The 287,416-nt window shown below is 48.7% G+C and overlaps 3 protein-coding genes and 2 non-coding genes across 11 annotated transcripts in view; 2 read left to right on the forward strand and 3 right to left on the reverse strand.

The window, feature by feature from the left end:
* Positions 1 to 2,429: 2,429 nt before the first annotated feature.
* PIK3C2B (phosphatidylinositol-4-phosphate 3-kinase catalytic subunit type 2 beta) lies at positions 2,430 to 86,138 on the reverse strand. Its single transcript, XM_045014967.1, has 33 exons — positions 85,808 to 86,138; positions 61,560 to 62,580; positions 54,161 to 54,261; positions 52,694 to 52,848; positions 51,610 to 51,730; positions 37,155 to 37,266; positions 36,217 to 36,296; positions 35,879 to 35,942; positions 32,356 to 32,502; positions 31,432 to 31,465; positions 30,740 to 30,935; positions 27,404 to 27,526; positions 23,351 to 23,518; positions 22,630 to 22,741; positions 19,517 to 19,659; positions 15,702 to 15,890; positions 14,934 to 15,027; positions 14,725 to 14,819; positions 14,295 to 14,475; positions 13,585 to 13,692; positions 12,780 to 12,872; positions 11,813 to 11,942; positions 10,427 to 10,563; positions 9,573 to 9,742; positions 9,080 to 9,236; positions 8,359 to 8,468; positions 7,899 to 8,100; positions 7,196 to 7,320; positions 6,439 to 6,556; positions 5,877 to 5,958; positions 5,393 to 5,499; positions 5,158 to 5,286; positions 2,430 to 4,683 (listed from the first exon to the last, which is right to left on the reverse strand). The coding sequence occupies exons 2-33, from the start codon at positions 62,490 to 62,492 to the stop codon at positions 4,495 to 4,497; spliced, it is 4,905 nt and encodes a 1,634-aa protein (XP_044870902.1). The 5' UTR covers positions 62,493 to 62,580; positions 85,808 to 86,138; the 3' UTR covers positions 2,430 to 4,494.
* A 5,608-nt stretch (positions 86,139 to 91,746) lies between these two features.
* Positions 91,747 to 91,819, forward strand: TRNAK-UUU. The gene has a single exon. It is a non-coding gene; the product is annotated as a tRNA-Lys (tRNA).
* Positions 91,820 to 92,101: 282 nt separating this feature from the next.
* TRNAK-UUU lies at positions 92,102 to 92,174 on the reverse strand. The gene has a single exon. It is a non-coding gene; the product is annotated as a tRNA-Lys (tRNA).
* Positions 92,175 to 92,367: 193 nt separating this feature from the next.
* MDM4 (MDM4 regulator of p53) lies at positions 92,368 to 132,535 on the forward strand. 4 transcript variants are annotated; one of them, XM_045014245.1, is made up of 11 exons: positions 92,368 to 92,506; positions 100,320 to 100,426; positions 104,722 to 104,796; positions 108,239 to 108,372; positions 110,631 to 110,680; positions 113,690 to 113,757; positions 114,510 to 114,606; positions 116,391 to 116,551; positions 117,197 to 117,334; positions 124,508 to 124,588; positions 126,443 to 132,535. In XM_045014245.1, exons 2-11 carry the CDS (start codon positions 100,352 to 100,354, stop codon positions 126,995 to 126,997), a joined length of 1,434 nt encoding a protein of 477 aa, XP_044870180.1. In that variant the 5' UTR covers positions 92,368 to 92,506; positions 100,320 to 100,351; the 3' UTR covers positions 126,998 to 132,535. The 4 variants fall into 4 exon arrangements, 3 of the variants coding, with proteins under 3 accessions (XP_044870180.1, XP_044870179.1, XP_044870181.1); XM_045014244.1 differs by lacking the exon at positions 92,368 to 92,506 and adding an exon at positions 93,344 to 93,449; XR_006578939.1 differs by lacking the exons at positions 92,368 to 92,506; positions 113,690 to 113,757; positions 117,197 to 117,334; positions 124,508 to 124,588; positions 126,443 to 132,535 and adding an exon at positions 93,344 to 93,449 and having other exon boundaries at positions 116,391 to 116,429.
* A 62,715-nt stretch (positions 132,536 to 195,250) lies between these two features.
* The window catches only part of LRRN2 (leucine rich repeat neuronal 2), a 97,594-nt gene continuing 5,428 nt past the window's right edge, over positions 195,251 to 287,416 (reverse strand). For 2 of the 4 annotated variants that reach the window (XM_045017149.1, XM_045017153.1), the window contains exon 2: positions 195,251 to 198,371. In XM_045017149.1, coding sequence (XP_044873084.1) covers positions 195,925 to 198,099 — 2,175 coding nt within the window. In that variant the 5' untranslated portion in view covers positions 198,100 to 198,371 and the 3' untranslated portion in view covers positions 195,251 to 195,924. Of the gene's footprint in view, positions 198,372 to 214,045; positions 214,172 to 214,869; positions 214,993 to 287,416 lie in introns of those variants that run through there. The other 2 variants (XM_045017151.1, XM_045017152.1) reach the window with 2 other exon arrangements.

A 287,416-nucleotide genomic window follows, 5' to 3' on the forward strand; every position in this document is an offset into this window, starting at 1 on the left:
TTCGTATAGTTTCCCGTTAAAAACTTTTAGATATAGTATTTATATATAGAATTTCTATTTTTTGTATACATGTTTTCGTACAAATAAATGTTTTCTTGTTTATACGACTTACCGCCTGATCCTTCCCCTGACTCTGAGTCCGGGTTAACGGCCGGGGAGGGTTGGTAGGGGATCTCTGTGAGGGTGATGAAGAGATCCTGGCTGTCAGGGAAAGTGGCATTGTGTTCGCTGTCGCCTGCGCCTTCCTCCACGGACCCTTCCTCGTCTTCCCCATCGGCGAACATCGAGTAGGAACTGTCCTGGTTCACTATGCCACCCACTGAGTCCACGGTCACTGGTGGGACAGTGGTGGCAGACCCACCGAGAATGGCATGCAGTGCCTCGTAGAAGCGGCATGTCTGGGGCTTGGCTCCGGAGCGTCCGTTTGCCGCTCTGACTTTTTGATAGCCTTGCCTCAGGTCCTTGACTTTCACGCGGCACTGCATTGCATCCCGGCTGTATCCTTTCTGTGTCATGGCTTGGGAGACCTTCTCGAAGGTCTTTGCATTACGCTTGTTGGAGCGCAGCTCCAAGAGCACAGACTCCTCGCCCCACACAGCGATCAGATCCTGGACTTTCCGGTCAGTCCATGCTGGGGACCTCTTTCTATTCTTGGATTGCCCGGACTCCTCTGCTGGAGAGCTCTGCATCGTTGCAGGTGCTGCGGAGCTCGCCCCGATGTCCAGCCAGGACGTCAGATTCAAAGTGCCCAGACAGGAAAATGAATTCAAATTTTCCCGGGTCATTTCCTGTGTGGCTGGTCAGAGAATCCAAGCTCGGACTGCTGTCCAGAGCGTCAACAGAGTGGTGCAGTGTGGGATAGCTCCCGGAGCTACTAAGTTCGATTTGCATCCACACCTAGCCTAATTCGAGCTAGCAAGTGCGAATTTAGCGTTACTCCACCTGTCGGGGTGGAGTATCAAATTCGAACTAAGGAGCCCCCTAGTTCGAATTAAATGGCTTCCTGGTGTGGACGGTTGAGCGATTAGTTCGAATTAACGCTGCTAAATTCGATTTAAGGTCCTAGTGTAGACCAGGCCTTAGGTGGGCGGGGAGAAAGAGACCCAAGTAAATTATTATATTGTGTCCTCTGTTTGCTCAGCTTCTTTCAGCTCCTTACATGTAAGTGCACGCTTCATAATCTACATTGCTACAGTCTGCTAGTGGCTCTCTCTGCTTAATCAGAGAAATAACCTGAACAGGCCTTAGACTCAGTCTGAGGTGCAGGATTAATTTAAACCTTGTTTTTTTCCAGACAAATGAAGGCTTAGGAGGACGGATAGTTGGTGTGGAAGTACACCATCAGGCCTTGAGCATCTAAGGGTTAATTTGCGGTCTCACTTCCCTCAAAGGGTTAAATCTGTTAGCAGTATCTTGCAGTTCACACTCCTGCAAGCTCAACCTAAGGAACAGCCATCCTCAGTCCTAGCCTCCCTCCAACAGCTAGCATGCATCCTGGACTAGCATCATGGTAACAGCGAAAAGGTTCCTCTGCATTCCAGTTACACATGGGAACATTCTGTAGCTATGACTGATGCAGTCCCTTGGCAGTTGTAATTACAGGTTGTAGTTTAAGAACCAAGTATGTTTGTAACCTGGATTTTGTGTTGCTGTAGCAACAGCATCGGACAATAATAAAGCCGCCTCAGTAAGCACAGAGACCTGTGCTGGCCTTTCCATTCTTCTCCCAGCACACTCACAAGGAATGGATATTGTGAGCTAACTCCCATTTCTCAATGAGAGTGCTTTACATTTTCCTCCTCTGCTCCATGCCCTATGTTAGGTTATCTTCTCTCTTTTAATATGGTTTCTTTAGACACCTTTTACATTTTGATTTAGTGTTAGTGAGCACTGGTTTGACAACTAAGGGGACTGGAGTCCTCTCTTTATCACAGACAAAACAGCCACAGGGCAAGACTGCATCCCTGGGCCACATAAGTGTGCCTCAACTCTGACTTAGAGGGATGAAAAGGGGACTTCAGTCCTTGGTCTCTCTACTGAGACTGCAAGCAAGAGAGCGAACAGCAACAGCAGTTCTGTGATTGGGTCACCTCCCTACTAGCAAGTGGGCTGAGACCCACCAAAATCATTTCGCAAAGGCAAGTAGGTAGCCATCACTTGGTATCTAATTTCACTCACTACTGAGCTGGTCGGAATTTGATATCAGAGGCAAAAGGCTCCATATCTCATTCCCATTCTCCAGCGTGTTCCAGAAACACAGAGAGAGATGGTGTCTGCCTGCCATGTGCTGGGCTGGACTGCAGCACGGTCACTTTCACAGAGTAGCAGCCTCACCGGTTTGATTCTGGAATGCCGAGATTGCCGCACAACTGGCAGGTCCACTCTTGTGACACTGGCTTTGGGGATTCATGACGCCACACATTCTTCCATTGCATTTCATTTCCTTTTATTTTAATGCCACCATTTTACAACAGAGCGAGATACAGGTATCTGAAAGGTGCCTCGTCAGGAGCCTGAAGTACACCCTGACACAGATGGTGGGGGAAAGAGTGTTGACTGAAGAACTTGGCTAAGTTCGAGGCCATCTCCTTAATGCACCTCTCCCAAACCCACCGGTGGAGGTTCAGAGATGCCACCCTCCGACACATCTGCAACTAGTGGATAGCATGGCATGGAGGGGGGATCCTTTCCTCACCCCCAGCTTATTTAAACCCTACTAGATACAATATTTAAAACTTAATATAAAGATAAGTTCATATTCTCGATCCTGAGAAACGTTTCATCTGTTTACGGAATTCTCCCTGTAAACAAAGCACCATTGACACCTCGGGGGGGAGGGAGGGAAAAGGGGACAAAGGAGGAAGACAGCTGCTTGGGGTGGAAGGCACCTGATCTTTTGAACTCTGCAGTTTAGGGCAACCCCACCATCCTGCCTGCCCCGTGGATGGAGCCACTCTCACCTGCTCTCCCCCCTCTGACACCAAGTGGAAACAGACATCCTTTAAAATCATTTTTAAAATGGGAATCGGATCTTTCAAAACCAAAAAAAGGTTAAGAAGGGGGCATTTCCTTTCCCCCTCTACACAGACACACACAATTTGAATGTAACAAAAACAAAAAAAATCATATCTTCTACAAACGTTTCTCTCCCCTGAAAGGCTGACGAGAGGAAGAGCATAGCCCCTCTGTTCTTTGCGTGACCACCAGTGGCTCCTTCTCCCTCACATACCAGGTGTGGAGAAGTCTCAATAGAAATGGCATCGGTGCTCAATTCCAGCGTAATTCTTTAGCTGATCAGTCAGCAAGCCCCGCCCTTCCCAAAGGGGCAGATTGGCATTGCACAAGCCCCACCCCATTTCGTACAATGGGGCGGAGCTCCAAGTGACCAGCTCCTTCATGTGGAATCTCAAGCTCCAAGGAGCAATTTCCAGAAGTCACCTGAATGAGGGACAAAAATCATCTCCCGCTTCCAAGATTTGACTGCCTCTACTCCTAAGGTTTAACCCAGCCCCTCACATAGTCTCTGCTGCTGCTTCTCTCTTGGAACAATTTAATCGAGTGAGCAGGGAAGGATGGGGGGGAAGAAAAACATGGACAGTGAAGTATGGAAAAAGTCATGTTCCTGAATACCCAGCATCGCCACAAGGCCAGAGTAAAGGGCCTTGGGGAGTGGGGAGGGAAGCACAGCGGGAATCGAAGTGAATACTGCTGGAGTTTTTGCAAGGGGCAGGGTTGATAATCAACCCTGACAGTCATTCCCCAGGAGCAGGGTTCACAGACTTGCATGCCCTCTGGCGGGAATCCAGAACAGAAGGCTCTACACGTGTACAAATTATACAGCTCTCCTTTGGAAGCAAATTCTCTGAGATGGACAGAGGAGGCAGCTTGGATCCTAGCACACCACCTCCTAACCCAGAGACAAGGAGGGCTTATCCACTGCTTGTGGCCTTTAAGTTCCCCCCACCCCCAGAAGTTCCTATGGATATATACATTCTTTGAAAACAAACTCCCTAGGGACAGTCCAATAAGAACCTTACTGGTGAAGTATCCCTCCTCCCTCCCCACCCACAGGTCTCTTCTCATCAAAGCCTCATGTCCCATCTGGACACAAATTACTTTTCAATATTTTTTAAAAATAAAAATCTCAAAGGAAAAAAAAAGTGTCCCCAATATTCCCCCCTCCCTCATTGTTGCTCCCTTGACACAAGGTAAACTTTTTTTTTTTTTAAATCTACTGCAGCCTTTAAGTCACAATAGGATTTCCTATTGTGATGTTGAGTTCCCAGTCTCTAGGGAAAATGGAACAAAAAACCACCCCAAAAAACGAACACCTTCATCTGCAGAGAGAGCGTGTCTCTAGCTCCCGCTTGCAGAAAACAAAATCCATCTGGATCCAGGATACAACTCCTGGGACTCGCACCCATTCCCACAGCCTAGCACTAGCACCGCAGGACTGGCGTGGTTCCAAAGACACTGCTGCCACGGTCGCTCTCCTCACATGGTCCCTTGGCTCCTGGAGCCCAGCTCAAACCAGCCCATCTTCTCTTGGGTCAGGTCCAGGTCCCGTAGCTTAATGCAGACCTCCCCGAGAAGGATGTTCTCCCAGAAGCTCTCCTCGCTCAGGACGCTCAGGCGCAGTTCCCGCTGCTGAAGGTCTCCTTTGGGAATCCCATCATAGACGAGCTGCAAGACAGAGAATGGGGAAGGCCCATACTGGTCAGAACGCGGTACCCTGGCAGCTTGGAGAAGGAAGTTCTCGGTTACAGAATGGGGAATCCCTACTGCTGCTGCCCCATTACTGTGTCTTAACCATGCTCGGGAGGGAGAGCGTAGCTCAGTCTCCATGAGCCATTCAGTGCTTGGCCTCTCTGCTGAGAGGACCAGATAGGAGATAGGCCCTTTTCCCTGGAAACTGGTCCGAGACACCAGTTCATTTGACAAGCTGCTGAACGTTCCTCGGTCAGCAGTGATTTTTGATCCCTACTGACCCAAGCAATCCAGCCAGTGCACTAGTAGTGGCAGGCAACTGGATTCCACCCCTATCCTGGAAGGATGATAAAGATTCACTTAGCTGACTCTAGATCTAACCTAACCCCCTCACAGCTGAATGCTCTGTCCATGAGCCCTACATGAGTGTCAAAGGGAATCAGACGGTACCATTTCATTGTAAGTGGGGTTGCAGGTTTTCCGAGCCACTTTGGTTTTTCTCTTGGTGGTTTTCTGGGGGTCAGGCAAGAGATAGATCTTGACATAAGGGTCGGGGTCATTCCCGTCCTGGAGAGGCTGCTACACGAGGGAGACACCAAACAAACCCGAATCATTTCCACGGCACCAGGACACAGACAGAGCCTGCGCAGCAGCCACAGCTGCTGCTGGGATACAAGGCACCTACCAGGCCTCGGATGTGCATCACCATGATGAAGAGCTTGTTGTTCTTGTAAGAGATGGACAGCTTCACCTCCCCTCCCACCTTCCCAATGGGCCGAGACCACGTGGCATCTGGAAAGAGGCAAAGGACAGAGATAGTGCGCAGTGCCTACCAGCACAGGGAGTGAGCTACAGAGGCCAGCATAGGCCAGAGACCAAGCAGCGACACAGCTGTGCAGCAGCGATTCTAAACCATGTGCCAGCTTCTTAGGAAGAAGCATAAAAGAACTTCAATGGAATGCCCTGGAGCGGCTGTTTTCCCCTTAGGTAACCACTACTTCGACTCTCATTCTCCTGCTTCGTCAAGGGGTCAGGAAGGAATCTACCGCTGTCGTTTAGTACAGCACAATACAGGTACATTGTGTGGGTGTGTTACACCTTCCCTTTGACACGCCTGATATTAGCCTCCATAGCAGACTAGATGGACCATATACAATGAATAGTGATACCTGCGGGCTTTGGAGCTGGATTGGTGCCTGCAGCCTTCTCATCCCGCGGGAGGGGGTGGAAGAATGTATACACAAGATCACACTGCAAGGCAAGAATAGCACAAGTCTGGTTTGTATCACACAGAGGTAACAGGCTCATTTCTCCATCCGTAAGCATGTCCTGCACACTTCAAAGCAAGATCTGTAACTCCACCATCAGTTATTAATATAGTACCTTCTATCCTCCAGAATCCCAAGCCAGAGGAACAACTCACCACTTAGATGGTGCGTCTGATCTTCAAAGAACTTTACAACCTGGAGTTAAGTTAAGACTTACAACCCACCTGGGTTCAAAGCTAATGTTCCTGTCCCCATTTTACAGATGGGGAAACGGAGGCACAGAGAGACGTGACTTGCCCACTTCTCACTAACACAATCTGGAAAAGAGCCCAGGAATCCTGTCCCTTAGTCACTTGCTGTACTCACTAGATAACACTCCCTCCTAGAACTTATCCATTAAGCCACGTATGCTAGATCAACCTTCTCCGCTGTGGACTGAGAGGCGCTGAGAAGAGAATCTTACCTCAGCCACCTCTGGGGTTGAGTGGATCAGATGCCAGATGTAGCCATTCAGCTCCTCTTTCCTCCTGTCGGCCATTGCCTCGCCGCGTGACCGGCCGATCACAAACCTACTGGGGAAACTGACCAGTTGTGTGTGTGCGCAGGAGAGAGAGAGGGAGAGAGAGAACAGTTAGCAAGTCCCCAGTCCAGGGCAGCAGAATGCACTGCTGAAGCAGTAGTGCCCCTAAGCGAACTGCTCTTGCCCGAGGCAGCAAGTGTTGGTCTGAGGCACATCGCACCACAATGGTGCTGAGTCGATTGTTTCTCAGTAACAAAATCTAGAGGCCTTTCCAGGCCATTCTGGACAGGTGCTGCCAGCAAACACTGGTGGGCAGGGAACATGGGCAGGATGGGAGGGCCCTAAAGCCAAGGATAGCTGGATCCTGACAGGTATCTCTCAGCACCAAGAGGATCGAGACGGGCTCGGTCTGGGTGGGTGCTGTCTGGAGTCAGGGAGAGCTGTAGTGGGCTGAGTCAGGTTACAGTGGTCAGGGGAAGTCAGGAAGCAGCATGGGGGGTGGAACCATAGGGGGAAACTTGTCCTCGTGGGTGCTGCCTGGAGGCAAAAAAGCAAGCCAGGGAGGCGCATCCTCCCTCCCAGCATGCACCCGCCCAGAGATGAACCAAGCCCCAAACCAGCTGCAGAGTAGCCAGCCCCTTTTTTCCAGGGGTGAGACAAGAAGCAGTGCTGAGGAAGAGAGGAGGGGCAGCAGGGCTACCTGGGCAGGTGAGAGGAGGGGAAGATGAGGCGTAGCTTGTTGTGCAGCTCCTGGAACTCCTCAAAGGTACGCTGGACATAGGTGACCTCGCAGGGGCTCTCCCGCTGCACCTTCACGATGTACGTCTGCAAGACAGGGAGGCAGAGCCTGGTATCGCTTGCATGCCTGAGTCTGATCTCACGTACACCAGTACAGATCGGGAGCAGCCCACCTGACGTCCAGGTTAGCTCAGAATCAGACCCACCATGCATGCACTGAAATGTAAGAAGTTTGGAAATCAGACCAAGGTTAAATGATTTCTTTTGGCATCACTTCAGACCAAGTTAAAGACGGAGGAAAGTTTTCAGGAACATGCATTGAAGGGAGGCAGACATTCAAGTCACCTTGGAAGGCATCATGGAAGGGTAAGTGGAAAGCACTGGGTTTTAATCAAATCATACAGTGTGAGGGCAGCCATCCAATGACAGGTCCCACATTTCCCTTTCCCAGAGTACAGGGTTTGCCTCCTCTAAACCACTAACTATTCCTAGCAAGGCCAGAATCAGGAAATCGCTGCAGCAGCCTTCATTTGGTTTGTGGAGCTGCCCCTGGGTCTCCACTGAATGGCCTTCCTCCTAACCCACCTCCCGGCACAGAATCCCTCTCCCAGATTTCTCATCTCCCCCCGGCACATGTCCGGCAGAAGCAGAGCTGCAGCGCTCACATAGCCTTTGCTGGGGTTGAAGACTTTCTCGTGGCGGCAGAGGAAGACGTCGCGGATCCGGCCGGATGTCTTGAGCGTGTGCACGCGGGGGGCGAAAGAAAGCACGGGGCGGGTGTCTGAGCCTGTGAACTTCATCTGCGCCAGGTTGTGGATGAAGAAGTTGAGCTTGGTGGCCACGCTGCCCAGGCTGGACTCAATCAACCTGCAACGAGGAAGGGCAGCGTCTCAGTGAGGGAGAGGGACTCCACCCTGGGCCAAAGGCAGCTGCCATTCATGGCACCCCTGGCTCCTAAACTCTGAGTGCACAAGGGCCCCTCAACCAGGGATGCTGGGACACAAAGAGCCTGGCTCCTTTCCTGGGAGTGGGTGTACAGCCACTGAAGGCCCTTCCATCTCTCCCTGGTGACAGAGGGGTGCCCCCTTCCCCATCTGTCACCCAGCGCCAGCTGCATCCTTTTACCTGGTGAAATAGGTGGTGGCGTCGGCTTCGGAGTCCTGCGGCCGCAGGGCGTCATAGACGTACTTGAGGTCCTCGAGGTCGGAGAGCTCCGGGATACCACAGGACAGCATCTGGGGAGCAGGGCAGCCAGGTCAGTGCCAGGAGCCCAGAGGTGGGGAAGGAGCAGGGAGAGGGAGATGGACCAGCCAGTCCTGGGGCCTCTACCGTAAACATGGCTCAGGTGCGGGTCAAGATGGCCTGTCCAGCATCCCCCCGAAGACTCCTCCAGTGGAGAGGGACGGGGGCCCTCTCCCCATAACACACATCCACACCCCATGCGATGTACTTCGCGAGCCGAGCCCAGCGCTGGGTGTGTCTGCCTGGATCCGAGTCACTCACATGGGCGAGGACGGCTGGGTGAGCGCCGTATGATTAGGCAGTCAGTGCTGCACTTCAGACAGCCAGAGGGGCGCCTGCGTGACACTAAGCACACGCCTCCCCGCAAGGGTGGAGCACGCTGCTTTCATAGTGCTGTCAGATGGGACACGAGAGCCCAGAGTAGGAGGCAGAACCAGAGAGGCCAAGAGGCAGCTGCAGACTCCGAGGGGGAAGGGAATTTCCCACCACTGGGGGTGGGAGGCATCTCAAGGCCTGGGCGTGGAGGGTGGCCCGCTCTTTGGAGATGCAGCGAGAGCAAAGCTGCCCCGGTGCCTGGATCAGGGCAGCCCCCCCGTGTTCTCACCAGGCCCAGCAGGTTGAGGAAGAGGTGGGTGTGCTTGCGGATCAGGTTGTACGCCTGGCAGCAGAGATCCACAAAGTCATGGAAGCGGCTGGAGGGCTTGTCACCACCATTAATGACATAGGCCATATCCGAGGTGAAGACGAACGGGGCCCGGTCCCTGCACCATAGAAAGAGACACACGTGCCCAGATCAGCACAGGGAGTGGAGCAGAGGGGTCGACCATGGGAAATGGAACAGACAGCCACTCCAGTCTGTCCTGCATCCATCACAACACAGCCAGGCTCCCTGACAGCCGCACAGCAGACCTTCCAAACCGCTGTGCCCACAATACAAACTGTAGCCCTGTAGTCTCACAGAAACATGGCCGTCCCCAGCACAACAGCTGCAGGGAGATGATGTTTGGTCAAGGGAGCCAGGACTAAGCTCTGCTCCAGCATGTAGTACAATGGGAGCGATCTCACCCCTCTGCCAGGCTCCTGTGGGTGACACCCACCTTTTGATGTTGCCAAACATCTGGGCGTGGCCCAGGAACCTGCCGAAGTCAATGTGGAACATGTGGCCGGTGGTTTTGAGCATGATGTTGTCGTTGTGCCGGTCGCAGATCCCCAGAACGTAGGTGGCCACACAGCAGCCGGCGCATGAGTAGATGAAGTTCTCCACCGCCTGGGAGAGGGAGAAGGGGTTAGAGCAGGCGAGGGGGGAAGAGAGACTTCAAAAAGGAATTGAGAGGAAGGGGAGAGAGCATGGGAATGTTTAGTCCCGCACTCTCAGGAGCAAGCCTGGTCTGTGGGGTGGAGGGGGGCACTTAATGATGCTCAGCGCCCCCACCCGCCTTCACCAGTAACAAAGCATTAAAAAAAACAAAAACAAAAAAAAACCCTTGCACTCTTGCTGTAGGTCCTACACATAAACAAATCTATGGGTACAGAATCACAGGGCTGGAAGGGACCTCAAAAAGCCATCTAGTTCAGGCCCCTGCGCTGAGTCAGGACCTAGTATATCTAGACCATCCCTGACGGGGTTGTCCAGCTTGTCCTTAAAAGTAGGCACAATTCAGGAGCACAGGTGCACCTGGCTGGCTTGGTTTATGCAAAAGGTCAAGATCAACTGAAGGTCCTAAACAAAGCTAAGCGTGTGGCCAAGCCAGGCTCAGGATGCAGCTGTTGGCCGTTGTTTACGTGGAGGGCTTACAAGAAGTTAAGCATATTGGTTGAGGCATTCGTTTGTGCATCATCTCAAGCTGCAGAGGCTATTTGCCTCCCTCGGACCCCTGCTCCCTGCCCTATAGAGGGATTTGTACGGCCCCTTTCCATTCCAAAGTCACCCCACTGCATCCCACTTCACTACCTTCTCGTACTCATCCTCCGTGGGGTTGTGCTTCTGCAGCCAGTCTGCCAGGGGGCGATCCTTGAAGGAGCCCGTCACCCCATGCTCCACCTGGATCTTGCGCAGAGTCTCTGCGTTGGGGATCATCTCCACCATGCCTGGAAGAGGAGGCAGCAGGTATAGGGTCAGCTCCCAGAATTGCCACTCGCTCTGTCCATTCAAACCCCTCCCCCTGCCCTGGGTGACGCAGAGAGATCCCAGCCTGGGTCCCCAAGGTCTCAGGAGCCCCTTGAGGGGCCAGCCGTCACCGATTTGCATGCCTCAATTTGAGAGCCTGACTTGAGGCACCTTGGGCCTGATTTTCAGAAAGCTGAAGGTCAGTGCAGCTGCATTGACCAAAATCCGCCTCTGAAAATCAGGCCGCAAGAGTCTTCCACAGCATCTCCCTCTGGTGGCAGAGATGTAAGGCAACTCCCATGGATAGGAAAGACTCTGGGAAGGCAGAACAGTCTGGGCAAGGTACATCCCTATGGATTTAACCAGTGGGGAGAGATACAGGATGCCAGGGGGTCCTGAGCCCTTATGCCAAATTTACCCCACTCATGAACTGGTACGTGGGCAACAGCTCAAGTCTGAGATTATCCAATTCTTGCGGAAAGCCCAGGGTATATCTACCAGCTCCCGTGGCACAGGGGCAGTAAGAGTCCATCCCTGTGGCGCTCTAAGGGGGATGGGACGTTTAGAGTCTGCTCGGAGGTGCAGGGTCGTGAAGCCTTGAGTCCCTGCCTCGCAGGAGGCCAAGGACCTTGGCTATGTCAGGTGGCTCTGACAGCGGCTCAGTAGGCGATGGATGTGCAGGCACCGATGCCCCAGACCTCTGCAGAAGCTGGGTTTCTAGGCGGAGTTAAATACCATCCAGTTAGCTCTGACTACTGAGGGGCAGCGAGCCCCCTGTGCTGCCATCCTGCCTTGCAGGATGCCTCGGGGCACACCCAGTAACAGGTCCAGGGGGCAGAGCTACCCTCTTCACCCCCTGCACCTGCTGACTGATATTAGCCTGTGCTGTGGTTCTCTGGCCACAGCTGCACAGCGGTCTTCAAGGGATGCCATTACAGCAGCCAATGGATGCTACCTCCAGAAAGTGCTACTTGAAGCACCTGCCTCACCTTCCTCCAGAAAAGGGGATTTGGGCTTAAACACGTGTCAGAGCCCACATCCACACTGCAGCAGAGACATACCCAAAGGGACAGTCGCTGGGTTCATGCGCTGTTCACCCTAGCTCTGCAGCCACTGAGTTCCCTACAGTGTCCCCATGCTGAGAGCATCACAGCCCCAGAGGAGCAGCAACACCCGAAGAGAACTCCTGGGAGGAAAATGGGAGACCGTCACACCCGGGCTCCGACTTACCCCGTCCCCGGCCAGTGGAGAAGCAGCGAAAGATGACCATGCGCATGTCCAGCCCCTCCTGCACCCAGATCTTATTCATAATCCGGATCATCTGAAGCGTCAGCATGTCCTGCCGGAGGTCGTCTCCACACTGGCAGTCACAGGAGGGAAGGCGCATGGTCACAATTGGGGCATTTCCATGAAGCCAACAGTTCACAGTTCCCTCTCCCAGGGGAGATCTCGCACACCCTCCCCACAGAGGCTCTTCTCAGATTTAAAGAGGGCCCTGCCAGCTCTGCCTCTGCCCAGCACAGCCTTCACAAACTCCACAATTCATGAATGCATGATGGGTCTCTTCCACAATGTGTCTGGAGCTAAAGGGGGCTCACTTTTTGGGGGGACAGATGCAATTCTGTGGGAGCCGAGGGGGTGGGAACATCATGGGAGAGGTGCCAACAGTCAGGTCTGGACTGTGGAATAGGGAAGGGGTGGAAGCCTCCTCACTTGGGACACTGAAAGCAGAACTGAGCACCAGCCCGGGGAATAGATTGTAGAGAATGATGCTGCCCATGAGCTACATGATCCAACTGGCTTTTTAAACCTTCAGCTTCTGTGGCAGGGATTTTGTGGGTGAAGAACTGGACTCAAGTGCCTTCTGTTGATGGCCTCCCACCCCCGCATCTTGCTATTTAGTGAGAGCATTTCTAGGGGAACTAGGGTTTGTCACGCAGCCATGGCTTGCAGTGGAGCTGGTTCCCATCACAGTTCGGAGACTTTTGCTCACTTTTTGTTTGACAAGCACCTCACAGCTGCTGCAGAGATGGGAGCAGCCAGAGAGGGGGAAGTGTCCTACTGGCTAATATTCTGCAGTGAACTCCTACCCACTTTGAACCAGAAGCCTCGGCAATGGCTGTTTGATCAGAACCGCTTGTGCCAGAGGCGCAGGCACAGAGCCAACCAGATAAGCCACAGCAGCAGCAGGGCTCACCTTAAAGATAACACGGATGTTCTCCCCGAGGGCATCCACGTTCTGGAAGGACAGCTTCAGGGGCACGGCGTTGGAGTTGAAATAGGAGCAGTCCTGCCGCCAGGGAGGGAAGGAGGAGACTGTCAGGAAGAACCAGAGCTACCCGGGGATATGAACACCGCTGCAGGCCTGAGCATCCTAGGGTTATGATCTCAGTCTGCCAGGGGACACAGGCCCCCTCTGGTCAATTCCCTGTCAGTAGGACAGCAGCATCAACCAACCTGCCCCCTGCAGGGATCACCAGCTCTGGGCCCTGGCTATTTGGGATGTGTACAGCCACCAGGCCCAACACTCAGGCCAGGGGATTTGTGCACTAGCCAGTCACCAGGCTTCTCTCTGCCTAGCTCACGCAAGGCCCTTGGAGGCATTTGACTCACGTCCCCAAACCCACGCCGAGGTTCAGCTAGACAGACACTGCAGCTCGGGGGAGGCAGGGAGCTGGATGCATCGCATCAAGGCGGGTGCGGGTGGGTTCATGGGGATGGGGTGCAGATCAGGAGCTGATCTGGAGCGCTGGGGCAGGTGGAGAGGAGACACAGGGCTGGGGGTCAGGAGCACATGGGTCCGAGGTACGCAGGCTGAGCACGGGTGCTCTTTGCGGGGCAGGTAGATGAGGGGGAGTCTGATGGATGGACGATGCAAAAGGTCTCCTCATAAGAATCCATCGTCTTGGCATTCTGTGCCCTGGGGGAAATTAGCCCTACTACAGCAGGTGGACCAGCAGCCCCGGTCCCGATTCCCTTCTCGCCCCGGCTCGGTCACTCACCCTGGGCACGATCCCCTTCACCAGCAGGCTGGGGCTAAGCGGCAGGCGGCAGGAGCCATTGGTGCTGAAGAACTGTTTCACGTCGACCAGCCCGTCTCGGAGAATGGCCTGCCGGAGACGCAGGGAGGGGTGGGTCACAGCCTCGCATGCACATCCCCACCCACAGCCCCGCCAGCAACCCAGTGCCCCCGGAGGGATCGACTGGCTGAGGGGGAGCTGCAATCCCTTCCCAACGGCAGCTTCTCACTCTCCAGCTGCAATGCATGCCTGGGAACCCTGCCTTGCTCAGTGACCCCTGAAGAAACAGCACTAGGCAGGCCTGCCTGGTCACCCTCAGCTGGAGGGAAGTGCCCGTGACCTCAAGGAATTATGGGCGAGGAGGTTGGGGGAGCCTCGGCACATGTGTGGGGTATGGAAGGCCCCTCAGTGGGGGATGGGAGTTGGAGGAGAAGGGGGAACAACGCTCCTATCCCATGGCCCTTCAGCAACTCCTGAAGTGCAGCCAGCACTCCTGCGTGTCTCCCAACAGCCCCTCCGACTGGACGAGGCGGGAACTGGAGCAGCCGGGAGGTCCCCTGACAGCCAGCGCTTTTGACCTGCTCCCTGCAGACAGAGGAGCACTGTCCGTAACCAAAGCGAGCAGCCCCTTGAGTTTTGTAGTTTCAGTCTGACTCCCCTGCCCCTCCCACAGGTACAGGCTAAGCACCAACCTGTCGCGAGGACGGAGCAGCCTCCCGAACCTGCTGGGCCAGCTTGGCCAGGGTGTTGACCAGGCAGCACTGCCGGTCGAACTCCTCTCGCAGGCCTTTGCCACAGCAGCAGAGCAGGGCCGCCAGCAGGTACTGGTAGCGGATGCTGAACTGGGAGTCCTTGAGTCCATCCTTCAGCAGCCTGGGGGAGGAGGGCAGCATGGAGAGGTCAGGACAAGGGGCTCCAACCCTTCTCATTCCTACTGTCCCCGGTTCAGGAACTCCAGGGTGGGGAGCTGAGGCTTGTACCTCACAGGCTAAGAGGGGTACAAGTCATGGCTGGAGATGCTAATGGCGGGATGCCCACTCCCCAGGCACCCCCCCATCTCTTGGGCAGCCCCAGCTGAGCACAGACCCCTCCCAAAGGCTGCAGCACACACACCAACATTACCAGAAGAAGTAGTGGGTGATTCTCAGGTCACAGATGGCTCGCTTCATAAGAAACCGTACCAGGGGGCTGTCCAGGTAGCACTCATACTTCAGGGCCTGGGAGGAGAGAAGCAAGGACATTTCTCCATCAGCAGGCCGGACAGATGGACAGGCCTGGCACTAACCATAGGCCATGCTGTTCACTGAGTCATTCAGACCGACATGCCTCACCTGCACCAGCTGCGGCAGGTAATCCAGCAGCTCTGCATCCGACATGGAGTCGATCCAGTGTACGGCTGTCCTCCGCACCTCCTGATCCGGGAACCTACAGCCACAAGCCACACATCACTGGGAGGAGGTCACAGCAGGCTCTCTCCAGAGGAACCCAGCCCACCTGCCTGCAGACGAGACCACCGGGTTCTCTGCAGAGGGTCTGCTGCCATCACAGCCTCTCATAGGCGCACTGTGGAGGTGCTGGGAAAAGCACAGCTGCAGCCACCCATGCAAAGCACATCATCCCCCTGGGAATGCCACAAAACATGGGAACGGAGATGTCTGTCCTGTCTCCAGAAAGTCTCCTGGTTCCCTTATCCACCCTTTTTATTTTCTGGGTGGGTTCCTGTTGGATCAGTTCCCCCAGCTCCCCTACTGTGCTCACTACCAGGCAATAGGTCATGATTGCAATATTAAAGGGAATATTAGTAGGCAATAGCCAGTCTATGTCCACCTCCCCCATGCCCAACCTGTGGGCAAATATTCTAAATCCACGAATGCCCAGCAAGTGCCCCCGTTCCTCCCACTCCCCTCCACGGTGACACAGCACAGTTTTAGGATTGTTTGGGGTTCAGATGTTCATAGGATTTGGATGCATCTTAATGCGGCGACTGGCTGAGAGGCAGGAGCCACAACCCCCAGTGAGTGGCTGGGGCGAGGAAAAGGAGCGGTCTTTGCCCACCACACGTCCACCCCCCAGGACGGACTCCCCAGGCAGCGGCTTACGTTGCATGCAAGAGCCCGAGGGCATCCTGGTGGTTCATGTAAGTCCATTGCTTCAGCAGGGCGTAGATATCAGGCAGGCAGGCCCACTCCCAGCTGGGGGGACTGGTGAGCAGCAGAGGCAGCGATCCAGGCTGCTCGTGGCAGTAATAGCGCTTCTCCCACAGTCTCTTCCGGTCGGTGTCCGTCAGCCTAGGACAGCAAAGGTCACAAGACACAGACCTCAGTCCCTTAGGAGAGCAGTGCGTTTCCATCCCTGCTGTACATACGGGGGCCCTGAGGCCCAGAGTGGGGGCGTGACTTGCCCAGGGTCAAAGAGCCCTGAAGAGAGGGCTTGACACTGGCGTTACTGGGAACAGGGTCTGGCTCTAGGAATCTCAGGAGCTGGACAAGAAATAAAAGGGTCATTGCTCTGAATGGCCACAAGAGAGCAGGAAAGTCAACCCTGGGACACCCACTTTGGCTCCTGTTACTAGAACTGGGTAGGGCTGCCTAAGAGAAGACCTGAAGCTTGTCGCTTTCACGACGGAAACTGGTCCCATAAAAGATATTACCTCACCCATCTCATCTCTCTAGTATCCTGGGACCAATGTGACGTAGTGGCTTATGCATCAATCCCATTTTCTGAGGAAGGCAGCTGGATCAAGTCCTGATCAAGCAGCATAAACCCTTCCACCTCAAGCCTGATAGATTCAGGGGGTCAGCTGGCCGGGCGGAGGCAAGTGACATTGATTCCTCCGGACACATCTTAGCTGATTTTCAGCTTGGATTGAAATTGAGGAAGATGAGGCAAGGAGAATTTCAACCCCCCGCCCCCCTCCGTTCTCTCCCCCTGAAAATCCTGATCAGCACTGTAGCAACCTGGAGCCCCTGGGCTGCACACGATTTTCCATTCTAGTGACTGCAGGGAGTGACAATCCCTCACTCCTGGGCCTGGCTCTTACAGAGGCAAATGACACTAGTGCATTGTAGCCCCAGTGAAATGAGTTTGGCAGGTCTCAACTTAAGGTGTGTCTACACTACAATCATGGGGTGTGCTTGCAGCTCTCGTAGATTTTCCCAAGCTAGATTTGATCTAGTTTGGTTCCTGGAGCAGTGAACCTGCAGCAGTGTGGGCTTTGGCCCGGGCTAGCCACCGGAGTCATTTTCCACAGTTGCAGGCAGGATTGTGCAGACCATGCTGCTGTGGCTTCAGCGCTCTGTTACCCAAGCTAGCTTGTAGACATAACCTTAGTGCCTAGCAGACATTTCTCCACATCACAGACCAGTGCACAGTTCAACGTGCTTGGCAGCTCCAGAGATCTAAGAGCTGCAATAGGGGAGGCTGGGTTGGCACTGAGGTGCACTGGCAGAGCTGGTAGGGAGGAGCTCAGGGCTGGAATAGCAGGGCTGCAGATCGGTACTGAGGGGTATCAGCAGAGCTGAGTGTGTGGGAAGCCTACCCACCCAGCTCCCAGGCCTAGGTCCATTCCCAGACACTCCCTTTCACGATTACTACAGAGCTCGCCCAAAACAAACAAAGGCAAAGGAAAGCGAAAGCGCTGCCTGCGTAGGAGAAGGTGGGAACGACCCACCCTGGCAATGAACCTGACGAGCTCTGGAGCAGGCGGGCCAGACACGGCCCTCCCAGAGCACAATGCCAGGAAGGGCTGGGTGCCTCCTGCCAGTTCCCAGCACTGCGCCCTGTTCCTCTAGGAAGTGTCATGTTTCAAGCCAACAGCTGCAGCATGTGTGAGGTGACCACGTGGTCTGGATCAGCTGGCAAAGGAACAGGGACAGCAAGGCTCCTTATTCCCACTCTACCGAGACTGGAACATACCTGGCTGGCTGCATTCCGGCCAGCAGGAGTGGGCTCAAAAGCCTCCTCTCCAGCCCGCCACCTGTTCTCTGCTGAGCCTCTGTCTCTCTCCTCTGCCAGAGGGGCAGCTCCCAGTGCCACCTGGAGTCGGGACTCCGGGGGTCTTTTGCAGGGGCTGGGGTGGGAAGTGCTCTGCCTGTGGGTTTGGGACCCAGATCCGCAGCCCCAGCTGGGAGTGACCAAGATGGAGGATTGAGCTTGCCCACTTCTGGCTTTTTATTGTTCTTCTAGACCCAGCGGCTCTGGGAGGCTCATCTCTGCACCAAGGCCCAATCCACCCAACAGCTGGGGAACAGGGCACAAGTAGAACTTGCCTCCCCCTCCCACTTCTCCCGGGCCTTGCTTAGACCAGAAGCTCCGTGAGCGTCTCTCTGTTTGCAGAGCACCCGGCACTTTTGCCACGCCGGATACAGTGATGGTAATAAGGATCATTCCGGAGAAGAAGAAGAATGCTGAAGCAGATGCTGTACCCAGCATGGGAGCAGCTGGCAGAGAGTTTGTTGTAGATGCCAGCAGGGGGCACTCTCTGCCCCAGCAGCAGAGTGTGTGGCTGTAGGGCAGATATCACACCTGGTGACCGGGATGTGCCTGTGCTCTGGATTTGGCCTTAGGGGGTGGGGCTATTATAGAGGGCACACAAAGGCAGGGGCAGGAGCCAGAGCCAGGGATACATGTCTACATGAGACTGTGGAGAGGGAGCGAGGATGCAGAATGGCCCCTGAGCTTGGGGAAGAGTCAACTCCCCAAAACCACAGGGGTTGGGGGGGGGGCAGGAGAGATGAGATGGGGTGCCAGGGCTCTGTGGTGCTTAGAGATGGAGAACTGGAGGAGAAGGAGGGTGAGGTGGGCCAGGTGCCACATGAGACAGAGGCTGTAATGAACCTTAGATTGGGGGTGGACCTCCCCGCTTCAGCAGGCACATGCAGGGCAGCCTGGCAGGAGGTACGGATGCCCTGTGGAGCCATGTGTGGGGCTAAATGAGTGAGAAGGGGAATGTTGCTTGCTGGTTCTTCCCAGCCGGTTCCAAGAGACTGGGCCCTACCAGGTCCCCTGGGACCTTTCCATTTCCCACTGTCTATTAGAGAAGAGGGACAGATACTACCCCCTGCCCCGCTGGTCGGGATCATGCCCTAGGAGTGAGCTCAGCCTGCAGTGAGCTGCCTTGCATGTGGCCAGCGACACCTGATCCTTCCTGTTTATAGACATGTCTGATGCAGAGGCGTAGGCTGGGCTAGCCAGCTGCCCTGGGCAAAGGGGGAAGCGGGGGTGAGCAGGCTGGAGACACCTTCTTTGTACACACATCTGGAGAAGGCAGTTTCTTCCCGCTCAGCCATCTGCCAGAGCGCGAGGCCGGGGAGCTCAGGGGAAGGACAGATGAACAGCCTGAAAACAGCTGCCTTCAGACAGGGAGCATGGGGGGCAGAAGCATCAAAACTGATCCCTGACCCTCAGCCCTCACCTCTCCCTAGGGAGCTTCCCAGCTCCTTGTGTGGTTCTCAGGATCAGCACTGCCACTATTGGGGCCCCAGCCTACCAGAGATGAGGGTCAGGCCCTCACATGACTCCCCTCTGGTCCTGCTGCTGACAGACAGCACATGTGTGCAGGGCGGGGACGGGGGCAGAGCGTGAGATCGGGCTGGCCTGAGAGTCACAAACCTGCCTGGCCACAGACCCTGATCCAAAGGCTATTAAGCAGAGGGAGTTTTTCTGTTGCCTTCAACTTTGGATCAGGGCCCAAGAGACCCCTTCTCCCACAGACAGACTTCTGAGGAGAAAACCCAATGGAGATCCACCCACACCAGCCAGCCCCCCCACATGTGACTGCTTCTTTGTGCAGTGCCCATTGGCGAGCTACAGACCAGGGCAGGAGAGCTGGAGACAGCATCTGGGCCAAGGTCTTGCCCCCCCGTGTGTCATCCCTATGGTGTGTGCGTCCCTCCACGCGGGCATGGCCTCTCACCAGTACAGCGATTCCTTCTGCATCACCTCCTTCAGCTTGCACTGGTCCTCCTTGCCCAAGCTGCGGAACTCGTACTTGGGGCTGAACTCGGCAGCCGGTGGGCTCGTGAACGTCACGTTGAAGGCAGAGGCTGGGAAATCGATCTGCAGGGCGGGAGGAAGAGCAGGTCAGAGGTCACCCAGCAGGCTCTGTTAACATGCTACTGCCCTCCTCAAGGGTACGTGGGGCACACAGGATGCTCTTGCCTCATATTACAGACCCCAAGGCACATGGTGTTCTCAGGATACCTGCATCCCCCACCCCATGTTACTGTTCCCCCAAGGCAGGTGGGATTCTGGAAATGCCGACATCCCCTCGCCTTGTGCTTCTGCCCTGAGGCAGGTAGGGTGCCCAGGCTTCCTGCAGCCCCACATGCTGTGCAATTGCTGTGTGTTCACTCAACTGGCCATTGCAACGCTCATTACTAAGGCAGTGAAACTCGTCACACACGGGGCCCTCCCAGAGGGGAACGTGAAGCCGACAAGGGCGGGATTGCCCTTGTGTCCGCCTCACGGCCAGGCCCTACCGCCCCCGTGAGCCATGAACTGGGAAGTGCTGGGAAACTTCCAGGCCAGGTGCACTAAGGGCCATTGGGAATAAGGACTTGTGAGAAGAGAGACTCACAGCTCACCCCGCCCTGCGCAGCGTCCCAGTCTGGAGCCCAGCTGACTCAGCCCCTGCCCCTCCCAGCATTCCCTACTATGGAGACATCAGAGCAACTGCTTCCTCTCCCCCTCAGCCGCCTGCATGTTCTGGATGCCACAGGCGGGTGAGGGGCACCCAAGGACGCACAGCAGGCTGCCCCCTCTGATTGGCATGACCAGATACAGAGTCCCAGCTGCATGGCTAGGGACCGGCTGGTGCAGTGAGATGAAGGGCCAGTCCTCTCACCCCTCTGCTGTGCTAAGATCTTGCCCTGGATTTGAGGGGTGCGTACACTCCAGAATGCGATCCAGTTAATTGCAACCATACACCTCTACCCCGATATAACGCCACCTGATATAACACGAATTCGGATAGAACGCGGTAAAGCAGCGCTCCGGGGGGGCGGGGCTGCGCGCTCCAGTGGATCAAATCAAGTTCGATATAACGCGGTTTCACCTATAACGCGGTAAGATTTTTTGGCTCCCGAGGACAGCGTTATATCGAGGTAGAGGTGTATTATGTGCATTCGGCCACCCTGAAGTAATGAAACAGAACACCACATAGTTAAGGGTTAATTTGGAGACAGGCTTTCAGACACAAGGTCAGATCTAGCTGGCAGTTTCTGCTAATCAGAATGGGAGGAGAGGACAGAAGTAAACAACTGAGACTAAAAACCTTGGTGGTTAGAAAACCTTGGTTCTAGATGCCTCTGATATGAAAAGTTTATTGAAAGCTAGAAAAGTGATGACACGGTAGGAGTCATTATGACCTATGTGTTTTGTAGAAGTTAGTTACACAAGATTTGCTAACAGAGTGTATTTGGGAGCAGTCCTCTGAAGCCACCTTGAGAGACATTTTCCCTGACACCCTTTTTCCCCAGTGGGTGAGCAACTGGCCACTGCGAACCTGCTGTTAATTACTCAAGACCGTTCCAGATGTTAGGTAAATATCTGGGATGTTTGTGTGTGCTTAAATCTAATAAACTGCAGTTTTAGATAGAGCACGCTTACTTGCATTAATCTTATCAAAGGGAAGTGCTGTGTTCTTGTTGATTTATTCCTTACACCTCCTGGAGTGAAATAGTTAAGATGCCCTTGTTGGGAGTTCTGAAAACCCCAGGTAACACTGCCATTACCTGTTGGGCTCGGTCAGGGTAAGGGGAGGCTCCTGCTGGAGGAACCTCTCCTTCCTGGCCTGGGAGAGTCCCACTTTCACTACCCTCTAGCACTGAATGCTGGTTCACCCCAAGACCAAGCTGGGACAAACTGGGCAAGTTTCCATTCTGATCCTTCCTCGGCGAGGAAGAGGAGGAGGTCAAGCTTCCCGAGCCCTGGAAAGCTGCAGCCTCACCCTGCCATTCCTCTTGCCTGCAAGAGGAGCCGACGGGGAAGAGCAGGAACGTGCTACAGCCAAGGTAGACACTTCCAATGACAGGTCACGCTGGACCCTCTACCCACCCACCCAGGCTGATTTTCAGTTGAAACCGTGATGGATTTGTCAGTGACTTTGGGGAAGCCCCAGTCGCTTGGACACGTATCAAGGGGATCAGTGCACAGAACCGGTAGCAGTGGAGCTGAAGCAAGAGAGAGGAAAAAATGAGCGGTAAGGACAGACAGAGCAGAGAGAAGGCAGGGCTGAGTGCTATTGGCACTGCAATCCTCCCCCTTTAAGGCCAGCCCCACAACCCACAGATTCTCAATCCATCCCAGCTGGAATATTTGTCTTCCAAAGCTGCCTCTTTCCCACTCTGCTCTGCTCCACTGCCGGCTCCTTGTATGCAGGGCTGGTTTTACCGCTGAGTGCTCAGCTGAATCCAGCACTCGCAGGAAAGAGAGAAAGGGAAATAGAGAGGCGCAGTTGAGGGAATGCAGACGCGAGCTGGAATGGGGGGGGGGGGGGGAGAGCAGAGGAAATAGAGGAACAGCCCAAGGGGAAATACAGAACATCTATGGACCTGTCAAGAGTCTGTTGTTTTTGTTTTTTAATTAAATGGATGATCAGCTAGTAGGTTGGCGGCTCCTATCACAGGTGACACTGTTATGTTTTGTATCTGACTATTGACTTGGGAAAAGCTCACAGTAAAGCATCCACTTCCCAGCCCACCCTGTGATTGGGACGCCACCTCCAGGTCCCTGACCAGGTCTTTGGGCTGAGCAAAGAAGAGACCGGACCGGACAGCATCCACCCCAGGTTTCACACCAAGCCTAGCGCATGTCGGGACAGGATTTTTCAAGAGTGGCCAGTGATGGGAGATGTCCTCTGGCTTGCAGAGAAGACTGCTGAGCCCTCCCAGCTCTGCCTGATTTCAATGCCCAGCTGCCTCCGAGAACCAGGCCCAGGGCAGTTCCCGTTGAGTCCCCCAAAACTGAGGGATCCAAAACCCAGAGTCCCATTTGGGAGATTTCTGGCCCAGAGAGTCAGGCACTCACCTGCAGGATAACACTGTCGGGCTGGTTGAAGTTGGGAGCACTCGACCTGGCACTGGAGTTGTCCTGAGTTGCTGGCCACAAGCCCAGGAGCTTCCGCCCACAGGTCAAGACCCTGGAGAAAGGAAGGAGACAGGGTGTTATGCCCTTCCCTAGCAGAGAAAGGTAGAGCACGATCCAATGGCTGGAAGTTGAAGCTAGACAATGCAGATGGGAAATAAGGTGTAAATTTTAAACAATGGATTCTCCATCACCGGCAATTTTTAAATCGACATTGGGTGTTCTTCTGAATGACTTCCTCTAGGGATTATTGTGGGGCAGGTCTCTGGCCTGGGTTACACAGGAGGTCAGACTTGATGATCACAATGGTCCCTTCTGGCCTTTGCATCTATGAATCTAGAGCCTGGGGCATTAGGACCTGCTTTGTTGAGGCTGAGAACAAGGAGAGGACCCAGGGGACGGTGGTTTCTGAGTACAGGTGGCTTCATTGCAGAGCCTCTCCAGGATGGGAGCAGCCCATAGTGGTTGGGTTTGACAGCTGATGCCATGCTCAGCAACAAGCCCGACACAAGGGCCAACTCAGTGACCTTGGTGCCAGGCAGACGGGGCGCTGGCACCAGGAGATCCCATGGGTTTGGTATCCCAGCTGAGTCAGTGCATACGGTAACCACCCTCCAACACGTCCTTTGTGCCCAAGGGATGGGGACAGGGAAGGTGCACGTACTGCCTGAAGTTGAAGAGCGGGGTGGTGACCCAGCCCAGAGCCTCGGGGACCCGCCGCTGCTTGTTGGTCTCAGAGGAGCTCCCCGGAGGCGGGATGGGCACGGCGTAGAGTGTGGCGCTCAGCAGCGTCTCCCGCGGTAGCCGGTTCACTTGGATCGGGAAGCAGATCCTAGAAGAAATCACCCGGGGATCTGCAAGTCAGAGCCTTGGCTTCACAGCCAGGGATCCCTCTTCTCATAGTCAAGGGGCTCATTGTGCGTTCTATCAGCGTACGGCCCCTGGAAGTGCAGCCCAGCCTGGGGGCGCTAAGTGCTGTAGGGAACATCTACGCAGCAGCTGGGAGGGTGCTTCCTAGTGCAGGCAGGCAGACGCCCTAGCTCCACTCAAGCTAACGGGCTAAAAATCCCCAGTGGGTCCGCGGTGGCATGGGCAGCAGCGTGGCTAGCCAGCCGAGTACAAATCCACCCAGACCCCTGGGTACATACTTGAGTGCGCAAGCTCGAGCAGAGCGAGTGCATCCATCTACCCATGCCGGGAAGTGCCCCCCAGATGCTGTGCAGACCCAGCAAACCCAGGCCCTCCGGAGAGGGAGCTGCCTTTCCCCAGTCTGGACAGGGCTTGCACTTCAGTGAACTGCTGCAGATTCTAGGGCCCAGCCCTGAGACTGCAGAGCAGTCACTGAAATTCAGGGGAGTTCGGGCATCAGCGCCTCTTGGTACTGAATCCAGGGACTGGTAAGGGAATTTCCAGCCCCCACTCAGAACCAGAGACCCCAGATCTGACCTAGTGGTTTCTAGGTGTAGCTACAAAAAGAACAGGAGCACTTGTGGCACCTCGGAGACTAACAAATTTATTTGAGCACAAGCTTTTGTGAGCTACAGCCCACTTCTAGGTGCTTATACGCTGCCCCTCCCCCCATTACTGTCATGTCTGAGCACCTCACACCTATGCACAGGTCAGACCCCAGGCTGGTTGAAGTCACTGCAGCGCCATTGACTTTAACGGGGCTGTGGCGGTTCACACCAGCTGATGATGGCCCGATGTACCAATCCTCCCAACACGCCTGGGATCTCCACTGTGCAGACAGGGAAACTGAGGCACAGAGTTGGGCCGAGACCTGCCCCAGGTCATACAAGAGATCCCGACTCCTGATCCTATGCTAGCCCAACGGAGGTTGTCCTCAGGAACAGGATCCGGACCCGTCGATGGAAAGAGTGGGTTCTCGAAGAGCTTTGCAGTAACATGGAGACAAGGCAGGGTAGAAGGCAGATCTGTCCGGAGAGAGCGCGGCTGCTCTCCCACCGTTCACTGGGACTCTGGGGATCAGACACATTCCTGCCTGATCAGCGTTGCACTGCATGGGGAAGGGCAACGCCGAGAGCTGCCTTGAAAGCTAGAGCCTCAGTTTCCCTGTCTGCACAGTGGAGATGTTGGGAGGATTGGTACATCTGCCAGGGGAGAGATCCACGCCGACCCTTTACCTAGGAGAAGGGATGGGTCTAGGAGCATTAAACCCGCCCCCTGCAAGGCTCCCAGCTGCAGGGGGGAGTGTTGGGAAGGAGATGGCCATGGATCCTATGGAGGAAGCAACTGGGTGGCCATGGTCCCTACTACCTCTTTGGTCTATAGAGGGAAGAAGGGGCTGGGTTCCCCCTCTATAGGAGATCCTTTAGATCCTGCAGGGGGTGGGGAAAGAGAGTAGAGGAGCTTGGTTGATCTTCTATAGGGGAAGCCCCACAGGCCCTACCAGAAAGGGTTGATCACTATAGGATACCCCATAGGCATCAATGGAAGGGGCAGATGTATTCTATAGGGAAGCTCTGCCAGCCCACCTATCTAGTCAGATTACATGCCAGTGGGTTTCACCTGGTCCTGAGACATCAGTTCTGGGGATCTTTCCTCACACTGGGGTTCAGAGGATCTCATTTTACCTCTCCCCAACCCCTCCCCTTCTTACCTCCCCCCTCCTGCTCACACGCCAAGGTCTGGTGGGGCCACCACCTGCAGGACTGGACACATCTCCCTCTGGAGTCTGCCAGGGCTGCTCCAAAACATCCCAGCGAGGGGGATCAGGGTGTGGGGAGAGGAGACACAGACACAGACACACACACACAAATTTCCATGCAGTCACCTTAAAGGAAGGAGGCCCCCAGAGGTCCTGGAGCCAATCCTGCAAGGCTAGCAGAGCCCAGGGGTGTGCCAGACCAAGGCAGTTTCATAGCTACCGAGAGGGCAATGCTGGCTGAAGCAGCTGACTCCCATGGCTGAGGTCCCTCGTGCAGCCAGCAAAGGGGACCCAGGGAGGTGGCTCAGAGCCCAGCCCATGCAACCTGGGCTTTAACCCCTCTGAACATGCAACCTTCAGGGGGCAAAGATCCACACAAAGGGAGTCATCTAACAACACCGCTCCATGCTGGCACTACTGTGTCTCTCTCCCTGGGTCCTTCTCAGGGGATAGGCTCCTTCTAAAATTATCCCTTTCCCCTCCCCTTTGCGGGCTTAGTACACATGCCCTCTCAGCTGCTAGGGCTATTTTTAGATCAGATCCCCTTTCCCTGGAGCAGCTGGAGCCCCCGGAACAAACAGCCCCTGGACACAGGGTTAAAGGAGAAGACCCACCAGCAGAGATGAAACAGGGTTCTACCAGGGGATCCGACACCCCTCAGAAGGTATTTCACCAGGACCTCAGATGCTCCCACTGGCTTTATCATAAAGCTCTACATGCTACCTCTCCTTAGTCCCTGCAGGTCTTGTCTGCTGAATCACACTGGGTGCCAGTTCAAAAACCCAGCACTGCTTTAGGGTCATGCTTAGTCATGTTGGCAGGTGGGGCCAATTAGCTCCAACCAGGCTACAAATTGGGGCCAGGAGTGTCTCTGGGAACTGTGGGGAGAAAAGGACCTGGCAGGAGAGTCCCTGGACTACCTGAGAGGAAGCTGAAGCTCATGCTGTGTTAGACTTACCATTAGAGAACACCCCAGGGAGGGGAAGGGGTGGTGTAAATACCAAGGGCCAAATTTTTCCAAAACCCTTACCAGATGATCTAGCCACAAGGGTCCCAATGGGAGCTGCTGGGTGCTGAGCCCTAGGACACTTAGCCCTGAGCTCTTTGGCAAAGCTGCACCCAAGCTGGGGTCTGTGGACTCTGCTGAGGGTGGGGTTGGCACTTGCCTCTGTTGTTCCAGAACTGCATTAACCCCACAGCAAGGAATTGGGCTGACTCTTGTCAGCCAGCAATGATTCCAGAAGAGCCCCAGGGGTGATGACTGTATTGTAGAGGTGGTGCTTGTCTACTGGGGAAAACGTACCGGTGGAAGTATGGTGGTATAATTATACTGCTGTGATTATACCAGTGTAGCTCCTGGTGAGGATGCTTATTCTGGACTATACAGTACAACTATAGCAGTAGAATTATACTGATATTGTTTTGCTGGTAACTTTCCCCCTATAGACAAGCCATGGGATGAAACCTCTTCCCCTGGGCTTCTACTTTGCCAGACCAGACCAGGGTGCAGTTTGGGTCCAGGGCCCATTTCCTCAGAAGCCCCTGAGCTCCTGGGGGAACAAGTGGTTGGAATATGACTTGGGTTTGACCCACCTCATGGCTATTTCCCGGGGTTACTCATTACAAAGCTCCTGTGCTCTATTACACTGGCAGCACGTCCCTCCAACAGAGGGATACCTGGAGTTTAAGCCCCCCGGGCTGTTCATGTTTCCTACTGTGAGGAGGCCTGAAAAGCCATTGCTCCCTGGCAGGGAACGTTACAAGGGAACTCTGTGAATCCAGTTCTCATTCCCCTGTGAGATCTGGTGGAGCGCCGAGCAAGAATGGAGGTAGGACAGAAGGGTGCAGCTGGTTCTCCCTAGCTTCCCCATCTCATTCCACGGGTCAGCTCTGCCTCTGCCATGGTTGCCTAGACATCTGCATTCAGTCCTTGGCAGACTGCATCCAGCCCCCCTTCAACAGACACCTGGACTGTTGGGTGTCCCTCTTCTCCCCTCCCCACCCGAGGCAAAGGGATGCAGGTCAGAGCTAAGCAGGGAGCTGCCTTACTGCTGGTCCCAGATGATGAGGTGGAAGAGGTACTTGTACACATGAGCCTTTCTGGTCTGCAGGGGGCTGCAGAGTTCCTTGCCGCCATGGGTGAGGGAGCAGGAGAGGTAAAAGTCTTCGTAACTGCAACAGGAGAAAATAAAATGGAGAGGTAAAGACATGCCTGCAATGTCTAGCAAAGAAACAAAGGGCCCTCATCTCTGCTTTCTCCAGTCACTGTGGGTGTGTCTATATGGACAACTGGTGCACTGTAAGCTGGGTGTGAATCTACAGTGCACCAGCCTGCCATGCACTAACAGGCCATGTGGACTCTGCTACCGCACACTAAAAGTTTCATTGTGCACACTGGCCTACTCCCATTTCCATCTCCCTCTCCTCCAATTCCTCATCTCTTCCTTCCTTTTCTCCTCCCTGCCCCTTTCCCTCCTCCCATCTCACAGTGGCACACAAAGCAGGAGCAGTGTACAGGGGAAATAGTTTGGTTTATTCCAAATCTAGCAGGTGACAGGTAAACCGAAGCCTTTCAAATGTACCTGACATCTTCTAGGGGCCTAACGGGATTGGACAAGCCATGGACTGAGCTCAGACGAAGATGCAGAGATCTGGATAAGTCTCCTTCCCTCCCTCCCAGACTCGATTCCCCACTGCCTTGCACCTTGGGTCTGTAAAATGCTACCAGGTGAGACTTTCTCCACTCACTTACGTTGCTGTAGGGTTTGGTGCTTGCTTGGCATAGGGGTAAGTGACACCCCCAGCTATGAGGTAAAGGAAGAAACAGACTTGGATCCTTAGCCCAGCTCTGGGGCCAAATTTTCAGCTAGTGCAAAGCTCCATGGAAATCAGTGGCCCCAGAATCTGGCCAATGGGTCCATGAAACTGGGCTCAGAGATCTGGGGAGGACAGCCACCAAATTTCTGGAGCTTACCCAGAAGGGTCAGCAATGCTGCCCGGAGCGGGGGTCCTCTGCTGTGGTCTGCGGCTGGAATCCAGAGGTCCGGGCACCTCCATGATAATACAAGACACTGGGGGCTTGAGGGGATACTGAACAAATGTTTCTCAGGTTTGGGTGGCCAGCAAGGCTGGAATTTCAGGCCAAAGTTTGTGGCAATCTTACTGTAACCCAAACTGCTTCATCTGCCCTGAGATCAGACGCATGACTCCCTCCAGAGGGGAGAACTGACTCTGAGCACAAACTCCCTATCTCCTCTTAGCCCATTCCCCACCCCAGAACATTTCAGCTCAGGGTGGGGGATTTTATCCCCCTTTCTCCACCGCCTCTCCAGATCAGCCATGGGATCTTTCTCCCAGGCTGTTCTCTCTTTGGGAAAGATGGAGGAAGCTACCGAGAGAAGGCCCAACTCCTTCCAGACAGCCAGATCGACATATGCCACAGAATGCCATCACATGGGGGTCTCCCAGAAGGATGCAGCCATGTGACAGGTGCCGAGCGTGGCGGGGTAACAAAGGTCAGAGGATGCCTGGATTTCCCAGGCTACTTCCTTTGTTCGGAGTCAATCACCAACTGGAATACATTAAGGATGGGACAAAGGCGAGGGGTCCCTGGAGGGGCGGCTGCTACTACTGCTGCCGTCTCCTACCCCCTTTGCGGGCTCGTGTTGCTGGAGCTGCAGAGCTCTGTAAGGCGGCCAGCCGAAGCCAGGAGCGTGGTTTACCAATGGGCATCTTCCCTGTGTTGGGTGAAACATCGGCATCCAAGCCCAGGCAGCTAACAAAGGAGTATCTCCTCCACCCCAGCCCCCGACATACACACACAACCCTCACCACACACGTCTCATTGTCCCCTTATCCATCCAGGATAAAAAGCCCAGACAGCCACTGGCCGCCAGGGCACAAGCCCTCGCTGAGAACGGGCCCATCTGTCAGAGTCTCTAGGGCTGCAGCAGGCATGAGCCGGGGGGAGCCTGCTGCAATGAGCTCTCCCAGCCAGAGCATTCCAGTGCAGCCTGCGCAAACGGGGCTGGGCTGGGCTACGGAGAGCGCTGCAGAGCTCAACTGCACCAGGCCGCCCTCACCGGCGCCACTAGCTCTCCGCAGCCTCTCGCAAGCCCCCCTCTCTGACTCCTCTCCCTGCGGCAAGACAGAAGGCTCAGCTCCCCTCCCTCCCTCCCTGCCAGGGCTTCCTGTAACACCCACCAGCATAGCACCAACGGGCTGAATTTCTGGGGGCTCCGGCATCCCGAGCTTTGACTCTGCCTAAGCCCATATTCCTGGCGTATTCTGTATTATCATTACGGGGCATGCAGGTAAGGCAAGGAAGGTCTCTCTTTGCTTCTAGATTATGGCAGGGATGAGACAACCATTCAGTGAACTAACTAATCCTTGCTGCAGCCTTTCCAACGAGGAATGAACCCCTCAGCCAGCTCCAATTCTCTCTCCGACCTGTCTATCCCCAGGAGCCCACTGGCTCGGATACACCCCCCATCAGGGCACTCTCTGCAGCCCTGGCAGAGCAGTGAGGGATGGACTATGAGCCTATATAGGCCTTTACCAGCTCTGAATTCTATGGTCCGTTGCAGCGCCAAGGCCCAAGACACCCACATGTGCATTGGCCTCCTGTCTTCCCTGCAGAAATCCAGCTGGAGCTCTGGACACATCTCACCACGCAGAGGTGAGAGTAACATGGCATGGAAGGGCTGGGGGGTGGGGTGGGGGGGTAGACATACATTATATGTTCACTGCAGCCAGGTATCCATGACTCAGTAATGCCTAAGCTGGGCGTGGGGTGTGGAACAGAGCAGAGCAGTAGTGCTTCTGGTCCTAAGAGCGGCCTTTGCCAGAAGGTCCAGAGGCAGTTGTGTTAACCCCTGGTGTACCTAGTTGTCCCATACTCCACTGTAAAGGGAGATATCTCCCTGACCTCAGCTAGTGATGCCTGGAACATGAGGACCAAGTGTCCTTGTAAAGGATGCTAAGAGACTGTGATGCCGCCCCAATTCATGCCTTGTCCCCTCCCAGCCCTGCTGCAGGCTCTTCCCAATGCTGCCTGTAGGATGCCAGCCTAGAGGATGCGAGAGGGCGACGTGAACCAGGGGCAATCAGCCCAGATGCTCTTTGTCAAACTAAGGCAGGGCAGAGAGCCTTAGAATGAGGGCGGGATTCCAGACACTTAACATGGCTTTGAACTGTGCAGCTGCAGTCATGGCCCAAGGCTTCTGGCCTCCGGGGAGAGACCACACTGGCTAGGCGGCCGCAGACCAGACGGAGTGAAGGGGTATCCTGAGATGTAACTCCAGACAAGGAGCCAGGCACCTGGGTAGGAATCTCCCCCAATCAACCTTCACCACCCAGCAGGGACACGTGACTAAGCCCTCATACCTTGCTGCCCAGGTGATAGGGATGCGGTGCGTGGCGTAGACAGTGAAGGAGAGGGGACAGGTGAGGAGACAGGCCTCCTGGCTCAGATGGTGCTTCCTGTTTCCATGCACTGCCGTCTGGAAGTCTGCGTTGAAGGTGTTGCAGTAAAGCTCCACCAGATCCAAGATGGCGGCTGTCAAGGTCTCCACGACCTTCTCTGTAAGGGAGCACAGATGAGGCATGAAACGGGGATGCTCTGGAATGATGCCCCCCGCCATCTCCCCTCCTCACACGCTGGACCTTGGTGGGGAGGTCTCCGGTACTGCCAGCGCATGATGGAAGCTCCGGTTGCCTCTATCCTGCTACAGATGGTCATGCCCTACCCACACCCTGCATACTGACCTGCCTAGGGGCTCAAGCACATTGTGGGACACTTTTGGGGGCTGATTAAATTATTTCAAGCCGATGTGACTCTGTATGTGGATTTTTTTCAGGGGGTACAAGTCGGGGGCAAACCCCCCCTGAAAACCGAACGTTTCAGGTTTTTTGTTGGAAACGGAAAAAAAATGATAAATCCCGTCCCCGAAAAGGCCATTCCTCCCACAAAAAAGTTTGTTTTTTTTAAGTTTGTCCCACTCTAAATAGGGGGAAGGGATCTGAAGATCAAAAGCACCAAGAACTCTGCAACAGAATGAGCGGAGAAGAGAAATTACCCCGATTTTCCCTCACGGCCAGAACATTGGGATCCTGTCAAGGAAAAAGAAACCAGAAGAGCAATGTTAAGGTTATTGCAGTGCCCTCAGACGCAGCTGGAAGCAATTGTCCAAGCCAGCTACTTTATGTAACAGCCTCCCAGAGCCTTTCCATTCCCTGCCACTCAAGCGGCAGCAAACAAGGAAGTACAGTGAAGGCAGTTGCACAGTCTCAGCTGTTCAGGAATTTTACATGTGGTAGGTTGGCGGGGGGGGGGGGGGGGGATAAAAAACGGATGAAAAGGGGCCAGATTCCCTTTATTTGCACCCACTACCCTACCTAAATGTACCTAGATGCCCTCTCCAGTCTGGGAAGCGGGGTTCTCACATATGGGCTCTTCACTGTTAGATTAACCAGCTTTTGGGAGTCCTTAAAATGAGACTGGACCTCTGCCTAGGAGATACAGGCCAGTTCAGGGGTGAGCTTCGAGGCTCAGTTTTGTAGCAGGGAAGAATGATGCCTGCAGTGGAGGGAACCACCAGGTGACATTCTCTGGCCTTGGGCTACACAAGAGGTCAGAGGGATCCTGATCACTAGCTTATGGTAGCCGATCAGAGCCTTGCTGGCTTTGAAATCTATGGGCCCGATCCAGTGTCCACTGAAGGAATCCCGCTGACTTTGGATCAAGCCCTATGAAGCCAGCCCAAGGACAGACTGCTCCCCGCCGTACTGTCTGTTATGCTGGGCTTTGCCAGACTCAAGAGATGATGCTCCCACCCTTCTCCCGAGAGATTATTCCACAACCTAGAAAGATCTCCTCAGGCAGAAGCCCCACCCCGGCTCACACACACTGTTAATGTTCAGCCTCAGTTTCCCTTTAATTTCACCCCTTTCCTCCAAGCTCAGCTTCCCGGCTGAGGAGCTTCTGGGTCCTGGCCGTTTACCTTCTGGATTTTGGGCTGCATGCGAGAAGGGCAGGCTGGCAGCTGGTTCAGGGCTCCAGTGATTTCCTGGGACTCCACAGCAGCCAGGGCATTGCAAATGGCCATGACGGATTGGATCACCCGGTCGGCTTTCAGCTGGAAGTCTCCCTGGAAGGGAAAGCAGGGAGAGGCTCATGGTCTCAGACTCCATTGGGCAGTGCGGCGAAGCAGCCAGATGGCTTGACCTTACCACCACTGCTGGGGTATGCTGACATGATCACCATCTGATGGACTTACAGCAGGGGCCATAAGGAGATCCACTGGAACTCTGGCCCAAGGACGCCTGCGTTTTAACCACCTCTGTCCCACCACAGCACATTCTATCTGACTCCACCGGTAGCATTCGCAGTCCAGCCAGTCCCAGCTTGACCCATGCTCAGGCATCCTGGGAGAGACCTCTCTCTCTTGGGCCAGGTGAGCGCAAGCAGCCATGCGGAGGTGGCAAGGGGGCTGAGTGCAGAAGGATTATGCCTGAGATAAAGCAGCAGCCCAAGAGGAAGGGAGTGGGTGGAAAGCCGAGGAGTTCCTGGTCTGGACCTGCCCAGAAGAGGTGGAGAGGAGGGTCCCATGGCATATGCACTGCCCATGCGTCTGCATCCCAGCTACCAAAAACAGAGCTGGGGTGGGGGGAATGAGACCCTTTGCGATCTCTGCACTGTGCTGGACACTTGAGCTTTGCCCTGTCCTCCATTTTTGTACCCCCTCCACTCCCGGGAGGTACATGTAGCCAGGAGGTGCCAGGAGAGATCAGGGAGAAAGAGGAGACTCTGTGGCACCTAAAGAAAGTCACATGCAAACAGAATGCAACAGGAGGTGGTGGGAATAATGCCTTGTAGGTGCCCATCTGCACCTGCATTCTTGTGTCCCCTCCAACGAGACAGCCCAAAAGAAAAGACAGAGCCAATGCTGAGCAAGTTCCCAGCCCAGTATCTGTCTCCTGGTTCATCGTACGTCCTTGATTCTCTGCAGACCTGGCTTTCCTGGCTGGGAGCAGGCCTGCTGCTGAGCAGGCAGGATCCTGGCACCTTCGGCATGTGGGTTTGGCACTGGGAGAGCACAGAGGGGAAGCTTGCGGCTCTGCCCCACCCAGTCACGTGCGAGAGACCCAGTGGCCATACCTCATCAGCTAAGTAAGGCTATGGCTCATTCTCCAGGGATATGAGGATTCTCAGCACTGGGATTCTCAGCACTCTTTAACCTGTTTGGCTTGAGACTTGATACTCAGGACTGATTTTGGACTGGGTAGGGAAGCGGATACCTACGCTTATTGAAATGGAGGTGGCACTGAGGTTCCCAAGCTGAGCACTATGGACACGCATGATGCTGCCAGTGCCACTCCTTCATATGTAACTCCAGCCAGGACACCTCAAACCATGGAGCTGGAGTTGCCACTAGGGGCTGCTGCTGTCCATGCTATGACAAAGTTTGGGAATCCCTGGTCTAGTGCACCAAGCTGGGAGCCAGGAGACCTGGGTTCCACCCATGGCCATGCAGTGTGACTCTGAGCGGGTCACTTCACTGGTCTGTGCCTCGGTTTCCCCATCTGTAAAAATGGGGATAATGGCCTCTACCCTCCTTTGCCAAGCACTCTGAGATCCACACATGAAAGAGGCACATAGAGTAAGTGCCTGGTCTTCTTACCAATTAAAGACTGTGTAAAAATTAATGACCAAAGATAAAGGGTCAGATTTTGTTTTGGATCATAGTAATTATACACATTCTATAGCTCTTTCCGTCATGGGATCTCAAAGCACTTTACAATCATTAATGACTTAACCCTCACAGTCATCCCAGGAGGTAGGTAAGTTCTATCTTCATCTTACAGATGGGGAGCCAAGGCACAGGGAGGTGAAAACAACCTTCCTGAGGGGAGTCAGTGGCAAAACTGTGCAAGAACCTAGGAGTCCTGACGCTCAGTTCTCTGCTCTCACCCCTAGGTGGGGCACACTCTTCTAGACTTATTTCAGCCTCTTGTGTCTGCGAAGCTGGGCTGGAAAACTGATGAGCACTGGCTCTGATGAGGGATCCCTGACTGGAATGAGGAAGGAGAGAGTCAACATAATGTGAAATAAGGCAGAGACGGTTCAGGTTCAGGATCAGGTCAGCAATCCTTTTACAGGCGTGGCCGTGTCTAGTGAAAACAAGAGAGGGTTATTGGCCCTAGGGTTTAGCAGGAAAAACCTGCATGTGGGTGACTGGCAGACATGCGCCGGGTCCCAGAGGACAGGATTGAAAATCAAGTAGGTAACTAACTCCCCCACCCCCAGAACAGAAAGCCCCATGGGACCTTCATTACAGGAATCAGCGTTCCCTAGTGGTGAGAGAAAAGGCCCGGCAGTCAGGAGATCTGAGCTCTGGCCCCACTCCCTTGGGCCAGTCCCTTCCCGTCTCCGTACAACAGGGAGAACACTGACCCACATATGAAGGGTGCTCTGAGATCTGTAGATGACAGTTGCTATGGAGTGGCAAAGTATTGTTAGAAGCACTAAGACTGGCATTGTGGAGTCCAATCACACTCGCAACTCTGGTCTTCACACACAAATTGCACGGGATTAACTAACGGTGTGGTTTTAAACTGATTTAGTTAAGCTGTTGCTACTGTGTGTGTGGATACTCTGAAACCAGATCTACTCTACAAACTTTTCCTGGCATCACTACGTTGGTCCGGGGTGTGAGAAGATGTGGTCCGTGACTGACACAGCTGAGCAATTTTGCGGGTATAAGCTCTATTCACACTGTGGCCTGGTCTACACTTAAAATGTAGGTTGACATAACTACATGGGTCGGGGATGTGAAATATCCACATCTGGGCCTGATATAGCTATGGTGACCTAGCCCCTAACGTGGACACAGCTATGCGGACAGAAGAACGCTTGTTGTCAACCTAGCTACCATCGTTCAGGGAGGTGGAGTTCCTACAGTGACGGAAAAACTCCTGTAGGCTGCGTCACAGTGTGGGGTAATGCTGGCATAGCTATGGGCACTGTAGTGTCCCTAGAGTGTAGATGTGGCCTAGGAGCGCTTTGCCGGTGTAGTATACAGATGTAGCTATACCAGCAAAGTCTTCCAAATGGACCTGAGCTTAGATCAGCTTAAGAGTGGTTTATTTTGGTTTAGCTTAACTACAATAAACCCCCTTAAGCGGAAATGTGTGTCCACACAGCTGTGTGCGCAGATTCAATGAAATAAGATTAAAAACCCATTTAAATTAAGTAGGTGCAACTTTCTCACGTAGACAAGGCCCGGTTTGCAAGTGCAACTAAACTGCTATAAACCAGGTGTAATCTAATAAGCGTGTCCACACTGGGGTTTGCACTGGCTCTGCTAAAATTGTTTTTACAGCTGATTTAAGTTAAACTGGAGCAACTTCTGTGTGTAGACAAGCCCAGACATGCCCCTCACCCCCAACTGTTAAATTGTTGCGCTCTGTACTGGTGTGGGTCCAAGTACAGAGGCCATCCTGTTCCGGGCAAGCCACACTCACCTCGGCTGCTAGGAAGGTGTCAACCTCATTGTGGAAGGTGTCGAAGAGGAGACTCAGGGCTTGCCTGGATTGGAGGAGATAGAAGATAACTCAGTTTAGAGAGAGGGAGCACGAGAGGTAGCCATGGAGGCACCTCTGCACCACTTCTCACCGGACAGCCCATCCCTCTCATGCGAACGGCATTCAAGTGCAGCCCCAGGAAAGCAGGGCAAGTGTCTTGCTGCCTGGATCCATTTATGTTCCTCCACCCTCCTGCTCAGCACACCCCCATCCAAACCCCTCTGCACCCCCAATGGGAGCTGTATACCTCATATCACCACCTGTCCCCTCCTCTTTACCTGCTGATGGTCTGCTTGATTGGCCTCTCCTGCAGGTGAATGTAATGGTTGAGTGTGGAAGGGCTCTGGTCATCGTTCACCTGTAGGCGAAAGAGACCTGTTTCAGGTGCATCTGATCTGCTAGCGTTAACCCCTCCCGTCAGGGATGCTGGCTGTACCTAGTATGATTCTTTGGCTGACATCTGCAAAGTCGCTGAAGTCATTTGAAATACCAACTTCCCACTGAAAAGTAAGTATCTTTGAAAATCTCAGCCACTAGCTCCATGTCTGCTGAGAAGTGTGTAGGGGCTCCTGGGTTCGGTGGGATCACTGAGGAGGGCCAACGGGTTGTAGCCGAGAGTGTTGTGATTAAATTAACATAAGGGACAACCTACACTGACAATAATCGGGGAACGTTTCCTGACACCGAGATCTGCAGGGCTGTGGAGTAGTACCCCCAGAGCCCCGTTGCTTGGTACATTTAGAACTAGCGTGGGCAGAGGCAAGGAACAATCTCACACTGGGCAGGGGATAGACCAGATGTATCGAATGGGTCTTTTCCATCTCTACCAGCCATGGCTTCCTCCGTAGAGCCGTGCCTAGCAAATCTCTCTGCATTGGGAAGGATGCAAGGATGAACTGCTGGAGTTTAGAAGCTGGACTAAATGAGCGCTCCCAAAGCAAGCCCTGGTTGCAATGGGAAAGGCAGGGGGTAGGGAACTTATAGCTGGTGGTGGGCAGGGGTCGAGGTGGCAAGCAGCCGCAGAACCGAACCCGCTGGAAGGGAGCTGGTGAGGCAACAATTTGCAGGGCGTCATGGCCTTGTCCCCCCAGATCAGCAGCCCCGAGATAGCAGGTGACCCTCCCCACCCCTGCCCTGGCAGCAGTGGAGCTCAATGCCCCAAGCAGCGGCATCAGTTCAGTGCGTTCTCAGTTCCTCCTCGAGAGCAGCTGCTCACCGTCCTGGCAAGGTCGCTGCGCACTGCCTTCCTCTTCATCAGCTGCAGCCGGATGTCAATGTCAAACTTCCTGCAGTGCTGGATGTATTCGTGGCTGCCCAGGGCGTGTTTGCTGGAAGGATGAACAAAAAAAGACAGCTGTGGTCCGAGCCCCGCTCCAACCTGCGGCACAGGCTTGAGAAGGGAAAGGCCTGGAAATGTAAGACCTCTGCTTTGATAAAGATCTTCCGGGCCTCTAGCAGATGGATCTTAGCCCAGGGGCGCAGGAGTGGCTGTGTTCTAACTCCAGCCCTGCCAGTGCCTGGCTGGTTAAACCTGGGCAAGTCACTCTCCTCCCCCGCCCCGCCCCCCGTGCCTCAGTTCCCCCCCTGCCTCTTTAAAACAGACGTTATTGGGATTAGTTAGTAAGTGCTAGAAAGTTATTATAGAGGCACTTGCCCTCTCAGCTCCTCACCCACTGAAAAATGGGCCCTCACTCAAAGTGCCATGCTGAAAGGGTGAAAAGGGGAGCTTCCCCGGTTAATATAAACCATGGGGATGCAGCAGGGGAGAAGATGAACCGGGCTACCAGGGTCTCTCGGCCTCACTCTTGGTTACACATGGGCGACCCAGGGAAGCACAGCATAAATAAGGGCAGCCCGGAGCTTCACTAACTTACAGTGGGGGCTGGGCAAAGCCCTACAATACAGGAAGCCCAAGTGGCGACTGTCACGTACAAACTCAGTACAGACCAAACTCAGGTGGAACCAGACTCTGGGTCTGGCCTGGCCTGGCTGAAGGGCCTTGTCTAGAAGCGACAGGAGCTGAAATGCTCTGCAGGCAGCTTGCGATACAGAATCTCTCTCTGTCAGCTGCAGCAGAGAATCGCCCAGTGCGGCTTTCACTGGCGCCCCCCGAAGGCAGGGTGCAAGGTGCCCAGGGAGGGGGAAACAGTTAAAACACCTGCAAGCTCAAGGGCAGGCTGGCCTGGAAATAGGAGGGTGTGGGAAGGAGTGCGGAGTAGGAGAGATGGGAGCAGTGCAGGTACAGACCCAGAGGGGCTGGGGACAGCATGCTGGGAGGTGAAAGCACGGCACTGAGAGAACAGGGAACAGAGCTACAGATGAGATGGGAGCAGGAGGATGGTGTCTCCGCTCCTTTCAAAGCTTTACGCTGAGGCTTTCAGAGCTGCCCAGGGAACACGGATGCCCAGTTCCTATTAAAATGAATGGGAACCAGAGGCTGAAATTCCCTAGGCAGCTTTGAAAATCTCAGCTTTATTGTCTAAGTTGCCTCGCACCCGACCTGGCAATTCAAATGCGGAGCAAGGCAGGAGGGAGGCTCCAACTCCTGCTTCCTGTGCACACTGGCTGCCCAAACCCTGCGTGCACTCTGCTGCAACCCAAGCCGGGACCCAGAGACTGAGCTGGGCCGGCCCTTGCCTCAAACTCTTCTGACGGAGGGAACAATGCAGGAGTGGGGGAAGCTGCAGCAGGAAGCCCTGCCTCTCCCAGGCTGCTCCAGCAGGAATGGCTGGTTCTTATCTCAGCACAGCCTGCATCCTGACCTGCAACCCACACACAGCTGGTGCAACTGCCATAACATAACCAGGCAAGTTCAGGAATGGGGAAGGGGTGAGACTTTGAGGTGGTGGGACTAAGTGCACAGTGATATCCCAAGGCCTGGAGGGGGGTTGCGATTGGGGTGGCTGGGGCAGAAGTGCCTAGACCCTGGTCCCAGTGAGAGGTTCTCTGATTTTCTCCACATCCTCAGCACTCCCAACACACCTCCTGCCTGCACTCTGCCCTACAACAATAGATCATTGGTTGATTCCATTTTCACCAAAAAGGTTAGCGGAGATCAGACAACGAACATCAGTGTAAATGGGGTAGGATCTGAGTCTAAAATCGGGAAAGAACAAGTTAAGAATTACTTAGACAAGTTAGATGTCTTCAAGTCAGTAGGGCCTTGTGAAACACATCCCAGAATACTTAAGGGACTAGCTGAGGAGATCTCGGAGCCATAAGAGATTATCTCTGAGAACTTGTGGCGGACAGGAGAGATCCTAGAGGACTGGAAAAGGGCAAATATACTACCTGTCTATAAAAAGGAGAATAAGGACAAGCCAGGGAATTACAGACCAGTCAGCTTAACTTTGCTGCCCAGAAAGATAATGAAGCAAATAACCAAACAATCAATTTGTAAGCACCTAAAAGAGAATATGGTGATAAGTAACAGTCAATATGATTTGTCAAGAACAAATCATGTCAAACCAACCTAATATCCTTCTTCTATGAGGTAACAAGCCTTGTGGATAGGAGGGAAGCAGTAGATGTGACATATCTCAGTTTTAGTAAGGCTTTTGATACTGTCTCACATGACCTTTTCATAAACAAACTAGGGAAATATAGCCTAGGTGAAACTATTGCAAGGTTCCAACTGGCTGGAAAACCATACTCAAGAGCAGTTGTCAATGATTCACAGGCAAGCTGGAAGGACATATCTGTGCTAGGTCTGGTTCTAGCATAAATGATTTGGACAGTGGCATAGAGAGTACACTTATAAAGTCTGTAGACTATACCAAGCTGGGAGGGGTGGCAAATGCTTTTGAGGACTGAATTAGAATTCAAAATGGTCTTGACAAACTCGAGCAATGGTCTGAAATAAACAGGATGAAAATCAACAAGGACAAATGCAAAGTACTCCACTCATGAAGGAATAATCAATTGCACAAATTCAAAATGGGAAATGGCTAACGAAGAATCCTAAAGAGTACCGAGGAAAAGGATGTGGGGGTGAGAGTGGATCACAAACTAAATATGAGTCAACAGTGTAACGCTGTTGCAAAAAAAAAGTGAACGTCATTCTGGGATGAGTGTTGTAAGCAAGACACGAGAAGTAAGACACGAGAAGCTCTACTCAACACTCATAAGGCTTCAACTGGAGTGCTGCATCCCGTTCTAGGCACCACACTTTGGGAAAGATGTGGACAAACTGGACAAAGTCCAGAGGTGAGCAACAAAATGATTAAAACAACGAGGAATCTGGTGGTGCCACTAGACTCCTCGTTCTTTTCTTAACAGAACTGTCACCCAAATCTAGATTAATCTGCAGAAATACTAGGATATTCTGAACAGACCAAAAAACTATCTATTTTCAGTCTTGCAGCATGAGGAAAACAAAAGATTGCTGATGAGCACAAGGGGTTCAGACTGAGACAGTTTACATGGCGGTTGAGTTAGCGCCTTTGACAATAGATAAGTTTTTTACCCACAAAAGCTTATGCCCAAATAAATCTGTTAGTCTTTAAGGTGCCACTGGACTCATTGTTTTTGTGGATACAGACTAACACAGCTACCCCTCTGATAAAATGATTAAAGGTCTAGAAAACATGACCTATGAGGAAAGACTGAAAAAATTGAATTTGATTAGTCTGGAGAAGAGAAGATTGAGGGGGGGACATGATGATAGTCTTCAAGTACATAAAAGGTTATTATAAAGAGGAGGGTGATAAATTGTTCTCCTTAACCACTGAGGACTGGATAAGAAGTAATGGGCTTAAATTGCAGCAAAGGAGATTTAGGTTAGACAGTCAAAAAAAATTCCTAACAGTCAGGGTAGTTAAACACTGGAACAAATTGCCTAGGGAGGCTGTGAAATCTCTGTCCTAGGAGGCTTTTAAGAGGAAGTAGAGAAACACCTTCTGAGGGATGGGCTAGCTAATACTTTGTGCTGCCTCGGTGTAGGGGACTGGACACCCTGGTAACTGGTGTGTGTGTGTGGCTTTGTGAACAGCTTGTTAATTATCTGCAGACCCATCGGGGGAGCTAGCACATTGTTCCTGGGGTATCATACCAAAATGGTAGCACACTGGGTTCTGGTTCGTGTGTTATTATTTCAGAACCAGTTGTTGATGATAAAAAAAATAGAAACTAGTTAGGAAGGAAGGATGATCCAGTGGTTAGGGCATGACCCTGGGACTCTATAGATGGTGGGCCAATTCCTAGCTCTGGCACTGATTCCCTGTGTGACCTTGGGCAAGTCGCTTAGCCTCTTTGTGCCTCAGTTCCCCACCTATACAAAAGGCATGATAACCCTGCCCTACCGCACAGGGGCAGGACAAACACACTGAAGATTATGAGGTGCTCAGATGCTATAGTAATGGGGCTCATAAAAGAACTTTAGATAGATAGTTACTAAGGCCTGGTCTACACTGGGGGGGGGTTCGAACTAAGGTACGCAAGTTCAGCTACGCGAATAGCGTAGCTGAACTCGAAGTACCTTAGTTCGAAGTACTTACCCGTCCTCATGGCGCGGGATCGAAGTCCGCGGCTCCCCCGTCGACTCCGCCACCGCCGTTCGCGGTGGTGGAGTTCCGGAGTCGACGGGAGCGCGTTCGGAGTTCGATATATCACGTCTAGATGAGACGTGATATATCGAACTCCGAGAAGTCGATCGCTACCCACCGACCCGGGCGGGTAGTATGGACGTACCCTTAGTAGTGTAGGATCAGAAATAGTCACAGGCTCTGCATGTTTGCAGCAGCCTGATGACAAATCTGCCATCTAATCTAGGCATTTCTGGGGCATCGAGCATGGTAAGTAGGTATGGATTTCATCATAGCCTATATCTAGCATACTGAAGGGGCTATTGGTTATGGGGCCTTTTGGTTCAGTATCACTGCCTCCAATTGAGCACCAGTGATCAGTGACGGGAGTGAAGTGAGTTTGCTGAGTCTCAGTCAGACTGGTGCCTCCTTCACAAAAGCCACCATTGAAAGTGGCAAAGTTTGAACAGGCCGTGGAGACGGAGTTCCCCTGTCATCTCTCCGGATCAGGGGCAAAGGACGTTGGTGAGGACGGAGCAGGGGAAGCTTATGTTATATCTGCTGGAGAAGGGACTTCAGTCTTCAGCCAGGCACCTTTCCCCCCACTGAACATTGAGGGCCTTATGTCCCTCCTGTTTACACCAGTACATCTCCACTGACTTCAGTGGACATGCTCCTGCTTTGCACTGGGCGTGAGTGAGAGAAGAATCGAGCCCAGAGAGTCCAGAAACCGACGTGTCAGTGTAGGATGTTTTCTGATTGCTGAGCCGCCTAGTTGGCCAAAACAGCTAGGGGAGGCTTTGAGCACTCCTGGCATCTACTGCATTTTAGAGAAGTGGGCGGGGGAGGGGGGTTGATCAGAAACAATGTGGCTTTGTTCATGGGCCTTCCTCCAAGGTCCTTCCAGGAGACCAGTGCGATAGAGCACAGCATTCTCACCCCAGCTCATTAGGGACCCTTCAGAGTGTGTGTGGGTGGGGGTGGGAGAAGAGACGGGGAACATCTTTGCTCTATCCCCAAGACATGCTGTTCCCTGTGTGACGTTATTGATATAAATGGGGACCATATAGAACATGGGTTGCAACCAAGGTCCTGTAGTGGCACCAAATCCTAAGTAAAGGGGGGTCATATAAGGTGTCTAAGACCAGGTTCTGGGTTGCTGATTATAATTATGCTGTCTATATGTCTGTATCATTTTTAGTTGAAGTTATGAATGTTGGCTCTAGGCTGTCTGTATTTCAAGTTTGTGCTGTGCTTCTGGGGGAAGCCTCCCAGACAAGCTGGTGTTAGCTCTGCCTAGCCTGTTTGATGGCCCATTAAGGACCATTAAGGACACAATGGACCCATGGAGAGAAGGCAGACACGCCTTGTGACTCAGCAAAGTATGCAGGGACTGGCCCATGTGACCCCAGGCTCCATTTTGCTGTAAATTTCCACAGTGAAGACAAAGAGATTCTTACACCTGGAAAAGCCTATATAAGGCTGATGCTTCATCTCCATCTGGTCTTCAATCCTGCTTCTGACCTCTGGAAGGACTTTGCTACAAACTGAAGCTTTACACAAGGGACTGAACGACCCATCCCAATGGGGGATGCATTCCAGAGACTCAATCTGAACCTGCAGTTTACTCCAGCACTGCTGCAAGCCTGAACTAAGAACTTTGCCATTACTGTATGTAATTGATTCCATTTAACCAATTCTACCTCTCATTTCCACCTTTTTCCCTTTGTAAATAAACCTTTAGATTTTAGATTCTAAAGGATTGGCAACAGCGTGATTTGTGGGTAAGATCTGATGTGTATATTGACCTGGGTCTGGGGCTTGGTCCTTTGGGATCGAGGGAACCGTTTTCTTTTATTGGGGTGTTGGTTTTCATAACCATTCATCCCCAGGACGAGTGCACTGGTGGTGATGCTGGGAGACTGGAGTGTCTAAGGAAATTGCTTGTGTGACTTGTGGTTAGCCAGTGGGGTGAGACCAAAGTCCTTTTTGTCTGGCTGGTTTGGTTGGCCTTAGAGGTGGAAAAACCCCAGCCTAGGGCTGTGACTGCCCTGTTTGAGCAATTGGTCCTGATTTGGCACTCTCAGTTGGGTCCCGCCAGAATCGCTCCGTCACAGTGGCGTAGTCGGCAGGATCCACAGGACCAGGTCAATTAAGCTTTGGGTCAGAACCCCACGCTATCCAAATTTTAACTTTGGGATTGAGAGTTTGGTTGGTTAAAGATCAGTGACCATGAGACAGAAAGCGTCAGGAAAAGCAAGGAAACTGCAAGCCTTGAGAGACATCCTGCGGTTTGAATATGAGCAAAAACTGGCAGAAATTCGAATGGAAGAGAAGCAAGTCTTGGCCCAGCTGGAGAAAGAGGCGGCCGAGAGAGCGAGAGAGGCGGCCGAGAGAGCGAGAGAGGCGGCCGAGAGAGCGAGAGAGGCGGCCGAGAGAGAAGAAAAAGCTCGTAAGGGACGTCTGGAGCTCCTGGCTGCTGAGGAGGAGACTCACAAGATGCAACAAGAAACTGCTAGACTCCAGCTCCAAGTCAAAAAAGCAGTGGAAGAACGGCAGAGACTGTATCCTCTGGAAAATCCAGTTTATAACTGTGTTGATATGTGGTATTACTCTGGGCAGTTCTCTGTGTTTAACCCGTTTTGCTATGGCTATGGAGAGGGGGATTCTAACCTGGTGGGAAATAGCTGTTTGTCTGTGCAAATAAGCTGTGTGTCTGGGAATGAAGTTTCTGAATGTCTGTCTAATGTCTCAGAAGGAAATCTGGAGTTAGATCAAGAGCAGAAAGATCTCATTGGGGAGGAAAATGTTTCTCAGGAGCAGATTAAAGTAGATGGTCAGGTTAAAGCCCTAACTGAGGAAGGAGAGGGTAAATTTGTAATGGGTAATGGATTGGTGGCTAGTGCAGCTTGTAGAAGTAAACCTGAAATGGGTAACTGTGATTTGCTAAAAGTAGCTCAGTGTAGTGAAAAAAGCAGCAGCTTATCTGTTGGGAGTGGCAATGTGCCTGGTAGGGAAAGTTTGGAGGAGCCTAGGCAGCCTTGTGAGCTGATGGCTTTGTCTAATCAGCAGTTTGGGAAGACAGGGATAGTGGAAAATGAGTGTCCATATCCCTTACCTGTTTCCTGTGAGGAGAAATGTGACAGTGGAGGGAATGTGCCTGTGTCTGTCAGGAGTATTGACTTGCCTATGAAGGAAGCTACCCCAGTCTCCAAGCAGTTGTCTGTGAACAGCCCTGTGTGCTGGGACAAGGGAAGTGAAATCCCAAGCTGTGTGTCTGGTAAAGGAGAATGTGTCTCCGGCTCTTCTGTGTCTGTGAAGCAGACAGAAGGGGCCTTTCAGCCTGTGATGGTTGAGGGTGATTTAGTTGTCTCGAAGTTGGTTGTAAATACAGCTAAAGCCCAGGAAGGGAATGGTCCTGAGTTTGTGTCTGCTGGGGAGAATGGCACTGTGACTAGGTTGCATCCAGTTAGTGTCTTAGCAAAAACCCAGAGAACAGACAATTCTGGTGCTTGTAGTTTGCAAGTTGCTGATGTGTGGTTGGAAAAGGGTGTAGCAGCTCTGTCTGATCAGGGTGATACCCTAGCCAGGGCACAAGGAGAGCATGAAGGTGATTTAAGTGTGTTACCTACTGACAGTTTGACAACTTGTAGCAAGAAGGAAAAGATTCCTGAACTTGTTCATGGCCAAGGGAAGGAGACTGCTTCTGACCTGTTATCTAGAAAGTCTGTAGGTGTGCCTAAAAGGGGATTGTGTAGAAATCCGCCTGTTGGGCCTAAGGTGATTCTGAAGGTAAGTGAGACCCAGAAAGCGTCTGTGGTTGCTCAGGGAAGTGTTCCTTTAGAGCAAGCCCTAGGTGAAGAGGGGAAGGGCAGAACTTCTGTGAGGGGTGAATTGCTGCTTAGAGAAGCTCCTAGGGAAAGGAATCCTCATGGTAGCCTGTGCAAGCAGTTTACTGCAACTGAAGGGTGTAAAAGTGATTTAATCAGGGAAGTTTCAGTTCCTAACAGCCAGAAATTTTCTGTTGTGAATGGATCCACTGACTTTCCTTTTGAAAGATCCAGTGTGGGCAGCTTTGAAAAGGTCTCAGGTGGAGTAGAAGCTGTTAAGGAAGTTGAGCAGCCCTATAACCACCTGGCTGTGTGTAGCCAGCTTGTTGGGGAGACAATGCTGTTGGGACAGGAATGTCTCCATGCTGAATCGGTAAGTGAGCAGTCTGTGCTTCAGGATCTGAGGACAGATTCAGTTACTGGTTTTTCAAAGCAGAACAGTTTTATGGCTGAATGCTTGAGGAGGCAGGGGAGAGCAAGCCAGCTCTCACCCTCAGACTCTTTGGATTTGTGTGGTATCTCTGTTAGACAAAGTCCAGCCGTGGAATCCATAGCAGCTAAGAAGTTAAAAGCTAGTGTCTGTGTTGATGCGAATTACTTGGCTGGCAGGGAGAAGAAAGACTTGCTAATAGCTGTTAGCACAGAGGGCCCACCCCATCAGGCAGTAATCTCTGTTAAGCAAGAGAAATCAGGGTTTAATCCTAAAGGACAAGAAGGAAAGAGAAGACTGAATTTTGCAAAGGGAACCCACAGGTTAACCCTAAAAGGCCCAAACTCCAATGGTATTGAGCCAAGGGTGTGGCATGACAAACATGTTTGTAGATGGACACTTGCAATCAATTTGTTGTTATTGCTAATGCTAACTGTAACAATGTATAATGTGCCTAATCTTTTGGAAAATCCCTTGAACATGTTGAAAGGAATACATGAAAACACACTTTATGTTAAAGGGCCTTGCTATACTGATGTTTCACAGTTAATGCCTGTAAACAGTGTTGGAACTTTTCACAGGGGAAAATACATTCCAGACCTGATGTGCTGTATGAAAGGGGAAACTGAGGCACACTACCATATTGCGTTCATGGCTAAATGCCAAAAGTCCTGTACTATGAACAACATCAATATCTACATTGGTTTAATGTTAATGGGGTTCAAAACATTGGCCAAAGCTGGTATGGATAAAGTAGCTGTTTTCTTTAGCTCTTGGCAAGATCACCTGAAACATACAGGAACCATGCTGCAAAAGCTAACCAAGTTATACCTTAAGTTTGTAAAGAGATCCATTCATGTTATTGAACAGGACTTTGATAAACCATTTCGGTTATACACTGGTACGGCCTCTAGCCCAACACTAGCTGTAGTGAGACAGACCCAAGGAAAGGGGGCTCTTGGGATGCAGTCTGCGATGTTTTGTCATCCCTTCCTGCATCAGTTTTGCGTTGGGGGTGTGACGTTATTGATATAAATGGGGACCATATAGAACATGGGTTGCAACCAAGGTCCTGTAGTGGCACCAAATCCTAAGTAAAGGGGGGTCATATAAGGTGTCTAAGACCAGGTTCTGGGTTGCTGATTATAATTATGCTGTCTATATGTCTGTATCATTTTTAGTTGAAGTTATGAATGTTGGCTCTAGGCTGTCTGTATTTCAAGTTTGTGCTGTGCTTCTGGGGGAAGCCTCCCAGACAAGCTGGTGTTAGCTCTGCCTAGCCTGTTTGATGGCCCATTAAGGACCATTAAGGACACAATGGACCCATGGAGAGAAGGCAGACACGCCTTGTGACTCAGCAAAGTATGCAGGGACTGGCCCATGTGACCCCAGGCTCCATTTTGCTGTAAATTTCCACAGTGAAGACAAAGAGATTCTTACACCTGGAAAAGCCTATATAAGGCTGATGCTTCATCTCCATCTGGTCTTCAATCCTGCTTCTGACCTCTGGAAGGACTTTGCTACAAACTGAAGCTTTACACAAGGGACTGAACGACCCATCCCAATGGGGGATGCATTCCAGAGACTCAATCTGAACCTGCAGTTTACTCCAGCACTGCTGCAAGCCTGAACTAAGAACTTTGCCATTACTGTATGTAATTGATTCCATTTAACCAATTCTACCTCTCATTTCCACCTTTTTCCCTTTGTAAATAAACCTTTAGATTTTAGATTCTAAAGGATTGGCAACAGCGTGATTTGTGGGTAAGATCTGATGTGTATATTGACCTGGGTCTGGGGCTTGGTCCTTTGGGATCGAGGGAACCGTTTTCTTTTATTGGGGTGTTGGTTTTCATAACCATTCATCCCCAGGACGAGTGCACTGGTGGTGATGCTGGGAGACTGGAGTGTCTAAGGAAATTGCTTGTGTGACTTGTGGTTAGCCAGTGGGGTGAGACCAAAGTCCTTTTTGTCTGGCTGGTTTGGTTGGCCTTAGAGGTGGAAAAACCCCAGCCTAGGGCTGTGACTGCCCTGTTTGAGCAATTGGTCCTGATTTGGCACTCTCAGTTGGGTCCCGCCAGAATCGCTCCGTCACACCCTGCCAAGAGGGGACACAGCCCATAGCAAAGCCGAGCCGTGTCATTGCCAAACGTGTGCAAAGATTCACGGCGATGAGCAGGGCATGTAGATTAGACAGCTCAAAAAAAAGGACTTATTTGTATTACTCTAGCCTCAACATGCCTGGGCTGAGATTAGCGCCCCATGGTGTTAGGTGCTGTACATACACATAAGATACAGTCCCTGTCTTGAAGAGTTCACAATCTAAACAGACAAAGGATAGAAGAAAGAAAGTATTATAACCTCTTTTATAGATAGGGAACAGAGCACAGAGAGGGATGAAGTGCCTTGACTAAGGTTACACAGGAAGTGAGTCTGTGGTAGAGCCAGGATTAGAATCCTGCGCTTCTGAGTTCTAGCTTGGTGCCTTAACCACAAGACCAACCTTGCTCTCTCCCTGAAGCAAAGCTGACACCAGACACCCTCTTGTGCCTGTGCAAAAGTTTTCAACATCGCCGTTCTCTGCCACCCTCTGCAAGCAGTTTGTACTTTAGATGCAAGGATGAGAGAAAAGCTGTCTTCTCTCTTTGTAACCGTACACCAGATCCTTTTAACAAGGAAAAAAAAAAAGCCCAGGAGGAGCCTGCAGATGACAAGTCGGGAGCATTATTCCCTCATCTGATGTAAATTACTTTTTCAGAGGGAGGCTGCTTCTGGTTAAGGCTCATTATACACAAAGGAAGACCATTTTTCTGCTGACGCTGACAGCATCAGTAGAAAAAGCCCAGCGGCTAATGAGGAGAATTTGCAGCTCGTCTTGGTCCCTTAGCTCGGAGGCTGGAATGGTCTTGCCAGTTCTCAACTGGCAGAGTTTTCCCCTCAAGGCTGGCCAAACTCCCCCCTGGAGAGAGGCATTTCCAGCAATCCACTGCAGTTGCAATGGCAATCATCCGAAGAGATTTTCTATATAGGTCATATATCTATTTGCTTTGGTAAATATGGCTCTTTAATATATATGGTTTGCACACGGCCCTCTCTAAAACACACACACACACACACCAATAGATATTGGGCTTATTCCTCAGCCACGCATGAGTTCGGAACAAATGGAAAACAGGGCAAAGGTGATTCTAAGATGACGGGCTGCTTTAAAGGGCTGGAGCAACTAGGGCCATTCTACCAGCTGGGCAAAATTTGCTGGAGCACAAGGAGCACAGCCTCACCCCCTGCCCTTTCCTCATCACGCCCTTTATGCAGAGGGCGGGGAATGGCTGGAATGGAGCCAACCAGAAGATTTCCCTGCACATGGAGACTTCCCAACTGCCCCTTTAGGCCAGTCAAGTCAATAGCAAAGCTCCCAATGACTTTGTTGAAGCAGAGGCAGGTCCTTAGGGCAGCTTGTTCTGGTTTATTGTATGTAATGACAGGAGATATTTTATTTGCCCATACGGCCATGTATGTTACATCAATATGATTTTGCAGCCAGAGAACACCCTTCATCCTAAGCAGCTTTACAGATAGCTTATCTACAGAAAAAAACCTCCTCCACCCATGAAATGCAGCAGCCTCTGGGGTGGAGGCATTGTCAAAAAGCAGGGAGGGGAAGTTCGTATCAGGGCAAACAGCTGCAATCACAAAAAGCACCAGGCGATCTTTAATGCCCATGTGCAGCAGCCAAGGACATCAGTAGTACTTGACTCTTCTACCTGGCTGGGAAGGATGAAAGGCTGAGCTGCCCTTGCTGGGACTAAAACCTGTGGTTTCAGGAAGTCTAGTAATGCCAGACCTGAGACTTCGCTCTCTAAGCCATTTACATGCAAACTCTTCCCTCCATTGCTGCAGAGAAAGCCGGCCTGTGGTTAAAGCTATGGTACAGCCTGCCAGGGCTGCGGAGGAGCAGGAAATAGCCCTGAGACTAGAAAGCTTTTATTGCTTTCCATGCTGGAAAGCAAACTGGTCTGGGCAGTTTATTCCCTTGGATCTGGTCTCCTGCACGCTCCAAGCCATCCTCTGCTGAGGGCTCCATGTGGTTTAAAAGTCTGTTCACTGACAGCCCAGCCAGGATAATAGGGGGGTTTCGCATGCCAGCTCGCATTCTCCGGCATCATTACTAGGCCACAAGCTCTGAAGAGGCAAAACTAAAGCCACCTTTAAAGTCCCACCAAGTCTGAGTAACTCCGTCATGGAGAGACTGACACTTAATGGTGATGAATGACAAGTGGGGTGACTTCAGTCACTGGCCAGCCATTGCTCCAGTGTCCCCCAAGCATCCTTGTTTTGCTAGGGGCTCAGAACACACAGGAGCAAAATGAGAGTTAGCAAAGGAAAAAGCCAAAGTGGGGGGCCGCAGATGGCTCGGGGCAAGGAGGCTTTCACTACCGGCTCGTTCTTAGAGCCTGTTAGACTGTTTGGTGGCCCAGGCAAAATCAAGAAGGTGGGTCTCAGTCTAGTTCCCAGAGGATACGTGTCCACATCACAAAAACTAGCCACTAGCACTGACTGGCCACCCCAAGAAGGACGGAACAGGCCATGGAGACTGAACAGAATCTTTTCCCTGCTAGACGTGGTCCCACCAGGTGAGACACATCAGCAGGGCAGCATGGGAAATCTTGCAGTCACACTTGTCCTGTGGCTATGAAGAGGATGTCAGTCTCCATGACACCTTTCCCAACAGGCTGATTTATTACCTGTGTTGCTGTAGCGTCTAGGAAACCCAGTCATGGACCAGGCCCCATTGTCCTAGATGCTGTACAAATACAGAACAGAGATGGTCCCTGCCCCAAAGAATTTACAATCTCTTGGTTCCTTAATCCCCACTGGTTCTCCCTTTCGTTATTCCTCAGACCCATGCCTACACTTTATTTGTATTTTGCTGGCCTCTATTTTTTTGGGGGCCCTCCAGTCCTCTCTAATGGAGATGGAAGCTTTGGAGTCGTTTCAGGGGTCCCAGGCCTTCCACAAAGGTTACATAGGCTCGCACCACAGCTGGGCAAACATATTCCATTAAAATCCCCCCATCCATGGATTCTTCTTTTTTTTTTAAAAAAAAGTTGTATTTTGTTTGACATTTTTCAGCTCCCCAAATGGGAGGAAGCACCGGCACATTTGGGGGTTTTCATCATAAAAGCATAAAAACATTGTCAGCAGGGAAATTTGGCAAAACCACATTGTTTTCAAAATCCCCTTCCCTCTCCCCCTCCAAATTTCTATTTACCCTGTTCAGCCGGCCCCAGCTGGCAGCCTTTTGCCAGCCACTTAAAAATAAATACCAAAAAATTAAGCTCTCGACTTGATTGCCGGCCCCAGCCACTTCGCTGAGTATCATCGGGATTTTTATTAGTATTTCAAGAGCTTTTTTTGGCCGCTCTCTAATATTCTCCAAACATGAGCTCCCCAGCACACGGGGTCAAGGGGAGTTACTTATATCCTGCAGCAGGAGGATAAGGCTCCTGCCTTTCTTGGCAGGAGAGTCCCCAGTGATGTCGGGAGGCAGGAAATGGAATAATCCAGGGGGCTCCTGACTTGCGTTCAGATAAACCCAGCTGTTGCACAACACCGACCCATTCAGGAGACACACTGCCCCGGGGAAAGTGGGAGGGGCTGGGCCCAACAGCAACCACAGGGCTTGTCATGTGAATGTGCAAAGAAGCATGAAAGGAAGGACAAACGAAAGAGGGGCTCGCTCCCCTTTCCCTGCCCCAGCACAGCAAGGATTCAACAGCTCTCCACCACCCACCGCTCCCCCGGACACCAGGGGGTGTTTTGGGTGCACTAGGGCAGGCTCGCTGAGCTCCCTACGTGCAGCCGGCCGGCCATTGCTTGCTCACTCACTTTTGCAAGAACTCTTCCAGGCCACAGAGCTTGAGCACGAAGTCGTCCACGTCAATGCCGAGCAGCTCGTCGTATGTGTAGCACAGCGTCTGGTAGATGAGCAGGTCCACCGTGGAGGAGCCTGTGGGGGCGAGGAAGGAACAAACCCCACAGGGCGAGAGCCTCAGGCCATGATTCTCTGGGGCTCCCCATCCCACCCGCTTCTCTCGGATCAGTGACTGAGACTCTACTCCCCACAATCCCTCTCTGCACCCGGCTGGAGGTGGAGTCATGCGAGGAAGCACACGCTGCCTCCACAGTTCCCCATTCCTGCATGGCGAGACCCCAGGCAGCATCTAAACCATGCGGTGAGCCACTGCCTAGGGCAGTGGTTCTCAACCTATTTACCATTGTGGACCTCATATGCAGCTCTCTGTGTGTTATGTGGGCCACATCCACACAATATCTATACTACTCGTATGGCCCTGAAGATATCACATGGGCCGCAGCTGCGTGCTGATTGGGCCACAAGAGGCCCATGGCCCATCAAAGTCAGTGGAGACACTCTTATTAACTTCAATGGGCTTTGGATCAGGCCTGTAATTTAAGGCTTATCCTGCCTTAGTCGTATCCAAGCAACCACATCCAAAAGAGGACCAGAGACCTTGGTGCACATGCAGTGATGGAAAGTGAAAACGAGCTGAGACATCTGCACCTGGATCTCAACCCCACTCTGGCCTTCTTGGATGCAGCATTTGGTGCTGCCCATCACAGGGGGACACTGAGAAATTCAAAACCCAGGGTTTAGATGGGGGGCCCCCACCTCTAGCACATATCCTCCCATGGGGGCAACACAGACACTCTCTCCTCTGGGAGAGGAGTCACCGTCACCAGGATCACGTCTGTCCCATAGGAGCTGAAAGATGAATTTGCAGGACGAGGCAGAAAACACCACCGCTTGAGCTGCTAATGGCAGCCATCTTAGCCCCCTCGTTGCTGTGGGGACCGGCGGAGATGTGGGTTTCTCGCCGCGCGAGGATATCGTGTTCACAGGTGGACGCGAGGGCAGCAAAGCACCATACTTACCACCCTAGCAGGGACTTACAGTCACAGGTGAAAGTGAGCGGTTCCTGCACGCTGTCGCACACCACGGTCACCTTCAGGCTGATGCCGTGGCCCAGGTGCTCAGGGCTGAGATTGACCGTGCTCCAGACAAAGCCGGTGAGGGAATAGTCCTTGGTGCTGTAGCCAGATCTCAAGCTGCAGGCAGAAGCCGGGGGAGGGACAGAAGAGGAGTTAGAGATCCCTGCCCCATCCCACAAAGGGCTTTATCCCTCACTGTGTGGTGGATTCGCCCCTTCCTCTCTCCTCCTTTCCATAGAGGCACCAGAGGACGAGAGTCCTGGTCTCTTCTCCCTTTACAACCTCGCTCCAAGGGATCTCATCAGCTCACATGGCCAACACCAGTGACTCCCACCATCTACCTCTCTCTCTCCAACTCGCCTCCCTCCACACACTTCTGCATCTCGGCCTGACTCTTTGATATATCCTCACGGGTGTCTCATGGCCAGCCTGAGCCTGACGCGGCCCAAACTGAGCTCCATCTCCTTGGGCCCATGCCAGCTAAGTCTTCCTGCTCCCCTCTTTCTCTGTCACCATCAGCACAGCCTTCCGCCAAGCAGTTCAGGCCTGTAGCCTGTGTCTTGGACTCCACCCTCTCTCTCTAGCTGAGATACCCTTTTTCATTTCTCCCATGTGCCATTGTGCATCCTTGCAAGCCACCCCTTATGCATGGAACGCCCTCTCTGAACTAATCTGAAAGGCCACCTCCCACTCCAGAACTAAAGCTGGAACGCGTAAGGAAAATTGCCAGTTGGCAATGACTAAGCAGGTGGCCAGCAGGGATCACGGATACCATGCTTAATATTGACTTGAAACCAGCTGATAGTGCAGCTAGCCAGACAGCAGGCCTCCGTTTGCCTGCCTTGGTGCATTCCGTTTTCTTATGTCGGGAAACCATCCACCTAAGAGAGTCCTAAATGGTCTTAGTTCCCCCTCTTGCTTCCCCCTCCTTCCCTCACCTACATGTGGCAATGTAGCCCTGAATGTTAAGAATATATTTACCGTCTCCCCACGCTGTCCCTCTATAAAGCTCTCCCAGCCCCAAAGTGTTGAACAGCAGCAAGGGGCATCCTTATGTTGTCTCCCCGAATGCCTCTTTTATAGCTTTCGAACACCAACAGGGTGCCACCTCCACCCTCCTCCCCTGTGCTGCTTTACACGGAATTGTGCCAAAGATTCCAATCTTGTCGTCTCATCACTCGCACCCCAGGAATGACCCTTCCCCGGCGCCACTGTTTAGCCACCACACAGCATAAACAGCGGAGACAACAAAAGGCATGTCTTCCTTCTCCCAAGATTAATTAAGCCACAGTAATTAAATCCCAAGGGCATTTCAGCCACCAGTGCACTGACAGACCTCCAAGTTATGGCCTGTGCTGCAGGACAGTTAACTAAGGGGAGACCCCAGAAAGACAGTTTGAACGCGTCTCAATCCCTCCCAGGTACTTACACATCTAGCATGTGGCAGAAAGCAGCCACCTCTTCGTCCCTCTCCTCGGAGACCTCAAACAGCTCATAGCCATTAGCTAAGGAGTGCGGTCGGGAGGCAACCTGGCACGGAAAGAGAGCAAGAGATGCAGGGATAGTAGCAAGAAGGCTCATGCAAACAGCAGCCAGTGGAGTGGAAGGGCCCCAATTTCCCACTCCGCTAAGCTCATTTCCAAGTCACCGTGGGATGCTTCTTACTCTCTCCCCCAACCCCCATAACACGCATAGGCCATGTCTTCACTGCAGTCTACCCTCGAGTTAGGCAACCAACATGCGGGTCCTCTCCCTTTCGCTGGATCCAGTTGTGAGAGATACAAAGATTTCTGGGTGTGCAGCTCAGGGTTCATAGCACCACAGCTCACTTGATCGCTCTGGGCTTGCTTTCGCTGAGCATTGTGGGACAACTTGGCTGGCCCCATGAGGGTAGAGTGACCAGATAGCAAGTGTGAAACATCGGGACAGGGGGTGGAGGGTTAACCCTAGCCCTATATAAGAAAAAGCCCCAAACATCGGGCCTATCCCTATAAAATCGGGACATCTGGTCACCCTACAGGAGGGATTGTGGGCAAAAGTGGTAGAGGCCTGGGAAATTCATCTGCCAGCCAGACACAAGCTGGTGTGGTGTTACTGCCACTGTTGTTGGAGACTGTTCCTCTCTGAGCATCGCTATTACAAACGGCAGAGAGGGGCTAACACATCTAATGGAAATTCCTAGGGATTTCTCCTTTGACTAGGGAGCAAGGTAAGATGCAGCATGTGGAAAAGGAGTACAGTAATTAGAGTGGGTTGAAATGTTTTCATTGTATTTTTTTTTTTAAAAATGGCTTTCCAACCAAAATTAAAGTTTCTACACGAAATTTTCATTTGCACTGAAATTCTGGGTATTTTACCAGTAAAAAACTATTCCCCCACCCCGTCCCTTTTTCCCCTGGTCAGCCCCGATTTTCCAGTGGAAACAGAAGTGACCAGGGGAGGAGGGGAACTGAAACACTGAAACTAAAAATAAGTTTCAGTTTTTGTTTTGCTGAAAAACAGACAAAAATTCAGCAACATTTTTTGAATAAAATTAACACTTTCAATTTTATTTACAATTTTTGTGGGAAATGTTGCATTTTCTGACCAGCTCTAACAGTGATGAACTGCAGAACTCATTGCTTCTGGATAAAAATGAAGGCAAAGAACTAAAATAGTTTAAAAAGAAAGGATCTGAGTTTTATGGTAGCCTTTCAACCCTCATGCTTCGGGGTATAAATCAGCCACTAACAGATGGGGTCAGGAAAACACTTCTCCTAAGGACAGGTGGTTCCATAAATGTCCATTACGGGGTTTCATGTGCCCTCTTCTGAAGCAGCTGTGCTGGCCACTGTCACAGAGGAGATATGGGTTACCAACTTTCTACTCGCACAAAACTGAACATCCTTGCCCCGCCCCCTTCCTCTGAGCCCCCCCCCCCCCCGCTCACTCCATCTCCCCTCCCACTGTCACTTGCTCTCCCCACCCTCACTTACTTCCTCATTTTCACGGGGCTGGCTCAGAGGGCTGGGGTGCGGGATGGAGTGAGGGCTCCGGCTTGGGATGCAGGCTCTGGGGTGGGGCCAGAAATGAGGAGTTCAGGGTGCAGGAGGGGGCTCCAGGCTAAGACAGTGGGTTGGGATGTGGTAGGGGGTGAGGGCTCTCACTGGGGGTGTGGGCTCTGGGGTGGGGCCAGGTTTGGGGGGTTTGGAATGCAGGAGGGAGCTCTGGGCTGGGACTGAGGGTTTTGGAGGGTGAGAGGGGGATCGGGGCTGGGGCAGGGGGGGTGAGGGCTCCGCCTGGGGGTGTGGGCTCTAGAGTGGGGCTGGGGATGAGAGGTTTGGAGTGCAGGAAGGGGATCAGGGCTGGGGCACGGGATGGGGTCTGAGGGCTCTGGCTGGGGTGTGGGCTCTGGGGTGGGGTTGGGGGGATTGGGGTGCAGGAGGGTGCTCCAGACTGGGACCTAGGGGTTTGGAGGGCAGGATGGGGATCAGGGCTGGGGCAGCGGGTTGAGGCATGGGAGGGGGTGAGGATGCAGGTTCTGGGCGGCATTTACCTCAGGCAGCTCCCAAAAGCAGTGGCATGTTCCCTCTCCAGCTCCTATGTGGAGGTGCGGCCAGGCAGCTCTGCATGCTGCCCCGTCCACAGGCGTCGTCCTGCAGCTCCCATTGGCTGCAGTTCCCAGCCAATGGGAGGTGCGGAGCCTGCGCTTGGGGTGGGGGCAGTATGTGGCGCCCCCTGGCTGCCCCTATGCCTAGGAGCCAGAGGGAGGATATGCTGCTGCTTCCAGGAGCCACGTGGACCCACGGCAGTCAGGGAGCCTGCCTTAGCCTTGCTGTGCTGCCGACCGGACTTTTAACAGCCCGGTCAGCAGTGCTGACCAGAGCCGCCAGGGTCCCTTTTCAAGTGGGCATTCCAGTCGAAAACCAGACACCTGGCAACCCTAGATGAAATATCAAGCTAAGTAGTCCACTGATCTGATCTGATCTGGCCATTCTGCCTCTCTGCCATACGAAGTTTTGGTGTCACTCTTACCACCAGTCGAGTGATGGCACACGGATGACATGGAGAGGATGTATGCACTTCCTTTGGTGATGCCCAAGGGCTGGGCGTATGAGGGACAGCATAGCTACGCTGCTGAGACCGGGTTTATACTTTGGAGGTTAACAGAAGGGGCTATGAAACGTGCTCACATACTCGTATATTCTAGGGGCAAAGTGGAGCAAGAAATGGAGTCAGGACTCTTGGATTCTATCCCTGACACTAATGTGGGTCCAGCATTTAGGGTGGATTTTCAAATGTGCCTGTTAGTCTCGGGTGCCCAGCTGGAGACACATTGGCCTGACTTGAAGAAGTGCTAAGCTACATGCAGGTGCCCATCACCTCTGAAAATCTCCCACGTCGGGCATCCAAAACCTGAGGGCACTTGAAAATTTAGGCTTCTAGGCCTTGGCCAAGCTCACACAGTGAGTCAGTGGCCGAGCTGAGCAGGGAAGCCAGGAGCTCAGGAATAGGGCGACCAGGCAGCAAGTGTGAAAAATCGGGACGGGGTGGGGGTAATAGGAGTCTCTATAAGAAAAAGACCCAAAAATCGGGACTGTCCTTATAAAATCGGGACATCTGGTCACCCTACTCAGGAATGCCAGTCTTTCAGTTTTGCTACAAGACTATGCTCCCACCAGCAGGCTTTGGAGCTGCTCAGCTGGAGGATGCTAGAGAAATGCCGAATGTTATTACTACTGAACACACAGGGCATCTCCTACGTGGAGTGTAATACGGGTTATGTAGCTAACGCACACGAGGCTAAATCCTCAGACCTCATAAACGCCCCTGTGTGTTACTGGATCAGCACAGAGGGGATTAAAAGCTGCCTTTCCTTAGGGGAATCTTCAGCTGGCATAGGACCAGCACCCCAGTACTCCTGGCCAGCGGATGGAGATGTTCTCTGCTGGCATAAGTTAGAACAGTTCTCAGGCTACCCTCACTTGTGCTGCGGGGCAGTTTAGTCTCCAGCAGCACAGCGGCCTGGGAAAGGGCGAGTTGGCTAGCACAAAGCCACCTATGTCCCCCCAAGCGCCATAGAGCCTTGGGCTTGGCTTCACACCTCAGGTATAAGCCTATGAAGCAAGCAGTTCATCCCACCCAGTGCACCAGTACAGTGAATGCTACAAGTGGCTACACAATTAGTTTCACGGTCGTGTTAATACAAAGACAGAGAAGGGGAAGAGAATCAGAGTCACAGCAACTAGAGATGGAAAAGCTCTGGCAGGTCCCATCTGACCAGTGCAGAACAGTTCCTCATGGAGCATTTTCAGCACAACGGCTAGTCATAGATTCATGAGTACAAGGCCAGAAAGGACCACTGTGATCATCTAGTCTGCCCTCCTGTATAACACAGGCCAAAGAACTGCCCCAGAATCATTCCTTTGAACCAGAGCAGATCTTTTCGTCTACTTGTAAAAGAGCCAAGCAAAGAGGCTTCCACTGCTATCCTAGTGGTGACTATTCCACAGGCCCATATTAGTATTTGTACTACTGTAAAGCCTAGCAGCCCCAAGAGCAGAGCCCCTTTAGCTAGGCGCTGTACATACGCATAGTAAGAGACAGTCCCTACTTTCAAGAGCCTGTCATCTAAACAGACAAGATAGGGAATGAGGCAATGTGACTTGCCCAGGGTGATGCAGCAAGGCAGAGGCAGGAATAGACCACAACTAGCCCGGTGCCCTCCCATCTGGACTACGTGGCCTCTCCGTAGAAATAAAGCACATTCAAACATCAAAAGCTAACGAAGAAACGTCCTGGTGCTTCGAACCATGAAACAAGAGGAACATCCCCCAAAGGGGTTTCCATTCCAGAATGGGCCCCCATTCCCCTACCACCTGTTTCAAATCTCTCTCCCCTCTCCCTCCTGAATGCCAGTTGGGCATGCAGCAGCCTGCCGAGTGCCACGCTCAGTCTCGCGCCGTGCGTGCGTGTGCGCAATGGGTCTCAGAGCCTCGCTCGCTCTTCCTGAGCAGACAATGGGCCCACTGTCAGAGCAATTAACCCACCGAATAGCGAAAGGGAGGGAGAGAAAGGGGGAGAACACAACCGCTGCTAAAGACTATTTTAATGTTCTTTCATGATTAGTTTCTGGCTCTGATTAAACAGAGGGTGACTTACATAACCCCCACCAGCGGCCTCCAGCTGCATCTTTCACTGACCGAGGAGAGGGGGGTCCTGCAGGACTTAAGAGGGAAGGCGACTTCACTTGTATTTATATCCCTCCGGTCCTGGAGGCATGGTCCTCTGCATCACATCCGAGAAGGATCCTCACCGCCCCCCACCACACACACATTCCCTGATTAGCTGCTGATACCATGTGCTGGGGTGTGGAGGGGATATCCCCAGCCACAGAGTCTTGGGAGGAAATGTGCTGCAGCCCCCTTTCCAGCAGGAATCCTGCTAGGACAACACCGGGAAGGGCCCGGGAATATATATATTTTAAAGGGGATGGCAGGGGAAGAAAGCAAGGTTGGATCCAAAGGATATTTTGGTACCCTCCTCCACCCCAGCAGGAAAGCAGTCACACTGATGCTTACACGGAGACTCCAGTCTCTTTCCTGAGGATCTTGTGACATTTCACAAGCTGTTAGCCTCGCTACCGGGAAGAGCAGATAGAACAGTCAGGGCTGGAGACGCAGATCCTGCTTGGCTGGGGAAGGCTTTTGCTGGACACCACTTTTAGCTTGGACTTTCCCCCGGACCTTATAAATAGCACAAAGAGTTGTAATCTCCAGGGCTGCAGTTCAAGGAAGCACATGGATGCCTGTGTCACAACGACCAGCAGCAATGTATGGGCAGTGCCAAAGTGCCCTGGCCAGAAACTTTGTTTGTTGGGGTAGCAACCCAAATCAATAGGGATGGATTCCCGAATGATCCTGGGCAGATTTTAAAAGGCATCATAGGTCTGAGTGCTAGAGACCTGCAGCTGAGTCTTAAAATCAAGGTCCTGAATGCTGGTGGTCAATGGCTCGTCAAGACCCCATGGCAATTTTGCAGCAATAAGGATCCCGGCATTCTGCGACGAAAGGTTTAGCATCACTGGGCATGGTGTACCTGCGGGAGGGGGGAGGGGGAGAGCAGGTGCAGATGGGGGAAAGGGATCTCAGAGCTCATGAGCGTTCCCTAGACCAGTGCTTGTCAAACTGGCATGCGGAGCACTTTGCTCAGGGTCTGCACAGGTCCAGCTGATCACAAGGTGCCAGCTCCTCTTCCTTCATTCCAGCTGCCATAAGCACAGGAAACACTTCTCCCCTTTTGCTTTCTGATGCCAGCAATGGCTGTAGTTGCCCCAGGGAAGTTATGCAAGTGTGAATGGCAGGGGAAGTGGGTGATGGGAGGGGAGGGAATCATGAGACCACCTCTTGCTTTAGCTACAGCTCACACTAGGGAAGCGTTTGAGAATCCTTGCCTAGCCCCACAAATTCACTTGGTGGCTGTGGCCACACCCAGAACTGCCCAGTGAGGCCCAGATGTTGCCGGAGCTGAAAGGAGAGAGGGAATCGGTGCTTGGGAAGAGGGGAATGTGCACGAGGTCTCTAGCATCCGGGCGGATCGTTTCATAGCAATATCACAACCAGCTGCTGACTGGGCTGTCACGGGATTTGCATTTCTTCTCCCCTGCTGCCTCAAGAGGCTGATTTCCTCACTCTGATCTAGCCTCCGGAAGGGTTAAGGCCACAGCCTCATGATCCAGCACCTCCTGGGCAATGTGTTTTCAGGAAAGGGATCTTACTGACGCCCCCAGGGAAAGGGGCCAGAGCCAGTGCACAGACATCCTTAATAAAGATGCATAAACAAGACATTGGGCAACACAGAATGACACAGGGAGCCAGAGTCAAGCTGGTTTCCCTACAGTAGTCAGAGGACAAAGGGAGGGGGGAGAGAGACACACACAGATTATTTGCATGCAGAGAGAAGCCTGAGGAGGTCAGGCTGTCTCTGTGCAAGGCCACATCCCAGCTCCTCTGGTATGCATCACTTCCCTGGCTCTTGCTGCCTCGCAGTCATTACATCTGCGCCCAAGCCATCTATTCTACCATCCTCCAGCAGCAGGCCTGGCCTCAGTTGTGCGTAGTGCTAGTTCACAGACACGCCATGAGCCTTGCCCTGCCGAGCCAGCACCCGCTTCCCCCATTGACCCCTGCAAATGGAGCCCTATCAAATCCTTCGGGCCTTGGACTCCTCTTTACCTCCTGCCCTGCCCCGTCCCTACAGTATGGGGGTCTACTCGCCAAATCTCAATTCTGTTGTGCTCTCTCCAGTTCTTCCAGCAAGGCCTACCTCACACACCTGAACATAGTCCAGCCCCCATCTATGGTGGTGGTGGAAGCGGTGAGGGCTCTCTACGGGTATGTCTACACTGGGCACTAAGCCAGGCTTGAGACCAAGCCCACCTTCCGTCCACACACAGATCAGTCTGACTAACATTAGCAAGCACTCATTTTGCATTGTGGATGCAGGTCAATTCACAGATCCGAGTCAGAAGTGGTGCAGTATGGATGTGTTTGCGCAGCTGAGACTCAGGTCCAGCAATTGTCAACACAGGTTTACAGTGCAGTGTGGACTCTCAAACATGCTTGGAAACACTGAGTCCACAAGCATGGGTCCTTAGACCCAGGTTTACAATGCAGTGAAGACAACCCTGTAAGGCTGCTAATGGAGGTGTAACCCACTCCTAACTGAATCCTAGAGGTCAAGCTTAGAAAGGGCAGTCGTGAATGGGTAGGAGCAGCCTAGGATTGGGATGGGATTCACACCTGCTTCTCTCAGCCCAGCCTCTAAGGAGAAAGCCAAAAGCCTCTTACCGGATCCACGGAGATCCTGCGGTTCTTGTTGGGTGCCATGTTCTTCCGGTTGCCGAACTTAGAGATGTAGGTCCTGGGAGGGACTTGGGGTGGCATCGTCTTGCTCCGAGCCACTGGCTTTCCAGTGGTCTCCTTCTCAAAGATGCTCCTGCCTTCCTTCCAGCCCCAGGTGGCCTCTCTCAGCAGATCCGTGTCATAGGTGGACTTCAGGTTGAGGCGGGTGATGGCATCATTGATGCCATCGTAGTCCATGGCGCCATAGGGGTCTTCCTCCGAAATCCTGCGAGCCAGCAGCTTTCCATCAGACAGCTCGTGGGCTGAGGAGAACATGTTGATGTCTCTGGGCTGAGGTCCTTTGTAGGACAGTGAGGAGCTTTTGAGGGAAGAGTGATTCACCTCAGAGGAGTTCCAGATGGAGAGGCGAGGGGGCAGCGGGGGAGGGGAGAGCTTCTTGGGGGAGCCATCTTGGCCCGAGGTCCCATTGAGTGGCTCGCTTAGGAAGTCTTCCCCCGAGCCATCAAAGATGTACAGGTAGTCACTGGCGAGAGGGCCCTTCAGCCAAGGCTGGTTCTCCAGCTCTGATGGCGGGACAGATGAGGTAGAGTTGTTGGTGCCAGGAGCTCTTGAGCTTTCTTGAACCGAGAGGGAGTTGTAGTTGAGGGTGGGGTCCGAGCCAGAGAGACCTCGCATTAATTTGATGCTGTGGCAGTCGTTCCTGACAGCGGGTTTGTTGTAATCCAGAGCCGGGTCATCCCAGGAAATGAGGGAGCGGTCATTGTTTTGCTTGGCCTGACTCTCCTCCTTGTCCTGCCTCAGGCGGGACAGAGCATCATACTCCATCTGCAGGGCTTCAGCCAGAGCCAGCTCCTTCGGGCTGATCCCCACTGACTCCAAAGACTTCCAGTGCTCTCCATTGCCTCTGGTCGCAGACATCTCTCAGGGGAACAAGTGCCAGGGACCAGCTGCTACTTCCTGCTGGGCTCAGGGGTTAGGAACAAAGACATACTGCACCATCAGTGACCTGCAGGAGAGAGCAACAAAGATAGGGTCAGCAAACCAGCACACTGGCTACTGCTTAACCGAAGGCTTAGCTATAATAAGGATGTTGCTTTTATATAGAGCCTGACTTTCGGAAGTACTGAGCACCCACAACTCTGATCAGAGACAATGGGACAGCCTGGTACCCAGCACTTCTGGAAATCCAGCCCCTGTAGTCCTGGAACCTATAGCGTTCTCCTGCCCCGTGGCAGTAAGGGAATGAAGCAGAATCTCAGGATTACTCAATGGCACTCACTTCCCCTTGCCTCCCAAAGTGCTGTCCAAATTAACTGATCCCACAAACCGTAGCAGTGATTTTAGACAGAGGGATTGCTGAGTGGAGGAGAGATCTAATGCATTCTAACCCTCGAACACTGTGGGTTCAAAACTTTGACTCAGACAGAAGTATTATTGGTTATCCACTGCAAACGGATTTCCATCTCCGCTGCGAGCTCCTTGGGGCAGGATTGGTCCATGACTCTGCACAGTGCCTGGCACGATGCAGCCCTGATCTCAGGCTGTGTGTTATTACATTGTGATAGCTCTCTTGATGCAAAATCCTAGGGTGGGGACAAGGAACAGGTAGCTTTTATCTCACTGAAGGTAGCTGAGGCCAATTCCAGATGGAGGGGATAGGGGTGATCTCAACTAGCTACATCGAGGTAAAAACTACCAGAGCCCAGTCTCCATTACCTTGATGTAAAAACACACCTTTTGTGCAGTGAAAACTTGGTCCCCATGCGCTCCCTCCATACAAATAATGAAATGGCTGAGGAGAAGGCTACCTGAGCATCTTAGATAATCCTGGATCTCCCACAGTTACAGAAACCCACTACAATGGAAGGGAAACGTAACAAGGCCACTGGAGATTCTGGGTTGGCGGGGTTTCTATTAGTCATTATAATCAATGTACAACTTGGGCCTGAATTTCCCCTGCTTCACCCTGTACATTGCTACCAAGTCACAATGGCCACTCAGAGAATCCTGTCTTGCAACTTTAGACTTAAGCTAAACCCTTCGGCCTGGGGGAAATCTCATGGCTGAGATTGTTCAAAACCACCTGTGGGATACGGACACTCAGTTCCCAATTGTATTAATGGGAACTGGGCATCCACTTTTTTTTAAGGGCAGGTTGAATGATCTCAGCTCGTTGGCTCCGTATTGGCTGGAATGCACCTAGCACACTTGCGGTGCTCTATGTTAACCGAGACTAATCAAAGCCAATAGCTAGTGCAGGCTGCTCCCAAGCGTGCTGAGCAGTTTGCATGACACGCTCCTTGGATCGCAGAGCCTTGAAAACACAATTTACTTTCCCAAGTTCAGATGTGAAAGAAGGAGGTGAAGGGGAGGGGGGCGGGGGGAGGCAGATGCAAACCACCTTCCTCCTTCTTGGCCCCAGCCCAAAACATCTAAACCACAGTGACCACAGAACTCTATAGCGCAGAGCCAGATTCCCCTTTTCCTCCAACTGATCTGATGCCCTGGAACTCCGCTCTCAGAAGTGCAGACCGCTGAGGTCTCTGCCGGCCAACACGCCGACATTGCTCAGAGGAAGGATATTTCACCTCCTCTTCCTTTCTTAGCAAAATAAATAACTACATGGATGTTAAACAGCAGAATGGAGCAAGACCAAACCTCGGGAGACACAGGCGTCCGGCTTTTTTAATCGCTGGAGCTGACGGCCAGCTCAGCATTTTCATTTCTCCAGTTGAGAGAGTCTAGCTCTTGATTTTCATAAGGGGAAAGGAGGAGGATCATTAACAGAGAGACTGCCATGAAATAGAGCTGTTCTTTATCCACACACTCACAGCTCTGCAAGGAACAGCATTTGCGGGTAGGTTAGTAAAGTTTTAAAAAGGGAGAGTTGGATATTTTCCCCTTTATCCTGATTTCTGGGGCATGTGGAGAAGCAACTGAGAGAGAGAGAGAGAGAGAGAGAGAGTGAGAGTGTGTGTGCGCGCGCCCACACAACTTCTACTGGATGGAATCAGAGATGTTCATTTGTGGGTCATAAGCCTTATACTGCTGTTAGCTAACAGAGATTCTCCTTTTGTGGAAGCAGTAGGGGCCTGTACTTTTGGAACAGGAGATCTAAGCTCTGTCCCCACTGCCTCCATGAAGGTGTACCGTACATGAGCAATTAGGACCTGTTACACTATTTTGTCAGGGATTATAGGAAATCATATCACAGAAAGCTCTGGGCCTCTGAATGAGTCATTCTAGCTAATAAAATCCGTGCACATCGTATGTCCCTTTCCATGCTGGGATGCCACATGGCTCACCATCGCTTTTATGGCTGGGTGTGCCAGTGAGTCACAGGATGGTCACTCCGCACCCCACCCAATGGGAACTTGATATTTGGATGGTAACATGGGACGGGCACGTTCTGATGGGAGAGCATTCCCCTGTGTGTCACCCTGACCTTGCCACCCCACCCCACCCCAGTTCCGAGGACATGTCGATGGGACCACTGGAAGGTGCAGGTGCTCATTATGGGGTGAGAGAGCACTGCAAGTCATTTGAAAAGAGAACAATCCCTGACCACTTTGGAGACAGACAGACAGCTTCTTATTGCAATGTGCCCATCAGAAGCCTGGGAACAATACTGAGTTTTCATTCTACATCATTGTCATCCAAGTTTTACTACATCCCATTTCTCCTATGTATAAATTGGCCCCCAATGTACCACCACAGCAATGAGTTTCATTTTGGAGGTGCTAATTAGCCAGCATAGGGAACATAGCACCTACAGCTTCCCCAGTTGCAAGCCCAGCAGGTCCCCATCTCCAAATCCATGGTTCCATAGTATGGGAGACACTTTCTCACAACTACATACCCCATAGGGTTGATGTTTTGCTCCCTGGATCTCCTCAGGGTCAGGAGGAAAAATTTTCTTGAAAATCTCATTGCAGCGTAATTCAGTAAAATCAAATACTGGAGGCTCCACTTCAGAGGGCAAAGGCCTGTTCCGTGCACCTGCACATAAAAACGTACATGCAGTTCCACACACACACATCAGGCAACAGAGCCGGCAGGCAGGTAGGGCATTAGGCACCTGAGCCACGTGCAATCGTGCTAATTGCATGCACATTTCTTGCACCCGGACCTCAGCTTTGCATTGCTGCAAATGTGGCCCACCCTCTGAAAGAGAAGCATCATGGAGTCACAGTGTCAGTTCGATTCAGGCTGACGGGGTTTCTAGGAGGAATAGAAGCCCAGTTCTCCTTTCACTTCCAGTAGGTGTAACCCCATTGACTTCAGTGGAGTTACTCATTGAGAGAATCAGGCTCAAGGGATGCCTTTCTCAATGAGAGGGGTCTGCTCTCAAGCCTCCTCCTCAATAGTCAACCAGAGCGCCACACACTTTAACAGGAACAGACTGCGTTGAGCAAAGGGGCTGGCTGCCATCTGCATCGGAAACAAAGTGACCATCATTCTGTGGGTGCCAAGCTCTGGGCGTATGAATAGGAGGCAGTAACACAGCACCAGTCCCTCTGCCCAGAGAAACCCGGCCAGCTAGCGATTAACAGCAATGGGAAGAGGGGGCCAAATGTCAGCAGGAGACAAACCCAATGAAAAATATAAGGCAGAGACTGAAATGATCTCACACCCTGCGTCAGACGGGGAGGACGAGGTCAGGAGAGGTCTCCCTCTGGACGCCCCAGCGCAGCAGTGAAGTCACATCTTGGAAATTTCCCCTTAGAGCTCCTGAAAAGCAACCAGAGGTGGAGGAGGGGAAATCTGGCAATGCCTGCGACCATATGCCAAAGGTATCAAGGATACTTGGGAGCAGTCCGGGGATATAGTCTGAATTTCAGGCGCTGCAAACTCTGGTCAGGGGGAAGCTTGGAATGAAGAGAGCTGCAGCAAAGCAAGTGGAATGGGTGTGGGGGTGCGGGGAGAACTTGTCCTGGTGGCAGTTCAGTGTAGTCTGCGCTGTCCTAGGAGGCAGGCAGGTGCACCGAGATGAGAGAAGAGAAAGAGAGAAGAGCTATAAAGAGAGGGAGAAAGAAAAGAAAGAGCGTGTGCACACTCACAGGTAAAATACACACACACACCCTCGTTCCCCTTCCTGGACCCGGCTTCTCAGTGCCCTGCGACTGACACGGACAGAGCAAAGCAGCTTCCTGGGCATGTGCTTAAGCCTTCTCTGGGTGGCAGACAAGCCTGCCCTGTCCCCACAAGATTCCTTGCTGTGGTTAGTGACGCTCTGGCAGGATTTCCACTGAGTTATTGGTGGCCGGCCAGCATCGCACTGAGGGCTAGGCTGACCCTGGTTGGCCAGGCTTCCCTGTGGCCTAAACAAAGAAACCCACAGACGCACGACTACAGCACGAGAGGCTTCAGCAACGCTGTGAAGCTCTGTCTGGGTTGCTGTTCACAGATCACTCCTACTGTGGGGAGAGCTAAGGGGTGCCGAGAGGCGGTCAGCCACCGCAGGTGTCATTTATCCAGACTGTATCCTCCCTAACATGTGGGGCCTGTCGTGTGCGGCTCAGCCCTGAATCAGAATCAGAATAGGGTGACCCGATAACAAGTGTGAAACATCGGGACAGGGGGTGGGAGGGAGGGTAATGGGAGCCCATATAAAAAAAGCCCCAAATATTGGGACTGTCCCTATAAAATTGGGACATCTGGTCACCCTAAACCGGAATGACCCCCTCAGGGTGTCAGAGAGGAGTTCAGTCTCCACAGCCTGCCCAGGCTTTGGTGCCTCTGCTGAGACGATGGGGTTGGCTTTGCTGAGGTGGGCACCTGTCCACTGAGAACTGGACCAAGACCTGCCATTCTCATTCCCTATACAACCATCAGAGGGAAATGACTTTTGGTCACCACCAACCTGAGCTTGATTCAGACCAGTGACAGAGGACTGAAGGGCTCTATATCTCCTTCCCACCCAGCCCCCCACAAGTCAGCCAGAATGAATTAGTCTGCAGGCAGCTGTCACAGCCTATTCTTCCTGCCTGCGGTAACGCCGTGGCACAGAAGAGGTGTATCAAAGTCAGATGGGTAATGAGAACCGATGACAACAGCGCTATTGAAACCCCAACACCTTTGCCAGCGTGGGAGTGGGCCGCCCAGGCGAAGCGAGCTAGTCAGTGACACAGAGCAAGGCACCGCCTGCTCCTGACTGAGGGCTTGTTTCCTGACACACAGGCGCTAGATTATCCCATCGCTGCATGTGTTTCAGAGAATCTGTTTGTTCCCTCTGCCGCCCACGTGCCAGAGTCCTTTCTTCCCATAACGTGCTGCTGAGCGCAGAGCTGCTCAGACATTTTCTGTCATATTGTTTTTAAATGGAAAATGGCTTTTCCACAAAACAAATGTTCACTATGAAAATGTTCCATTTCTGTCGCCAATTTGGGGGGGGGGGGGAGAGAGAGGGGTTGTCGAAAAACCGAAATCACAGATTCCTAGATGCCAAGGTCAGCAGGGACCATTGTGGTCATCTAGTCTGACCTCCTGTAGGACACAAGAGATGTTACACTATCAGGAGTGCCTCATTTGTGCCAGGGGCTGATCCCTGGCACCTCTAGGCTTGGCAGTTCAGAGCCCCGGCACCTCTGGGCTTGCAGCATCGGTTATAAATGTAAAAAAATGACTTGAGCCCCAGCACCTAATTGCTTGAGCCCTGGCACCTCTTTTGTTACAAATTAAGCAGACTACAGACACCATCAGTAACATCCACCTCTTGGAGAGGACCCGTCAACTCCCAGCAGAGGAAGAAATTAGAAGGAGAAGGTGGGGCTGGATAGGACATACACTACGCAAGCAGCCAACCAACATCACCAGACAGGCACTGCGGTGGAACCCCCAAGGCAAGCGGAAAAGAGGCCGCCCAAGAAATACCTGGCGACGCGACCTTCAGGTTGATAGCAAAAAAATGGGCTATACCTGGAACCAGCTAGAGCGAATGGCCCAGGATAGAAGACTCTGGAGATCTGTGGTTGGCGGCCCATACCCCGGTTGGGGTGACGGGCATGAATGATGAATGACAGGTAGTCTCTTCATGCAAATTAGTTGTAGTCTCTTCATGCAAATTAGTTGTACTGCTGTCAGGTAAGAGCTCCTGGAGGACGAGCATGATCTCATTACACATGCTGCCTGCCCTCCTCCCAGGCTGTGGGGTGGCACCAATCAGGCACATATGCCTCAGACGAAGCACAGTGTGAATGAATATGCAGGGGAGAGTGGGATACGGTGGTCAGAAAGACAGGGCTAAAACCTGCTTGGAGCAGACCTCTGAATCACAGCCAGGTGCAGCGATGAGCTGCCTGCACTCAGACTTGGTGTTGAAGCAGAGGAGAGAACAGCAACCCTCGAGAAATCCACTTGAAATCACAGAGCTAGGCCATGCCACATGCATGAGGACTGGAGAAAAAACTCCCTCCTGCAGCCAGTTACCTGGCCATGAAGAGGATGATTTAGTTGGGGATTCGTCCTGCTTTGAGCAGGGGGTTGGACTAGATGACCTCCTGAGGTCCCTTCCAAGCCTGATATCCTATGATTCTATGATTGTGTTAGATCCAAGTGACATAACCAAGAGAGTGGGGCAGACCATACACCCCGGCTCCCCAGACTCCAGTGGCTTTCTATGGATCCCTTCTTAAAATAGTTTATGTAGCAATTTCCCTCTGCTGCCGAGTCATAAGCAAATGCAGAGCCGGGTTAGTGAGATCAGTGTCAGAGCGACTGCCTTTCGGTGGGAGGCGGGAGCCCTGTACATGCACATGTGTGTGGGCAACAACAGAGGAGAAAGGGAACTGAAAAGCCACATAAAAAACTGTTCTAACGCCATCTGTGTGTTCTGGTTGCCTCAGCATCTCTCCTGGTCACCCTCCAGACCGCAGCTAAAGCAGTGCTTAGTATTTATCTGCAGACGCCCTGCACAGGCCCAGCAGCATGGGACAAAACTGGGGGGACTGATTCAAAGCCCACTGCACACAGTGGAAAAAACTCCCAGCGGCTTCAGTGGCCTTCAGATCAGGCCTGGTGAGATCTCACAAAAAGAATCAAGAGAGGACACGCTCCTGAAAGAAGCAGGGGGGAGGATCAACCCAGTCACACCTGCCCTCACAGCAGAAATGTATGGCCCCATCTCCTGTTTCACTACGGTGCTCTGGGGTAGAGCTAGTGGGGAATTTTTTGACAAAACGTTTTTCATCCGAAAATGCCGATTCATCACAACTGAAACTTTTCACGGGAAAGGGTCAGTTCTGGTGAATTTTTTGACTTGAAAATGTTTTTGCAAAACATTTTCCAAGTGTCCAAGTGTTCCAATACGGAATTATTTAGTTAAAAAAGGGATTGTTTTGAGCAAGTCCCCTGGCCTGTGTTCTACAGGGAATCAGACGAGACGATCACACCAGTCCCTCCGGGCCCTGGAATCTATGAACAGAATGAAAAAATCCAGGCTTCTGGTTCCAAACAACTTTTTGTTTTGAAATTTAAGGTAATTATAACATCCAAGAGGACTAAATAAAAAGTTATCAAATGAAATGAAATATTTCAAAATTACGGAAACATTTCTACTGGCCCAAACTGAAGGATTTGTTTTTTTTTCCAGATTTTCAGTTCATAAACATTTTCAAGATTTTGACTTGAAGTCCTGATTTGAGAAAGGACAATTTTTTGATATCTCAGAAATTTTCACAGGATTAGCAAACCATTTCCTGTTGCCTGTACTCTCTGGTGGCATTTCCAAAGCACAGACAGCAGAATGAGGTATTTGAGGGCTGCTTTCAAAAGCTAACCATGAACAGGTGAAATTCACCCCTGCACGGAGGGCCAGAGTGAGGCCTGAGTACCAGGAAAGTGTTCAGCATAGTGGTGCTTCAGTCCTGTCCAGGCAAAGCCCTCTGCATAGGGGTAGATCTGATCTTTTAAAAGAAGGTGTCTCTAGACAGGTAACCGTTAGACATAGGAACTAGCTCCTCCACCACTAACTCCCCTGCTTGCCCCCCATGGAAAGCCAATGCCTAAGAGATTCAAGCAAGTTTTGCACTGCTGCAGGGATGGACTAGAAAATCCAGTGGGTCTTTTTCCACCTCTCATTTCCATTTGTTCTCTCCAGGTCTCAGCTCTGCTGAAAAAGCCTGTCATTTGCCTTGCTCATTCTTTGCCAGTTAGGTAAGCATCCATCTGCATTTCCATTAGAAACTCCCTCTCCTCCCAAAAATCTATTTAAAAAATTACATAGGTCCGAAATTTGGCTGGTGAGGTCTCAGTCTAGGAGTGAAAGGAGCTGGAACCAAACTGCAAAGGAACAGAGAAGAACAATTTTTTCCTCCATAAAAAATAATACTAAAGGAATAGATTTCTGACTTTGAATTTCCTGGCATTTGTCAGGGTCACCTCAGATCTAGGAGAGCCTTTAAATCCACACTTTCTGTGCCCCCCTCTCAAAGAATTGCTTCCCAATGCTTGCATATTACCATGCAGGCCTGTGGCATGGCTGAGAAGGGATAGGTACTTAGGGTGACATTCACTCCAGTGCACTGAAATCAGTTGCAAGCCCTGTGGTTAAAGTTTAACCCCATTTCCTGTTTGGCATCCCGGCAGCTCAGAGCAAAAAGAGACCAAGCCCAACAACGTACATTTAAATCTCATAGAAGCAGCACACGCACAGTGTTATTGAGATGCCCCATGGGAGTCTATTCCTAAACTTTCACTGACCAACAACTTTTGGGAAATAAAGACAAAATAGCCCGTGCTACTATCCAGCTCTTTACATAATCAAAGCATGTTGCAAATATTCATTAAGATGGTGTGGGAAAAAACCCAAACCTGTTAATGGGAGCAAGGCCCTGAGCCCACAAAGCATAGCAATGAGGAGTCAGATTGGGCTTCAGTAGAATTACTCGCATGCTTAAAGTTAAGTGCACGCCCAAGTGCTTTGGAAATTCAGCATTTTAGGACCCCAGTCTAAGGTCTCCAAATTTAGTGTTGCCAACTCTCACAATTTTCTCATGACTCCTGCAATAGTTGGTGTTTCTCTTAAATCCCCAGTGCCCGGAGTCATGTGATTTAGGTGAGAATCTCAGCTATCATTTAGGGGAAAAGGTAGCTCCTAGCCCTCCTGGGTGTAAGGAAGATCTTGAAAACATGAACCCTAAAGGCTCAAAGCCCAGAAGGCCAACAATAAGAGCTTAAAATGTATAATTTAAAACAAAACAACACACCACCTCATGATTTTTAAGCCAATCTCATGATTTTGGACCATCACGAGTTGGCAATAATGCAAGTCCTTGCTATTTAAAACACCAGCCAGGGCTAGGCAGGTAGTGGCAAATACACTCTTTGTGTCCAGGAACTGGAGAAACTTTTTCATTTCACAGCTGTAGTTTTCTTTTGACAAAGTTTGGGGTTTAAGTCCCATTTTCGTCTGGTGTGTATATACACAATTAGCATAATTGCACAATTCCTGCTAGCACTTCCCTGTGTAACCATGTCAGAGTGGCCAATGGCATTTTTAAAGAGACCCACAGGTAAATTTAACCCCTGGAAAGATACATGGTTAAACAGACAGGCTCAGGAAAAGGGAGAGGAATGGGAGATTTTAGTGTGGGGTTTCAGAATCCCATCTTTCAAGGCCTGGATATTGGTGATTTTCACCAAATTTATTTTTCAAATACCAGAGCAGCCGTATCCACCCACAACCTTCCATGGATGAAAATAATCAACAGCAGCATTTAGTCTGAAAACAAACATATGGGATTTTAATTGAACAACAATAACAATAAAATGCTTCTGAAAAACTGTAAAACGTGATTATGTCGATTTGGGTTTTAAACATTTTGGATCAAATCCAGTCCTGGTGTGAACTGGTGCAACTCCAGGGACATCAGTGGAGTTCTGTTCATTTGTAGCTAGGATGAATTTGGCCCTTCCTGTTTAATATTCTTATTGCAATTCGAACGCAATTGCTCTGGGCCACCGCCAGGGGGGAATTATCATTGGAGCTTTAAACTAAGCTTGTCAGCACGCAAAAGTTGTACAGCTTTAACTACAATGGTATAGTTAAAGCAATACAACTCCCTGAGTGTGGATGCAATTTTACTGGCATAAAAATGCATATACCAGTATAACTTATTCTTATACAGGAAGGAGAATGAGCTATGCTGGTATGAGGCATCTTTCTAATAGTATAGCTGCATCCTTCCTACGGGTTGTACCGATAACTATTCCAGTTAAAAAACTAACTAACTAAATAAATAAAAATCATCCTCGCTAATAGTTCTACCAGTACAAAATCTGTATAAAGAGCAGGTGTAATGCTCTTATTTATGTTATAAAAGGCAGTTGTTTACTAAGTACCAGCTGATCATGAAGAAAAACATGTTTACTGAGGTTTCAAAGCTACTGAACATGTATATTTATGAGAGGGTTGTTAAACTGGAATGAATTGGTGTCACTTACAATTCCCTGATTGAGTGCAATACTAGATAACACATAACAAACACCCCACTCAGCACTGGGGCACCATCACGCTAGGACCAGCCAGTGCCCAGAAGAGCTTACAGCTAATTTCCCCAGTTATACAATGGGGATATTGATACTAACATGCTTTGAGCGCTATGGATGAAAAATGCTTGGTAAGCAGTAGGTATTATTATTTCATATACAATAACTGCAACATGCTAAGGGCTGGGCTGATAACTGTACCTGGTACCCTTCGGATGAAATGCACCTGCTGTCAGGCTAGAAAAATGAGGGCTTGATCCTCATCTCATTTGAGTCAATGGGGAAAAACAACCCGCCCTCTCACTGATTTTAATAGAGAAGGATTGAGTCCTAAGTGTTTTAAGGTTTTTTGCCCAAGGGAAGGGAAATTTCATTTCCAGCACCAGCCTCTGCTGAACACAACAACAGGCTGAGAGGCAAAAACCAATGGCACTGAAGGGAAAGTGGATGCCGCTGCCAAAGTGCAGTTAATGGGGACTTTTCCTTTCCAGCCCAGGGGATCCCCTAAAAATGAGAGAATACAAACTCAACCCTCCCATCTGGCCCATTACAGGCCTGCCAGGGAATGCACAGGGCAGGGATGGGTTTATTATTTACTGGCCTTTCTATTACAAGTGAACTTCCCCCAACAGGACTGCTACATAAATAGGACCCGATTAAATGTTCCAATGAAGTCTTTCCATTAACATCAACAAGCTTTGGATCCGGCCCATAACGTTGCCAAGCTGGATCAGGTCCATGGTTCATGCAGTCCAGTATCTGCCTCTGGCAGTGCCCAGCATCAGCTGTTCATGAAACCTCTTCATGGAGCATTAGGGAATAGACGACCCAGATGGGAAGTTTCTTCCTGACCCCCCTCAGTTAGTGGTCAGTTTAGCCCTGAAGCATGAGGGTATATATATTTTTATCCTATCCAGTGCAACTGGGGAGGTTGCTATTATTGGTAGAAATGTCTAATCCAGGGAGCGGAGACCATACCGTGTGATTTAGGCAACGAACAGCGATTCAGAGATTGAAACCCATCGGCATGAACCATTCGTGGCCGCAAAATCAAGTGCTTAGATTTTCCAAAGAGCTCAGTCCCCAGCAGCCCGCATTGGTTCCCGCTGTGCATGGGTCAGGGGGTGGGCAGATTCTCCATTGTTCTCAGCAGGAGCTGCTGGGGCTTGAGCCCTTTTGAAAATCTGGCCCTAAGTCTGTTTGTAGATAATTAACGAATGGAGCAAGGGGCTGCTGAATTGTCTAATGAACTGTTCACTGCTCATAGTTCACCCAGATCTACAACTGTGTTTGGCCACACAGCTCCGCGTCACAGAGGACCATCCAGACACCACCCCCATCCCCTTGCATGCAGATGGATTCCTCCTAACACACGATACTGTAAATTAACAGACAGATACCCTCAAGGGTTGACCAAGGTCATAGGCAGAGGGGCTTGGTGGGGAGGCAGTGAGGCAGACAGAACTATGCTGAAAATCTAAGGGGGGGAGGGGGGACAGAGGCCCAGCCCCCTTTTCTCTTTGCTACACATGGCTGAACTGATTGCTTTGCACAGCTGGTGTGATGCACAAGGGGGCAGCCCTATGGCTTGGAGCAGCAGGCCTTTCAGACACACGGAGGGGAAAGTTCACCACCACACACCCCACTCCTCTCTCTCTCACTCTCTCTCTCTCTCTCTCACACACACACACACACTCGAACAGGAGCATTTCCTTTGTACATCTTGGGTGTCTCAAAAAAGTCGGTCCTCTCCTGCACGTCCTGCAAGGAGATTTACAGAGAAAGAATTCCATGCTGATTAAAGATCCCAGATCTGCAGCTCTGGGTACCAACATCCTCTAGATCAGTGGCTCTCAACCTTTCCAGACCTCTGTACCCCTTTCTGGAGTCTGATTTGTCTTGTGTGCCTCCAAGTTTCACCTCACATAAAAACTACTTGTGCTTACAAAATCAGACATAAAAATACAGAAGTGTCACAGCCACTAGTACTGAAAAATTGCTGACTTGCTCATTTTTACCATATAATTGCAAAATAAATCAACTGGGATATAAATATTGTACTTAGATTGCAGTGTTTAGTATACAGGGCAGTATAAACAAGTCATTGTCTGTATGAAATGTTCATTTGTACTGACTTCGCTAGTGCTTTTTATGTAGCCTGTTGTAAAACTAGGCAAATATCTAGATAAGTTGATGTACCCCCAGAAGACCTCTGCGTACCCCAGGGGTACACTTACCCCTGGTTGAGAAGCACTGCTTAGCTATCCTCAGATACAGCACAGATGGCTGCAAGGCAAACTATCCCCACACCACCCTCTGCCAATACGCCTGCGCCTTGCACTGTGGGGGAAACTGACCAAGAGGAGCGTGCCCCCTCCGCGGCCAGCAATCATGGCAGTGGCTTTGTTTCCATAATGTACTTATTAGAAATTCGGGGATGGGGGAGGGAGGATTGTGAAGTTGGGAATTGGACCAACACCTGCCAAGCTCATTCCAGATGGTTCACCCCCCAGTTACCGATGGAAGTAATTTTGCTTGCCACCCACATGAGCCTTGATTCACACCAGCGACCTACCAGTAAATGGCTCTAAATCCCCATCACCAAAGTCCAGAATCACCCCTTTTCTTTGGACCTACAGCCTGCTCAACATTCGCTTTGATTTCCCTCTTTCGCTAGCAATCAGCCCAACCAGGAGCCACTTTTTCCCCTCATAGTTGCTGTCTGTGGTCAGAATGCGGCTGGATCGTAACAAAGCGTTAGGAGCTGTTATGCCACCAAAGATACTGCGTTCACTCTCTCTATTTTAGGACTTTCTATTGCCTCCTACCTATAGTATCCAAGCGCATGGGGCCAGGTCAGTGGCAGGTAGAATTTTAAAAGGACTGGAGAGACACTTTTGTTCTCTTTCAGGCCTTTATTTACAGCCTGCTAGCTGCACCTGCTGCATTAGTGATCCCATTGTATGCCATGGCATATCTGCCTTCCAGCAGGGATTACGGCGATGCCGCGGGAGGGGGAGGAGGGGGCCACACAGAGCTGCATCCCTGGAATGGCAGCAAAGCCAGAAGGGCAGAGGTGGGGTCACAACCCGAGTGCCATTATCCGGTTTACCAAGCAACCCAGCTCCTGGTCAGACAGTACAGAACCGGGGAGGATGAGTTTAACCCTGTCCAGAGAGATGAGCAACAGAGGGGGTGGGGGATAAGGATGGGTGTGAGCCCTGCATCTGCCCACATTAAGGGTTAAACCAGCCCAAACGCGAACAGCCTGTGCACGCGCCGCTCCCAGCAGCTGAGCGCCACCTGCTCCACTCTGGGGAGGGACAAGGGAAGCCAAGCAGAAAATTGTGCAAAAGTCTGTGGGAATTCACAGCAGAGTGAACCCCCTAGCGAGTCCCCACCCCCCTGGCTCAGCCCTGGAGCAGATGCAGCACACACAGCGGATGCAGGGACAGGCTCTGGTGCAGGCACTGGGAGATGATCCTAATGTCGGCTTAGCTAGGAAGGGGGAGTCAGTGCAGGCACATCTGCCTGGAGAGGGCCCCTGGATGCTTGCAGAGAGCTGTGCAACGTGGGCTTTCCCCTCCCCCCAGCTGCTTTTCAGAGGCAGAAGGCATCAGACAGCCAAGGGCAAGGAGGCAGACAGGCCCTGGAGGAAGGCCTGTGGGAGCCAGGGAGATGCAGGCCATGCCTATAAAGGGGGGACAATTCACACCTGTTTATAATCAGACAGAGGGAGGAGCAAGCCTGAAAAAGGTGAAGGCCGGTGCCTTTTCTGTCAGGCTCCAGCTTCCATCCATCCTACAACACCCGCCTGAACTGCATCCACGCAGCCTCGTTCCCAACCAGCAACTTGGAGCTGGCTGTGTTCTGCCTTGACTACTTCATCTATATGAGTCGTTCCCAGGGCACGCCTCTCGCAGGCAGTATGGCCCAGTGGATAGAACACCAGGCTGGGAGGCAGGAGAGCTATGTTCTAGTCCCAGCTTTGCCACTTGCTCACTGTGTAACCTTGGGCAAGTCACCTCTCGGTACCTAACCTGTGCCGTCATGTGTGTGCGGTGGGAATGCTTCCTTGGTCTGGCTCATCTATTTAGATTGTAAGCTGTTCAGAGCAGGGACTGCCTCTTACTGTGTGCATGTACTGCACCTTGCACAATGGGGCTCCAGTCTCTAGGGTCTCCTGTAATATGAATAACTGGAGAATGGCGTAGGAGCAGAGCAAGCTCCACCAGCCAGAGAACCCTGACATGGGATGGAGACCCAGATTTAGTGGCCGGGCTCTAAGCCAAAGAGCAGCTCCAAACTCCCTCCAAGGTGGAGGGTGGTTTGGATTCATGGCCATCTGTACCCAAAGTGAAGGACACAGCTAAACCTGCTGGGATTCGCTCCTTTAGCATAGGCAGTATTTCCCATGCCCTCCTGCTCCTGACCTGATTCAGCATTTCTGGGGATCAGGAATGCGAGATAACCTTAGGTTCACGTGGGACAGACACTAGTGCTAGGCGCTGCACAAACACATAGTAAGAAGGAGTCCCTGTCCCACAGCTTAAAATCAAACTAGACAAAGGCTGGGAGAAAAGAAGGATAATTCTTCCCATTCTGCAAATGGGGAACTGAAGCATAGAAAGCCTAACTGGCCAATGTCACACAGGCAGAGCCAGGAACTGACCACAGATTTCCTGAGTCCTAGCCTGATGCCTTAAGCGTGGATCAAAGATGAAGCCCAGTGGGAAAAGCCACAGGACAGGGATAGCACCTTGAGAGGGGGGATCTGACTTGCACAGAGCAGCCTGCTACAGCCAGAGCAGCTCACAGACCTCCTGCTGGAACAGTCCCCTCAAGCAAGGAAATAAATAAATAAATAAATAACAGGAGCGTTCGAGGAAGAGCTGTATCCAGGCCTGCTGTTTAACATGAGTGTGGCTTAGCAGGGCAAGCACTCAGTGCCCAGGGGGCCTTTGCTTACATACTCCCTGCATTTCGGCAGCAACCGAGAGTGGGATACATGTATTGGTAACACAGGGAACAGTTGCACCAGTGGCTCAACAGGAGGCGTCCTGTGAGGGTGGGGTGGGGTGGGGTGGGAGGGAGAGAGACAGAGGGAGTCGGGTGGGGGGCAGGAGGGAGGGAGGAAATGAGGGCTTGATCCAAAACCCATGGAAGGCAAAAGAAAAATTCCCATTGATGGGCTTTGGGCCATGCCCTGGATGGGGAGAGCAAAGAGAGGTGGTCTAAGGAACATCCAGGGTAAGGACTGATTGGCAATGCCCAGAGAATAACAACAGCGTCTGGAGGGCTTGGGGGTGGAGCTGCTCAAAAATTCTCCATCCGAATACTGGACAGAAAACAGCTTTTGCAACAAAAGGGAGAATTTCACCCTAAAAATTGTCCATTCTTGGGTTTTCACTGACATTTTTCAAGTTTGGTTGTTTTTTTTTTTAAATAAAAACCCAAATATAGAAAGATTTCAGCTTCTGGCAACCAACATTTTAAACAAAGAATACAAAACAGTTTTCGATGAAAACCCAAAAATGGGAGAGAAAAATGTCAGTGGAGAGGAGAGAATTTTCCTTTCTGTCCAGATTTTTGGCAGCAAAAAGAAATTCCGAGCAGCATTCCTCCCAGCAAATTGTACACTCCTGACCACCTCCTGGGGCCAGCTACACCCCAGCACATCTCAGTGGTAAGCCCCTGTTCAAAACTGGGTCAGAGATGGGCCTGCCTGCAGCTGGGGTTAAGTAGGATTGTTGCTAACGGGCTTCGCTGCGCAGAGCTATTTTTCGGAGGCGAGCGCCGTTACACTGAAAACGCATTGGGTGGCTGTTGGTATGTACAACAGAACTTAGATTTTACAAACCCCAGTGACCAGCTGTACAAACCATTTTTCCCCAATTGGTGTGTGGGGCCCATGGTACTGGACAGTGCTCTGGCTCCAATTATTCTGACTATGTCCACTGGTCAGTGCATGGTTGTAGATTTCTAACGGCCCTGCCCAGCACAATCCCTCCCCAACCGTGAAACTAACAGGATCTGCAACAGGGCCACCTGCCTCATGTCAGTTTCTATCAGAGCTATTTAAACAGCACTGATCACCGCAGCTATCTAGGTGCTAATTGCCAGTGTGACCACATCTCTTTGCGGACTACAGGAAATGTTCTGAATCGATGAATGACGATGACATTTCAGAGGCTCACATGAATGCAGAATGAATCCAGCCTTAGCAGCCGTCCCCAGACCCACCTGTGTCCCTGACACCTTTTCCCTCTGCCCTACACACTCTGGCCTACTTTTCAAAAGTGACCAGGGATTTTCAGGGCCCCATTTGTGACACCTTTCAACAGACCTGATTTGCAGAGGGCAAGTTCTCAGCACCTTGAAAATCAGGCTCCTTTAAAGGGTCTCAGGTGGAGCATCCAAAATCACCAGCTGTCCTTTGGAAATCTTGGCGCATGGCTTTAGTTTCCCCTGCCATGAGCCAGAAGCCTTTGTGTGCTATCCGGCAAGGTGTAGAGCTCCCTCTGAAGCCAAGAGGCATTGTGGGTGCTGACATCGAGCAGGATCAGACCTTTCCGTTGGGAACAGCGCTATGCTAAAGCCATCCAGATATTCTCCTGCATTGCACTATATATGCACACTGACAGGAAGGCGCCCTCGAAATGGAGAGCAGTTTGCATCCAACCTGTAAGATTATGTGTTTCTTCCTCTTTAAGGCACTATGTTTCCTATTAATAGCGGTGCTGAGTCCAGTTCAGTCCAAGTCCCTCTGGAGCAGGCAGGCAGGCAGGATGTGGAGCTGCAGATGACACAGGCTCTTCAATCATTTCTCTACGCATTTCCACCCTCGGGAGGAAATCCTGCTGCGGGAAGGTGGGTGGCTGATGAGGCCAGGTCGGGAAACCCCTGAGCGATGGATAGATGGAGATGGGAGGCTTCCAGCACATCTGGATTGGACTCTGCATCACCCAGTGGCCTTGCAACTGAGCAGCTCCCTGTGATCAAAGCCAAACAAGCCTGAAGGCAGAGTGAGGGGGAATTGTGACTGGGCAGGTGGAGCAGGGTTTATATTTATATACAGCCCCACGTTCGGCCACTTTTTAGATGGGCCCCAAGTCTCCCACCTCCTGCTGTGGTGAGGTTCCATCACATGGTTTAGGTCAGTCTACTCAGGAGAGACCCTACTAAGTTTTAACTATGAGGTCTCTCCAATTTGTAGCACAGATGAGGGCTTATGCCACCTACCACTGTAACTAATAGAAGATACAACTTCAGGGCCCCATCGCTTGAAGGCTGTCAGTCAAGACAAGATGCCTTTCTCAAAAAACATGCTCTAGCTCAATCACAAGGTATGGGCTGGATGCAGCAGTCACTGCGGGAGGTTCTCTGGCCCGGGTTATGCAGGAAGTCAGACTAGATGATCAGACTAGGCCTTCAAACCTAGGCATCTAAACAGAGGGCCATCTCACCTCCTGTTCGGTGGTGGAAGGGCTTCCTGGGAATGTTCGATGTTCTGCCCACCCACTCAGCCCCGGTAAGGGCTCAGTTCTGCGCTGCACAGGTGCAGAATGCTGCATAGATAGGTGCAAGGTACAATGCGCTGAGCAGGATGGGAAGCACGGGGGAACCTAATCTTGCATTAGGGAGATGCTGCTGCATAGCTATCAGGTTACTGCAGCCTAGGAGAGAGGCCTAGGAGGGGACCATTCACCAAGTGCCTCATTAGTACGATGGGGATCAGACTAAGCCCATTTGCCCTCTGCACCTCCCTTCTCCCCAGTTTGACCCTGCACTCTTGCAAGGAAGGGAGCTAGTGCAATAGAGGAGCAATGACTTGCTAGGTCTAGAGCTTCACCTTAACTTATGTAGCCTCCACTCACATGGGGGTGCATCAGCCTCAGGAGCCTGGCGGCACATTGTGCAAACGTGGCAGGACAAGACCTCAAAGGCGCCCAATCCGGCACAGAGCAAACCTGGCTAGACTCTGCAGAAACGGGGCATTCCCCTCCTTTCAGCAGTTTCTATACATCAGTGATCTCTCATCTCCGTCCTCAAGTGCGCTGGTGCTGCAATGCCACTTGGTGTCTGAAGGGCCACGATACGCAGGAACCTTCTGCAACGCACCCACTTCCATTTCCTGTGCAAGGGTTTCAGTTTGGTTTGTAGCTCCACTGTACGTGTCAATTTATACAGCTGGGGAAGGACCCTTCCCTCGACCGGGGCCTCAGGCAAAGGGCACATACAGGGGGCAGTGGCTTAAAAGAGCTCCGGGCCAGATTCTCAAGTGATCTGCACTCCAGATCAGGCCGGGGTTTTCACAGCAGCTCAGCTGTGATTGTGACGTGTATGGACAGATTGTCAGAGGAGCTCAGCACATTGGCTGCTGGGTTCTGATACATCAATAGTCACCCTTACCCCTAACTTCCCTCAATACATCCGATCTGCGTGTGGCTATCTGCACAGATACACAAACCCCAACGGTATTTCCGCCCTCAGCAGTCTTGTATCCCTTCTCAGAGCCCCTCTGGATTTTGATAGAGCCGAGTCCTTGAATGTTCAGGAGGTGCTTACGACAGAAAGGCTATTAGCCGTTGAACTGTAAGCAGCTCCCAAGCAGTTGCATTAGCTATCTGGGCTACACCCCCCTCCAAAAGCATGTTTACATAGCTGATCCAGCACCAGGCTGTAACAGATGCCAGTTAAGAACAGGTATCAAGGACGAGCCAGAATAGCTCACCTGACACAAGCAGCAGCTGTAAACTGGGTGCACCTTGCAGGCCGGTTCCCTCCCCTACAAGGGGTTTGAAATCCTGGCAGCTCTGAGCAAGATGGGACTGACTCATGCTTGGACTCTGATGCACTTGCAGCTATTGACCCTGCCAGTACTAGGCCCGGGGGACAGCGTTTACTGTCTGCTGGTGGGAATGAGGATACTCAGACTCGTGTTGTAAGATTGGATGGAACCTGCAGCCTACAAGGGGAAGGCTGGTGCTTTATGCTTCTCAGGCCTGCTCATCCCTCTCCCCGAGTACAAATGGGAGTGAATTCTCTCCACTTTATAAACATAACCTCTATCTCCCTGGCTCCCCTCTGGAGCTCGCTGTGCCTCCATGCCTTTGAATGTCTGATCCTTTCCTACACACTTCTAGCAAGGACAATGTATCCTGCAAAGGGAGCTTGCATTGGAAGTCACTATCTGGTGGATGTTCCTGGATCACCCCTGTAAGGTGAATCTACAGCTGCAGACTTTGTGCAGGTGAAGTTCTTTTTCCCCACCTAGAGCATCCCTTATCCCTTGAAGAAAGAGGTAGCTGCAAAATCTCACCTGCACCCCCAGTAACACAAGCCCATTGCCAATGAAACTATTGTTTTATCCTCTCTGCCTGTGTTATAGAGTCACCTCACAGAGCAGAGGAACTACCGCTGGGCAGCACTGAAAGTGCTGTAGGAGTTGGCCAGTACTCCTTCCTTCCCTCTCTGCCCTCCCCGCCTCTCTCCAAGTGTCCGCAAATACCATCGCCCCTCTGCAGCCCTGGGGAAAGGTTAGCACGGGGCCAGGGAAAGGGCCTGGGAAAGGGAATGACGAAGCTGGGTGGCACAGCTAGACCCAGACCGAACTAGTCACGGCAAGAGTGTGAGAAAAATCAGCAGAAGCCAAGTTTAAACCACTGTTACAGAGACAGTCCCTTCAGCTGTTCTCTGATCTCCGCCTTCAGGCACATTTCCTGCTTGTACAGCGCTAGTCAACCTCTCCCTGGCACATTCATTCCTGCAGCTGAAATCAGCTGGAGAATTCTCAACAATTAAATCATTCATGATTCTCTTGAGTAGTGGCTGCGGGGGCAAGGACCCTGCACAATCCCCACCTGCCTTCAGACATCCCAGGCCTACGTCAGACCGAGCAACCTGGTCAAGGGCTGGACACACATTGTTACGCATCAGCAATGCTGCACCCAGTGCAGGCCAAAGGGAGCTGCTAGAAACCAGTAGTGGGGTCGTTCTCCTTTCATTTACACCAGTGACTCCATGGCTTTGATGCAGTTACACCCAATTGACATCAAGGGTAAATGAGAGGAAAATCAGCCTTACAGTCTGTAAGTGGGACCATCTCCTAACACTTTCAGGCCCACTCGGTGTATAATAGTGTGGATTTTCATCTCAGTTTCAAACTGGTTAGGCTGATCAAGACTGGTGTAGGTGAGAGGAGAGCAGGCCTAGAGGGACTCTGTATTAGGTGTGCACACGCAGGGCCAGATGCACTGATGCTGATATAGGTAAATTACAGGGGGCTTCATCCCAAAGGAGGGCAGGACCCTACTACCCCCAGCCTCTGAGGGCTTCTGCCAGGGAGATCCTTAGCTCATAGCTAGTGCCCCATCGAACCCTGCCTATCCAACCAGGGGAGGCTGTTGATATGGCACATTGTATTAGCATATTCCATGTTCCCCGTAAGGAGGGTGAGGCTGCATGGCTAGCTACAGTTACAGCCCCCCCCCCCCCGCCCCAGCTACCCCACTAACTCTGCACAACACCCTGGGAGTATCTGGCCCCGTACATGTATGGAGCTGATGGGAGCACACTTTACACACACACACAAATGGATCCTTACAGGTATTGGTGGGCCACAGAAGCACAAGGCCAAAAGGCAGATACTTTTAGGACCCAGAAGCACTGCTGATGCGCTGCCTGATCCCACTTTGCCTTTTGTTTGACATTATCCATTCACAGTAAGGTGGCCAATGAATGTTCATCTGCCCAGTTATACTGGTGGGGCTAGAAAGCCTGGTTTACCAATCACATTTTTTCTCTCTCGAATAGCTACACTGCAGTTGACATTAAAAAGCAAGGCTGTATTTATCGGATCACACTGATGTCAGCATAGATCCTGTAGCATAGATGCTGTAGCATAGATCCTGCAAACAGTTCAGCACATGCTTACCTTTCTGTATGTGAATAGCCCCATTAAGCCCTGGTGCTTACCATTAAGCATATGCGTAAGAATTTGCAAGAGCAGGGCCTAGGATATTCCATTCCAAAAGCAGGAAAACATCACAGTTTATCATGACATGATCAATACCATGCCAAGTGCCTTCTTTTTTAAAACGCTATATCTAACACACACATGCATGTATGCTAAGAACAGGAGCCCTGTCGAGCAGCACAAGGAATCTGATCTATGCCCCTTGTGGGTTTGAAGAAACACATATCTACACCCTGCTCCAACCCAGCAGAAATCTGGAGCAGCAGGGGGAGTTTGACATCATGGAATAGAACAGAAAATCTAGAGCTGGCTCTCTCTACCGCTAAGACTTTGCTGACTGGCAACTTTATAATTTGATGCGGATTGTTGTATTGTCTGGCTAATAAAAATAATGCAACTTTTTCAGGCTTACTGTACATTTAATGGTCAAGGTTCCAACATTTTGTTTTCATTCGAGTCGATTATTTAGTGCACTATCCAGCTTTCCCAAAATCCGGTTTTATTTTGCTATTATTGTTAGGGTTTACAGTTCGGGGGTGGGGGGGGGAAGGCTGGGCTTGATTTTTTGGACTGTGCACAGGAAATGAATCACAATAATCCTGTATACGATCCAATTTAGCAGCAGAACTTTCTCTTAGTAGGTCAGGTATGATTTTTTTACAAGGAAAAAAGCAGGAGTGCCTCTTTCATTAGTGATTTTCCTATGCTGATCATCATTTTAACCAGGCTTACAGTAGGATCCATATACATTACAGATAAGCCAGTCTATACATAAAATACATAAATAAGTTCCTTATGTCTCCCTTAAATGTAATATACAAACATTCTTGTCGTGCAACACGGGACCGGAATGAAAATAAACACAGAAAAGAGTGTAGTTAACCAATGAGAGACTCCCATAAGGAGTCAAACTGTACAAGTTTCCTACTGGGGGCCAAATTCCCCTAGTGTTTGCACATCACCTTTTTTTTTTTTTTAATCACACACAGGAACAGAGCCCAAATCCTAAAACTCTTTCAAGGCCATAATGCACTTTCCCACTCTTTGGAGGCTTGTTTTATTCCTTGCAAATAGGAAAAAGAAAAATCTTAACAAAGGGGGGGATTTTTTCTCAATCCTGCCATCTGGAAAAGTCACAGCAGAGGGGAAGGTGCTGCTGTTTGTGTAAGAGGTGCAGGATCTGCTCTGCTTTGTTGTGAAATGCATTTATTTTTTTGTGGCCCGGTCTCTCTTCTTTCTGCTGGGAGCAAAAAGAGCCTTGCGAGAAGGCTGGAATGCAAAACAAATGTCTCCAAGGAGATCCTGGCTATTTACTCACATGTTAAATCCACAGAAAGACCCCGCTCCTCCAAAGGGAGAAGGGGGAGATTGAAATAAAAACCGACTTCACTTATTTGAACTAATCATCTCAGAACGCCCTGCAGCTAGGAAAGGAGGTTAAAATAAACCAGGGATTTGCCTTCCACCCCCACAAACATTCCCCTGCAGTTGGGATCCGTCACACACACCCCTCCTCCAGCAACCTGCTACCGACTTCTGGCTTTTGCTGCTACATATATCCAGGGCTGGGACTGGCGCGGAAGAACCTTTTCCTCCTCCCTGTATTGTTGCATCTTCAATGTTTCCATTTTTTTAAAAAACGGGAAATTCCTCCCGCTGGTTAATCTCAGGCTCTGCGTAATCAATGTCAAACAGATCCTAGTCAATTTCACGTCCCCCCGCCTGCCCCAGTTCCACTCCCGAAAGCAGCCGCGCGTCAGTTTCTTACCTGATATTTGCACTGCGATTTCCTGGGCTGTGAAGATATTGCAAGTGTATTTTTGTGTGCCTCCCTCTTACTCTTCCTCCCTCTGGGTCTTTCACACACACACACCTCTTCCTCCTGTGGATGGTTCTTCCAAAAATCCTCAGTGCGATCTTGTCCAAAATAAACGCTTGTGCATCTGTGGGACAGATAAAATCAAAGGAGTAAATGCAGAAAAGCGTCCCTCCTCGGATGGTAGATGGCAGGAAGGGGTGAAGCCATCAGACTGCAAAATCCCCACCGAGCAAAGCGAACTAGGCACACACACACAGAGAGAGAAAGCGATGCAGCCAGGGGAAGACAATAGAGAAGAGGAGAAGAAAAGGGATGTGCCATCTCCTGGAGACCTCAGGCATTGCACCGCTGAAAGCTTGCTTTGAAAGGGCCAGCCACAAGCACACTTATTGCTCTCTGAAGCAACCAAAGGCAAATCAGCTCCCTAAGCACAGAGCCTCCCTTCCTCTCTTTCCCACCCCCTTCTCCATGGTAATGGGGTCTTAGATTCACCACTGTGGGAGCAGAGCACTGGGATTACCCAAACTGCTCTGCAACTTTGTTTCCTGCTCTGAAGGCACCTGCCCCAATATCAGGGTTAGCTGCATTTAAATTAAAGAGGTGAAAAATAAATCTGTCTCGCCAGAGACTTTACACCCATGCTTCCTAAAAACAAGTTTTCCCCTTTGCTCCTCTAGGAAATGCCTGTAAACATCTGCCCTCTTAGTGTTCTTGACCACCTGTAGACCATGCACAGGGAAGACACTTCACTGAACAGACAGACGGGGTACTGCTGCCCCAAAGACCCTGCAGTGAGCGCCGCACAGACATACCCCTAACACCTATGTATTGGAGTGAATGGGATTTTTGCCTGGGTGCACAAGTCCTACCTATGCAAGCCCATTGGGTTTGTGTTGGCAGATGCTTCAATAGGACTCTGGATAGGTTCAGAGCTCTACTTGTGGGGCTCTGGTTGCAGGGCCTACGTTACATCAAGAACAACAGAATGAGATGAGAACTGTAGGAGGGTCGGAAGAAGTGGCTGGAAAAGGGAGAGTGCAGAATAATTATGAAGTTCATTGGGAGCATTCACTTTGATGGTTGCAATTTATTCTTTCCCTTATTTATTGACTAATTATTATTTATTACTTGTACTGCAGCAGCACCTAGGAACCCCAGATCTTGGACCGGGACTGCATTGTACTTGGCACTGGACAAACAGGGAACAAAAGGACAGGGCTTGCTCCAAAGAGCTAAAGTCCCGATCCCTAAATCAAGTCAATGTAGGATCTGTATTGCCAACTCCAGAGTTCAAAAACCATGAATCTGGTCTCAAAAATTATGAGATTAGTTTCCATTTTTTTTTAAAGTTTTGGATTAATTGTATTTGTTTTCTTGTTTCTGAGCCCTTAGGGTGCACTGGGGTCATATCCATTAAACTTATTTTTTTTATATATATAAAAGCTGAGATTCTCACATATTCACATGAATCCAGAAACTAGGGCTTTAAGAAAAACACCAAATATTGCGAGACTCATAACAAAATAGTGAGAGTTGGCAACCCTCTGGAGTGTTCTTTCTCTTGCATTCTGTACAGGTTCTTATATTGCTCACCTCACGGTAGTATCTAAACGCCTTCCATTATGTGACATGACTAAGAGCTCTCAGTTTGTTCTGTATTTCAGTAGCAGGGGCGGCTCTAGCAATTTCGCCGCCCCAAGCACGGCGGCACGCCACGGGGGGCGCTCTGGTGGTTGCCGGTCCCGCGGCTCCGGTGGACCTCCTGCAGACGTGCCTGCGGAGGATCCGCTGGTCCCGCGGCTCCGGTGGAGCATCCGCAGGCATGCCTGCGGGAGGTCCACCAGAGCCGCGGGATCAGCGGACCCTCCGCAGGCACGCCTGCAGGAGGTCCACCAGAGCCACCTGCCGCCCTCCTGGCGACCGGCAGAGCGCCCCCCCGCGACATGCCACCCCAAGCACGCGCTTGGCGCACTGGGGTCTGGAGCCGGCCCTGTTCAGCAGTAACCATGCACAGGATCCTGCCTTGTGACACAAATCTGTGCTTTTAGTGGGGTGCATGATATTGCAGCATGAACAACACATTCTGGGCTGCTGTCTCTCAGGAACAAACTATGTCCCTATATTTAACATGCACTTGTCCTTTGTTTCACTGATACACAGGTGACCATCCCAGAGATAGGATGGAAGTTCTGTCTTTTCCCCTGAGACTTGGAGAATCCCAACATTTTTAGATTCCAAACTACCATGCTAATTTTCAAAGTGCTGCCCACTGATGAGGTGTTAGAGAATATAATAAATATTGGTAATTTCATATAATAAAAGTATTGTCCAGTTCTATCTGAATGGTAGCCATGGGGCAAGACTGCCAACCCCCGTCTCAGCAGCAAGGCCAAGAACAGAATGGGCCACGGAGGCCCAATTTGCCATCCAGAGCTAGAGAGGGTCCCCAGGTTTGGGGATCCAAAAAGCACATGACAGAGAAGTGTGGAGGATAGCTGCCTGTGCTGGACATGCTGTGTGTATTACTAAGAGATGGGCCTTACTCCAGGGCTGTCAATCTGGGACCTTTCACCAGAAATTAATTTTAAAAATATACATTTCAAACCTCAGGATTTAAACTCACCCTATGAGCTCATAACAAATTGGACATTTATTCCACTGAGCTCACCACCAGGCCAGCTGAGGTTACTGTCACAAGCCCCTTTGATTTATGGTCTGGCTGGGGTCAGCACATCACCATCTGGTTATTCCAAATGCCTTGCTCCTCTTCCTCCAGTCTCCCAAGACACCTTCCCACACTCAGGTCATCGGCTGTGATGCCGCTGTACCTCCTTGTGTTTGATTTCTCTCTCCCCCCCCCCCTTGCAATGGCCTGATTTTCAAAGGCACCCGCAGCTCCTATTGACTGCAGTGGACTTTGTGGTGGCTCAGTACTTTTAAAACTTGGGCCACTCTCCTAGTTAGGCTATAAAATTGTTGGAATCTGGGCTCAGATTTTAAAAAATGCTCAGCACTCAAACGTGGGACCAGATTCTCCAAAGACTACAGCTCCTGGTTGGGCATCTAAATAGGAAGATTCTGAAAAGGGCACAGTATTCTAAGCTGTTGTTCTCAGTGGGAGCTGCTGAGCCCTTTTGGAAATCTGTCCTCTTGTCTTTTTAAGCACTTGGTCAAACACCATGTTAAACCTACAGCACTCTGGGGATTAACAATAATTATGGATTCTTAACATAACAAAGAATCTTTCATGAACTAACCAGCCATGCAGCAGAGTTTTTCCTCACAAAGGAAATTTACAGACAGTTCTAAAAGGTGTGGGAGAAAACCAAATCGTAGAAGCCCACAGTGAATGTCAGAATTTTACACCCAGGACCTTGGACCCAACATTCAGGTTTGCACATCAAGTCTTTGCCTTAGTGACTTTTTAAATAAAAGGTGTTTACTTCCATTGCAGCTAATCATCCAAAAAATGTGCTGGTAAAATCTGCCCCCCAATGGAGAAAGATAACCGTTGCATTGGAGGAAAGAAAGGCAAATGTTGGAAGAGTAACACTTACTCTGTGCCTGACTTTAGCCCTCCCACTACACAGCACTGAAGCTGATTAATTATAGCATGGTACAGTTAAAGCTCCCTAGGTCAATATTGTCACTGCTGAGGCCAGAGATGCTGGAGACACCTGAACCATTAGAAATGGTCTAGTTACCCATCCCTTCCCCAGGGTGGGATGGTTTCCTGCAGCTTATTTCCTAGCACTTCATCCAGAATAGTTTGAAACATGCCAAATGATGAGGCTTCTACTCCTACCCTTGGGGAAATGATGCCTCTGGGTAACAGATCTCCTCTTTCACATATTCAGTCTAATTTTTCCTTTGCTTGATTCCATTCCTTCTGCCAGGCTTCTCGTGATAGCCCTATTTGGCCTGGAGGAGGCCAGCCCAAAACAAAGGATAATTATTCTAGCTAATATTCCTGTCATCCACATACCATGTCCCCTTTTGTTAATTTCCTGATGCACAGCTCACCTCCCACCCGAGTCCTGGATTCCTGATCCTGGGAGCTTTGGAGAGGAAAGGCGTTGTATAAATATAAAGCATCAGTTTAACTCTAATGATACTAAATGTCCATGACTCACTTGACTGGATTCCAGGCAAAGGCACCTGTCAAAGTTAGACTCAGGACTCACAGTTTGTCAGACCACTCTGTTTTATTAGCAAAGCGCTCTGCTGATACACCCAGATAATGTGTGAGTGCCATGCAAGACACAAACTACCTTATTTATACAGATAAAAGGGCGCAAATCTAACAACATAACATAACAAGCAGAATCTGATACGTTTACCTGGGCTAGACATGCATATCTTATTTCCTTACTAACTATTACTGATCTTCTGTTAATGTCCCACCATTAGCTTGAGTGAACCCATTGTTTCATACCTTAATGTTTCTCTTCCTGACAACCATATTTCAATATTCCTTATTTCTGCTTAAAGGGACATACAACATTTCTTTAATCCATTCTGATTTTTATAATATAATTCATTCTACTTTCACACACCTCACTGTGTTCCCTGGCACCTCATAATAGCCTTGTCTCCTAATCTGAGACACTCCAAATCCAACGGCATTCAAACTGGCCAGCTCCCCCTGCATTTACTGATGCTTCATGATTTAATCGCATGAAAAATAAACTCCCCTTGCTTAGCTGCCAGGCCCCATCCCTTCTCCTTAAATAGAACGTATTGCTGGATTAGGAGGCAGATCTTCCATTTCATCCCAGGGAACCTCTCCCAGTCTGGGGTAAAGCTAGAGGAAACGTGGCTTGCCTCTGCCCACGTTATGCTTGTTCTGTGCCTAGTTTAAAAAATATTATTCAGCATTGTTCAATATTGATTTATTCGTATGTAAAGATGTGACTTAAATGTTGCGAGTCAAAGGATTCATCAGCATCTGTTCAACGTTCTGAAGATGGAAATCCCTATGTGTTATATTTTCCTTGTTTTAAACATGGGAAGATTTTAGAGGGCCAGGGGCTATAAAAGCAATTTTCAAGGCTTTGTTACGAAGATATGTATCATCATCAGCTGTATATTGATGCCTTACAATTATATATTACTTGTCATCCCCAAGGCTCCCAGGGTCAGGCACCAAGGACTGGGGTGGGTGGGGAGCAGTGCATCAGGAAATTAACAAAAGGGGACAGGTTATACAGATGACAAGAATGGCCAGCTATAAAAGTTAAAGCAGACAAAGACGTCTGATAGAGATTAAAAACCTCACGTTTCGGGGTTTAAACCGATCTTCATAAAGGATTAGGGAGATCTTGTCCTGGGATTATCCTACATCAGCCACTGCAGGGTTTCTTATACCGTCTTCTAGGGCAGTTGGTGCTGGCTACTGTTGAAGATGGAAAACTGAGCTAGACAGCCCCTGAGCTGAGATGGTAATTCCTATGTGCCTAGTCCCACTTATTTTCAATGCAAGGCTGCCCAGAGGATTCAGGGGGCCTGGGGCAAAGCAATTTTGGGGCCCCTTCTATAAAAAAAAGTTGCAATACTGTAGAATAATATATTCTCATGGGGACCCCTGCGGGGCCGGGGCCTAGGGCAAATTGCCCCACTTGCCCCCCCTCCCCCCCCCGTCCTCCTGGCAGCCCTGTTTCAATGTGCATGAAAATGCAGACGAGGCTAGAATTGCCATAATAATATTAATTAATAGTAAGCATCCATTTTCATAGTCCTAGCACTGTGCAAATTTAGATCCCCATTATGCTGTCAGTTCCAGACAGAGTGGAATTCCTGGAAGGGCTGGTGCAAATAAAAACTAGAAAGCCAGAGCAGTGTTTGCAAAGTACCATGTATAGTGCAGGAAAAGCCTTGTCCTCAAGAGTGCCCGGATAGCTCAGTCGGTAGAGCATCAGACTTTTAATCTGAGGGTCCAGGGTTCAAGTCCCTGTTCGGGCGCAAAAGCTTTTTGCATTACGGGGGCGTTCAATACAGTGGCAGCAGCGTTACAAACCAGAAACCCAACGTTTTTAAAAGCCCGATGTCTTTTTAAAAAGCGCGCACCGATGTCAAATCCTGGCACGAGCCCGGCGTTCCCCTTGCGGAGAAGCGTCGGCCAAAGTGGGAATCTAACAGGGTCAGGGGCTTTGCAGCGGCTGCTGCAGGAAAAATAAAATAGGCGAAGGCGGAGAAGAAAAAAGAGATTGAAAAATAAACGAAAGGGAAAAGAAAAGCAGGATTCGCCCGAACAGGGACTTGAACCCTGGACCCTCAGATTAAAAGTCTGATGCTCTGCCGACTGAGCTATCCGGGCTCCTTGGTAAAGCTCGCCACTGGGAGAGGTAAAAGAGGTGAAATGGATGTGGGGCTGAGCAGGAAAGCAGCCACTCCTTTAATTATGCACAGCCACTGATAATGAGTGGTCATGTATCATGCAAAGCGAGGGAAAGCTGCACTACGAGACAGGCTTGAGCTTGAGCATCAACTGGGCAGGGGATGAGGGGTAGAACTCCCCCTAGCAAAGCCTGTGCGGGGAGGCGAGCCCAGTTCCAGGAGGGTCTTCGCTGCATGCAAGAAAATGTCTTTGCAAGGCTGTGCTGTATGTTGACTGTTAGCATCTAGTGATCTCTGTATGTCAAGTGCATGGTAAGGAAAGATTTGTCATATTCGTAACAGATTTTAAGGTGGGGGTTTTGTGCAGAGAGAACAAGCTTGGGGTCCACAGGGGTGGTGGCGGCACATTTTGGGGCATTACTTTCCACGGTGATTGTAGGGGGCAAAGATCTCTGTATACACTGGGGGTGCATTGCATTGCACAGTGACTGTGGGGTCACAGGTCTGTGCACACACTGCAGGTGCACTGCTTTGCACAGTGGCTGGGGGGGGGACGGGGACAGATCCCTGCACACTCTGATGGTGCATTGCATTGCACAGTGGCTGTGGTGAGCACTGCTCTCTGCGCACACTGATGGTGCATTGCATTGCACAGTGGCTGTGGTGAGCACTGCTCTCTGCGCACACTGATGGTGCATTGCATTGCACAGTGGCTGTGGTGAGCACTGCTCTCTGCGCACACTGATGGTGCATTGCATTGCACAGTGGCTGTGGTGAGCACTGCTCTCTGCGCACACTGATGGTGCATTGCTTTGCACAGTGGCTGTGAGGACACAGCTCACTGCACATACTGCAGGGCGGGGTGCACTGCTTAAGCTGGGCCCAGTTTTGGTTGTTGCTTTCCTTCCTCTAGCTCGGTCTCTGTCCCAGGGCCCTTGCCCCCTCACGGTCCGCCAACAGCGAGGCGGCGCTGGGACACTCCCTCTCTCCCCCTGGCGTCTCTATGGTAGGCGCCTCGCTGGCCGAGCTTCCCCGACGCCTCCTTTCTAGGCCTGGCTTCTGGTGTTCTCTATGGTCGCAGTCCATCCCGCAGGACTCTCCCCACGCAGTCCCTGCGGAAGTGGCCGCGCCGCCATGTTGGCTGGGAGGGGAAGTGGAGGCCTGGCCCCCCACTAAGATGGAGGAGAGGAGCCAACTGGGGGCCTAGGGCCCCCTCAGGCCGAAGGGCGAGTTGGGGCCCATGGAGCAGCGCTAGGTGAGCCCGGGGACCTGCCTGGAGGGGCGGGGAGGCCCTGAGGCCTGGGTCCTGCTCCCAGCCTGCTGGCTTGGGGGTCAGAGGGCATCGCCTGGGGCGGGAGGCAGCAGGGCAACGGGGGGGGGGAGATCTGCCTGGGGGGACAGGCCCTGCTCGGGGGATAGGTGCACACAGGGGATGCAGGTTGTGGCAAGGCCCTGGGAGTGGGAGGCGGTGTAGGGGCTGGATTACCTGGCTGGCTGTCGAGACACCTTGCAGAGGGCACTGGCGGGACCACAGCCTCGCACAGCTTCTGTTGCTATTGAAAAGTTTAAGTTGTGGGCTTTTGTTTTGAGATATTTCTGCTCAACATTGTGTGTGTGTGTTGGGGGGGGGTGTCTACGCCCATTAATGCTCAACTGTCTGTGTGTTGGGGCGGGGGGTGTCTATGCCCATTAATGTAAAAGAAAATCTCCCTTCTGGCAGGAATCATCCTTGTTCTGATAGCGAACACATTCACATTTGGGCTGCCGTGGTCTTGCGTTAGACAGCTGTGGATGGCACAGGGCTGCTATTTGATGTTTGTTTTGCAGTGATGATAAACTCAGTGCGACTTTGTAAAAATAGAGCCCTAGCAAGGACAGCTGCAGTTGTGCCATTCAGAAATTAATGTATGTTTCTGAACACTTTAATATTTATATGGTTAGTTTCATTTTCCAGTGATCGGTTTTAGGGAGCTCTGACAGTTGTCTAATGATGTATGGTTTGCTGTTAGATGATGTTTGATATACCTGGTCCATCAATAAAAGGAGCACTTGGCAAGTGTTTCTGTGTTTACTATTTTCTGTTTTTTTCCCCCTTTTTCCCCCTAAACTGTCACATGTCTAACAGCTACCTAGAGCATGACTTGGTACCTTTGACAGCCTTTGGAGGAACTGCTGATAGGAGCATGTTACTGCCTGATTAGGAGGGAAAATTAAGGCGGGGGCGCGCGCAGATCTGTACGTCATCGGATGCGCCGTAATTTTGACGTTGGATGCTGGCACGCCTGCCCAGAAATGAATGCTGGCAAAAGCCCATCTGTAGTTTAGGAACTAGCCATTCTGCTAAGTGCAACTTAAAAACAAGGAAGCATTTTAGGAAAGGATTAGTAAGGATTTTTTTTTTAAAAAGGGGACCGAAAAGTATGCAGTTTCGTAACTATCTTGTTGTAAAGTGTGAGAGTCCATTTTTAGTGTGCTTTTTTGCTTCCTGGAGTTTTGTCTATATCTTCCAAAATGATCAACAGAAAAAGTTACTGCCAGCCTGGTGCCGAGTTTTTGAAAAGATGTTATGTTCAGCCAGCTTATTTAAAAGCTACATTGAAATGAGCTGTATTGCAAATGTCTGGTTAATTGTGACTTGGATTGATGAAGCAGCTTCTAAATACATCCAGTTGAGTTTAACGGAAGAAGAATGTGAAGTCCAGATCTTTTTTGGAAAGGGGGTGGGGGCAGATAGGTGAGGGAAGTAGGGAGTGTGATGTTAAATGAGGATGAGATTTAGATGGATTTGAGGTCCTTTTTGTATCTCTGAGAGTGAAGTGTTGTTACTATATTGTGTAGATTTTAGGCTAATTTTGTTTGTGCTAGCATTCATTAGTGTTCCACTGTTCTATTACTGGTTGTGCAGCTCCAAGGTCACTGGGTGGCAGGTCAGGACTACTTATCTCTTGAGAACCCTGTGGATTAGGGTTTAGTCCCTGATACCCACCTTGTGTCTCTAATATGCTGCCTATAGTGAGTCAAGTTCACTTGTCTATAAATAAGCATTTAAACTGCCTCCTGGGGGTAGCAGTTGTAGAAATGCTAATGCAGAAATGGTTCAGCTGGCATTTTAGCCTCTTTAGTCTAGACCTGGTTGGAGCAGGGTTAGACAGTGACTGTCTTGCAATAGAGCTGCCACCGCTGAAGCTGCCTGGGTGGAAGTTGAACTGGGGGAATTCTTAGCAAAAAATGTTGGTCTAGACAGCGTGAGTGAGCATGTTTTGGAAGTGTGTGTGTCTGGAGTTAGACTGGCAGACAGATATACAGCAGAGCCTGGTCATAGTGAAAGCTGGTATTAAAACACTGTTCTAGAAGTGGAACAAAGGTACCTGTTTGCTTCAGTGTATTGTAGTATGTAAACTTCTGTTCTAATATGCCTGTACCTGCTTACAGTCAAGTTCTCCTGTGGAAATCATAACTTCAGTATAAGAGGATTCCCTTTACTGTGTCACTGCTGCTGGGACATATGTGGTTCTCAGCCTCAGTTCCTTTTTCAGTGTCTGTTAAATGACTAGTAGAATGCATCTGGCACAGCACTGGTTACATCACTTACAAAGCTATAACTGATAAGATATGTGACACACATGTGATCACTTTAATATGCACACCTGATAAAGGAGGACCTATTTTTAAAATCTGGATTTTTCTACTCCTTATTTTCACTTTCTGTTTGGAAATCTCAGTGATGATTGAAACATTTTGTATAAGAGATACTATACAAATCTGATCTCTAAATGCTTTAGAGTTATACCATTATGGACACTTTCTCTCCTTTTGCTATTAAGAGCCATAGGGCAAGGAAGAAGTGATTTTGGGGACATGTTCCTTTGAGCATCTTTTGAAAGATACTAGAAAAATAATCCCAGAGCAAATAGAAATGTTAATGCCAGCCATAGAAAACAACCTCTATTTTATAGCTGCAAAAACCCTCAGCTAAAACATGACTTGTAAAAGTGAAAGAAATGGGGATAATCTTAGCATGTCTTGTTTTCCATCCCCAAAAATAGAGGCTGCATGATGTAGTGTTTTAAGCACAGGACTGTAAGTCAGAGAGACCACTAGTCTGTTCCTCCTTGCTCTGCCACTGACTAACTATGTGACCTCTGTCAAGTCAAGTCACTGGGTCAACATCAATTTCAAAAATCACTCTTCACTTGGATGAGAGTGTGGGGGGGAAACTATCTACTGTTGTTGCAAGTATGGCGGTTGTGTGGTCTAGTGCAGTGTTTCTCAACTTTTTAATACCAGGGACTGGCTTGCTGCCTTCCTGAACTGTGTCCGGAGATCTCAGAGGCTGGCGCTAGTCCACGAACCAGTTGTTGAGAAATTCTGTTTAGTGTACAGGGCACTGAATAGGGAGTCAGGACACCTGGGTTCTACTCCCAGCTTGGCCACTTACCTTCCATGTGCTGACAGTGGGCAAGTCACTTCCCCTCTGTGGCTCTTGCCTCCCAACCTTGTCTCTTTGTCTATTTAGACTGAAAATAATTCAGAGCAGGGACTGTCTCTGTTTTTTTGTCTGTACACCTGGCACAATGGGGTTCTGATCTCAGTTGGGGCTTTTAGAAGCTACTATAAATACGAATAATAACTTCAAAACCATGATCTTGCAACTGCTTCCTGCAAGTGAACCTCTTGCCTATGTGAAAGTTCCACTGATTTCCTATATATGTACTTTAGATATATGAAGTTGGGTGTCAAAGGTTATTTTACAGACTGTGTGTTAATCAGGGTGTTCTAGGGACGATAGGGACAAGCAAAAATAAAATCTAGATGAGAAACTCATCACCAATTCATATTAAGCTATAGTAATAAATGTGATCAATTTCTTCAGCATATAGAAGCCTTTGGTTTAGGACAGAGAAAAAAGCAGCTCTTTGCTGATACTACTTGCATAAATTAAGTTCCTACAGGTCCCTGCTTGTCTTGTAGAAGGAGGTTTTACCAGAATAAAGTGGTGGCTGGGTTATACAATCAAAGATTATGGTACCATGGTTTTTTTTGTTTTTGTTTTCCCCTTTGACTGTCTGAATCCAAATCAGTTTACTAGAATTTCTGTTGTTCATCAAGTAGTGTAGAGACTCAAAGGACTTATAGATAGTAATCAATCACTTTCAAAGGGAAAAAAAGCCCATTAGGATAAGATTACTGCAAACATGTTTGTCTACAGTAGGTTTCTAGATGTATCACCGGTGACAAATACTGTGTCATTGGTGGTTGATTTAGGAAATTTTGCAGAGCCATTTGCCAGTGCTTAGGGTTTTTTTTTTAAATAACTTGAAAATAAATCTAGATTTCCCTCTTCCTCCCCCCCAAAAAACGGTTTTGCAATAAAAGAACGTTGCATCATTTTTTGCAAATCTTTATTATTAATTATCAGAGGTGTAGCCGTGTTAGTCTGTATCCACAAAAACGATGAGGAGTCCAGTGACACCTTAAAGACTAACAGATTTATTTATGCCCAAATAAATCTGTTAGTCTTTAAAGTGCCACCGGACTCCTTGTTGTTTTAATTATTAATTATCTATCAAAGATTATCTGTTTGGTTCTTTATTGGCAGTCCTTCATGTGTCTTGATAAACTCAAAATTCCTACCGTGTGGCAGATATATCATGACTTTAAAAAAGACTTCTGCAAACAAAGCCCTGACCCCTTAAAGTAGGTTTTTTTTTTAATGGCAGATCTGAATTTACCTTACAGTACTTTTAAAAAAAAGTAAATAAGTTTTAAATGCAGCGTCACTGCCTGTGTTACGGTAGGTAATATATGTCAAAACTCTTGTGCAATAAAATCTGTCTCTTCATGGTTCCTGAAGGAATGTCATAATTGTTTGTCAAAGCAAAGAATAAAAAGCATGCAACTCTAAATGAGAGTAGGACAGCAAAGGTTAACTAATTTAAAGGCACATAGGTTATACAAAATGAAAGATCGCTTTATATTGTTGCATAACTATGGCCTGGTCTACACTGTGGGGGGGGGGGGTTCGAACGCGTAGCTGAACTCGAAGTACCTTAGTTCGAAGTACTTACCCGTCCTCACGGCGCGGGATCGAAGTCCGCGGCTCCCCTGTCGACTCCGCCACCGCCGTTCGCGGTGGTGGAGTTCCGGAGTCAACGGAAGCGTGTTCGGAGTTCGATATATCGCGTCTAGATGAGACGCGATATATCGAACTCCGAGAAGTCGATCGCTACCCGTCGATCCGGGCGGGTAGTATGGACGTACCCTTTATATCAGTGCTGTATCACTTGAAGCCCTTGAGGATACATTGAGGCAGGGTAGAGTAGAAAAGCTTACCCTCTCCCCTACAAATACCTGTAACCTGGTACCATTTTCTGCAGTCATCTTGTAAAGATGTGTGTACCAGAGCAGCTAAAGCAGGGTTTTTAGTGTGTAGTATAGTACCTTGCAGCAAGAGTTCCATCTGCACTGCTAAAATCTATTATTAGAGCCCCGCTTTGTATCCACATCAGATCCTGAATTTGCAAAAATGATCCCCTGATATTTGCACAATTGCAGGGCTTTAGATATAAAATTTGAATCCACATCCATCTGTGATCTGCAAAAATGGTCTGCGGATATTCGCATCCGCGGATATCCGTGGATTTGCAGGGCACTATCTATTATGTTGGTAGGATGGAATGACAACTGTTTGGTTTTGTGGACTGCACAGATTTTAAATGGTGTTCCTGAGTCGTATTCATCAAAATATTATGATAAAATATTATGGCAAGACATTACATTTTGAGAGTTTAGTCATCTTTGGACTTGCAGATAGATGCCTTTCAGCCATGGTACTCAGAAGCTGGATATAAACATTTAAGCACTGCGACCCTCCTTCTTTCAGTGACCTCACATTGTCTACATCAGGGTTTAGATCAGCTTAACTACACTTGCTCAGGGTTGTGGATTTTTCACATCACTGAGCTGTGTCAAGTTAACTTTTTAGCGTAGACCAGGCCAAAGGTTGTGAGTCTCCACTGCAGAGGTAGGCCATGTCTGTACGTGCAGTCTTGTGAAGATGCTCTATGCCCGTTGACGTAAAAAAAAACACCTCTGCAAGCAGCATAAGCTGTGTCAGCGGGAGAAGCATTGAGTATGGACTGAGACTCAGGAGACCAGCTTTGTCAGTGACCTTGGACAATTGCTCCTTGCTTGTGTCTCCTTGTGTAAAGGATAATAATCCTAACTATGACTAAACAGATGGCCTGTCAGAGTCTAACTTCATAGCTCCAGACATGTCTGAAGGCACCAAAAAGGGAACTGTTGCTTTGGTCAAAGTCTTCCCATCCCAGGTTGCTTTAGCATCTGCATATAGAACTTGTTTAGAACTTGGGTGTCGTTTGGTGTGAGGGGGATGGGGGCTCCAATGCTATTTGAGGCTCTTTGTTAAGTTGATCCCATCAATTTGAAGGGTGGGAGTTTAATCACTAGCATTTAGTTCTTCCACCCGCTGTGTACCTCCCTTTGCTGACTCATGAAGCTGCAGTTGTCTGTAAGGCTTTCCAGTGGGGTAAAACTTGACTTAGCTGTTACTGTCCACTGACTCATTAAGAACTTGCCTCAACATGTCACAGAAGACTTTGTGTCTTTGAACAGGCAGGTCACAACAGAAAGAAGAACTGTCTGGGATTTGCAGATGAGCGTGGGAATACTTTATTCTAGCATTCGTCTCCCAGTGAGCAAGATTTTTCTAGAGCATAGTGAAGGTGGGTGGAGAGGGGTGGGAGTGTCACCAGTGCAAATCAGCCTGAGATGGTTAGTGAACAGAAATTGTAAATTTCATAAAAGCAAATTGAAGGCCTGCTTCTTGGGTGCTGAAGGATTTCTGCCCCAGCTTCTCTTACAAGGCTACCTGGCCAGGTAGCTGAGCAGCTAGGTTTAATTTACCAAGGAGAGAATGGGTTTTGGATTGCTCAGGTTATTGGCAAACTATAAAACAATTGCATGGGCTGATACAGTAATGTTAGATTTTAGGATGTACGTGCAGGGAAGATTGATTTCCTAAAGCATCTAAGAACGGAAGTGGTTAAACTCAGGACCTGCTGGTTCTTAGTTGCTACTAAACAAAACTTTGTTGTTGTTTCAGTTTATGCTGTAGACAGCTACTTCACTGCCAAAATGACATCTTCGACCTCTGAACAGTATCCAGCATCTGAGAATGCCTGCGGAATCGCACTTGGACAAGCTAACCAGGTAACCTCCCCTTCCCACTCTACCCCCCAGATACACGCCCTCTTGGCTTTCCTCTCTCCTTATTAAAAATAAGGCCAGTGAAGCCCTGCAAGCTTTGACTTCATGGCATGTGGCCTTTCGTACAGGGTGGAATGAATAGTCTTCCATCAAGTGAGTGGTTTGTGAACATTAACTAGCAGTGCCACTGGTATGGATGATAGATAGGTAATATTGGACTGACATTTAAAATAATGGGGGAAAAAGTGAGGTGGCTTAAACTGGCCACACAGGAAAGTGCATAATGTGTGTATTTCCAGGCTTCATACCTTTTTTAGGCTATCCCTTCATTAGCAAGCTTACAGCGGCACAACTGTACCGATGTAGCTACACCGCTGTAAGATCTCTTGTGTTAGCCGCTCAATGTCCACGGGAGAGAGCTCTCCCATCAACATAATTAATCCACCCTCAACGAGTGGCAGTAGCTCTCCTGTCAACATAGCACTGTGTGCACTAGCGTTTATGCCAGCATAATGTCCCTAGCCTCTGTTTGCCACAAGCTGGGAATGAGCGAGAGGGAATGGATCACTTGATGGTTACCTGTTCTGTTCATTCCCTCTGGGGTACCTGGCACTGGCCACTGTCAGAAGACAGGATACTGGGCTAGATGGAGCTTTGGTCTGACCCAGTAGGGCTGTTCTTATAATTTATGTTGCTCAGGGGAGTGGGCTATTCGTACCCCTGAGCGACATAAGTTTTGCTGACATAAGTGGTAGTGTAGACATAGCCTTACATGGGACCACACAGAGTTCCTTTTTAAAAACTCTGGACTACATGGAACTGTTAAATTATGCAGTTCCTCAGAATATGAAAAGACACTCATCTGTGTGACCTAGTTTATACAGCCAATAATATCTCTCTCTCAGAGCTACCTTGAACACTGAACACGTGCTGTTCCCCGTACCAATCTATTCCCAGGGCATTGGTGGAATGAGTGCCAGTATGTCATAGCCTGACTGCTTTAGGAAAGCTATCCAAAGCCAGCGTGGCAATTCTTTAGCGTAGAGTGTGGGAATCTGGAAAACTGGCACTGTGTCAACATGTTGGCTGCCAGTCAAAGAGAAAAATCTGCAGTGAGCTATGGCTAGAAAAATGCAGTCTACAAATTCTGAAGAGTGGGTTCTCCAAGACAAAAATGGGGCTCTATCTTTGAAGACTGTTTCATTGGTAAGAGCATGTGTCTGGCTGCGGGCGGAGAGTGTAAATTAGCCTCTGAAGGGACTCAAACTCCCCTATATATTTAATTTATAAAATCCGTCTGAGTCCCATGCAGAATTGATTAACATGCTTCTTTATTCAGCTCATTCTACTGAAAAAATTATAAATAAATAAGCAGACTTTGATGTTAGTACAGAAATATTGGCTGCCTACACCCATTATCTTGGGAAATATGGAATGAACTAACATTCTTGTCTCCAGTTTGGCTTCATTGTGGTAGCTAAGGTGTTATTTTAAATATTCAAATTAATTTAGGCAATTTTTTTTAAACACAGAAAAGGGAGGGTGAGGAGGTAGTTATTTAAAATGAAGAAAAATCCACGACAGTGGTTCTTAGCTTGGAGAAGTAAAACTGTCTTGTACTTGCATTAATTGCGCTTATAAGAACATTGTATTAGTACTGTCACAAGCTTTTATTTTCATTGAGCTTAATTCGTTATGTCCTAACAAAATGGCTGGTGTTGGAAAGAAGAATTGTGGCACAAGGTTGGACATTCCTTGCTTTGTTTGATTTGATCTTAAAAGGTGAAAGGTTTGTTTTAAAGTGTGAATCTAGCAATGATGATGTGGGAGTAGATAGCTCAGATTAGTTTAAGGCGAAGATAAACATATTCTTAGAAATTGAAAATAGTGTTCACAGTGGGATGAATTCCTGCCTGAGTATTGTCTGGCAGCTGAGTTCTTGACCAATTAGTTGGTGACAAATAGTAACAACACTCCTCCTACCTCAGGCAGGAGCTTGATGGTTCCAACTCTACCTGGAGACTAGGGTGTAGTGGGCTTGGGAATTCTGAGTTGCCCTCCTTTCAGGAAGTGAGGGCTTTTTGCAATTGCATTTATATGGGGAGAGATCTGAGCTATCTAGACACAGCTGAGCCCACCTTTGCTGGATAGAAGATATAATGGGCCAGTTACAGCAGGAAAGAGGTTCAGAGGCGTGCTTCAATAGAACAAGCCTTTGATAAGTGTTTGGAGAACAGTAGAGTAACAAAAACCCTTCCCACAACACGGCCAGTAGAAGCATCTTGCTGCTTGTATTCTAACTAGTGTATGATCTCTTACCCATTCTTAATGTGGAATAGAGCATGTGTGTGCAATGAGAGCTCATACCTACCCCACTACTTCAATATGCTTGTGGAATAGCAAGATGCCACTAGCCTAATGAAAGGACTGGACTGGATCATTGGTTCTCTTAATCAATAAATCCTGTTTTCTTTCAAAAATAACATTAGTCTGACAGAATCATTGCTTCCAGCTGATTTATTTGAGCAGAAATAATTAGGCTAGGCTACAAAGAGCTGTTCCCTGCCACTGGTTTTCAGAACTTTTGTTTTTCCAGCCTTATGAAGCCATTTCAGAAGTGACAGGTGAAATTGGCCACAGTCTGCTAAAAGACTCCACTCCTAGTTGCTGTAGCATTATTATAGCCCTAATTGGGTTTTGTTAACGCTGAAATGAGAAGGGGACAGGGAGAAAGCTCTGACAGACAGAGCTAAAATTGTGAAAGCTGCAGTTTACATGCTGAGGGCCAGGTTCTGAGTGCAAATACGTCGCCACTGTCTCCCCAAACACACACACACACGACTTTTTATTTTGAGATGCAGCAATATGTAGTGTTTATCCAACATCGGGATTTGGTCCTAAAGTTAATCAATGTATGTTCAGAAAAATGCCACTGCTTTTGCATATAACCCTCCCAAAACACGCCACATTTTAAATCCATCCCCTCTGGCCTGCTGGTATTAAGTACTGAAGGATGCAAGAGGCAAATGGGAGAAAGGTTTAATGTAGCAATGTTGGTTGTATTTATAAAACACCATAACATTCAGCTACTAATTTGTGCAATCAGGTTGGGGCACCTTGGTGGTTTTGTGGAGAAGGATGCTGGTTTATGCCATGGCATCTCTCCCTAGGATGTTACTCTTTCATGATGTGTGCGGATGGACTCGAGTAGGGCAGCTGGGGACTGATAACTATTTAAACTTGCCACTGCTTTTTTGTTTTTGTAACATTCATACTACAATGATAGCTGTCTCGTCTGCTATTGAGATTTGCTCGGGTGTATACTGTGGAAGTAATGAAAGAGAAGAGTTGCTTCATGTTCACACTTCTCGTGTGTGTGTGTGCCCACGACAAGAGAGCCCCCCTACCTGACCTATTAATACAAAATTCGTAACTCTGGTTAGAGATTAGGTGGAAGTTTGGGGTCCACGGAGAGTGCAGGATCAGTCCTTTAATGCTACTTACAATAAACTTTTATACGCTGCACCCTTTTCTTGTAGTTTTTTTGTCTCTATTCACAAGTTTTTAATAGCCAAACATCACCTATGGGCTGTGCAGAAGAGACCTATTCTATTCTTCCCATTCAGTGAGCCAGATTTAAACCTGGTCTAACTGAAGTTAATGGTGTGGCCATTGCATTATCCCTCACATGTCTAGCTAGTCAGCCTCTAGGATTCCCCTCACCTAGGGACTAATTCTCCAGTCCTTGCTCACATGACCAGTCCCATGCAAGTTAATGGCACAGTGCAGATGACTAAGGTCTGCCGGATTGGGCCTCCTACTTTGCTGGTTGCGCTCATCTTGTATTAGGATCAATATGGTAGAGAAATTGCATTTACTGACTTTTAATTCTGACTAGTGAAGCATACCGTTACAGATCCTGATCCTGCAATAAGCTCTGCTTGGGTAGGCCCATATTTATTTCAGCAGGACTCTGAACAGACACAAGGGTCCATCTGCACAAAGCTCATTGCCCCAGACAGGATTATCTTCTCTTCAAGCATATCTCAGATGCAGGTCATTAACTCTAGAAGAACAGGAATGAGCCCTTGGGAGGGTACCTCAAAGATGACCCCCTTGGCCAACAACTCACTGTAGAACCACTTGTCTGGACTTGCTATAATGATTGTATGACAGTCTTACCAGGAGATGTGCCCCCAGCATTTATTAGTTACATAACTGGTGCCCATGGACACAGTTCTTCTCAGAAGTTCACCACATTATGTAGCCAATCCAAAACTATGTATTCTGTATTTTAGGTACAACCGAAACTGCCACTCCTGAAGATTCTGCAAGCAGCAGGTGCACACGGTGAAACCTTCACATTGAAGGAGGTGAGCCCAGGACTCTACTTTGATGGTTAAACCAAGAAAGTAGCTGTAATAATTGTCAGTTAACAGATGATTAATGTGCCACCTTGTGAATTTTACATCCAGGACCTTGAAGATGGAAAATTATCTTATTATGAATTACTTGTGTTAAGGTAGTGCCTAGGGGCCCCAATCTCTATTAGGTTCGAGATAACCCTGAGGCTATGTATAAAATACGCTAGTAGCTAAAATGCACTGGATTAGGAATTGGGAGAGTTGGGTTTTCTTAGTAGTTCTGCCACAGATTTGTGTTGTGGTCAGGATCTCCTCACTGAGTCCTCGTTCCTGCAAGCTGATTGGTGGGAGTGTAGCCTCAATGAAGTTAGTGGGGCTCCACTGGGACCTGTTCAGGTTAATCATCTTGCAGGATTGGGACCATAGGGCCTGGAAATCAGTGGGTGCAGAATTGGGTCCTTGAACTCCTGTGCCTTAGTGCCTCTATCTGTAAAATTGGGCTACTTTATACATGGGGATATGGAGACTGTTAGGATATAGATATTCAAGCCTGTCTGCAAAGGCCTATACTTCAAGAATATAGGTATATTCTTATCACTTAGCTAGTTATAGAGGTATAAAAGAGAGACAGTGATTTTGATTCTATCTGTGTAAGGGCCTTCTCTCACTGTGACGGTCTTAAGGCCCTGTTTAGTCATATTGAAATAAGGCAATCTGGGGCTGTGTTAGGAAGGTGATCCGATCTATCACCTCCAGAGAAAGGGAAGAGCCTAGAACATTTAAAAGGAAGCTTAGTTTCATAGTTTTCTGTCTGGTAAGAACTCACTTATCAATAGACACAGCTGGAAAACCCTTATGTTTGTATAGCTGTAGCTGTGAAATCCTCACTTCTGTATTGTTTTCTATGTTTATTTGCATGGCCTCTGTCTGGTTCTGTGATTGTTTCTGCCTGCTGTATAATTAATTTTGCTGGGTGACAAATAATTAAGGTAGTGGGGTATGGTTGGTTAGCTAATCATGTTACAATCTATTAGGATTGGTTAGGTAAATTTTAGTAGAATGATTGGTTAAGGTATAGCTAAGAATATTGCTGTATAAATTAGGGGCAAACAGGAAGTAAGTTGGGATTCGAAAATAAGGAAAAAGGAACTTGGATTTAAGCTTGCTGGAAGTTCACCCCAATAAACATTGAATTGTTCGCACCTTCAGACTTCAGGTATTGTTGCTCTCTATTCATGCAAGAAGGACCAGGGAAGTGGGAGCGTGAAGGAATAAGTTCTCTAACAGAGACTTTTTTGAGCATAATGGCTGAGATCCTCAAAGGTGTTTAGAATCCTAAGTCCTATTGAAATCAATGGGAGTTAGGTGCCTTAATGTCTTTGTGGATCTGGGTCAAAGTGCTTTGAGATCCTCTGATAGAATCCCTATAAGAGTGCAAAATATGAATGAAAATTATTATATATCTTGAGAATCCAGAAACAGCTTTAGGAGAGAGATAATGGATAGCTGCACTCTTGAGAGATTGTCAAAAATGCGTTGCAATTGTCTTACTATCATTTATTGCTTGAAAGTTCTTAAATTGTACGTCAGTTGATATTTTCTCCCAAGTTTCTTTTGAAATTTCTTGTCAGCTAAACCTAAGACACGCTGTGAATTCATTTAAGATTAAAATGCAAAATGTATACAAGATTAAAAAAATGACACTGTCCATGATTTACAGGGGTATTCTGTCAGCAAAGAATTAAATGTGGCGTTTTTTCATTATGAATGTGTCAGATACTCCCGCAGAGCTGTGTGACTTATTTTAAACTCTTATGCATTTAAACAACATATTTAGAGTCTAATTTTTTTTGCAAAAACAAGTTGAATGCTTTGAATGGGGCGGGGGTGTGTGTTAAATGCAGGCTGCTACAGTACACAGTAGTCAGTCCTCTTGAGTGAATAGAAGTACTGTTAGCAACTTCTTCGGTTGCATTTATCTTTGTTCAGGTGGGCCCTCTTTTGCTTCTAATCAGGTGTCTAGTCCTGCTTGTGTTATGCATAAACAATTAGCTGTTTACCTCTTGGATTCTAACTTGAGTTTACCTAAATATCCTCTTTGTAGCCAGTTCTGTGGCCTTAGGGACATTTTCTATAGCAAAGGAATCATTTTCTCCCCGCACTTCTGTGTGGTTCTAATGCAAAGTATCTTGCATCTATGATCTTTGCTCTCTGCTTGTGCCAAGCAAGTGGTCTCCTCCCGCTTAACTTCGGCCTTCCTTCATGTTGAGTCGCCATATTTTCTTGCCCTTCCCCTTTGGAGAAAGAAGACCGTTGAAGACACACTTTGGTGGTTACAGAGAAGTACCAACTGTGTAGCAGGGGCCTGCTGCATTGCCACTAGAGAACAATCTTAGGGTCATTCTGAATAGCTGTTGTTACTATGTAGGATGTCAGCTGAGCCTTTGACCCAACCAGCTGGGTTCTATTTGGCTGAGAAGGTGCCTGTGCCTAGATTATAAATAACTTCAACCTTGTCCTGTTTCTCTGCTGTAATCTGAGACAGCAATGAGGTTTCGGTTTTGTTTGCTGACATTTTAAGTGGCTGGGATTAATGAAGGCGCGTCGGTGGGTAAAATCTTTCCATTTAATTCAGTACTGAAGTTGGAGTTATTGTAAATTGGCCAAGACTACACTTCCCTTTTTTGATGGATCACGTGGAACCTAGAGCTTTGATTAAATGCCAGAGCCAAATCAACTGCACTTGAAGTTACTGGAATATTGGTTCTTATATAGTGCAAAAAACCAGCATCTCATTTTGGGAAACTCTGGCACCAGCTCGCTAAACATTTTGATGGTGCAGAGGGAAAATGGGGAATAGAATGTGATCTTTACTTGTATTTTGTAGATTGTATTTCTTGAAACATTCAAAAGGGGACCTCTCCTCAGAAGAACTTGCCAAGAGACTGTGGCCAAACTTCATTTTTTAAAAAAACCTCCTTGGATCATGAATCTGGCTCAGATAATAACCAAAGTGCACCCTGATATAGAGAACAAGGGTAGCCTAGTGGTTTCCTGGGATTTGGAAAATCTGGAGTCAGGTCCTGGCTCTACCACTGATTCACTGTCAATGTCACATTGTCACTGCACCTCTCTGTGCCTCAGTTTCCCCATTTGTAGAAGTGTCTCTATCCCCAATGCTTGAGATGTATGGATGGAAGGCTCTGTAGAAGGGTGACGTCTGTCCTAGAAGGAGGTGGTTCTTCACTGGCACTGTGTCATGTCAGCTAAAGGAAGTGTAAGGTGGAAGAAGGAAATGGAGCACAAAGCCCGGGAGACCTTGCTGGTTTATACTATACCCAGATGTACAGACACTGTTTTCCCAACCTATGTATTATATAATTTTTTTAACATTAGCTTTAATAAAATTTTCGCCTGCAGATGTAACTAATACTATCATACGTACCTACAGGTCATGCATTACCTGGGACAGTATATAATGGTGAGGCAGCTATACGATAAGCGGCAACAGCACATGGTGTACTGTGGAGGGGATCAGCTGGGAGAATTGCTGGGACTGGAGAGCTTCTCTGTGAAAGATCCAAGGTAGGAAGAGATGCAGCTTTGCAGTGTGCTCACTAGGGCTGGTGGTCCACCGTGATTAGGCATTGCTGAGGCAGGGGACCCAGCTACAACATTGTTCCTTTCTGTGATGTTGATGAGACCTCAGTGGTTCACTAGCTTATTGTTAGTGCTCTGGAGTGTCATTCGGCATGCCTGAATTTGATTGTATCTGCTTGTAAGGAACAATTCTGCACTGTCTGGGTGGTGGACTAGTTGGTGTAACAGGTCTTTCTGGCTCTAACTTCTGAAATTCCCAGTCCCTTGTTTCTCAGTTCAGCAGGGGCTTGGATTGCTATGGAGGCAGTATCTTCCGCTTCTCTGGATGTAGGGGAGAGGGCTCAAGTTTCATAATCACAATCTCTCAGGCTTTTATTAAAGGGAAACTTTACCTTGCCATGCTTGTTCATTTGCAGAGACATTTGTGTGTATCATCAATGGCTTTTCCTGTTCTTTGCCAGCCTAGCATTCTGACCTTTTGAAGGCCTAATGCTAAACTTGTGGCATGAATTCATTTCTGTGACGGGACCCCTGGGTGTAGCCTGGGACTGTGGGACTGCTGTGCCCCCTTTAACTCTCCAGCCTGGGCTGTCTCTCTCAATGCCTTGCTAGTGACAAGCAGCAAACCCCTCCAGGTGCTGTCATCACTCAGCACAACTGCATGTGGAGCCCTACACCCAGCTAGATTGCATGACTGCTCCCAGAGCCTCTCATAAATTAAACAGAGAAAGGCACCAGCCAAATCCCCCCAGCTCCTAACCTGGTACCTCAGGAATATACTATCTTGCACGGCCCAAGACAAGCCGTGCAAGTTTATTAATTGGTTCACCACTTCATTGATGGAAAGTAGATATACACTAGCCTTTGTAAATCTGAGCAGATTTACCAAATACTTATTGGTAAAGATAAACAGTAAAACAAGTTTATTGACTACACAAGAGAGATTATAAGTGATAGGCAAAAAGTCAGAGTTAGTTACCAAAAGAAAAGAAAATATAAGCACACAGTCTAAACTCTCAACCGTATTAGACTGGGCAATATCTAGATTAAGCAGTTTTCCTCACCCCACTGGATATTGCAGTTTATAGTACACAGGTTTCACCCTTGAAACGTGGGCCAGTCTCCTCTCTTGGAGACTTGAGTCTCCTCAGTGTCCTTGTTTCTAGTTGCAGCATAGGTGCGGGGGAGGAGAAAAGGCGAAGCATGGGGCCACTATGTTTTGTTTTATACCTTAGTCCATGTGCTTGGAGAACACAAGTCCAGGCATGTCTGGGGTCATTGCTGAGTCACCAGGCAAGGTTGAGCAATTGCCCTGGTGTGGCCTTGTGCAAATGAGTCATTGCATTGTAACTCCCTTCCTGGACAATGGCTGTTGATGGTTGTTCGAAACCCGCCCAGGCATTGGTTACTTTTCCTTGCTGTTGTCTCTGCGGAGCTGCTGATTCCCCAACTTACAGCATGTTTTAGTGACAACCATACAACACAATCTCATAACTTCATATGCACTAATGATGTACATATTTAGATAGAACAGTGACTTTCAGCAGATTTCCCCTGATACCTCACGTGGCATGCTTTATATGCAGTATCACAATTTATATATAAATGAGAAATATGGGGGTTACAGGGCGCTCCCCCGAGGTATAGAGTGTCACAATTTCCGTGCTAGCAAAATGGCTGATGTAAGACAGCAGACTGCAACTGGGGTTGACAGATTACAACTGCTTAAGCGAGAGCTCTTGAATTCAAAAGATATGATATGAAAACAAATGGCCAAGAAGAGGTTATATTTCAGGTAACTCCTACAGTCTCCTAAAAGGAAGAAGTGGCTAGGGAAGGGGAAAAGTCAGTGCGTTTTTCACAATGATTATATCAGATGATAATATGTTATTTCAGATGAAGGCCTGCTGCACACCATGCGCAAATCTGGACACGTAGTGTTTGCCCCACCTTAGGTGCTCTGCCAGAGAGGAACACCTTTAAATTACAGTTCATAAGAGTTATGTTAGGAGAAGCTGTCTCAGTACTTCCCTTACCAGGCCTTCTCCTGGCCAGTATTGCCCATTTAGAGAGCTGCACTGTCCGCCAACAAGGAGGTTGTTGCTGCTTTCTGCTGCTGTATAGTGGCTGGAATGGAGAGGGTATTAGGAGGCATGGGGCAACTGGGAGAAGAAAGTCACGATGAGGAAAGGCTATCTTATTTTTTGCTGTGGTTGTACTCACTAGTCCTCTTTTCCTTGTAGCCCTGTTTATGACATGCTGAAAAGGAACCTGACTTCTGTTACTATTACAGGTAGGTTTGTCTAGTACAGCCAAGTGCATTCAGTACAATGTTAATTTAATTGGGGTAAGTAATGATATGTAGGAAAGAGAAATGTTCTTTGAGTGAAAAATTGCTTGTGGGGGCACACTCTGAGAATACCTTCAAGTCGTGTGTCTGCAAAACAGTTCACGTGGTTGGAAACCAATTAGCCCTTTGCCTGACATGCCAGTGTATGGCTGGAGCTATGCCTCAAAAAGCAGAAGACAGTTTATATCCAGAGACACATCCTGGAAACTGACAGGGTTAAATGCTAGGTGTGAGTGAACTGGCTTGGCTAAAAATACCCCACTGAAACCTTTGCTCATCTCAGCCTTTGCTAAGCTACAGAATATTGAGTGATCTCCACCTGGCTCCCTACTATCGCTTGCGTCTATACTTTGTGGTCTTAGTTAGGACTAGTCATAGGGGTGTTGAAAGTCTGACATGATGACTTGTTCCCTTAAATAATCCATTCCAATGTCAGAGGTCTGAATACCAGACTTACCCACTCAACATCACTGTTACTCTGCCAGCTCATGGGGAAAGCTGTCAAATCCATCCACATAAAGAAATTCAGTCACAAGTTGAAACAAATGTTGTTGTTGTTGTTGTTGTTAACCTAGTCCCTCGTGGCTGTTTTCCCCGAATCTACCATTCAATTAGTACAGCTGTTAGCGTCTACTCAGTAGAGAATTCATACTGAAATAGCAAGCATGTGAATCGTGAGCAAGGTGCATTGGTAGAATTGTGAGGTCAATGCCATACTTCCTAGTGCTCTAAGCAGTTTCATACCAATGACGGCTTTCAGAAGGGCCTAGTCTATTTTTTGCACTAACAAGTAGTGGTGCATGCAAATTTAGAAGTAATTTCAGAAACTGTGGCCAAATACCATGTAGTTTTCTGCTTTTCAGCCATGGTTAGTGTGCATCAGTGCTTCCGGAGATCACCCATTCCTGTCTGTAATGGAGAACCTGCCTGAGCACTGTCTTGTCTAACCACCTACCTGTGTCTGCAGAATAACCGTGTGAATGCTTATTTCTATGGTGGTGATTCCCTGGCTTACCCACGAGCAGTATAAGTGGAAAGCAAAGAACCCTAGGGAAACATTTTCTCCTGCTAGCAACCTCCCCTCTTCTGGAGGTGTGTGTGTGTGCATTTGTGTGGGTGAGCTTGCATTTGTTCATTCTGGTCATGGTGTAACTATTTTTAAACTTGCCAAAGGAAATAATGTTCCTTTAGAGAGTCGGTCACCGAGTTATACCGGGGTGTGTGTGTGTGTGAGAGAGAGAGAGAGAGAGAACAAAACGAAACAAGCTTGGCAGACTGATCCCTGATTTTGTACACCCAATTGTGAATTCACAAGTGTCTAGGAATGGTGCTTGTGGATTTATTTAATTTTTTCTTAGCATAGGGCAACTGGAAATAGGATTCCACAGCCTGTCATACTTCATGTTCCGTGAGAGCAATAAATATTCACTGGCCAGATTTCTGCTTCTGAGTGCCTCATTCTGCAAATTATCGAGGCCACTTCTGTAAAGTGCACTTATAGAAGGAAAAATGACTGTGTGATAAGAACATATCTCCTTAATAATATCTAGCTCTCATGTAGTGCTTTTCATCAGTAGATCTCCATATTCAGCCTAACTATTCTCTGTATGCCTGAGTCATACAGCCTCTACTTTAGGCTATCTACTTTCTTTAAATTTTATGTTGTGTTTTTATTTATGTTGGCAGAGACATTTTCCAGTATAAAAGGTGTTTTTCCAACCATTGTAAGAATAGTATATTCTATATATAATATGTTCAGACAGAGCTAGACTTCATCATAAAGCCATTCTTCCTCTTCTGACACTGTGGAGCCAAAGCAATTATAGATGAGTGAGGTGAAGTCTCTTTTGCTTCAGGCAACATCAACTAATCTCTGGTTGCAGAATCTTTACTGCTGATGATGATGGAAGAGGCAGAAGAAAATGGCTGGATTTTCAGATTTGCTTTATTGGGCATTAGAAAAATCAACCATGGGCTTCTAAATAGAGTATATTTGATATGGACATTGAGTGGGAGGGAATATGGGATCCAGCAGTGTTGTTTTACAGTCACTTTTCTATCTATAACTGCACTTCACTGTGTCTTCATGTTTGTGTTGTGAAGTACAACAGGCATAGAAACCCAGTCCTGCTCTCCTAGAAGTCAGTGTTGCCATGGAATTAAAAGGGAGGGAGAGCAGTCCCTATATTTGCTTCTCCTCTGAGCCATTCTGCTCATTTAGCCTTTTCTAAAATACAGGTCTTCAGTTGAGTTACAGTCATTTTTGCTTACCTGATTGCTTTGGCTTTTAGCTTAGACTGTAAGGTTTGGGGGGCAGGGGAGTTATGATTAACCTTTGGGGCCTGTGTATTTGTCTGCATTAAGTTGTATTGAGGACATGTACACTGATTGTGAATGCCTAGGGAGGAGCCTGCCAGGACATGGACCTTCCCCTGTTTGGTCTGGTTTCTTCTTTCTCCTCTTCAAAATGACATGTCCCACAGGTAGTCTCTGTGGCCAGTGAAAAAGAGAGTATCCATCAGGCATTTCCCTGCTGGCCTTGTTTTTCAGCATGGAGCTACTCTAGACTCCATGCTGGAGTCGCCACCTCTGCTGCTGCAGTGAGCTTCCCTGCCTACAACGTAGCAGCTTGCAGAGGGAGGGCAGGCCATGTGGGAAGTGTCAGGATTCTTACCTGCAATGACGTAAGGTCTCCCAGTGGCCACAGACACTTCCTACTCCCTAGTCCAGTGCCCTCTACATCCATAATAAAAACAAAGAAATAAACAGTCCCCCTGTAATAGCCATCTGGGAATTGGCCAGCTGCCTAAGCAACTAGAATCCTTTCTTCTGTAAAGTTCCACATGCCTGTCTGCCAAGCCTGGCTCGTTGGTTGCTTGCTGAGGGCCCTCTGTGTTGTGAGAATGGTTATTACCAGGGAAGGTGTTTTCTTTTGTTTTACTTGCCATATAGATGCTGCACAGACTCTTGCTCTCGCAAAGGATCAGAGCGTCGATAATCCAAGCCAAGACCAACTGAAGGTAAACCCACTGCCTGGTGGTTTCTTTTGTTGTACAGAGCGGCCCCTTCTCTGTACCTGTGCATGTGTGGACTGCCAGAACTTTTTACTCCTTGACTGGTAGGTCTTCGCCTTCCTTAAAAGTTCTTGGGAGTCCACAGACCAGGGACAGAGTGACCCTTCTCTGTTCTCTTCATAACAGAGTTCCATTCTCTGGGCGCGTTTCTCTGGGATGTAACACTTCCTGTCCTCAGTCCCTCCAGCTTGCATTGTGTTTGGATTTTGTGTTTGTGTGTGTTGTTTTGTTTCTCTCATTCTTCAAACAACAGATTGAACTTCCTAAAAGTGTAAACTGGTTTTGCTCAGTGGGATCATTTTTTAAAGCTTCCAGGCAGAATCTGGAAACCTGGGAAAAATCTTTGTCTAGTCCTAACTTGTTTTGGGCATATACATGGGAATTAATACAGTCTGGAGTGTGGGGGCAGTGGGGGATGAATATTGCAATATTACTGCATTAAAGATGGCAACTTTTGATCTCTTGCCAATCTTAAGATTTTTCCTGGGTTGAAAGTACTCCACGTGTGTTGATAATAGATCCATAGCAGCCTTCTAGAAAGGTTAATACTGTGTGTTGTGCTCAAAAAACCTTTATTCTTCTATGGAACTCCTTGGTGTTGTACTGCAGCTGGTGACTCAGAGTGGAAGTGCTACATCCCCTTGTCCCTGTAAGCTCTGATGAGCTAATGGGTGTCTTTTCTGCCTTCCTTCAAGCAGACTAGCACAGAGGGAAGCTCTGACACTGAGGGAACGGAGGACAAAAGTGGTGCTCCTGCTTTGTCTACCTCACAGCGCAGCTATGGAAACTGCGAAGGTGAGTGCAAGTTGTTTCCACATGGAGAGGCAAGCACAAGCCCACCTACACATTTGTGAATACTGCATGTGGTGCTCTGCATGGCAGGAGCCGATCAGAGTAGGATGCTGGGAGACTAATAAAAATCCTATTGTGGAAAGTAATCTTCTGAAGTCATGATTTTATGTGAAGAGATTTAGAGAACCATAAATATCTGCTGTAGGTATTGTATGTTGTACACGCTTTTTAGCCCGGATACTTGGCCTCATAAATAAACAAACACTTGGAGGAAATGGCAGGTTAACGCCAAACAGCACATCAATCACTAAGCAATGCCATCAAAAATGTTAGGTTATTTTAAATGCTGAAATTATACTTGTATCAATTTATCTTCCATGGGGACTTTGTCTTCTAATTAATTGGAATCAGACCGAGCTGTCTGCAGTCAATACCCGCAACCCTATCAGAGAACTGAACAACAATAGTGTTAAGTTTTGCTGTATTTTTCATCCATCCTCATAACTAGAAAATTCCTCTCTTGAAATTTGTTTTAATGTCTCATGAGGCTTTCTTGCTAGTTCATTGGGATGCGTATTATGTGATATGGAGAGTTTGTTTCCTTTTCCCTCATTACTCCCAATTCCACCCTGACATCAAAGGGTCTGATGTTTTAAAACTGGCTTCTCTGTTCGCAGGCTTCATTATTGGTTGGCCCAAATGAGGATGGGTAGATATTTACCTGATTGCAGGTAGAAGTGGTCCTTGTCTGTGCCTGCAAAACTGCAGGCCTGAATAAAGAGCTGGAGTGAAAGCTCTTTGGAAATGAGGCCTCCATGAGATTGGGAAAAAAGGTTGAATTCCGTGGGCTAAAGTGAGGCAAGGACTGAAAAGACTGGCAGATTCCCTTTTCTCTGCTTCCTATTTTGAAGCGTTTCTGGCTGGGAGCCTTCTCATGGAATCAAGGCGCACTCATTGCTGGAAACGGGCCAAATCCAAACCTGGTGTGACCAGTTCTAACTCATCAGTCGAAGTGTCACTGTGCCCCGTTTATCCAAAGCTGAATTTGGCCCCAGTGTATTGTACGCGTTTTATTTGTGCTGCAGGTTTCACAAGCATCTCCCTGTAGGGAGTGTCACTTAGAGCAGTGGTTCTCAAACTTGGGCCGCCGCTTGTTCAGGGAAAGCCCCTGGCGGGCCGGGCCGGTTTGATTACCTGCCATGTTCGCAGGTACGGCCGATCACAGCTCCCACTGGCCGCAGTTCGCCGCTCCAGGCCAATGGGGGCTGCAGGAAGGGTGGCCAATACGTCCCTCGGCCCGTGCCACTTGCTCCAGGCCAATGGGGGCTGCAGGGGCAAACCACGGCCAGTGGGAGCCGCGATTGGCCGAACCTGTGGATGCAGCTGGTAAACAAACCGGCCCGCCAGGAGCTTTCCCTGAACAAGCGGCAGCCCTTGTTTGAGAACCAGTGACTTAGAGTCTGCAGTGTAGTGGTGGTGGCCAAGGGATGGTCAAGGGAATCAGTGGGGTTTTACTCTGTGTGCGTGTGCACACATGCACAACGTGTAAATAATGCACGTGACTGCTCTGCTAAGCAACGTGAGCATCCAAAAGTACAGGAGGTGCAACATGTCAGTATGATGCTGTAATAAATACAGCCAAGGGCTTGTTAACCTAGCTCCGGCAGAAAGGTATGGAGTTAAAGATTCTATAATACGCCGTGTATTGGACTGGGATTGGTTCTGCTTTGGTGGTGCCACAAGCCGCATGTGCCTGTCATGACCTAGATTCTACTTGGCTTCTACAGACAAAGACTTAATAGAAAACCTCTCAAAAAGCAAGAAGCCCAAGCTGGATCTGGTATTTGAGGAGTGGGATGTAGCTGGCCTTCCATGGTGGTTTTTAGGAAATCTGAGAAACAACTACAAGTCCAGAAGTAACGGGTCAACAGACATACAGACCAACCAGGTAAATGGATACTTTAAACAGCTAAAAATGCAGTGTATTCTCTCCCTCTCCACTCTCTTGTGTGGGTCAATTAAATATTCCTGTAGTCATTTTCTCTCCCCCCCCCCCCCCCAAGTTCAGAGTCTGTCCAAGACTTACAGTTTCTCCCTTCTATCTACCCCGTTAAGTCTTTTCATGAATGTGAGGTTTGCTTCGGTGTGTCTGGACAAAATGTCCCTGCTCCCCAGTGTTTTCTTCTCCATGCCAAAAATGTTGACTGTATTTCAGTGGCGCCATATGCATATAGCCTGTGGAGGTCATTGGGATCCTTTGGGATAAAAGTCACTAATATATAATGAAGATATATGTAGCATGGTGGCTAGCCTGTGTGAACTGTTAACAAGGGGACTGAATTGTCGAGCGGGTCAGAAAATGGACACGTGTGAAAACTTGTCTCCATTTTTCAGCGTGTTCTACTGCATTGCTTGTCACCCCAAGAGTCACTGAGTGAGTTTGAGTGGAGAGAAGTCTGGTATAAAAGAAGAGGAGAGCATGCATTAGGACTGCAGTTATGCGCCCTGGAGCACTGGAGTTCTGCATACCCAGACCTGTTGAATCACTAATATCCTAATGCATGCGTATTTTCCCCCATCTCCATTCTACTAGGACATAGACACTGCCATTGTTTCAGATACTACTGATGACTTGTGGTTCCTCAATGAATCTGCGTCGGATCAATTCAATGTTGCCGTCAAAGTGGAGACAGTGGACTGTGAAGAAGTGGCGAAAGAGAGTGACAAAAAGGTATCTCCTAGTGATACACAGTACGGCTGTGTTAGCTGATCTAATTTACGTTGCAACCCTTTTGCATTCATTTCTCTTCTCCTGTTCTGCTTCTGTATCGGGAACACGGTGTGGCTGCGAAGGCTGCTCCTCCCCCCCTTCCCCGCTGGAGGCTCGGAGGGGGAAGGAGGAAGAGCATGGCAGCTTCTGGGCTAGCTGCAGAGGGGTGGGGGAGACAGGGTGGGCAGCCTCTCGGCAGGGGGCTGGGGGGAGATGGGCAGGCAGCTTCTCGGCTGGCTCCAGGGGGTTGCTGGGGGGAGTATGGGCCAGGGGCTTTCTCAAGGACTGAGCCAGCCAGTCTCAGCCCACCCTGGTGTTTCCCTCAGGACCTGTGCTCCCCCTTCAGCCAGGAGAAACCAGCTGTAGATCCCCTTAGTGCTGGGCAGGGGGACAAACCAAAGGACATGGCTCCTTTTAAGAAAAGATCTCCCTTGTGTCTGATGAGTGAAAATGGGCTGGGGCCCACAGCTCACCCCCTCCCCCTTCTTTACCTGTCCAGAGGGGCTTCACTGCAGCCCCAGCCCCAGCTGCAAATGAGCAGCCTCCCTAAGCCCCAACGCTGCCCAGACCCCTCCCAGGCAGGCTCTGGGAGCTCCCACCCCTCCACGGTTCTCTCATGCCTGGGAAAGTAATGTTTGCCCAGCTCAAAGCTGTCTCCCCCTCCCCCATTCCCAGATCAAGCCCCTGCCTGAGAGGTTTTTCCTCCAAGAGAGGATGTTTATCCCCTCCTCCCAGCGTAAGGAGGGATTGATTCCCTTCCCCTGGATCCCCCTTTCCCCAGCTCCTGGGGAATTCCTTCCCTTGCATCCATCCCCTTGTATCAACTTCAAGTCAGGAGATACTGCCCTGCTTCACCTTGGGACACCTGAGCTCTTGCTTCAGAGTGCTGGGTTGCTGCAGCCCCACGGAGGAAGCAACTGGCCTCCACTTCCCTGCCTTTGGCCATGGTCCCACCAGGGGCTCCCCTCCCACAAAAGCTGTAGAGTGTGTGAAGGAGTCAAAGCCGGGATGGGCTGCAGCCCTGGGATTGGGAAGAGCTGGAGCAACACAGCAGCCACGCAACAGGATGAATGAATGGGCCATTTCTATGCTGGGCTGTTGAATTAAATTTCTCTCTGTGTCAGGGTGTGTAGTTTCTAGGCTGGCTGCAGGGGGTGGGGTTCGGGGGAGACAGCTGCTTTAAGTGCGTGGGTGGGAGCAGGTGCTAAACAGAGCCACCAGGAAGTGGGGAGAGAGAGAGAGATGGGAAAAGGGACACAGGTAGAGAGCAAGAACTGGGAAATATCAGGAAGGGGAGATACCAATGCTAGACACATTTTCAATAACTAGAATGAAAGTGTAGAAATGTTGAAAATAGCCTCCCCTCAAAACTGGCAGAATATCCCTCCAGCCCCCACACCTTGCCCTTAAGGCAGGAGAGGGCCGAAAGGAGTGAGCAGCTGGTGGGAGGCATTTAGGGGAGGTAGTTGGCAAGAAGACGGTGTTCAGGGGCAGGAAGAGGTGGAGTGGGGGCAGAGCCTTGGATAAGGGGGTGGGGGCAGGATGGGGCACCCACCGGCAAAACCAAAAGTCAGCACCCATAAGTCAGGGTGACAGGGGTCCCCCCACCCGCGCAGGTGTATTTGTTGCCTGTACAAACTTCCCCAGCAGCTGCACAAAGTTGTTGTAATTGTGTCACACAGTGAACCCCACGCTGCTACCGTGACCCCCTTTTGCCCCCCCCCCCCCAGCCAATCGCTGCCTCCCCAGCGCTACATGTGACTTTTGACTTATGTCAGTCATAGCGCACTTCCACTGTTGTGCTCCAGCTTGGTTGGCGCTCTCTGCGCCTGCCCCGTAAGTGCCATCACGTCATTGGTCAAGGGGATGTCCAGGGGGTGGGATTTGGTGGGGACTCTATTCTGAGCGGCAGCATGGTTAGGTGGCCGGGCCAGAGGGTCTTAGGAGCAGTCAGGGGACAGGAAATGGGGGCGTTGGATAGGGTGTGGAAGTCCCATAGGGTCTGTCAGGGAGCGGGAATGTGGCTAGGGTAAGGTGACCAGATGTCCTGATTTTATAGGGACAGTCATGGTATTTGGGGCTTTTTCTTCTATAGGCTCCTATTACCCCCCACTCCCTGGCCCAATTTTTCACAATTGCTATCTGGTCAGCCTAGACTAGGGTTGGGACAATTGGGACAGGGATAGTTGAGGTCCTGGGGGGTGATTAGGGGATGCGGGGGGGTCTCTGGAGGGGGCGGTCAGGGGACAAGGAGCGGGGGGGTTGGATGAGTCGGGAGTTCTGGGGATCCTGTCAGGGGGCAGGGAGCGGTTGGATAGGTGTGGGAGTCCCGGGGGTCTGTCTGGGAGCGGGGATGTGACTAAGGGTCGTGACAGTCAGGAGACAAGGAGCATGGAGGCTTAGATATGGGGTGGGGTCCTGGGGGACAGTTAGGGGCAGGGTCCCAGGAGGGGGCAGTCAGGGGACAAGGAGCAGGGGGATGGGGGGTTCTGAGAGGGGCAGTCAGGGGTGGGAATTGGGAGGGAGTGGATTGGGGCGGGGCTTGGGCGGGGCTCCCTGGTTGCACACCCTAATGAAATGTGCTGCGCACACCTATGATTGGGAACAGGCAGTCCAATGACCAGCCAACTTTGTAAGTCTTCCTCAGTAAAGGACTCCCCCTCAATAGTCTCTGATGGGATGTCCATTAGAACCACTTTTTTCAGAAGCTATAAGCTGTGGGGAGTCCTCTGTCTCTGCTTGTTTTGACCTACTGAAGTCATTTTTCAAGGCACACAATCAGCTTAAAATCATACTTCTGAATTTTTTTCTCTACCACTACTACAGCCATTACTTTAAGGGCTTGGCTACACTTACAAGTTGCAGCGCTGGTGGAGGCTTTCCAGCGCTGCAACAACACCCCGTCCACACTTGCAGGGCACAACCAGCGCTGCAACTCCCTGGTTGCAGCGCTGGCTGAAAACCCATCCCGGCAGGGGTATAAGGAGTGCAGCGCTGGTGATCCAGCGCTGCCCAGCAGGTGTGGACACTCACCAGCGCTTTACCTGTCCTCCAGGGAATAAGTAGTTATCCCAGAATTCCTGTTCAGCCACTCTGCACATCAGTTTGCACTCTACTGCTCTTGCCTCAGGTGACCCGCCCTGTAAATGCCCCGGGAAATTTAAAAATCTCCTTCCTGTTTGCTGCAGCCAGGTGTGGAGTGCAATCAGTTTTAATCAGTTACAGGTGACCATGCCTCCACGCGGCAAACGAGCCCCAGCATGGAGCACTGGTGAATTGCAGGACCTCATCAGTGTTTGGGGTGAGGCATCTGTTCACGCACAGCTGCGCTCCGGCCGTAGGAATTACGATATCTTTGAGCAGATATCAAGGGCCATGCTGGATCAGGGCCATGATCGGGACGCAGTACAATGCAGGGTGAAAATTAAAGAGCTGCGGAGTGCCTATTACAAAGCCCGAGAGGGGAATCGACGATCCGGAGCTGCTCCCACGACCTGCCGTTTTTACAGGGAGATGGATGAGATACTTGGGGGTGACCCCACTGCCAATCCCAGGATAACGATGGACACTTCTGAGCAGGCTGGGGGACAGGAGGAGGAGGCGGAGGAGGAGGCGGAGGCGTGGGGGGGGGGAGGAAACCGCGAGTGAAGCTCCTGGCATGGGGGAAGAAACCGCAGATTCCCTGGAGGCATGCAGCCAGGAGCTCTTCTCAAGCCAGGAGGAAAGCACCCAATCGCAGCAGCCAGCAGTTGCAGAAGGACAAGCAGAGGAGCGTGTTACCGGTAAGCGGCTTTTATTTTCTGGGTGAAATGTTTCTGGAGAGGAGGGGGGGTTATGGATGCATGCATGCCAGCCTCTAGATGTGGAATAGCCCGTTGATGTGGTCTATCACGTCGCGGTAATCTGCCTCAGTTATCTCAGCAAAAGCTTCATCCAGAGCGTGGGCAATATGCCTGCGCAGGTTTATAGGCAGAGCCACTGTGTCCCTTGTCCCAGTGACGGTGACGCGTCCGCGCCACTCTTCTGCCAGTGGTGGGGGGACCATTTCTGAACACAGGCAAGCCGCATAGGGTCCCAGGCGGAATCCACATTGCTCTAAAAGAGCCCCCCGCTGTTCCCTAGTGACTCGCAGTAGGGAAACATCTTCCAGGATTAAGTCCTGTGAAAAATGTTGGGAGACTCTTTAGTGAAGAGATAGGGAGATAAGATCACCCCTGCATCTGCATCTTCATTTCACTCAACCCCTCTAGCACTCCAGATTACCCGAAGCAACCAGCTCCCCTCTTACACCCAAGCCCCACTTCTCCCCATATAAGCACTGCTCACTCACCATGTCGTGGCTTCTGTAGTGTTATGCGTGTGGGTAAAAGAATGCTTAAATAAGAACTCACTCCCTCAGTGTAACAATTCATGTCTGGAGATAGTGGATACAATGCTGCCCGTGTTAAATGTTGTCATTTCTGTTTCTACAGTGACCTTGACTACTGGACTGCCCAGATGTTCAACATCACAGAGGCTTCAAAATTTGAGAAAAAATCCCCGAAAGAGCAAAGAAGACATGCTGAAAACTGTTCTTAATCAGTCTGCTCGAGAGAGTAAGGACTTGAAGGATTGGCGAGAGAAAGAAAGCAGGACACGCAAGAGAAATGCAGTGGCCAAGAGGAAAACCACGGAGCGGCTGCTAAGCATCCTGGAGCGCCAAGCGGAGTCTATAGAGTCACTCGTTGCCATGCAAGCAGAGCACTACCGTGCTACTCCCCCACCCGCCCCGTCCTTTGTGCCTTGTGCCCCAATGTCAGCTCAAACCACCTTTCCCCAGCATCCAGGTTCTTACCACCACCAGCTGCCTCCAACACCTGTATGTTCCCCAACCAGCCCTGATACCTACCACCACCCTTACCCTCTGCATTCAACCCCCATCACCATGCAGTATATGAACCCTGAAGTGCAGGATTCATTAAACAGCAATCCAGACAGGGCATATGCAAACTTGTGACTGTACAGTTCACCAACCCACACCCCTGCCCTCTTGTGTTCATGAAATGTTGTGTGTCTGTCTGTCTGTCAAGGAAGTTTTTTTCTTTTCAATAAAACAATTCTTGGCTTTGAAAACAGTCTTTATTATAGCAGATAGTGAAAGATACCTTAGCCCAGTAAAGAAAGAGGCACTACAAATCATATTATTATTATTATGGATAATAGAATAACAGTGTAAGCAGTGCAATTCACTCCCATGCAAGGCAGCAAACATTATTGTTGGCTTTCAGCCTCAAATTCTTCCCTCAAGGCATCCCTAATCCTTGTAGCCCTGTGCTGGGCCTCTCTATTAGCCCTGCTCTCTGGCTGTGCATATTCAGCCTCCAGGACTTGAACCTCGGTGGTCCATGCCTCACTGAATGTTTCACCCTTCCCTTCACAAATATTATGGAGGGTACAGCAAGCGCATATAACCGCGGGGATGCTGCTTTCCCCCAAGTCTAGCTTCCCATACAAGCAACGCCAGCGGGCTTTTAAACGCCCAAAAGCACACTCCACAGTCATTCTGCACCGGCTCAGCCTGTAGTTGAACCGGTCCTTGCTCCTGTCAAGCTTCCCTGTATAGGGTTTCATGAGCCAAGGCAGTAACGGGTACGCGGGGTCTCCAAGGATCACAGTGGGCATTTCGACATCCCCTACTGTGATCTTCCTGTCTGGGAAAAAAGTCCCTGCCTGCATCTTCCTGAACAGGCCACTGTTCCGAAAGATGCGTGCATCATGCACCTTTCCAGGCCAGCCTGTGTAAATGTCAATGAAACGCCCGCGGTGATCCACAAGCGCCTGGAGAACCATAGAGAAATACCCCTTACGATTAACGTACTCTGATGCCAGGTGGGGGGGGGGCCAGAATAGGAATATGCGTCCCATCTATCGCCCCTCCACAGTTAGGGAAACCCATGTGTGCAAAGCCATCCACAATGTCCTGCACGCTCCCCAGAGTCACGGTCTTTCTTAGCAGGATGCGATTAATTGCCTTGCAAACTTGCATCAAAACGATTCCCACGGTCGACTTTCCCACACCAAACTGGTTCCCGACCGACCGGTAGCTGTCTGGAGTTGCCAGCTTCCAGATTGCAATAGCCACTCGCTTTTCCACCGTCAGGGCAGCTCTCAATCTTGTGTCCTTGCGCCGCAGAGTGGGGGCGAGCTCAGCACACAGTCCCATGAAAGTGGCTTTTCTCATACGAAAGTTCTGCAGCCACTGCTCGTCATCCCAGACTTCCATGACGATGTGATCCCACCACTCAGTGCTTGTTTCCCGAGCCCAAAAGCGGCGTTCAACGGTGCTGAGCATTTCCGTAAATGCCGCAAGCACTTTAGTGTCACACGCGGCAGGCAAATCCATATTGATATCATCGTCGGAATCCTCACTGTCACTTTGGAGCTGAAGGAATAGCTGGACTGCCAAACGTGTTGTGCTGGTGACACTCATCAGCAGAGTCCTCAGCAGATCGGGCTCCATTTGCCACAGAAATCGCGATTCACACAGAGAGTAACAGAAAGACACTCACAATGGCGCCAAACGCTGCTGGAAAGAGTGAATGCTGGGATGTGAAGCGATGCACCACGGGGCGCTGGCAAACAGGAAGCGGAATGACCCGCACACTTCCTTCCCCTTCCCACAATACTCAGCGCCAAAACGGCGCCAAAACGGGACGAGGTGCTCTGTGGGATAGCTGCCCACAATGCACCTCTCAATACAGCGCTGGAAAGTGCTGCAAGTGTGGCCACACTGCAGCGCTGGTAGCTGTCAGTGTGGCCACACTCCAGCGCTGGCCCTTCCACAGCTGCATGACCAGCGCTGTAACTCCCAGCGCTGCAACTTGTAAGTGTAGCCAAGCCCTAAGATTCAGCAATGAAAAAAATTAGAGGAAAAACATTTTTCTTATACTTTTTTGCGAGCACTTTGTGCACAGTCAGTTTAACAGTTTAGGCCTGATCCTGCAAACTTAGTCGATGGTCAGCAAGACCAGTCACATGAATAAAGTTACCCACATGCATGTTTGAAGGATGTGAAGAAAAATCCATGAACACATTTTTAGAAAAGTCATTAGTGAGATTTGCGTACAATTCTAATAATTTATTTAATCTTCCCAGGTGATTGAGGTTACGTGTACTGATGACCTCGAGGATTCTCAGTCCCTAAGTGACGACACAGATGTAGAAGCTGCCTCTGAGGTATTCATCCTTTAGTTCAACATCCCATGCTCTTGAGTGTGCTGTGCCAGCTTGTCTGGCTAAAATGTACACTATTTGTTGTGCTAGAAGAATGTTTACCGTATCCCTTTCAAAAGCCATAAGTGCTCTGTAGCAAAAAAGTACATTCCCTTTGCTTGGTTACCTGTATGAAGTTTAGGGGTGTGTCTCAGTCCAGTTTGTTTTGAAAAGGTGTTGGTTTAAATACAGACCCCAGGATTGGCACGAAATGGCCCCCTTGTTGGCAGCCTGAAGATTAGTCAAGCATTGAATGGGCCATGGAGACGGAACACACCACTCACAGCAGAGTAGTCCCTTCAGGTGCAGGTTTAGGCAGTTTTGCTGGGCAGTGTGGGAGAGTTTGCACCTGCCTGTTCTATAGCTGTTTCCTGGCTAGACGATTCAGGACTTTATTCTGTGTTATGCTAAGGCCCCTTTTCACTGCCAGAATTTTGTAAATGGGAATCAGGCCCTCAGTGTCTGGCACTGTCAAGCCAGCACTGAATTAATTAGAATGGGGCTGGGGGAACTGGTTTTGTTATGAGAGGTGAAAAATGGATGTGTTTGCACACTTTTCTAGGGCCAACTCTGTATTGCAGTCTGAAAGGGAATCTGGGATATTATCCTTGATGAAGATTCAGATGTATAAATTCAGCCCCCAGTAGCCAATGAAATAGCCAGATCAGAGTTAGTCATATCAGAAAACAGGCTGCTGCAATATTCTGTATTCCAATCAGAGTTCCACTGTATTCTGAGAGCTCCAAGCCAGCTACTAAACTGCTGGTTGCTTCAAGGTGGTCCCCAGGACGGAGAGAGAATCCAATTGTCACTCTAATCTGTTTTAGTTACACACACAGCTTCTGTCACAGTAGCATCTGGGTGCTTCACCATCTTTAATGTATTTATCCTCAACACCCTTCGATGGTAGGGCAGTGCTGTTATCACCACATTACAGGTGGGGACCTGAGGCAGTGAGAGATTAAGTGACTTGTCCAGGGTGACAAAAGGTGTTTGTGGTGGAGCAGGAATTGAACCTGGGTCACCCACAGCCTAGTTAACACTTGAACTACAGATCCATCCTTTTTCCCCATTTCCCCCTTCAGTTTCTGAACCATGTGGAAAAGAATTGTCCCTTTTGACTCTTCTCCAAGAGACATCCTTCCCAGTGTATCTTAACTGACACCAGATCTATGTTCTATCATCTGTGCTCTTTTTTCCCCAATCTTTGCAGGCTTTCTTTTGAGGGTTTTGCTGTATGTCAGAAAAAATATATCACACTGTTCCTTGCAGCTGGCAGAGCCAAAAAAATTTGAGCACACTTTTCTAGACTGTGCTGACTTGACAAATTGGATTGTCCCTGGCATAGGACAGCTGAATTATATCTCTAAACTTGAGCAGCCATTGCCCTTGGTAAATAGGGTAATCAAGTACGCCACTGTCAATTGTGTAGATCCAATAGATGCTAAATAATTAATGGTTCTGAGAAGTACACTTCTAACCAATTCAAGGAGCTATCTACTCTTGAATTTAGAGTGGGGCACTTACATTTCAATAAACTGCATAGAATGAGAACTTTACTTCATAAAGATATGAAGGCTGAGAGGTGGAAAAAGACGAAGTAAACTCCTAAGCAGAAGGCATGAGTCTGCAGGTGTTATGGGCAAGGTGAAATGTTTCTGAGGCTCTCTCAAGTGGCCGCTGTGTATCGTGCGTCTGCTAGCCTTGACACACTGCCATTCTTGATGACTCTTCTTTGCTGCTTCCTGCACATAAAGGAAAGCAGCCTTAGCAAGAATGCACTGACTTGCTCTTGTTTTTGTCTACTCCATTCTTCAGGACTGCTGGCAATGCACCAAATGTAAGAAGTTTAACTCTCCAGTCAAACGGTACTGTTACCGCTGCTGGGCCTTACGGAAGGACTGGTACTCGGATTGCCCCAGACTAGCTCATTCTCTCTCTCTGTCCACCATTGATACTATTCAAGGCAAAAAGGATGATGAGGGAATCGATGTCCCAGACTGCAGAAGGACCGTGTCTGCTCCAGTTTGCCGACCCAAAGATCTGCACACAGGTGAATGTGAGTCCCATGTAGACCCTGGCAGCTCTATGGAGTCCCTGGGTTTGACACACGAATGCAAGGTCCAGGAGCCACAGATGCATTTTGGTGAACACAAAAAGGAAGAAGTAGTAGAATGGCAAGAGAATATAAAAAATTTGTTGAATCCCTGCATTCTATGCCAGAAGAGGCCACGGGATGGGAATATTATCCATGGACGGTCTGGTCACCTAGTAGCTTGCTTCAAATGTGCGAAAAAGCTGAAGAAAGGGAGATTGCCATGTCCAGTGTGCAAGAAACCGATCCAGATGGTGATCAGAATCTTCGTGGGGTAGCTGTGCCGCTGCAAGGTGCTTCAGGGACTTAAATGGTCACTAGTCAGGGGACATCTGCCACAAGGTTTACGTTAGTGTCTATGGTGCTACAAGGGAGCCTAATTATGTAACGCAGCTAAAGAACAGGGGTCCCAAACTGACAAAGAAAGTTGAGGAATCCCCGAAATGAAATGCAACAATGTTTGGTTTTTAGTGTCAGTTTACGTTCCTGGGGCCTGACTGATTTTAGAATTTCTAAATCCTTTACTTTCCAAGTTCTAGAGGAGATGATTTCACCCGCATGGTCTTGTTTTCATAACTGATCCTTGCAGAAGCCAGATGGTTAATAAATAAATATTTAACTCTGGTTGGTTGTATGCTCTGCAGTAAGCTAAACTCTGTGCAGTGCCTGAAAATAGAAAGCACAGGGTGGGAGGAGAGTGTGTCTGTGTGTACATACATGTACGCTGGATTCTCCAAGGATCAGTTCTCAGAAGAGTAATGGTGAACGGGGGTTACAAGACTTCTAACTCTCTTCAGTATTTTGTAAGATTGGGTTGAGACACTCCCCAAAATCCATAATGAAAAACAAACCTCCCCAACTTTTAATCAATATGTAAACCACCCTGTATGATTTAGCAATCATGCAAGAGCAAGGTGTCATGTCTTGCTCTCTTAATGGATCCTTTTTAATTAAAATACAGTGTTGGGGACCAGTTCCTCGGCTGCTGCCAATCGGCATAGCTCAGTCAACTCAATGCTAATTGACACCAGCTGTGGATCTGGCCCTTAGGTTAGGTGTGCACTTACAGCAGTTGTGCGTGTATATACGAGCATTCTAATGCTCATAATTAGCCCCTCACACCTACAGCTGTTTTAACTGCATCCCTACCTTTTTTAAGCTGGCTGATCATTTGAGAAAAGTCTCTATTTAAAGTGCTAGTGAGATTTACTAATGACTAATGTGCAATTTTGAAAAATAAGTCCTTTATCTTTGTGTGCCACCTGACAGCTGGTTTATCTAAGGAACTGTTGCGTGGTGTTAGTCACACTTGGACCCTCTTCAATTTGATTTAATTTCGTACAGGTTTTAACTCGTCTCAGAATCCTTCTGCGGTATTCTTATCTGCACAGTGTAATAGAGGGTCCATCTGCCGCTAGAATTGGTAGTTTTAAACTGTTGTTACATTCTTTCTTAAAGAGCACACCCTAGGTATCTACCCACATCTTTCTCAACCCCCATCTGCAGGAAGGAGCTCCAGGGGTTGAAGGCTGCCTCAAGGAGAGCATCCTCTATTGTCCCTTGTGGAGGTTGGTCAGGATTTGCCCATGTGGGGAAGGCTGTGGAGTGCCTGTCCTCAAACCTGAGGGATCTATAGGGGAACAGGGTCATTCACATTCCACTGGACCCACGCTACCAGAGTACCAGACTCCCGCCTACAGCCACAGCTACCCTGGGGACCCCTGAGGGTTTGAGTAATTTCCACTGGGCAGGTGGAGAATCACTGGGCACCCATGTTCCATTCTCCTCTGGCCTGCTCTATCTCTATCCTGTTCCCCAGCATGGACCTCGGACCATGTGCAAAGGCATCTGCAGGGTCCAAGGGGAGGAGACAGTGCTGTGGAAGCACACGATCTTACCAAATGCAGAGTCTCCTCCAGGCTAGATCAGGACCCTATAGATCTATGCATATCAGTTGGCTGTAAAGCAGGTATATAGCCCTTCTCCTGCTGCACTTTCCCTTCTCTCCTGCAGAGCTATAGCCATAATTACAGCTCACTATGTAGAGTAAATTTACTTACCTCCATCCCTCCTCAAAACACACACCCCTTTTAGCACCTTTATTTTATTTCCTACTTATTTAAAATAAATAAAAACCTAGAAAAAATAAAGATGGCCAACACCTGTTAGATCCCATTTAGCCCAGCACTCCCTGGCCACCGCAGGTTGCTCTCAACAATGTGTTATCCAAGGTTTTGTCCAGGCCTGTTTAAAATAGTTCTAGGGTGGACGCTGTCACTTCTCTGTTTTGAATACCAAGAAATGTTCATTCGGTGTAGCAGCTCAGTACACTGGGAAGCCATAGTTCTTTGTCAATAGAATACACATTGTGGGGTTGCATCTTCTGCTGTGAAGACTATGGGCTCCTCCAAAGAGATGGATTATTTGATCTACCAGGTGTTTACCTTCTAACTATTAAGATCCACATACCTGCCTTCTACTGTAAAGTGTCTATCCAGTGCAAGTTGGGTGGGGATTCCTATTACTTGGGCCACCTAGACTGCCCTGTCTCTAGCATGTGATTTGGGGAAGATTTTGCCTCCCCCTTCTGAACCATCACTGCCAGCCATTGCAGCTTGTGCTGTACATCATAGCCTTATTGCCCAGAGTTCCCGAGGGTGTACAGTTCAACTGAGCCTGTAAAGCTGCAGGAGGCTTTACGTATTCACAAAGAACTGTAGTTTCTTCTCTAGCTACATTCCTTTTTGATCTAGTATTTTTATCGTAGTCTTTCTAACTCCCTTCATCTCCCTGGTAGAGACACAAAGCAGGTACAGGCACCCCACAAGGTTCCTCAGAGCAGCGCTTAGCACTCTGCTGCTGAAGCAGCTCTATCTCCAAAGTTTCACATGGGAAGGGAAGGGAGAATATATAGCAGGGACTGATCAGTACCCTCTTAGCTATGTTTGCAGAGGGGGCAGTGGCTCTCCTCTGGTTTAATGTTGAGCGTGGGAGGAGGAGAGGGGAACGGATCTCTTTTCCATGGCTATAATCCAGGCTTTTCCTCTCTCCCTATTGATTTGTGGCTTTTAGTTAGAAAGCGCTACTACTGGGCATAGGCTGACCAGCACAGCGCCAGGACTGGATGTGCAGCTGACTAGCAGTACTTCGGTAGCTATAAGTGAGCAAGTCTAAGCAGAACTGGGAACCATTCCATGCCGCTAAATACTTGACACTCTTTCGGGTGGTTCTCAAAGCAACTTTTTCCTTCTCAAGTCCAAAACCAGTCTTTACCATGTGTAAAGCCAGCTGTAAGTCTACGTCTGCCGGGGAAGGTCACAAAACCCAGCAGCACCAAAACCACGCTGAGCTTATTCTTCCTCTGCAGGGATGTGTGGAATCAGAGCTATCACTGCCAAAAGCACACCAAACCTGTTGGTGATTCTGCAGTTATATTGACTTGACTTTGTTTTACCGTGTGATGATTACTGTGTCTGTTTTTATTTGCTGTAAATGTACAAATGGAATGAGTTTTGATTTTAAACCACAAGTTAAGCTGCAGTGCACCAAATTGCAGTTTCACAATATTGTTTTGCAAACAGGCCAGATCACCGATGGGTGTAAATCAGCATAGCTCTATTGAAGTCAGTGGTGTTATGCTGACTTGCACCATTGGGGGTTCTGGCTCCATATCTGAAGCGCACTGGTAGCTTCCTTGCTGAAGGGTCACTAAAATGAAGCTGACACACCTTAGCCTTCCTTTGGGCCGTAGTAGATTTAGCAGAGTTTCCTTATAATAGTATAGAAGTGGGAACTGTTAGTTACCAGCTTGCTGCCTTCCCTTTCTTTGGATGTTTCTGCGGTCGACAAGGTGGATGCTTGGGCATAGACCTGAAAGCACATCTTCTGGATACTGTGAATTTTGTTTTCCCTGTTGCCTTTAAAAGTGCATTTTGTTAAGGGTTCTGATTGAATAGTTTTGAGACCGAATGTGTTACGAAGTGTTTAGTCCGTTGACCAAAAAAACCTGAAAGTACAATTTATTGGGGATATAATATCCTTACTGAAACCCTATTAAGATGTGTAATATATATAAAGCTTGAGATACTTGCCTTTATTCAGTGGCTAAGAGTTATAGGGAGTCTAAGTGGAAATCCCCTTGTGTCAAAGGAAAGCCACAATGAACATTAGACAGTTCGGAGATTTATTTTTATTATGTAGCGAATATAAGAGTAGTATTTCAGAAGCATCAGCTTCTTTTTTGTACCCATATAACTATTTTGCTTAAGGGTATGAATTTTGTCCCATGAAATAGTTATACCAGTGCAATGCTAGTGTCGATGCAGGTATACTGGTATAAAAGTACCTTAGACTGGTGTATCTTATTCCTCTTCCCACAAATGCTTACACCAGTGTAACTGTGTCTACACTAGGGGTATGTGTTCACTACCAATGTCAAAGCGCTGCCGCAGCAAGTGCTTTACTGTACCTGTGTAGTCGCGGCCCCAGCGCTGGGGGAGAGAAAAAAACCACTCCCATGCGAGGAGTAGCTAATGTGGCTCCCAACGCTGGTGCACTGTCTACACTACCGCTTTACAGCACTGAAACTTGGTTTTTTTGCACTCCTGAGCGAGAATGTTTCAGTGCTGTAACGTGGCCGTGTAGACAAGGCCTCAGAGGGTTGTATAGCTATATATCAGTATAGTTAGTGGTACAGACAAGCCCTAATTCAATCAGAGCTGCCGTGTTATTAACATTTCCCAACAGGAAGTCTGTTCTCATGCCTTAGTTACAGAGACAGGACCCAAAGTATTTCAATAAAATACCTAGCCCTTGTATAGCTCTCTTGATCTGTAGATCTCAATGCACTTTAAAAGGGAGTCAGCATTTTACAGATGGGAAACTAATAAAGGCACCAGAAAGTTAGCCACCTAAATCGAGAATTGGGCACCTTAAATCAGTGCCCGGATTTTTTGGAGCTGCTGAACACCTGGATCTCCTGTTGACTAGGGTGTCAGTTGTGAGATACTCAACATCTCTGAAACTTTGGCTATGTATAGCAGTGCCCCCTTTTGGAGCCCAGGCTGGAAAGTGTTGGCCAGGGAGGATAGCTGAACATATGAAAAGCCGTGCAGTTGCCTGATGTCCTGTTACTAAAAAATAATCAGTTAATGTTATGCATGTTAAACTACTATTAATACATTTTAAAATAACACAACTGCTTTGAGAATGACTCCTGCTCCCAGACATTCCCTGTGTCCCAAACTGTCATTCAGCTTTCAAGGTGGCAGCTTTTCCTCATTCGTTCTTAACTGTTTGTATTCAGACTGTTTACAAATTATTGGTGATGACCTTTCTCTCTCATAATAATAAAGTGCTGTAAGAGCTACGGTGCTATGCAAGCAGGAATCCTTCCAATACCCCCATGTACCTATCTGAGAAGGTTCTTGAAGGTGGCTGAAATATTGTGTGGGTAGCAGGAATGTTTTATGCTCTTGAATAACAATAGAAAGACCGAGTCCCTTCCAGAAAACGTAATTTCTTACTAAATCTCAGTACCCTTCCCCTGTTTTGCGCCTAAATGTATTTTCATCCAGGAAACGTGAAATATCTATGTAATACATGCTCCCTACTTGTAGCATAAAGCTCACCAAAATACTCTATTTATATTTGCACTATTTTACCGTGCTTTGGTTGGACTAAATTAATGACTTGTTTGTTTCCCATGCAAAATACAGTTGACATTTGAAATCTTGTGACAGGGTAACTTAGAAGGTTTAGTTTTTAATTTGTACTGTGTTTTGGCAAAGCTTAAATAAAATCTTTTGTTACCAGTATAGCAACCTCATTTATTTCACTTTGTGTGTGTGCATGTGCAGCTTAACAAATCAATAAGAAATCCTCAGCAGCTCAAGACCTCCTTGTTTTCTATGAGTAACTTATGTCCTTGTGACTTAAGGAGACTGAATGAGAAGATCTTGGAAACAATTGGACTGGACTAGAGCAAAGTGTAGAAGAAGCACCCTGAGACTTTGTATTGTATTATACAGAGTACCATTTAGATAACTCAGGTGATTATGGCTGGTTAGGGCAGGAGGTATGGGCCAAATTCACATCTCAAATTGGTAACTTGGTTGAATACTGTGGGATTAGACCAGATTTATACCAGTGTAACTCAGATCAGAGTCTGGTCCTGAGCCTTTAGTGACAGAATGCAGTGGAGAGAGTGTTTTGCCTAACCTGAGATGTTAGGAACGCTGTCCATTTGTAAGTGGGTGGGCATGGAGGAAGCTTAGATTATCTGAAAAGAAACATACTCCTCTATAGAACATGGCAATGTAAATTTCACCTAACTAGGTATTGGGAGCCGCTCGCTAGAGGGCATCAGCTACTCATAATATTAGGAAACCTCAGCTTCCAACTCTACAGCAAAACTGGCTTCACTGAGTAGCATGAGTAGAGTTTAACTGTTTGTGGGACATGCAGTCCACTTGATTAGGGTTATTGTCTCCTATTCCTGTGAGTGTAACTCGGTAAAACTATAAAGACACTAGTAGACAATCATCTGAGTTTAGTAGAGAGATAAGGGGGAGGTGAGGTAACATTTTATTGGACCACCTTCTGTTGGGGAGAGAGAAGCTTTCAAAAAGAGCTTGTGTAGCTCGAAAGCTTTTCTCTCTCACCGACAGAAGGTGGTCCAATAACAGATGTTACGTCCCCCCCCTCTTGTCTTTCTAATATCCTGGGACAGACACGGCTATCACAGCACCACTGTGCTTTTATTACAACATCATAATTTGTGGTAGCATCCCTGCTGTACTTTCCAGACATTCTGGAAAAGACAGTCCATGTTGGAGGAGCTCAGCCTAAGGACAGGCAGACAGGTGTCAGGGAAGGGGAAAAGCAAGTGGGACTCTACACAAATTAACTGGATGCACTCTATATATAGATATATATATACTCAACTACGTGTGTTATGTTTTAAAAACTCCTGGGGGTGACTTATCACTAGTCACTGGCCCAGAAGGAGATGCAGCTTCATAACAAACCGCAGGTGGAATGCTCCCTACGAAAAATAAATAAATGCAACTGGTGTTGAAAGGTGGCGGGATAAAAGAACTAGAGACAATTCTTTAGCCATGGCACGAGGATGGGACGGTGGAAGCTTGCCCACAACATACAGTGCTCTGTCCTCTGCCAAAAGGACCACTTCCTGGGGGTAAAAATAGTTCAGATGCCACACTGCCATTTAGTCATTAACCATTTCCAGGAAGAGAGCTCTGCAGTGATGGTTTCCTAGTTAACGCTTGTTGGTTAACAATGGGCTATGATCACCAACCATTTCAGGTGCCTAACAGCTGTCGGAGAGCAGTAATTGTGCTCACAAACCAGCGATTTACAAGGGAGAGCCTCTGGATCTCCATACTCAGTCCACTTGCACGGTCTTCTACCTAATGCAGCTTTTTCTGCACTCTGCCAAGAATTTCATAAGACTGTGCTTGCAGCGTAAAGCAGGACCTTCAGTGGGAAGATAAAAACCCAAGCTCTGTAAGGGGCCTTCCTGCCTATCTCTGGAGGAATCCTCACAGCCCCATGTGCACTTCTGGTCAAGAGAAATTGTCATTTTACATGATGGCAAAAACTTTTCTGCTCTTTCTTTCCCCCCTCCCTCCAGCATTGCTGGCACCTGCACACACAGGGTGGGACGCTGCCCTTAACCTGTATGCAGAGCTGCCATTGACATTTCTGCATGCGGGTTCCGGGCAGTGTGTGATAAGAGAAAATGGAGCCATCCTTAAGTAGAAATGCCCTTCCCATCTGCTATGGTGTCTGCACCTCTCTTCGCCAGGCAAATCACATTGGACAACTAACCATCTCTCCTGTGTGCCTGCATCATGTTCTCTTGCCCATTCACTCTGCCCTTGCTGTGGACCCTACACACCTGCCACCAGTGACCTGTTACTTGTAAACAATACCCTAAATAATCCTTAGCATTCCTGTTTCCCCCTAGCTCCATCAGCTTTCCCTGACGAGGAGTTATGCAGCAGCATGCTCACCTCATGTCTACAGCTGTCCAGATGTTTAGACCAGGCTAGCCAGAGGCAGGGAGAATCGATTTCGGAGAACATGCGTCAGTTCTGTTCCCCATAAGCTACATTCTGCTGGTGAGATTTCCCCTCCCCTTCTCTACCTGCCCCTGGTTGAATAGCAGCTGTCTGTCACCAGAGAGCCCCGTGGACAAAACAAATCCTCTCTGTTTAAAATGAAGCTAGAAAATTTATTAGAGCGAAATGGAATTGTTCACCTCTCCGTTTGACTTCTGGAGGGGAGGACTTGTCAGGTAGATGCATCCAGTTCCTTTCAGTGTGCTCACATCATGTTAAGAGCAGCCGAACAACTGGCATCTGATCCTCTTTCCAGACAGGGCCATGATACTTTTCTTTTGGGAGAGGTGCTGTTTGTCATTTTAGCAAACGAGAAGGGGAGCTGTTCTTGCATAGTGTGTGGTGTAGCCCATTGCGCACTGGACTGGGACACAGGAGACCTCAGTCCAATTCCTGAATCTGCTACTGCTCTGTGCCTTTCACTTACCCTCCCATCCTTCTTGTTTGTTTACATTGCAAGCTCTTTGAGGAAAGAAACTGTGTTGTACTATACATGTGTACAGTACCTGGCACAAAGTCTTGGAGCCTCTAATTTAATACAAATAACGATTCAGAACGGTGGCATGCAGGAAAACTCCCTTAAAACTGGTGGAAACCTGCTTTTAGGTATATTGGTGAAAAGCCATGGCTACCCCTCTGATAGGTGAAAAGCCAGTTGCTCCATTGCAGTCAGTGGATTTACTCCTGATCTTCACTGGTGTAACTGAGGGCAGAGCCTGGCCCTCTGAAAAGCAACCATTGTCTCTGACAGAATATTGTTGAAAAGGCACAAGCTGACACAATGCATGCACTGCCGCCCACTCAGCAATTTATAATGCTTTTGAAAGCTGACCTCATGCCTCTTTCTCTGCACTGACACCCAAGTGTTTCCAACACCAAAGAAGCCCTTGTAAGCTAACACCAGCTGGTGAATCTTACAGCCTGATCGCCACTCAAATGGGTGACAAAACTCCCATTGCTTTTCATGGGCGCCTTTGGCTGCTTTCTGCTCTTTAATTGAGGTATATAGATAGGCCAATGCAGTGCAGAGTCTAGGTTCTCTCTAGGAGGGAACAGAGTCTTTGGGCTGGCTACTGCCGCAGGAAAGCTGGCTGGCTGGCGTGCCAGGTTGAAGTAAATTGGGGAGGGGACCGTGCTACAGCCCGATTGCAGTCTCCACCATCCAAGTCTCCAGAGGAAAACAGGCGTGAATGGGAAGGAAGAGACTGCGTGAGACTCTCCCTTCCCCGGTTTCAGGACTCCCCTTCCAAAGCAGGGACGAGATGTGGGTGAAAGAGGCCATGACTCCCTGTGTCTCACTCACCCTTGGGGGCGGAAAGGTGATCAATGCTTTAAGAGAACTGAAAGCCCTCAAATTTTGATTTTGTTTCCAAAACAACAACAAGACCTAAGTTCAATAGGAATGTTTCATTTAATTCTAATTAATTCAGTTATAGGGGTGGGACTTAAATCTTTCCCAGCAGATTTTACAACCCCAACATTAAAAATAAGTAAACAAAAGCAGCTATTATTTGTATTGTGGTAGCATGCAGAGAACTCAGCTGAGCTCAGGCCCTGTTGTGCTGGGCACTGCACAGACACATAGTAAGAGACCATCCCTGCCCTGAAGAGCTTGCACACTAATGAGACAAGACAGGCAGAGTAGTAGAATACTAATTTTACAGCTGGGAGCCTGAGGCACAGAGAGATTAAGTGACTTGTCTAAAGTCACACCAGCAGTGCCAGGAATCAAATACCTATGTTAAGTCTGAACTTTTGATGAACTGAAACTTAACTCAGACTTGATGTCTCTGTCTGAAACTTTTAATCAAAGCTCTGACCTGCGAACAACTCATGACACCCCCCCCCTCCCAATAAGTAGCCATCTCCCCCTTTGTCTTTTCTAATTTACATTTTAACCTGTTTTATCCTGTAGAATCTTGATTGATTATGCATGACCATTATGATCTGTTAATCACTTTGTTTACTTCTGTGTATAAATATTGATGCTCACCCCTAATAAACTTGCCACACTTACTCCGAAGCTTTTTTTAAGCTAAGGATGGTGTGAGCCCGTTGATCAACGAATTGTTGTCTGGTCTCTGACAGACTTGTGAGCCCCATACCAACTCCGCACAAACTCGGGTGCTGGAGAGGTGAGTAGGACTTGCTTTTTACCTAACAATTTGGGGGCTCGTCCGGGATATCCTTCTGGTGCGGTGCCTCTGTCCAGTGGCCAGACCACTCATATACGAATTGGCAGGCGCCACGGGAGATTTCTCCCAGCCAATTCAATATTGAGGGGTCGTGTACTGGACAGCAGGATAAACGCCAGTTGGAAGGGCTCCTGTCAGACACCATGGGTCAAGGGACTAGCGTGCCTCTTGAGAGTCCGCTGGGGATTGTAAATAAGTTATGGAACGAAGGGAAACTCCCAGTACAGACAGAAATGTCTAGAAGAAAGTTGTACACAGTGTGTGTAAGGAATTGAACTGGGTATACCGCGGTATTGGCCGACCCGGAGATGAGGTGGCCTTCGTATGGCTCTTTCGAACAGGCTGCCTTAAGAGGAGTAAGGAGCCAGATCGAAAAAGACCATCCGGGACAGTTATGTTACTGGTTTTGTTGGGACACAGCAGCAGAGCTGTGGAAATCTTTAAAAATTATGGCAGTCAGGTATTCTTCCGAGAGTGAACCCCCTCCATGTTATTTCGATGAAGGGTGTAAACCACGGCGTGTTTTAACTCGTCAGTTGGTCCCCACTGCACCTGCCCCTATTCCTCCGCAAGGGGACTCTCTCCAGAGCGCAGAGGGGAATCTGCAGGACTCCAGATTGGAATCTCTGCAGAGGGATAAGGAGGAAATGGAGGGGCACACCTCGGGAGGAGTTTTGCATGGGAGAAAGAAAGGAAAAGTAGTAAAAAGAAAGAGAAAAAGGAAGAATATAAGTTGATGGCTTTAGCTTTTCACGGTGGTATTCGAGGCAGTGGCCGTGGCAGGGGATTTCAGGGTGCTCGGGAAAGAGGGTCCTGGCAACCCCAGCCACCAGGACATTGTTTTCAGTGCGGACAGCCCGGTCACTTTAAACGTGAATGCCCCTGGGGACGCCAAGAGGGTCCGGTCGCATCTGCAGATACTTACACCAGGGACGAATACACCCCTGCACCACCAGCTCAGCCCGTTCCTCAGGCCTGGATCAACTACGGGCAACAGCAGCAGCTGCAGCAAACTCAGCCTTCTAAATGACGGTACCCCGGGGGCGAAGGCAAACAATGTGATGGTCTTATTTCCTTAATGTCTTTAGCCGGCTCCTTCCTCACTTTCTCCCCTCCCAGCAAAGAGCCTCGTCTAACCCTTTCAGTCCAAGGACTGCCTGTCTCTTTCCTCATTGATACTGGAGCTACTTTCTCTCTTTTAAATCATGCCCCCTCTCCCTGGCTATCCTCTGAGGTTAAAACTGCAACTGGGGTGGAGGGCAACCCACAGTCTCTGGGACTCACTTTGCCTCTAAATGTTATTTATGCTGATAAATGTTTTTCTCACCATTTTCTTTTTTCCCCAGCTTGTCCGATCCCTTTGATGGGCCGGGATTTACGCTGTAAGCTTGAGGCTACTTTAACCTGCACTCCTGAAGGGGTAGGATTATTGATGACAGTGTTAGAAGATTCGGCCCCAACTCAGGGTAATTGGGAAACCCCCCCCCTCTCTCCCCTGACCTCACTGACTTGCCTTCAACCCTCTGGGGAATTTCTGACACTAATGTTGGCCTGCTCCTTTCGGCAGAGCCAGTAAGAATTCAAGTGAAGCCCTCCTTTGCCCCCCCGTCAGTCCCCCAATACCCCCTGTCGCTGGAAGCCCGGAAGGGCATCCGCCCCATTGTCGAGGAATTCATTGCACAAAAGCTAGTCCGCCCTCAGCGCACTCCCTGTAACACCCCTATACTGCCTGTCAAAAAGCCTCCTAAAAAGGACGGAGACCCTATTCGTTGGCGCTTTGTACAGGATCTACGGGTTATTAATCAGTATGTGGTCCCTCTTCATGCAGTAGTTCCTGATCCAGCTACTATCATCAGCCAAATCCCCTGGGATGCTGAGTGGTTCACTGTTATTAACTTAAAATCAGCCTTTTTCAGCATTCCTGTGCACCCAGACTCTCTATCTCTTTGGTTTCACCTGGGAGGGACAAAGTTATGTCTGGCAACGACTTCCTCAAGGCTACAGAGACAGCCCCACGATTTTCAGCCAATGCCTCCGCCACGACTTGGAAGGCTTCACCAGTCCGCAGGGATCCACGTTAGTCCTATACGTAAATGACATCCTACTAGGTAACCGCAAAAAAGCCGCCCTCCGCATCAATGGTAAGGCACTTTTATTATACCTACACACCAGAGGCCACAAGGTAGACCCTAACAAGATTCAGTGGGTCTCACAAAAGGTCCGATATCTGGGCTTCCTGTTAACCCCAGAGGGGAGACAAATGGACCCAGTCCGCATAAAGACTATCCAAAACTGCCCTCTGCCAAACACCAAGAAACAACTTCGAGGTTTCTTAGGATTAATTGGCTTCTGTCGCCCCTGGTTGCCGTCCTGCGGGGAGTTGAGCAAACCGCTCCACCGACTCACTGCTAACCTTGCTCCTGACCCTTTGCAGTGGTCCCCAGACACGATCCAAGCCTTTCAGTTACTCAAGGACAGTGTGGCCTCCTCCATGTCTCTCCGCCCCCCCAATTACAGCAAACCCTTTCACCTTTTTGTCCACGAGAGGGGCGGAATTGCTAGTGGCGTCCTTACCCAGCTGAGCGGGCCCCACCATTTCCCGCTTGCTTTTTACTCTCAGCAGATCGACCCTGTCGCTCAGGGAACCCCATCTTGCACCCGGACTCTGGCAGCAGCTGCCCTGCTGATCACAAAGGCAAAGAGCCTGACCCTGGGTCATTTTACCACGGTTTGGACCTCTCATGCCTTGTCAGCCCTTCTGCGTAGGGGCACAACCCAAGTCTTTTCGGCCCATCGTCAGCAACAGCTAGAGGCCGAACTCTTAGAAGACGCTAACCTAATTTTTAAAAGGTGTGGGCCCCCCCTTAATCCAGCTACCTTGCTTCCTGACCTGCCAGTCCTCCAAAATCAGCACAACTGTGTAAAAGTAGTTTATAGCATCTTACAGATAAGAAACAACCTGTTTAACATGCCACTGGACAACCCTAATTGCATCCTCTTCTCGAACGAAAGCTCCTTCTATGTTAATGGCAAGCGTTTCACCGGTTATGCAGTCACCTCTGAATGGGACATTCAAGAGGCCGCCTCACTGCCAGGCAACTGGGGAGCCCAGGCCGCCAAACTCTATGCCCTGGCCCGAGCTTGCCAGTTGGCCGCTGGTAAGACCGTTACCATTTTTACTAATAGCAAGTATGCTTTTACCCCGTACCAGTACCCGCTGCTGAACTACAGTCGTGGGAGAGCCTCGGAGCCACTCTGGTCAAAGGGACCTGGCTTATGCCGGATGGCCAAGCCTGCCTCCCTCGCTCCACATACCCCGTGGCAGTTCGCTGGCACCATGATAAGGGGGGTCACTACGGCACGCACGCCCTTGTGGACACCATCGCTCGCTTTTGGTATGCTCCAGGCATTCAACCCTACTGCCTGTCAATAGTGAAAGCATGCAGCACATGTCAGCGTAATGAACCTGCTCCGCCTCTTAACAAAATTAAGGGTAAAAGACCTCCGCCTGCTGCTCCATTTCAACATCTTCAAATTGACTTTGCAGATATGCCAAAGGCTTTTGGGAAAAAGCACCTCCTTGTTTTGGTTTGCCCTCTGACTTCATGGGTCGAAGCTTTTCCTACTGCTAATTGTACTGCTGCCACAGTGGCAAAGATTCTCCTTAGAGACATTGTACCCCGTTTTGGCATCCCTCTCGTGCTTGACTCAGATCGCGGACCCCACTTTACTGGTAATGTCCTTGGCCGTTTAGAACAAGGACTGGGCATTTCACACTCCTTTCATACACCCTACCATCCCCAGTCTAGCGGGAAAGTTGAGCGTATAAATAGGGAGCTTAAGCTCACATTGGCTAAATACTGTCAGGAAACAGGGTTAAAGTGGCCTCAGGTACTTCCCTTGGTCCTGTTTCACCTTCGTACTCGCCCAACCCGCGTATTGGGATTATCCCCCTTTGAACTGCTCTATGAACACCCCCCTTTCAAAGGCGGGGCGCTACCACGTGCTGATGTTTCACTATTGGGAGGGGATCATATGACCGCGTGCCAGTTTCTCTCCCTACAGGCTCGCCTCCGTACCCTTTGGAAAGCCTCGCAGTTTTCCCAGACCGTACCACTAAAAGAACAGATCCACCCGTTCCAACCAGGGGACTTCGTCTGGGCCAAAAAGTTCGTTCATGGCGACGCCCTCCAGCCAAGGTTTACTGGACCCCACCAGGTTCTTTTAACAACCCAGACTGCAGTGTTCCTGGAAGGACGCAAATCCTGGATCCACCACTCCCACGTCAAGCCAGCCGTAGTGGACCACAGTGACGGACCAGCAGCTCTTGCCACCACTGAGGACACTGCCTCTAACCAGTGAACCAGCTTACCTCTTTCAGACATCAGACTTAAATTAACTCGGAAAATATGAGAGGACCTTTTATTCTGACAACTGTATGTTTTTTATCATGCCTTTTTAGTTTATTTTCTGCTTATAAAGATAATGCTTTTATTAGATATTCCCACAAGGTTAAAACTCGTATTTTAGGAAATAGAAGTAATTGCTGGGTATGTACTCAATTTCCAGTAAATGCAGAACAGGAACTCCCCTTCACACCCATTCCCCTGACCACTGCTAATATAACTTGAATGCCACCGGCTAGAGTAAAAAATCCAGTCCAACACAATCTTACATGGGACAAAACAGGAGTGCCAATTAACAGATATCTCAGGGTAACCAATCAGACAGGATCACTGTGTTTTGTTAAAGAAAAGGGGTCAACTTTTGTGGGAACAAGTAAATGCAACATGTATTTTAATGGCACCGCCTTTAGTAAAAATCTTGGCTTCAAGCCTTGCGCATCCCACTTATCCCATATGTGGATCCCTCACAAGCCTTCAGAGTCAGCTTTTAAGAAACCCTGCTCAGATCACGAGGGTGTCCAACTAATTGTTAAGGGATATACGATTGCCTTCTACAACTGCTCAAGCAGTACTACACTGCACTTTGAAAACACCACTACCAAATTGTGCCTCTGCGGTTCGCACAACGACCCCTCTGCGTTACCAGGGGAACAGTGGTCCAACGGGTGGTGGGTTACCTCCTACTTTGAAAAATGGAATACCCGAAACGCAATGTATAAAACATACTGGGTGTGCGGGCCCAAAGCTTATTACTTTCTCTCCCCTGATTGGGCAGGGTCATGTTATTTAGCGTGGCTCACACCGCCTTCTCGCATCTCCCTCACCGCCCCCCCCATTTTCCCCATGTTCGTAACATCCGTGAAACCTTCAGAGATATTAATATCAGTAATGGTTTGTCGTGGCAGCGGTGGGCTGGTCTTATTAGCTTAAGGGGTGGTGTCATCCGTCTACAGGAACTACTAGAATCTTTAACCAATAAAACTGCGACCCTATTTAAAAATCAGGCCGGGGAAATGTCCCAGCTGCGCCAGTTAGCTTTGCAAAACCGAATGGCTTTAGACATAATGTTAGCAGCCCAAGAAGGAACTTGCGCCCTCATAAATGAAAAATGCTGTGTTTTTGTAAACGACACCTACCCTGACACTTTTCAACGTACCAAACATCTAAGGGAAATGGCTAAGAACTACTCCTCTGGCCAGCCACCTTATAATTGGTGGGGAGCCTTATGGAATTGGCTGCCTGGATTTGGGTGGGTTAAAAAACTCTTGGTGGGTATTGTTGGGGCCATAGTAATCCTTATAATACTGTGTTGCTGTATTCAGTGTATCCCCTCCCTCAAACTCATGTGGGTCAGTTTATTCTTTTCCTACTTCAGCCAAAGGCCTTACTCTCTTCAAGTTGGCCCAGGCTAAAATTGCCAAGCGGCCCTTGGCTCCTTAAAATAGGGTGTAGCGTTTGGTAAATAGTTATCCCAAAGCTACAAATGGAGAAATGTTAAGTCTGAACTTTTGATGAACTGAAACTTAACTCAGACTTGATGTCTCTGTCTGAAACTTTTAATCAAAGCTCTGACCTGCGAACAACTCATGACACCCCCCCCTCCCAATAAGTAGCCATCTCCCCCTTTGTCTTTTCTAATTTACATTTTAACCTGTTTTATCCTGTAGAATCTTGATTGATTATGCATGACCATTATGATCTGTTAATCACTTTGTTTACTTCTGTGTATAAACATTAATGCTCACCCCTAATAAACTTGCCACACTTACTCCGAAGCTTTTTTTAAGCTAAGGATGGTGTGAGCCCGTTGATCAACGAATTGTTGTCTGGTCTCTGACAGACTTGTGAGCCCCATACCAACTTCGCACAAACTCGGGTGCTGGAGAGGTGAGTAGGACTTGCTTTTTACCTAACACCTAGATCAGTGGTCTCCAAACTTTTTTGATCGCGCACCCCTATCTGTAAAAAATTTTTGCCCATGCACCCCCTGCTGCGCCGAAGCCAAAAAAAAAAAAAAAAAAAAGCTGCTCGGAATCCTGCCCAAACTGCCAAAGCGCAAAAAAAAAAGTGCTCCTCCTGTTGTGCACCCCCAAGGATCCTCTTGCACACCCCCTCGGGTGCACGCACCCCACTTTGGAGTCCACTGGTCTAGATGATGGTGCACTGGACTGGGGCTCAGATCCGTTCCTGGCCCTGCCAAGGGCATGCTGTGTTACCTTGGGCAAGTCATTAACCCTCTGTGCCTCAGTTTCCCCTGTAAAATGGGGATGATGATGATACTCCTTTGGAAAGCATTTGAGAGCTGATAAAAAGCATGATATAAAAGCTAGGCATTATTATCCACAACCTTACTCACAAAACCATCCTGCCTCTCTAACCTAGAAGAAAAATTGACTAATCTGTTTTCAGTGCCCAGCTGGAGTGAAATGTGAACACCCTGCTGTAATAATGCAGTCTACACTAGACTTTTAGAACGATTGCAATAAGGTAAGGTGAGGCTGACCTGAGGATGGTTTCAGAATCCAGCTTTTGATGCAATGAGCTGAAAATTCCCCTTCAGATGTTAATATTTGACAATTGGAAGATTTCCTTCAGCTGCTAAAGAGAAGTCTAGATTAACCTTTCGACTGGTGTTGGAGCATTACTGTATCCCAGCTGCATTTTCATAAAGATTTGGGGTGCCCAACATGTGGCTAACTGGTGACCTCCTTCTGTAACAGCAGCAATCAGTTGCGGTTTTTCTTTTTCTTTTTTTTAAATATTGCTGGCCAACTCCCAACAAGTAAAATGTATCTGACAAGGTAGATTCAAGGATGAGCAAGGGTGGCTGTGTGCATTTAGTTCTGATGTTAAAAATTAAACAAATGTAGTGTGGCCTTCAGGCTCCTGGCAGGTCACTAACATGTCACTCAGTTTTGCAAGGTTTGAGGCCAAATTCCAAGTCAGAGTATGGTCTTGGGGTTAAGGCACTGAACTAGGATTTGGGTATAATTCCCGGCTCTGCTACAGCCTTCCTGTCTGAGCTTGGGCAAGTTGCTTTGGCCAGAATTTTCAAGATGGCTGAAGAGCCACAGCTGGAGCCACGTTTTCAAAAGAAAACATCACTGAGCGTTCTGGGCAGGTTTGACAGGGAACTGAGCTCTCTTTAAAAATTGGGCCACAATTGCAGGTGGTGAGCCTTTGAAAATCTGTCCCTTACCCTCTCTGGGCCAGGCTCTCAGTTCACTCCTCTGGAAAATGGGGTAATTTTTTCTTTCTCCTGCCGATAATAAGCTCTTTAGGGCAGGGACTATCTCTTACTATGTTCGTTTACAATTCCTACTATAACCCGGTCCTGCTCTCAATTGGAGCAACTAGGTACTGCAATAGAAATAAATAACTCCATTGTGCCTGCTTGCTCCATGCCTGAATGTTCTTTTGGGTGTCCCAGTTATAGGGCATTCATTGCAACCGATCAAGTCCAGTTACAAGGCCATGCAGCTCTCCAATGGTTTAAGTAAACAGTGGGTGTGGCACAGAGGCCAAGGGATGTGTTCAGTGACAAAATGCTTCAGGTTAGCAAAATGCACTTCTGAAAACTTCTGCCTCCTATTGTATTTCATGCTCCCAGCTGGTAGCTGCATTGACAGCTGTGTGATTGGCACCACCCCTCTGCATTTCTTTGGTTTCTGGTGTCAGCAAACACCCCGTTTGAGAGCTAAAGCGATTTACTAACTGCATTGTAGGTCTGTGGGTGATATTTGCATTTGTGTCAACAAACAGCAAGTCTTTCCCTATAGATGCAAAAACAAGAGAGGAGGGTTATGTTATGTTTGTGTAATCTTAGCCTGCAATACAAACCCAGATCCCAAACAATGGCAGAGCCAGGCACCCTTAGGAATAGAAGTAGAAGCAGCACAATTGCTTAGGGTATTAGCAGAGGGCTGGAAGATGAAGCCGGCAAAAAGTGAGGTACAAAAGTTTGCTGCACTAGTGACATGCTAAGTGGAGATTGGTAGTTTATAGCACTCTCCTTTCTATCACAAGCCCATCCCCAGTGCACTGACCTTTTCTAAACCACCAGGGAGGGTGGTTGTAGCCAAAGCCACAGGCAAAAATTGTCTCCTGCAATACACTTGATGGGAAGCTGCAAACTAATATTAGTGTTTGTATTGCAGTGATGGGGGAGATAGCTCAGTGGTTTGAGCATTGGCCTGCTAAACTCAAGGTTGTGAGTTCAGTCCTTGAGGGGGCCATTTAGGAAAGTGGGGTAAAAGCAGGGGTGAGCTGCAGCGGGTTCGCGGGAACCCGTTGTTAAATTTAGCAGCCATTTTAGAACCGCTTGTTAAGGGCTGCTAAATTTAACAAAAGTTCCCGCCCACTCCTCTCCTGCTCCGCCCCCTTCTCCTCCCCCTCCCCTGCTTCCCGCAAATCAGATGTTCGCGGGAAGCCTGAACAAGCAGCATGGAGGCAGCCAGCAGGTAAGCTGGGGCGCGGAGGGGGAGGGGAGGTGCGGCTGGCTCAGCAGCTCCCGGTCCCAGACCGCGGCTCCCACCAGCCCAGCGCCGGCCCGGGGAGTCGGGCCCCGCGGCTGCCGCCGAGCGGCCGGGCCCCGGTGCCAGCCCGGGGAGTCGGGCCGAGCGGCCGGGCCCCGGTGCCGGCCCGGCCCGGGGAGTCGGGCCGAGCGGCGCTGGTCGTGGTTCTGGCAGAGTGGACCCGGTCCCCAGGCAGTGTGGTAAGGGGGCAGGGAGGGGGTGGGTTGTGGGGGGGTGGATAGGGGTCAGGGCAGTCAGAGGGCAGGGAACAGGGGGATTGAATGGGGGCAAGGGTCCCGGGGAGCAGTCAGGAAAGAGCAGGGTTGGATGAGGTGGTGGGGGCACTCAGGGACAGAGAGAAGGGGTAGTTGTATGGGGTAGGGGTTCTGGGGGGCCATTGAGAATGAGAGGAGGGGTTGGGTGGGGCGGCAAGGGGCAGTCAGGGGACAGGGAAGGGGGGGATGGGTCAGGGGTCTCGGAGTGTGTGTGTTAAGGAACATGAGGGGTTGGATGGGGCACGACCCCCCCCCACGGAGGGTGGGGGGAAGGAGGGAACCCGTTGTTAAAATTTTGGAGGGAGGAGGGAACCCGTTGTTAAAAAATTGGCAGCTCATCACTAGGTAAAAGTCTGTCTGGGGACTGGCCCTGCTTTGAGCAGGGGGTTGGACTAGATGACCTCCTGTGGTCTCTTCTAACCCTAATATTCTATGATTCCATGACCCCAAGTGAGATCAGGTCCCATTGTGCTGGGCACTGTCAGACACACAGCAAGAACCAGTCCCCACCTCAGAGTTTAAAAGAGAAACAGAAAAGACAGCCAGAAGAAGGATTATTATTTCCATTTTACAGCTAGGGAACTACTTCTGACAGATACTTGAGTGAGTCTCTCTCTCTCCCCCTGTCACCTTCCCCTCCCCCCCCCCCCCCATAGCACTTTCATAGCTTGACATGCCAGGAAAGTCTCATTGAATGAAAGTGATGTGTGTGCATGCATGTGAGTGAGAGATTGAGGTCAGTGTGTACGAGTGCTGGGGGATGAGGGCAGGTGAACTGCAGCCCGACAGCAGGTCTAGAGCAACTTAATCCAATTTGTGAAAGGGTCTCAAAGCCTGAAATGTTCAAACACCTTGAAAGGAAAAGGCCATACAGTCTGACAAACACTCCTTCAGTACCAAGGGAGAGATTGCAAGTGCTGGAGTATATTCCCCTCCAGCAAGGTTAATAATATTAAAGGAATGTTCTTACTAGAGGTGAGGCTAAAGTTTTTGGCCTACTTTAAAATCATTACAGTCTAAATTATAGGCCCCCCCGTGGCTCCCTCAGCAGGAAAAACAAACCTTTTGCGGTCCCTCCTGCTGAGTTAGAACTTGCGTTTTTTGGCTCTTTGTTACAAGCCAAATTCTGTGGTCCTTAACCAAAGTGCCACTGAATTCAATTATTACTACTGCTATTATTAGCTGAGATCAGGGCCCTGTGGTGCTAGGTGCTGTACAGATGCACAGACAGCCCCTGCCCTGAAGAGCTTATTGTCTAAACAGACAAATCTGGTACTCAGGAGATCTAGGAGCAATTCCTGGCTCTGCCACCAACTCTCATTCTGGCCATGGGCAAGTCACTTAATCTCCCTGTGCCTCAATTTCCCACCTGTAAAATGGGGATAATAATCTTTTCTCTGTCTTGTCTATTTCGACTGTGAACTATTTGGAGCAAGGACTGTCTCTTGGACCTGCTCTACACTTAAAAAATTAGCATGACTTAGTTGCGTCGCTTAGGGCTGTGAAAAATTTAGCACCCTCAGTGCTGTGGTTAGGTCAACCTAATCCCTGGTGTAGACACAACTAGGGCGACAGGAGCATGCATCTGTCACCCTAGCTACCATTTCGCAGAGACATGGATTAACTACACCAGTGGAAAAAGCCCTTCTGACGATGTTGGAAGCGTCTACATGACAACACTGCAGTGCCGTAGCTGTGCTGCTGTCGTAGACAGACCCTTGCTCTGTGCATGTCCTGCACCTGGCACAATGGAGCCCCGATCTCAGCCTGTAGAAACTACTCTAATAATACTAATTTGCCGATGCAGTTTGGGAACCAGGGGACCGTTGCTGGCAAAGCAGGTGTCAGCTGATGCCAAGGTCCCCTGTCTCACTTGAATACTGACAAATACACAGCTGGAATCACTCTGGTTCATCTGTGTGTTAGGGTTGTTGCAATAGGTATTAGAGTTATAAAAATGTTCTCACACTTTATTGAGTACTTGTAAGTTGTTGCCTGCACTCATCTCACTTATAACACCTGTACCCTATATTGTAAGGCCTTGTCTACACTATGCGTGAAAGTTGATCTAAGCGACCCAATTGGAGTTACATTAATAGCGTAACTCAAGTCGACATAGCTTAGATCTACTTACCGCGGGGTCCACATTACACGATGTTGACAGGAGACGCTCTCCCGTCAACTCCCCCTACTCTTCTTGATCCGGTGGAGTACAGGAGTCGAGAGCGATCTGCGGTCAATTCAGCGGGTCTGCTAAATCAACCGCCGATGCATCGATCATCGCACATTGATCCCAGTAACTGTAGACAAACCCTAAGGTAAAATTTAAGCATTTGTATTGCAATTCTCTGTAAGTCTAAATCACTAGACGGAAGAGAAGCATTGTCTACTGTGAAATACTAGTCTCCAACAGGAGGTATCTCCCACCCAACAAAGAAGGCCCATTAACACCAGTGGAACATCAGAGGACAAAAGACTTTGTTGTTTGCTCCCCCCAGAAAGAGGAGACAATCATGTGAATTCCTTCCATCAGCTGAACTGACAGCTCAGAGAAGGGGGAAGGGACTAAAAATCCCTGACAAGGAGAAACTATATCACTATGCTCCTTGGAGTCTCAAGGGCAAGGTTTTTGAGGTATAAGCAAGAGATCCCTAGTGTTTAACCTGGGTTAGTCCTAGGGATATATAGAGCTTACTCATTACAAAAGCCTCTATTACCTTTTGAAACTTACGACTAACTCCTGTGTGTGTGTGTTTATCTTTATCTGCTTTAACCTTGTAAATAACATTCTTATTTCCTTTTCTTAGGCCTTGGCTACACTTGCAAATTTGCAGCGCTGCAGCAGGGTGTGAAAACACACCCTCTCCAGCGCTGCAAATTGCGGCGCTGCAAAGCGCCTGTGTGGTCAAAGCTGTACGTTATTCCCCACTGGGAGGTGGAGTACGGACAGCGCTGGGAGAGCTCTCTCCCAGCGCTGGCGCTTTTTCTACACTTTGGCAGCGCTTTGAAGTGCAAGTGTAGCCAAAGCCTGAGTTCATAAAACTTTAGCTAGTTTGTTATAGGATTGGCTACAAACATTGTCTTTGGTGTGAGATGGAAGGTTTGTGCCCTGCCTCTTAGCAGTCTGCCCTGAGTTTGGTCTTCACACTCTTAAGCCACGACAGGGTGGCTTGACAGCGATGAAGGAGCAAAGGGTGACACTGAGAGAGTCCAGAAAGTGAGGCCCTGTTGCTCCCACTCTCCTTTCCCTTGACAATTGTAAGCTACCCCTCTCACTCTATGGGTTGAGCCGAGAGCTGGAGTCATACTACAGTCTCACGGATTTCAGTGGGCACTCCATGCCCTTGCTGCTAGCAGGGCAATCAGGCCCCAGGTGCCCCCTAACTTGTCCTCAGTCTCCTTTTCTAACTCTTTCCTCAAGAGCTGCTGCTGGGACAGCTGTGATCAAGCTGCTGGGAGGTATCAGTTTATTCCTGTCTTTGCTGGCAGCAGGATGTTTTATTTATCTCCTCTGTGACTTTATCAGGATTGAATGTTCTATAGGTGCCACTTTCATCCATCTTTCCCCCCCCCTCCGATCGCAGTAGTATAATGACTGTGTCCAGATTAAATATTTACCATCTCATCTGTACTCACTTGCTTCTCTGTTCTCTTCCTCTTTTAATTAAAGATTTACTAGGTGGGCATTGGTACTTCTGCAGGGCCTTCAAACCAGCCTCTCTTGTTAGTTGTTTTTCTTTTAAGTGCTTTGTTATCCTAGCTCTGGCAGAGCAATCTGTAAATTAGGTCTGAAAAACACACACGCACCTATACTGCCTTGATAAATCCGTGCAGGGAGTGTCTGAGTAACACATACCAGCAGCAGCGTGCTGCCAAGACAGGGATTCCAGCATGGGCCCATGGCAGGGCTTTGCTTTCCAGAACACACCTGTCTGCCTGTGATTCCAGCCGGGGTTCGTGGGATGGGAGGGGAGAATCATCATCCCAAGGTGTCCAGGAGTGGACATGGGGCCAGATTTTCCAAAGAATTCATCTCTCATTTAGGCACCTAAACAAGCGGCTGGATGATTGGAGACCCCGCAGGTTGGGCATTGAACTGATCTGAAAACCTGCCCATCGGTGTCACAACGGGAGCTGCTGGGTGCAGTGCGATCACATCTCTGGCCACCTTAGTCAAGCCAGAAAGAGTCAAGGGTGCTTGGTCGATTATCTTTTTGTTTGTTTCCACTCCTGCTCAGTATCTCTCCCCTGTTAAAGGCCTCGGGATCCAAAAGCCAAGACCAAGTTCCACTCATCTGTGCAGAATGACACTGGCTAAGAATTGTGCCCTTCGTAGAGCAACGGAGGCTCCAGGGCTGGAAACCGCACAAGCTCAGTCCTTCGGGGATGCCTGTGGGTTTTGGTGGGAGTAAAGGAGGATGTGCCACCCTCCACCCAGAGGCCAAGAGTGGCTTAAAGGAGCAGCTAGTGCTGGGGAAGGCGGCCTGGTTCATCCTCCTCCATTGTTTGATTTTATTTGAGGCCTCAAACCCAGCTCCCTCAAATCCAAATGCTGAGGAAGTCTGACCCCAATCTCACAGTGTGGGCCCAGCTCCACACTGGGCTGAGCCAGAGCCTGGCTCCAAACACTCATGAGCGGTGGGGGACCACTGTAGCTTGGGAAAGTCTCTGCTAGCACCCAGCCCCTCACCCCAAGAAGAACTAAGGGATGGGAAGACCTTTCCTCCTTGCACTTCCCATGCCCAGTCGCTCTGCTTGGCCAGAAGGTGGCACTGCTGCCCCAAGCTCCGCTTGGCATGGCAGCATTACCATGGCAACTGAAAACACTTCTCCCATCCCGTCATCTGAATAATGTCATGGGTTGAGGGAAGCGCAGTCGCGGGGGTCATTAGCTCCTGCCTCTGGGCTGCTCCCCGGGGGGCTGCATGTGGGGCAGCGGAAGTCACGCTCCAGGGATATGGCAGTTACAGCTTCTCATTGGGCTTGGGGCCCCCTCAGTCTCCATCCATCCATCCCCCAGCAGCACATATCCCCAAAACCCTCACAACTGTGGTGGTTTCCCCGGGGATCTGCCAACTTTCCTCCTCTGTCCTAGCCCAGGGGCTGATCTGCATGGGGGGGGCCACGGTCACAGGGAGCCCACCGCTGCCCGGCAGAGCCCTGCAAGAAGGCCAAGGATGCACCTAGCAGTATAAAAACTTTATGCTGTTTGTTCCAACAGCTACAGTTTCTCTGTCACTTCCCAGGAGCCACATGCTCAAGGTTGCAGGGGCGGCGAGTTATATGGGCCCGTGGTGCCCATGCTCCAGCAAATTCAGGGCCCAGGGGCCCAGCTCCACCAATGTTCGGGGCCGGGTCTCTCTCCCGGCCCCGCCTGCCGCCCTGCGCGCCTCCCCCAGAGCGTCCCTGGCCCTGCTTGCTGCCCCTGTGCACCTCCCCTGGAGCATCCCTGCTGGTGCCCTGGGCAGCGGGCAGCTGACCTGCCACTCTGCACTGCGCTCCCTCGCCAGCTGCTGCTGGCTACAAAAGGGAGTGGTGCCGGTGGCAGGCTGAGGTGGCGGTGCAGCTGCTGTCTGCAGAGGAGGAGGCGCACACATGATGGCAGCTTTCCTCCCCCCGACCTCCCTGGCACCCACCACAGGGGAGGCAAGGGGGCTTCCTGGACCTCCGAGGGGCCTGGCCCCTAGGAGCACGTGCAGTGATGATGCCAGGTGTGTGTGCTGCTGGGGAGGAGGGGGCTGGGGGCACTTGGAGTCCTCCTCTCTAGCCCCAACCCCGGGGCAGCCTGCCTGCACCCCAACCCTCAGCCCCAGCTCTGAGCCCCCTCCTGCACTGTGAACCCCTCATCCCCCGCCCCACCCTGCAGCCCTCACCCCCGCACCCAAACCCTCTGCCCTAGCTCTGAGCCCCCTCCTGCACTGTGAACCCCTCATCCCCAGCCCCACCCAGGAGCCCTCACTCCCAGCCAGAGCCCTCATCCTCCCACATTGTGCAATATAGGGAAACTGTTAAACACTTACTGTTTCCAGTCCATTTTTACATTTTTTTTTTTTTAATATCAGCTTACAAAGCAGGTGGGCGGGGAAGGCAGGACTTGGACCCATTCTGGGCACCACCAAAAATTATACAAACCTGCTGCCCCTGCAAGGTTGCACACAGAGTGTGTGTGGTGGAGCTGGGAATATAACCAGATCTATACAGCAAGCCTACACCTCCCTCCCCAGGCTGTGACTAGATTAGATGGGACCCCATGCAGAGACCAGCAGCTACACGATGAATTGACAGGAGATGCCAGTTCAAAAACTGTGCAATAGCTACCCCTCCCTCTCCCTTCCCTGCAGCTCTCCTGTCCCAGCCTCTCGGCTAAGGGAGCTAGCCCTGCACCCCTGTCCTTGCAGGACTTTGCAGACAGCTGGAGCTGTCTGTCAGAAAGGGCTGCCTGCAGCAGCGTTCCAGCGAGAGGTGTGTGAAATGGGTTTAAATCAAAGAAAAAATGGCTTGGACCTTCACCTATAAACACAAATAGGAGACACATGGCTTTTTTTTCATATTGCTGCCTTTCTATGCTTCCTGGTTCTGCCTGTGATCCAGGGGTGCAGTCCCCAGCAGGGCTAGGTTTACAATTTGCATGGCTCCGTGCTGCCAGAGGTGGGGATGTGGGTTGTGAATGGACTCCTATCTCCAGTCTCACCAATACAGGGAACACTGGACCGTGAGTCCCTCCTCCCTTCAGACTCACAGGAAGGGCAAGCTGGGTTGCCGGCTGCTGAGTTTACCAGGACAGCAGAGCCAGACATTGCCCACGAGCACTGCCCGCATTGATATTTCTACAGTTCTGGGGAAATCAGATGAGCCGTGCTGCCATCTGGGTGCTCTGCTGCACCCTGCCTTATGAACTCTTCCCAACCCTCAATTGTCAATTTAAAACGTCAGATTGTCTGATTTCAGTTGACAAAAAAGAAAAATGTGTGATTTTTCAGTTTTGTTTTTATTTGTTTATTTTATGATGATGACTAGACATTTTTCCTGGACATTTTTTGGTGAAAATAAAAAATGCTCCATCTTCATCTAAAATTTTAAAAGGCAAAAAATAATCATTTCCCATCTATCTCTGTTGCCTACTGGAGATAGGTCCATTGCACAAGATACTGAAATAGCCTTCAACTTAGGTAACACAATTGCTGATACACTGACTATGGCAGGGATCAGCAACCTTTCAGAAGCGGTGTGCCGAGTCTCCATTTATTCACTCTAATTTAAGGTTTCACATGCCAGTAATACATTTTAACATTTTTAGAAGGTCTCTTTCTATAAGTCTATAATATAGAACTAAACTATTGTTGTATGTAAAGTAAATAAGGTTTTTAAAATGTTTAAGAAGCTTCATCTAAAATTAAATTAAAATGCAGAGCCCCCCGGACTGGCGGCCAGGACCTGGGCAGTGTGAGTGCCACTGAAAATCAGCTTGTGTGCCACCTTTGGCATGCGTGCCATAGGTTGCCTACCCTTGGTCTATGGTATTTCTATAGCATATCATCCATCCAACCACACTGTATTTGTATAACAGCCTGAACAATCACTAAAACAAAGAGCAAGCCAAGTGAGGGTGACCATTTCAGCTTTATTAGATAAAACACCGACAGAGGTTTTGGAACTGTCTCTACTGTCATGTCTAAGCATTGAGAAGTCAGGAAAAAGAACAGGAGCACTTGTGGCACTGTAGAGGATAACAAATGTATTTGAGCATAAGCTTTCATGGGCTAAAACCCACTTCATCAGATGCATGCGGTGGAAAATACAGTAGGAAGATATATATACACAGAGAACATGAAAAAATGGGTGTTGCCATATCAACTATAACCAGAGTAATCAATTAAGGTGGGGCTCAGCCCGGTGTTTTCACAGCCCCAGAACCAGGTGCCCAGTTCAAGGTTTGCTTGGCTTGTTTATGTCTTCTCCACCCACTGTAAATGGGAATACAATCTGTGCTTCCATCAGGGTCAGTACAATTATCCCCTGATGTCCTGATACAGCAGATTAAAAGGGCACATCAGTAATTCAGGCAGGAGAGGGCTTAAGGGCCTGATCCTGCACAGTAACAAACACCTCTTGGAACGATGCTGAGGCCATTTCAACTCCCCAAGCGCTGCAGTTCACAGGAAGCATGCAGCACATTGCAGGATTGGGCCCTATATGCCCATGTATTTGGCTCACAGAAATGTGTCTAAAGAAGCAGCAGCTATAGTTAAATTCTTCCTGATTAAAAGGCTGCTGTCCAAGTTTAAAACAAACAAACAAAACAGTTAATTCATCCACTCATCTTCCTTCCATGTTTTACTAGATCAGTGCTCCATTGCACTGGGCACATACACAGAGTTGCAATCCCTGACTCAAAGAGTTTGCAATCTAAATAGGATTGTAAGGAACATGGAGAGGTGTTGTGACTTGCCCAAAGTTTTCCAGGAAATAAATTGCAGAGCCAGGACTAAAATGCTGGTGTCCTGACTCCAGTCCAGTGCATTAGCCCCTCTAAAGCCACCTCTGAATCACTTTGGGGCTGTTTCTAGAGCTATCTATATCTGTAAGTAGGTAATTAATAAATATGGCGCTGGTAGATGCCATTCAACAATATATAGTATTTGTGATGCTGGCAGACCAGATGCCAGCTCATGCCAAGGTTCCCATGCCTCAATTGAACATGGAAAAAATACACAGCTGGAATCAGTCTAGCTCACCTGAGTGTTAATATTGTTAAAATAGGTATTAGGATTACAAGCATGTGTTCTGACTTTATTGAACGCATGTGAGTTGCTGTGTGCATTAATCTCACTTATAACAACATCTGTATCCCATATTGTAAGGTAATATTTGAGCGATTGTAGTGAAAGCCTCTGTGACTGTGTAAACCACCAGACAGGAGAGACACATTAACTAGTGTGAAGTGCTGGTCTCCAACAGAAGGTGTTATGACTGCCCAAGAGGGAAGGTCTATCAACACTAAACAGACTATTGTGGGACATGGAAGAGGAGAAAAGACCTTTGTTCCTCTGCTCTTCCCCCCGCCCATAAAGATGAGTCATACTAGTGGATTCCTCCCATCAGCTGAATTTGCCAATCAGAGCACATGGGATAAGGGGAATAAAACCCCCACACAGAAGGAACTGAGTACCTCTGTGCTGCTTGGACTCTGGAGGGCAAGGTTTCTAGGCATAAGCAAGAGATTCCCAGCTGCTTAGCCTGGGTTAGCCCTAAAGAACATAGAGGATGTGCTTATGATAGAAGCTTCGATTTTTGAAACTGAAGATTGTGATTCATTTGTGTATCTATGTTTACCTGCTTTAACCTTGTAAATAACTCTCTTTCCTTTTCCTATTAATAAATCTTTAGATCATTATCTTTGGTGTGAGATCTAAGGTGCAACCGACCTGGGGTAAGTGACTGGTCCTTTGGGACTGTGAGTAACCTGAATATTACTGTGATTCTTGGTGTAAGGGGCCATCTATCACAAAGGCACATTCATCTGGGTAGCGAGATAGATTGGAGTATCTAAGGGGACAATCTAGGACTCCATATTTAGGCTGTTTTAATGCCTGAGAAGTTTACACTTAACACTTGGGTGGTGAAATCTAAGTATACAACTCACAACCAATCTGGGCTTTGTGCCCTGGTTCCTAACAGTTTGCCCCGAGGTTGGTGCTCAAGCTCTTGAGTCACTGCAGACAGCTTGACAGTATAGTTCCTGGGTTTTGCTGGATCAATAAACTATCTTGTTATGCACTATAAATGGCTTCCTCTGTGTGGCTCTTAACAGGGACCTTGGGCAAGTGATGTAGCTTTCAGTTGCCCCATCTCTAAGATGGCAGTGATGCTTGACTGCGTCATGGGGGAAGGAGATTAGGAGACTTCAACAATGATGGCAAAGCAACGTAGACTCTTAGCATGAAAGTTGCTAATTAAGTGCACAGCGTAGGTATTACCCAGGGGCCTCATTTCCCAGCATTCCTCATGTCCTCTACACATGGCTCATGTACAGAGTCGCCAACCCCAAGCATTCCAAAAACATGAGTAAAGCCCCAAATAATCATGAGACTGGCTGAAAATTCATGAGATTTTTAACAGAACACAGTTAGGATCTTTTTTTGCCTTCTGCCTGATGAAGCTTTAAGGGATCACGTATTTCAGACTTTTCTCCATAAGCAAGAAGGCTAGAAATTTACGTTTGTTCTTAAATGAAAGGTGAGATTCTGGTGTATTCACAACTTCAGGAACTGGGGATTTAAGAAAAACACCAAATATCCCAAGACACTCTATCCCATTTCCCCCCCTCAGCCCTTTCATTCCTCTCCTTCCCTCCCTAATAAAATCCTAGAGTTTCCATCCTGGCCTTCCTCCAGGGATAGGTCAAATCAGACAGCCGCCAACGTCCCAAGAGAAGCTCAGTGCAAGCAGAGGAGGAGACCCCCTCCTGATGACTGATGCTGCTGACACCGGCGGATGGACCAAGAGGCAGGCGCTACCTTTTTTTTACTAAATTAGAAACACAGCACATATGGATCAGCAGCTGCAGAGGTGTCTCTGGAGAGCTTCCATGCTATTAGGATTAATCAAATGTAAATAGAAAGAAGGGTTTTTTTTCCCCTCTCCCCACTGCAATTCCATTCTTTTCCCTATTCTTCTTCTTGGTCAGGGTTGGTGTTGAAGTATTCCTCCTTGGATGGAGTCTCACCTCAGTACTGACTAGGGCACCCTCTATCAGCAGGTCCACTTTGCTCTGAGGGACCTTGAAGCCAGGAGGGTCTTCGGGGGACTATGGTGCAAGCTGTTCAATGCCTCTTCTGCTCCATAAAGGTTCCTTGAGAGCTTGGCCTATTCCAGTGAGGCTGCTGTAGGAGGGGAATCCTGGCTTGTACGACTGGAAACTCTTTGGGGCAGGGGATCTTTGCTCGGTGTGTGAACAGCACCTAGAACCATAGGCCTGGTTCATGGCTGAGCTCTTAGGTGCTACAGTAATACACAGAGATAGAAGCAAGAAGTTGGACTGCTACTCAAACTACCTCAGTTCAGTGCCTGGCTTTGCCACAGGCTCCCCGTGTGGCCTTGGGCAACTTGCTTGTCTCTCCGTGCCTCAGTTTCCACCTCCAGAAACCGAGGATAACAATACTTCCCTGCTTCACAGGGAGGTTGTGAGAATAACAGCGCCTGGGAGGTGCTGGGGTGACGAGGGTCATAGACAGAGCCCACTAATAGGCTCCTGTTCTGTACTTGAAGGCCTTGTTGACTGTGGGATCAGAACTATCCCTAGCTATAGCAAGGCCAAGGTCAAAACCATTGTTGCTGGATATTTGGACAGGATATTGGACAGGCTTTCCCCACCCCCCGTGAACTATGCTGCAGATGAGCTAGGGGTATGGTCTGGTCAGCACAGCTCTCAGACAGTATCCCTGCCCCCACTGGTCAGGAAACAGAGTGAGAAGTCAGAGTCTTGGACCAGGTTGGGAACATTCTCAAAGGAGAACAGGGGCATGCCAGAGAGGGCTACCTTACAGGGGACAGCCCTGGCCCTCTCGGCCCTGACTTCGCCCTCTAGTTCTGCAGGGGTAGAGCCTGTGCTTTTCCCTAAAGGCGCCATGCTCCCCCAGTAGAGTAGCCATAGGCCTGGGCTTCAGAGAGGGAGGGTGATCTTCTGGGTAAGTCACACGTCTGGGACTCAGGAGAGCTAGATTTAAATTCCTGGCTTCTCCAAAAAAACCAAACCAAAACAGAACAAAAAAACCCCACCTCCCTGTGTGACCTTGAGGAAGGCACAGGACTGGAAGGGACCCCCTGAATCACAGGCAGTTAGGTTGTGCTGCTTAACTTCTCTGCCTGATGAGACTATTACTTCCTTTGTGCATCTTGTCTGTCTACAATGATAAGCTCTTATGGCGGGAGCTCAAGGTGCGTATGCAGAGCCCACAGCATGACTGGGCTCTGATCTCAGCTGGGCCCTGAGGCCACTACTGCAGTATAAAACATAACCAGGCCTGGGTTCGACTCCTGAATGTGGCCCTGATTTCTTGTGTGAGAATTTGATCATTGGTGCATGGGCCCAGCCCCTTTGAGAGAGAATAGCAATGAGGCAGCTTTACACAAAACCACAAGCTCTCCACGTCCTCGCCTTAATATTTGTAATTAGCAAACTTTTTGGACTTTTTTTTTTGGATCAATATTTTATTAGGTAGGGAGCTGGGGTAATTTTTGCTTATGGCATCTTTTCTCCACGTGACTGCAGCCTGGACTGCTAGGAATAATTAATTTTTTGCTAGTTACCTTTAGTGAGCTAATAAATCTTTAATGCTAGCTGGGAATTTGGCAATGGAAATCTAGTCAACAACCTCATAACTTAAAGGAAAGGGAAGGGAGAGGGGGAGTGAGAAGTGGGGAAAACCTGTAAGGAGGAGGTGGTTTGGGGCTAAGAAGTAATGGAATTCAACTGAGACTGCTTTGGTGATGAGAAATGTTTATATACAAATGAAAACAGGTCCTGATGATGAACAACAAGGGAGCTGACTGTCAAGTGGTTATATGCATTCTCATCTCTTTCTTGCTTTAATTCATCATAATTAATAACACTATAAATGAATAATAATTTAGTAATAAGCGATGGATTGCTCGGCTGAGAACCAATATGATAGATTAGAACTGGTGTGAATGAGTCAGTAGGAGGCATCTTCCCTTTGAATCATTACTGGTCCCAGTGTCCCGTGCCAGCTTAGGGGGCTCTGTACTCCTGAAGGTTTCAAACCATGGGTGCTATGCACAGTACAAGGCCAAGCACACAATAAAAGAGTCTGTGCTCCAAAGAACTCACACCCTTTGGTTAAAGGGAAGACTTTGGGGCCCACATGTGTAAAACTGACACAGTGGAAACACTAGATTTTAAAAAGAAGAAATTCAAGGTGCTGAAGTCCCTGGTCTGGGCTTGTAAACATTTGATTATTTTTGTTCAAGTTGCAACAAAAACCTCAATTTTTGAAACCTGCCACATTTTTGTCATCTCCCGACACCAGACACAATAGCAGAAGCTCAATACAGCAGGACAGCATCTTCCACAAAGAGTCCCCAGGTGTCTTGCAGTTTAAAGACCAGTAACAAGCAACATCCAGCATAAACCTTCCCTCCCCCCCATGCCTTTGTCATTGTGATTTAAGAACAGTAACGGATTTGGCTTTCCAAATTTCAATGGGAAGATGATTCTATAGCCACCAGGCATCACTGTGGATAAAAAACAAAACAAAACAAAGCTCACTCTGAGTGTTTGGATTGCAAACCGCCTTCCAATCTGCTAGTGCAACATTTAATTTAAGAACCTGTTGGGAACCTGTATGGTGCCCTGCTGAGCCAGGAAGAAGTGGAAATGGCAGAGAAATTGTGTTTACTGGTGTCCTGATCCAAATGATAAAACATCCAAACCAGCAACCTAAATATGACTCAGTGTCTCCTTCTGTTGTGGGGTGAAGCAGAGGGTGTTGGATGCATGGAAGGGGTTTTGATCACAGATAAAATCAGTGCTGCATTAAAGGCATAGTCACTACAGGCCTGTGCCTAGGGCCCCAGTTCCTGGAGTCATGTGATGAGATGGAAATCTCAGCTTTCATTTAAAAAAAAATAAGAGTAAGTTTCCAGCCCTCTTGGTCAGGAAGAAAAGCTTGAAAATGTACCCGAGTGTAACCAGTGCCTGAGCCTGAAGAGAGCCTGAAATAGCAGCTCCTAGAGGGGTGAGCTGCCCTGTGCATTTCAGGGGAGTGTGAACTCCAAACTCTCACTGCTCTGAGGGGGCCCTCCACACACCAGCAGAGGGTGTGAATGGAGCCTTTCACCTCTGGGTGGCTGGTTTGAATTCAGTCCAGGTCAACAAAGACCAAAAGTTGTTACTGTCTGATAGCTCTTCAGTTGCCCCTTCCAGAAAAAAATGGGGGCCCCCCAGTCTAGCTGTAGTGGACAGTTGTCCCATGAAGACCCTTCCAATTAGCACTAATCACCCCATCCTGCAGGCAGGCTCAACAGCGACCAGTGGACTGCAGAGACAGACCTCTCCCTCAGCCATGGAGGTGGCTCTCCTAGGGGAGGGCTGAAGCACAAGGTGGCAGGGCACAGTTTGTCCTGTGGGTGCCCATGCCATGTCTGCTCTGTGGATACAGAGGCCTTCAAAATCCAGGGCTGTCAGGGTGGAAGCTTTTGCCAGAGGGGGAAGCTCGATGGAGATATGGGAGGAGGGTTTTTTCTCCCCTTAAACCATGTGTCTGCGCAGAATTTGTCTGAGGAACATCCAGTAATTCCCCAGATTCTTTTTGGAGCAGGAGGCTTTCACCAGGGCTGTCTGCCTGCTGTCCTCTTCCAATTGCCTTTCCATAGGCTTTAAGGCCAGCAGGGTCCATGAGATCATCTCGTCTGACCTCTTGTATGACACAGGCCATTGCATGTCCCCCGGTTACCCCTATATTGAGCCAAACGATTTCAGTTAGACTAAAGCATTCCAGGCCTCAGACTACACTGTGATGTGCCACAGGCAGAGAACAGGCAGGACCAAGGTGCCGCCAAAGCCTTAGGGTCCTGGAACAGCAGGGAATTCATTAGGTGGGATATGCCCAGATGAGCCCACCAGGCAACCCATACCCTACACTGCAGAAGAAGGGGAAAATGCCCCAAGACCTCTGCCAATCTGACCTGGGAGGAAAATTCTTTCCCATCACCTAATCTGGCAAACAGTGTGACCCTGAATGAGACACACCAGCCAGACATCTATAAAGAGGATTCTCCCAGCCACCTCAGAGCGCTGGGCCACCCTGTCCAGTGCCCCATCTCCAGCTGCAGCCAGTCCCTGATGCTTCAGAGGAAGACCCCCCCACCACCCCTCAACACATCTGGCCAGCTGCATCGGAGGAAAAAATTCCTGCCTCACCCCTGCAGGCGAGTGGGTGAAGCCCTGAAGCATGAGTGTTGATAATACTTATTGTCTCAGTGCAGAGTTGCAAACCTTATGAGCAGGTTGAGGACAAGGCAGGCAACCCTGTTGCCTACCATGCTCCTTTGACCCACACTCAAATGCCTGCTTTTGCATTCTTTGCCCCCTGTAATGAGTTGAGCTTTGTTCTTTCCTAGCCTCCCCCTTCCTTTCCTTCTTGTTTGCTGAGAGATGTGTGAGGGTGTGTGGGGGGGTGTTCGACCCTGCGGGGATCCACTAGGGTGGAATCTTTCATCAGTGCTAAATACACTTGAAAAACTGAAAAAGGGGTCAGTGTTTCCTCTAAGCCGCTTGGGGCACATTCCAGCCCTTCCCTGTTAGCCTAGGGAATGGGTTCATTATAGATGGGACAGTTGCTACAGAAGAACTGCCCCTCCCCACCTACATGCCCTTCCTGTAGGGCCAAACCTCAAATGCCAGGATGCTTCGGATCTTGCTGCCCTGTTTTTCTGGGTTATTTCTCATGTTTACAGAAGCCTCTGCACTTCCAGGTTCCAGATGCAACTGGAAATCCAAAATCCCACCCCCAGGAAGGGCTGTTGTTATGCTTGTTTATATATATTGCAGTAACATCAGGAGGCCATGGGCTCATTGTGCTAGGTGCTGTTCACTCATATATTCATAAGATGGTCTCTGCTCCGATGGCATTACCCAACCCAACTGGCAGCGGATATGGAGCAATGCAGGATCTTTCCGATTTGGGCCCGCTGGCCGTAGGTCACTGAGAAACCAAACAACTCTCCACAAGGGCTGTGAGGGGAGAAGCAGGATCAGGGAGAATATAGGGCTTGGCTACACTTGAAAGTTGCAGCGCTGGGAGTTACAGCGCTGGTCGTGCAGCTGTGTAGGGATAGCGCTGGTGTGTGGCCACACTGACAGCTACCAGCGCTGCAGTGTGGCCACATTTGCAGCGCTGTTGGGAGCAGTGCATTATGGGTAGCTATCCCAGCATTCAAGTGGCAGCAATGTGCTTTTCAAAAGAGGGGGGTGGGGTGGTGTGTAGTGTGACAGGGAGCGGGGGAGAGAGAGAGAGTGGATTTTTGGAGTCAACACTGTATGTTAGCTTCCTGACTTGCAAAATCAGAAAATGTTCCCGACCCCTTAATCTTAACTCTTAACTGCAAACAGCCTGCATCCAACGGACTCCCGTTCTCCCCTCTGCTCCCGCTGTTCCTCGTCAAGCAAACACTCAACCCCTGTGAATGAGACAGGCAGGGGGTTTTCTCATTTGATTGTTCACAGTCAGGTACAGATTGATCACAGCAAACAGGAGCTGTGTTTGTTTTTTAGATAAGCAGCTCCCTGTGCTCCAGAGCGCCGCAGAGCTCCGAGTTCACAACAAAACAAAGAGAGGCTGCATAACAAAACAAAGAGAGTAATTTAGTTAAAAGCATTCTGGGATATCTCCTAATACCCTGGAGGCCAATAACAGTGCTGGTGTGTGGCCACACTTGACGAGCAGCGCTGGATCACCAGCGCTGCACTCGTTATACCCCAAGCAGACCAGGTGTACAGCCAGCGCTGCAGCCAGGGAGTTGCAGCGCTGGATGTGCCTTGCAGGTGTGGACAGTTACTAATTGCAGTGCTGGAAAGCCTCCACCAGTGCTGCAACTTTCAAGTGTAGCCAAGCCCTCAAGGGGAGAGGCTCAAGGAAGTTGGGAAGAAGATTTCCCTGATAGATTCTTAGATTTTTAAGGCCAGAAGAGACAATTATGATGATCTACTCTGACCTCCTGCATAACCCCAGCTAGGGAACCTTCCACTGTGATCCCTGCATCTAGCCCAATAACTTGGAGGTGAGCTAGAACATCTGCCTTAGAAAGACACATGCTCTTGATGTAAAGATTTCAAGTGATGGAGAATTCACCACGTCCCTTGGGAAGCTGTTCCAACGGTTAATTACCCTCGCTGATGCAAATATTTTATTTCCAGTTCGAACTTTGCCAACTTCATCTTCCAGCTGTCAGATCTCATTCTGCCTGTGCACGGTAGATTAGAGAGCCTGCTAGTAACAGATAGCTTCTCTCGGTAGGTAATAATTACAGAACACAAACAGGTCACCTCGTAGATCCAGGCCCCATTTGGCCTTAGGCCACCAGAGTCCTAGAAATCTTTTCCAGACGATGAGATCTTGCTAGATTTCCAGCCTAGCTTTGCATACCCAAGGAATTAAGAGACACTTAAATGTGCAGCGCCTTATCTGAACCTACAAAATGGTATGATTCTGTTCAGGGATGGATACACTTTTACTCCTCTTTATTCTCCCCAATACCCCAGGGTTTTGCTTTTTGTAAGGTGCCAATCATTTAGCAAACACCAAACCCCCTCTCTTCCCCCCACAGCAGATGTCTCTCCTAGTTTGTCAGTAGTGGAATGGTTGTCAGAGGTCTACATTATTTATCCGCTCTGTAACATTTACTGGGATTTAGTGTTTAATAACTGTCACTCCAATATATCTTTTCTTAATCCCCTCAGATCTGGCGCTGTAGCAATTTTAAATATTTATCAACGCAGTTTGTGTGTTCACTGTTAAGGCTGCAATTTTCTTGTAATTAAAGATTTACAAGACACTGCTCAAGATTTAGAAAGGATTGGTAAAGATCAAAGCTGTTTAGTATTCGTGCTGGAAGTCACCAGCTTCCTGGAGGTATTATGTAGGACCTGAGAGTTCTCCCTACGCATGTAACAGCACAGATCCCACTAGGGCAGACAGCTCTTGTTTATTTTTGCCTTTGCTTTTTCTTAATCTTTTTATGCCCAACCTCGCTCTTTTCATTGACAGATATTTGGAGTGGGAACTCATGACAGCAGAGCTGAGTGCATACACTGTGCACAGTTCTGCTGATACACCTCACTCACGCCTGCCCGACAGCACTTCCTGCCATTGCACTACCCTCCACCCCCAGCCTCTCCTGCTCACAGCTGTGCCACTGAAACTCAGCCCCAGCCTTGCTATTCTCGTCCAAGGATTCCCCCACCCCCATCAATGCCCCTTAATCTTGACCTGCAGCACCCCCTTGTAAGCCAGTGGGCTAACACACCAGCCTGTGCACTAAAGAACACTCTCCAGGAACAAGATTCCTGTCCTCTTTCTTCAGGGCCTAAGTTTTATTTCTTCAGAATAAAACTATTTAATGCTAGTTCAGCATTTCAATGGCCTCCTTTCCCCCTGATCCCAGGTCCCACTGTAGGTGGCTGTCTAATCCCTACAGTGGCGGTTTTCAACCTTTTTTCATTTGCAGACTCCTAAAAAATTTCAAACGGAGGTTAGGGTGACCAGACAGCAAATGTTAAAAATCGGGACGGGGCGGGGGGTAATAGGAGCCTATATAAGAAAAAGACCCAAAAATCAGGACTGTCCCTATAAAATCAGGACATCTGGTCACCCTAATGGAGGTGCAGACCCCTTTGGAAGTCTTAGACAGTCTGAGGATCCCCAGGGGTACACTGACCACAGGTTGAAAACCACTGTTCTCCAGGATGACATTCCACAGCCTGTCTGCCAGGGAGTCAAGACAAACCTCTCTGATCTCTTCTCCTTCCTTAGCCTGCAAGATTATCCTTTATAAACCATCTATTAGGAAAATCACATATAAGCTGAGTTCTCTTTCCCCTGCCCTACAGTCTCCTGCAGAAACCTTCCTGGGTTGCTCTCTATAGCTCTCACCCACACAACTGAGCTACTTGCTGGCTTTTATGGGGACCACATGATCTCCAAGCCATCCCTGGCCTTAGCATCAGCTGGGCGGCAACTGATTAGTCACAGGTGGGGCTGGACTCAACTCCCCTTAAAGGGCCAGCCACCCTGTGACACTCCTGCTCTCCCAGGGGTGCAGGATGTCATGGTGGTGGAAACATGGCACTTTGTCCTGCTCAGCACAAGTGCAATCCCAATAGCAGGTGAGCTTCATTTCCTGGAGAGGTGAGTGCTCTGCATCTTTGGAAACCAAGCTGGGCATGAAGAATGCTTGTGCAGTTGTAGATGTGGGGCGTGTTACAGGCATGCTAGGGGATTGCAAGGCTGGGGCAGTCAGCCTAATGCATATCCTTTGCAAAGGATAACACAGAGGGCTGGGCAGAGGGGTTTTTGTGGCAGTGACCGCTTATGCATCGAGAACAGTGCCTTAATTAAATGGTGGTCCCTTTCAGATAAAGCTCATCTGCATATCAGATTGACCCTGGTCCTTATCCCCATTAGCACTGAACCAGGTCTCTGGAAAGCAGGGGCGGCTCCAGGCCCCAGCACGCCAAACGCGTGCTTGGGGCGGCATGCCGCAGGGGGCGCTCTGCCGGTCGCCGGGAGGGCGGCAGGTGGCTCCGGAGGACAAGCCGCGGGACCAGCGGACCCTCCACAGGCACGCCTGCGGGAGGTCCACCAGAGCCGCCTGCCGCCCTCCCAGCGACCAGCAGAGCGCCCCCCAAGGCATGCCGCCCTGCTTGGGGCGGCGAAATATCTAGAGCCGCCCCTGCTGGAAAGGCCAAGATGCCAGGCTGGGAGAGCCGTGAGGTCAGATTGTTCTACCCAGATAGCTCTTATCCCTCCCTTGACAGAGCCAAAGCCAATCAGTTCTGAGGTGCTTTCAAGAAACAGCCCTCTCTGCTTTGTTTCGGCCCTCCTCTGGTTTCTGTATTCCATGTCAGTTTCCATTGCCTCAGTGCTACGCGCACAATGGTTATTGTGTATTAATATTCAATTCTCATCAGCACACATGCAGCCCTTCCTTTCTTTCCTTTTTCTTTTGCTGCATGCAAATCTGAAACCGATTTTTCTTCTAATTAAGACTGAACATGGTTCCAGAACGACATGGCAGCAATGAGATTATAAAAAGGTCCCAGGTGTTTCACGTTACTGGCTAAAAACTGTGAGCGGACTCAGAGGTGGATCTGAGACGCAGCACGTTTGCCTGCAAGAGGTTTCTGAAACATAACCACAGCTCGTTCCTTTCTCCTGGTCATCCTTCAGCAAATGAGAAATTTTGCTGCATGTCAGGCTATGAATCCATGGAGAGGCAAGCACAAACAACCCCCTACCAGCAAGGAGAAGCTTTGAACTTGTGACCCTCAAAGATCTTGAGGGAGCCTTTAGTAGGATGGAGGTGTTAAATGCTGTGTCCTGGCCGAAGTCTAGGATGAGAAACAATATTGGCTTCTTTTGGTCATATTTTACACTTTCTCTTGGAAGATCTCAAAGCACCTTAACAGCATTAGTGAATATAGTATTCCTGAGATGTAGCTGAAGCCCAAAGAGGTGAAGTAACTGGCCCAAAGAAGTCTCTAGCAGAGCAACGAATAGAACCGAGATCTCCTGACCTTCATCCCTGTGCCACAGCTAAACTGCTTGTTTTCCTCCCCGAGAAGGAAGTCTGCTGGACAATGGACTGTATTTCAGTACAGGTGTATATTGGCATAACTCAATTGAGTTCAATTATTCTTATTGTTTGTATTTCAGTAGCACCTCATTGTGAACAAAGACACTATTGTGTGAGGCACTGTTGTGACCCAGGAATCTCCTAGGAGGCACAGAGAGGGTGCATCGGGGATCTCCTGCGTCTGTTATTTACATTCTCGTTCACCAGAGGAATGTTATGTGAGGTCTCTAATAAAAGCCTGTGCCATGCTAGTCATCGATATCATTGCGAAACAAAAGTACGGCTGTTGTGTAAGGGGTTAAGTATGTACACCGAAAATTCTGTTCTAAAGGTCTGTGTCTAGGGACAGGGCCCCAAGAAAGGTGAAAAACAGGTTTTCTTTGCGGCAAGAAATGTGTATCTGTCTGTTTACATGTAAATTAAGTATTATCCGGTTCACAATGGGTCTCCTCTCACCAGTCTGAAGTGAATGCTAATGAAGGACTGTGAAAACTTCAGAGAGAGAAAAGTAACCAGAGGAACTAGAGAGCGGGAGCCCAGAGAGACTATCTTGACATGCACATCAAAGGGTTTTTGGGGGAAAGGAAGACGCCCTATCATCCTCCACCTAGGAAGTAAACGGACCGTGAATTTGCTTCATGAAAAAGGAGTCTCAACCAGGCTGGAGAGAACTTTGGGTGAGACATACTTTGTTAGACAGGAGGGGAACTTGTTAGTGAAGTTTAGTCTCTAGAAAGTGTGGTATGATTTTGTCTTACATGTAACCATTGGTTTCCAATATTCTTATTCACTACCACTTGAATGTCTGCTCTTTGGTAATAAACTTATTCTTGTCTTCATTATAAATATATTGGAGTGCTGTGGGCTCAGCAAAATATTGATCCCAAGTTCTGTCTGACAAGCTGGTGTGTGCTGGTTCTTTGGGAATAGCAGGCCCTGGTTATTCTGTGGCTGTTGAGTAGAACAGGGGCCGGGCATTCAAAAGGGCACTCTGAGGACTTGGGTGTTAGTGTGTGCCTATGGCTAACCTACAGAGAGAGACTAAGGCCCGTGCGGTCTGGAGGACAGTGCTTGTGTCGCCAGAGGCTGGGGGTTTCAGGGGGCTGGTTGACAGCAGGCACACACAGGACTTCCTCGCGCTAAGGGCAGGTGGTGCAGAGAGTGCCTCACAACCCTGGGGAGTGTGACAGCTGTACCAGAAGAGATCAAAAAGACAGCCCGTGCCCCCGAAGAGTTTACAGTCTAAATATAAGACAAGAGAGAACAGGCGGACATAGACAGATGGGGCAGCACCAGGAAACAATGCGCCAGTGCTGTTGCCAGAGAGGCACGTGTCAGCCAGAGCAATTTAGCCATCTTTAACAGCCTCTCGTTGGTGTGCATTGCAAGACCCCCTGGTATCGTGGCATGAAGGATGTCCAGGAGCTTGTGTGATTCTTCCTAGACTCATCAGCGGGAATTTCCAGCATGTTAGCCATTCTGCATAACAAGTCCTGGAACGGCCTGTAGTCATTTGGGGTGGATAAGAAGGAAGAGGAGCCAATAGGAAGCACTTTTAGGGTATGTATACACTACAAGACTATTTCGAATCAACTTAATTCGAATTTGTGGAATCAACCTTATGAAGTCGAAGTTGTGTATCCACACTAAATACACTAATTCGACTGTGTGAGTCCTCAGTAACGGGGCCAGCGTCGACTTTGGAAGCGGTGCACTGTGGGAAGCTATCCCACAGTTCCCGCACTCCCCGCTGCCCATTGGAATTCTGGGATTTCCCCCCAATGCATGCTGGGGGAAATAATGTGTCGAGGGTGGTTTTGGGTAACTGTCATCATTGAACCGTCAATCACGCCCTCCCTCCCTCCCCGAAAGCGCCTGCAGGCAATCTGTTCGTGCACTTTTCTGCTCAGTGACAGCGCGGGCGCCACAGCACTGCGAGCACGGAGCCCGCTGCAGTTATGGCCGTTGTCAACTCCTCGCACCTTATTGTCCACCTCTTCCACAGTCAGCTGCTGAGAAATAGGGCTACTTTTCAATGGTGCTGCGAGCACTGGTGGACCATGGGGGACGTTTTACCAACATCAACGTCGGTTGGTCAGGCAAAGTTCGTGACGCGCGTGTTTTCAGGAACTCTGCTCTGTTTAGACGCCTGCAGGAACGTAGTTTCTTCCCGGACCATAAAATAACCCTTGGGGATGTGCAGATGCCTACAGTGATCCTCGGGGACCCAGCCTACCCGCTAATGCCCTGGCTCGTGAAGCCCTATGCAGGCGCCTTGCACAGCAACAAGGAACACTTCAAGTACCAGTGAGCAGCGTGACCTGTGACTGTTCAGTTTCTTTACAGAGAAGCTGAACCTGCCCCTGTTTCTTTACCAAGTTACTATTGACTAGCATCTGCAGTTACATACCCCGTCCACCCCGCTTCCCCCACTTCCAACACACGTTTAAAAATAAAATACATGTTCCACTGTAACTTTACAAAGGTTTCTTTATTGATGACTTTGCATTAAAGGGTTGAAACTGGGACGCAGACTGTGCTGGGTAGGGTGTGCGGTGATGTAAAGACCCACCTCTAAACTCGAGGAATGACAGGCTCCTGCTCCCAGAGCGGTCTGCAGTGCCGGACTGGTTGTTTCAACGGAGCCTGCCATCCTTCCTTTTTGGGACTCTGTGTGCGGGGGCTATGTGGCCTTGTGGCGGGGGAGGACGGATACAGATTCCTCTGCTGCGTGGCTCTGTGGTCCAGGACAGGGACCGTTGCATGAGATCTGTAACCACCCTCCCCTGCTACAAAGTCACGTACCCCCCCCACCCACACAGAACCTGCAAACCACCTCCCATACCGACCAGGGTGCCTACTGACTGCACTGTGTGTGTGACCTGCTGCTGATCCTGCCCCCGTCCCTGTACCCTGCTAAAGGTGACTGTCCTATGCAATACCCTACCCCCTTCCCCACCCACCCCTTCAAATGCAGCGTTGTGTAAAAAACCATGACGGAAACAGTAATTAACAGCAAAGTATTTTTAATAATTAACCAGACAGTCAGGGGATGAAACTGGGATTGGGGCTAGGGTGAGTCAGGAAGGGAAGGAATTCTCAAAAATTAGGGTATGAGAGCTTTTGGGTACTTGAGCACTCTGCTGGGGTGCAGTGACAGTTTTCACGGCCCCTGGCGCCACTCCTTCTGGTTACTTTGGGTGATGGGAGGTATGGGACTTTGTGGCGGGGGAGGGCGGTTGCAGATACACTGCGGGGGGGCTCTGTCCTCCTGGCTGCGGTCCTGCAGAACATCCACAAGGCGCCGGAGCGTGTCCGTTTGCTCCCTCATTAGTCCAAGCAGCGTTTGAGTCGCCTGCTTGTCTTCCTCACGCCACCTCTCCTCCCGTTTGCTGTGTGAGCGCTGGTACAGAGAGAGGGTCTCCCTCCACTGGCTCTGCTGGTCCGCCTCGGCTCGGGAGCACCCTATAACTTCAGCGATCATCTCGTCCCGTGTCTTTCTCTTTCGCCGCCTAATCTTTGCCAGCCTCTGTGAGGGGGATGCTGTGGCAGGTCTGGAGACAGTCGAAGCTGTGTGATGGGAAAAAGGTAGTGAATTCCTTGCAAAGATACATTTTTCCGAACAATGAACACAGTCTAGTCTGTGTCTGTGAACAACACCATGCACAGCACCTATCTCGTCCGCACTCCTGCAGCAGGCAATCCTGAAAGCATAAACTCTGCCCCTGTTCCACCCCATTGCAGTGTCCCCCGACCCTTGCACTTCTGGGTTGAGATCCCAGTGCCTGATGGTGCAAATTTCATTGTCGCGGGTGGTTCTGGGTAAATGTAGTCAGTCATTCCTTCCTCCGGGAAAGCAACGCCAGACAATCATTTCAAGCCCGTTTTCCCTGGATTGCCCTGGCATACGCCATAGCGTGGCAACCATGGAGCCTGTTTTGCCTCTTGTCACTGTCACCGTATGTGTACTAGATGCCGCGGACAGAGGCGATTCAGCAGTGCTACACAGCAGCATTCATTTGCTTTTGCATGACAGCAGAGATGGTTATCAGCCATATTGCACCATCAACCACGCCAATGTAAATTGGCAAGGTGATGATGGGTAGCAGTCCTACTGCACTACACCTTCTGCTGCTGTCATAGGTGCCCCTGGCCGAGATCAGCCGGGGGCGCAAAAGACAAAACTGGGAATGACTCCCCGAGTCAATCCCTCCTTTATGGTATCTAAAAATAGAAACAGTCCCGCCTAGAATATGGGGCAACTGTACTAGGGTTGCAGTGTATCAGAGAACTACAGAGCACAGCCGCTCTGTGTCAGATCCCGCAGGAATGACGAGCTGCATGCCATTCACAGGGGGTGCCCCTGCAACAACCCTACCTGTTGCTTCCCTCCTCCCCCAGCCTTCCTGGGCTACCGTTGTAGTGTTCCCCCCATTTGTATGCTGAAGTAATAAGGAATGCAGGAATAAGAAACAGTGACTTGTTAGGGAAATGAAATGAGGGTAAGGCAGCCTCCAGCTGCTATGATAGTCCAGGTAGTACAGAATCTTTTCTTTACACATGAAGGGCGGGGGCTGATGGAGCTCAGCCCCCTGTTGCTCTGATGAAGACGGTTAGCAGGCCGTCTACTTATGGGCTGATGACGAGGACAGGTAGCAGTCCTATTGCACTACACCATCTACCGCAAGGCTGCTGATGAAGACGGGTACCAGTCATTTTGCACCGTCAGTCACCCATGAGGCAGGGGAGGGGGGGCGAGGATGCTACCGTAGCGTGCCGCAGCATCGCATCTACCAGCAGCATTCAGTACACATAGGGTGACATTTACAAGAGTCAAGAGACGATTTCTTTCCCTTTTCCTTCTGGGGGTGGGGAGTGGCTGTACATTGCCTAGGTATGCCCTGAACCACCGCGGACACTGTGTTTGACCCTAGAAGCATTTGGAGCTCAGCCAAGAATGCAAATGATTTTCGGACACAGCGGGAACTGTGGGATAGCTTGCGTCCTCATTTCCCCCCCCTCCCTCCATGAGCGTCCATTTGATTCTTTGGCTTTCCGTTACGCTTGTCAACCAGCAGCGTGCCGACTCTCTGCTACGCCGTCTGGCCGGAGATTTTTTAAAAATACTTTGGACCAGGTGTAACATTACGGTAATTTTCCTAATTAGATGCAGGAGTCGCTGAGTGAGATCGCCCTGAGGACGGTCACTGAAGGAGATAGAGAGCGCATGCTGCGTGAAAGCCAGCACAAACCAGGGGCCTATGCAGCCGTGCTCGGGGAGGCAATGCTCCCTGAGTACCTCATGAAAGCCTGGCGTGGAAAGATGTGCTACCACGGAGCACCCAATAAGACAGCTCTCCCCAGGAACCTCCTGCGGAGGCTTTTCGATTACCTCCAGGAGAGCTTCGTGGAGATCTCCCAGGAGGATTTATGTTCTTTACCCATATATATAGAGACCTCCTTTTCACATACTTCAGATTCCTGTTCCATTAATAATAAAAGTTTACATGTTTAAAGCACTTACTGACTGCTCCTTCCCCTGATTCAGGGTCCGAGTTAACGGCCGGGGAGGGTTGGTGGGGGATCTCCGTGAGGGTGCTGAAGAGATCCTGGCTGTCGGGGAAACCAGCGTTGTAAGCGCTGTCGCCTGCCTCGTCCTCCACAAACCCTTCCTCATCTTCCCTGTCCGCGAACATCGCCGAGGAACTGGCCGTCGACACTGTCCCATCGTCAGAGTCCACGGTCACTGGTGGGGCAGTGGTGGCAGGCTCCGTAGCGTCCGTTTGCCGCTTTGATTTTTTGGTAGCCTTGTCTGGGGTCCTTGATTTTCACGCGGCGCTGCGTTGCATCCCGCCTGTATCCTCTGTCTCTCATGGCTTTGGAGACCTTCTCGTAGGTCTTTGCATTCCGTTTGTTGGAGCGCAGCTCCGAAAGCACAGACTCCTCGCCCCACACACCGATCAGATCCAAGAGTTCCCGGTCAGTCTATGCTGGGTCCCTCTTTCTATTCAGAGATTACATGAACTCTTCTGCTGGAGAGCTCTGCATTGCTGCCGGTGCTGCTGAGCTCGCCCCGATGTCCAACCACGAAATGAGATTCTAACTGTCCAGACAGGAAAAGGAATTCAAATTTTCCCGGGACTTTTCCTGTGTGGCTGGTCAGAGCATCCAAGCTCGGACTGCTGTCCAGAGCGTCAACAGAGTGGTGCAGTGTGGGATAGCTCCCGGAGCTACTAAGTTCGATTTGCATCCACACCTAGCCTAATTCGACATAGCCATGTCGAATTTAGCGCTACTCCCCTCGTCGGGGAGGAGTACAGAATTCGAACTAAAGAGCCCTCTATGTCGAATTAAATGGCTTCCTGGTGTGGACGGGTACGTGGTTAATTCGAATTAACGCTGCTAAATTCAAATTAAAGTCCTAGTGTAGACCAGGCCTTAGAGGAGGTGTGTGCCGAAGTTTCTGCCCCTTAAATGTTGTAATGAGGCTCACTCTGTATTATGGTAACACCCTGCTAAACAGCAAGATCTGATGACTATTGTCCTTTAGAATGTCTCTTTAATCAAGGCTAACTGTTGTAATGTTTGTTTTGTTTCTGATATTTACATGGCAAGGATTTGTATACTTGTTAAAACTTCCTAAATAAAATAAATAGTTCACAAACAGACAAACAAAAAGAAAAAGAAGATGATGAGCCAACTTCCTGTCCTAGGCACCCAGAATCTGACGAGGGCTGCGTTGATCCCGCGAAAAGAAACCTTTGGAAATAAACTCCCTAGCTTTCTGGGTTCTCTCAGAAAAAGATTTAGAGACGGCACATCCCTCTGTAATGTGCCCTTCACCCCAGACACAGCAAGCATCTCGGTGCCAGTCGGTTAGAGGTGTTACAGTCTGGAATAAAGGGCAATGTTTGAAGCCTGGAGTCTGAGCCTGGTACTGGGAGGAACTCACAGGCAAAACAAAGGAGCAAGTTTCCTTGTAAAACTATCAAAAATCACCAACACTAACCCAGATCACCAACTATCTGCAAAGGACCTAACTAGGTACGCAGTGAAGAATAGGCTGCACAGTGAGCAAAGAACCTGGGACCCTGCAAGGTCCAACTCGTAGCCACGGGCAGTGAGAAGGAACTGAAGGACCATTAGGGTCACCCTGCCCTTTATACCTTCAGCCGGAGGCACAAGCACACTCAGGGCACAGAGGCAGCCACAATGGATGCTGCTGGCCAAAAAAAGCGCATGGGGATGCATTCGCACTGACAGTGGAATTTACACAGACAAGCACTCAAAGAAGAACCCATTTCATTCTAGCTTGTTTGTGTCTGTCTGAACCCTTCTGGGGGTGTCTGTCCCTACCATATTGCCAGCTGGCATGCGGAGCACAGCAGCAGCCCTTGCCAGCCTGTGGTGATTGTACCACTGGGGTGGAAGGAACATCGCTTCCTTTCACCATGATTCCATTTCCCCGGGATTTTGCTGCAGACCATATGCTGCCTGGGCTGCTCCAGCACTCCAGCTCTGCTCCGTGCATCCTAAAGGGAAGCAACGCTTGGATCACATAGAGAGGAAGCTCATCAGCACTCAGGGCATGTGCTTGGCGGAGAAATAAACATGGCCCTGAAGAGATGAGCAGGTACAGCTGCTGGGAAAGAACAGGTGACACTTTGGTAACCACCACCTGGATTAGGGCTGAAGTGGCCTCCGTATAGTGCCACAAAGGGTTCGTCGCCTGTCTCGGGGCGGGGAAGATCATTGCTATAAACTGGAAGGGAGAGCTTAACGGCCTCTGCATCAGGACTGCTACACCCTCTCTTCTCTTGTGACACATATTCAAGACCGGCAGCGAAACTTAGCCCTTTGTCCTTCCAAGGTAGCAGAGCTAAACTCCATGCAGCTCACCCCAGGGGAGAGTGTTTTGTGTGTGATCTTAAAACCCAACCTTCCCTCTGCTCATTGTAGCTGCTAAGGATCCTGTGGCACTTTTTGTGAGATCAGGAGGTTTGTTCTGGTGCGCTTGGGTGGAAATCTCCCCCCTCGTCTCTGTGCCGGTTTGCCGGCGTAGCGTTGCCTTGCCCTCCACCCCAGAGATGGCCGGGATAAATCTTTCCTATGTGTGTGTAAAACCCTTTTAAGATGAAAGTTGCTCTGTAAGTGGAAGCTTTATTCTTACCATGCAATGTACTGTCTCATTTTAATGTCTCTCAGAGCTATATTTGAGGCAGACTAGGTAGAAGTGAGTCCTTCTTGGCCAGGATCTTCCTTTGTGGGAGGCGATGGGGGTGGGGTGGGAATCCAGATTCTATTCCTGGCTTTGCAGCTGCATGTCCTAGGGCAAGTCATGTCCCCTCAATGTGCCTCAGTTTCCCCATCTGTAAAGCATGGTTGATCATCTTTACTTATCTCCCAGGGGAGTGGTGAGGCTAAATCCAAGGTTGTAAAGTGCTGCTGACCCCTGTACACAGGTGTAAGGGTGGCGATCAGGAAGAACCACTACTTGTCACAGAGAAGAAGGGTGGCCTTATGGTTAAGGCACTGGTTTGGGACTCAGGAGGCCTGGCTCCAAATCCTGGCTCTGCCACAAGCTCCTTGTGATCTAAGCTCTCTGTGCCCCAGCTCCCATGGGGATGATAATCTCCTTCTCTCCCACTCTCTGTGGTCTGTTTCAGTTGTAAGCTTGTCAGGGCAGGCACTGTCTGTTAGTGTGTGTGTATGTACAGCGCTGTGCACCCGGGGGCCTGTAGGCGCTGCTGTCACACCAATAGCGATGCAGCATGACTAGCTACCCTGGGGAAGAGGCCCATCTTTTCTCTGTGCCAGGCTCTTGGCTTTCTGGATGGTTTATGATCTCGCTCAGCCCAGAGGGGGAATTTGTCCATCAGCTCCTCCACTGTCACATTTGAAAACTCTTGTCCATCCGCAGCGGTATTCAGCGGTGTCTGGCTGACGGCTGAACACGAAGCTCTGCCCTTTGGAGACCGTTAGTCGAAGAGAGAGCCCGCAACCGAGCTCAGGTACAAGCTGGAGCTGTCACTGCAGGCTTGCAAAAGGTCACTACCTTTCTGTCTCTTTGGCTTCCTTCCTGGGCCTTTCTCCCTCCTGACCTATGTACCATCCTTCCCCTCCCTGACATCTCAGATGCCTTCTCCAGCTAGGCCAGATGCAGCCCAGTCAGCCTGCTGAAAGCTGAATTATGCTTCTGTCTTCTCAGGGGCAGGGGCAATGGCTGGGAAATCACTAGCCGAGGGGGCTAGTGATCTAATTGTGACTATCAAGGCTCTTTCTGGTGACCCAGAAAATAAAATGCTCCAAGTTCCAATCAGCACAGGGATGAGCTCTAGTCTAGTCTCTGCATCCCCTTGCTCACTGGCAGGTCTTTACACCCATGTTCCAACTAGCCAGGTCCATAATTCAGCTTTGTTGATCCTGTTGGCACTGCACACAGTACTGACTGTATCCCCAAAGTCCTGTCCCAGCATGCACTGGGCTCAGCATACAAGGATGGATTCTCTGCTTGTTCCAAAGTCTTGGTCAGTAACCACTCCCACACCATACATGTCCATCCGTCTGTCTGTAAAGGTGTGTATAACCTGGATGGGCTGCCCCCAGGATGTTCCAGGGCCTACAGAATGAAAGGCACTAGAACCAACAGGAAGGAAGGGGTCAGCCAGAGAGGAGGTGCCAGATGTCCCCCTAAAATCTTACAGCCACCGGGTCAGGCGCTTGTTAAAGCACAGAGATTTGATCCCGTGTGGATTTTACTGTGTTCCTTCCAAGCTGCTCTGATCCACTTTAAACTGGTGATTTGCTGACAGAAAATACTTCCCAGCGTGGATGATACTCCCTTGATTTATACTTCAGGGGCCCTGGCATCCTCTGCTGGGGACTGGTCTTGGTCTGTCTGTCTTGGTCTGACAGAGCTGGAGATTGGTGACTGTCAGGGCACTCTCTACAACTCATCTGGTTATTCAGACTTTTCTTGAGGAATGTCTATCTGCTGCTTCTGTGGCCCCTATCACTGTGCCGCCTAAGCATCCCACAAAGATCCCCGGGCTTATCCTCACAACCCCACTCTGCGCATGGAGAGATGGAGAAATAGAGAGGTGAGGTGACTGGCCCATGGACACAGAGGGAGCCTGTGGCAGAGCTGGGGCTCAAGCCCAGATCTTCCACGTTTCAGACAAGTGTCTTAAATCAAAAAGACCACCAGAGGGCTGGGGAGTCCCCGCTTGTCATTCGCTGGCATTTGTTCCGTCCAGGTACGGCCTCTCATTTAGGTCATTCTTAAAAGCCTTTGTTTGCCCCCCCCAACCCAATGGTATCCAGGCCCCCTGCAAGACAGAGCCTTTCAATAGCTCATCAGAACACACCACAGGCACTCTGTTCTCAATCAAAATGGACTATTTCATTAAAGCAGGTCATTGTCCCCCTCCCTCCCACCCCCACACACTCGCTTTAGAACATTCTAAGGTACGGTTTAAATGAAAATTGCAGACGTTCTCGAAAGGTCACCAGGCAGGGCCGGGTTTGCACTGCCATTGTATTTTGTTGCAGTCGTTCCTGCCCAGAGATCATATTAAATGCTACACCACAGCACAGGCAACATTACTCATTGCTTGATAGAACGTTAGCATTGCGGAAAGGAGCAAGGGCTACAAAAATCATCTCAAAATCCCTGTACCATGCAGGAGCCTGCAAGCGCTTCTGTGTCGGCAGTGGGGCATGTCACATCCTGGGCTGAGTTCTTTTCTTACTCTCCTGAGCACAGGAAGCCCAGCTCTGAGTCCCCAGGCATACAGAACAGCCCAGTGGGGCGTTTGATGAACACGGAAAAGTTGATGAGTCAACTGACAGCATTTGCACGGGGCCAAGACCAATGTGATTTGAAATGCGCAAAGTGGTTTAATTGCAAATCAGGACTGTGGAGAGGTTATTCATCCCAAGCCCCAGACAGCTTGGAAATTGACCCTGTGCTGCTTTCCTAGCCCTGGCGCCTTTCAATAAGCATGATTTAAAAGTAAATTGCCCACTTGAATACAGTAGAAACCACTTAATTGGGACAAGCTGGGCGAGGCCTATTGTTCCAGTCGAGAGGGGATACAATTTTAGCTTTGCATTCTGAAAAGACCTAGAAGGAAATGAATGAATTAAAACAATTCCTCCCTGATTTCCAACTTCATTTTGTTCTCTGGTAATTGTTGAACTGAAAGGTCAGAGCTCAGAAATGGTTATCTCCTGGCCCGAGCCTGGCACTGAAAGGCGCCAGGGGGGTTCAGCAATGCCTGGGTTCTCATCCCAGTTCTGGCACTAACTGGCTGAGTGACCAAGGGCAAGTCACAGCAGCGCTGTTCCTCAGTCTCCTGACCTGTGCAATGGAGATAATAATCATGAGATGGGGCAGGGGGCGGATCAGGTAAGGTTTCTAACGCACTTTGGAGAAGACGAGTTCTATATATGCTCGGATACATAGATCACACACTGCACAGTATGGGGAGGAGGTGAGCAGCCCTCAGTGGTGGAAGAACAGGTTAAGGATTATTTAGAAAACCTGGACATGCACAAGTCCATAGGTCCGGATCTAATACATCCAAGGGTGCTGAATGAGTTGGCTGATGTGATTGCAGAGCCATTGGCCATTATCTCTGAAAACTCGTGGCAACTGGAGGAGGTCCCAGATGATTGGAAAAAGGCAAATGTAGTGCCCATCTTTAAAAAAGTGAAGAAAGAGAATATGGGGAATTAGAGACTGGTCAGCCTCACCTCAGCCCCTGGAAAAATCATGGAGCAGGTCCTCAAGGAATCCATTTTGAAGCACTTGGAGGAGAGGAAGGTGATCAGGAACAGTCAACATGGATTCACCAAGGGCAAGTCATGCCTGACCAACCTGATTGCCTTCTATGATGAGAAAACTGACTCTGTGGATATGGGGAAAACAGTGGATGTGATATAGCTTGACTTTAGCAAAGCTTTTGATACAGTCTCCCACAGTATTCTTTCCAGCAAGTTAAAAAAGTATGGATTGGATGATTGGACTATAAGGTGAATAGAAAGCTGGCTAGATTGTCGGGCTCAACGGGTAGTGATCAACGGCTCGATGTCTAGTTGGCAGCCAGTATCAAGCGGAGTGCCCCAGGGGTTGATCTTGGGGCTGGCTTTGTTCAACATCTTAATTAATGATCTGGATGATCGGATGGATTACACCCTCAGCAAGTTAATGGATGACACTAAATTGCAGGGAGAGGTAGATACGCTGGAGGGTTGGGATAGGGTCCAGAGTGACTTAGACAAATTGGAGGATTGGGCCAAAATAAATCTGATGAGGTTCAACAAGGACAAGTGCAGAGTCCTGCACTTAGGACAGAAGAATCCCACGCACTGCTACAGGCTGGTGACCGACAGGCTGAGCGCTGGCAGTTCTGCAAAAAGGACCTGGGGATTACAGTGGATGAGAAGCTGGATATGAGTAAAGAGTGTGCCCTTGTTGCCAAGAAGGCTAACGGCATATTGGACTGCATTAGTAGGAGCATTGCCAGCAGATCGGGGGAAGTGATTATTCCCCTCCATTCTGCACTGGTGAAACCACACCTGGAGTATTGTGTCCAGTGTTGGGGCCCCCCACTACAGAAAGGATGTGGACAAATTGGAGAGAGTCCAGCAGAGGGCAATGATTAGGGGGCTGGGGCATATGACTCATGAGGAGAGGCTGAGGAAACTGGGATTATTTAGTCTGCAGAAGAGAAGAATGAGGGGGGATTTGATAGCAGCCTTCAACTACCTGAAGGGGGGTTCCAAAGAGGATGGAGCTCGGCTGTTCTCAGTGGTGGCAGATGACAGAACAAGGAGCAATGGTCTCAAGTTGCAGTGGGGGAAGTCTAGGTTGGATATTAGGAAACACTATTTCACTAGGAGGGTGGTGAACACTGGAATGGGTTACCTAGGGAGGTGGTGAAATCTCCTTCCTTAGAGGTTTTTACGGCATGACTTGACAAAGCCCTGTCTGGGATGATTTCAGGGGCGGCTCTAGGCATTTTGCCGCCCCAAGCACGGCAGGCAGGCTGCCTTCAGCGGATTGCCTGCGGGAGGTCCGCCGAAGCCGCGGGACCAGCAGACCCTCCGCAGGCAAGCCGCAGAAGGCAGCCTGCCTGCCACCCTCGTGGCGCTGGCAGAGTGCCCCCCGCGCCTTGCCACCCCAAGCACGTGTTTGGCGTGCTGGGGCCTGGAGCCGCCCCTGGATGATTTAGTTGGGATTGGTCTGCTTTGAGCAGGGGGTTGACCTCCTGAGGTCTCTTCCAACCCTAATTGTCTATAATTCAATAAAGCTGTCTAGGATTTTGTAACATACCTGCTTCATAATAACATCATCACGCACATGGGAAACAATGCCGATGTTTCACAAGGACGTCTGCAGTTTGAATGTGTACTTTAGAGTGTTCTAAAGAGAGGAAGGGGTGCCTGCTTTAATTCTAATTTAATCAGACTAATTGTGACTGTTAAATATGTACCTGCCATGAGTTGTTCTGAGATCTTGAACGTCTCCCTGTAAGGAGCCCAGATACCATGGTGATAAGCCAAATAAAGGGTTGTAATAATGAATGAATCTATGTGACAGACACAGAGTGCATGAAATCGATGGAATGAATGCCAGCTAATGGTATTAAAGAACATGGCCTGCCCATCGGTGCCCCATTTCCCCCCATCCAGCGCCGTGGGCACAAGAGCAGAGAAAAGGTCCTGGCTTCTAAAGAGTGTCATTGACAGCGAGTTCTTCATCCCCGAAGCTATTATTGTTATTTGTATTACAGCTGAGCCTCGATGCCCCAGCTGAGCTCCGGGCCATACAGACACACTGTACAGCTCATTGAGGTCAGCCCCGGGCAGGGGGTGTAGAGTTGACCTTGACTAGCCATACTGAATACAAACGGCCTGGGCCGTGTCTCCCCCTGGATTGTACATGGTGATAGCTATAGATGGGGCAGCAGCAGTGCGGCTTGGCCAGGAAGAGTGTGCACCCACCGTTTTCAGGAGTGTTTGCATTAGCCAGGCCACTGCCCACGCTGCCACGGCTGCACCACTATTTATACCAGCACTATATCTCATCCAGATGGGGCATCCCATCCCCTAGCTCGCAGTGTAGACGTAGCCTTGGCATGCAGGACCCCCGACATTTCAGCAGCACTCAATCCACTTACCTAAAACCCCAGCCAGTGCCATTGGTGGATGCAGGTCAAACCATTTTGGAAAAACCAAGGCAGAAAGTTTGGATGGGTAATTCACTTCCTTGGCCACGCTTTGCCATGCTGCGTCCAGTCAGTTCATCTCACAGACCACCTTCTCCTCTGCTACCCGCTCCTTCCACCCCCATGGACTCACATGGCAACATCTGAGATGCTCTTTAGCTGGCACTGAGATAAAGAGATTCCCTCGTAGTATAGAGAAGACAGGACTCAGCTGTGAATGAAAAGGGGATTCTTTAGCGAGGCTGCTGGACACAAGACAGTCCCTGTGGTTCTCTCTGGCCCTTTAGTGTCATTGCACAGGGCCTCTCTATGACCTGGCCTCCATTAGGCTCTCACCCACAAGGGCTTCTTTGCAAAGGAGTCGCTCCTCTGCAAAGTGATAAATGTAAGAGCCCAGCCTTTCAGCCCGCTCACAGTGACACAGGGCTGCTGCAGACACCTTCAGATGCATCAGTGCTCTCAGCTCTTTCAGCCTATGAAACCCAAAGCAATCCACCTGCAGAGTGGAGCATCTGCCTGCAGCCTATTCTAGTTAAACCCCAGGGTGCCACCATGTCTTGGGGCTCAGCAGGCAGCCAGCTTCCCATCTGATCTAACGTGCCTAGGAAACACGTCTCTAGTGAATTCTATTACACAGCACTCAGGGATGGTTTTGGATCACCGGGGATTTTTTTGAATCCTCCAACCCCTTAAGCCTGAACTGCAAAAGCTGAACACACCGATGTACACTCTTCAGTCACAGCAAGTATTCTAGCGTGTCTCATTCCAGACGGCAGCATGCTCCACTCTGCCACGCCTCTCCCCACTTCATTTGTTACCATGATTTATTAGTTGTGTTACGGTTGCACAAAAATCCCCCGGCTGAGATCCGGGCCCCATGGTGCTAGCTGCTGTGCATATGCTTAGCGAGACACAGTCTCTGCCCTGAAGAGCTTTCAATCTAAACAGACCAGACAGACCAAGGGTGGGCAGAAAGAACGGAGTCTTAGCCTCATTTTACAGATGGGAAACTGAGACCTAGAGAGATTAAAGGCCCTGACTGAGCAAAACACTTAAGCATGGGTTTAACTATAAGTAGGTGAGTAATTCCATCCCTGTTCAGCAAAGCACTTCTTTTGGGCAAGGCAGGGCCACCCGGGGAGGGGGAAGGGCAAGTGGGGCAATATGCCCCAGGCCCCGGGCCCCGCAGGGGCCCCCACGAGACTTTTTTGGGGCCCCTGGAGCAGGGTCCTTCATTTGCTTCTTCCGCTCTGGGTCTTCAGCAGCAATTCGGCAGCGGGACCCGCCCCCCCCCCGCCGCCAAAGACCCCAGGCCCCCTGAATCCTCTGGGCGGCCCTGGGGCAAAGGGTATATCCTTCTTTGAAGGAATAATGGTAGAAACACTACTCTTGTGAGAGGCAGTATAACCCAGTGGGTAGGGCACTGTACTGGCAGTCCAGAGACTTGGGTGCTATCCTTAGCTCTACCACGGATCTTGTGTAAATCACTTTCCCCCCCTCTTTGCCATTTTCTCCTCTTATTATGTGTGTGTACAGTGCCTAGTGCAGTGGTGGGCTTTGGGGTGCTTCTATAATGCCAATAATAAGGTTCTTGCAAAAGAAGGACACAGCCATGGGTTCATTCCAAAAACATTTTTATTAGGTGCTTAAAATAGAATCTGGCTCACAATGTTCTCAGCTGGATTTGTCAAGAAGCTAAGTTGCATATGAAATCCACAATGCTGTTTACACTGAGAAAGACGGGGAGAAAGGGCAGAAGGAGCAGTAGTGATTGCTTCACTGTTATTCCGAAAGCGAATAGAAGTAAAACAGGAATGAGGGGCAGGGTAGGAGGTGGACAAATAGCCGCTAAGGACTGTGGTTTATGGGAAAGAAACCACAGCACAGGTGTTAAACCTGATTGGGACAGGATGAGGGGAGAAGTATTTTCAAAGAAGACCTTCAAATAGATCTTTCTCCCTTACTCCCATTAGTATTCCCTTAAGTGAGACTCAGTGGAACCCAAAGACCATCCCTCCTTATGTTAATAGATTTGTAGATTTAAAGGCCAAAGGGATCATTCTGTCTGATCTCCTGCATAACACAGGCCAGATAACCTCATCCAGTAAAATTCCAGCATCAAGCCCAATAACTTGTGGTTGAACTAGGCTCCAGAGCATCTCTTTTAGAAAACCAGATGTAGAATTGCCAGTGATGGAGAATCCCCCACACCCTTGTGGAAGCCATTGAAATAGTTAATTATCCTGCTTGTTAAAAAGTTGCACTTTGTTTCCAGTTTGAATTTCTCTAGCTTAATCTTTCAGCCACTGGATCTTGTTATGCCTTTGTGCTCCAGATTAAAGGGCCATCGCATAGAGAGTCATTGTAGGTCAGACACTCATCTAAAAATCTCGCCCCTCCCCCCCAAAACATCTTCAACCATTATTCTATGCTGCAAGCCTCATTCTCCCAAATAAATGAGGAGCAGACTGCAAAGGTAAAACCTGATTGAGCAATTTTCTGTTCATTCAGTGTTTCAATGGGTGGATGCTTTCTCTCCCGGAGGGACTGACCTTGAAATGAATTTAAGATGCTCTTAAGAATTTGCTGTGCCTAAACTTTTCTCTGCATTAAGTAAGAGCCCCTGGCTAATGTCATGTCAGAATGGGAAACGCCTTCAGGAAAAGGGTGTAGCTTTATCTCCATGGGTAATATAGTTTATCCAGTTCCACTCTCAACTTCAGATGCTTCTGAATAGCGGTACACTGGGGAGAGCACGGGTAATAGGTAATATACTAGCTTTGGTTATGTGAATGATATCAGCCTCTACTGGACAGCCCACAGGGAAGATAAAGGACCTACTACTGCTTCCCACTAGGGGAGCTCTTCCAGTTTAAGTGGGTAGAGGCTATTGTTTTGGGACCAGGGTGGTAGGGAGTGGGACATAGGTGGTCTGGCCTAGTGGCCAGGGAAGGAGTCAAGTCTAGTGGGCAGAGCAGGTGTCCAGCTGGGGAATGGAGTTGAGGGTCAGCACCAGGGTCAATTGCTGATTACCAGAGTCAGAGCCAGGAATTGAAGCTGAGGGTCGGATACCCAATGCCAGAGCCAGAAGTCAGAGCCAGGACTGATATGGTTGGAAGCGAGGTGTAAGGGCAGGAACTGGAGGAAAGGCAAGGATCAGGCATGGAGCAGGAGCATGGTGGGTACCAGGAGCAAAGGCACCAGTGAGGCAGGAAAGGATTATGAATCAGGAAGAGGGTTGGGCCCAGGCACAATCAGGGTCCAATGCAACAGCAGCAGCAACGGGGAATCATTTAGTTGCTCAGATGAATTCCTGTGCCTCCGTCTGGCTTAAATAGCATGGCTGGACTAGTCGGTGAAGCTGGGCAATCTTCCAATCAACACTTGAGTCCCATGGGTGGTGCCTTGGCTGAGGCTCACCAGGTTTCAGCAGCCATTGGGTGAAGGCCAGCTGGATATTTCTGCTGCAATGAACCCCAGATATCAAACCTTCAGTTGTTTCCCAAAATGTGGGCAAGCTCAGATCCTGGCTCTGGGGAACTCTGAGTATTCAGCATGGAACCCCAAATACCAGCACGAACTTGGGGTATGTAGGAGTCCTGCTGTAGCTGGGAACTTGGCAGCTTGGGCCCATCTCTACTGATGACTTGTGTGTAACACAGGATTTAGGTTGGAATTAACTGGTGGCCCATTGCACAGGGGGAATTTTATCTGTTAAATAATAACTTACTCCATGAGTAGCCCTAATGAAAGCAGTGGGACTATTCTCATACTCAGTGTAAAGGTGGCAGAATGTGTCACACAGCCTGTCCTGTGCTATGTATTCCCTTGAAGCCTCTAGACTCAGAAGGTGTACCGAAAAGATTTAATTTAAATTGGTTTTTAAACCAGTTTAGTTCAAAACCCTGTATAGACTCTCTTATTTTGGTTTAAAAGTGGTTTATTTCAGTTTTATTGAAACCTGTTCCTAACTGATCTAAGCTAAATCAATATGAGCCAGGTGTATATCAGTTTAAGGGTGTCCACCCAGCCCTTGTCATTGGTTTAATTGAAATGATTTTAAATTACACCTTTAGTTAAACCAGGGTGACTTTGCATGTAGACAAAGGAGCCAGATTTTCAAAATAGCTCATTTCCCATTTAAATAGAGGCCTGGTGTAACATTTTCAAAAATGCCTAAGTCCTATTTTCAAAAGCAACAGCCACTCAAGGAGCCTAAATCTCACTGAAAGTCAGTGGAACTTTGGCCCTGAAGTGCCTAGGGCACAGACACTTGAAAATATTTTCAGCTCAGCTCAGCATCCAACATGCTGGGCTCTCCAGAAAATCCAGCCACTTAGCTAGGTGCCTAAATGAATATTGAGCTCTTTGAAAATCTGGCCCAAGTTTCCTATTGCAGGAAATGCAACTTGAATGTGATAATGAAAGAATCTTTAGCAAATATATAATCTATGAAATTGACCAAGACTAATTTTTTACTATAGAAGACAGCCTTTCTGCATGTCGCTCAAATGTCATTAATTTTAGACCCAAAGCTACATACTGTTCCACACACATTTGGGGGTCTCCTCACACATCAGAAATAAAGGATAATGAAATGAGATCACTGAGTCATTTGCACTAGATTACTGTATCCCACTGCATTCTGAGTTCCCTTCAGGAATCATAGTTGTGTGTCCCTAATTTTGGATCTTTGTCACACATTGTGTCCTGCCTTTAGGCCCTGGCAGGCTGAGGGCTATGCCTCTTCATGTAGTGGCCATAAAGGCCCTGATTCAGCAAAGTGTTTAAGCACAGGTTTAATTTTAAGCCTGTGTTCAAGTTTCATTAAATCAATGTTAGTGAATTTTTTGATGGAGAGGGATGATTTCATGGAATCATAGAGATGTAGGGTTGGAAGGAACCGCAAGAGGTTATCTAGTCCAGGACCAAGTAAACCTAGACCATCCCTGACAGATGTTTGTCTAATCTGGTCTTTAAAACCTCCAAGAACAGGGATTCCACAAGCTTGCTAGGTAACCTGTTCCCGTGCTTAACTATCCTTAGAGTTAGAAAGTTTTTCCTAATATCTAATCTAAATCTCCCATGCTGCAGATTAAGCCTGTTACTTCTTGTCTTACCTTTGGTGGACATGAGAGCACTTGATTACTGTCCTCTTTATGTCATAAACAGATAGTTAAGGGTTAAGGTCTCTTTTACCTGTAAAGGGTTAACATGCAGTACCTGATGACCACCTGACCAGAGGACCAATCAGAGACGAGATAATTTCAAATCTCTGTGGAGGGAAGCTTTTGTCTGTGTTTTCTTTGTTTGTCTCGAGAACTCTTTTTGGATCTAAAAGAGGACAGTCATGTCTCCAAGTTCTCCTGGAGTAGTTTCTACTAATTAATAGTGAGTATTAATTAGAAAGGCGAATTAGTCTTATGATTTGTTTTCTATATTTGCAATTGTGTGTTTGCTAAAGGAAATGCTTTATTCCTGTTTGCTGATATGGCTTTTACTGAGAAAAGGGGGAGGGGGAATTCTCTCCAGAGATTGATAAGCTTAGACCCTGTATTGTTCTATCTTGAATTACAGAGACAAGTTACTTTCTTTTTATTCTTTAATAAATTCTTGCTATTAAGGACTTGTTTGGTCTTTCCTTGGGTGGATTCTCAGGGAAAGAGAAGGGGGAGGTATCCCTCTGTAGTTAGATCCCGGTATCTCTCCTAGGAAAAGGGAGGGGGGAGGAAGCAGGGGGAATGGTTTGTTTCTCCTGGGTGTAAGAACTCCATGGATTTGGGGCTCTTGGAATCCCCTAGGATTTTGGGGAAGGACTGTGTCTCAATCCACATTTCCTGATTGAGTGGTGGCAGCTTACTAGATCTAAACTAGGATTTTAGTTTAGAGGGAAACCAAGTCGGGTCCCCATCTTTGAACCCACAAGCTCAAAGTGGGGGTGAGACCCTATGACATGGTGGCAGAATACATGCTGGTCCTCACTTTGAAACCCCCCAGTTTCAAGTGAGGGTGCAGACTAGGACACTTTATAACTGCCCTTAACATACTTGAAAACTCACCAGGTCTCTGCTCAGTTTTCTCAAGACTAAACATGCCCAGTTTTTTAATCTTTCCTCACAGGTCAGGTTTTCTAAACCTTTTATCATTTTTGTTGCTCACCTCTGGACTCTCCCCAATCTGTCCACATCCTTCTTAAAGCATGGGGCCAAAACTACTCCAGCGGAGACCCCACTAGGGCTGAGTACAGCGGAACAACCCATATCTCACATATGACGCTCCTGTTAGTACAGCCAAGAGTGACATTAGCCCTTTTTAGCAACTGCATCACTCTCTTGACTCATTTTGCTGTAATATGTTGTTTGCGGAGTTGGAACTCAAATCTGGAGTGTGTTGCCTCTCTGAATGTCCTGGAACAGTGTTGATTTTAAGCTGTAGCTGGGGATAAAAAGCTGATTTGAGGTAGAGGGGCATATATGCCGAAAGTGTGGCCAATAGAGTCCTAAAATACGTCTCCCAGTAACTTCAGGGTGACAAGGACAAAGCTGATCAAGGGCAGGATTGTATTGCTGGTAAATGCATGCTATTTATATTCACCGAGGCAGAGGCAAGAGACAAGTACAAGCAACTATTAGGGCTGTGTGCATTTCTTTTCAATTGCATTTCTTTCCAGTGCATTTGTATGTGGGTTTGGGGCACTTTGGAAAGTTGCCAGCATTCCCCTCGGTGTTTGAATGCCCTCATCGCAGAGCTTGGCTCCAAATCCAGATCGGAAGTTTGGAAGAGGTGGAGGCGGGACAGTGGTAGTAGAGCTAATGTTCCAGTCTGGATTGTGTTATAGGGACTGGGACCAAGCCACAAAGCTGAGGTCCGAACTACCCCTAGGGTGACCAGACAGCAAGTGTGAAAAATCAGGACCAAGGTTGGGGGGTGATAGGCGCCTATATAAGACAAAGCCCCAAATATCAGGACTATCCCTATAAAATCAGGACATCTGGTCACCCTAACTACACCCAAGATCCAAGGGGTTTTGATCTGGCATTCCTATCTGGGCAATCCTGCTGTGTCAGCTCAGAAGCCAATGGGCTTTTCAAAGGAAGGCGAGGAATACCAAGGGAGCCTATCAATGAAAAGCCATTTTTCTTTCTCTCCATGAGACGACATCCTGAGGTGACTTATTCCTGGCAGTCAAAAAATTACCCCTCATACATCTGCATGACTGTTTCATTTGCACGATCCAGCCTCCGACAGGGTGAGAACCCATACGTCCCAATCACGGGGCCATATAAAACTTTGCAGCTGTTATAATTCACAGAGCAAGGTTCATTCTTGGACTAGTCCTGCCTGATTAGTAATGTTATCACCGTGGCACCTTCCAGACAATGATTCATGCAGGCAGAGCTGGGCTGTTTTTATGGCCAGTTCAGAGAGTTGGGCTCATTCTGTTCTCTCTCGTGCATAGGCTGGTTGGAAAGGATTTTCTCAGGCTCCCCTGCCAAGCTCAGTGCTTGTGAGCTTTGACTCCATCAGACCCTGCAGTGGGTTTATTGGGGTGAGCTCAGTTGGTTTCCAGTATGGAAGCCCAGGGCTGGAACTAGTGTGTGTTGCAGGTCAGGACTGAGGAGCATCAGCAGGCAGTTTGGGGGAATGACAACTAGAATACAAGAGGGAGCTGCAGGTGGGAACTGAGGTGCATTAGCAGAGCTAGGAAAGGGGGGCAGAACTGATACAGCAGAAAGGTGCCAAGACAGGACTAAAGGGCACCCACAGAGCTTGCCTGGCCTGCTCACATGATAAGTGATATCCACTGATTACTTTACTTAGGGTTAAAATGCTGCTCCTCCTAAAAACATTTGGGATGGTGGAGCTAGTTCCATGCTCCGGAATTGCTGCAGAGATAATAGTGCTCTACCCAAACCCAGTTGCATTTGTATGTTTTCCCACTCCAATCACAGATCTCTGTATTTAAATAGATGCTTCTCCTTTGTAATCAGGCTGTCCCCTCTTGCATCAGTCAGAAAGACCAGGACTGTTTGCTTTGGAAGGGAGGAGAGAAAATGGCAGAGAGCTATGCAAAATGAATAGGGGAGAGCAAGGTAGGCTGGTGCCCTTGTTGATGCCATCAGCTAATATAAGGACAATAAGCCACTCTGTCATTTCAGAAAGGAACACATTCCAAGCAGGTGAAAGGAAAATGCATTTGGAAGCAAGGTAAAAACAGACAGTGGAAGTAGCAGCCATGTGTGTGTATCTGTGTGTGACGTTACTGAGGCAAACAACTTAAGTTGCACAAAAGAGGCTAGACACTTAAGGTGAAATTTACCCTTGTGCACAGAAATTTGTACAAGGCACGTAAGCCCTTCAAAATAGGGCTTAAGTGTGCAAAGGTTTCAGGCAGGCCCTCTGCACAGGGATGAATTTCACTGTGGGATGAATATCTTCTACAGTTACATTAGCTAGGATAAAAATCAGGCAAGGGTATCAGGCCTCAGGCTGCAGAGAACACGTTACCAGCTACAGCTCCTTCCCAATCATACCATGCTTCACCATGAAATGAACATGGGGGGGGGGGTGTTATATCTTCCTCTTTAGCATCTAGCCGTGGCCTTTGTCAGAGTAAAGATCCCAGAGCAGATGAAGAATTGGCCCCTTAAAGTTCAATAGGAGACAGGAGACAGGACTAGGTCAGCTGTTATCCATTTGTTCCAGTCTACGTGACTAGCTGAACCATTCTATACTAATATAGTTTGACTCTCTCTGCATTGGCTGGTCAAACCCTGTAAGAAAACGGTTTAACCAATGTTGAGTTTAAACCATATTTAAGCACCGTTGCTGAATTTGGTTGTACGGCCAGGATAGACAGGGTCCGTGGTACTATTTAGTTAGCATAATGATCAGAAAAAAAACAACCCACTGGTTATGGAAACTATGAGAATCAGACCATCATCACAATAATAAATAGTGTATTCCACACAGTGCTCTTCAGATGAGGATCTCAAAGCATTTGGGAGTGGGGGGTAGTCTCATTGTCCCCACTTCAGAGAGGATGGATTTGAGGCACAGAGAAGCAGAGGTCAACGTTTTCTGAAGTGCCCATTCATTTTGGGGACCCAGCTGGAAACCCATGGGACCAGATTATCCAAAGAGCTCAGGCATCAAAATTCTGTAAGGAGCCAGCTTTTCGTCAGCACTCAGGGCTTGATGGCTGCTGAGCTCTTTTGAAAATTTTGACCCTAGGACATGATTTTCATAGGCGCTGAGCCATGGCAGGTCAGCATTTCTGAAAATCAACCCCATATACTCTCAGTTTGGGCTGCCAAATGACCGAGGCCCACCAAATCAGCAGCCACTTTTGAAAATGTTGGGCTAAGTGGCTTGCCCAAGGTCAGGAAGTGAGTCAGTGGCGGTCAAGAACAGAACTCAGGCTTCCCAACTCCCAGTGTCCTGCTCTGACTACTGTTTAAACCCAGCTGTAGCCACTCCAGCACAGTTGGGTTTTAGCTAGTACAGTTGTGGTCCCAGAGCAGACAAGAGTGGGGGGAAAGGAAGCATCCATAGAGGACAGAACAATTCAGTGTGTCAGTGCTGGCAATCAGAATGGTGTATTTTTGTATTAATTATATTCTGAAGCTCCGTAAGTATCACTGTGATTTCCAAACTCAGGTGAAGGCAATTGAGAAAATAGAAGAAGAAATAAACAAATAGAATCTTCTGCTTGCAGGAATTAGTTGTAGGTTAAAATAAACAAACCAAACAGCTGTTGAATCACCTCCGGTCCCAGTGTAACATTAGCAGTAATGATAGTAATGATCACAGATGTCCTTTCCCTACACCTACAAAATTACAGCCTTTAAAAGGGCTGTGTGTTTGTTTTGCTTGAGGGTTAGCTACATTTCTGCCATGCGTAGGAACAAGATCATCTCAAATGGTGGAGGAGAGAGGTGAAAATATCACCCTGTGACTGATTAATAAGGGAGCTTTTTATATAACTGGGAGGAATGGAATTAAATAAAAAACATGTCTACTCCTGGGAAATTTACAGGCTAATATTCCCAGCTGATCTCACACTGATCCAGCTAAACCAGTGGGGATTTTTTTGTAAATTTCCCCAGTGTAAAGAAAGGCAGAAGAGAAAGAATATTTAGGCCCTGACCCTCCAAACACTTGACTTTACATACGTGAGTAGTTCCATCGAAGGCACTTGGGATCCTACAGAATCTCCAGAGCGGCTTCCATTCAACGAAGTACTTAAGCACATACTTAGCTTTCAGCCTGTCCCATTGAAGATAATGGCAAATCTTCAATGGGTCCCAAGCACGTGATTAAGTGCCTTGCTGATTAGTGCCTGTTGGCTAAATTGTGGCTGGTAAGAACTATCATATGGAATAATGGATCAGAGAAGGCTGCAGCAGAAACATCTGCCCAATAGGGAATTATCATGCATCCGTCTTTAGATGCAATAGCCTTGTCAAAGCCCTAGGCTAGTCTACACTAAGGGCTGGTCTACACTGGGGGTTGGGGGTGGGATGTCGATGTAAGATACCCAACTTCAGCTACAAGAATAGTGTAGCTGAAGTCGACGTATCTTATTTCAACTTACCTCCCGTCCTCACGGCGTGGGATCGACGGCCGTGGCTCCCCCGTCAACTCCGCTTCCGCCTCTTGCCCTGGTGGAGTTACGGAGTCGACGGGGAGTGTGGCGGGGATCGATTTATCGCATCTAGGCGAGACGCAATAAATCAATCCCTGATAGATCGATCGCTACCTGCCGATCCAGCGGGTAGTGTGGACGCACCCTAAGAAAGGTTTGCTGGTATAGTTATACCAGTACCACTAGACCAGCAAAGCCCTCCCAGTGTAGACCTAGCTTATACCAGCCAAAGAGTGCTTTTGCCAATATAACTTACCCAGTTCCCAAACAAAATTAGCTATACAGGCAAAAGCATTTTTTGTCTCCAGTATAACAGTGTCTGCACTAGGGCTTTTGCCAGTATAGAAATGTCATAAAAATAACCACACCCCGAGCTGACATTGCTATACTAGCAAAAGTTTTAAGTGCTGACCTGGCCCCAGTGCACAGAAGTGTTCCAGCGTGATTTGCCCTGGTGTCAATTGTGCTGGTAGTAGCCCTTTGCCCAAGGTCTTGCAATTCCCACATGAGATGTGCAGGCTCCAGTTTCATCCACTCTGGATGAGCTCGCAGGCTCTTTCCATGTTTTTGGGAATTAAACTGTTCCCTACTTTTTCGGCATTTTTATTTCAGCCGGTAAGAGGCAACCTCCATGCAGTGGTGTCAGCCCAGGGAGAGGGGGCGTGCTTTGCGTGGGATGAGTTATTCTGGCATCACACTGAAGGCGCCTGCCCACTGCTCCCAGCTGGGACAGGAACACAGTAATTGTTATGTTTGTACGCCTGGTGGGGACAATCTTTTATTATGATGTTTGAAGCAGAACCACATTGCCAGTCCCAGCTGGGAAAGAGGATCCAGTAAACAAAACTCGTAACTTTAAAGCAGAGACAGAGCCAAGCTGCAAACCTCCCATCTGGATATCAAATCCTCCAGAGTTCAGGGCAGGGGTGAGGTACTGGGGTGTGGGGTTGGAGCCCAACTCTGCACAGAAGAGTAGAGGTCTGAGGTTAGGCAGGTCACAGAGGACTGGGCCATGGAATCCCACACTTGAAGTTGTCTGCACAGGCTGCGTCAATCTCATAATTTCTTCAGTGTTCTTCCACCATGTCAAATAGTCCTTCTAGTTTTAAGTATTAAGGACATTGCATTGCAGCACAGCATCAGGCAGGTGTGTAGGTGGGCTGTCTTGCTTCGGGAGGATGGGCCATTTTCTTGCACGTTTCTCCCAAGTTCTGACTGGGAGAGCAGCATGTCCATTTTTTTAAAGGGGAGTCATTTTCCAGTTTCTGTTAATCCAAGGAATAGTCCAGCCACCATGAAGAGTGCAAGCTCCCCCGCCCCCGCCTACTCCACCAACACACCTCACCCCCAGCCTGGAGCAGCCTCCTCTGGACTTGAGAGGAGAGTGCAGGCTCTATGGCCCAGTCAGTCCTTGGTGTCTCTGCTAAGGCAGCCAGTTACGGGGTGATGGGTTTTGCATCAAGAGAAGGTGGTAGTGTCTTGACAGCTCCATTTGAGTGGCTTCTTTCGTGTGAAGAGGGCGGGGGGGGGGGGCGGGAGAGAGAACAGACTATTGGGGTATTCTAAAGCAGGGATGGCTTTAAACAGGTGGCTTAAGGCATCCAAGAGCCTTCCTGTAACTGCAGGGCAAGGACAGAACTGGAAGGGCTGCCGGCATGTGTTGCTGGTGAACTTGCAGGAGCAAGCAGTGTCTGTTCTTTTATCAAGGCAAGCAGGGCATGGTGCCCTCATTGATTTGTGCATCTTAACATTCATGAGGATGTCTATGCAAATTAGCCAGGGCCCATTTAGCAATGATTGTGCAGCCCCCAAAATCGACCATCACCGATGGTGCTTGCGGAGTAGAGGGGTCAGCTGTGTGTGTGATTGAAAGAGAACAAGACACACACACACACACACTCTCTCTCACAGTGGCTTCTTTTCATTGCTCTCCTTGGTGTTCACCTCGACAGGGATAGCAAACTGTGGAGGCTGGGACTTCACATCCCAGGCCATTTTAATTTTTAATGAACGCCTCTCTCAGACACCCCTCCATGCAGAAGGTATCCATCTGCCATTATCCCTAGGCTGGGCTCAGAAGAATCAGGAGGGGAATCTCTCTTCATCTTCGTTTTATTTCTTCTCTCTGATCAACTCAGAGCCCCTCCCAAAGAGGGAAGGCATTATTTTGTTTACAGATGCTCCAGCAAAGCTTAGCTGTGTACACTTTGATCTCTGGGCCTTGTTTACTTGCTGGTACATCACCTTTTGTTTCAGTGAACCTGGCTGAAATTTTCCCTCTGGCACTGTACTTTTTAATTGAGGGAACAGATTTGGTTCTGGAGAAAAGAGAGGGATTTATTATCCTAGCAAGAGACGACTATAGTGCAGCCAGGGGCTGGGCAACTTTCCTTTGCAAAGCTCTTCTGAAGCCTTCAGTCCTGACCTTTAGCCTCCTGTTATTAGTCCAGGGGCCTCTCACACACACTATTCTGCCAGTGCACCCCACTGCTAGATCTAGGGGGAGATTTTTCTCCCTATGCCATTCTACCACGTCAAAAAACTGTACATGATTATGGTAGAGCTTTTCTTAATGCTTGCAATGGGCATCATGTGCCCCACAGTGGATGGGGAGCACTATGTGGAGCAGAGAGCATTATGTGGAGCGACTGGTCTAAGGGCCTGCTCCACTACCCCTGGACTTCAAAAGGCTTTGTTCCTGTCCGAATTTGCTGCTGTTAGTGCATGGACGATGGCAGGTCATTACAAAGATGGTGGTGAGGGTGCATCGGATCAGCTCATGCATGTGTCTCGTTCAAATTGCTACTCATCTCCCCATGCCTTTTAACTTGGAACTCTCAGTACACCAGGGCACCATAGGTGCTGGTCTCAGATATCAGATAACCAACTCATTTGTCTTCTGTCTCCTTACAAATACCATCTTGCCCAGATCTTGAAAGGTAAAGCAACATTCATAACCATGAACATTATACTTCCTGGTGGGAAAATTATTTTTGGTGTCAATGTACACTGACCCTTTTCTGGTGGCTTCTTTCTATCACTCTCTTTCTAGCTATCCATCTATTTCTCCATCAACCAACTCACCTGTCCTTCCTTTCTCTTTCCATGTGGTTCCCCCTCCCCCCAATTAAAGGCTTCTTAGAAATTTAAAAGTAAACGAATGAGGTTTTTTTAAATAAAAACATCCATACACCACTAGCGAAGGGGAGCTGACTCTCCCAAGCTCACTGATTTGAAATTCTATAGACGGCATCATCCCTTGGTTTGGCATAATTAGAAACAGAAGGGGGTGGGGGGAGAGACTCATGCTGTCCACCAGTATGTTTCATTTGCAATTTTAATTGCTTATCAGAGAAAGAGAGGTGATGACAGCATTGGAGACCAGAATATTTATTCCCCTCACACCCATAAAGCCTCTTCTCACTTTCATCTCCTGGGATGTTTCAAGTTATGCAGTGGGATATGTGCAGAGAACAAAGTGCAGCTATTTGGAAGTAAAACACTCTGTTCCTAGAACCTCTGTCACATCAAAGATTTCGTCCTGCCATACCCCCCACCCCCACCCTTCATCTCTGCAGCAATGTTTTTCTAGCACAAACCCTTCACACTATAGACCAGTGTACAAAGGTTTTTTGTTTCTTTTTTTTTTTTTTTAACAAAAACAGAAAAGCAAGAATTTCCTTTTTTTCTTTTTTTTTTTTTTTTGGTAACATTATCCACAAAAGTTTACAAAATAGCCTTGAAATCAAGCTCTTGGGTTATGGGATCCTATCGGCTTTCACGGCGGAATCCAGCTGGAGTCATGAAGACGTCACTAGCCAGTTAAGAGATACAGCAGCAGCAGCATCCGTGTTTCCTTAGCCCAACTGTCATCTTCCCCCCTCCCCACTCTGTTCCTTGAGGGGGTTGTGGGTGAGCGAATAAGGGGGCTGGCAGGTTTGAGTCGTGGTTACCTATGGCTGTACACACAAAAATAGTCCCAAAGGGAAAGGCCTTTGTGTATTTCCAAGACATGGACCATCCAGCTAGCGGACTAACAGCTGGGCTGCCGGGGGCTTGGTGTCATCTGTGTTTCTACAGTATGGCTGTTCTTGCTCATGCTCTCTGCTCTGGGCATTGCATTTCGCTGGCCCTGTCTGTGCTGAAGATTCACTCAAGAACCTTTCCCCCAGTAACAGCAGGTTGTCTGTAAGAGAAACAATCTGTTTGGACAAATGTCGATGGGTGCCTTGGGCGGAGCATGGGGGCAGAGGGGCACCACAAGGCCTGGATGTTGGCCATGTCCCTCTCCACTTGCCATGCTGTTTTGTTTGTCAGTCAAGTCTTTTTATTTTTGGTAAAAAATAGTTTCACTTGCCTTCTCCCCGACCCCCGGAACCGCCACCCCAATTCCACGCCCCTCCGAAGAGTTGACCTTCAAGAGTCCAGCGGCGTTGCTTGCACCTCCACGGCTAGGAGCTTCTCCCCAGGCCTCCCTTGATCCCAGTGTTTGACGAAAGGAGGGTAGACCACGCGCACCGAGGACGAGCCCAGGTTCCATGGCAGGCAGCGCAGGAGCAGCTTCCCAGGGCTCCCAGGCTGTGGCCTGTAGGAACCAAAGCCACAGTGGCCCACCAGGCTGACTGAGAGCAGCAAGATGCAGAGGGCCAGCACCGTCAAGACACTCTGCCTGCTCTCCAAGTACTGGTAGCCGTAGCCAGCCTCTTTAGTCCTGGCATTCACACAGGCCACCTTGGACTGCAAGTTTACGAAGGCCACGTGAAGGCAGGCCCAGTACTCTGTGCCCTGGTGGAGCCGGGTGATGTTATACAGGTGGGTGCCCACAGGGATCCGGGCCACGTTGGTCACATCCAAATTGGAGCTGAAGGAGAAGCTGGACCAGGTGAGATTGGAGGAGACCGTGTTGAGGTGGGGCTTCCAGGTGACAAGGATATGGTAAGCCTGGACTTCCTTCACTAGGAGCTCCAGGTTGTCCACGCTGAGAGGGAAGGAGCTGTTGACCATCAGGCTGACACTCTTGGTGTCGGCACCGATGAGGTTATGGGCCACACAGGTATAGAGCCCGGCCTCCTGTGCAGTTATCTTGTGAATTTCCAGTGTCCCTTCAGGGTGCACCTTGTACCTCCCGTCTTCCAAGTAAGGGATCAGCTTGACCCCAGAAGGTGTGACCCAGTAGATCTCTGGTTCCGGTTCCGCCAGGGCCCTACAATGTAGTGAGATATTCTCGTTGTCTGCCACCTCCAAGTGGGAGGGGAAACTCTTGGTGGAGATCAGAGGCAGGCACCGGTCAGTCATTTCCCGGAAGGGAACATCCCGGATGTGCCTCCTCTTCAGGTCCGGGGGTTCGGCGCACAGCGTGGACTGGGGCTCGATGAAGCGGATATGGTTCTCGGTGCTGTTGACCCAGCGGATGACGCAGTCACAGCGGATGGGGTTGCTGTGGATGCTGATCTCCTGCAGGTTGGGCAGGGACTCTACCGTCTGCTTATGCAAGGCACTTAGGGCATTGTTGTTGAGCATCAGGGTCTCCATTTGGGGCAGGTGATGGAAAGCGCTAGGGTGGATGAAGGACAGCTTGGGATTGTTGGTCACGTCCAGTTTGCTCAGCTCGGGGAGGTTGATCAAGGCAAACTTGTCTATGGAAACCAGCTCCTCCATATTGTTAAGTCCCAGCTCCTTGAGGTGTAGCATATTCGTGAAGTCACTTTGCCTGATCCTCTGCAAAGGGTTTTTGTTCAGATCCAGGAACTTAAGGCCAGGGACTTGCTGCAGCGCCCGCTTGGGGACATTCACCAGCTTGTTGTCATAGAAAGACAGACTCTCCAGGCTTCTCAGCCCTTCCAGGGCAAAATCTGAGATCTCCCTCAGGTTCATTCCAGCCAGAACCAAGCTCCTCAGGTTCAACAGAGGTCTGAAGTTCATATCCAAGATAGCATCCACCTTGTTGCCTCCAATCATGAGGATCTCCAGGTTGGGGAGCACCTGGAACCAGCGGCTGTCAACTGTCCTCAAGAGATTAGAGTTGAGGTGGAGCCGAAGGAGGTTACTGAGGCCTGAGAAGGCCCGCGGGGAAATCCTACGCAGCTGGTTGTGGTTCAGATACAGCTCCTGGAGGTTGGCCAGGCCAGAGAAACTGTTATCGGACAACTCAGCCAGCTGATTCTCTTCAAGGTGGAGGCTCAGCAGCTGAGGCATGTTCTTCAGACTGAAGTCCCAGATGTCGGCGAAGCTGTTCTGCGACAGGTCCAGCTCTGTCAGGTTTTTCAGATAGTCCAGCTCACTCTGGTCCACCCTGGCGATGTGGTTGCTTTGCAAGAGCAGGGTCTGCGTCCCCTCTGGCAAGCTCTCGGGCACCGTGGAGATGAACAAGTCATTGCAGTCCACAGTGGCGGCCTCCCTGTACACAGACCTGGGTGTGTACCAGGGTCGGATCTGACACACACACTGCAGTGGGCATTTCACCTTCCAGGGCACTACAGGGATGGCTGTGGCAGTTGCCACACAGATGAGAAGCAAGTTCATTTGAAAGTGTCTCATTTTCAACTGGCAAGACTGACTTCCTTCCAGGGCAAAAACTTTCACAGGGCACATCCAGAACTTGGCATGGGGAGAAGGAGAGGTGGAAATAGGACCCCCCCACACACAGAAAACCCCCGCCCCAAGTCTCTTCCACCATTCACGGGTGTTCCCCACAGCGTTATTGTTCCTGTCAAAGGCTGCGCAGCTCGGCCTTCCCTGTAGAAGAGGTCATAATGTGCTGGGCGACGCTTGCTCCTTTAATCGGAATTTCTCCTTTTCTTCCTCCCAAGGTGATTCATTTTTTCACTCTGCTGCATTTTTGAGGTTTCCTCTCAAGGTCGTTCCTGAAAGAGCCCAAGGAACAGGTCACATTAGAGGAGAACTGCGCAAGTGGCAAACAAAGCAAGACAGAGAAATATAGATTAATCCAGCACCCACAGTAATGAGAGGCATGTTGGTCTTGTGGTCAGGAGCTCTGGCTTCAGCTACAGACGCCTTGTGTGACAAGTTATTTAGTCGCTCGGTGTCTCACCAGCAATAAAATGGGGCTGATGATATTTCCTTTGTCTGTCTATTTAGGTTGTGAACTCTCAAGGGCAGGGATTGTCTCTTACCGTCTGAATGTACGGCACCGTGCACAATGGGGCCGCGATCTCAGAGGCTTCTGGATGCTACTGTAATATAAATAACAATAACCCGTTTCTTTATCTGGCTCAACTGAAAACTAGAGAGAGGTCAAACCAAGACCTCGGAACCCAGCATCCTCCAGTCTTTCAGATCCTGTTCCAGACTTGGTGTCTGTCCCCCAGAGCGAACCAAGCCTCTGGATCTCCATGCCTCCTGAACTTTGGGAACCTTTAAACACCCGGCCCATCTCTGCGCAGAACTAAGGGGTTAAAATGAAGCCAAGGGATTTCAGAATCAGTGTCTCCAATTAGGGCAAATTGTGAGTGTGTTATATTAGTAAAATAATTCAAGAATTTTGGAAGGGATATTAATCCTCATGCTTCAAGGCATAGACCATCTAATGGGGCCAGGAATTAACATCCCCTGGGCGCTAGTTATCCCATCATCCTAAAGGATCTCTGGCATTTTTCTCTGAAGCAGCTGGTACTGGCTACTGCCAGAGACAAGATATTAGGCCAGATAGGCCCCGGTTCTGATACAGTCTAGCAGTCTTTATGTGCGGCATAGTTTATGCAGGTTTTTACAAGGGGTGGAAAGAATCAATGTGTCTGTGGTGGTATTCAGTGGTCACTCAGTGCTTAAGGGGTTTGTCAAGAGCTCTTCTTTAATCTGTGCTCAGTACCAGCCAGCCGTGCATAACAAGAGCTGCACAGCGCCCTGGCCAGACCCTGTCTGGGAAGCTCAGCCCTTAAAGGCACAGTCCCCAATACCCCAGCTGAGGAATAAACTGGGAGCCACATGAAAGTGATGGGTGACCATTGGGATGGTGGCAGGGATTGGGGAGCCACATAGGGACTGAATTCTTGATTACAGCAAAAGTCTACTGGCATGAAACCAAAGGTAAAAGAATCTCCACAGAGAGTGATCCAGAGATTCCTTTGCTTATTCTCTTTCCCTGTAGGGAAAAAAATCGGAAGCCTAAATATTATCACAGGAGTCGCCTCTTTTGCTGAGGGGGAAGATTAGGGTATATGCCTCCAATGTACACAAACTTTTCAGAGTGCAGGCTGCAGGCAAACCTCCAGATACTCCATCAGAAGAATACAATTAATGCAGAGGGTAGCACCAGGGGCATTTTAATCCTCCTGGTGCAGAGACACATATTTTCCTTTGAAAAGCCTTGTTTCCCATCAGCTACCCACCCTCATCTCTACAGCACTGCTGCGATTATTCTTGGGCTCCCTAAGGCTCTCCCATAGACAAGGAGAATGTGGGTGAGCCATGTTGTGATGGTCGGTTGCCATGAAAGAGTCAATGTTTGCTATCGGTTACGGGGCAGTGGTGGTCTAAGACATGCCAGCTATTTCCCGTTCTAAATACCACGGGGAAATGAGGGTGAATCTAGGACCTTAAAATCCAAGAGTCTCAACCTCTGGAGCTAAAACACCAAGCCTGTGAGCTGGAAGCAGTAGCAGCTCTTAGATCTCTTGTGTGGAATAGCCAGAGCCAAAAGGCCCACACTCTTAGTGCAGGTTCCACATGGAGTTCTGATGTCTTTGTCTTTGTCTTTGAAGATGCTTCCCCAATACAGATAATCTTGGGCAAAGTCTTGGAGCTCCAGGCTCTGTCTCTGGTCCCCAGATAATTTTCCTTAATCTCGGCCAAGAGGAAGGAATGCCCCACCCAACTCTGACGTTACCACTCCCATTTCCACCCCACACAGAGCGATTCTGCGGTGAGCACAGAGGCCAACGCGGCAGTGGAGCTGGCGTTTGTTCCACTAGCTGGGGTTTGACCTGTGTTCCCCTGTCTCTTTGGCATGCAGGTTTCCATCAAGACCTGGTTTGGGTTTGGCGGACCCTGGCACCACCTCCTCTTGCTCACAGGATGGGGTTTGGACCCTCTGCAGTGCTGCCAAATCTCGTGATATTTGGTGGTTTTCTTAAAGCCCCAGCTTGGTAGTAATGAACACGTTACTGAGGCTGCTGGACACAGATCAACCCTGTGGCTTTCTTGGGCTCCCCAGTCTAAACACAGAACCAGGCTGTGGGCTCCCAATACCAAACAGGGGAATGTATCTGGTGGTGCCAGGACCCTCATGCTGGTGGCAGCCTTTTCTGAAGGCATCGTCTGTGCAGGGCGAGATATCTTGGGCTTTGGGTTTGGAGGTGATTTTTACCCATGTCGCCTGTCACCTTCACCTCCCCAACTGACGTGCCGTTTGTTCGCTCAGTAAGGCAGAGTTCATTAGCGCCTCAGCGGTGCAGCTTTGAGCCAGATGGATTTTTACAAGCTGCTCTCCCTGACAGCCTGCCAGAACCTCACTCCGCTCCTTCAGTCTGTTTACAGGGAGGTTGGGTCCTGGGCCCAAGCGGAGACAGGTATGTCAGTGAGTACTCAGCAGGATGGCATGACAGGGAAGGGGGAAGATGAGCAGCAGGAGGGTTGGGGGTAGGTGGGGGACTAGTCCTGTTCTCACAGTGCTCTCCACAGCAATTCTAGCAGGTGGGAAAGGGAAAGCCAGAGGAGGGAAATGAAGGCAATAGAAGCAGAAAAGGGGAATGAGAGAAGGGAGGATGATCGGGTGGCTAAGGGATCATCTACACAGCAAAAAACAAACAAACCCCAAGGCAGCAAGTCTCAGAGCAGGGTCAACTGACTTGGGCTTGTGCTACAGGGCTGAAAATAGCCATGTAAATGTTCCTCCTGGGCTTGAGCCTGGGCTTTAAAACCCAATGACAGAGGACGATCTTGGAGCCTGGGTTCCAGCCTGAACATCTACATTGCCATTGTTAGCCCCGCGGCCTGAGCTGCATGAGCCCGAGGCAGCTGAGCTGGGCTCTGAGACTCACTGCCAAGGGTCTTTTTGCTGTGTACATGTACCCCAAGGCATGGGTCTGGGTCTGGGGAGATCTGCATTCAGTTCCCAGTGGCCACCGATTCCCTTCCTCAGACACTGGGCAAATCCCTTCCCTTCTTTACATCTCATCACTGTGAAATGGGGTAATGATTCTTCCCTCCCACGTGGGGATGCTGTGAGGATAAATTTAATGTGTGGGAGGTGCTCAGATATGACATAAAGGGGTCAGCTAAGTACCAAGATAAAAGAAAAAGAGCTGCATAGAAATAGTCAATTCAAAATGCTTTGAGGTCCTTGGATGAAAGGTGCAAAGTATCATTACATGGTAGAATTGTTCCTACAGCCAGGACGCCCAGATCATATTCTGTACAGGATGCTGAATCCAACCTGAGACCATGTTACAAACCTAGAGCAAGGTACCTTTCGGGGTGGGGAAGGGGGACCTAACTTTCCACCAGTTTTGGTGTCCCAAGCAAATTGGGTCACGACCTGAGAAAAGATGAAGAGAGAGGTTTGCACTTTTGAGTCGAGTTGCTCAAAGAAACACAGGAACTGTTGTACATCCTGCACCAAGCTACAGCGACTCAGTGCAGGGGTAGCAGCTCCATTGCATATCAGTGCTCCACAGGCTCCGGTGTGGGAAGCATTGGTCTGTAAGGAGCTTGAATCTGACTGTTCCCACACTACAGGGAATTGAACTTTCCTCTGCAATGGGTGGGCCAGCCAAACCGGGCACTCATCTGCACCGTAGAGTGACCAGATGTCCCGATTTTATAGGGACAGTCCCGATTTTTGGGTCTTTTTCTTATATAGGCTCCTATTACCCCCCACCCCCATCCCGATTTTTCACATTTGCTGTCTCGTCACCCTACTGCACTGCCAGCCTTTCATTGTTTCCTTATCCGGTGGGAGTGTGACAGCTGCATATGCCCTGCGAATCCTTAGATGGCGAGACATCTCACAGTCTTTCTATTCCCCATCTCCTGGGGTCTGGGCTCTCCCCTTGGTTATTTTGGCTGCTCACTCCTTGCCATTGATTTTCCTGCAGGCAGCTGCTGTGGGAGTGGAGAGCTCTGGCTGTGTGCCAGTGGCTACAGCAGGACTCTGTACTATTCTTTGTCAGAGTATTAACGTACTAAGGGAGCAGGTAAGAGACACCCTTGTGACTGTGGAGATGCCTGACAGACACAATCACTAGAAAGGAATAAAGGGAAGACAGTGTCCGAGTACCAGTGACATTCCAGGTTCCTGGCCTCCTAAGGGGCTCAGTGTTCATGCAAGCAGATGGCAAGGGGTTCGACTATATTTTCAACTCCTATTATTTCCCCCAGTTATCAGATACTGCGGTGATGAGCGCTGGATAGAAACCTATGTAGAACAGACGAGTACGTTCTTAGCAAATACACTGTGCATGCGTGAGAGCTGTAAGCAGCCATTTAGGGACTACAGCATAGAAGTGCAGGAGATGTACAGTCTGGGTCCAGATCTGGATTCTGTAACCCATCCCTTCACACTCTGGGAGATGGAAAGCGGTTCAGATCTGGGGGGGGGGTGGGCATGGGCTTCTCTCCAAAACTCACTCACATGATTGCAAGATGGGCCTGTTTTCACAGGGTTTGAAATGCATTGCGGTGTATTATTGTCTCTCTCTGTCTCCGTGCAGACTGACACTTTTGTTATGGGCTTGATCCAGTGTTGACTTCAGTGGGCATTGGGCCAGGCCTGATCTAGCTGTGCATTCGTAACATGTACCCAAGCACCTTATGAAATTATTAAAACCGCACGTAGGGCTTACAATCAATCCTTACTTTCCTCTTCTATTCTCTACTCTGGGGGCAAGTAGGATCACCTACACCTTCACTGCTCTTATCCTTCTCATCATGTATCCAAGGGGAACTTTTTCTTAAAAAGGCCAATGGGAGCTGCTGGAAGCGGCGCGTGCCACTTCCAGCAACCCCCATTGGCCTGCAGCGGTGAACTGTGGCCAGTGGGAGCTGTGATCGGCCGGATCTGTGGACAGGGAAGGTAAACAAACCAGCCCGGCCCGGCCGAGCCCGCCGGGGTTTTCCCTACACAAGCAGTGACCCCAGTTTGAGAAACACTGAAATAGAGTGCTATGAAACAGAAACCAATCTCAAAGGAGTTCACCAGCCAGGGATTAGTCCCCATTCTCTTTTCTAAGCACCTCTTTTCTTTAGCGTCTCCATTAAGTCAAATTGCTAAATCCATAACATGAATTGACCAGGCCATATGCTGTGTTGGTGCTAATGATGAGTGACAGACAGGGAATCACTAATAACGAGCGGTAGGCAGAGGATGAATAACAGTGTGTGACAGACGTCATTTTGCAGGTTTGATTGCTACAGAGTTTGACTTCTTTGCAGGGAAGCTAGCTATCCATATGAGATTTCTTTGCGTGTGTGTGACATCCCCACCAACTCCTCCTACAAGAGTTCAGCTGTGCCGAGAGGGCTTCCCTCAAGGTTTGTCTGGAGCAGTGCCATGTTGAAGGAGACTCATTTTTCTATCCAGGAACGGCAACCTGATGTGATTTCCCCATGCCCCACTGGGATCCCAGACAGAGAAGACTTTGCCCCAGGACTATCAGAGATTCCACTGAAGAGAAGACCTATCTGTCTCTAGAATGGACTGATTATGCCAAGTGTCGAGAGTTGTCAATAACATTTCCCTGGGAGGAGCAGGACCCACCCCTTCGCAGTTTTAATTTAACCATGGCCCCCAATCCGGCAGTGAGTCTCTTTGCAGACTCCTGCACCTGCCCAGAGCCCCACTGACTGACACCAAAGAGGGGTCCAGCCGCCTGTATTTCCTATTCTATCAGTTCTTACATCATGCTCATCACCATAGTATCAAGGAGATACTCTACGCTAGACCATCCGCACATGCCAGCTATTGTTTTCAGGAGCACGCCCTGCAAAGCCCTATCACATCCGCTCTTGGTTTCCTGAGAAAGCACGTGTGTTGAAAGGGGGGAAACGAAGGAATAGAGCACAGCACCTCACTTCTTTTTGCCCTGGAGCTACCCCAAGTGAAGGAGGGGAGAATTTTTGTGAGATCCTCTGATTGAAAGCATTGGCCCTGCTCAGAAAGCTAAAGAAAACACCTATTTCATCTTGAGGCAATATGGGGATGAAAGAGAGTTGCAGCTAAACTAAACCAACACCATTTCACTAACCCCTGTATCAACAGTTCTTAGCTACCCCTACTACTAACCACAGTTCCTAGGCTCCAGCTGCTGGGAGGCGTCTCTTTATAAAGGCATCTGACTGGTCACTCGGAAGTGATCCCAGGTGTGGCCCATTCTCCCTCTAGTCAGAAGCTCTAACTGGGTTCCTCAGTGGTTATCCAATGTTCCTGTGTAGGAGCAAGGCAATTATTAACCTTCTCTGGGCTGGATGTGATCCTGGCCCCTGCAACTTGCTCCAGTCCCCGTTCCTCATCCAGACTAATGACTGTTGGGGTTTTTATGTCAAAATAATGTGGCTCTTTTCTCATTAAAAGAGAAATACAAACAGTTTCAAATCTTAACTAAACTGATATAAGCCACTCATGGGTTTGCATCAGTTTAGAAAATCCAGCGCAAGGAATATCAGTGCAACCTTCTCATGTAGACAAGCCTGTAGTTCTTTAGCTCAAGCTGGAGAGATTCATGCTTTATCTCTGGGAATCCTAGACTCAGGCTTTGATGACAGCCAAGGTGAGGGCTGTTACATGTACGCAGCAGCTAATGCATTGTGGGTGCTACTGCAATCCATAAGTAACAATCTGATCATCTCCTCCATATTTTGTGGTTTCAGAGAAAACAGGACCCAGAACCAAAACCAACCTTGGTCTTCGATCAGGGGCGGCGAGTTATATGGGCCCGTGGTGCCCATGCTCCAGCAAATTCAGGGCCCGGGGGCCCAGCTCCACCAATGTTCGGGGCCGGGTCTCTCCCCCGGCCCCGCCTGCCGCCCTGCGCGCCTCCCCCAGAGCGTCCCTGGCCCTGCTTGCTGCCCCTGTGCACCTCCCCTGGAGCATCCCTGCTGGTGCCCTGGGCAGCGGGCAGCTGACCTGCCACTCTGCACTGCGCTCCCTCGCCAGCCGCTGCTGGCTACAAAAGGGAGCGGTGCCGGTGGCAGGCTGAGGTGGCGGTGCAGCTGCTGTCTGCAGAGGGAGGAGGCGCACACATGATGGCAGCTTTCCTCCCCCCGACCTCCCTGGCACCCACCACAGGGGAGGCAAGGGGGCTTCCTGGACCTCCGAGGGGCCTGGCCCCTAGGAGCACGTGCAGTGATGATGCCAGGTGAGTGTGCTGCTGGGGAGGAGGGGGCTGGGGGCACTTGGAGTCCTCTCTAGCCCCAACCCCGGGGCAGCCTGCCTGCACCCCAACCCTCAGCCCCAGCTCTGAGCCCCCTCCTGCACTGTGAACCCCTCATCCCCTGCCCCACCCTGCAGCCCTCACCCCTGCACCCCAACCCTCAGCCCCAGCTCTGAGCCCCCTCCTGCACTGTGAACCCCTCATCCCCCGCCCCACCCTGCAGCCCTCACCCCCGCACCCAAACCCTCTGCCCTAGCTCTGAGCCCCCTCCTGCACTGTGAACCCCTCATCCCCAGCCCCACCCAGGAGCCCTCACTCCCAGCCAGAGCCCTCATCCTCCCACATTGTGCAATATAGGGAAACTGTTAAACACTTACTGTTTCCAGTCCATTTTTACATTATTATTTTTTTTTAAATATCAGCTTACAAAGCAGGTGGGCGAGGAAGGCAGGACTTGGACCCATTCTGGGCACCACCAAAAATTATACAAACCTGCTGCCCCTGTCTTCGATTTGCAAAAACCTGACCAACAAAGTGCTACAAAACAAATCATACACATTCCTGTGACTTTCCCCCCTCTCAGAAAACCTCACACTCCGGAAAACAAAGCAAACAGGAGCAAGAAGGAAGGTTTCTCCAAAGGCTGCCGTGGTTTACAGCTCCCCTACTTTCCCTATAAAAGTCTTCCAAGCAAAGTTTAATCAGCATTGACTCACTCTGGTCTCTGCACCAGAATTGATCCTCTGCACTTCCCTGCTTGTCTGCTGTGAGGGCATCAGCTTTTAAACTGTCTCCCACAAAAGCATCATTAAAGGAGGAGAAGGCTGCATTGATTTTTACATCTTTCCTTATGGACCCTCATCTTTCTTTTAAAACCCATGGGCATTTCTGCTGTTGTAAATCTCTCAGGCCACTGAAAATACTATAGAATTCTTTCCTCTTTACAATAATAATATGGAAGAACTATTTTATTTCCTCAAGGTTGTGAAAAAGGACCCAGGAAAAGTACCTAGCGTCAGCTTCCGGCCTATGGAGTCAAAAGCCTTTCTGTTGACACCATTTCCGGCTCAGTACCTGTTGTTAGATTATTTATTTTTTTTAATTATTTTTCACATGGCATGTAATTAGACTGTGGAACTCATTGCCACAGGGAGTCATTGAGGTCAAGAATTTAGCCAGAGTCAAAAAAGAGATCGGATATTTATATGGATAACAAAAATATACCGGGTTATTACAGCGAATGCTAAATCTTCGTCTGGAGTATTACATTTTGCATATTAAACCTCATGCTTCAGGATTTAAGTCATTTTCTAACTAGTAGAGATTAGGATGAGACCTAACATGGGGATAAAATTTCTTTTTAACTCTGCAACATGTTCTCATCAGACACAGCAGGTGAGAGCAAGTGTTCACACTAGCAGTGTTGTTAAGCTCATTAGTGGCATGCCTGTTTATCTAGTGAGATGATTGTCGAAATGTTTAACACTTTACCAGGAACTCTGGATGATGATAATGGCTTACATTTATCTAGCACTTTTCACTCAGACTTTCACACTCTCACTTTCTCTCGGCACACCCACACACATGAAATATCCCCGCCTTGCTTGATGCTATTTCCTCATGTCGTCATTCATGGCTCTGATTCTCCTCCCACTTAATGGAGTCAATCAGGAATAGTTAATCCGCTTTAAATTTGCATCCTACCTTATTCCGGAATAACTTTCATGTGCAGACAAGCCCTTACACTGGTAAAAATCCATTGACTTCCATGGCATCACTGCTGATTTAAGCCCCAACTCAGCAAACCATTTATGCACATACTTAAAATAAGTTTGTGCTTAAATCCGGTTGAAATCATTAGGATTTAAGCACATGCTTAATGCTTGGCTGAACAATTGGGGCTTAGTGCTTGCATCAGAGAGCAAAAGCAGATGCTAGATTTCACTTGCCACTGAACTAAGGACACTTCCAGGCAGTTGCTGTGTAATAGCACATAGCAGCATCAGGGCAGGAAGTCCCGCCGAGTGCTGCATCCAGTTGAAAATGCAACAGGAATTTAGGGAGGCAAAATGGGGTTGGGGAGAACCTTAGTTCCCCATCTCCCAGTGTTTTTTCTTTACTTAAGGAGCACAGGATGGCCTGGACAGAAGCTGTGTCATTGTTACCAATCCCAGCACTCCCGAGAGATTTCCCAGGGACTTCTAATCTCCAGAGGGGTGGATGCTAAAATGGGATGGAGCCTTGCCCCCATCATGCAGTTACACTAGGACTGAGGGACAGGGTCAGACCTCCACTTCCCAAGAAACTTAAAAACAAAGTTCTCCCCAATTAACCCTCAGCCTGCTCCATCAAATATGTTTGGGTCCAGTCCCTGTCAGATCAATCACCCATCCATGGCAGCGCGAGGAGATTTGGAATCAGTGTTCTATAAGGAGAGACTTGGATGAAGTGTCGGAGGCTGCATCTTACTCCTCTCTCATGAGTCTCATTAGAGCTGGGCAAATAATAGATTTCTCAGTTCAAATAAATAAAATGTTTCAGCTCAACCCCCGAAACCAAAAATTGTGGGAATTTTTGTCAAATTGAAAAGTTTAAAAAATGATGTTTCATTTCAATTTTGATCATTTTAAATATTTTAAATTTTTTTAGATAATATTGAAGGACATTTCTAAACAAAAAATCACTTCAAAGCGAAAAACTGAGATGTTCCAATTTGAAAATGTCAAAACAATTATTTCAGATTTTTTTCAGATTTTTTTTTTGAGGGAGGGGCTTTCACCTAGAACAACCGGGCAAAGTCAACATGACTTAGCAAAACTTTCAGGGTTTCTGAATCTGCATTTTTTTGCCAAAAATATTTCAGATGAAAATTTTCACCCAGCTCTAGGTCTCATCTCGCATGTGAGCTACCTAGCCCCCGCACTTCCTCCAGATCCAGAAGGAACCCAGTACTGAAGGCAAGAGGAGATTGGAGGGGAATTTAAGCTGAGGAAGCATGTGGTAAAGAGCAAGGAGATATTTTCATGCAAGGAACTAATGGAAGCACCGTTGGTTGGAACATTGGCAAGCAGAGAATAACCTTCCCTGTCCAATTTCCTAGGAACAACATTGTACTGGTCCCCAGGCACCTGGATAGATGTTCTAATAGGTCTTTTCTATTGTTAGTTTTATGAAACATCATTCCATTAACACTTACATAGAGAACATGCATCTAACCCACTGCAGGGAGGTAAACAAGGGATTGAACCTTGCCTCTGTAGTACTGAACACTCGAGCCTCTGCCACATGAGCTAAAGCACTAATTTGCACAGGCACTAACGGTAGTAGGCTTTCATCTTGTTACGTTGCCCAGCCACAAGAGCAGGATGCGACACACACACTGTGCACATGGATTGCATGTGCATTTTCTTTTTTTCTGACTTTCTTTCCCCTCCCCTGTGCTGTCTTCCTATTTGAATGCATGGAGGGGGACATTAAGAGTCCACAGCATAGGACAATAGGCAGCTCTCTCTCCCATTGTTCTCCCACTTGTCCCTGGTCTTTAAAGTCCAAACATGTGAGGGATTGTTAACCACTTGAGGCCGTATTTCTCCCCTTTGTTGAGTGCCGTGGAGGTGGGGGTCTTAGTAAAGCTCTATCCAATGCTGTCTCCGGAGACTATAAAGCATTAGGCCATAGAGATTCATGGCCTTGCTCTCTCGCCTGCCCTAAATTGGTCAGATAATTGTTTAGCAGCTCTGGCAGGAAAAGCTTACAAGCAGTTAGGCTTTTATCATCTGTAAACCTGCTAGATTCCCCCACCTCCCTGTGAAAGGGCTGCCTCTGCCCCACAGTACTGGGGCAGCACTGATTCTAGGCAGCACTTCCCAGGGAGCGTGGATAAAAGGTTGTGGCATGGGTCCAGGCAGTCGCACCGGCAATGTCAGGGTAATAGGGAGTGCAGGCCTGGCTCCAGGCAGCAGCTGCAGATTTTGGGGGTTGCATTAACATACACAGTCCATAGTCCTAACAGTTCAGTGCACCTCATTAAACCCTCACCACTGTGCCTCTGTGAGTCTCCAGGTATTTTTAGTCCCTGGGCTTGGCACACTCAGAACGGATGATAGTTACTGATTCAGGTGGCTGTTTTGGTTAGTTAGGGGTTCTGTAAGAATCCTTTATTCATGCCACTGTGCAGTTACTCCTCTATACCCTACAACGATCCCTGCGCCCTCCTATACTCCATGCACCCACATCAACGTGGGGAGGGATAGCTCAGTGGTTTGAGCATTGGCCTGTTAAACTCAGGGTTGTGAATTCAATCCTTTAGGGATCTGGGGCAAAAATCTGTCTGGGGATTGGTCCTGCTTTGAGCAGGGGGTGGGACTAGATGACCTCCTGAGGTCCCTTCCAACCCTGATAGTCTATGATTCACTGTAGCTACAGCTGCACAATAACACCCACAGAGCGGAGCGCTGCTGGCTTCTCATGCAACATCTGCGGCAAAGGCTGCCCTTTCCAAGGCACTCTTACAGCGCTCTGTACTTACTGGGTTCCCCATGGCTGCCTCTGGGGCACAATGCAGCATAATAGGTTGCAACCAAAGTCCTGTAGTGGCACCAAATCTTGTATAAAGGGGGGTTAAATGAGGTGTCTAAGACAAGGTTATGGTTTGCTGGTTATAAATATGGTGTCTATATGTGTGTATCATTTTTGTAGTTGAAGTTATGAATATTGGCTCTATACTGTCTGTACTTCAAATTTATGCTATGCTTCTGGGTAACATCTCAGACAAGTTGGTGTCAGCTCTGCCTAGCCTGCTTGATGGCCCATTAAGGACCATCAGCTATACAATTGACCCATTGAGAAAAGGCAGTTATGCCTTGTAACTCAGCAAAGTATGCAGGAACTTGCCTATGTGACTCCAGACTCCATTTTGCTGTAATATTGCACAGTAAGAACAAAGAGGTGTTCTTACACCTGGAAAAGACTATAAAAGGCTGATGCCTCATCTCCGTCTTGTCTTCAATCCTGCGTCTTACCTCTGGAGGGACTTTGCTACAAACAGAAGCTCTAAACAAAGGACTGAATGACCCATCCCAGCTGGGGATGTACTGTACTCCAGAGACCTAATTTGAACCAGCAGTTTATTCTATCACTGCTACAAGCCTGAACCAAGAACTTTGCCGTTACTGTATGTAATTGATTCCATTTAACCAATTCTAGCTCTCATCTATATCTTTTTCCTTTTATGCATAAACCTTTAGATTTTAGATTCTAAAGGATTGGCAACAGCGTGATTTGTGGGTAGGATCTGATTTGTATATTGACCTGGGTCTGGGGCTTGGTTCTTTGGGATCAAGAGAATCCTTTTTTCTTTTACTGGGGTGTTGGTTTTCATAACCATTCATCCCCAGGACGAGTGGCACTGGCGCTGATATTGGGAAACTGGGGTGTCTAAGGGAATTGCTTGCAGGGCCGGTGCTACCATTTAGGCCAACTAGGCGGTTGCCAAGGGTGCCAAGATTTGGGGGTGCCAAAAAGCGGCGCCACCCCCCCCCAAATTTAAAGCTGTTTCAGCGGCCGCTGCGCTGGGAGGGAGAGGGAGTCTGAGCCGCTGCCGGCAGCCCAGGGGTTCCCCTGTGTCAGCACGCCGCCGGCAGCTCGGGGGTTCCACCGCGCAGTCGCTGCTTTGCTTCTCCCGCCTCCCAGGCTTGTGGCGCAAGGCCAGGGGGTGGGGAGCTTCCGCGGGGGTGCCTCAGGGCGGGGGGGGGGCTGCCACAGGGCTCCTCACCTCTGCTCCGCGTCCTCCCCCAGCACGCTGCCCCCGCTCTAATTCTCCTGCCTCCCAGGCTTGCGGCGCCCATCAGCTGTTTGGCGCAGCAAGCCTGGGAGGAGAATTAGAGTGGGGGCGGCGTGCTTGGGGAGGACGCGGAGCAGAGGTGAGCTGGGGTGGGGAGGTACCGCATGGCTCCCTGAGCCAGGAGGTGGGGAGCTGTCAGGGGGGGGGCGCCTCAGGGCAGGGGGGGGGTGGGGAGCTGCTGCAGGGCTGGGGGGGGGGCGCGAGGTGGAAGTTTCACCTACGACGCGAAACTTCCTTGCACTGGCCCTGATTGCTTGTGTGACTGGTGGTTAGCCAGTGGACTGAACCCAAAGTCCTCTTTGTCTGGCTGGTTTGGTTTGCCTTAGAGGTGGAAAAACCCCAGCCTTGGGCGGTAACTGCCCTGTTTTAAGCAATTTGTCCTGAATTGGCACTCTCAGTTGGGTCCCGCCGGAACCAGCATCGTTACACTTTGGCATCAGCTCTTCATCCCACCTGGGCCTCTGTTGGCCCTGGCTAAGAACACCTGAGCAGCCCCTCTACTGTCTCAGCCTGGCCATGCCCAGGATTGGCCATGCTGGGGCGGAGCTCTCCTAGGTAGAAATAAGTGGCGTGGTGCCCCTCAGGATCTGGACCCATAGAAACAGGGCACCCCTTTGGAGTGTTTCCTGCGCAGTGAAGGAAACGTGCAGGAACCTGCTAATCCCCACCCTTCCCGCCTCCTCCCCTGCCAGTGCTTAGCTTCTGTTGCAGAAATGCAGCAAGAGCAGCAGCGTCCCCGTCACATTACAGCTCTGAGCAGTGATGGATCACCCCAGGCCCGCGTTGTGCTGACTGCTACAGCATCGCCTCCCCTTGCGCGGGGCTGAGGCCTCACAAACATATGGCTGGCGTAATCGAGTTGAACTCTGATAAACTTTAGTCTCCCTGCGAAGAGATAAACTGCAGCAAAGGGGAAAGGGAGAGGGAGGGAGGAGGGGGAGACGGAGAGAGACCTCAGCAAACTGCACAAGATGCACTTGTGCTCCTGTTGACAAACTTCCTTTTAAGGGCTCCTGCTGGGCTGCTCAGAGCGCAATAATCCCATTAAACTGCCATGTGCTTTTTTTTTTTTCTGGTCTTCCCACTTCCCTTACTGCTGCCACTTACAGAGGCGTCTGCCTGAAAAGAGACTCTTCCTCCATCATGTTCAGGGCAGGAAGGGTGGAGGGTGTGGAGAGATCGTGGGAGAGCAAGGTGTCTGGGTGATCTTGAGGCTGCTTCTGCACTAGCCTCAGCTCCAGTGCTCTTTAGAGCAGCCTCAAGTAACCACACAAAACGGGTGGTGATTGCTAGCGTGCATCCTGCTCCTGCCAGTCCCCCTCCTGCTCCTCCTCACACACCCCTACACTGCGGCCAGCAGAGGGGAGGGTTGCCTAGGAAGCTACATCAGCTGAGGACTGCCCCCTCCTGTGGGGATAATAACTCTTCCTTTCTCTTGCTCATTTAGACTATGTCTACACTGAAAATGCTACAGTTGCAGTGCTGCAGCTGCACCACTGTAGCACTTCAGTGTAGACACACACTACGCCAACGGGAGGGGATCTCCCATTGCTGCAGTTCATCCACCTCCCCAGGAGGTGGTAGCTAGGGTGACAGAAGATTTTTTCCATTGACCTAGCATTGTCTAGGTTTAGGTCAGCTTAGCTATGTCTCTGAGGGGTGTGGATTTTTACTATGCCGATGTACATTTCCAGTGTAGCCCAGCCCTTAGACTGTGAGTTTGTCAGGATAGGAACTGCCCTTGCTCTGCATCTGTACAGAGCCTTGCACAACGGGCTCCAATCTTGGTTGAAGCCCTAGGTGCAACCATAATACAAATAACAATGGGCTGTGAGACCTGCCTTGATGGGAGACATGAACTCCCATCCCTCCATATTTCCCCTGAGGCAAAGCATTGTTCAGAGGCCAAACTTCCCTCCTCTCCGGCCACGCAAGGCCCAGACTTGGAGCTCTTAAAGGGTCAACCTCTGCCCCCAAATAACAATGGAAACAAAGAATGTCCATGGTAGGACTCCCCTCAGCCTCTGCGATTAGATGTTGCGTTCGACTAACAAACCAATCCCTCTTCTTACCCACAGAAGAGAGAAAAGACAAAGGCCACGTTTTTCAAACACAAGGTGCCTAAAGTTGGGCACCTGAGTCCATATTTAGGCACCATATTAGTGGCTTCACTTGCAAAGATGTCAAGCACCCTTGGATTTCCCACTGACACATCCCCCCACAAGGTCACAGCATGCAGGAAATCTAGGCGGGTACCGAGAGCCTCTGAGAGAAGGACCAGAGAGTCTCTTTGCCTATCATGTGCCATGGTGATGGCCGTGGTCTCAGAATCTGAACAGAGTAGAGCAATAGCACAAGGTTTCCATACCATTCCAGGCTCCGTCACCCATTGATATAACAGGAACTTGCCCATTGTTCACACTCTCTGCCCTGTGAAAATGAGAGCAAGGAGCCAGGAAGATTCATTCCTTAGCTGAAATAAAACTGAGATGGGTGGTAGAAGGGGATGGGGAGGGAGCCTGCTGGTTGTCATTTATGTGTTACACAGCCTAGAATGAAGTGTGCCTCATTATTTCTTAATTAGGAACTGAAGATGCCTGTAGGTAGCATGCAAAGTCATTTACTGTTTTATTGCACTGTGCCAAAAAGTGACTGCAGGGAGAAAGGGGAAGCGACTCTGAAGTGGGAAGAGCCGCCTGAGACGCTCGTGTTTGAGTTGTAATGTCTCCCCAACGCTGATGTGTTTCGCTGGGCGCGGTAGGGGAATAATCTCTGCAAATGGAGATGCTGATGTCAGAAGTGTGTGGATGTAAGAAGAGGTTTTGAGTGGTTCTCTTTATTCCTGAGGCTGGGGAGCAAGCAGAAGTCAGCAGCGCTCATTTCTTGTTAATGGCTTTTTCCACCTGTAGATCTCAAAGCACTTTGCAAGGTGGGTATTATTATCCCACTGCTGCAGAGAAAGCAATGCCCCACCGTAGTGTTGCCAACAGCCCCTTCTATGAATGTGGAGTCCAGGCCAGAATTTAGGGCGTGACATTAGGCAGCACAAGATGTGTCAACCAGTCTGGGATTCAGAGAGAACCACATGTATACCCATTATAACGCAGCCCTGTCTCTTCTCTACCACAAGAGAAACAAAGTGACTTGCCCAAGTGGCATAGCTGGGCATTTAAGGCAAAGATGTAACTTTACCTCCTAGAATTCAGGACAGCTCCAGGTCCAGTCCCAGTCTTGTGGGTGAGATGTAAAACCAACATCTTAGCCACTTGTAGTCACTGATTAGCCAACCTCTGCCTTCTGTGGGGTTCTTGCACCTTCCTCTGTAGCAGCTGGTGCTGACTACTGTCAGAGATGGGATCATGGATTAGATAAACCTCAAATCTGACCCAGCCTGGCAATCTCTATGTTCCTACTGAAGAGCCCATGGATTTTTTTCACAAGGGTAGGGATTGTTAAACCTGCTGTTCTCTCTGAATACCAGGGTATTAACTAATTTCCCCCTGCAGTTCTAATGGGATATAATATTTCTCTTCATTCCCTGTCCTAAACTCTGAGCATACACTGTTAAGCTGCTGTGAGGTTCCTCCCCAGAACTGGCTGCATTTGCAGTGGCTTGCAAAGACAATGCCTGCAAAGCTGTCAGGTGTTTTGGGATGAAGGAGGCTGTAGAAGATATTAGGGTCTGATCTAGCTCCCATTCCAGTCAATGGGAAGACTCTCATGGGAGCTGGATCCGACCCCCACGGCAGCTAGGGGAGAGCTGATAGGGCACTTGCTTCTTGGCGTTCCCAAAGTGCACATACTCACTGCATGATGCCTGCAGTCTGTTCCTGCTTGTTTGCAGGGAGTTGTGGGCTCAGAGTCTGGGTTTTAGGAGGCTTTATTATTATTATTATTATTATTATTATTATTATGATTGTTATCTTCAGTTTGAAAGCCTGGCCCTACAGGGCTGCTTGCTGGAGTCTGTAAGAAAGACAAGCGCTCGCTGTGTGACTGGGAATTCAATGTCTGAGCCACGTGACACCTGCTGGAACTGCGGAGGCCTGTCACACCAAGCAGCACTTGGCAATTTACTGCTTCAGACCTTGCTCCCTTCAGCTGACAGCAGCTGAGATGCAGCCCTCCTGATGCCAATAGCCTCAGGAGATCACCACCGATACCCCTGAGCAACAGGGTCTGTCCTCACCTGTAGCACTCAGAAGCATCGCTAGCAATGCCAGAGGTGCATGAAAGAAAGCAGCCTCCCTACTCCGCCCGCCACAGTACCTCCTTCTGAGACATACCCAGGGACGTCCTGCAAAGCACTCAGCAGCACGGTCCTTGAGCACAGCTGGATCCACTCCCTGTCCCCGAGCGCCTTGGACTCAAATGAATGTTCCCCCCTTTTCTTTCTGCGTTCAGAGACGTACTGAGGGGAGGTGCTACAACTGGATGGCAGCACCTTCCTGGCAGCTGGGCTACTTACGTTGCTGCTGCTTTCCTGCTCTGTTTGGAGCCAGAGATTTTAATTTCCTGGATTTCTGTATTCCATTTACTTTGCTCCTCGGCCCTTTTCCTTTCCTGTATGGAACCTGCCAGAGGCCCAAGTGAAGCGGCAGGAGCAGGCAGCAGCTTTCTTTCTAAATAACAGAGTCAGGGCAGCCAAGGCATCTGACCTGTTGCCCGCGGAAGTCAGTGGAAAGATTCTCATTGATTTCAGAGGGCTTTGGGTGCACCCCCTCAGGCCCAGCTCGGCCCACAGAGATCTACAGCATGGGGGCATGTGGCTACCTTGATATTATTTGCATGTGACAAAACGAACAAGATTCTTGCCCAGGCAGAACGGCTGAGCTACAGACAACGTGCTGAACTGGTTGATCTCCATGTGTTGTTTAACTAGTCCTTTAGTCTGTTGTGCCACAGCTGTTTGCATACCCAGAGGGTGGCTTTTTTTTATTACCCCCTTGGAAGGAATCTTATGTCATCTCTAGAAACACTGCAGCAGCCCAGCAGCACTGCTGAAGCGCTTCAGGGTAGACACACCAGCGATGGGAGGGGTTCTCCTGTTGCTGTAATTAATCCACCTCCCCTATAGGCAGCAGCTAGGTCAACAGAAGAATTCTTCAGTCAACCTAGCACTATCTACACCGGGGGTTACATTGGTTAACTGTGTCACTCGGGGGGTGGATTTTTCACACCCCAAATTACATAGGCAGGTTGACCTAACTGTTTAGTGTAAATCTGGTCTTAGCTCCTTACTTCCACACATTGAGAGAGTGCAAGGAACATGCATGGGACATGCAAGAGTGTCCTGAACTAGGCATGATAGTCCTTTCATGTTTCTAAGACCTGATCGACACTACAAAGTTAGGGTGACCCAGCAACATCACTCAGAGGTGTGAAAAATCCACCCCCCGGAACAACACCGTTAAGCTGACCTAACCTCTGGTGTAGGCAGCACGAGGTTGATGGATGAATTCTTCTCTTGACCTGGCTATTGCCTCCTGGGGAGTTGGATTACTTATGTCGATATGGTAACCCCTCCCCTTCGCCTAGATAGCGGCTACACTGAAGCACTACAGCTGTGCCGCTGTAGCATTTCAAGTGTAGACAAGCCCTTAGATATTCCTTATATTAGACACTGGATAACTGATGCACCATCTCTGTGTGATCCATGCACTTTAATCACTATGGGGCTTTCCTGCAAAAATCTCTCTCTCTCTCTCTCTCTCTCTCTCCTTCCAAATGAGAGCTCTTCGTGACAGAGAAGAGAAATGAACAGGTCAAGGGAGCCTCCTGGTGTCACTCCAAACAGAGCTCAGGGTACAAACAGTCCTTAAGAGCTGGAGGACCTGAGAATTTGACAGTAACAAATCGAGGGGTCAGGCAAAGGAAGTGGCTGAGGTTATAAGAGTGACTGCTCCCGCCCAAGGTGGCTAGATTTCATCTCCACTGTCAGACAGATTCACTGGCTTGAATGGTGATGGCAAGATGTTGGCCAGGTAACTGAAGGCTTTTAGCGAAAACAGATGTGGTGCTCACTGTAGTCAATGCCCAACCCACCTTCAGTACAAAGGGAAGGTGATTGCAGAGAATACAGGCTAAACATTCACAGATAAATACTGTGATTTTCCCCCATCCCCTTTTCCGTACACAGACAAGTCTTCTCTTAATTTTTTAAAACTAAATGTTGGGATGAGTCTAGAAGTGAGGGGCAGAGAGCAGTACACATAGGGGAGAGACAAGTTTCCCCTACACAGCTTAGGCTCTGTGACTCAGCCATGACATGCAACCTGTTTCCTTGCTTTTCCAGTCTCACTCCCCCTACTCCGCTGTCAAGACACCTCAGTCCTCACTGGTAGCACCTGCTGCCATTTCTGGTTTCTCCTCAGCAGGGGCCGGGCACTTGTCAAGAACTAAAACATCTAGTGACCCCCCACTACTCAACCCAGCTCACAGCCCCACCGACTGCCTGGGCCACCAAAGTCACCCGCTTCTGCATTTCATAAAGGTGTCGCCCAGCTCCTGGGCTCAGGTAGACCCTTCTGTTGTTTCTCATGCCTTAAAGATGAGATTTAGCTACAACAATCCTATCTATAAATATATATGTCCTCTTAATTGCAAAACTCCATATGGTGAAAACAACAGGGCTCTGAGATAGGAGGGGGTTCCAGGCAGCCAGGAAGCCAGCAGCCTCCCAGCAGGGTAAAGGAAAGGGCACATTGTGGCAGCTACAGCCAGGCGAATGGTGTGTGCAGAAGGCCTGCTGGGCCTCAGGTCCATACACGGGGGATGATGGCATCAGAGCCGACTGTGCCAGCATCATGAGGAAGTTGGGAGACCCAATGTGGCATTCTGATGGAGGGGAAAAGGAAAATCTGCCAGCTCCCAAGTATTCCTCCTGGAAGGAAGAGCTTAAAGAGAGACAAATAGAAAGAATCAGCTAATGTATGTTTTGGAGGGCAGCAAGGCATAGATTTTTTCACTGAAAAGGAAAAGAAAAAGAACCGTGCTAATCCCTACAGCCCACCCTGACACTGTCTGCTTTACACCTCCCATTAGCCACCTCATTAAATACACCACGGAGCCAGTTCCAGGATTTCTATTTGCCAAATCAATTGTAAATACACTTCCTTGACCTTGAGCATTACGGCGCCGAGCTGCTGGGATTGTGCTTATGAGACTGAGTTGATATGGCTGGGAGTTAAGCAGAGATACCATTTCTCCGGGGGAAGATCACCGGGCAAGACAGCTCTGGAGCAATTCCATGGCTGCATGGATTTCACAGCAGTCATTTGTCCCTCCTTACTACGACCACATGAATTTTCATCGCTCTCAGAAAAGACAGAGCTCGGGACCATGTGTTATGAAAACACAAGCCTGACTCTTGAACTAAAGGAGCACATCCACTAGCTGGAATAATATTAGGAATGAGGGTCTAATCTGAGCATCTGCAGCTCCCATTGAATTACTATTTATTATTTGCATTACCGTAGTGCCACGGGGCCCCAGGTGTGGACAGGACCCCACTATGCTAGGCGCTGTACAAATACAGAACAAAAAGTCCCTGCCCGAAAGAGCTGACAGATGGAGCAACCTCTGAAAATCACAGCCTTCCTCTATAGCCATGGTGAGCTGCCGCCACTAGAGGGTGACATGGATATCAAAACAATAGGCACCTTACAAATATCATACATTAGATAGATAATCCACTAATCAACAGGGCCGCCTGGGGGGTTGGCGCAAATGGGGCAATTTGCCCCAGGCCCCGGCCCCGCAGGGGCCCCACGAGCCACTCCGGGTTTTCGGCGGCATTTCAGCAGCGGGCCCTTCACTCGCTCCAGGTCTTCGGCGGCGGGTCCTTCAGTGCAGCGGAAGACTCAGAGCGAGTGAAGGACCCGCCGCTGAAGTGCTGCCGAAGCCTCAGAGCGCCGCCCGGTGAGTGCAAGCGGCGAGGGAAAAAAAAAAAGCCGTGATCGGCGGCAGCTCTACCGCCGCTGCTTCATTCTTCGGCGGCAATTCGGCGGCGGGTCATTCCCTCTGAGAGGGACCTGCCTCTGAATTGCCGCCGAAGACCCGGCCCTGTCCCAGGCCCCCTGAATCCTCTGGGCGGCCCTGCTAATCAATAGCTTGCAATTAATTACTGTCGGTCCTCATTTGCACAGTTTCATAAACTCACAGTGTGGGGACCAAAGTTTGTAGTAGTCGAAGGTCTGACAAGGCCCAGAGGACTGTTTCCGAATGCTTCCTGCACCCCCAAACATTGCTCAGGGCACAAACAAGGCACTGCTGTCCCTGAACAGACTAGTTACCTTGTTGTGTTTCTATAAATTAACCTTTTTTAAAAATGAGGATAGTTTATTGGCCTATTGTCCAACCTCCAGCATGGAGGAGGAGGACCGGTGGGCTGATTTCCATCTGGCCCTACTCTTTGACCTACCCCACAGCAGTTTTCATTGGGGGGTGTGTGTGTGTGTGTGTGTGTCTCTCTCTCTCTCTCTCTCTCTTTCTCTAAGGGATCATACACAGCCTTCTCCCCCTTCCCGCTCCCAGCCAGATATACTAAGAGGGGAGCAGGAGAGAATGAAGCAGAGATAACGATAGCCGGAATGAGAAGGAACCAAGAAAATGAGAACAAGAGAATGAGAGAGGAGAAGATGCAGAGAAATAATGAAAGAGGAAATAAGAGAGAATGAAAGAGACAGACAGTGAATTAAAGAGAATGAGAAATGACTAGAGATAATGAGAGGGAGAGAGAAAAGGATATGAGCGAGAGAGGATGAGGAAAAAAGGCCGAGAGATCGGGAGAGAAAGAACGCATAAGAACAAGAGAGATAACAGTTAAAGAAAGTAGAAGCCTCTTTCTGAAAGGGGAAAAAAATGCAATGAGAATGAGAATTGATGAGGCGCAGAGAAGGGAAGAGTCCTCTCATCAGCAAGTTTGCCAGATGAAGCTAGGAGATAAATCACAGAGTGGAAGGAGCCTAGGTCTCAGTGCCTGCTCTGCCTGCCTCTCTCCCTCTGTCATCTGTCTAATAGCCCGGCATTGGGAGATAAATGGTTGCAGCTGAGTCCCAGCCTTCCCCCCACCCCTCCCTTACTGCAGTGAGAAGGGGCTGTCACATACTTGACTGCAAGAGTGCCGCCTGGCTGGTGCTGGGAGAGGCTAGGTTAGGATCAGGGGCGGCTCCAGGCACCAGTGCAGCAAGCGCGTGCCTGGGGTGGCAAACCGGGGCGGGGCGGCCTGCTAGTCGTAGTGAGGGCAGGAGTCGGGGAGGCTTCGGGGATATTTCTGTGGTCCCACAGCTTCGGCGGCAATTCAGCGGCGGGTACACCGAAGGCGCAGGACTGGCAGATCACCCACAGAACCACCGCCGAAGGCTCCCTGACTGCCGTGCTTGGGGCGGCAAAAAACATAGAGCCGTCCCTGGTTAGGATGATGTGAAGAGAAGCTGCCCTGGGGATGCTTATGAAGGACACTACGAGGGTCTTTTCTCCTCTGTCCATTTGATCATTGATGAGTTTGTGATGGTGAGTTCGATGTTTAGTCAACAGAAGGAAAGAGAAAGAGAGAGAACGGCTCTGTCTACACTACGCAGCTTTTAGCGGCATGGCTGAGCCAATAAAAGGCGCAGTGTAGACAAAAAACTTCCACCCTCAATGAGCGGTGTTAGTGTTCTCGGCGGGAGAGCGCTCCTGCCAACAAAGCACCGTTCCCACCAGCACTTGTCGTTGACAAAAACATTTGTCTGGGGGGGGGGGGGTGTTTTGTTAGCACCTCTGCACGACAAAAGTTTTGTCTTTCACTTGCCAGTGTAGACAAAGAGAGCAGAAAGGGAGCGAGCGACAAGGTAGAAAATGGGTCAGATTCAGACTTGATGTAAATAGCAGCAACTCAATTGACTTCCCATTTCACCTCTACCAGGTCTGAGATGGAAAGCTGCCCTGGTGTGATATAACCAGCAGGCTTGGCTGTGGGATGGACAGATTTGCGAGCTGTCTTTTTAATCCATCTGCCTCTCCAACGTGCCACATGCTGTACTGGCTTCCCATCCAACCAGACCTGCTTGAAAATCCTGGTTCTGATCTCTGAGGCCATGTTGGGCTGGTCCCTGGACACCTTAAAAGACTGTTCCTCTTTGTGAAATATTGGAACAGTTGTGCTGGTCTGGATCTGCCCCTGCTTTTCATAATTTTATTGGGACCCAGACATTACAGTGATGTGCACGATAGATAGATAGATGCATGCTTGTTTTGGAAACACGGACGATTCAAAGACTATTGTCAAGTATCAGAGGGGTAGCCGTGTTAGTCTGGTTCTGTAGAAGCAGCAAAGAATCCTGTGGCACCTTATAGACTAACAGACGTTTTGCAGCATGAGCTTTCGTGGGTGAATACCCACTTCTTCGGATGCAAGAAGAATAGCATCCGAAGAAGTGGGTATTCACCCACGAAAGCTCATGCTGCAAAACGTCTGTTAGTCTATAAGGTGCCACAGGATTCTTTGCTGCTAAAGACTATTGTGTTAATGTTATCAATATGTCTCTTTATGGGGTGGTTAGTGATTGTATTTCCGACTCAATGGGTGAGCTAAAAGATGTTACATGAAGAAACTAAAGGCACTGGGGGGTATTTAATACAACCCCCCAGTGCTGCAACAATGCAGGTAACAAGTCTTTTGAAGTTTTGCCCCTGGGGAAATAGCAGGGACCAGTCTGACCTGGCTCAAGAGGACTTAACAGACAAAGGACCCGAAACAGTATAAAAAAAGGACAGCCCTAGCCTGGGAGATGGGCACTGTCACTTGAGCCAAGAACTGACATGAGTCGGCGACCAGAGAAAGGCCCTGTAAGGGGACCTGAAGTCCTTTAAAACCTGCCAAGGTCTCCACTGGAAGACGGGTGACCATGCAGTAAGCTGAATAGGCTGTTTGCTGTTTTCAAGTTGTGTTACCGTAGAAATGCTTAGGCAGAAAAAATACATGACTAGATTTTGTAAAGAGCCTGGCACGCTGGGTGATAGCTCTTGTGAAACTCTGCTCTTTTAAAAAGCAGTCCCAAAAGACCCAACACAAAGCTTACAAGCAAGGAAATGAAAAGTTCAGGCTACCAACAGGAGATGCCCTCTTCTCCTGCTCCTACACCCACCTGGCATGTAGCACAACCACCACACTCCACAAGGAGCATGCTACAACCTTATGTCTCAGGCGGGAATCCAGCCTCCGAGAATCCTTTTCCCCAAATGCCACCCAGCCACCTGCACCAGACACACAACAGACTCCCCCCGCCCCCATCACCTCCTTTTGGCGTAGTTCTACATATACACCAGGGTCTGGGCAGAAGCTGAATGAACTCTGGAGACTGGACTCCCTTCCCAAATGTTGAAGAAGTCCCTCCAGATCAGGCTACATCTATACCACTTCTGCAGCCACTCTATCAGCATACGCATCCCCCTGTTGCCATATGTAACTGTCTCTCTAGCTCTCACGTGCTCTGTGCCTCAGTTTCCCTATCTGTAAATGCAGATAATGATACTGACTTCCTTTGTAAAGTGGGAGCCTTCAGGTTACATGGCCATCCATGCAGAGCTTGTCCCCAGCACTAAATCTTCATCCACAGAAAAGAAAAGAAATACTCATGACATAAAATTCAGGCTCAGTATAAAAAGTGATTGTATCCAAAGGCTTAGAGTGGATGTTAATGAGAAGAACCATTCCTCTCCAGCAGCATTCTGGTGTGTAATTAATATCCTATTTGGCTTCGTATTGTACCCAAGGCAAAGGCAACGTTTCTGCTTTGGGCAAAACTTGCAATGATTGCTAGCGACTGACCCCGAAGAGCCTCTGCTAGAATTATTCAGTAATGATTTGTAAAGTCTCCAGATGAGCTCTGGGTTAATAATGTTGGTTAATGAAGTTCTTCCCATCCCCCAAGTCTCGGGGGGGTTCGGACTACGTGGACCTACTAGTTGACTGACACTTTCTCTGGATTTTTTTCTCTCCATTCAATCTCAAAATGTTTCCAGGGAATGAAGCTTCCGTGATTCTAATAATAGAGCCTGGATGGGACTTGGAACTGGAGTCTTAAGGGCAGACAAGCCATGGACAATTTTGCACAAGAATTAGTGGCCAGCTTCTATGGAATAAGGATTAACCAATCTAAACCTTCTCCCAAATCTCAATCCATAATGTCCTGCAGGTTTGAGACGATTTCTCCTTCCCTGTCTTCCTTCCTTGTAGCTGCTCTGCAGGGTCCCACCCAGGCTGTAAAGACCCCAGGAGTTCAACCAAAGAGGCCGGGCCTGCACTAGAAACTTTGGCAATAAAATAATGTTGGTTGGATGTGTGTGATTTTTTAATGACATTTTGATACTGGCAAAATCATCGCCCTGTTTACCCTGCGCTAAGCCAGGAGAGCGTTACCCTCTTTGCTGCTTTTCATAAAAAGCATAGTCGCAGGTAAACCAGCATAAAAATCCTTTGCCAGTAGAGTTTATTTTGTTTGCGGAACTGGTATAAGCGATGCTGGAAAAAAGCCCTTTTTCGCAGGTAGAAGCAGCGTCTACAGTAGAATGGGTTGCCACTATAATTATACCGATACAGTATTGGGGGCAAACTTTTTTTTGCGTAGTATGCCACACTTTGGGCCTGATTCTGCAGTGCTTTATTCCTTGGGAAGTCAATTACACCAGAATCGGGCCCCTCAGAATTTAGATTTAAAATGACAGCAACTGCATGGTAAACAAATCCCAATGGATCATTAAATCACATGCGTTCTGGATCAGCCACTCATACAACGGCAATGCTAATAGTATCTGTTACATAGTTGTTAATCTGAAATAAATGTTTGTAATGATCCTCTGTTACTTAACATACAATAACTGTCTTATTAAATCTCAATTAAACTGTGCAGGTCAAGTGCTCAGCTGTGGCTAATGCTGACAGGAGCTGCGTGTGATTGTAGTTCCTCGGGCATCATGTTGAAGAGCAGATATATCCTTCAAATATCACTTAGTAAATCAAAAGAGCTGTCGGGGTTCTAACTTATGGGGAATCTGGGGTGGTTAATCACCTAGCTAGAAATTCATCCCTGTGCAGAGGCCTAGGCATCACTCAAGCCTTATTCTGAAGGCTTACGCAGGACTAAAGTGATGCACCAGAAATAATTACACACCCTGAAGAAGCATGTGAAAGATCCCAGGGTCAGATTCTGCTCTCAGTTATCCTAGTGTAAATCTGAAATAATTCAACTGACTTCACTTGAGTTACTCCGAGTTTCAGTCACGTAGCTGAGAACACAAGGTGGCCCTAAAGGCCCAGCTCTCCTCCTGGCAGTTTTACACAAGCGTTTCTTCACTGGCTTCAGTCGTTTTCCACCAGTTTCACCAAGAGGAGAACAAAACCTTTAGTGAGTAATTGTCAGTATTGGACCCCTGAGTAACCATTTTACAGTAGCTGCAGCTGCCCACACTGCTCATGAATAGGAAGCGGCATCGATTCCATGCAGAATACATGATACTTCAGATGGGGAACCAGTCCCAATATAATAACCATCTCCAGTGTTCTCCCAATACACCAACCAAAGCTTGTTTTTGTGATTAAAAATAGATCAGCTACAACTCTCCACATAGGGTGACCAGACAGCAAGTGTGAAAAATCGGACGGCGGTGGGGGGGTAATAGGAGCCTATATAAGAAAAAGACCCCAAAATCGGGACTGTCCCTATAAAATCCGGACATCTGGGTACCCCTATCTCCACATTATTTTTCATTTGTTTGGAGGCCTCTGCATTTCCTGGCTTCAGCCAGGATCAGAAAGAGCAAAACATTACAGATATAGTTTAACCTCAATGCTGTTTTGGACTCGATGCTAAATTACTAGAATTCTCTAGTTATAAACATCCCATTGTGATAGGTGCTGCACATACAGTGAGAGGCACTCTCAGCCTTCAAGAGCTTACAGTCCGAATAGACAAGACAGACAAAGCATGAGAGAAAGACAGGATTATTATCCCCATTTTACAGATGGAGACCTGAAGCACAGAGAGATTCAGTGATTTCTCCAAGATCACACAGAGACTCTGTGGCAGAGTTGGGCACTGATCCCAGCTCTCCTGGTCCTACTCTTTTGGCTTAACTACATCCTTCATTTAAAAGAGGTTTGTTCTCTGTTTAATGAACTATTTTTGATTGGTTAATGCTCTGGAACTGGGAGTCAAGACCCTTGAGTTCTGTTCCCACTCACTTTGTGACGTTGGGCAAGTTACTCAGGGCTTGGTTTTCAGACATGCAGAGTAGCCACGATTCCAGCTGACGTCAATATAAGCTGCAATATGAGCTTTGGAAACCAGACCCGTAATCTCCTTGTACCTCAGTATTCTCATCTGTGAAATGGGGATTGTGATATTCTAACAGCAGTGTTTTGAGGTTTAAATCACCGAGTAAGGTGCTTTGAGATCTTCATGTGGAAGGTGCAGAAAGACAAAGTGTTACTATTGGGACATTCCAGGGTGCAATCCAGACCTGTGAGGGGCTGTGTCACTACCTGCCCTGCAACCTTGGGTGCCTTGTTGTAGCTCCCAAGTGGACATTCAGCATGCAGCTCACATCCTGTGCGTCTGTGTATAGCTATAGCCCTGGTTCAGCAACTCTGACCCCAGCAGCCTGCTTGCAAACCCCAGCCACACTCCGGCTTCCACCAGCCTTCGTTACTACTTGCAGGGTGACCCCCATTACACTCCCAGTCCCGAATTTCCCCCAAAACATGTGTTCTGCACTGTCCATCCCCCTCCTGGGCCATTCTGATATTATAGGTCCATTACCCCTCTAAGGGTTCAATATGCAACAGTTTGCTACTTTAACTGGAGTTACCAACCAATTCAGTTTTAACACAACACTGGATTCGTTTTGATTAAAGAATCAAACATGTTTTTTTAACTACAAAGAAAGAGATTTTAACTGATTACAAACATAAGGCACTAAAATCAGAAACGGTTACAAAAGAAACAAAGATAAAATACTTTTCTCATAACTAAGACTTAGCAAACTAGTCTTGGTGCAAGGTAAAAGTCCTACAACATGTTTCCAGCTATAGGGCTGACCAAAGTCTCAGGTCAGAACCTCTCTCAAAGTCTAACAGGTGATTCCTTTGTCTCCTTAGGTGAGAGAGAGACAGAGAGTCCCTGGGTTGTGTTTGCCCCTCGCTTTTATAGTCTAGTCACTCTTTGAAATGCATCTTCCTAAGTGCTGCCCCTAGATAAAGCTCCTTCCCACTGCGAGGACGGGAGACATGGAGTCTCCTGGTGAAAGAGGTTCCATGTTTGTTAAAATGCAGATTGATCTATTCCTGTCCCCCTCCATTGCCAAAGAATTGCCACTTGACTGGTGATTGCCAATCAACTGTGAGGTCACCTGACTTGAAGCATCAGTTTGTTCTTTATCTTTGAGAAACAAGTTTACGCCCCCATTTCCCCAACTTGTCTGGGAAACACATTTCAGTCAAAATTTCAGCTTATGTTCATAACATCACATCTAATGTTGCTATGCACATTTCACCATGATGTTATTGACCAGGGAGTTACCACTTTTCAGATGATGCCTCAGAAGGCATATTTTGTACAAAGATGATTACAATGGGGTGTAGGGTGTGAATACAGGGGGGCATTTGGTCACCACTATGATTAAAGCAAGACCGTGAAACAGAGCCTGGAGACGTCTTAGGTGCAGCGTAAAAAATGTGTCGAACCTCCCCTGTAACATGGCAACTGACTCTCCTGCAGCGGCTGTAGCCTTCCTAATCTGTATGCTCTGTCACAGCCTTGTGCCATCCATTGGTTTAGCTCCATGGCAACACCGTGGTCTTTAAACACAGGAGTTTGTGCTGTGATCGCAAACGGCATTAGGCAATTTAATTAAGGAGCTGGCAAAGGAAAAAACTTTTGTCAGTTTTATTAAATTCCATTGTATTATGCAGCTCGGCATCTCTGCTATCTGCTTAGAAGGATAAGAACATGCTCCCACACCTTTTCTTCTATTTCAAACACAGCTAAATAAAACACAAGGAAGGATGTGGGGGAGAAAAGGCACTCTGTCATTGGTCAGTGGAAATCCCCTGTGTAGCATTATTCCATGTTGGCTTGGCTCTGAAAAGCCGTTCCAACCAGTATTGGCCACTCCATCCTCCCTCCAGCAAGACGTGCAATACACATCATCCTTCCTGCAGGCATCTGTAGCCTAAAGTCAGTAAAGATGTCTGCCCCTGAGGCAGAGTGTGTCTCCTTCTTTGGCCAGCCAGCCAGAGAATGAGGCATGCTCTAGTGAAGTGAGCACAGAGCTGGGGATTTTAAACTCCCAGCTCTGACACTGAGTCGCTCTGTGATCTTGGAGCCAAACCTATAAAGGTATTTAGGCACCTAACTTTCACTGAAATCAATGGGAGCTGTTTGCTTAAATATCTGGGGGCTCTGGGTCTTGGGCAAATTACTTCTCCACTCTCTGCCCCAGTTTCATTCTCAATAAACCAGGAAAGATAATACTTATTACTGGATGATGTGGTGGGTGGCAAGGAATCATTAGCTTGTGGACCAGATTCCCTGCTGGTGTAACATCCTTGGCTCCAAGAAAGAGACTTTGATCCAGTGTTTGCAAAGTGTTCTGAAGATGTAGAGCGCTACGTAAGTGCTATTGTAACACCCATATTGTTAACTGATCTACACACAAAAACTGTACCGCTTTAACTATACCAGGATAGGGTCTGTCCCAGTGTGGACACAGTTATACCAGTGTAAGGGCAGGTCTACACTAAGGGCGGGGGTCGAACTAGGGTACGCAAGTTCAGCTACGTGAATAGCGTAGCTGAACTCGAAGTACCCTAGTTCGAACTACTTACCCGTCCAGACGCCGCGGGATCGAAGTCCGCGGCTCCAAGGTCGACTCCGCCACCGCCTTTTGCAGCGCTTCCGGAGAAGCGCTTCCGGAGTTCGAACTATCGCGTCTAGATCAGAGGCGATAGTTCGAACTCCAAGAAGTCGAACTCACCGCATCGACCCGGACGGTAAGTGTAGACTAGCCCTAAGAGTGCTCACAGTGGTATAGCTTATTCCCACAAGGGAAGGAGAATAAGTTATGCCATTGCTATGTCTGTCCAGACACAGAAAGGAGGCACAACAAATAAGTTCAAAACCCATATTCACATACTTCTTATTTTTGGATCTTATTTGTTTTAAACACAATTAACCAATTATTGTATTTTTTTTAACCCTTGTATTTTGTGCAGCAAGACACTGGGATGTTCTTCGCAGGCCTTCTCCCGTGGATCTCCTTGTAGGGAGGGCAATAGCACTAATTCTGTTTGTCTCGGAGGAAGCTGGGAGATGAAAAGCTGCTGTGTGAGCTCGTTAAACAAACAGCCAGAACTGGCTGTGCCTTGTTATCTTTCTGAATCCTCCAAGAGCCGATGGGCAGGAACAGTGCCTGGTTCTTATCCTGATTTCCTCTCCCGGCTTTGTATGCTTTTTAATGAGAAGGACTATACAATATTTTGTTTGGTCTTCAGTTTTGCTTTTGGCCTTTGGGAAGGGGACTTTGTCCTCTGGCTGCCTTTGAATATATCCCATAGGCCTCTGGGGCTCTTTGCAAGTGCTGTACGGGAGCTAGTCTTCTTTACCAAGGGGGATATAACAGATGTGATGAGAGGAGTCTTGTAATTAAGGCACGGACTTGGGGGATCTGGGTTTGAGTTCCCACTCTGCTACAGACTCCCTCTGTGACCTTGGGAAAGTCACACAGGGACCGATTTTCAAAATTACTCAGCACCCATCACTTTGGTGCGGATGCATCCAACGAAGTGGGTATTCACCCACGAAAGCTCATGCTCCAAAACGTCTGTTAGTCTATAAGGTGCCACAGGACTCTTTGCTGCTTTTACAGATCCAGACTAACACGGCTACCCCTCTGATACTTGACACTTTGGTGTGATTTTATGGAGCTCAGCATGTTGGGGGGTTAATTTCCTCAAGTTCCCCATCTGTAAAGTGGAGGTTCCTTTCTCCCACCCTTGTCTATCTTGTCCACATGAGTCCATACAGCACCCACCACAATGGGGCCTTGATCTCCATTGGGGCCTCTAAGTGCTACCTTAATACACATCGTCATATGAAATGTTGGGGTCAGAAAAAAGATGTCTGGTGAAAAGCATCAGTGTGATCCCCTTGGGAGTGGTGATTCCAGGCGTAGTTAGATGGAGGAGACCAACCATCACCAAAGCTGCATGGATCTAAAGCTCCAACCAAAGCCCCAAGCTAGTGGAGTAAGAGCGATTCTGGAGCTGTCCTGGACTCAGTCTAGTGAGCAGGCCAGAGCAGCCCCTGCACGGTAACTGGGTACAGCACCTAAGTTCCTGTGTGACAGCCACACCAAGAGCAAAGGCTAGTCTGTCGCAAGGATAGCCAAAGAATTAAATCCTTTTGTGCCATGCTTCAGCCAGTCCAGTGTGGAAGGTTTCAGAGCCAGCCAACACAGTGCCTCTTTCACTGGACACACAGGAATTAAAACACCCCTGATGAGTGTGTGAGTGCCGAGAAATGGGGAGAGGAAGGGATCAAGAAAGGGTAGAGGAGATAAAACTGAAGCGGCACAAGGAGAGGGGAAGGGAATGGAGGAGAGAGAGAAGAACACTCTCCAATGGGGAGTCGAGAAAAAAGGAAAGGGAAGAGCATGGCTGATGCAATGCAGTGACTCGTCTGTGCATGTGTACTGCTGCCTGCTACTGGATACGGAATAGCGGTGATTATTAGTTTGTTATAGTCTCACCCCTTACTTATTGGAGGCCTAAAAAGGCTGTACAGAACTGTGTGTGTATACATGGGCACATGCCACTGCCCCCACTGGCTAGAATCAGCTCTGCTCAACTGTGTCATAGGCCCAGTACTGCCAACAACTAATGGAGATTCTCCTTTAGCTCACGTAGTAAAGGGCCTGTGGGCATCAGTTCTGAGAGCTTCAAATTCTACTGCCCAAGCAGTATGCAAACGACCGTGATGCTTGTGTATGTGGGAAGCCTCAGATCATTATACATGGATAAGCAGGCCTGAAGCTCTTTCTTTTTAGCTGTGAAACCCTGGGGCCATCTCATTTTATCCCAGAGACTCACAGGGCTAGTCTGCAGGTCATACGGTTAACGTCTGCATTTGTAAATGTCTTGCAAAAGCAAACCGAAAAAAGCTGGCTGATCTTGACTCTGGTTTTCCTGAATAAATAAAAGGCTGGGGAGCCAGAGTCTCAGTCTCAGCTCACAGCACAATCGGTCTTTACTCTGTAAAATTTGCTTCATTTAACAAAATTCATGCTGCATTGGACTGCATCACGTTGCCTTTTTGGAAGCTTCATAAATGACTAGCAATCCTGCCGGGGCCTACTACGAATTGAACTCTTGCCTTATTTGGGCACTTAGGCTGCGGCTACACTAGGACATCGAATGTGCATTTCTCAGCACCAGTGTTACAGTTATGATGCTTCACTTGGCCACAGAAATAAGCATTGCTAGCAAAAAAAAAAAAAAAAAGAAGAAGAAGAAGAAGAACTACTGGGGTAGAAAAGGGCAAGACACTGCAAAATAAAGACCCACAGTAGCAAGTTTCAAAGCCCAGGTCAAATGACTCAGGCTCGTCGGGTTTGTGCTACTGCACTAAAAATTTTAGGAGTGCAGATGTTCTGGCTCCGGCTGGAGCTGGGCTCTGAGACCCACCCCCTTGGCCTTGTGAAACTGAGGTAGCTGACTTTGGGTTTGTTGCAGTACCCTAAGATTTCCTGGAGACATCTCCTCCATATTCCTGATCCGACCTCTGGAACAGCCAGTTATGAGATCAGCCCCCAGCTAATCCACCAGGGGTATTACACTGAGTCGGGCAGGACGCTGGGAGTTTTGTCAGTGCTGGGGGGAACCCCGCACAGCACAGATGTGGGCTAAAATAGTTGAAAGTGTCTAAGGAGCCTAAATCCAATCTTCAAAAGTGACTTAGTCACTTAGGCCCAGATTTTTAAGGCATTTTGGCGCAGCTGTGCTCAGCATTGCAAGGCCTAACTGATTTAAGGGCCTAAGTCTCATTCAAAGTCGGTGGTACTATGGCTCCTAAGTGCCAAAGTCAATTGTGAACATGGGATTTAGGCTCCTAAATCACTTAGCTGCTTTAGGAAATGCTACCGATGATCACCAAAGCTCAGGATTATAGAGTCTCTGTGCCTGGATTTCAGCACATCCCGGTGACTGGGGACACAACACTAACCCCACACAGACAGATTTTCCAAAGAGCTCAGGGCCAGGCTTTCAAGCCCTCAGTACTCACAGCTGGGGCCTGATCTTTCAGAAGAGCTTGCTGCACCGTGCACGGCACTGGGCTGTCCTGAACAACATTCTGGCCATTTCGTTAGGTGTCTAAATGGGGGCTGAGGTACTTGGAAAATTGCAGCCGTAGGGCCAGAACACAAGCTTGTTGAAGCTAACGGGAGCCTTTCCCGTTGAATTTAGTGGGGTTTGGATCAGTCCAGTAATGCCAAGCTGTCAGCTCTGGCTCTGAAACAACATGACCAGAGAAAAATCCCTCCGACTCAATAATAGATGCAGGACACTGTTTATGATAATGCTGGCTATAAAAACGAAGAGAGATTTGACTATCTCCCGTTTGCATGCACAGCGGATCAGAACTCCCCACACATCTGTCAGACTGAGCAAACCCGATCCTCTCTTAGAAATTCAGATTAGCTTCACATAAAGGATGCAGTGGGATGGCAGATGGACCATGTCTCATGGTGGGTTCTGGGCTGTCCTTTGGCCCCAGAAGGAGACAAGGGGCAGTGGAGAGGCAAAAGTGGGACAGAGGAGGTTTTCCTCCCCCAGCAGTTGCGGGTGGGCTGTGCCCCGGCTCGGGCTGGGAGCACCGTGCGTGGCGCAGGGTCTCATGCCTTCCCGAGGAGGCTGTGTTTATACTTCTTTTTGTTTAATTTTTTACGGAAAAGACGACGGCCAGCTGTAGGCAGGGTGGTGGTGGTTGTGGTGGTGCTGAAGATGCTCTGCCTAGGGGCACGTAAGGTGTAAATCCGGCTCTGTCTAGATCCTGAATTTGGATGCTGAGGTTGGACCGCATGCATGCAAAGCTGCCATTCATGGGATGGACACTGTGCTGATCGAAATGTGGGATAGTCACTGGGGTTACATCAGCTGTGTATTTCCACCCTGGCCTAAATGTTGATCCTAGCAGCTCAGTGTCTGATTTGGAGCTGCTATTGAGGATCCCCACCTTTGAACACTGGACTCCCCACCCTGTTTCTTATTAATCCAGGGAAAGCGCAAGGGAATGACACTGTCTGCATGGACACACTGGAGAGAATACAGCCAGTGATGAGCTGCCAAAATCTTAACAACCGGTTCCCTATAAAAAGTTCTGATTTAAGGGAGGGGAGCGGGGGAGGAGCCAGGAGAGACATACCTGTGGGCTCGGGGGCCCCTGCAGGGCCTGGGGCAAATTGCTTCACTTGCCCCCCAGCAACCCTAGAGCTTGCAGCCCCCTCCCCCCTTACCTTGCCGGCAGCTCAAAGCAGTAGGACGACTCAGGAGCTCAGCTGAGCTGTCCAGCTGCTGGCCATGCTGCAGCTCTGCGCGGGGTGGCTTGGGGGAGACATCCTCATGGGGCCACGGGCCCCTGCAGGGCCTGGGCCAATTGCCCCACTTGCCCCCTCCCCTCCCCTCTGGCCAGCCCTGGAGCTTGCAGCAGCCCCCCCCACACACACCTTGCCGGGACTCTCAAAAAGTGGCAGCAGGACAACTCCGGAGCTCAGCTGAGCTGCCCAGCTGATGCCGGCCACGGGCCACGCTGCAGCTGGGGGGAAGTGGGGGAAGGGCCGGGGGAGCCTCAGCCTCCCCAGCTGGGAATCCTGGGAGCAACAGGATGGTCCGGCCCGCGGACCGGAGTTCTTTGCCCATTCTCTGGCCCTTTAACAACTGGTTCTCCACGGAGGTCTAATTTTAGCAACCGGTTCTTGGGAACCTGTGGGAACCAGCTCCAGCTCACGACTGAATACAGCCACTGTGCGAGTCACTTCTCATGTGCACTTGGCTAAATCGGGGGTAATTCTATTGGAGTTAATATAGCTGGAGTGGTGCAAAAGCAGTGGGGGGGGGAGAGGAGGGAGGAGAATCAGGCCTACTGCATTCAGTGTCACATGCTCAGAATTGAGCTCAGAAATTTGCCCAAGTTCTGGGAAGTAACTGGATCCAGAGTCTTGGTTCAGGTCCATCTCGAGGACGGCAGTACCAGAGGGGTGGCGTGATAAAGCCAGCTGCAAACACTGGAGCCCTGGAGCTCCCTTATGGAGGCCTGTGGTGACCGTAACACTTTATTCAAAGTGTCTCTCTCCTTTTAATATTCAAGAGGTCTTCACCCTAGCAATTGCTAATGCATCCACTTGGTATTCGTGAGCAAGAGATGCCCCCCTCCCCTGTCACTTAACATGCAGAAGTGAGGGACAAGCCATGATCCAGAGAGAAATCTAAAGGCTCCCGCATGCCAGGCGGCTGTCGCGAACCAGGCCCAGCAGGTGCAGCACAGTGTCCCAGAGTCCTTGTCGTGCTGGTCATGCTGTGTATGGGCCATTTTGGGGTGTGATCTTTAGAGTTGTTCCATGGGAATTTTCCTCCCGTGAGAAGTGTCGACATTTCAGAATGACTGGCTGTTCCGAATTGGAACAAAGAGTCAGTAGGTCAAAACCAAACCACTCGCTGAAGTCTTGAATCGGAAATGTTAAAATTCAAAGAGGAGGGACTGCCCAATGGTCAGGACTCGGGAAACGTGGGTTCAGTCTGCTGCTCTGCCACAGGATCCCTGTGTGACCTTGAGCAAGTCACTCAGTCGTTCTGTGCCTCCATTCCCCATCTGTAAAATTGGAGAATAATCCTCCCCTGCCTCACAGGAGCGTTGCGTGAAATGCACTGACAACTGTGAGACGTCCAGATGCTGCAGTGATGGGTCCCAGATAAGTACCGTGGGAAACAGAAGGTTTTGACATCTTTGATTGAACTGAAAAGCTCAGACATGTCAAAATGACATTTCCCCATTTCACTTCCCCCAGCTGGAAAACTGAACTATTTCCAGTGAAATCACGTTTTCCAACAGGAAACATTTCAATGCCATCAAACAATTTCTACCGTCTCTGGCACGCCGTACCGGGCATAGATTTCCTGCAGGACCGAAGCATCCAGCTGAGAACCATGCTGGATTTCCCACCCCCCTGCAAAAGATATTGGAGGGGCAGGTGATTATCTGGAGCTGCAATCCTGGAGTCAGATGGGAGGTCGATGGAATAGCTTGGCCGTGATACAGGACAGACAGTCCCTGCTCTCAGCACAGCACTGACCCACTCTGCCCTACCAGTAACCCCAGCTTGTCCAGAGAGGCCCCCCCTTTCTTATTCCTTTTCTCTTTCTCTCTCATTCTCTCCTTCTGCTCCCATCCTTCCTCTTCAGTCCCTTTCCATTCTCTCCCTCTTCTCCCCTTTCTCTCATTCCCTCTTTCACATTCCATCCTCTTCTCTCCCCCTCTCCCCCTGAGATTAGGCATGATTCCTGGAGCCCTGCTCTCTCGAGTGTCTCCTGCTCAGCTGCCGTAGCTATGGAAACAGGCCAGTTTACTCTCCTTCAGCTGAAGACTCTGGCTGTGACCCTCTTCAACATGCCCTCCGGCCTCCTCATTAACTGCAGGGTCCCCAAGAACCTCATGCTGCCTGGAAAGGCTTGTGGCAACCCGTGTGTTACCTCCACTTTGGCTGGGCCGCCTGAGGTGCAGGAGGCACAGCGCCAAAGCTGGCTGTTGACTAAGCCAGCGCTTTGCATCCGGCAAGGCTGGCTTCAGGCAAGGCTTCCACTGCTGTTCGTCTGCTGAATATGCTGCCACTATATGCCGAGAGGCACCGCCAGCACCGACTGGAACGAGGAGCAGTTGAGGGCAGTTGTTCTGTAGGTGCTCCGATGAGGGTGGTATAAATGTCGAAAAGCCGTGTGCTCTTCATTCTTGATTCTTCCAGGCCTAGCTCCCTCCCAGTTCTGCCACAGCACCCCAATCCTGCATTGCCACACCCTGCTATTCCAGGTCTGGGCTCCCTCTACACCTAGTCCTGACCTGCAGCACCTCGTTCTTCCAGCCCTGGGCCCCTGCACACTGCTACGACACTGCACCTCAACACCCCCATTATTCTAACCCTGAGCTCCCCAAGCCCCGCTCTGCAAATGAACCTCTGTCTTGCCCTGCCAGCCCTCCCGGTTATCGCAGTCTTGAGCTCCCCACCCCCGCACAGCTTTGCCAAAGCCTTTCAAACCTGCCCTGCAGCAGCTCCTCTTATTCCAGTCCTGTGCTTCTTCCCAGCAGACCCTGCCAAATGAGGGGTGGGACTGAGATGTGGACAAATTATCCCTAGGGAAGACCAGTTTAAGAGACCACCCAACTGATTTTGCTTGAAACCAAAGGTCTCCAAGCTACGACACTATTCTAAAGACCATGCTCCAATCAGCCTTGCCCCTGAATCAATATGCATGGCTTACTTCCCAGCAAACAGTTACCCAGGCCCTCACTTGCGATGTAATAAAAAGTCCTGCTGCATACACATTACTCTCCCTGTTACTGCTGCGGCCAAGCCTATCAGATGGAGACAAACATTCCTGGCCCTTTAATGAGGTTCCTCCTGAACGCTGTGCTGTAGAGCGATGCTCTAAATAATTCAGGCAAGATCCTGAACTGCCTAGAAAATACCTCCATGTCCTTCCTAATGAGCTCGCCATGGACAGTCCATTCAAGGCCAGCTAAAAGGGGGAGCGGCAGGAAATAGACCGCAGCAGAACTCAAGCGCCTCCATGAACACGTGTTGCACAACTGCGGAGGATGCTCCTGAAAGACGAGGGAGAGCTCTTCATAGGAGGGTGAACAAACAGGCTGCCCTGTAAGAAGCAGTTGCTTCATGGAATTGCATGCCATTATGCTGCTGCTCAAAGCTCTGGGAGCTTGTGAGCAGCCGGACGGCTCTCAGCACAGCCATCGACGCCGTCAGCCTTAGAAAAGCATCCTTCCAGCAGAGGGAAGGGGACTGGCCTTGAACAGAAAGCAGCTTCCCATGTTAACGTTTCGGGGAGCAAGAGGCATATCTGGTTGCAAGATGAATGCTCTGAAGGGGACTCGCTGGCCCAGTGACAGGCTCAGACAGATCATCGGTGGGTGTTTTATACCAGCTGAGGATCTGGTTCTGTGCATCTAACTGAGCCAGGGACACTTTTCGAGGCTAATAATAACGTCTGGAAGCTGAAGCTGGACAAATTCAAATGAGAAATAAGGCATCAGTTGTTAGCAGTGAGGGTGATTAACCATTGGAGCACACTCCAGAGGGAAGCAGGGATTCACCACGTGTTGGAATCATCAAGCCAGACCTGGATGCCCTTCTGGAAGAGATGCTTTAGTCAAACACATGTTATTGGGCACATTGCAAGGGTAAATGGATGAAATTCTATGGAGGTCAGACTAGATGACCTAGTGGTCCCTTCTGGACTTAAAATCTATGAATCTAGTCTACTCTGCACGTCTCACGTTAGCCTTTCAAATCACGCCACAAAGGTTGATAAAGTTCATTATTCTCGTGACGGGGAACCTGGAGTCATTGGCAGAAGGGAAATAGAACCCTGGTAGCCTGACTCCAACCACTAGGCAGCATTGCCTCCCTAAGGATAGGGGTGTTCTATCACATGTCTCTGGCTGCCTGCATGAATCTGGGACTTGGGCTGAGATTTCCCAGTGTATGCCAGACTGTTTGTGGGCCTGCATGTACTCCCAACTAGACCCAGACAGAAGGAATGTGCCTGTACTCAGGAGGTGCTGATTTGTATCTTCTACCAACCTCCTCCTTGCTGGACCAGATGAGCTTGATCCTCCAACCAGAGAGGGCAAAGCCCACTTCCTGGGAAGGTCAAGCACAGGATCCTAGTCTGCCTGGAAATGTAGTCTAGAGAACTTGATCCTGCACTGGTAGAGGGATGCAAATAGGAGTGCGCAAGGAGTGGAAATATGGATCGCTTGAAAATTCTCTTTTCTGATGCCAGATCTTAGGCCTGGTCTTCACAGAAAGAATTTTACCAACATAGCAATGCTGGTATAAACCCTAGTGTGGACACAGGTATACCAGAACAACTGTGCCTAATACTCGTGTAGCATATGGTGGTTCCTGGCCTGGTATAAGCACTTTTATACTGATATAACTGCGTCCACACTAGGGGGAAAGTTGCCAGTTTAACTCTACTGGTGTAATTAAAGCAGAAAGACTTTCCAGCGCAGACATGCCCTCAACTTCCCTTTAAAGATATAGCAGGTTCTTCTCTAACCCCCTCTGGATGAATGGCTCTCCATGCACTTTGCACAGTTGGCATTTCCTGTGCCACTCCATTCAGTGTTCAGAGTCAAGCAGAAGCTGTAGCGGAAGCTCCATGAGCGGAAGAGAAGAAAGGCACCTGCATCAAGCCTCGCAAATTCCTTTGATTTGTTTCGTCTTGGGATTATTGCTCCAGAAATATTTACTTCCAACGTAATTGTAGCTGACACCTGGTGGGCTCTTTCCATTTCCTCTCTCCGCCACAGGTGACTGGCTACATTCGGATATTAATAGCCAAAGGTGGGGAGGGGTCAGACAGCTTGTTCGTGCAGTAGATTGCTGAGAGCTTTCTGCTAGCAGCCAGGAGTCATTACACACCAAATGTCTAGTTTAAACAAATGATTAGACAGGCCTATTGAAAAAAAGAAAGCACGTGCTTTTGGAAGTGGAAGAGAAGGGATGGTGGAGTGGAATGACAAAGGTGGGGGGGAAGCATGGACTGTGGGTTTCCTTCTGTATTGCTTCAATTTTTGAATCTTTGTTCCTTGTGACATTGGCATTGAGACCGATACACGAACTAGATACACTATGTATAGGCTTGGCAGAATTTGCTTTTTTTTAAATTTCAGTGGATAATATTGCTGTTTATTTTTAAGCAATTTTTTTAATCAATTTAAATGTTCACAGTTGTGCAAAATTATGGGTTTTAAGCATTTTTATTTTTATTGATTTAGCTTCTCACAGTTCAGGGAAATTATGCAGGGGGTGTCAGCCAAGGGAGGGATCAGACAATAATTACTTACCAGCAGTGGATTTTGAAATTCAAAAAGTTAAAGCTTGATAACTGTTAAAACACCAGTTGTCGACATCGCATGTCAAAAGAGACAAAGCAAGAATCCTTAAATCAAACACTAATAAGTTCTCAGGCAGCATTTTTCTTACATTGCCGATCTGTACATTTAGCTGAGTATTGATGAAAACACTTTTTCATAGGTGTGCTCGTGCACAGTGAAATCGACATTTGCCAAGAGTTGAAGTAAGTAAGACACATAAGCGGGACCCAGGCCTTATGCTGGAGTGGATTTCGTCCCATGGACCCAAAGGCTTTCTGCTCTCAAACCCCAGGATTCTGCAGGAGGGTCGCTCATCCCCAGGGCAATCTTGTCTGGTCTGACTCCTCCATCACTACCTTATTGTGTGACACGAGGGTCTTTTGGCTCAGCAGTGTCATCCCTTTGCAGAATTTCCCTCCCAGCTCTCATCTTTCTCCCCCACCTTTCCAAAGGACTCCTCCACCTCCTAAACTTCCCACCTGTCACTTGTATAGTCTCAGTTTCTCACCGATCCCCCCCTCTAACCACTGGGCTCCCGATGCCCAGACTCCCCTTTTAATCCAACTGGCCTTGGGCAGTGGCTTCTGGGCACTGGATCTTGGTGACGTGGGAGATATGAAGGATGAAACAGCCATGGAGTGCCACCAGCAGTGGCAGCGAAACTACTGAGCTAGTCTGAGGGGCCTCCATGGCTAGGTCATCTTTCATATGCCTGGAGTGACAGTAAGTAATGTCATTTGTTCCATCACCACAGACCTCTATCTGCCACTTCCTGTCACGTTCTGGTTCTCAGTGACAGCCCTTGATGGTAGATGCTGTGCCGATGGGATGTGAATTCCCCCAGAACCCTCAGAAACCAACAGGAATGGAAGCAGCTGAAAGACAGAGGAGTGTGTGGGTGGGGGTGATGGGGGTGGATGATGGAAGCTCCTCAATGGGAGGCACAGTTTAGTCATTATGAAGCCGGTTACCAAGCCAAGGTTTAATATTTGCTGTGCTACCTCTGGCCATGAGGTGGAGTTTGCAAAAGCAGAACTGGAAGCCTGCTGCATGTGGCGTGGCTGCTGCTAGCATCAGGGAGGAAAAGAGAGTCAGAAATGAGCATGGACAGAAAATGAGGGTGGATAAGACTCGGGAGATTAGGGTTCAGTTCTTGCCTCTGCTATGGCCTCGCTATGTAACATTCTGCATAGCGGTGTGTCTACACTGCCACTGGATGGGTAATTTCCAGCTTGGGCGCGTGTACCCAAGCTAGGACGTTGTACATGGGAGTGTAGCTGCAGCATTGTGAGCTGGCTGCCCAAGTACACGCCGAGGCGCTCGGATGGGGTTACACTCAGGAGGCTAGTACATACTGCCGCTGCTATGTTCAGCGCTCTAGCTCAATCAAAGCTAGCACATGTACGCTTACCTGAGCTGGCAGTTCTATCTCCAGACGTACCCTTCAGGTGAGCTCTCCAGAACATGCTGAGCTCTTCTGAAAATCTATTTCTTATTTTGGTGCCCTGCAGGGGAGCTGAGAAGTCTTGGAAATCTGGCCCTTAATCTCTGGTAACATTTTCAAAAACACCTAATTGGTTTGGGTGTCTAAGTCTCATTGACATTCAATAGGGCCTATGCTCTTAAATCACATAGGTGCTTTTGAAAATGCTCCCCTTGGTGCCTCTGTTCCCCATCTGTAATTCATTCTCTGTCTGTCTTGTCTACATAGAGTGGAAGCTGTTTGGGGCAGGAACTCTCTTACTCTGGGTCTGTACAGTGCCTGGGACAGTGGGATCCCATTCTTGGCTGGGGCCCCTAAGTTCTAACATAATACAAATAATAAATAATTCCAGTAAAGATGGGTGAAGGAAGAGGAGACAGAAAAGAATGAGAAGAGGCTGAAAGCACATGACTGTCATGGAAACTACTTGCCTTTCCAGAAACTTAGCAGTGTCCTGGGCTAAAAGGTCAGGGTTAAACAACTGGACTTATCCTAGTAGTTGCCTTGATCTTACAAGAATAAACCATTGGTGTTCTCCAGCAGTAGACCCACAGCCTGCAGCAGTAACATGAGTCTTGACTGGAGTATTCTGGATTGTTACTGGAGAGCACTAAGATAACTGCAAGAGAAGCAGAGACCCACCAGGACTATTTGGGTCTATTGAAAAGATAGACCTGAGCCATCAGAACTGGATCCATACACCTGAGCTGGTTATCTCTTGAGAAAAGCCTTTGCAGTAGCATTTTGGCTCTTATGCTTTCATTCCTGTCCAGAAAGACCCTGGAAAGCAGAGGCATATGGGAATGGAAAGATATTTCACCACCTCATAAAAGATTCAGATTACGTTTGACTTTAGAACAAAAATTCAGAGGGTCCTTGTTCTAGCTGAAATAAGTCTCTCAGCCATATTTTATTGATAGGATGCATTTTCTCAGCTTTGCACTTATAGGTATCTTTCATTGCAGGGGTGCAAAGGGAAATGAATGATCGCCCCATTTTGCAGAGGGCTCAGAGTGAAATGACAAGGTAAGTCTGTGACAGAGATAAGAACAGAACTTTGGAATGCCAGCTCTTAGTTCCCAGCTCTGACTGCTTGGGCACATTCCTTCCCAGAATAAGGAATAGAGCCCAGCAGTCCTGGCTCCCCGTCTTCTCTGTAATCTCTACAGTGTATCTTCAGAGCCAGTGAAATAACCCAGAAGTCTTGGCTCACAATCTCCTGCTAATGACCAGACCTGTTTCCCAGAGCCAGTAATAGAATTCAGGAGTCCTAGCTCCAAGCTCCTGCTGCAGATGTTAGATACCACTGCTTATATTTGAAACTGGAACATTTTCGGTAAGCGGTCAGGTCTGGACAGAAAGATGCAAGTGGGAGACACATCCATCCCAAGCCTGCCCGATGTGCTGGAAAGGAGCGATACAAAAGCAGATGCCATGCGCTCAGCCATCAGCATATGAGACACTGAACAAGACAAACATGGGTGTGTGTAGAGCCCCAGCCTCGCAAAGTAGAGCAGACGTGAGTCCCAGATGGACCTGTCAATTCCAGCTAATAAAAAAGATATTTCACACATCAGGCACTTTGCACACACTTTAATGGGAGCAAACAAAGACTCTGGGATGCAAATTAGGGACTGCGGAAAAGAAGCTCCCAGGACAGACACTGTTCTTTACAGTAGGCTGAACCCCTCTCACTTATACCAATTTAGTCTCCGGGGGGCGAGATATACACGGGAGCACCATGGAGATGACTCACACAATCTTAACCTGGCCTCTTTCAGCACAACGCCAAAACACTGGACTCTCCAGCCAGCATAGCAGGTGCCATTCAGCAGAACCCAGGTCAGATCAGTTCATGCCAACAGGACTTCTTATAAGGAGCAATTCCATCTCTTTAAAGCAGGCAACAAGCATTCCTATTGTCAAGGGAAAGGTAGATCATTCTTGGAGCTGCTGCTGCTGCTTCCTCATCCTCATCATTTATTCTGCAAAAAAAATTTAGAGCGGGGCCCAATCTTATCCCTCCTCTATCCCATCCCCACATTTTCTGGGGTTTGCACAGAACTGAACTCAGACCTGAACTTCCCTTGGGTTTATTTTTGCAAAACCAAAACCCACCTGAGTCCTGGGTTTGCCTGTCTTTAAAATAACTGTATATCCAAAAGCTCCCAACTCTCCCAAGCTGATGCATTTGTGGGGCTACACAGACCATTCCCATGTAAGTAATGGAAAGCACCCTAAAATATGCATCTCTAATGCACCCTAAAATATGCATTCTAAAACAAACCATTGAAAGCCCTGCATCATAGTCACAGACTCAAACAGTTTAAGGGCAGGAGAGACCATTACATCAGATAGTCTGACCTCCTGACCTCTGAGAGGCCATTACATTTCACTCAGTTACCCCTGTCCTGGGCCCAGTAATTTGAATTTGGCTAAAGCATCTCTTGCAGAAAGGCATCCAGACTTGATCTAAAGACATTATCAAAGTTTATTGTGCTAAAGGCGGCTTGAGTTGATGTTGTGAGGTCATCCTGCCTGTCCGTATCTTGTGTTTATATAGGAAGCCTGTCTCTAAGAAAAGGTACATACAGGGACGTCAATGGAGAAAGTCCTGTTGTCTTTGAATCAGGCCCATCACGAAATGGAGCCCACCAGAATCTAATCTATTGGGTGTTTCCACTGTACCCATCACCATGGTCTCCTGGCACCATCAGAAGCCATCAGCTCTAATGTGATGGATAGTCCAGCCCAATCTTCACAGGCACGTGTGCCGTGGATCCTTCCCAATGGGTGACCGAATAGAAGACCACACTGAAGTGAGACCATGTCTGTCAAGAAAGATTCATCTCTGGCTGAGAGACAGGCAGAGTGAGGTTTCAGAGTAGCAGCTGTGTTAGTCTGTATCCGCAAAAAGAACAGGAGTACTTGTGGCACCTTAAACACTAACAAATTTATTTTAGCATGAGCTTTCGTGAGCTGCAGCTCACTTCTTCGGATCCGAAGAAGTGAGCTGCAGCTCACGAAAGCTCATGCTAAAATAAATTTGTTAGTCTTTAAGGTGCCACAAGTACTCCTGTTCTTTTTAGGCAGAGTGAGGTCTTAGGTCCTGGCAGCAGGGTATATCGTACACACGCGCGCACACTAAATACACATCACCTATACTGGGTGAAGTTACACCCCCAGCAGACAGCTCAAGGTTTATGCACCTCTGTTCTTACTTAAACTGTCAGTATAGGGGGCTTGTGGGACCTAAGTGATCTCTGTCCATGGACAAGTGTCACCAGCTACGTAGGTGTGACAGCCGACACACTGGGGATCAAGCCAGGGACCCCCAGAGCTAAAAGCAGCTTGAGCTAAAGAAGCAAGGCACTTTTCTGGAACTGTAACAGACTGATATTCTCTGTGGGTCAGGCACAGGAAGGACACATAAAACACACTCACCAGTGGGTTACACATACACACACAGGACAACATTAGCATGTGGGTTGCAATAAAATGTTCTTATGAAACCAACGCTTATGGCTATGAAGTTAAATAGTAAAAACAATCATTCCCCTGTGGCCCTTCAGCCTGGCTCCCTGTCAGTGCGGATGAGGAGGAAAGGGGCCAGACAATGGTCAGGAACTCAAGGGATCGTATTTTTCATGTAGCTGTGTGTGCCCCACATAAGTTTGAGGGAGGGCAAGAGGGTGAAAGAGGCAGGATATATCCCAGGCCCTGAGCCACCAGTTCTTCAATATATTTCAGATGATCAGGAGGTCAGCACAGTCTGAGGTTCAGCTGAAGTAACTGGGAAACTCAAATGTCACTTTGGGGATTAACTGTATTGTCTATCCCACTTGGAGCGGAGAGATAAGGCTACAGCCCTGATGAGATTCATCACCTCAGGCCATTTCCATGACAGAGCGAACAGCTACACTGGAACTGATAAGATTGAGTCACATATGGGACGGGCATTAACAAGACACACAGCTCATGAAGGGGTAGAGGTTTCCCTGCCGTACACTCATGCAGGAGCCGGGCCTACAGCCATGCATGCACAGAGTGCCCAGCCAAGTATGCCATTCCAAACACAGACTAGGGTTAATGGTGATGGGACCCAGACCTCCAGCCTGCCAAGGTGGTGGAGCTCGTGTGCTCTGGGACTGGTACTCTGGCATCAGCCGAGCAGGAATCCACAGGGAAAAAGACATGAGCAGCATCACCATCCATCCCCTCCCATCCCCTGGGCCCCATTTATAATGATGAAGCTGGCGCCATGCCCGCAGGGCTCTCCTCTCCGGCAGCTCCGTGGACATGTTTTATTTCGCTTGCCTTTCACTAAAGGAAGGGAGAGCAGTCACACAGCCCAGAGTTGGGATCATGCAGACCCAGCGCACTGCCCCAGGATGGGAAAGGATTCCTGCACTGACCCAGTGTTAATGCAAAGTTCACAGTCATCGTCATCTCCTGTGCACTAAGGGGAAGGAAGTGATTTCAGGGCAACAAGAGAACTCTTCATCAGCGTGGGGCTTCAAAGACAAATGCAGATGTAAAAGGCCTGATTCTGAACTCTCTGCACCACGTGCCACCGATCTCCCCTGTGACAAGTGGCCGTAGCCAGGCTACCAGATCCGAACAGTAGCATCTTAGGCAGGGTACCAGCTCACAGAGAATCAGCCTCCTTAAATGTATTTAGGAGCATGAGATTCTAGACACCATACTATGTCCATGAAATTCAGATCTTGCCTCCAGCTGGGGCCAATACCTGACGCATCAGAGAAGAGCAAAAACCCCCAGTCAATTAAATCTTCTATAACACATAAGGGCAAATGTACAATGAATGAGATATAAGGAGTGAAACTTCCTTTCTGGGTCCAGCCTGAGATCACCTTATGTTCTGAAGGATGATATTTGCCTGTCCTTCTCTTGTATAATCACAAGACTGATCAGACATTTTAGTATGCTTTGTCCCAGAGGAGACCAGAGATATGGCCAGAGCTAAAAGCCTGGACCCCCAGACTCTGGGAAAGTTCAGACTCACATTTGGATCCAAACTCTGAAGCTGAGACCCATCTGTCCAGGACACTAACATGCTTTACAAACTTAACCAACTCAACTTTTTAGCACAGACCTGGCTGGAGTCTGATTTGGTTACATGACTCCAGGTGCTGGGTCTTAGATGCAGACCTATGCCTTAATCCAGCCAAGAATATTCTCATTGAAGTCAATGGATAAAATTCACCACTTGCCCAAGACTATGCACCACTTCAACCTTATCTGGGGCCCAAAGTGGGATTAAAGTGGTTCATAAGTCTTGTATTGACCTTCTGCACCAGGTGAATTTCATTCCATGTGAGTAAAGTTGTAGAATTAGAATCTCAGGACTAGATTCTGCAAAGCACTTAACTTTAAGCACATGCTGAAGTCCCCCTGATGTCATATCCAAAAAGCTGAGCATGAACTTCAGTGCATTGCTGGATAGAGTTGCTTTGTTGAAGAAAATTCTCGCTTCCCCCTATAATAAATCCACAGTGCTTTTCCTTAATGAATTTAATATGCCCAGGTCCCCGAGCTCATTCAGTGTGAGTGATGCTTCCAAAAGGCACTCTGGGATAGAGGGGAAGATTGGCTATTGTTTTCACAGAGCCATTTCATTCGTACAGTAAACTCAATCCACCTGCCACTGAAGACACTGTTTATGAATGGCACCTGCTAGACAAGAAGGAATCCAAAAGAACCGAGAGAGAGAAACATACAGAGGACATGAGGAATTAGTAAATATTCTCTGAGGCAAACAGGGAAGAAGAAAATAGGGGGTAATTAAACCCCATTGACTTAAATGGGTGCTTAAAGTTAAACAGGTGCTTAGTCCTATCCTGAATATCCATGCTCTCCTGAACTGGGTCCTGAAAGTGTCCAGAAAAGAAGGAAATGAAAATGTCATCATAAGAGTTAATTTTTTGCTTCCATTTTTCCTGCAGGAGAGATTTCATGCCATGCTGAATAAATAAAATAATATGATATTACAAAAGGCTGCAGCACAGTATATTAGATACCACAGCACTGTTACAGGGCATCTGTCAGCACCAATCACAAAGATTGATGACATCAAGAATGGACCTGACATTTCCAAATGCGCTGTTTTGATAGAGATGTCATTCAAAAGAGCCCTAAAATAAAACAAATAAATAAATTTAAAAAACCAGACAGGAACTGGAATGCAAATGCAAAACATTTGTCACCTTTGTCTTACAGATATAAGGGTTCCCTGCCTGACAACAAGGCAATCTGGGGCATTCCAGGTATGTCTACACTGCAACCAGACCTGCGGCAAGCTGCAGCTGGCTTGGTTCAGTTGACTTGGGCTTCCAGGGCTCAGGCTGCAGGGCTAAAATTGCAATGTAGACGTTCGGGTTTGGGTTGGAGCTTGGCTCTAAAACCCCTCAAAGGGAGAGGGTCTCAGAGCCGGGGCACCAGCCCATGCCTGAATGTCTACATTGCAATTTTTAGCCCCACAGCCTGAGTCATTCGTGAGCTGGAGTCAATTGACTCAGGCTCTGAGACTCCATGGTGTGGATTTTTTATAGCAGTGTGTCTACACTGGGATTGGGTAGAGAGATTCACATGCAAAGACTGATAAGTGCATGGGATGGAAAGGAAATCAGCCAAGTAACGCTAGAAGGAAAGCTTTTTTTAAGATGCAGCTAAAGTCCATATTTCCCCCCACATCCCATTTGCACAGGAGCAACTCCACTGAATCCACTGGAAGGATGCGGTCATAGTGGGGAATATGGTGCTGAGAAATCCATATTATCCTCATTACTGTGTATTTGTATTATGGTAGCAGTGCAAGGCCCAGGGTGGTTAGCGCTCTACCAACATGTAGCAAAAGAGAGTCCCTGACAAGAAATGTTTATAGTCTAAACAGAGACATAAAGGGACTTGCTCAAGATCTCACCAAAGGACAGAGCTTGGAGCAGACTGGAGCTGGCCAGGAAGAGGATTTTCCATTTCATGGTAAATTCCACGTCTTTGACACTTTTTTGTTACACAAAGGAAAGAAAACAAAAGAAAATTTCTACTTTTCCCGCAAAATGAAATTCCGAAAAGAAAAATTGTTTCGAGTCAATCAAAATGTTTCATTTCAATAATATCTGAACATTTCATTCTGATTTCAATCTTTTAAAACAGACCAGAAAAAATGTATATAAAAAAGAATGAATTTTGTTTCAGAAAAGAAATATGGAAATGCTCCATTCTGAAACATCGAAACGGGACATTATTAAAAAGCTTTAGTTTGAGTTCTTTTTTCCAAAACAAAATTTTCTCAAAATTGACACATTTTTAGAAAATCCATTTTGACACAAAGTTTCCAACCAACTTTAGGGTAAAACTCAGGTCTCCTGAAGCTGAGGTCAGTGCACCAGCCACTAGACCATGCTGACGAACACAGTCAAACCACCTTAGAGCCTTGACCCTGCAGCTGGTTCTACTAGTATGAACCTCTGCATCAGTTCAGAGCTCCAAGAAAGTCAATGGGGCGACACACCGATAAGGGCGAACTGTTAGGCAGTCACATTGTGGGATTGGGGCATAGATCATTATAGTCTTGGTTTTTTTTAAACCTACCCCTCTAACAGCCAGTCAATTTGATATTATTATTCTTGTACAGGCAAGACAGCGATAGCGATAATTGGATGTAAACTAGCACATAGCTGCCGAATGTCCATTAGGAAGCTATAAAAAAGCTTTTGTAGGGTAAAGGATGTTTACGGTTGCTGAATTTTGAGTGTAGGGGAGTAATTTGAGTAGTTAGAGAAAAGGTCTGGGTATGAGGCCTTCTGGGTTCTCTTACCAACTCTGCCACTGAGTTGCTGCATGACGTCCACTAAGTTACTTAACCCCACTATGGGCCTCCGCTTCCCCACCTGTAGAATTGTGCTGGTGATGTTAGGAAAAATTTACTGACTCCTGCAAAGTATTTGAACCCCCCTGGATGGAAGGGCAATGTGTCATTAGGTGTCTGTGCATCCTTCCCACCATTGCTGTATGGCGCCATTTAAATAGCTGAATTAGCTAAAAATAATAGCATTATATTTTATTGTTCCTCTAGAGGAGAGTTGGCAAAGAACATGGAGGTTAGAGCTTCACCTTGGAAATCTAGGGCAGCGACTCATTTCAGGCAACAAATCCCACTTCATTCTCTGGGGCTGAGAGTGGAAATTATCCACTCGGTAGGAAAGAAAAACATTCTCCTAGTATGATGGGTGTGGGGGCAGATGAGCTCTGCACACTGCAGGCACGATTAGCATAAGGCCAAGGCAGCAGCAGGCAGGGAAGAGATAACTGACCCCCTGAACAGATCAGGCAAAGCAGATTCCAGAAGCTGTGAATGAGGCAAAGGCAACAGATGCCTCAAGGCCTGATTCTGATATCCTCACTCCAGCCGAATAGTGCCTCGCTCCATCCGTAGCCCCACGGAAGTGCATGGGACAGCTCCCAGCGTAAGGGACTAATTAGCATGAGTAAGGATGGCAGGGTCTGGCCTTCAGTGTCTGCGCTGTGGGCAAAAGCGAAATAACAGTGGAGAGAAACTCTTCCTGCCCCCAATGCTGACCGCTGACAGCACAAACCAGAGATGGATCTGAACCATCCTGACCGTGCCCAGCTGCAGGGAGAGGCCATGAGCTCAGAACTCGGGGGTGTTCCAGTTTATGCTGTCCTGGCACCGTTTCCCCTTCCACCCACTGTCCGCATCTTCCCCAGCTGCATTAGGAGCACAAGCTGCAGCCACAGAGAGCTTCCCCTCTTCATCGCTCCTCTTTGCATTGTCAAGTGCCTCTTGGAGGAGGCTAATGAGCGTGGGCCCAGGGAGATGAACGCTTAACTGGTCAGCCTGGGACTGGGTCCTCGGAGAATATTAATACCACATGAACTGGAATCCGTCCTGGTCGTGCTCAGGCTGCTCCTTGCTCTGCGCTGCCTGCCTTGCTGGAATTCTCACTTATTGGAGCAGGCCTCAGCTAGTCCAAATGCCCGGCGGGAGCGGTTTATTATATTTGCAGAGATTAACCATTTGAAGCCTGGAGCCAGGGAGCTGTCACCAGCAGCCGGCCCGTCAGAATGGCGGGTGAAATCACCCCAGAGCAGAGGCACCACTTACGTCCCACCACATAAGGTCTCCAGGGACAATATTGGTGCGGAGTGCTCAGGCTGGCTCTCTGCACAGGGGGGAATTCCACCCCAGCCTGGTTAAGAGCAGCTGATGCCTCGGCGCAGGACTCTCTGATGAACAGCCTGTTTAGAAGCAATGACCATGATTCTGCTCAGCACTAAAGCCTGATCCTGCTGCCCCAGGAACAAGTGGCACAATTCCCATTAGCTTCAATGGGAGCCACACGAAGGCCCTGACTGCTCCCTACAGTCCTCCCTTCTGGGGAGGGGAAGTGTGAGGCCTGATCCTACATTCGCTTGTGCTGGTGTAAATCAAGGTGTCGCTCCAGAGAGGCCAACGACATCACGCCAGCGTGAGGGGATATAATGTTATTATTATTATTACAGGAGCACCTGGGGTGATCCCTGGTGCTACACACCCAGCGAGAGACAGTCCTGGCACTTAAGAGCTTACAGTCTAAGCAAACAAGACAAAGGAAGGATTATCATCGCTTTTTTAAAGGTGGGGAAGTGAAACAAAGAGAGATAAAGTGACTGGCCCATGGTTACACAGGGAGTCTGTGGCAGAGCCAGGAATTGGACTCTGAGCATCTAACTCCCCACCTGCTGCCCTAAGCGCCAGGCCATTCTTCCTCACAGCAATGTGTGTTATGGAGGCAGGTTTGCCTTGGCTGCCCAGGATCTCCTTAGCCCTTCCCTCCACCCCCACCCCCGAGCTCCCCTTTAGAGGTCTGCATTAAGAGTTGGGGGAGATGAGGAGGAAGTGACAAAAGGCCTTTGGCAAGTCTGGTTCCCCGTTATTCCTAGCCTTGCCCTGATGTGGGAATGCCGGAGATCCAATGAGAAAGCCTGTGCTGTGCATTTTTCCAGCATAAGAAGTGTAGATAGTTTCACTCAGCTTGGGATAAGTATTTGACCTTGAGAGATCCTATCCAGCCCCAATTCAAACATCCAACCTTTAAAGGTTTCTCCCTGTGTCTGGACACATATACCCCACCCAGAGGCTGGCAGGGAAAAGGTTAACCTTTTTCCTTCTGGCGACCGAGAATTTTCCGCAGTTCATTTCAAACTTGAGCATTGCTCCTTATTGCAGGGAGCTGGGCTGAATGTCTGAGCTGTGATGTCATGTTTTAGAAGTGGTGCTCGCCTGTTATACTCAGTCAGTGGCTTTATGTACCATACACATACCAAAGCCTGCCCTCAGCACCATGTATCTGTGACGTACGGGTTACAGCATGTAATCCCAACCTACTCTACCATTTGCGCTAAAGGAGACCCTGCCCTTTGCTAGCAGGTATATTAGAGCAGCAGTGTACACAGTACATTTAGACCAAGCTCCCTTTTGATCAACTGGGATTCTCAGGAATTTAAATCTAACCATTGGTCACCAATCTGTAAACTCCTCACGTAACTCACACACGCATAAAGGTGTTGAACAGCACTTGTGCACCATGGACAGTGATTTATGAGCCTATGGGTCATAGCTGGCAGCAAACAAAGGGCAAAGGCCAACCATTAAAAGAAAAAAGGCGCGCGCACACACACACACACACACAGACAGATTTTTTGCAGGATGTTTCCATTTCCATTTGACTCCCTCCGCCTTTCACTACTGCCTATTGGATGCTCTCTGATTACATGGACACTGTGTCCAATATTGTCCCTTATACTTAGAGGATAGGTGCATTTGCTGAAAGCATCAGTCTCCTACAGAGGAAACTCCAGAGAAGGGGAACAAGTGTCCTGACCTAGGTGGAGAAAAATTAGTCATGGCTGAAGGCACCAGAAGGGGTGAATCCACCATTGGTCATTGGGACTGCAACCAGACTGTTGGGGCATGTTCTTAGCCCAGCTAGACTAGGTATATGCCCTAATTATAACCACTGGTGTTGCACCAGGACAAACCACGAGGGTGATATCTTGGCTCTGTTGAAGTCACTGCCTCCCAGGATTCCCCTTGACTTCAATTTCACTGTAATGTAGAGCATTTCAACATGGCCTAAGCTGCACCAGTGCCAATGACATCTTATAGCAGTTTAGCTTGTCTACACATCGGGGCAGCTAGTTCAGTGGCTGGAATCTGCCATGTAGACAAGTGCTTAGATCCAGTCTGGCACCATTTGAGCTTTAACTCTCAATAAAGGCTGGACTGTCAAGCTTTCTGGCCATGTATTAGGATTTTGCACCCTTTCCCCCAGTGCCACCTTGGAAGTGTCCCCTTTGAGTTAAGACCCACTCACAGTAAATCTGAAAATAAGCCCTCCTCGTATTCGGTGGTTTCCATTGTGTTATTTCCTGAAAGCTGCCAGCATAACCAAACCCGCGCAGACAGAGTGATTTACTGCTCCAAAATTATTCATTCACACGAAGAAATCTTTTATTTTCACATCGTTTCTCTTCAGGGAACTAAGTCTATGTTTCTATGGAGACCAGCAAAGATTCTGTCGCTACCCATCAATTTAATACCCAGGGCCCTGTCACTGAGGCTCTTTCCAGAATGCAGGGGGGCAGAGAGGAGGGGATGGATATATATTACCCCCCCACAACCCAATACAGCTCAACAGGGAAACACTGTGTACAGTCTAGCTCTGCTCCAGAGCCCGGAGATGGTGGGCAGGGCAGGGGAAGGCAGCAGCAGCAGGAAGAGTATTCTCAACCAGGCCATTTTGTTGGTGACCCTGTTGACAGAAATTTTCATTCACAAAAACAGGTCTCTGGTTAACCCATTTGCTGCTGGACAGATGGGTGCGCTCTTCAGAGCAACAGCCGATTTAGCCCATAAGATAAGAGCATTAAAGATGCATCTCACGCCTTCACACCAGCCTGCTGACAAGCTAATCTACACCCTACCTGGCCTATTAATAACATCATGCTCTATCTTTCTGTCTCAGGGCAACCCTGACGCATGATTCCCAACTGTACTACAATTGCATCTGTGTCAAGAGACCAAGTTACAGCATTCCAGTTTGTTCCATTTTGTAGTGTAGATGGGACCTTAGCTGTGTCCAAGGCTTTATTGCATTTCTGGTACACAGTTAAAAACTAGGTTATGTCCCATCCACAAATGGAAATAACCCAGACTGGCTGTAAATGTAGGATATATTGTATTTGAGTGATGATTTGTGAAATGGCACATGATGGGGATACAGCTATCCCGTGTGTTTATATTGTAAGTTCTGTACAATCACACGTGCCTGTGTTTGTACAGCTCCAAGCACAATGAGACCGTGGTCTTGGTTGGTCCCTAGGCACTGCCGTAAGAACAAATAAATAGCCATAATAATAAAATACATCAGGCAGAGAATCAGTGTGCAAGATGCAAGCTGTGTGTGCCCAAATTTTGAATGGCTGTGCCCCTAAAACTACCCCAGTCCTTGGAAATGTATGCACCCAAACTCTCCACCTTACCCTGCTTCTGCTTACCTGGCTGGATGTACTTCGAGGAGAAAAAAACACCCCTAGGGCTAGATACCTTAGTAGAAACTGACAAAATACTATTTTCCAAAACATAGAAAATCATATTTGCCATGAATGAGCACTGAGCAGATATTCATCCATTCATATAAGAAACAAAAGGGAAAGTGGCAGTTTCTGGAGGAGCTTTCAAATATGCCTGTATGGGTTTAAAGGGCTGTAATAAAAACCTCAAATCCTAAAAGTATTGTTTGAAAAAGCACAAGAGAAGATAAAGAAGAGACATTCAAAGAGCTATAGTCAGGACAAAAATCTACCACAGAACTGACATGCAAAGTTATTCTTCCTTGCAAGATAGAAAAAATATCAATCATATTTACCTTCCTGAAGTGCCCCTTGGGCAGCTGCCCCAGGCTATTAACATTAAATGTGTCACACGACCAAAATGCATTCAAAAAGCTGAATCAAGTGAATGGGTTTGAGGCCAGGTGTGCAGTTGATATAAACCTGCAAAGCTCAATTGAAGCCACACTGATTCATACCAGCTGAGAATCTACCCCTATATGTTAAGCCTCAAAGCAGCCAGAGATGCTGAAGCTAATGTTCATCATCCATAAGTGGCTGCTTGCGTGCATGGAACAAAAAGACTGTTTATTGTTTTTATTAAGATCATTCCCCGAGGTACTAGGTCAGGGCCCTAGACTGGGCTGGATGCTCTACAAAGAGGCAGACACAGACTCTTTTCCAAATGGTATATAGAGACCAGGCTTTTGGGAAGGTTTAATGTATGTTTCAACATGGAGCTGGGAGTCAGGAACTCTAAGATGTTTTCCTAGCTCGGCCTCCTTTGCCAGCTTACAACATCTGTATGCCTCTGTTTACCTTTCTGTAAAGTAGGAATAATTTAGCTACACAAGCTCAATTAATATTTGTAAATTACTTCCCTACATGGAAGACATTCAACAACTGCAGTGAAATATTAATACACGAAGGGGTTGTAAGCCAGAGATGTGCTTTATTATTTTCTAGGCTCTTATAAATCAATTCATTCCAATCAATCAATCAATCAATCAATCAACCAATATCTCTTACAATTGGATAGAAGGACACAGAGTCTGATCCAAAGCTCACTAAGTCAATGAGAATCTTTCAGTAGGTTTTTGGTCAGTCCCTTAGAGCGTAGGTCAGCTGGCGGATAGGGCGCCAGGTGAATCTGTTTAGCCGATCACCCACAAAACAAAGAACTGCAGCAGCAATGTCATATTGCAATGCAAGTTTTTGGCACTTGGCCAAACAATAATAAAGTGGATCTAACTGGATCCTTAAGGCCCTGATAAGGCACCATCCTTGTGCGATGGCTGCAAGTCAGCTGAGGGCTCAGAATCCCAGAGTGACTGTGAGTCACGAATCCATGAGCTGTCATTATCCAAATGGCAGCGAGCGCTCCCAGTGAAGCGGCCCGTCACCGGTGATGCCCAAAGCTGCTGCATCAGGGGAAACAATGTAGCTTTGATTTGGTCAATCTAGAGAATCTATGATGACACCCTTGATTGAGTGGGCTTGTGGAAAGCAAGCAGCTGCTTCGGGGGGAATATCATCTTCACCCTGCAGATGGCACTGGTGACCATTTTGGTGAATCATGGTATGTGTGATAACTGAAGAGAGGTCGAAAACCAAACGCTCCCAAACAACGGGGAAGTTTGGTCCCCACTTTGAAACTCTGGCCCCCTCTCTACATAAAAGACATCATACAATAGACTACAATTGTAATTAAATAAAACCTAGGGACTTGCTTCTGCTCTCACTGACACCAGAGTAAATCAGAAGCAACTCCATTAATGTCAATGATGTTATAAGCAGTGGTAAACTGGCTCAAGAAGAATCAGGACCAAGGCTAGCAGTTGAGACCCCAGAAATGTCTGGTCCCAGGGTAGGAAACACAAATTATGCTTGTTGGAACAAGGACGGTAAACAAGGAACTTGCAAATTGACCAAAAGCACCCACTAAGGAGCGGCATTAGTCATGGATTGCAAAGCCAGAAAGGACCACTGTAGATCATCTCATCTGACCTCCTGTATACACAGGCCATAGGACTGCCCTAAATTAATTCCTGTTTGAACTAGAGTAGGTCTTTCAGAAAGACATCCAATCTTGTTAAAAAATATACAGTGATGGAGAATCCACCACAACCCTTGGTAAATTGTTCCAGTGTTTCATTACCCTCATTTTAAAGATGTGCACCTTATTTCTAGTCTGAATCTGTCTAGCTTCAACTTCCAGCCTATTATATTTTTGTTGTCTAGATTAAAGAGCCCTGTATTATCAAATTTCTGTACTGCATGTAGGTACTTAGAATCTGGGATCAAGCCACCCCTTGATCTCTCTTTGTTAAGCTAAACAGAGTGAGCTCCTTTGAGTCTATCACTAGACGGCATATTTTCCAATCCCTTAATCATTCTCATGACTCTTCTCCGACCCCTCTCCAATTCATCAATATCCTTCTTCAATTGTGGACACCAGAACTGCACAGGTAGTCCAGCAGTGGTCATACCAGTGCCAAACACAGAGACAATATAACCTTTCTACTCCTACCTGATAGTCTCCTGTTTATACATCCAACCATCACATTATCCCTTTGTCGATTGCTATCCGCAGGCCACTGCAGAGTCATTGGCAGTGTGGGGGGAGTAGTATGAATATTTTATATAGGGAGAAGGATTTGGGGGAGCCAGTCAAATCTTCTCCAACCACCTTTGAGATAAAAGAAAGGCTAGAGATCAAACTGAATTTAGCCGGATCCATATTAGAAGACCTGGGCCTTCTAGGAATATTAATTGGTTCTATCTTTAAGCAAGATGGGCTTTGACCGGTAGCATGCAAAAGGCTAAGCAAGTCAGTGATAACTGAGCCCAAGATGTCTATATAACATATTAGCCATTTTGGTCAAGGATCGAGGGAGCAGGGGGTGGGGCACAGCTGTGGAATAATCATCTTCATTCATAAGTATGCAATGGGGGAGAATCAGAGAAACAAAATTACTGTGGGGCCAGTGAAATAAAAGGGTTGTCCTGACTATCAGGTGGAACATCAACAGATAGGAAATTGGCTTTGATGTACAATTTAAGTCACACAATAATGATACTGACTATAAACTGTGCTGCTGTAGAAATCTGATGAGCAGGAAATGGTTTCAGTTATTTAAGTGATCCTAAAAGGGATTTTGTCGTCATCAAAAGTTTGTTGCAATCAAACAAACAAAAAGACTGGGGATGGCACTTTTTTCCTAAGAGATCTTCTTATGTAGTGGCGTAAATCTGTTTTTAATAGCAAAAGGCACACCTGGTTGCCGCAGTTGCCCTCCTTGAGTCAATAATGAACCAACGCCCCAGCGTGGTGTTAGGGGACACTGTGCTGCTGGAGTTGCTGTCTTCTAGATGAGAGTATAAAAGTGGGGTCTTGATCACTTGGGGTCCACAAAGGCTACATTTTCCACAAAGATGGGGGTATAAACTCTGGTGACCTGGCCAATTCCAGTTTGGATAATTACAGCCTCTCAACTTCACACTTCCCCTGTAGTTTTAATTGGTTCTGTGTGCTATTAAACAGTTGCTGTGCCTCACCCCAGAAGTGGCTGCATTTCAGAGGGGGGAGAAGTGACTCCTACTCTTAGTTTTTGTATCTGTTTGTAAAGTACTCTGGGGGCCTGATATTTCATTGCCTTGCATCTCATTCAGTCATTTACACCCGTGCAAAATAAATGCAAAGTGTATGCAAAACACCACCGTTCTGATTTGGAAGCATTTTACAGTCACTTTGCATTGGTTTAAATGACTGCACACAAGATGATGCACAAGAGAGGATCATACCCTGGGTTTCTTCAGGCTGGAAGATGCAAAGGGTGCGAGAATGGATTTGGTGCCTGAGCTGCTAAATTCTCATGGCAACCTTCCATGCCTGGTTTACATTACGGGGGAAAGGTTTGTGAGCATGACATTTTGCAAGCCCCAAAAGTAGTTCAAGAGGGTTGCAAATTTCTCAAATTCCACTGGCTTTGCCCATCCCTACTTCTATAGACACAGCTCAACTTCCAACCACTATTACATCAAAGAGCCACTTGGTAGTTGAAGTCCAGGGATTGCCTGCTTTAATCTAAGTTAAATACTAAAGTGAAAAGCAAGCTATGGTGAAATCACAAGTTCATTTGAAAATGCAGCTGGATCCCAGAGGAGCTGCAGATGATAACATGATAGATACAGGGGGAGAGAGAAAGAGACACAGAGAGACGTACAAGCAGGTAGGGAGTCAAAGTTAGAAAGGAAAAAAAAACCCAGCATGTTAAAGAGATGAAGATTAAATGACAACCTCCAATTCAAAGGGCTGCAGGGAAAGGTAACAAACAGCGACAAACCAGAGCATGTGGACACAGGCAGTCAATTCCCTGAAATAAAACGTTTATTGGAAATGATATCTGAAAACAAACAGCCTACAACAGGAATTAATGATTGCCACCAGCCTGGCCCTGCATACTCAGCTCTCCAGGGAGAGGAAGCACTGGAACAAGTGCCACCAAGTGTTAAATTCTGCTGATGACACTACCACAGCAGGTTAGGGATGGGGGGAGCTGATGGGGAAGGAGTTAGAGAGAATCACTTAGCCTTCATTACTCCAAATTAAAATCAGAAGTGAGATGACAATTACAATTTGTGACGAGCTAATTGTTTGCCTCAGAAGCTGATCGTTTTGCAGATTGGGGAAATTAATGGTTCGCAGTCCCAGGTGGATTGGTTTTGAACCCTGTGGAGGAAATTAAACTCTTTGGAGCGAGAACTATGCAGCTCCTTCCACTTGGTGCCTGGGGAACCTGGCCTTGATCTGCTCAGTGCATGGGGAACTCAGCACCTTGGAGAGCAGCAAAGGCCTGTCTCCGTTGCTGGGTATTTCGGAGGAATTCCCTCCTATATGTTCATTGCAGGACATGATGCTTGGTTTCTTTTACTGACTGAGTCACTGTTTGATCCTGGACAAGTCACTTCACCTTGTGGTGCCATCTTAAGTACTTGTAAATCCCTTATTACTACAGTATCTGAGCCCCTCACAATTTTAGTGTATTATCTTCTGTGAGGGAGGGAAGTCTTTTTAGCTCCATTTAATTGATGGTCACACAAAGAAGCCAAGTGACTTGCCCAAGGTCACAAGGTCTGTGCCAGAGCAGGGGGCTTGAAGCCAGGTCTTCCCAAGTCATAGGCTACTCCCCTTGTCACTGGACGTTCCTTCGTTTCAGTTTCTTTATTTATAAAGCCAGGATAATAACTACAGCTGGCTGGGATTTTTTTCATCCAAACTTTTTTTTTTTTGGACAAAAAATGGCTTTTCGGCCAAACCAAACATTTTTGCAGACAAATTTCATTTTCATCTGTTTTTTTGATGAAAAACAAAATATTTTTGGTAAAAAAAATCAGGTTTTATTACAAAAATAATTTTTTTGTAGGAAAAAAAGTGCTGGTTTTAGTTTCTGATTTTTTATTTATTTAACTACGAAAACCAGTTTTTGAACATAAGAACCTTTGTCAATTTTTGTTTTCAGGTTGTGGTGGGTTTCTTTGTTTGCTTGCTTGCTTGTTTTTAAGCTGAACATTTTTTCCTTGGGGTATTTTGCATAAAAACCTACCACATTTTTTCAAAATTTCCAACTAAAATTATCTGGCATTTTCCCACCAGCTGTTCATGTTTGTGTAAACCATGCTTACACTGGGTGGCTCTCTGTCTTTCTCTAATGGCTGGACTACCTAGGGAATCATGAGTCTGTAAAACCTTTGAATTACCAAAGCAGGATCTTTTAGCTTGAACAGCACAATGCTCCTGCTTTTAGATCCAGAAGTCTGAGGTTCAGTCCCTGCTTCTGACAACTCACCCCAGGCATTATCCTGTATTTGCAAAGAGCTTTGAAATCCTTATGTTAAACAGAACATACATGTGTCTCCTATTATTCATTATAAAATCACCATCAGTGCGTGTGGTGAAAGTACAAGATCAAAGCCCCCGGCTGTCCTCCTATTATGAAAATAATTGAAGACATCAGTTGACCGGCTGAGGGGTGGAAATCACCAGCACTTTGCTAGAGTGTGACAGGATAAATATGCACTTTTCTGACAATACATTCACAGCCCTTGAGTGCCCATTCCCCTGGCATTCAAGGGAGAGAATCTGTGAAGTCTATGAGACAGCATGATACAATAGAAATGCCCAACCTGCCTAGTGCTAAAAGTTGGCAGGGTGGATTTGCCCTCTAATGTACTAACTCTCCCACTCAACTAAAGGGGCTGGAGAGGAGACAAGAAAGCTGCCTTTCTAGCTAGAAAGCTGCAGGGCTTTTAAGCATAACCAGGCATTGCTGCTCCTACATCAAAATAGAACCCACAAACAGGATGGCATCAATCAAATCTACCGTGCCAGAGAGTCTTTCTTGTCCTTCATCCCCGGGGAGTTGAGAGAAAGGGTTGTTACAGACTAGCACCATGATGTAATTATAACTCTTAATTGGTCTGTCAGAGAGAAGGAAGGTGCCAGATTTTAATGAAAATGGAGACCTTACGCTTTTGATTCGTATTTTTCTGCCTCATCACAGACCTGTGCAAGCACATTTGTTTGCCTCTCTGGAGTTTGCCTGAGTTCTCTAACCATTCCTTTCCTTTCCAAGCAAATGTGGGATGCAGGTTTCAGCTCAGTGCCTTTTGATGTTAGGGACCTGATCCAAAGCTCATTGAAGTCTATGTGAGTCCATTGATTTCAATGGGCTGTGGATCAGGCCCTGAAACTGTTTTATACATAGGGAAACTGAGGCACGGAACTGGGATGTGAGTCACCTGAGGGTAACTAGATTAATCTTTGTCAGGGTTAGGACTCAAACCCTAGGTTGTGATTTGGGATGCCTAAATTTCTGGCTGCCCTACATGAGACATCTCAAAGGAGACTGATTTTCAGATAGCTGGTGCTCAGCACATCTGAAAAACAAGGCCCCTTGAAGGCATCTCACGCTGAGCACCCAAAAATGCACAGACCCAGAAATCACTAGTGACTTTTGAAAATTCCGTCCCCAGATGTCACAGAATCATAGAAATATAGTGCTGGAAAGGGCCTCAAGGGCTGTGAAAAGGACTGCCTGCCTCCCAGTCCTGTGCTTTAGCACCAGCTGTCTGCGACTATTTAGAAAGTGGCATAGATTGTAGCTGCGTGTTTCTCCACAAAAGTTGGTTATTCTTTCTTCCAGTGCCTCTAGCTGATGGTTATTTTTATATCCTCTTCAGGGAACCAGCCAGAATAGAACAGTTTCCATTAATAGCTGGAGGACTGGGGGTCTCTAAGAACATCCACTCGCAGACCCAAATAGAGAAAGCAGCCCTACATTTTACACACTTCACATTTCCTCTTTGGGTGGCTCCCACTTTTGAACACAGCAGCAAAAGGAAGCACGCTATACTCCAACATGTGGCACGTCCTGTGAGCGCTCTCTCTCTCCTGGTTAATTAGTTGTGAGGTTCAAGCATGCTTTCACTAAGTGACAGACCATCCTGATTTCCCTTTGGCATTTATTATTTAACAGTGATTCTGGCATTACAGCCACAAGCCTGGGCTGTTGTCAATCCACACACACTTTATTAGCACGTCTGCAACAAGCCCAAAGGAACAGCTAAACAGGGAGCTACATCCACCCCCACCCCCCTGCCCTCTGTAGGAAAATTATTTCCCATTCCGCAAAACCAATATGTTCCAGGAGTTCCATCTATCAAGGGCTAAGGGAACAAGCAGTTTATTGAGCCTTGTGTATAGCAGAACTTGTCTTTGAAAACAGGCTCCCTTTACAACAAATAGCATGTTACCATGTAGGGTAGTGCTTCACCCAGGGCTAGCTTTGAGAGCTACACTAAGAGATTGGTAATCAGGGTACAGGTAGGCAAGATTCTTTGGGTGAACCAGAATCTTAAATGTGAACCCTGCCCCCCCAGTTTTGGGAGACTTCTGATTCAAAGGCCTTAATCTTCAATCTAACTCCATGTTTTGACCCTGGGTTGGATCCAAAACTAAAAGCAGGCAATAATCCAGATCCAGTTCAGGGGCCACACTTTCTGCTGGCATGAAGGAGCACAGCTCCACTGTGTCCAAAAGGAGCTATAATCAATTTATGCAGCAGATGTGTGCAGATGCCTCGGGTGTGGCCCAGGACGGTGAAAAAAATCCCACGCTGCAGATCTTGACAGATGGCCACTATTTGAGGCCAAAGTTTTATAAGCACAGATTGCAAAATTTCAGCAGCTGCAGAGCTGACCTTGCATCCTAACCCACATACCTAACCCTCAAAAGCCCTATCCAAAATTTACTCCAGATCCAAACATGGTTTCCTCTGTTTCTCTCTGGGGCATATTGTATTATTCCATAGGGATCCCATCAGAGCAGAGTGCACATGAAGGTCTTTCCCTTTCACATGTGATATGTGACACAAATGCCTGCTGGATCTAAAAAGGATTGCTCAGATGCTTTTCAAGTATAGGACTGAGCCTGTTACTAGGTTACTAGGAGGGAGGGTTTCTAGGGCTGCAGCCATGAGGTTTGATGTCAATATTAGCCCACGGTTTGAGAATCATGAGGATAACTTGATAAGTATGTGACTGTATGTCTGTAGAAGCTATGACAATAATAGTAATTGTGCGTGTGTGTGTATATATATACACACATACACACATGTACCAGGAAATTGCAACATCCACAATAAGCATGAGACTCTGTGTGTGTATGTGTGTGTGTGTGTGTGTATACATTGAAATTTGTGACATATATAGTTGTGTGACACATATTTTTGTGACATGGAATTGGTCTGTTTTGTGTATACCACATCTGTATATTGCCAGTATATAGTAACATCCTCTTGATCAGTATGATGCAAGTAAGGGAAATAGGCTATTTCCACATTGTGGCAGCGTACAAGAAAGAGCAAGGTTCTGGTTAACCATTTGGGGCCAGATTTTCAGAACAGCTCAGCTTCCATTTAGGCACCTCAATGAAGCCACTGGACTTAGAGCTGCTGAGTGCTGAGCACTTCTGAAAAATATGACCACAAATGCATGAAACCTGTGAGCAAAATGTCTTGTGATGCATGTGGATTAACATAAGTCCTTCTTATTTGCCTCCATTTGTTTTTACACCCTTCTGATCCAGCGAACAAACCACAATGAATTCCACACCCAGTACATCAGCATGCAACCAAGAGCTGTTTGCACCTTTCATTAGAGCATAAGAATTGGAAGGGGCTGTCCTTCTAGCCTGGTAACCTACATGTTGGCTGTTTCATAGGAAGATGTTACCATCCTTGCCCCCCCGCCCCACGACTGCCTCCAATTGTGTGACACTGCACCGCATAGTGAAGAAAGGCTCTCTCTGCAAACCAACTGGTGAGCATCTTATCCCTAAAGCAAGAAGATTGCTGGCCAAGGTAATTTTGTCCTGGCTAGCACAACGGCAGGTGCATTACTGCTGCATCAGCCCAAGTGACTATCCCCAACTGGCCTTTCGAACTGGTGTGGAAACAGTATTCCCTCCACAGCAGACAAGCAAGCCGGAGTGGGGGGTGGGAGGGCTGGGATGCTGAGGCTCTCAAAGTGTTGCTATTTTGGGGAGATTTTCCCCCGCTGCAAGGCCAAGGAGAGGCGTCAGCGCTGAAGCCTGGAGGAGCCTGTCTAGGAGGGAGCTCCAGGCAATGTCAAAGCCTTGCCTTTGAACGGAGCTGCCTGCACACCGCACAGCAGCGTCATAGAGAAGTAAACGTGAGCTGTGGAATTCAAAGGGGACGAAGGCGAGGAGGCATTACTCAGGGAGGTTGGTCATTTCCTCCTGTGTAGAGTCAAAGCAGAACACCCCTGGAACAAACCGTAAATTCCACCAGTGTAAGGCAGCAAGATGTAGATGTATGTAACGCTGGTGAAAAATGGCAGCCTAGCATCCCCAGAGACCAGACGGACTCTTCCTCCCTAGGAGCAGAGGAATCGCCACATGATCAGACTAGTGGTCCCCGTTGCCTAGAATTCTGTCTCCCATAGTGATCAGTATCAGCTGCAGGCTGCTCTGTGATGGCTACTAACCTGACACCAGGGAAAGGTTCCTCTGGACCGCAACCCCCCCATAGTGAGATTGGCTCATGCCCTGAGGCAGGAGGATTTATATTCCTTCCCCTCCCCACTGACCAGGTGCAGCACAGGGCAAGCTTCCAGAAGCCCTGAATCTAGCTGGGGGAGAATTCCCCCACCCCAGGCACTGTGGATGACAGGCTCAGGCTGCCTTCTGAGGAACCCCACTCCCGAAACCCTGGAGTAGGAGGAATTGTGGGGTGGGAAAGACAATTCAGAGTGTGGCTGCAGCATGCAGCACTGTGGTGATTCTGAGCAGCGCTGCAGCCCAGCAAAGCTGCTGCAATTTTAACAGAACCCAGAACTGCCTAAATGATGCTGGGGTGGGAGGGGAGTATTCCAGCTTAGCCCACTCCCCCTTCTGGACTGCAACTCTGAGTTCACCTCTAAGAGGCACAGCACAGAACCTCACCCTTCATGCATAAAGTTAAGCACATACATAAATCTTTGCACAACCGGGGCCACTTTGGGCAAGTCTCTTACAGCCGCATTTTCTAATCCCTCACAAGCCAGGAATAGAACTGAATTGTCCTACCTTCCATTCCCCACCCCTGCTCTACCCACTTAACAATGCTCCTGCCTCCTACCCAGAGATATTTTAAGCAGGAATGTTCCAGGGCTGCAGTGCTTTGATGTCAATCTTTTGAGATGAATAAATCAAGGCTCTTTAATTTTTTTTTAAACTAGGGGGTGAGTGGGGGGGGGGGTGGAAAGATTATTAAACAAAGTCAGAATAAAAGTTCTTGGCTGTAATTAAAATCCAAATCTTGATGGAACATTTAATATTATTTTATAACATTTTATATTATTTCTCCAGAGATAATTTTACATTTTATATTATTTCTCCAGAGATGCATGTTGTGGGAAACAATATTTTTTGAACTAAGCAGTATAGCCCCAGGTGGGAAGTGTCTCAAAGAAAGCCCAGCAAAGAGGCAAGATGCAGGAGACTGCATCCTCATGCGGCCCTGGTTTTAATGGTGGGTTCGCTTTCAACGAAGGGAAATATGTTTAAAAATTCAAAGCATCACCTAACGGCATCTGCACAGACGGCAAAGAGACCTGGGATCCTGGCCCTCCTTGTGCGGACACGGAGATTTGGGAACAATAACCCAAACGAGGCACTTAGCATCGAACTGCTTAAAGGGCTGCATTGTGACGTCCACTTCTGTGGGAGGAGGGAAAGCAAACCTAGCTGATCCCCACTGGGGAGAGGGCTATCTCCTCAGCATCGTTCCCCTTCTTCCACAGCTGCCATCCAGATGTTTTTTTGCTTTGCATCCTGCTATCACATTCAGACCCAGCCCCTGAGCGCGATGCTTCTGCCTCTCTCTCTTTACCCCCTGTCCTTTTCCACTGACATGTTCTATTGGGGAGAGGAAATACAAGTGTGGTTCATAGCAGGGAGATTGCCTCCAATTCCTGGTGAGCTGCAGGAAGCAGGAGCTGCAGGACAGGTGTCACAGTGTCAATACTCACACTTAACCAGCCCATGTCAGCTTGTCCACTGCAATTTTCGTCTCCTTTGTCTCTTCATTTGTGGACTAAATGAGCCTCTTAAGAATGGAACAGGCCTATCACCTTAAAGGTGGATTCACCAGCAGCTTACAAATAGATGGTGACTGCTACCAAGTGCCCAGAGATGAGTGAAATGCTAATGACCCCAGCTGCAACCCCCACTCCTTGAACTGTCTCAGGACAGCAGTGCAGAGTGAATGCAGCTAATCCCACGTGCAGGGCATGGCAGGAGCTTCAGTGAGGGGTTGAATGTCAGCAAATGGAGCTTCCAATTAACTGGGTAGCTTTAGTGATAGCAGACAACACCACATACATGCAAAGAGGGAACCAAGCAGCAGCTTCTAGAGTGCAGCCAAGTTGGGTTAATCTTTAAAAGCTGAAAGGTCAGGCGGACAGCAACATGATTTCATGTAAGTGACTCAGATCAGGCTAATCTCTAATTAAGAAGGACTGTCTACCATTCTCCTCCTGATCCCTTCTAGTCTCTTCGGTCGATGGGGCTGGGATAGTGGGGATGAAACCTTGTAGCAGCTTTTGCTGCTGGTGGCACTAGTTCACTGGCAGAAAGGAAGAGCGATGGGTACTAGTTAATGGCCCTGAAGAGACTAGGAGAAGAGGGCCAGCATCATACAGGGCACATCTGGAGCCAGATTCTCAAGAGAGCTCAGCATGCATTTCAGCTCCTAAATAAGTGATTGAATTTGCAGGTGAGCCCAGAATGCTGGACGTGTGTTGGTTGCTGAGCTCTTCTGAAAATCTGGGGTAGCATTTTCAGAAGTGGCTTAGGATCCTAAGTGCCATTTTCAAAAGAGGTGTAGGTAATTAGGCTATGTCTACACTGCATTGTAAACCTGGGACTGTGGGACTCATGCCTGCAGACTCGCGGTTTCCAGGCCTGCACCTGTGTGCCCACGCTGCTGGACCCAGATCTCACAGCAGTGCTGACATGTTCATGCTATACACACATCTGAGTCAGAGCTTCTGCTGCTGGGGACACAGGCTTGCGTCTACCCTGCAAAATAATAGGGCTTGGGCCAGATACTGCTTCCCCCCACTCCAAAAGGTGGGTCTGAAGGACTTACTGACTTGAATCAGAAAGTTTTGTGTGTGGACAGTGCAGGGGGAGGCTGGGCTCACAGCTGAGTCTGAGCCAGGTGCAATGTAGACCTACCCTTCGGGGCTCAAGTCCCTCTGACTTTCAATGAGACCCAGGAAATATCTATACTACAGACTTCTGCCAGCGTAACTAGGTCAGTCGGAGTGTGAAGATGTGTGATCCCAACCGACATAACTGTGCCAGAAGAAGTTCCTCGTGCAGATGTAGCTATACTGGCAAAGCTGTGCTTTTACGTGTATAGATTGTTTCATTTCTGGGGCGTAATTAGATTACACTGGTACAAAGCACCGCTTTGCTGGTTAGCTAGTGGCATTCATGCTAGGAGCTCTTTTCCAATATTCTTCTGCGGATAAAGTGCTCCGAGGGCAGGCAATGCCGTAGTCTCTGAAGTCAGACAGACTCCTGTGTCACTTAGGTACTTTTGAAAATTTTACCCCTGGCATTTAGTAGGTGACTAAATGGGAACTAAGCTCTTTTGGCCCCTGAAGTTTTAAAAAGACGATTGTGGGGAAGCCTGTCATAGAGGGATGAGAAACCATTTTCTTTTCTCAAGTCTCTTTCTTCCCTACAATGGCTTTCCCCGCCCGTCTGACAATTGACACCATTTCACTCAAAATCATCCATGCAACTTGTGTCTCATCACATCCTGGTAGCTTAGGGATAATATTTTGCTTGCCTGTAAATGACGCGCTCGTGAGAGGAGTCAGGTTGACAGGGTTGGAGACTGGATTTTTCTAGTAAGTGACATCATGGACCACACCAGTGCAAGTTTCCCCAGCACTGTCTTGACTAGGACTCCCACCAAACTCCTCCCACATAAATGGATGGTAACAGCTTTAAGAGCCTGATTCTCCTCTCACCTTGATGTAAAATTGGCAATAACTCCAGTGGCTTCGATGGAATTACCTCATGTCCAAGAGGGGCCTCAGGAAACAGGGGATGAATCTGTGGGGCTGGATTTGACCTGTATGGCACATGACTTGCCCCCTTCATCCAAAGATATCAAGATGCTTTGCAACACCCCTTATAAAGTGGTTAAACAATATTATTCGCATTAACTGAGGCACAAAGAGGCTAGGAGATTTGCTTAAGGTCATATAGCGAGTCTGTGTCAGAGCTGGGTATAAAATAATAATATTAATCATTATTATTAATACCTAGCTCTTCTGCAAGGCTTTTCATCCACTGATCATCATACAGAGTAGTCTGAGATCCACTGGACTAGATGATCACAATGGTCCCTCCTGGTTTTAAAATCTATGAACAAATGCCTTTAAATCAATAGATTTGCTAAAGATAAACTACAAGAAGTGCTTTTAGCAAGACTGAGTGGCTCAAACCCACCCTGGGAACTGATGCACATAGCCCATCCTGCTACACTGAATGGTAAAGTTTATAAATAACTAACAGACATCTAATCCGATACAATAAATCTAGAAGAGATATCCAAAATCGTATGATATATGAATAAAAAAAAGAACTCACTGGTTTTAACGGCGGTGCTACATTTCACTGAGGAGAAGATAGGATGTTCTACAGAAGTGGTTGGAAGAATAAAATTCAAGCCATGCAGGACATGTACTGTCACATAATCTATGATGTCTGAAAATTCCCAGCGACAAACAGACAATGAGTAAACCTGTTACAATTGCTGGAACATAAGCCATCCACCTTGGTATGACATGCTACTGATAGCCAGAAGGGAAAGAAACCACTTAGGGTGGTCCATAGAGGGTTGTTTAGGAGTAATAGGATAAACTGAGCATAGGAAAATTAAGATTGAATTTTGTGGGGTAAATTTCTGACAGCGAGGTCTGTTAAGCTGCAGCTTTGTCTCCTCAGTGTGGTGGTGAAAGCCCCACCACTTGGGTTATCTAGAATTAGGCCAGACAAAGTATAGGCAAAGGATTTTGTAGCAAGCATCACACCTACCACAAAAAGCTCCTCAGCTGGCGTAAAGTGATGTAGCTCCATGGATTTCAGTGAAGACAGACTGATTTACAGCAGCTGAGGATCTGGTCTGTGGTTTGGTGAAGACAAGAGACTGGTTATAGTGTAGTTGCATTACAGTGGCAGATGAGTTATTGGTACTGGGGAGAGCTAAATTCATTGCAATTTTATGAAGAATATGACCTGCGTAAGGCATCTATGGATAAGCCAGGAACTGAGCCACAGCTTCTGGATCCCAGACAAGTGCCTTAACTATGTTACCTCTTTACTTGACAGCAAGCCTTGAAACAGGCATATTGGCTAATGCTCAGACCAGGGTTCTGTGGGCTCGGTTCTCTGTTGCTGTGGTCACTCACACCAGTTGCAAAGTGAGTGTAAAACAGCATGCCGAATCAGAGTGGCGACACCTTACAGCTGCTCTGCACTGGAATAAATGAAGCACAGTGCAGGACAAAGGAGAATCTGCTTTTACCTGCCATCTGATCCTCCGTCTGTATGGAGTTCTCTCTCCCCTCTCTCATCTGACACCCCCTCCCACACACGCACACTTCAAAGGTAGGACATGGCCTTATTCTGGCATTACCTATGGACAGTTTTCTTTGTGCAGTCTCCCTCCTCCCATTACTTTGTAATGAACTACAAGTGGCAGCACAATCAGAAAGCTTACACACTCATACCCAATGCAGCACCCACTCATGCACTACATCCACACTCACGGTCTCATACACAACACCCTCCCCCCCCTACACAACACATTCATGCCCCACATTCCCCCTAAACACACCACAGTACACCCCCCCACACACACACTGTATATTACACCAACACATCCACACCCACCATCCCATATCGACTTCAGTGTGCACACATACACACCTCAGTACACCTACACACCACACTTGCACCCACACAACACACTCACACCCATAACCTCAAACACATCCCCCCAGACACCACAGCACATGCAAACCTCACCCACAACAAACACATGACACACACCAACGCACAACGCAGTCAGACCCAAAAGCCATACACAGCCCAACAGCACAGGACACAGACACCACACCCACAACAAACACACCACACTCATCACCACAAATCCCACGTGCACATCCCAACATGCATCCTGACCTCAATTAGAGCGTATGAGGACTGAGTACAGTGTCGGATGATACCGCCAGTGCAGTTGCTATTGATTGCTTGCCTGTCTTCTCCTCCAGTCTCTCTGGTCCTGCAGTAGTTGTTTTGATATGAGGACAGGCTCCCCTGCTGCGGAGCACACCCAAGAGGCACTCATCTTTCCAGGAGCTGTTTCTGTGATTAGAACCACGTGGTATTCAGAGCCAGCTCCCTCCACCGTCCCATAAACTGGAGTAAGATCATGTAGACCTACCTGAGCTAGCTTTAGGTCTAGCCACCTCAGGGACCAATAGCAGTGAATCCCATCTGGGACCCTGGGTACATACATGGGTGGCTGCATCTTCACTGCTCCAGCTTGAGTACAGCTAGCTCAGGTATGTCTACATGTGATGCACTCACACCCCGTGACTGCAGTATAGATGCACCCTTGGTATTTTGCCAAAGCAAAGTGTTCCAAAGCCACGAATCAGGCTCCAAAAATCTTGGGAGTGGCTTAAAAATAAATCAAGATTTTAAAAAGTATTAAATTGGGGGGGGGAGGGGAGGGCATCTGTCTGTTTTGCCCTCTGGTGTTTGAACCCTTAGGAGTCACATTTTCAAACTGTTCTCTGCCAGCACAAGGGCTAGGAATGTGCTACTGTTTTAAATGAAAGCTGGGGGGCACAGATGGGTGTTCATGTCGCGCACCCTGTCAGAACCCAGCCCAGGCTGGGAAAGCTAATGATCCCCCCAGCAGGCCAAATTTGCTGATGGATGCTGGTCACAAGCCACCTGAGGCAGGTTGCACATAGACTAAGAAGAAGAATGGAGGCTCGCTCTGTGCCCTAGTGATTCCTGTTGTGCTCAGCACACTAGTGTAGGGTGGCCAGACAGCAAGTGAGAAAAATCGGGACGGGGTTGGGGGGTAATAGGCCTCTATATAAGAAAAAGCCTCAAATATCTGGACTGTGCCTATAAAATCGGGACATCTGGTCACTCTACACTAGGGCGTGGCGGGTTGCCCTATCTTATAAGAGTGGCACCGATTCCAAAGCAACCCCCTTATGAAGACGTCCTGCTCTCCTCATCCCAGCCTTGACAGGAACAAAATAAGCAGTGATTTACCACCAGCATCTCCCCACAAGCTGGATAATGAATCCTCGTCTATTTGTTTCACTCGAGGAGTGCTGGGGAGAGTACTTGGGAGAGGAGAGGGGAGGCAGATCCATTTAGAAAGGTTGGCTGTGCGCATGAGAGGAAGGGGTGGATTTCCCAAACATCAAACCAGGGTGAGATGTGAGACTTGCTCGGTTGCTTTCACAATTCAGCTTAATTAACACGTCTAACAGTAAAAGGGGTTGAGGTGGAAGGAGGTGGGGTAGACAAGCCAATCTCTAGCTGCCGAAGAGAGAGCTGTAAATTACCACAAATGCCAATAAGTCATTAGGAAGTGCAAGAAAAATGTAAGGTTGTCATGGCAACTGACATTCACAGCTTTTGGCCAATGTTCCGGGGGGGCCATATTCTTTTGTTCCTCAGGTGTGCGCACAGCACATGTTAGAAAGAGGGGAGCAGCTCTGAGCTGCACCGGGGTGATGGGGTGTGGGGGGGAAAGCACCGGGCAGAAGGGAGCTTGTGTTGATATGAAGGGAATACTCAGACCTGCCAGGCAGAGTCTCAGCAGGGAACACCAAAGCCTTTGTTATAGCGCCCCTTTTCCTTGACGTCTGCACATGTGGGCGTGTGCAGACGGGCATGTATGTATGTGTACGAGTGTCTGCCTGCATTTTTATGTGTGCACGTGTATGCATGGGCACATGCATATGCGTCTGCATAGGTGAGCGCATGCTTGAAGCTCACGTCTGCATGCATGGGCTAAGCCTGATGGTTGTGTGTTTTAAGCCCCACGTGATCAATGTATCAGTTTCATCCCAACTCCAGATTACGTTCCTAGCACTCCATGAGGGAGAGGAAGAATGGGAGGGGGGAGGGCTGTTCTTCAGGAGTCACTACCTCAGAACACCTGCGAAAGGACTTTGCCCCTCCCCCCTTCGCTCGTGTTCCATTTACCTCACCTTTCTGTCCCCCCTCAAGTGGAAAATTATTCAGGGGCCAACCCTGTTAGGTACTGGCTGCCCTCAGTGCCTAGCTCAGCTCACAGGCCCCTCAGCCAGCAGGTTGGATGGTTGAGACTCATGCAGGGAAAAACTTCCCCTTTCGTTGTCCTCCATTTTGTGTGTGTGTGTGTGGTGGTGTGTGGGGGTAGTGGGGACAACAGACCGAATAGCCAAGAGTGCTGGGAAAGAGACACAGGCCTTGCCACCTCTATGGGTACATCTACACAGCCAAAAATTGACACACCGCAGCAAGCCTCAGGGCTTGGCTCAAGCGACATGGGCTCGGGCTGCAGGGCTACGAATAGCCATGCAGACCGTTGGGCTCAGAGACCCTCCCCTGCTCCGGAGCCCTAATGTCCACACGGCTATTTTGAGCCCTGTGGTGCGAGGCCCGAAAGCCCAAGTCAGTAGACCTGGACTCTGAGATTCGCTGCTGTGTAGACGTCACCCACGTCACCATTTCACAGCTCTCCAACAGCCAGCGTGAGACGCATAAACTGGTCTCATCCCAGGTCCTTGAGGAGATGCAGCCACAGCTCAAAGCCCACATCTCCCCCCCACCACCTTTCCCTACCTTGTTGGCACTCTGAGCAGAGATGCCAAGGAGGAGAGAATGGACCCTGGAGAGTGAGCTCCCCTCATGCCCCTAGATGGGGTCTGTGGTGGATTGTCCACCCCACACAAGGCCTGAAGGGGTTAAGGTGGCCAGGTGTGCCAATTAACTGCCTAGGCTGTACCTGGAGGAGCAGCCAGGGAGAAAGGCCTAATTAGTGTAGTGGGCGGGCCAGGGGAAGTGGCACCATGAAAGGGCAGTGAATGAGAAGACTGCCTGGGACTGTGGGTCCTGAAAGATTTTGATACCCTAGAAGGGAAAACCACTTAGTGACCTGGCCAGAGGGCTGAGTCACGAAGAGGAAGCAGCAGCTCCTGGAGCAAGAGAGGGGCTGCAGATGGAGAGAGAGACAGAGAGTGACAGAGTGCACCCGCTGGGAAGGAGTATCGGCCAGGCAGAGCTAATCCCCAAAACAGCCAGGAGAAGGTGCCATCGAGCGGTGAGTAGAGTACCCTGTGACACGGTCCCTCCAGGGCAGAATGAGGCCCACTAGCAAGGTAAACAAGGGAGATGCCTGTCCTCCTGGCACTGCCTATACTGTACACGTTCTGTGGACTTGTGTAGCACTGCAAGGCTATCAATCTCTCTCATATTTGTACGTGTGGGGGTTCACCCTATATTTGTTATAGGACTGGGGTAGCTGATTCTTTCAGTACAGGGAACGATCAAAGTTCCCCCTCTATCTGCTTCCTCCCTTCCCCTCCCTTCTCCAGAAGGGAGCTCCAGTAGCCTATTTTCATCACGCCCTTGGAGCTGGACCATCTCTGAGCCAATGCAGGGGGATGCACGATGTGCTGGAATCCCAGGATTGCATTTCATGACACACTCCGTTTCCCTTGCAATACCACTCTCCATTCCTTGTCCTGTCCTGTATCCCCTGCTGCCTGCCCCGCCCCCACACACCACATCTCCAGTGCAAGGCGGCTTCCTACCTTCTGTAACTGTTAAGAAATGGGATTACAGCATCATGGAGGAAAGGCAAATGCCACCTGCGAGCTTTGTGGAATTAAAAATAAACCCTGCATGTTCATAAAGGGAAATGAGGCTTAGAAGGGTATACAGCCTGACTGCATCCGGAGAGAATTTTAAGCAGAAAAGGCACATGATGGAAGAATGTACAACACCACGAGGCTTGTTCTCAAAGTCATAGAGGAGCAGTTTGGGCAGAGCAGAAAGGTGAGGTGAGTCATCCCTCAGGCTCTGTGATTTTAGGATTTTCTAATATAAGGTGGTTGAGCAAGAGGCTTAGGATGACCATATTTCCCAGCTTGTGCAGGGCTGGCCTGAGACACCTCACCACCCCCGGCGTGAGGCAGTTGCTGGTCACTCAAACCTTGCTGCCCCCCCACGCAAGGCTGTCGCTCGAACCCTCCTGGCCCCCACATGCACTAGAATCCTGCCCCTGCACGCCCTCCTTGGCTGAAGTCCTGCTTCCCCCCGGCATGGGGCTGGCATCTCCGCTCACCCTCTGCACCACGCCCCACTTTTGCTTTTGCCAACTGATCAAATCAGCAAGAGCAAACGAGACAAATGCCCACTTCTGCCAAAACAGTCGGGACAGCCAGGATAGGGCTTAAAAAAGGGACTCTCCCGGCCATATGGTCACCCTAATTATCGGCTCCAAGAAGCGAAGATACTTTGCCACCAGCAGAAGAATCACCGGTGCTGCAGGAGAAGCCTGTAAATGCACTGGAGACCTTTAATTTCAGAAGGTCCTGCCAGTGGACTGAAACGTGCACATGTAACTCTCTAGCATGTATGTATTATCGGTCCCTCTGTAGCAATCCACAGAGGATTGTAGTTTGTTACAGCGCACACTACAGGAGGTTGTGTTTTTAGCTCAAGTTGTGTCAGATCATGCTTTTAGCTCTGGAGATCCTCGATTCAATCCCTGGTGTGTCGGCCTATTCCCCAGCGATCATCCATAGCTGATGTTATATGGTCACTAGTGCAGTGCGGGCCCTTTGGGAGAAGAGAGCTCTAGGGCGGTGTCCATTTGTTAGTAAAAGATGTGAGACCTACCCTTCCAGCATGCCCTAGGCAATGTACTACTGGAGAATATCACAAAAAAAAACAGAAATAAATGCCACCATAGCTAAACAACAGAGTAAAAAAGACTGTTAGAGGCACAAAAAACCAAAACCATCCTTTAGAAACTGGAAGTCAAGTCCTACTTAAGAATATAGAATGGAGCAAAATCTTTGGCAAGGCAAGTGTAAAAACATAATTCGGTGGGCCAAAAAAGAACTATAAGAGCATCTAGCAAAAGACACAAAAGCCAGCAGCAATTTTTTTAAGCACATCAGAAGCAGGAAGGCTGCCAAACAATCACTGGGGGCTATGGATGATCAAGGTGCTAACGGAGCACTCAGGGAAGAGAAGGCTGTTGCAGAGAAGCTAAATGAATTCTTTGCACGGATCTTCACTGCAGAGGACATGAGGGAAATTCCCATATCCAAGCCATTCTTTTTAGGGGACAAATCTGGGACAGTTTCCCAGACTGAGGGGTCAGTAGCCAGGGGCAGCTCTAGCAATTTTGCCACCCCAAGCACGGCGGCACGCCGCGGGGGGCGCTCTGCCGGTCGCCGGTCCCGCAGCTCCGGTGGACCTCCTGCAGACGTGCCTGCGGTGGGTCCGCTGGTCCCGCGGCTCCGGTGGAGCATCCGCAGGCACGCCTGTGGGAGGTCCACCGGAGCCGCGAGACCAGTGGACCCTCCGCAGGCACGCCCGTGGGAGTCCACCGGAGCCACCTGCCGCCCTCCCAGCGACCGGCAGAGCGCCCCCCGCGGCATGCCGCCCCAAGCACGTGCTTGGCGCGCTGGGGTATGGAGCCAGCCCTGTCAGTAGCGAAGGTTCTGGGACAAATAGATAAATTAAACAGTAATAAGTCACCAGGACTAGATAGTATTCACCCCAGAGTTCTGAAGGAACTCAGATATGAAATTATGGAACTACTAACTGTGTTATGAAACCTAATGCTTAAATTAGCCTCTGTACCAGATGACTGGAGGATAGCTAATGTGACGCCAATTTTTTAAAAAGGCTCCAGAGGCAAATCTGGCAGTTACAGGCCAGTAAGCCTAACTTCAGTATCAGACAAAATGGTTGAAACTATAGTAAAGAACAGAATTATCAGATTCACATATAAAAACAATATATTGGGGAAGAGTCAACATTGCTTTTGTAAAGGGAAATCACGCCTCACCAAACTATTAGAATTCTATGAGGGTATCAGCAAGCATGTGGACAAGAGTGATGCAGTGGGTATAATGGACTTGGATTTTTACAAACCCTTTGACAAGGTCCCCCAGCAAAGGCTTTTAAGCAAAGCAAGGAATCATGGAATAAGAGCAAAGATCCTCTCATGGATTAGTAACTGGTTAAAAGATAGGGAAAAAACAGTAGGAATAAATAGTCAGTTCTCACAGTGGAAAAAGGTAAATAGTGGAGTCCTCCAAACATTGTTCTGGGAACAGTGCTGTTCAACATATTCATTAATGTTCTGGAATGAGGGGTAAACAGTGAGATGACAAAGTTTGCAAATGATACAAAATTACTCAAGCTAGCTAAGTCCAAAGCTGACTGTGAAGAGTTACAAAGGGAACTCACACAAAACTGGGTGACTGAGCAACAAAATGGCAGATGACACTCAGTGTTAAGTGCAAAGTAATGCATGTTGGAAAACATAATCCAACTATACATACAAAACAATGGGGTCTAACTTAGCTGTTACTACTGAAGAAAGAGTCGTTGTGGATAATTCTCTGAAACTATCTGCTCAATGTGCACAGCAGACAAAAAAGCTAACAGAAAATGTTAGGAACCATGAGAGGGACAGATAATAAGACAGAAAATATCATAATGCCAATATATAAATCCATGGCATGCCCTCATCTTGAATACCGGATGCAGTTTTGGTTGCCCCATCTCAAAAGAGATTAGAATTGGAAAAAGTACAGAGAATGGCAACAAATGACTAAGGGTATGGAACAGTTTCTATATGAGAAGAGATTAAAAAGACTGGGACTGTTCAGTTTAGAAAAAAAACAGGAGTACTTGTGGCACCTTAAAGACTAACAAATTTATTTAAGCATGAGCTTTCGTGAGCTACAGCTCACTTCTTCGGATGCATAGAATGGAACACACAGGCAGGGGATATTTATACATACAGAGAACATGAAAAGGTGGAAGTATGCATACCAACAGGCAGAGTCTAATCAATTGAGATGAGCTATCGTTAGCAGGAGGAAAAAAGCTATCGTTAGCAGGATAGAAAAGGCACGACTAAGGGGTGATTTGATAGAGGTCTATAAAGTCATGACTGGTGTAGCAAAAGCGAATAGGGAAGTGTTATTTACCTCTTCCCATAACATGAACCAGGGGTCACCTAATGACATTAATAGGCAGCGGGTTTAAAACTAACATAAGGAAGTACTTCTTCATACAATGCACAGTTTCAATCTGTGGAATTCATTGCCAGAGGATGTTGTGAAGATCCAAACTGGGTTAAAAAAAGAATGTTAAGTTCATGGAGGATAGGTTCATCAGTGGCTAGTAGCCAAGATGGTCAGGGGTGCAACCCCATGTTCTGGGTTTCCCTAAACCTCCAACTGCCAGAAGCAGGGAGTGGATGACAAGTGATCAATCACTTGATAATTGCCCTGTTCTGTTCATTCCCTCTGAAGCATCAAGCACTGGTCACTGACAGAAGACAGGATACTAGGCTAGATGGACCATTGGTCTGACCCAATATGGCCATTCTTATGCTCTCCATAGCTACATGTATCTGCCCAGCACATTTGAGGGCCACATGTGAAGCTGTATGAATAGATGGTCTGACTACAAAGCCCAAGGTCCTCCCCTGGTCCTGCCCCAAACTTCTGGGTCATGCCATGCAGGGGAGAGTGGGAAAAGGATATAAAAGGAATTATTAGCCTTGCAGCTTGGACAGATTGAAGGGGATGAGAAGGGAACATGGTAGCAGAGACATGGCCTGTTCTAACAAGGTATATCCAGTTTGTATTGTTTAAACCAATTTAATTTTCTTACCCAAGCCGCAGTCTGAGCCATCCCCCTCCACCGCCATCAAGGGCAAACGCTGTGCTCCTGTGCCAATAACTTGGGGGCAGACAGAGTGAGTTATGATATGCCTTCCCCCAAGTGAAGGAGACAGAATCACCCTTCACGGGTGAGGAATTCTGTTTATTCTCAGGAAATTCATTTCCAGTTTATTTTAAATGAAACTGTCTAACTCTGAGCATGTGGAGCCTGATGGTAAAGGAGGGACCGGGGGAACTGATAGCAAGGGAAGGAGAGGGACTTCTGCCTGCATAAAAGCTGGATATTTTCTTCTTGGGGAGACCTGTCCTATGGCATTACTTATTTGGGGGGATGCTGGGCTAAGGAAAGTCAAGACTGGAAGCCCAACCTGATGTTTTGTGATGAAAATTGGCCCCAGGTTTCTGGTGAGCCCAGGTGAATTGCAGAAAGGAACATTTTAAGAGCCATATTGCATCCTGAAAGCATAGGAATGCAGTGCATGCTACACTGCTCTGTATAGAGTGAGAGGGAGTATTGTCTGGCATTAGAGTAGAGGGTTAAGGAATTGTGTGAGGAGGTGAAACAGTGACTAGGTGAATTTACCTCATATAAAATGGTAAAGGCTTAAATTAGTTTAATGGATCACACATATAGTTATCAATATATAATCAAATGCATACGCAATATAATTGTGGCCTAGTTTTTAGTGTGGCCTTTGAATAACCTTTTTTGGGAAGGGGTGCAAACAAAGTCTATTTGACTTCCTATTGTTCGGTTTTTGGAATCTCCCTGATTCAGGTACAGGACAAGGATCAAGTTACGGTGACCTGCCAGATATAATCAGGATAAACAGGGAAAGTCCTAAAAATCCCTGTCAAATAATAAGATTAAGAGCTTTGTTATTGTTAATAAGCAGATAAACATGTTGTATAATCCTGGGTGTCATGCAAAATCTCATGTTTGATCAGATATTATTATTATATAATGAACCAGAAGAGGGGGTGTTGATAAAAGTAGAGTGTCATCTTGGGTATACAAAGTCTGTGCTAAGACTTAAGCTTTGCCTTTGTTTATGTACATCAGGGATAGGCAACCTTTGGCACGTGGCTCGCCAGGGTAAACACCCTGGCGGGCTGGGCTGGTTTGTTTACCTGCCGCGTCCACAGGTTTGGCCAATCGCAGCTCCCAGTGGCCACGGTTTGCTGCTCCAGGCCAATGGGGGCTGCGGGAAGCAGCGGCCAGCACGTCGCTCGGCCTGCACTGCTTCCCGCTGCCCCCATTGGCCTGGAGCGGCAAACCGCAGCCAGTGGGAACCGCGATCGGCTGAACCTGCCGATGCAGCAAGTAAACAAACTGGCCCAGCTCACCAGGGTGCTTACTCTGGCAAGCCGTGTGCCAAAGACTGCCGATCCCTGATGTACAGCCTTTGTTAATGTAAATGTAGTCAAACCTTTGGCCTGCTGTATTTCACCTGATCACTGGGGTCTGGCATTCTGTACCTCTGCTGAAATAAATCTGTTCCAGGGATTTGAAATCTGAGTTAGCAGTGGATTTTGTCTGCTATGGCAAGTAGTGGTTGTCTGCTTTGCTAGGTTCCTAAAGTGAGCTGTGGGCCTGGTTGGTGATCCTCAAATATCGTAACAAATAGGACTCCCTCTGCCACTCATTCTCTGTGTGATCTTGGGCAAGTCACGTGGGGACTGATTTCTAAGTCTCAGCACCCACAATTCGGGCCAAATTTTTCAGCTGTGCTCAGCACCCAGCAGTTCCCACTCTGACACCTATGGCTAGATTTTGCAACCCAACAGCCAGCATTGTGAACTGTCCTGACAAACCTGGCCACTTTCGAAGGACAGTGCCTGAATGGGAGCTGAGATCTTTGGATAATCTCTCCTCCATGGTGAGTGCTGAGCCTCCTAAAATTCTGGCCTTACCTTCTCTGGGCCTGAGTCTCCACAGCCTTACATTTTGTGTGTCCCTGTGCAAAGTCAATATGTGCTCACTTTGCACCTCCCACCACCAGGGCCAGCTCCAGGGTTTTTGCCGCCTCAAGCAGGAAAAATAATAATAAGAAGAAAGCTGCCATCGCGATCTGCAGCTCTACCACCGTCATTTCACTTTTTGGCAGCAATTCGGTGGCTGGTCCTTCGCTCCGAGAGGGAGTGAGAGAGCCACCGCCGAATTGCCACCGAAGACCCAGACATGCTGCCCCTCTCAATTGGCCTCCAGAAGCAGCTGCTTGCTGGGCTGGTGCCTGGAGCCGGCCCTGCCCATCACTGAGACTTAGCTCATTTCTCTTTGCAAAGTTCTTTGGGATCCTTGGATGAAAGGAGCTACTGAAATACAATTTTTTAAAAAATAATTGAAACTGAAGGGCACGAGGGACTCTGAGATTCTGGACAATACAATCATACAATAAGATCTGACCTCACTGGAAAGCCTATGCCAAGGTCAAGTAGCATCCCAGTCACCAATGCACTGTACACTATATTGGTATGTAATAATTTTGCTTTCAGCTTGTGCTGACTGGCCATTTCCATCTGCCCTGCTTTGACTCCTGAGCTGTGAGTGACAATGACTTGCCTCTTCCAGTGCTCATTTTCCAGGGCTCATTTTGAGAAACACTTTAGAAAAGTCTCACCTTTTCCATTCTGGGCTGCTCTCTGCTTTTTCCCCTCCATTCTTAAGCATCAAATTAGAGAGACCTCTTCCTTCAGCGAGCACAGCTGCTTTAGAATGATGACTGACCTTTTTCCCCCCTCAGTGATATTCTTTTCCAGAGGATCTGCCCTGCAGAGCACCCACAAATATGAAAAAGCTTGTTCCAGTCCTCATCAACACAGAAAACCACAGGTCTAGCTGTCACTAGGATACAATAATGTTCCCTGAAAATATTGGGCCAGAATCTTAGCTGGTGTAAGGCAGCATAGTTGTAGTGAAGTCATCAGACACAGGGGGTAAAATTCTGGCCTCAGTGAAGTGAAGCAAAGTTTTGCTATTTACCTCAGTGGGGCTAGAATTTCATCAAGGATGAGCTAGGATGGAGCTACCTTGATTTACACCAATTGGGGATCTCAGTTCAGAATTTCCCCTGTAGCCAATGGCGCTATGCCAACCTACACCAGCTGAGGATCTGGCTTACTGTACCTACCAGCATGGATTCTTTCTGTTGTACTAGCAGGAGAAGTCACTTCCCTCTCTTTCACCTCCTATGGGAATTGGACATTTCCTGCTGGCCATGGCCTTGGTCTCTTGTGAGCTGTCTGCAATCATGCACACCTGATACTTTCCACTTCCCCGTGCCAATGGACACACTACCCACAGCTGGTTCTGACGCTGCACGTGGCTTTCAAAAATATCATTCAGTTTGTCTCTGATTTATAGACATCACTTTCACCCTGATAGCCTGGGTGCTTGTTTGTGTAATTAGTTCTTTCAGATTTTCATTAGAAGCACGAAGCCTCTCATGTTCATTGAAGGCAATGGAACTATACTGGTTTGCACCATCTGAGGCTCTGGCCCCACAGAAAACACATCACAAAAGTTAATGCAATAGTATCTGAATCTGTACAGAGCTGTCTACACCACAGGCTTTGAGGGGAGGAGAGGAGGTGCAGAGCTGTAGCCACCCTTCCCAGGATCACAGAGGGCATGGTGCCTCTGCCAGGCACAGTCTCTCGCCGGGCTTCTTCTTGCACCTGTGAGCAGGGACTTATTATCCATTGTCCTATAACTTCTGCAGTAAGCTTTTTGGGGCAGGGACTGTCTTTGTTCTGTGTTTGTACAGCGCCTAGCACGTGGGGTCTAGTAGTCCATGGCTGGGCGCTACAGTAATACAGATAACGATAACAGTTTACATCAGTGTAAAGTGGGACACAACATGGTGCCTGCCATATCAGAATGGGCATGCGTCACCCCCAAATTGCACTGAGATAAATGACTGCATAAGGGGCAGGCAAGGGCGAATCAGACCCGTCGAGTGCACTAAGACAAAACAGATTGCGTCTGCTGTTCTGTAGGACGGTGCAGATGGAAGACTCAGGCCACAGGGAGCTGGAGCAACATCTCTACCCTCCTTTGTGTCTGGCCCTTCACTTCTCTTCCCCTTGGCTTTTTAAAGCGACTTAACTCTGTAAATAGGTTATCCACAGCAACTTTGTAAGGAAGACTTTGTATGAAGGGCCCTATGCACAACAAAATTGCATTGGGCTGTGCATACTGTACACAAATCGAGCCTGACCCTGCTGTCACTGACACTAGTGTAACTCCAGAGTCACTCCAATGATACATACGTCCCGCTATTCATCTGTCCATCCATGTTGTGCTCGCTCTAGCCAGACATGGCCATCAAACCATCTCTCCGGGAGCACCAACCAGCATCCAATCCTTACTCACTAGGGACCCTGTCCTGCAGGGGTAAGTGTCGCCAGAGTAAGACCCCATCTTACTCAGGCGACACTTTCATTGACCTGTATTGGAAATTTTGCCTGAGCAAACCCTGCTTTTGCAGCCCTATCTAGAAGTGAAAGGAAGCATATCCCATTATTAACAACCAATGTTACTTAGATATAGTTTAGCTTGTGTTTTCCCTCTCACTTAAATTTACCAGCAATTTTAAAAAGAAAACCTATTTATGTATAACCCCCCACCCCCTTCCTAAAAAAAACCCTCCACCATTTGCAGCTTTCCTGCTGCTCTGTACCAGCACCGAAGCAATCACTGCTATTTCTCACATTGCAGCACTAGCAGCTTCGTTGGTGCGGGTGGATAAACAGAGAGATATTTGGGGCATAAGTTATCACTTTTAAACATAAACAGCCTTCTTCATTTAACTTCCATTAAAAACAGAAAACAACACGGGAGAAAATTCAGTGTTTGTCAAATGGAAAGGGACAAGTTCAGTCAATATCTAAGGGATGGGGAGGAGGATTATTTGTTGTGCTTCCCAGGAGGTGGGAGCGGGGGGTTACAAACAAAGAGGGACCAACAAAAAAATTAAAAAGCCATAAAGATGTCTGGAGAGTGTCATTGAAATCTCTTTGTCTTATTTAAATGGCAGTTTAATAAAAAGGAAAGAACAATAAAAAAAATCTCAGTGGTGAAATATGACACTCCAGTGTAATCTGGGGATCGTTTGCATGATAGCCCTTTGGAGCCTTTCTGGCTTACTATGGTGGCAGTGAGAGACTGTGTAAAACCCAGCAGTGTCACAATGGAGCATCCCAAGCTCCTTATTCCTCTCAAACGTTTTAGATGGGGCCTCATTCTGCTCTGAGGTGTGTATTGAAGAGATCATTCATTGCATATCCTAGGCTTTACTGCAATGCTACCTGAGCACTGGAATGCACACAGGCAGTTACTGTCTCTCCCACCTGTATATTAAAAAAAAAACAAAACAAAAAACTGCGGACAGGGACTCAGGACTCCTGGGTTCTTTTCCTTGTTCCTTTCATTTAGTAGTTAGAGCAGAGGATTGGGAAGCAGGACTCCTGGGGTCTAGTCTTCTCTGGGAAGAATGTGATCTACTAATTAGAACTGGAAGTCTGGACTCCTGGGTTCTTTTTGTATGTGAGGGAATGTGGCTTATCAGTTAGGACACAGGAGTGAGGATCCTGTTTTCTATTCCTGGTTTTGTGAGGCAGTGTGTCTTCCTGGTTAGAACAGGTGAGTGGAATCAGGAAACCTGAGTTCTCTTCCTAGCTTTGGGAGAAGATTTGTTAAAATGCCCCATGTTGGAGATAGATGCTTTACTAAGGCTTTTAAAAAAAATCAAAGCAGGTGATATTAAGTTTTTCACAGACGCACAAAAGACTCTTTTTAGTATAAAATAATTTCCTCTGCTTGAATTTTAAAACAAACAACTCACATTTTGTCAACAGAAAAGGGAAAACAACAACATTCAAGCTCAGACCTTGTGTGCCAACTTGAATCTTGGAGAGAATTTTTATGGCTGGTTATAAACTCCACAAAATAGTTTTATAACAGAACCTGGGATAGTCTCTTAACCTAATGAGCACCACTAGAGTCTATATGGGGTCAAAGGATACCAGAGTGCTAGAGGGGGAAATAGCTTTAGTTCTGAGTAGAGTTGGTGAATAAATAATTCAACATGAGTAATGTATTGACTAAGTTTGTCTCTTTTTCCTGTTTGGGTGAAATGCACCCACTGCGCAGAGCCAGCATAAGCCCTAAGCACCACTTATGTTCCAATTAAGCCCTTTGTGAATTGTCTGGGAACAGATCCCAACTTTCCCATATTTATTTGTTATTCAGACTTACTCACCAAACAGATTCTGCACATAATTCTTGCTCCACACCTTGTTTGCAAACAGTTCACAGTGAGTGCTTGATATCTGAAATTCAAGCTGTTTTTATAGGCCACAACAGGCCACAGGGCATGCTGCTGTTTCCCTGACTGGATGGACATAACTCTTTAGAATCAGGTTTCCCCTGCATATAACTGTGAGTAAAAAATCAGAACTCTTTCTAGAAATATTCTTCAGGATTCCCTTACAAACATTCCTGCCAGTAAACTCGTTGGCTGGAATACTCATGGAAAGGCATTAGGCATGAACACAGCTGAACTGAATTCATTTGAAAATCTGTATGAACATCTGGAGGGAGATATCTGCACTATCTGCCTACCCCTTATCCCAGATGCCCTATGGCTAGAAGGTGAAATTCACCCATGTGCAGTGGTCTATATTCAAGGGGACTCAAGTGGGGCATAGTAGACATTGGGCTGGCTGCTCTGCACAGAGCTGAATTTCATCCCAAGTGAGTATGAGCAGCAGGTTTGGATCTGTTGGGCCTGATTCTTCTTTTGCTTGCACAAGTTTCATGCTGGGGTAATTCTACTGGCATCAATAGGCATCAGGAGCAACTCCTGAATTATGCCAGTGCAAGGGAGAGCAGAATCAGGCCCTTTATTTCTGAAATGCTCCCAATCAAGGCAGGGGATGCCATCAAGCAAGGTGCTGGAACTAGGGGTGCTGCTGCACCGCCTGGCTTGCAGTAGTAATAACAAAAAACACATACATGGTTTCCATGGTTTCTGTCAGCAGCACCCCTACTATCAAAATTGTTCCAGCACCCCTGCCATCAAGCTCAGCGGGGATTAGGAGCTCTGGAAATGTCACAATTGTCTTGGAGCAGTGACTCATGACGGCTGACGCTGAGATGGAGAGAAGTTGTTGCTCACAAATGAGCAAGCATACAAACTTTTGAGGGCCATAGGGGTCAAGAGAAGCAGCGTGGCCAGTGGATAGGGCACAGGACCAGGAGTCGGGAAACCTGGGCTTTATTCCCAGCTTGGCAGTGTGATCATGGGCAATCCAAGTCACCTCTCTTTGCCTCTGTTTTCCCTCCCTCCAATTGGTTATTTAGACTGCAAGCTCTTTGGGGTAGGAACTGTCTCTCACTCTGTGCATGAACAGCACCAAGCATCATGGGCCCTCCATCTCTGTTGGAGCTGCTTTTATAATGTAAACGTCAGCCTCATATAAGCAGCAACACACCTTCCCACCTAGATCCCTGCTGGCCCCGGCCTTTCCCCTTGGGAGAAGTGGAAGTCAGAGCGGCTTGCAGGACCCCCATAGACTTAATGGTTTTAGATGCTCTGAGATGCGATCGGAGCAATTTTCTTGACCATTTATTGCCTTACTAAAACCCATTCATTGGAACAGCCTTTTACAAAACCAGCAATAAATATATTTATCGCAAAATACTCTACCCCATCAACAATCTCCAAACCTGCACATATATTTTACTACCTATACACTGATTGATGCCCTGGAACAGCTTCAGGCTTTTAAACAGCGCGCTCTCTCTCTCTCTCTCTCAACTCATTTTCTTTGCTCTGAAAAAAATGTGAGGGCTGGGATGCACAGGAGGCATTCAAACCGCAGGGCTGTTCTGCAGCATCCGGGAGCGTCGTGGGAAGGACTCAGGGCTGGAAAGCAGGGGTGTACAAGATCAGGATGCGTTGGCAAGATGCTGGAAGGATGCAACATTGCAGGATGTATCAGGGGGTGCCTGAAGTGCACTGACAGGGCTATGGGAGCCCCAAAAGGGAACTGCAGAGGTTTGGACTGAGGTGCACTGGAGAATGTGTGTGGTGATCTATTACTGGAAAAGCAGGGCTTGCAGAAGGTCAGGTATGTGTGTACGACCCTTACTTGAAAAGGAGGAGTGCTGCAGGTTAGGACTGAACTACATTGGCTGAGGTAAAGGAGGAAGCCTGCATGGCCTGACACCTGCCTGCCTGAGTCCATACAGCCTGAAATAATAGCTCCAAGAAGTGTGAACTTCCCCGTTCATCAGCCTACTACCACCCGCAGGGGGGCAGGGCTGTGTCATGGGAGTGGAGCCAGGGGGCACTGTGTGGGGGATACCTAGGGGTCTAGATTATTTTAATTGTCCCTGAGAATTGGGCATCCAAATCCCCTAGGTGGCTTTGCAAGTTGCACCCATAGTTTTTTTTTTTTAGGGATGTATACTGTGTGCGTCCAAAGTCCAAGGGCAGGGATCAATCCTTAAAACAGAAGAGAAGCAAGAACTTCTGAATCTCCATGTGCCTAACTGTGCTTCCCATCACACCAACTCACCCCAGCAAACTCCAACCTCTGTCTGCATCTCTGACACATCCTTGTCCACAAACTCACCTGGATTTTCTCTGAGAGGACCAGTATGAGCCAGGATTTCTCTTACTGTAGCAGCCAGAGGCCCCAGTTGAAATCTAGTGCCCATTGTGCTAGGGGCTGTACATAGAACAACTCTGACCAAGAGAGTTTACAGTCTAAATAAACATGATGTACAAAAATGTACAAAGAGCTGGAGACAGGAAGGATTATCTCCATTTTACAGATGGGAAACTGAGGCACAGAGTGATTAAAGTGCCAGTGCTGCTGAGCACGTTTGAAAATCTGATTCCATGTGACTGGCCAAAAGTGAGACAGGAAGTGAGCCGTGAGCCGTCAAAGCACTGATTGATGATACATCCTTCTGCCTCTTGCTCTGAGTGGGAGGTGCCAGTGACTTTCTCTGATTCTGCTAAGCAGCCTCCTGGAAATGAAATTGTCACTCTCAGGAGAAGTATCTTCCCCTATCCCTTGCATTGGAAACTGCAGGTTTCTGCCCACTTCTGGAACTGGAAACCTCCCAAAAGGAGAATAACTAGACCCTGCAAATCAAGACAATGGCTTGCAAGCTACTTCTCTGGAGTGAATTAAAACTAAAGCAAGATAAAAGTGAATGACACCAGAATGAGTGGTTCGGGTCTTAACCCAGCTCACCTGAGTCCCCACCCAGAGCTTTAACCACAAGACTATCCCTCTTTCTGACATCACTCATTCTGGTGTCATTCACTTTTATCTTGCTTTAGTTTTAATTCACTCCAGAGAAGTAGCTTGCAAGCCATTGTCTTGATTTGCAGGGTCTAGTTATTCTCCTTTTGGGAGGTTTCCAGTTCCAGAAGTGGGCAGAAACCTGCAGTTTCCAATGCAAGGGATAGGGGAAGATACTTCTCCTGAGAGTGACAATTTCATTTCCAGGAGGCTGCTTAGCAGAATCAGAGAAAGTCACTAGCACCTCCCACTCAGAGCAAGAGGCAGAAGGATGTATCATCAATCAGTGCTTTGACGGCTCACACCTCATTGCCTAAGAGTCCAAGCGAAATAGTGATCTCCTGTGTGTTTCCAGGCAAAAGGTCTGGATTGCAAAAGTGATTGGTTGCAGAAAGCTTCTATAAACAGGGAATTAATTAGCAAGCCCCTCACATGGTCCCCTCGGGGATCGCTTTCTGGCTGCCAGGGCCAGGTCTTCAGCAGTGTAAAATGGTATAGTTTCATGGACTTCATTAAGTCAGCTAGGTGTAACTGGACTGCCATGTTCCAAGGAAACTGTCCAACCAGCAGCATTCAGGGGTGACTCTAGGGCCTATTTTGGGGCAGTTCTCTGGCCACTGCTATACAGGAGGTCAGACTAGATGATCAGAGTGGTCCCTTCTGGCCTCGGAATCTATACATCTAAGACTAGCCAACATAACTAGGGGACTGGCTCAAGGTGAGCTTTGCAACATGGTACCGCAACACAGTAATGTGCGACAGAGATGCTGAGGACATGGAGATCTGAAGCTGCCCTCGCTTCCCCCAGGGCCGGCTCCAGACCCCAGCGCGCCAAGCACGTGCTTGGGGCGGCATTTTGCCGGCAGGCGGCTCCGGCGGACCTTCCACAGTCATGCCTGCGGGAGGTCCACCGGAGCCGCGGGACCAGCGGACCTCCCGCAGGCATGACTGCAGAGGGTGCGCGGGGCCCGGGGCTCGGGTGGACCCCCCGCAGGCATGACTGCGGATGCTCCACCGGAGCCGCAGGACCAGCGCACCCTCCGCAGGCACATCTGCAAGAGGTCCCCCGCAGCCGCGGGACCGGCGACCGGCAGCGTGCCTCCTGCGGCGCGCCGCCCTGCTTGGGGCTGCGGAATTCCTAGAGCCGCTCCTGGCTCCCCCACTGTGGTTGCGTGAAAAGAACTTTCCTCACTGTGGAAGCTTCCTCCTAAACTCAGACTGAACCATGTTTCTGAGGCTATGTCCATGCTAGGAGCTAGTGTGCAATCCCCAGCTTGCACAGACATACTGGATGAGAGCTAGCCCAAGTATAAATAGTAGTGGAGCTGCAGTAGCCTGGTTAGCTGCAGCGGCAGCCTGCCTTAGCCGTGCAGAGTATGTGCCTATGGGATTCGGGTGGGTTTGTACTCAGCACAGTTGAGCTGTGCTGCCGCTGCAGTTGCCTGGGCTATCATGGCTACACTATTACTTACATTCATGCTAG

This window comes from Mauremys mutica, chromosome 4, assembly GCF_020497125.1.
Source record: "Mauremys mutica isolate MM-2020 ecotype Southern chromosome 4, ASM2049712v1, whole genome shotgun sequence".
NCBI lineage: Eukaryota > Metazoa > Chordata > Testudines > Geoemydidae > Mauremys > Mauremys mutica.

Bases quoted from the DNA above. Each gene is read 5' to 3' on its own strand.
- PIK3C2B (XM_045014967.1), bottom strand. From the start codon at position 62,492: ATGTCTGCGACCAGAGGCAATGGAGAGCACTGGAAGTCTTTGGAGTCA. The intron at 51,731-52,693 runs GTAAGTCCCTGC...TCGCCCCCACAG, and splicing joins GCTCACTTTCACCTGTGACT to GCTCCTCCACGGTGGACCTG. The intron at 27,527-30,739 runs GTATGAGGGCTT...CTCCTGTTGCAG, and splicing joins CCTATCACCTGGGCAGCAAG to TTACGAAGACTTTTACCTCT.
- MDM4 (XM_045014245.1), top strand. From the start codon at position 100,352: ATGACATCTTCGACCTCTGAACAGTATCCAGCATCTGAGAATGCCTGC. The intron at 108,373-110,630 runs GTAGGAAGAGAT...TTTTCCTTGTAG, and splicing joins TTCTCTGTGAAAGATCCAAG to CCCTGTTTATGACATGCTGA. The intron at 117,335-124,507 runs GTATCTCCTAGT...TAATCTTCCCAG, and splicing joins CGAAAGAGAGTGACAAAAAG to GTGATTGAGGTTACGTGTAC.